Below are 278,656 nucleotides of genomic sequence, written 5' to 3' on the forward strand. Positions count from 1 at the left end.
AAAAATGTATGCTTCTTTCGAAGGCAGATTGTGAACGTAAATGATCGGTGACCCCTCTTTTTTATTTTATTTTTCTATTAGATATAAGATAAAGTTCATTTGTAGAAAAAAATAGCGAAATCTTATATTAATTAAAAAAAAAAAAGATTTAGACCCGCGAGCCCCCTTAAATTATATAATTGCAAGTGAATAATTCAACCTCATTGCATCCGTATTCATTCGGCTTTCAATTTAACCCTTAGCTAGATATTGGTAACGCATTTACTATGCGTGTATAGTAAGTAATTGTTATCCCATTATGACGCGATGTGTCAGTGTAAAATCACTCCAAGGCCGGAGGCCAGAGGATGATCTTACACTGACAAAACAAGTCCGCATTTGATAACTATTTTACATCCCATATGTTCTAAATTATTAAATTAGATTATATTATATAGAAATATATATCTAAACATTTACAATTCATAAAATCTAGTTCAGAACGCCGCACAACAATTATAATGTTCTTGATATATTACTACATAATATATAATATACCCTGTATGACCCCCGAACACGATGAATGAATATGAAACCATATCAATTCACCCACTAGCCAATTAGCCCCACAATAAATCGTAATTTTCTAAACAAACTCGCCCCACTCTTGAGGGAAAACTTGCCCCACTTATGAAAGGGGTTAACATCCCACTGAACAAGAGTTCTGTCAACTAGCTTCACTTATGAAAAATAGAAAATCTACGATGAATTTAGTTGTGACAACTACCCGACTTATCAGAGACAGTCTTCACTTAGATATTACTATAGTGGGGGGGGGGGGGGGGAGCGTAACAAAAAAGGTTGAATTGGTTAAAAAGTGGGACAGTTTGCCATTTGGGCGAGTTATCTTGTTTCCATTTAGATATGTCCAATTACTGAAAGATTGTATCCAATCGTCCTGTTGTAGGGGTTTGGTTTGTGGAGTTAAATGCGAAAGGTTTTGAGTTCGAATCCAAGCATTGACACTAGATTAGTTAGTCTTTTCCGTATGCATATTTTTAAGCTTTATTGTGGATTTAACTATCCCGCAAAACAGTTACAGAACGACGGAAAGCATGCAGAACAAGGACACTCCAGCTAAGGTGATCTAGTAGGGTTGATCCGACTGAGATCACACCTGGTAGAACAAAGGAGCTGGAATGCAGAATTGTAATTTATGAATGAATATTTGATTTTATATGCTTATCATATTTCAGATCCGTGCACGAAACACTTAGTTATGCATACCTATTGTATTTCACCCAAATGCATGTTTAGTTCGTAGTGTTTACATTTACCTCAATTTGTCTATAAAATTTGATATCAATAGAATGATTTTTTTTATGTCTAAGACTTCAAAAAAGGATTGTTTAGATATATCAGAAGATTTATTATATGGTTCCGGTAATAATATTTTGAGTAAATTTTACATTTTATTTAATGTAATATACGTTTTAATGATGTAAAAACTCACCAAATATACAGACAAAATTATATTCAAGATCTAAACAGATAAATTTTTAGTGTGACATAATTGCCAACAAAAATGATTTATATTTAAGTTGTTCATGATGAAACATTAATGAAAATGTTTTTTTTTCACAACAAAAAAAGAGCTCACACAAATACAATGTTGTTTAAATCCCAGATGTCCCTTTAATACTGTCAAATTGACAAAATCATGACTATGTTAGTATCCCATCAACAAAATTCACTAATATGTTTATGTGAAGCCTGTTAAAATAAATCGAAAGATGATAAATATTAGGTTAAATACTGTATACTGTACTAGCCGTGCACAAATCCATGATATATAACCCGATCTAAACACAAATATAGATATAAATAGATAGCAAATTTGTGCACTTATATTTTTTCTAGGTTTGTTTGAAATCATACGAAGGTAAAACAATATGTTAATTATCGTGTTTACCTTTATAAGAATGAGGTTTTGTAAAAACAAACAGTCAATCAAATGGTTTACCTGTGTTTCCCTTTCAATGTTGACGTTCTTATACTTTTACTAGCTGAACACGCCTAATTCTTATGAGACCCAATTCTAGTAAAGAGGTTCTATTGAAGTTCAAATGAATGCTGATTTAATTAAGTCAAATTGTATTATTCATTTGCGAGTGAGCTTTTTATTTATGTTATTGTGGTCACTTTGTGAATCTGAACCAAACTGGCCGCAAAAAGCGAACTTTTATTTCAATATTTCACTTTCATTATTGATTGAACAAATACAACTCGATCTTCAATGGCTACACATTAACATTATAAGCTTTCTGTACCCTGTTTGAGGTTACACATGTTAATCTGCATTGTCCCCTTTGATATATTTTACCTTTTTGTAAAAAAAATGAGAAATATTCGAACAATTCTGGCTTTAAGGTACTAAAAGTGTCAATCTAATTTTAGCTACGTACAATCAACTTTATTTATAGCTGAACACATTTTGTAATCTACAAATAAAAAATAAAATAGAACTAAAAGTTCCTTCTGGTTAAAGTCATACTTTCGAAACTAATAAACCGCATCGGTGATTCCACGAATAGGCTTCGTCAAATCGGATTAACATTCATTTGGTATTAGCTATTTATTATACTCCAATGAAGGAGTTAAATCAAATACTGATCGGTTCGGAATTAGAATAAAGTGTCCAGATATTCTGACATGTCTTTTTACTGACTCTTTTCTTGTGCATGTTGTGATCTAGCAAGTTAAAAGTCCAGCTTAATGTGTCGGTCTAGTACAAAGCAGGGTCATTAGTACTCATACCAAATCATCTCATTTAAATTTAGTATTTATATTACACAAACATGTTCTCGTCATAAAAATAAATTAACGCTGGACATTGGGCAGACATACACCATAATCAACATCACTACATGTATAGAAATATGGACACCATCTTTACGAGAATTAATTAAGAGTATTTCATTTTTTTGTCGATGCCACTATCCAGTAATCTCTTCTTCACATTGACATCAATTGATCAACATAAACATGGACAAAATGGAGGTTTTCACTAGTGGAACAGTAATTGACCAACCTTGAGGTTGACATGATGCCATTCAAGGTTGTATTGTTGTTTTCTTGTTGTTCCATTTTTATTATTCTGTTCTGCGTTAAATCAAATTTTTTTGTGGACTCCTGTTTGTCTACTCTGTTCTTGTAAAATTTCTGTCCATAGTTTTCATTCCGATTAATGATTTCTGCCGATCTATTTTGCAACTTTTGTCCACTTTTAGATATACAATATCTGTTAAACGTATTTAACATTCAATTTAAAATCTATTTATAATTTGAATTAATTTCAAAATGAATTTATGGAAGTGTTCGTCTTTCAATACATTGAGAAAAAATATGATATATAATTATAACGAAAAGGATTATTGTTGATTACATAACTAAAAACATAATTCAAAGTGTTACGAATGATTAGTCTACCATAAATTACCTTTGAATTTAGAAAAAAGTCAATTTCATGTATTTTTCTATCGAAATGACGCAAGACTTCAATAAAACTGGAAACGTAATTAAATTCAAATTAAAAACACGCAATCATATTTGAAAAATAAAACGAAATCAAAGTTTTCCTTGTAATTCATTGTTGGAATACAAGGACCTTAATATTTTTTATGAAATGCGACAGAAGTATTAAATGAGGACAATACATGTACTCAATTTCATTTTCATGTGTGTCAAATAACAGAAAACCCAACAATTATTAAAAGCAGAAAATCGGTAATTATATCGATGAGGACATAATATGTCCTTTAAAATGGAGAATGTAAAACAATATTATTAACGAAAAATTAACAGAATAAATACAGGAGAAACAATAGTAATACAGATTTATTGTTTATTTCCTCAAAGGTATACTTTTTTAATGATGATCGAATTTCATTGTTCACTTTATACATGCTATGTGTAATATTGTTTCGAAAGTACAATAAGAAATCTAACAAGCAACGAGGAAATTTAAGCGGAAATTCCTAAGTAAATTAAAAAATTAAAAGCTCACACCACATCAAACGAATGGACAACTCGCTGTTTTCCTTATGAAGCATGACTTTTGTTTATCAACCTGTTATCATAAAATCTATTCTAAAAAAATTGTGGTTTTTACTTTTATTACTACAGTTGAACAACCATTGCGACTCACGCAAGCAAAACAATGTGTTTTACAAAGAAATTATTCCTTGGCTGTATTTGGAAAATATTTTAGGAATTTTGGTCCTCAATGCTCTACAACTTCGTACTTTTATTGGCCTTTTTATTTTTTTGAATTCGAGCGTCACTGATGAGTCTTTTGTAGACGAAATTCGCGTCTGGCGTATATACTAAATTTTGTCCTGGTATCTATCATGAGATTATTTACATATCAATTCACAAAAATCAGCAAATAACAATCTTACTGTGTGAGCGAACAGTGGTACAAAACTGATGACTTAAATTACTGTATACGCCTCCTGAAGCAGTTATAAAATAATGGAAGGTATACAATATAATTGTCAATAGAACAGCTCTCCACAAAATATCAAATAGCATAGAAGTTAAAAATTACATCTAACCGTACGACTTTCAACAACGAGCAAGACATACACCGCATAGTCAGCTGTATTGCTGTGCCTTTATCTAGTAGTAATATTGAAAATACAATGCGACATGTTTTTCAATGTAAGAATATATGATGTATGAGACAATGAAACTGCACCCCAACAACTCGGTACACACAAAAAGACATATGTAGAGGTTAAAAATGTACCACACAATAAATTAAATGATATAGACGAAACAAATGTGTTTGAACAGTTGAAGCAAACCGAAGATCATTTGATGTTTTGAATTGAAATTGATATGTAGTGCAAAGTGCAACCGGGTTGGATGTGGAAATTATATCATACACAAGGCATACAAACAAGACGAACAGCACTCCAATTCAGTTTGGCCACCTTAATCTGCAGTCCTAGTTTAGAGTAAAAATTTTAACAATACGTTTCATAATTGTCTCGAATAGTGACTATGTATAATTCAACATGTCAGAAAAAATCTCTTCGATAAATAAAGTCGTGTTTCCTAAATGTATCTATGTAAACAAAAATATTATTTTAATTTATTATATAAAAAAAAATAAAAAACTGTTTTTATTATTATTTTTATAATATTATTATAAATATTGAATTTAATCGTAGAGATTTTACTGTGCTTAAAAATGTGTCAAGATCTAGATCAAGGAGGTTGGACAAGGGCACTTCATTATAAAACGGCATACAAAGAGTCAAAGCCATTCAATTTTGTTTTGCAAACTACGATGTAACATTTGTTAACAATAACAAGTTAGAAGTTGTCGTTTCATAATTGACAAAAATAGTGAACTATATACAATTCATTATGTCTAAAAATTCCCTTTAAAATAATAAATTCGTGTTTCGTCAATGTATTTAAAAAATAATTATATATATAATCATATAAAAAACATAATATGAAGGAAGTTAGTGTATACTGTGTCTAGTTCAACACAATTTAAAATTCATTGTAACCATTCACTAATGATAATACATGAAAAGATTCTACAAAATGAAATGCACTTAGAAAATAAATTACCAAACGCCTTAATGTTTTCAAATTACTAAATTGACACGAAAGGCTTTTTTTCTTATGTTGGCGTTCAATAGTATAACTTTCATACCTGTAAGTATAAATGTAATACATGCAGTGTGTAATGGATAATTTATAAGTGTATGTAAGCGCCTCCCCTTTTAATAAAGTAACATTAACAATAACAGAGGAAAGCAGAAAATTTGAAGGAATAAATGAAATATCGGGGTGAAATTTGAGAGGGATTCACTCCTTTTAGAATTTTGGAAAAGAAGATGTTACATGTACAGCGGAAAAAAGTTTTTTTTACCAGTATCAACCATTTCTATGCTGTTTTATAAAAAGTCCGTACTGTTCGAATTCAATCATAATCAATTAAATAACGCGACTATATAGCCACCACAATGATTTGGACTCGCCCCTTCCAATAAATAAACTCACCATATATAATTATATGCACATACATGGCACAATAAAAGTTAAAAAAAAAGTGCATCTCATTTTGTTTTATATCAAATACTTTTTGATCAAATGATTTTAAAGTCGTGTATCTTTTTTTGACTGGTAGATATACCCTGTATTGGAAAAAGGCTGTTAATGTTCAAAAGAGAACCAATCAAAACAATTTCAATAAAAACAAAATAATGTTCCCAACTAACAGATACATTTACATGGTTAAGATTTGAGACGATTGAATAAAAAAACGATTTTAAAATGATTAAGGAGAACAGACGATACAACATTGTGCTGTAGTGTGCTAGAAGATATTTACAACCAAAACCATAAGTCACCCGAATAATAAAAAAGAAAATGCAAAAGTGATGTATATTTAACTTGAAGTTTCTCGAATCTCTGTCGATTGGAGCAATATCACAGACAGCAGTAGGTAGGACTCGAAACAGAGCAGATGGAAGAATACTGCCACCTTTAATATATAACACTGTTCAGAAGCAGGATGATCCAACAGTGTATAAATCAATATTACGTAACTTAAACAGATATTTAATTTAAATCCACGATTTTGGTTTTTACTAAACCGTTCAAACTTCTAAAATATACAAAAAAAAAACTTCGTCAACAAATGAATAGTTTATTGTTTGTATGAAGATGAGATAGCTAACTATACAATACGTTGCGTTTTAATATGCATAGTCTGTCAATTGGTTCATTACACATGGTCACACCTATATAAAGTCTTTCAGGAACAGTTGTAGCAATAAATTAATTTATCTCCAAGGAAAGAAGACAAGTGTATATTATTAAATAATGTAACTATGTGATTAAATATACTAATGCACATATCAGGCTGATTTTTGTTTACAAATAATAGTTGGTCCAATTATCTATCAATTTTTACCTTTTGGACATTGTTACTTTGGTGGTGAGTTGTCTCATTTGCACTCATACTACATCTTCCGGTATCTAGTTATACGATATCATGTTTGCCATGGTACGTACTATAGTTCTGAAGTTGATATTAAACAGTTGAAATAAATAGAGATGTGGGATACACACAATACTATAACTTATACACTCTTAGATATACATTTGTTAAAAAGATTGCATTCATCGCAAAAATATATTTTAACAGTTGGTGTATTTTGTGTTGAATTAGAATATTTTGGCGAAGATTTTACACTTAAAGTAAATCTACGTACCCAAATAGTTTATACTTCAAACAAATAGATGAAACGTCAATTTCAATGATTTCACTTTACAAATTTGTCATCCTGAATCTACCTATCTTCTAAAAGCAGTTTTCTAATGGTGTAAACAAATAAATTATCGTACGACGATTGTTTTTTGTACGTGATGTAAAACGTTAACACGGGTGTCATTCGGTTTATCGAGAGAAATGGGCGTGAAAGAATATCTAACGGCGGTCAAGTATTGAGCGACGATCGTGAAAGTTCTGGTAACGGATCGTGAAAGACATTTAATCGAGAAGACATATGAAAGGTCAATACATATTCTAATTAAATTAATTACGCAGACAAATTTACGACAAAATAAAGCTGTCTGTCAAAATGGTTCAACATTATGATCAGTATGTCAGAATATCCAGTTTTAAAAGTACATAGTTTTTACAAAACAACAAAAGGCAGATTGCTTCTCGACATTTCAATGACATAAAAAATGTAAACAAACACGATTTTTTCACAAATTCGACTAGAAAACCTACTTTAATACGAATAAGGGCATTCTATTTGAATTAATCAAATGGTTCTTATAGTTATATTGTATAAACATAATATAAAACTTGGTAAATAAAGAACTATTTACACAAAAATGGATTTTTTGGATCGTGAAAGATCATGTACCGTATTTTTGAAGATCGTGAAAAGGGTCGTGAAAGATCTGATGCTACGAAGACGTTCAAAGTTTTCTTCAATTATATCATAGTTAATATTTGTTATTGGTATTGAGAAAAGCTATATAGGTCAACATCCTCAATAGGTTTAAGCTTTTCAAAGTATAAATATTTTCAGAAAATGAAATGTAAAATAGTAGGATGATTGTAGGAAGAAGCTTTTTATTGTCATGTGAAGTACTCACTTATCACGAGTTATAGGATATCCACATTTGGTATATTGGATCCTATAAACTACATGTTCGTCAGACAGGATTCACCTGACCCATAATTTGCCTTATTTCATGGTTAGAAGATTCATTTTTGTGGACAGGTCAAGTCCGTAACGCGGATTCGTTAAGCTTTAGCTTTAGGATAAGTGTCTGTTGTTATGATTGTGAGGTGTACATTTTCGACTTCTGCAAGGTTTCAACTGACATTGAACCCATTGTCATGCATCATTCGGCAATGCTCGTTTTCTGTTGTCTAGCCTTTGGATATATACCTGTATGCTATAGCGAAATGGCATTTCGTGTATGGTGTACTTGTCTGTTTGCATGTTTCATAAATGACCATAATGACGTCACTTGTATTTGATATATTGAATGATAGAAAGATGTCTATGTTTGGCTGTCGGTCAGGGTTCATATACTTTTGACCTTATGTTTCGAATTAATTGGCCAGCATAACTTTTATATTTGTCAGTTTCTAAGGCACTGTAAGGATTGGAAAACATTTATTTGGTCTACGGGATATTTGTAGAGATCTGTATGTCATGGTTCATTTGACCTTGCACTCTTTTGAGCTCACCTGGCCTAAAAAAGGCCAAGTGAGCTTTTCTCATCACTTGCCGTCCGTCGTCGTCCGTCGTCCGGCGTTAACTTTTACAAAAATATTCTCCTCTGAAACTACTGAACCAATTCAAACAAAACTCCATCTGATTAATTCCTAGGGTATCTAGAATAAAGTTTGTGTTTTAATTCCCATTTCATCAAAAAACATGGCCGCCATGGCTTAAAATAGAACATAGGGGTAAAATGCAGTTTTTGGCTTATAACTCAAAAACCAAAGCATTTAGAGCAAATCTGACATGGATAAAGTTGTTTATCAGGTAAAGCCTATCTGCCCTGAAATATTCAGATGAATCAGACAACCCATTGTTGGGTTGCTGCCCCTAAATAAATTTGGTAATTTTAAGGAAATTTTACTGTTTTTGGTTATTATCTTGAATATTATTATAGATGTAAATAAACTGTAAACAGCAATAATGTTCAGCAAAGTAAGATTTACAAATAAGTCAACAGGACCAAAATGGTCAGTTGACCCCTTTAGAAGTTATTGCCCTTTAAAGTCAATTTTTAACCATTTTTCGTAAATCTTCATGATCTTTTAAATAAATCTTCTCTGAAACTACCTGGCCAAATTAATCCAAACTTGGCCACAATCATCATTTATGTATCTAGTTTAAAAATTGTGTTTTTGACCCGGCCAACCAACCAAGATGGGCGCCACGGCTAAAAATAGAACATGGAGGTTAAATGCAGTTTTTGGTTATTACTCAAAAACAAAGGCATTTAGAGCAAATCTTACGAGGGATAAAATTGTTTATCTGTTCAAGATCTATCTGCCCTAAAATTTTCAGATGAATGGGACTACCCGTTGTTGGGTTGCTGCCCCTGAATTGGTAATTTTAAGGAAATTATGCTGTTTTTGCATATTATCTTGAATATTATTATGGATAGAGATAAACTTTAAACAGCAAAAATGTTTAGCTAAGTAAGATTTACAAATAAGTCAACAGGACTAAAATGGTCAGTTGACCCATATAGGAATTATTACCCTTTATAGTCAATTTTTAACCATTTTTCGTAAATCTCCATGATCTTTTACAAAAATCTTCTCCTCTGAAACTGCCGGGCTAAATTAATCCAAAGTTGGCCACAATCATCATTGATGTATCTAGTTTCAAAATTGTGTTTTGTGACCGGGCATACCAACCAAATTGGCCGCTTCGGCTAAAAATTGAACATAGTGGTAAAATACAGTTTTATGCTTATAACTCAAAAAACAAAGCATTTAGAGCAAATTTGACAAGGGGTAAAATTGTTAATCTGGTCAAGATCTATCTGCCCTGACATTTTTAGATGAATCGGACAACTCTTTGTTAGGTTGCTGCCCCTAAATTGGTAATTTTAAGAAAATTTTGCTGTTTTGGGTTATTATCTTGAATATTATTATAGATAGAGATAAACTGTAAACAGCAATAATGTACAGCAATTTAAGACTCAAAAATAAGTCAAAATGACCAAAATGGTCAATTGACCCCCTAAGAAGTTATTGTCCTTTATAATATATTTTTAACCATTTTCATAAAATTTGTAAATTTTTACTAACATTTTCCACTGAAACTACACGGACAAGTTCATTATAGATAGAGATAATTGTAAGCAGCAAGAATGTTCAGTAAAGTAAGATGTACAAACACATCACAATCACCTAAACACAATTTTGTCATGAACTGTCTGCTTCCTTTGTTTAATTCACATATACCAAGATGAGCGACACAGGCTCTTTAGAGCCTCTAGTTATTAACCATTGACAATCATAATTTAAAAAAAAAATTGGTATGATTGCCAAAGAGACAATTATTCACAAGAGACCAAAGTGACACAGACATTAACAACTATATATCACCGTACGGCCTTCAACAATGAGCAAAGCCCATACCGCATAGTCAGCTATAACAGGCCCCCATAGTGACAATGTAAAACAATTAAAACGAGTAAACTAACGGCCTTATTTGTATAAAAAAATGAACGAATACCAAATATGTAACACATAAAAAAAACAACAACCACTGAATTACAGGTTCCTGACTTTGGACAGGCACATACATTAATAATGTGGCGGGGTTAGACACGTTATTGGGATCCCAACCCTCCCCCGAATCTGGGACAGTGGTATAACTGTACAACTTAAGAACGAACTATGAAAATCAATTGAAAAGGCTTAATTCATCAGATGGACAAAAATACATTAAGCGCATTTGACACTTCTAGTAAAATCCTTGATATTATAGACGTTCCATAACATTAACTATCATAAGTAAAGCAGACGAGACATTACAGCATTTGCGATTTGGTATTCTATAGTCTGTAGTATATAGTTTTAAAAATCAATCCACATCTGCGTTGTATATACAGAACTTAAGAAAATACTGTTGCACAAAATGTTGGTTATCGTTCAATCTCAAATTACTCATGAAAGATGCTGTTTTGCCGTAATTTTTTGTTTGGTGGATATCATTTCGGTTCAAACGTTGCATACCCATACTATTGGCTATTAGTAAATAGTGTCAGTCTGCATGAGTTGCACTTGACCGATTCTCAGAGCTGAATCTTTCAAACTTATCTACAGATGTTTTAGTTGTTTTTTTAACTCTCCAGGTAAAGCGTTGAATAAAAAAAAAGCTTTAATGTTCATCCTTTTCAAAATAGTTACAGGCTTCAACCAGTTTCAGGTTTATCAAATTGTAAAAGAAATACAGATTTCTGATTACTAGTAATAAGTCTGGTCACACATTATCTTTCACGATCAAAATAATGCGTTGCCTGATCTTTCACGATCAAGTTTGATGGATATTCAACAAATTCAAGGTTTTCATATACAAATTAATGCTTTTAAGAGGAGAACATACCTTAATTTTACTGTACTATCAGATACACCAAAGATTACATTTCAAATATATCACGATGAACTGAAACATGACCATTATAGTAACAAAAAGCGTGTTATTTGTAATTAATTGCATATACATGCAATGCGCCTTTTGTGTTTTTTCATAAAGTACTGCATATTTTCTCTTTCTTATTTCACTGTTATGTTGGAGAAGTTAAACCATTTTGACAGACATATTTTTTTATTCGAATTTGTTCCGCGTTTTGAAAATTAAGCAATATTTTTAAAGATTCTGACCTAGAATTCCCATTAAATGTCTTTCACGATCCGTTACCAGAGATTTCACGATCGTCGCTCAATACTTGACCGCCGTTAGATATTCTTTCACGCTCATTTCTCTCGATAAACCGAATGACACCCGTGGTTAAATAAACCTTCAAAAAGTATATGTTGTCAAATGACCATACGATTTGACTCCAGGAGAGCTTAAGGGCATACGATACAGTTACGGGGGAGGTAATGACGTTGCTAACGTAAAATATTATTTTCACGACGTCAAACTGTTATATCGGGAATAGATGCATTTTTCGACTGATTTTTATTATTCAAACTGATTTAATTTGAAAACGAGTGCATGGATCCCTATTTTTTAAAACGACATTTTGTTTCATTTTCCAGGGAGATAATGTTGACCAAATTTTATAAAACTGTAAATAGTCCATTTTTTTAATTTTGATAAATATCCAGCAAAAATTGACGTTATTTTCTCAATTCATGACCATTTGATAAATATGAGTTTTTTCTGAATAAAAAATGCATAAATTTTCAGGATACTTATAAAATACAGAAATTACAAATTATTTAACAAAAAACAATTTGTGTTTATCTTTTAAAACAAAAAAGTATTCTTTCTTTGGAAAGAAAAAATACGGCCACAAATCTGAATTTTGAGCAAAGATACAAAATTTCGACCTCATTTAACTAAAAAAGTAGCACATGGAAGAATATTTTTTATTACATAATTGATTTATTCAGACAAAAAATAGCCTATATGGAAATTTTCATCAAACTGTAAATAAAGGATCAAAACTGTACCGTATGCCTTTAAACGTCTTGAATTGTTCATGTTTTGTGAATCAAAACTAAGTTAGCAGACATAAACAAATGCGGAAAAGACTTTTTTAATCGGTAAGTATATATTTTTACATTTGAGACGAAATTGCTTGTAAACAAGTATTAAATATTGATTCAACGTGTTTCATTTTTAACGGTTATGACCATAGCTAATGAACCATTTGATCATAGCAAATTTTATAACTATGTAGAATGTTCATTAACGACATGAGATATGCATTTAAAGTATAAATTTCACTGTTAAAATCAATCAAGACCGTAGAATTTAATATGAGAAATGCATTTTAGGATAATATTACTACCAAAATATCATGCTAATGATATATTTTTGCTATACAAGCATTAATATGATTTATAGATAATTGAACACTAATCTATTTAACCAAAGCTCTCTTATGATTTAAGTCCACTCATAGAAATTAATATGGACACAAGGCGGAATATGTTATCCTCAATATCGTCTTATTTTTTCAGATTACCAGCGAAATTACCGAATTCATCTAATTGATGAATATCATTTCTGTGAATTAAGACCCCAGTTCTTACCGATGTACAATTCCCGTACATCGTATGTACAAATTTCATACATCGTACCTCAAAACCTCGAACATCGTATGTACAATTCTCGTACATCGTATGTACAAACCTCGAATGTCTTATGTACAATTCTCGTACATCGTATGTACAGTTATCGTACATCGTATGTACATTTCTCGTACATCGAATGTATAATTCTCGTACATCCTATGTACAAATCTTGCACATCGTATGTATACATCTCGGACATCGTATGTACACATCTCGGACATCGTGTGTATAGACAAATCAAGTTACCAACATAAACTGAGGGGTACCAATTACTCCAAAACGAAGTTCTTCGACAGAATAAGTGACTGCTGCTATGCATGCAACGTCCGCCAGTCAACATTGAAAATGGTAGGTGCATACATTAAGCAGGAACTACTGCTAAGCCATTTATTGCCTATTCACTACTGTGATTGGTCTGGTTTGTACCTCACGTTTTATTTTTATTTTTCTGTTTCATGTTTTGTATGTTTTCCTTCTGTCCAATACTGTGCATTTAAATAAACTTAACTTTGAAATCCTTAAATATTTGTTCAGTCCATGGATAATCTACCATAGGATAATGTTGGAAAGCCTTCGGAATGTTGGATCTTCAATGTAGTTTTAAACGTCGAACATTTTTGCAGTTCTGACATTTTTGAGTCGAGCTTTATAGATGGAATTTTGGCCCGTTTTTTTTTTCTGTCTTTTTGTTTTTCCGTTTTTGCATATGTGCTATGTCTATATAAAGGACATTTTGTTTTTATTTGTTGTCAAATTTCTTTGCTTTTACAGTGACTTAAGATTATGACACAGTATTGACTGATGCACATTTAAAGATATTATGTCTGTTTGTTTTGTTTACAAATATTTGTCAAAAGATGGAATTTTGTGCGACTGCAAGGTTTAGTAAGCTATAAATCCAGGTTAAACAACAATGGTTTACTTGCGAAAATGCCAGTACCAATTTAGTATTATGACAGTTGCTTTCATTCGTCTAAAGTGCGAACCTATGATTTGCCATTTAATAAAGGACTTGTTTTTGCCTTTTCCTTGGAGTAATGTATTGTTGATATTCTTTCTAAGACCAAGAGTAGGAATAGTGTAACCAGTTTTAATGATTTTATTTTTAATAAGATAATGTAAAGCTTTTTACTGATTTAAACGTTTTGATATCTTCTATCCTATTTTATATAAAAGCAGTTACTTGACTAAAACAAATCAAATATCATGTGTATTACAATTTCACATTGAATTCAATTTCAATTTTTATAGTAATTTGTTTATCGCAAACAATGCTTGCATTTCAGGATATATATCACGTAATAAGTAAGTGTTATTTGATTTTGTTATTAAAGGCTCGATTAAAACGGAAACATTTAAACATTTAACAGCATGAATAATGAGTTAAAAAAGCATTAAGACTTTATTTTACAACTTTAACCAAGACGTCGACCAAGTGTGATATGCTTTTAAGGTCCATCATAACAAACTGACAAATATGGCTGTATTTATATGCCAAAAACTACTCTAAGTACAGACTTGTCTGTGCAGTTGGAAAAGTTTTAATCCATAGCATTCACTAGATATATTAAAGTTAAACACATTCTGGGTTTTAGAAAGATAAAATCTCTTTTGGATTTTGATGGGCATGTTTTTCCTTCATGCAAAAGGTGTGAAAATTACCTTAGTTGTGGTACAATTTTGAGGATGCTCCCTTAGTTTAAAAACTGGTTCGTATTGTGTCGGTTGTCCTTAATTGACATGGTCAAGATGTATCTTCACAACTTTCGGTGAGTTAAAGAGTTTATCTAAGTCGGTGAGTGGATATTATCAAAGTAAATCAGGCGGTTTTTTTACACCTTCTACAAAATATGTAATTAAATACAAATTAAAAACACGCAATCATATTTGAAAAATAACACGAAATAAAAGTTTCCCTTATAATGCGTTGTTGGAATACCAGGACCTAAATATTTCAATGAAATGCTAAAGAAGTGTTAAATGAGGACAATACATGTACTCAATTTATTTTTCATGTGTGTCAAATGACAGAAAACTCGACAATTATAAAATGCAGAAAATCGGTAATTATACCGATGAGGACAGAACGGGGCCTTTAATATGGAGAAGGTTGAACAATATTACTGAAGAAAAATGATCAGAATAAATAGAGGAGAAGTGACAATAAAAATAGTACGGAATATTTGAAGAAAAGAAATTGGATATACCTATCTAATAATAGAGAAAAATAGTACCAAAAATATTAAAAAATAATAATACAGAAATGAAGACGCCCTTCCATCCCTATCCTCATAGATATACTTTTTAATGATGATCGAATTTCATTGTTTACCTTATACATGCAATTATTCGTGTAGTATTATGTGTTGTATTATGTGTAGTATTATGTAGAAAGTAGAATAGTAGAAAGTAGAATAACAAATCTACAAAAACTCAGTTGAAATTTAAACGGAAAATCCAAGCTCAAACACATCACATCAAAAGGTTTCTTCCTGGTGCAAAATTTCTTCGCTTTGTTGAAGACCCATTTATGGCCTTGCAGTTTGTTTGTGCGTTTGTATCTTTGACACATTCCAATTTTACCATTCACAATTTCATGGTAAATGTTGAAGATAATCGTAGGGCCTTTGAAAAAAACCTTGAACTGACAAGAGCAACCGGGTAGGAAGAAGAAGATATATCATATCCAGTTCCTACTAGGACGAGTAAAACTATCCAATTTAGTGTGGCCAATTGCGAATGCAGTTTAAATTTAAAATATAAAAATGCAAACACATGTTTCATACAATGTGTTTGTTACAAATATTGAACTATTTATAATGTATAATGTCAAAAGAATTTCTGTTCGATAAATGAAATAGTGATTCTGAATTGTATGTACTAGTATACAAGAATATAATTTTCATATTTTTACATTAAAAGGACTCATTCCTGTTTCGTTTATCATTGTATCGTAAATGTTGAATCTAATCGTATAACGTTTGTTGTTTTGAAAGAGGGACAAACGATACAAGAGGGGCAGTCAAACTCATAAATCGAAAATAAACTGACAACGCAATCGCTAAATTTAAAATTGATCTTGGTATCGACTGTCAAGAGAAACCGGGTTGGACAAAGAAACGTCATTATAAAACAAAATACAAAGTTGAGTCAAAGCTATTCAATTTAGTTCTGAAACTTTGAATGTAGAACGTGTTTCAAAGAGCAAATTAGAACCAGAGTTTCGTTATTAACAAAAATAGTAAACAAAAAGTAAAATCACAAAAATACTGAACACAGAGGAAAATCAATTTGGAAAGTCCATAATCACATGGCAAAATCAAAAAACAAAACGCATCAAAAACGAATGGACAAGAACAAAATATAGTTCATAATATAAAAATAATTGCTTTTAGATTCAAAAGCCGTGATTTTTAAATTTATGTAGAAATTATATAATCAATATATAATTACTATATACTTATATATAAACAAACCCGCATTGTTATACGAAGAAGGTGTTAACTCTGTTTAGTTAAACACCATTTAAAAATTCATTGTCACAATTAATTAATAAAAATACATGAAAATATTCTACAAAACAAAATGCACTTGGAAATGTGGAAATTAAATTACCAAAACGCCTTTTTGTTTGACATGAAAGGCTTTTCTTCCTTATTTTGGCGTTGAAAAGTATAAAGTACATTCCTTTAAATATGATCATGACTGTAAGGAATGCAGTGTCAAATGGAGTTTTTTTTCTCATACATGTACTATGAAAAACAAGAAAATATAAAAATTTACAGATTTTATCCTGATTGTTTTCAATAAAATTTCAGCTAGCATCTACACCTACATTTATATGCATTTAAAACATACTTCTGCATCAGATGTGATTCTACTCACCCATCTGGAAACAGTTTAGTATTTGATATGTAAAGACTGGACAATTGTCGTGAAATAAATTGTCACTACAGTTTGAATTCAACAATGAGCCAACAAAACTCGAATTATAGCTACCATAATGATTTCTACCCGCCCCACCAATACAAAAACCACCGTTGAGAGATACATGATAATATTTTGTTCGTCAGACGAGCGTTGTGAGGCTTGGATAAAGTAAAACAAGCCCAAATAAAGTACAAAATTGTGCAGCATTAAGGACCAAAAATTTCAAAAAATGTTTTGTCAAATACAACTAATAATATCTATTGAGTATAACATCCTTACTGTTTTCTTTTAATTTTTAAATCATGATCGTATCATTGATAATTCATGTCAAAACAGAAGTGTTGCATACTAAAGTGGTAAAAACATTGAGTAGGAATCCTCCAACAGCATTGAAATCCACCCAGAGATATTGAAGAAACTCATCATAAAAACCAGGTATTAAAAATAAGGTCAGTGATATGCGCAAGGGAATCAACTAAAACGATGTAAATAAAAAACGAAATAAAATAATGCTTTCAATAAACAGATGCATTTACATGGTGAAGATTTAAGACAATTAAACAAAAGGTCGATTAATAATTAAGGAGAACAGACGATACAACATTGTGCTGTAGTGTGCTAAAGGTTATTTACAACCAAAAACCAAAGTCACCCGAATAAAAAAAAAAGAATTGCTAAAGTAATGTATAAGTATTTAACTCGAAGTTTCTCAAATCTCTGTCCATTGGAGCAACATCACAGACAACAGTACGACTTGAATCAGAGAAGAGAGAAGAATACTTCCACTTCTATTATATAACACCGTCAGATGCGGGATTTTCCAACAGTGTTCAAATCAATATTAAGTTATTTTTTACAGAAATCTAATTTAAATGCACGATTTTCTTTTTTTACTAAACCGTTCAAACATTTTGAATTTACAAAGAAACTTCGTCAACACATGAATAGATTATTGTTTGTATGAAGATGAGATAGCAAACTAAACAATAAGTTCCGTTTATAATATGCAGTGTCTGTCAATTGGTCCATTATACATGGTCACACCTATATACAGTCTTTCAGTAACAGTTGTAGCGATAAATTAATTTATCTCCAAGGAAAGGATGACAAGTGTATATTATTAAATAATGTATGTGATTAAATATGCAAATTACACAGATCAAGCTGATTTTGTTTTACAAATAAAAAGATATTTGGTCCAACTATCTATCATTTTTTTATACCTTTTAGAGATTGTCACTGGGATGGAGAGTTGTCTCATTGGGACTCGAACTACATTTTCCTGTATCTATTTATACGATATAATGTTTGCCACCGTACGCACTATAGTTCTAAAAGTTGATATTAAACAGCTTGAAGTAAATTTAGATGTGGGATTTATACAATACTTTTACTTATGCACTCTTAGAGATACATTTTTCCGGAAGACTGTATTCATTGCAAAAAACATATAATTCAACATTTGGTGTATTTTGTGTTTAATTAGACATGTTAGAGCAAAGACATATGTTGACGAAGATGTTACACTAAAAGTAAATATACGTACCCGAATAGTTTATGTTTCAAATAAGAATACTTCAAATAATTAGCTGAAACGTCAATAACATAGATTTCACTTAACAAATATATCATCTTCAATATACCTATCGTCTAAAAGCAGTTTTCCTAATTTTGTAAACAATCAAATTATCGTACGACGATTTTTTTTTGTACGTGATGTAAAAGGTAAAATAAACCTTCAAAAAAGTATATTGTCAAATTACCATATCATTTGACTCTAGAATATCTTAAACGCTTTGAATTGTTCATGTTTTGTAAATCAAAACTAAGTTAGCAGACATAAAACAATGCACTTTAACGGAGAATGACCTTTTAATCGGTAAGTATATATATTTACATTTGAGAGGAAATTGTTTATGAAAACATGTATTAAATACTGAATCAACGTGTTTTATTTTTAACGGATATGACCATAGCTAATGAACCATTTGATCATAACAATTTTGATACCTATGTATAATGTTCATTAACGACATTAGATATGCATTTAAAGTATAAATGTCACTGTGAAAATCAATCAACCCGGAGAGATTAATATGGTAAATGCATTTTAGGATATTATTACTACCACAATATCATGCTAATGAATATCTTTTTGCTAAACAAGCACTATCATGATTTATAGATAATTGAACACGAATCTTTTGAACTAAAGGTTTCTTATGATTCAAGTCCCCCCATAGGAACTGATATGGACACAATGCAGGATATGTTACCCTCAATATCGTCTTATTTCTTCAGATTACCAGTGAAATTAACAAATGCATCTAATTGATGAATATCATTTCTGTGAATTAAGACGATAGTTCTTACCGAAGTACAATTACCGTACATAGTATGTACAAATCTCATGCATCGTACGTACAAACCTTGATGTCCGCGTCACACTGTCCAGATTTTGACGCCGATGGCAACGCGATTATGGAAATTTTCAAAATCGGGACTGATCGTCTCCATATCGGGCTATTCGTAGTGCCATCTTTAACCATCGGCCACTTTTTCTAGCCTTCGGGAACAACTTCGGGAAGGGTTCTAAATGTTTTAACATGTTAAAAAATCCCCGAAGGTGCGTCCGAAGTTGAGGTTTCGTATTAAGTTCGTATCACCATCCTCACTATCGTAATGTCACCGGGAATGCATCGTTGAACATCGTATTGCATTCGTGTTTCCATCGTTTCCATCGGGCAGTTTTGACTAATGATATCTTTTTGTTGTACAAGCACTATCATGATTTATAGATAATTGAACACGAATCTACTGAACAAAGGGTTTCTTATAATTCAATTCCATCCATAGAAATTAATATGGACACAATGCGAAACATGTTACCCTCAATATTGTTTTATTTCTTCAGATTATTAGTAAAATTACCGAATGCATCTTATTGATGAATATCATTTCTGTGAATTAAAACGACAGTTCTTACCGATGTACAATTCCCGTACATCGTATGTACAAATCTCATACATCGTACGCACAAACTTCGAACATCGTATGTACAATTATCGTACATCGTATGTACAATTCTCGTACATTATATGTACAAACCTCGAACGTCGTATGTACAATTCTCGTACATCGTATGTTCAAATATCGTAATTCGTATGTATACATTTCGGACATCATATTTACAAATCTCGGACATCGTGTGTAGAGACAAATCAAGTTACCAACATAAACTTAGGGGTACCAATTACTCCAAAACGAGGTTCGTCGACAGAATAAGTGACTGCTGCTATGCATGCAACGTCCGCCAGTCAACATTGAAAATGGTAGGTGGATACATTAAGCAGGAACTACTGCTAAGCCATTTATTGCCTATTCACTACTGTGATTGGTCTGGTTTGTACCTCACGTTTTATTTTTATTTTTCTGTTTCATGTTTTGTATGTTTTCCTTCTATCCAATATTGTGCATTTTAAAAAACTTTACTTTGAAATCCTTAAATATTTGTTCAGTCCATGGATAATCTACCATAGGATAATGTTGGAAAGCCTTCGGAATGTTGGATCTTCAATGTAGTTTTAAACGTCGAACATTTTTGCAGTTCTGACATTTTTGAGTCGAGCTGTATTGATTGAATTTTGGCCCGTTTTTTTTTATTTTTGTCTTTATGTTTTTCCGTTTTTGCATATGTGCTATGTCTATATGTAGGACATTTTGTTTTTATTTGTTGTCACATTTCTTTGCTTTTACAGTGACTTAAGATTATGGCACAGTATTGACTGATGCACATTTAAAGATATTATGTCTGTTTGTTTTGTTTACATATATTTGTCAAAAGATGGAATTTTGTGCCACTGCAAGGTTTAGTAAGCTATAAATCCAGGTTAAACAACAATGGTTTACTTACGAAAATGCCTGTACCAATTTAGTATTATGACAGTTGCTTTCATTCGTCTAAAGTGCGAACCTATGATTTGCCATTTAATAAAGGACTTGTTTTTGCCTTTTCCTTGGAGTAATGTATTGTTGATATTCTTTCTAAGACCAAGAGTAGGAATAGTGTAAACAGTTTTAATGATTTTATTTTTAATAAGATAATGTAAAGCTTTTTACTGATTTAAACGTTTTGATATCTTCTATCCTATTTTATATAAAAGCAGTAACTTGACTAAAACAAATCAAATATCATGTGTATTACAATTTTACATTGAATTCAATTTCAATTTTTATAGTAATTTGTTTATCGCAAACAATGCTTGCCATTTCAGGATATGTATCACGTAATAAGTAAGTGTTATTTGATTTTGTTATTAAAGGCTCGATTAAAACGGAAACTTTAAACATTTAACAGCATGAATAAAGAGTTAGAAAAGCATTAAGACTTTATTTGACAACTTTAACCAAGACGTCGGCCAAATGTGATTTGCGATTAAGGTTCATCATAACAAACGGACAAATATGGCTGTATTTACATGCCAACAACTACTCTGAGTACAGCCTTATCAGTGCAGTTGGAAAAATAATAATGCCTAGCATCCACTAGATGTATTATAGTTAAATACATTCTGTGTATCAGAAAAATAAAATCTCTGTTGGATTTTAGTGGACATGTTTTTCCTTCATGCAAAAGGTGTGAAAATTAACTAAGTTGTGGCACAACTTTGAGATGCTCCCTCAGCTTAACAACCGGTTTGTATTGTGTTGATTGTCCTTAATTGACATGGCCAAGATGTATCTTCACAGCTATAGGTGAGTTAAAGAGTTGAACTAGGTCAGTGAGTGGATATTATCGAAGTAATTCTTCAGGTGTTTATTTATTTTTACACCTTCTAAAGAATATGTTATAAAATACAAATTAAAAACACGCAATCATATTTGAAAAAATAACACGAAATAAAAGTTTTCCTTATAATGAATTGTTTGAATACAAGGACCTAAATATTTCAATGAAATGCGAAAGAAGTGTTAAATGAGGACAATACATGAACTCAATTTCATTTTCATGTGTGTCAAATAACAGAAAACCCAACAATTATGAAAATCGGTAATTATATCGATGAGGACAGAACGGGACCTATATAATGGAGAAGGTTGAACAATATTACTGAAGAAAAATGATAAAAATAAATAGAGGAGAAGTAACAATATAAAATAGAACGGAATTATTCAAGAATAGTAATTGGATATACCTATCTAACAATAGAGAAAAACAGTACCAAAAAATATTTAAAAATAATAATACAGAAATGAAGACGCCCGTCCATCCCTATTCCATAGATATAATTTTTAATGATGATCGAATTTCATTGTTTACCTTATACATACCATTCTTCGTGTAGTATTTTGTAGAAAGTAGAATAACAATTCTACCAAACTCAGAGGAAATTTAAACGGAAAATCAAAGCTCAAACACATCACATCACTTAAAACGGTTCCCTCCTGGTGCAATTTTTTTTCGCTATGTTTAAGACCCATGTATGGCCTTGCTGTTTGTTCTGGGCGTTTGTATCTTTGACACATTCCATTCTACCATTCTCAATTTCATGTTAAATATTGAAGATAATCGTAGGGCCTGTAAAAAAAGACTTGATATTAACTGACAAAAGTAACTGGGAAGGATGAAGAAGATATATCAAACCTAATTCCTACTAAGACGAGTAAAACTATCCAATTCAGTGTGGCCAATTGCGAATGCAGTTTAATTTTAGAATATAAAATTGCAACCACATGTTTCATACAATGAAGTTGTCACACATAGTGAACTATGTATAATGTATAATGTCAAAAGAATTTCTGTTCGATATATATGAAATAGTGTTTCTAAAATGTATGTATACAATAATATAATTTTCATATTTTTACATTAAAAGGACGCATTCTTGTTTCTTTTATCATTGTATTAAAAAACTTGAATCTAATTGTCGAATTTTTGCTGTTTTAAACTGATATTGGTATCGAGCGTCAAGAGAAATCGGGTTGGACAAAGGAACTTTATTATAACACTGTCATACAAAGAAGACCAAAAACCATTCAATTCAATTAACTTGGGTCAACTTCGAATTAAGACTTAGTTTGAAATAGCAAATTGGAACCAGAAGTTTTATTATTGATAAAAATAGTGAACTATATATAATGCATAAGGAAACAAATATTTGTTGTTAGATTAATTAAATCGTGATTTTTAAATTTATGTAAAATTATATAATCAATTTGTAATTGCTATTTAATTTTGTATTAACAAACCCGCATTATTATAAGAAGAATGTTTTACTGTAAAAAGTTAAACACCATTTAAAATTCATTGTTACCAGTCACTTATTATTGTACATGAAAAAAATCTACAAAAATGAAATGCACTTAGAAAATAAATTAGCAAACGCCTTTTTGTTTCAAATTACTAATATGACACGAAAGGCTTTTCTGCCTTCTGTTGGAGTTCAAAAGTATTACGTACATACTGTGTGGCTGTAATAGATATATAGAATGTGACATCGCCTCCCTTTTTTATGAAGTAACATTAACAATTACAGAGAAAAGCAGGACATATGAGGTAATACATGAAATTCCGAGGTGATATTGGAGAAAGATTCACTCCTGTAAGAATTTCGGAAAACAAGAAGTTACATGTTAATCGGAAATAATTTTTGATACCATTATCAACCGTTTCTATGCTGTTTAAATAAATAGTCCGTACAGTTTGAATTCAATCATGATCAAACAAAAGTAGAAATAACGCGATTATGGCTCCAACAATGATTTCAACTTTCCTCTTTCAATAAATAAACTTACTATATATACCGTCTGGAACTTTTGTACAACTTTTATTAGACGACCGTTGAGAGATACCAGATTGATTGTTTGCACGACAAACGAGCGTTGTGACGCTCGAATAAAGAAGAAAAAATCAAATAACCAAAAAAGTACGAATTTGTGCATCATTAAGGACCAATAATTCCAAAAAGGTTTTGTCAAATACAACTAACATTATCTATGCATTGGGTATGACATCCATAGTGTTTTTTTTTTAAATTTTTAGATTATGATTGTATCATTGATTATTCATGTCAACACAGAAGTGTTGAATACTAGTCATGAGTAGGAATCCTTCTACAGCATTGCCATCCACCCAGATATATTGAAGAAACTTATCATATAACCAGGTATTAGAAAAAAGTCATTGATATGCGCAAGGGAACCAACCAAAACAATGTAAATCAAAAATGAAATAAAATGATGCTTCCAATTAACAGATACATTTACATGGTTAAGATTTGAGACAACTAGATAAAAGTCGATTAATAATTCAGGAGAACAGACGATACCACATTGTGCTGTAGTGTGCTAGATTTTTACAATCAAAACCATAAATCATCCGAATAATATAAAAGAAAATCCAAAGTAATGCATATTTTACTTCTCAAAACTCTGTCGAACCATAACACAGACAACTGTATGTAGGACTCGAAACAGAGCAGACGGAATAATACTACCTCTTCTATCATATATAACTCCATCAGAAACGGGATCCAACAGTGTTCAAATCAATGTAAAGTAATTTAAACAGAAATCTAATTTAAATCTACAAATTTGTTTTTACTAAACCGTTCAAACATCAAAAATATACAAAGAAACTTCGTCAACACATGAATAGTTTATTGTTTGTATGAAGATGAGATGGAAAACGACACAATACGTTGCGTTATAATATGCATTGCCTGTCAATTGGTTCATTGTACATGGTCACACCTATATAAAGTCTTTCAGGAACAGTTGTAGCGATAAATTAATTTATGATATACTTTATTGTAAATACAGACAAATTGTATGTGTAATAAAAACATTGACAAGCGTGCTGTATCAGTCACCCGTAATGGTATCGATATCAAACCCCTTATCTGTATGACGTAATGGCAAACTTATAATATGTATGACGTCATTTTAAACCTTTTTATCTGTATGACGTCATGTCATATACACAATTTACGTGAAGTATATGTATATAATAAAGTGTATAAAGTGTATATGATATGGCTTTTTCAATAGCAGAGCAGAGCTCTTGGGATAATATTGGTGTCTCGGGTTGATACGGATGTGATATTGAAAAATCCATATGATATTCTCTATTTATCTCTAAGGAAAGGATGATAAGTGTATATTATCAAATAATGTCTGTGATTAAATATAGAAATTGAATTTTCAAATTACACAGATCAAGCTGAACTATAAATAAGTAGATATTTGGTCCAATTATCTATCATTTTTTACCTTTTAGACATTATCACTTAGGTGGTGGGTTGCTCATTGGCACTCATACTTCATTTTCCTGTATCTAGTAATACGATATAATGTGTGCCATAGTACGCACGATAGTTCTATAAGTTGATATTAAACAGCTAGAACAAAATATAGATGTGGGATATATCAAATACTATAAATTATACACTTTTAGAGATACATTTGTTTTAAAGAGTGTATTCATCGCAAAACAATATATTTGAACACTTGGTGTATATCGTGTTCAATTAGAATAAAGGCGTTTTTTGGCGAAGATTTTACACGTAATGTAAATATTAGTGCCCAAACACTTAAAAAACATTCTGTTTTTCAAATAAGAATACTTCAGACAAATATCAGAAATGAGTCATCCTGGCTTCATCTGACTAATAAAGATACCTTTTTTCTGAAAGCATTTATTCTAATGATATAAACAATGAAATTATCGTTCGACGATTTGTTTTGCTTTATGTACATGACGTAAAAAGTCAAATAAATCCCAAAACTAATAATCTCAAGTGTGCTATTATTTAAATTCATGCAAGGCTTACAGTTTCCACGAATAGAACCACGGCTAATTAATCATTTGGTCATAACAAGTTTGATTGATATGTATAATGTTTATTGACGACACGGGATATGCATTTAAAGTATAAATTTCACTGTTAAAATCAATCTTTGATGAAATAAAACCCAATGAGGTTTATAGGCTAAAGGCATTGTAAGATATGATCACGGCAACATAAATATATCTTGTTTATACAAAAGCACTATCTATCATGTTTTTATTTATAGATAATTTATAGATAATCGAACTGGGATTATATTGAACCTCATGTTTCTAATGAATGTTTCGAATCCTCCCATAGAATACAAATGAAAACAATAGTCAAATGTTTCCCTTACGACCTCTTCACTGCAACACGACGGGTGCCACATGTGGAGCTAGGATCTGCTTACCCTTCCGGTGCACCTGATATCACCCGTAGTTTTTGGGTGGGGTTCGTGTTATTTATTCTATAGCAATGTTTAGTTTTCTATGTTGTTTCATGTGTACTTTTGTTTGTCTGTTTGTCCTTTTCATTCTTAGCTATACCATTAGGTGTACTCTACAATGTTGCTACTAATTATGATTATTGACTATGACGGTTGTTTTCATTCGTTTGATGTGTGTTAGTTTTTGATTTTGCCATTTGATAAAGGACTTTTTTTAATTGTTTTATTTTACTTTCAGCTCGATACCGTTTTTCATTTTTTTAGACCATTTGTGCGGGGAGCGTAAATTTTGTCAATGATTTATCTATGATGATATTATATCTAGCTTATTACAGACTTGTTGATCATCTTCTAATTATCTTATATCCTGTTATATACTGACACTGACTTGAATAAACGTTTTTCAATTATCATGTTTATAACGATTTCAAATAAAATGTCAATTTTTAAAGTGATTTGTTGGTTGACAATGGTTGTCAATTCAGGATATAGATAACGTAAGACGTAAGTGTAATTGATTGTGTAAATTAAGGATCTTTTACAACGGAAACGTTAAACATTTCCATTGTTACAACATGAATAATGAGGTTGAAAAGCATAACGACTTTATTTGACAAATTTTACCCACGAATGGCCACCAAGTGTGATATGCTATTCAATACAAAAATCGAAACACCCATATTTTAAGACCAATCAGAAGTGATAAAGTTCATTCTTTGTTATGCTATTTTTTTTAAATCATTGAATTCATTCTTTTTTTTGGTAACAAAAGATGTGAAATTTTTCAAAAATCTGACACTGTATATTGTTTTATATAACACAAATGATGCATACATGATTATGACATCAATGCGCACATACACAAATGCATGCAATGGTTATTACGTGATATTTTTTCATTGTAGCTTTTGTTTTCAGTGATCTTGCATCCGCGTGTTCAGCTTTAGTGCTGGAGGTTGTGGGGTACATGTCCTGGTCAAATTATGTAGTTGCTGCTTCTTCGCTTACACGCAACTGAATGAAAAGAGCATATACTGTTCGTCTGAGAGTCAACATTATAGGTCCTGTTAGAGTTGCCATACTTGGGGCGTATTATTTGATACATAACTGGACGAAATATAGTTCTAGGATCTTGAAAATAAACTCATGTTAGATACCAGGATTGAAATTTAGTATTCACGCCTCATGCATTTTTTTTAACAAAAGACTCACCAATGACGCCCGAATCAAAAAGCTTAAACGGTCAAAAGGGAACGAATTTAAAGAACATAGATGACCAAAAGTTCCTAAAATTTTTACGACATACATTTAAGACTATCTTTTCCGGATGTAGAAAAACCTGAGTATTTCCAAATTTCAAAGTATTGTAAACAGTTAATTTATAATAATAACAATACCAATGACATTTCAAGTCAACACTGACTACTGAACTGGTGATACCCTCAGGAAATTTAAGCTCCACCATCAGTGGCATCGACCTTTTGGTTGAAAAAAAACCTCATAAGGATTGAAATTTAGTATACACGCCAGATGCCAGATGCAGTTGACGTTTATATTTTAGCAGAATAAATAAAAACACAATTAGTTGTTTAACTTTTTGAACATTAATACTTTATTACAATTTAAACATAGTATACATATATTTTTAAAATGATATGCATTACATGTATTCCGATTTCGCCGAGAACAAATACATGAAATAAGTCAAAATCAACACAAACAGTATAATTGATTTTTGCGACGCTTTACACCAGGATTTTGCTTTTTTTTGCAGGCATTGTAGTTGCCCATTCATGAATTGTTGAGGAGTCTTTTGTTGTCGAAAGTCGCAACAATTTAAATCTTCATATCCTTGCCAAGTTTATTGAGAGCTGGAAGGTATGGTGAAACGATAGTATTTGGTATTTATGATGAATTATCCTGAGAGTTAAAGTGAATTTAGACTTATTTCTCATTTTTTCCTTCATTACTTATTGGTTGCATTCTCACAAATAATACACATTATATGTGCGAAATGGTTTAATGTTTATAAATATACAAAGCCGCATGAAAACTGAATTGGTTCCAAGTCCTTTTTCTCAAGAATTGTAAAATAAGACTGATTAGATACCTGAATGTCTAAATTATTTGGACTTGATTTAAATATTATACATTTAAACTCAGTTCATATTAAAACAAGCTATTGCCGATATAATGATAAGGGACGAAACATATTTTATGAAACCAAAGAAGACTAGAGTAAAGAACAATATTGTCCCGGTCTTCTACCATACCAAACTTCAGTCATTCTCTCGTTACAATGGATGGTGTCTGTTTGGAATATGTAAATTCGAAGCAACGTTTTTTTAGTTACTTTATCGTCAATGCCGCATAAACCAGTGCGTTTCACTTTCTTTGTGATTTGAAACTCTTGAAACACATTGTTAAGTGATCCTAAGTTAGCCTATCGCAGTCGCCAATAAAAGGGATTAAAGTAAATTCAATGTTTGCTGATAATTTGTATAGGGGTACGAGTAAGTACTTGAATCAGAAATCAAATGAGTTAGGATTTTTCAACTTGAAAATTAAAATTTGTAATGAGAAATGTCGTAAAATATCTAATCAGAGTTAGGACAAAAATAGAACCACATCAAAATAGCTCGTACAACAAATTCGATTACTGGTTCAAATAAGAAACACGAAACATTTATTATCTATAGGCTTCACAACAAAATAAGGTGCACTCACATACATATATATGTCAAATGTCGTATAAGCCTTGGTAAATCCCATGACATGTCTTTCAGAAACCATCGTATTAATTATCTATGATGAAAATAAGTGATGCATGCTTAATTATTTTAAACCACCACGATTCTGTATGAATTAACGGATACTTGGTTCATTAACTTTCACTTAATCATGTTCTAAAAAGAATCCTTTTTTTTGCAAAAATCTTTTAACGAGTATTACTATTGCATTATTGTCCTCACAAACTGGTTTTTTTTGTCGACTTATCTTCCATATATGAAGTAATCCTATCAACGATTCTATTTTTGTTAGAAATTCGACAACCACATAAGGTATTCATAAAGGAAGAAAAGATAGAAATTACAGAAAAGGTAAACATGCGTTGAAAGATGATATCATCAATTTATTAAAAATTAAAAAAAATCAAATATGTCAAATACAAATATTATACTTTATAACAATAACAAAAACAAAACGTCGCTTTTTATCTCTTTTTTTGTCACATGCTCTATGCACGATGATATTTTATTTCATAATTAAGACTACAACTGGAAAATGCCAACATAAAAAATCTGGATTTCCCCCCTTAAATAGTTTCGTGGGGTATGGCAATGTTGTGTAATGATCAAAATCAAATTTATAAATCAAGCAGTTTATGTAAAACAAATTAAATACACACATAGTTTTTTTTGTAATCCACGGCGATAACAACGTATATGTCATGTCATGGAGGTAGGACATCGTTTGCAACATTTGGGTCTTCAAAGATTGATGAAGCATGTGCATACCATATACTCATTCATTTGGTTTTTTTTCTAATTTGAAACTACTTAAGATGGCTCGGGCCTATTCGAAGTTTCTACCAGAAGTGCCGTATTTTTGGTTATTTTATTCTTTTAAAGAAAATGAATCAAATTGGTCGAAAACAAATAGGGGGTCACGGACCCTTCAAGCTCAAAATTTTACTTTTAAACAGGTATGTAAAATGAAACGATAGGAAAATAGAGGTGTTGACATATTTTTATAGAAATATCGAAAAAACGTTCTATGACAATTACCAAAATGGGTGCCATTTGTAATTCATGCGTGAAATTATGCGCTGTCGAATAGTCCCAAGCCACCTTAACAGTGTATATCAATTCGGAAAAAAAGTATCTACGTCTTCACACATGCGTTAAACCGATAGCCATGACTTTGCATGAGACAATGTATTAACAGAGATGATGAAATACTAGTGTATGCTTCATTGGCAGGTTCACTTATGAATGACTGACAACAATTTATATACAATCCAATATTAGATCCTCACCATGGGCCTCCAATGACAACGTTTCAACAATATAAAGAATAACAAGCAATTGCAATGATAGTTGAATCTAAATTAAATGCTTATCTTTGCAATTTATTTAAGGGTTGTGTTAACGTTGATCATGCGCATAGTTTTAAGTATCTGCGGTTATCGGTTATAGCTTGCAATAAAATTAGAAAAACAAATATTTATAGTTGACTTATGTATAGTCTTATGGTTTCACGCAAATATAATCATAGCTAATGATCCAGTTAAAAATATGAATATTATATTGATAATTGTACTACATGACAGGAACTGTGTGTTTTACGCTATGTTCTTAGTAAAATATAGTTATAACTACAGAATAATCTCTTCTACCATTGTCTACCAAAACAGGAAAAAAAAAAAAAGTTTACAAACAGATTTAACAAAAATCATTTAACACCATTGCATTTTTTGTAACTCGTTCTTACATATTTTGAAAGTATTACCCAAAATGCAGTATATCCTGGATTTGTGAATTGTTTTTTATTTAGCAACAATTTCCACACATAGAATATTTTTTCGAAAGAATAGTAAACCGGACGTGTAATTAAAAGGTTAAATTCATTGATAGAAAAAGTATATTGAAATGTGTTTTTCTTTTATAATTAATGTATTTGGAAAAGCGTTTTTAATCTTAAGCGGTGTGAATTTTTAAAAATAGGATCGTCCTATATATGTCTATCAATTTAACCAGTCTGAGAACAATCTATTGACGTATAACATATTGTAAACATAGATAAAGTTCACAAATATACATTTTAAGGAGAAGTTAACATTCATATTAATTACACTACACATTATTTACTGATTTTGAAGACATTACTTTGTCATTCCTCTTTCATGAAAAAAACCCATTTATTTAAAAAAAAACTCCATATTTATAAATAAAACTAAAATATTAGGCTTCATAATTGACATGCTAGTAATTTTACTACTTGTATGCTAACCCAATTAAGATTTGGATGACCATAGCAAAGTATTTATGGCAACGCTAGCCACATAAACATGTTTGTATTTAATGATGTATACTCTTTTCAAACCTTGTTTATGATATCTCCAACCCGATAGCCAACATTTTTGTATTGAAAGACAAGAAGTAGCATTTATATGTCCATTTTCTTGGAGTTTACCAGAGTATAAATATGCTGAATATTTGACACTTTTTTTCGTCCAGCGCGTACATTGCAAAACCTTTATCACTACTCAACTTTGTTTTTGAATGACATGCCAACTATTAAAGACCTTTTCAACAAGTGTCTACACCTACAGTTGAGCACGACTACTACAGGAAAGATGGTAGGGGTCGTCTCAAGAATAAAAATTAAAAAAATACTATGCATCACTAAGAGATGTAATGCCTGGAATATATTTGATTGAAATGTTATAACTTTCCAACAGAGTACAATGGCATGGATTATTAAATTTAGAAGGAAAAAACAAAGATCAACTCATTTTCTGTACGGTGAAAAAAAAACAGAAGAAAAAAACAGATAAAAAACAACAGAAAAACAGTGATCTCTGAGCGACAAAAAGAAATCAAATATGAAGGCGAAGCATAATTTCAATTGTGTGAAGGCCGTTAACCATGTTCACAGCATCAACATTTTCAGGACTTGGTTCATACGCACAAAACATGCGAGGGTTTTTGTCTAATTTGATTTGATAAAAAAAATATTCGAGAAAAGGGAAATGGCTCTACGATAAAAAAGAAAAGACAACGTCTGTTGTTTTTTTCGGAACACGGGCAATTATAATGGAAAATCAGTTCGTGAGGACGATCATATAGTTAAATGAGGGAAAAAAATAAGTCATTGGACTCCCAACCCCTGCTTAGCACTATCCAAAAAGAATTTACAATGAAAAAGCTCTATAGCTACTAGTATGTGGAATTATAAATTCCATCAGCAGGTATATCCTGCTTACAATGTAAATGTTGATACGTCTCCCCTTAATCAAGAAGGAAATACACCAACTTTAACAAGGTATTTTAATCTTTGCCTTCGACTTTGAAATCAATATGCTTTTTACCCCTCCCAAAATTGAATATGTACATCGGGTAAGGTTTAGATCGTTTAAAAAGTCTCGACCGTGTTAACAAGTGTGATAACAGACGGACAGACAGTCCAGTAAGAATATTTTAAAAATTATCATGCGACATAATCATCAAGCTGATCCGGATGCGGAATGTATGCAGTAATTTTTTTATCAATTCAACGTGAAATGTCGTTTAAATACATGTAATACGAAAATTGTATGATAGAGAAACAAAACGATTCAACGAGAAAACTAACGGCCTTATCCCGATATTGTTTTTTGTCCATGGATTTATGAGTTTTGAACAGCGGTATACTAATGTTGCCTTTATTTATATAAAAATGGTTATGAATTGCTTTAATTTGTTAGAACTAGTACATGTACACTAAACATAATGCAAGAGGTTTTTTTTAAATGCACAAATGCGATCACAAGTAAATTTTCAATATGAGACTTTTACTGGTTTCAATCTATTATACAATTTTATTTAGTTTAACATGACATAACAATAAATCAGGGTTTTAAACGTTAATAAAGTATCTTCTTTTTTATTTGATAGTATCACTTTTTTCATTTAAAATTGTTATGTACATGAACTGACTGGTTTTAATTTCAATATCTGAGGGGTTCACAGTTTAATAGGATTTGATAGTATTTCTTATTAATAGTCAAGTTATAAAAACAACACCATTAAAATAAATGTATGTTAAAAGCATATTAAGGAGATACTTAAATTACTTTTGATCAAAAGATCTGATTATTTTGTAGTCAGGTTAAGGCTATCAAATTTCAGTCACGTGTTTGTCACATTTTAAAACAATTTTTTTTTATCAAAAAGGCCTAAACTATGTATTTCTTTGTTTTACATTCACCTTTTGCACAGTTTGCAATCTTCTTGGAATAACAAACCGAATACAAAATTAAACATGTTAAATGTCATGATAAAAATGTTTGAAATAACAAAATTTTTATTTGAACATTTTTGAAGTAAAATATGCAATGTAATAAATCATTGTGTAATGCAAAGTGTAAAACTTATATGTATCTTTTTTTATATGCATTTGTGAATTAAATGGCTTTGATGTTAAAAAGAAAGTTAACTTACTGTGACTATCTACTTCGGTTTTAGATTTTGGATTTAATTGCTATTTTGTAATTCGCCTTTCTTAATGCAAGGTATATCACGGAGAAAATGAAATAATAAGAAAATATAGGCATGTCAAAACACTTAATTTACAAAATGTCATTTGATGTTGTATCTAGTTTTATTAAAAAAGTTGATAATACGCTATATTTTGAATACAATCATTATGGTACATCAATGAAAATGTATGTATCTTGTTACGGCCAGAAATCGCCTTTAAATTGTAGCCAACAAAAGACACAAATCAATAGTAAAATTCAACAAGATTTATTATACAAAAGTTTACAAAAGGTATTACACAAATATTACTGTCAACTTAACTGTCAAATATGAGTCCAATCTTTTATCTTTATCTGTATCCGGAAATCTTTCGGAATCCAATCTGAATATTATGTTCACTATACTAAGGTCACAATCCAGTATGATGTTGTTTGTAGAATAAAAGTGTCAATCCAAATGCTGTAAATACTTATGTCTATCAATGTCTATGTCCAAGTTTTATATTATGAGAGTTTAACTTTAGTGTCTGTATATATAGTGTTGTCATGGAAAATTCTAGAACACTCTATAATGGAACATTGTGGAAAATCCTGGAAAGTTACAACGGAAGTTTCTGGAATAACGTAGAAGTTTAAATTACGCATCTTTTATAAGGATCATTCTAGAAAGTTCCAATCATTCTGTGATTGTTCCAGTGATTCCTAAACTGCACAGTTATAAGATTATTTGGTAAACAACTATCAGGCCATACAACACAAATTAGGCCAACATAAATAAACATAATAATTACAAAATCATAACAATCTACACAATAGTGTTCTAGTACATGATAAACAATTGAGAAAACAAAGGCTCATACACAGTTTTTAACATGTTGAAGCATTCGGAAGCGTAGTGTCGTGGAAGTTAGCAGTAAAATATATAGTCCTCATTCCGCTAGGACTAGGTTGTGCAGCTGTAAATTTCACACAGTCAAAAGGGTGTAATACATTTAATAGGCATTTAGTGTCGAACGGGAGTCGTCCAAAAGTTATTATCATACAAGATTTAACCTGTGGATCGCGTATCATCTTGTCAACAAAGGAAGGACATTTAAAAAAATGTTCCAATCAATAAATTTAAATTTAAAATGTAGGTAAGGACATATTTTGTCGTCTGCTTTCTGAAACAATGACGTTTTCCCGAAAATATTCTTTATAACTATGTTTTATTTTCTATTGCTCCATTGCTAAGAATAATTTTACAGTCGTATATATATTTACAGACGCACAAATACAATATATAAGTTTTATGCACTTTTGTTTACTGTGTCTTTCTCTGTAGACTGTCTGTCAACTTTATATAGTTGGTCTTAGCTGTTTCGCAGTTACACTCATGCTGGTTATTTATGGTTTCTTTTTCAACAGAGATGTTATCAATGTCTTGACCACTTGAATTTGAAATTTCATTATTCTACGTCTTAACAACAAGATTTTCTTCTACTTCCGTGAGTTCATTTTCACAGTTTTTATGACCATCAAAATTAGTGTTGCTATTTACTCCAAATGCCGATTGTCTGAAATAAACATGAATGTTGCTTCAATGCGTTAAAAAAAAATCGATACTTGAAATACATTTTATTGAAAATCACCTGAATATAATGTTTACCCTTTTCGGAGCACTTTCTCCGATATCATAGGAGGAGTTTCATTTCTGTGTTTCATTTTGTTAAATGTTATCTGTTGTTTTTTTTTTATAGCATAGTGTCATGTTTTTATTTGGTATATTGATATATTCTTTCTATTTTTTCTGACGACGTGGAATATTTGAATCGGAATACATGACATACATATATTTTCCGGTTGTGTTCTGGTAATGTTTTCATATGTTTTCATTTGATATATTTCCTGCTAGTAGACCTACTCCATATTTTAGTATTCTGCCCTTTTCTACGTTCATATGCAATATTAGTTGTATTTTAGAATTTTGTATAAAATTCCAATTTAAGTCTATAATTCTTAATCATTATTTTATTTTGTGTTATCACCATCAAACTCACTAAGCATACATTGTACATGTGTCACATTACCTTGTGTATATAGTGTATATTAAGTTGGACACATACAAACACGTGGACAGTTACATACAGATGTGATACTCCACACGCATACATTGGTCTTTTGAAAGAAGTGTACGCGTTTCAAAATTTACCTGTAATATCTTCTTTTCCAGAAGTAAGCAAGAATGAGTCCTACCACTATACAAACACATACTACTATTATAGTTACCACTACAACTGTAAAATGAAAGAAATATAAATTATATTGACTGATTTTGCAATGATAGTTATGTAATACAATCAGACATATGTATAGGACCATTGTATCATTGTTATATACTTTGTATTTGCATAAATGCGTCGATTTTTAGATGGTTTTCCTCATACTGATATGCACCTATTCGTAGTCAGGAACCTGTTGTTAAGAAGTGGCCGTTTGTTGGTGTGGTTCATAGCTGTGTTTCACTTCTCGTTTATTTATATATAGATGAGAACGTTGGTTTGACTATATGAATTGTACTTGACTAGTCTAGTAGTTATGTGGCCTTTTAAAGCTTGCTGTTCGGTACGAGTCACGGCTCCATGTTGAAAGCCGTACTTTGACTTATAACTTATATCTTTGTAAAAAGTAAGACTTGGATGGAAAATTGTCACATTAGCACTCATACCACATCTTATTTATTTTGTACTCTAAAATGAAGGTACACATATGCATTTTAATCATGCAATTCGCTCATTACTGACTCTGACTGTGGCTGCAGGTTTTGTTTTGAGAATAGTATGTCAAATCTACAGATTGTTTAGCAAGAGGTGTTTTCTAGTGTATTTTGGACTTGGTGAATCATTTATTATATAGATATATATCGTCTATATTTAAGTAAAACATTGGCTCAGAGAAAGTGCTACCAATCTCTCCATACGTTTGTAAATAGTTATCAAAGGTACCAGGATTATAATTTAGTACGCCAGACGCGCGTTTCGTCTGATAAGACTACGAAATGTTGACTACTGGGCTGGTGATACCCTCGGGGACGAAACGTCCTCCAGCAGTGGCATCGACCCAGTGGTGTAAATAGTTATCAAAGGTACAAGGATTATAATTTATTACGCCAGACGTGCGGTTCGTCTACATAAGACTCACCAGTGACGCTCATATCAAAATATTTATAAAACCAAACAAGTACAAAGTTGAAGAGCATTGTTGTAACTAATACATTATTTCACTTTTTAAAAACAACAGCGTTTCTAGTGCAAACTTTTTTTTTTAGGTTCTAAGTTTTTATGAATTTAATGTTTTGAAAAAATATATAAAAGAAATCAGTTGATTGGAAAACGATAGTATTATCAACATATTTATGAAGTGAACGTAAGCAATAGTAGAAAACCGTACGGCATTCAAAACTCCAAAATGTGAAATATTTCAATTGAGAAAACTAACGGGACAACAGTTTTAAAAATTAAGCATACCAAACAACTTCCAAACATGTGGCATTGGCGTAATGGCGCAAGGCAAAAAACATCCAGTAAAAAACATTACAAAAAATAAATAACACAAGCATAAAGAAATTACGGCCATCCAATTACAGGGTTATGACACATAAAATGTGATGCAGTTAATCATGTCAGAAGGTGCGACCCCTCGCCATACCCTGGACAGTCGTGTAAGGGTACAAATTAAGATTTATTTTTAGTTTATTTGAATTAATATTAATATGAGTATACTAAAGGTGAAGGTGTATCCTCTCGTTATGCTAGGGTCCTCTTGATAAAAAACACTACTCCATTTGGTACACCTAAAGTGTATTGTTTTTAATGTATGACACTAATTAAGTCTATTCCGTGTATAATGATTATGCAAACTGCAAGGGCTTATTAACTTCATACTAGTATACCGATGTTCAAAACTCATAAATCGATAGACAAAAACAAATCCGGGTCAAAAACCAAAACCGAGGGAAACGCATTAAATACAAGAAAATGACGACACAACATTTAAATGTAACACACACAGAAACGAACTAAGCATTAGACAAAATCCGATGTGAATAACAAATATAACATCAAAAATAAATACATGAATTTGGGATAGAAAAGTACCGTGACACGTCTTATGATAATGTGAATTCACACTCAAATATAAGAGGAAACAAACGACACAAATGAAACACAACGTTAAAATGTAACACACACAGAAACGAACTATAATATAACAATGACCATATTCCTGACTTGGTACAGGACATTTAAAAAAAAAATGGTGGATTGAACCTTGTTTTGTGGCAAACCAAACCTCCCTCTTTTATGGCCATGTGAAATATAACATTAAAATGACAACACAACATTACAGGACTACAATACAAATAAATAGGAGAACACAATTGACAAAGAAGCACACGAATAATAGCTAACAAAAAGCAACAGGTTTAAAATTTAATACGCCAGAAGTGCATTTTGCCCACACAAGACTTACTGGTGACGCCGAGATACAATTGTATAACATGTATAATGCCAGTTATTTAATGGAAAGCTTTTGTTTTACAAATGTACCCTATAGCCGTTCAAAACACTTATACTTGTAACATATCCTAATTATTATCCCTTCATTTAGAAAAAGAAACGTCTTCATGTTGTTGTAATCAAATAGGTAAGTAACATACCATTATACAAGATACTAGCTAGCTCAAAATAAGCTTTAATTCACAAGTTTCTGAATATCAAAATGCATATACCAAGTCATGCATATTACAGTGGTTTTGAAATAGTTTAATGTGTTTTAACGTTTGATTTTGCCATTTGCTTAGGGACATTCTGTTTAAAATTTTCCTCGGAATTTGGTATTTTTGTTTTTTTACCTTGTAATCAGTTAATTTGTTTTCAATAAACCATCTAAATCTATTTCGCAACTATTTAATAACAGTTCAAAGGTACAAATGTAGGTTGATAAGTAGAATATCGAATTTATTGACTACCATAGACTTACAATTACTGGTTTTATCTTCCGTGGACATTTTAACTTCTGAAATACAGATACAGACATATAAATATACAAAAACCGGTATGCTATAATAAACTAGAGCGATCTGAACAACTTCAATAATGAAACTCAACAGGGAATAAAAGTATGCGGATTTTAGCAAAACATAAGTTTTATACAATGTATGGTCATTAGATACCTGGATAAAATGGGTTAAGGATTTGGACTTGCTTTTATATTTTAATGTTGTGTTTGGATACTATTTTGATCATGTCCTTATTCCAAACAATTAAAATAAGATTCACACACATTCCTGAATATTTTAACTACAAGTAGGAATGACAAATTGTTTTTAGTATATGCAACATGTTTGTTTTTTTGTTTTTGTTAGGTGGGGGGCTATTTAGTACTTTCTTGGAAACAAAATACAATTTTATAAGTCTTTAGATTTACTACAGTTTGGTAGATATTATTTATAAACATTTAAAAAACAAATCAAAAACACGGAACAAAAATTTCACAAAAAGAGAATCATTTCTAAAAAAAAACAAAGTTCTTTACAATTAGAATTTTACGTGCATTTTTGTGTTTTACTTAGTCTTATTGGACGGAATTTGGAGAGAAAGTCCGCCTGGATTTATAAAACTAGATTCATTGTGATAAAAATAAACATAACCTGTTGAATTTTGTTTTTCAATCAACAGAAATGGTATACGTTTTAGGAAATATTTGTTCTAAAACTACTTTCGATTATTCATTCATCTTAAAGGTTAAAAAAACATGAATATACAGAGAGCTGGAAAACCATTTGTTTAATACATAGATCAAATAATATTTTGTCTAATTTATGCAGACATTTTTGTGAAGTCTAGGTCTTCTGTATAGGAAAACATTATGTTTGAAATATATTGAAACTGATTCAAACGTCTGATTGATTACATACTATTCAATCATTTGATGGTCTTTTCTGAAATTCAATTAAATTGAGAAAAACCTAATACTTATTGATCAAAGCTACAGTGGAGATCAGTTCTAACCTCTCATTAGAACTGTCAGAATAATCTGTCATAGAACTGTTCTAACCTGTCCTAGAACAGTTCTAGCTAGAACAGTTCTACCCTAGAACTGTTCTAGGTAGAACTGTCAGGATCAGTTCTAGGTAGAACTGACTAAATCAGTTCTAGGTAGAACTGTCAGGATCAGTTCTAGGGTAGAACTGTCTAAAACTGTTCTAGGTAGAACTGACCAAATCAGTTCTAACTGTGGAACTGTCAGCAGAACTGACCAAATCAGTCAGGACTGAAGAACAGTTCTAAATGACGTCACTGCAGGAAGGGCACTTTAGAATTTAGAAGAAAGAATCAGTTCCAATTACTTTACTATATATAATACCGGATTTTTCTATATTTTTACTGATCAAAATTTACATGTACAAATATCGAAGTGGATAGGAGGTTATCCAACTCATCGGAGAAATATTTTTATAAGATTGCAAATGAAACATCATTATTTACGTTTCTTCGTTCCCCGTTTTTAACAGTCTCTTCATAAATATGACTCGGCATTTAATTCATGGAAATTTAATCTTAATTTACCTTGTTTGCCTTGGATTTACATTCATGATTTAGGATTCTGTTTTGACAAATGTTCAAACGAAAATTGTACAGTGGATGGATTATGGGATTAATGAAATCAGTGTTGTTAAACGTAAAAAAAACTACATGTCATTGTGTATGTACATTTGCATTAGCTCGTTGCCAAACTTATCCATAACGATTATGAATAATATCTGGGAGTCCTGAAAGTCTGAAAAATATACTCGATCTGAACATAAATGAAATATTTGCCACTGGACGTTAGGCTACAAACAAAACCAATCATTGTCCTTCTTCAAATTATATATTAACAGTATAGTCAGTATACTATTCCAAGAAGAGAACTTCTCATACATGTACTTTTCATTTTAAAATAAAGTATATGAATCAGTCATGTGAGTGTTGGATTATGCCGTTAAATAGTTTTGTTTAAAAAAAACATCATGAACTATACTGACTTAAAAAGTCACTTTTGTGTTGGTTCAATATTTAATAATATAAGTTTGGATGTAACGGGTCTTCTGACGTTATTTTGTTCTCAACACCCATAGACATAAGTTAGTCATGTGAAAGTAACATCATCAACGTTTTTTTATGGTTCGCCAAGGTTAAAACATTTTGTTAAAATGAAATTTAGAATTAAATTATAAGAAATGACTGTAATATTTTTTCTGTCTATTCGAAATAACGTAAAAAATGTGGTGCACACTGTTTAAAAACCCGCTACGCACATTTATCAGTGTGCACCAAATTTTTTATGTTATTTCTTCATAGACAGAAAAAATATTACAGTCATTCCTTAAATAGTAATATTATCGATACAGAGAGGAAATAATGGCGCTCTAAAATGATGTGGATGAAATTTGGTGTCCTCTTTATCATTCAATATCTGTCCTGACTTAGAAATATTATTGGTTTACAATGAAGCCATATATATTTACATGATAAAGAATATATAGATATAGGAAGATCATGAAGATGTGGTGTGAGTGCCAATGAGAAAACTCTCCATCCAAATAACAATTTAAAAATAAGTAAACCATTATAGGTCAATGTACGCCCTTCAACACTGAGCCTTGGCTCACACCAAACAACAAGCTATAAAAGGTCCCATATGTTCAGTTTTGGTTGATGCGGTCAAATAATTTTGTTATTAAAACGACTCAGTCTGATATATCGAAACTTCTGAAATTTGTTAACAATTCAATATTTTGAATAAAAAGAGGACACGCTGTCATTTGAATTATACAATCCAACGTGATCGGTTGTTGTCTGCTCTATGGTTGGGTTGTTGTTGCCCAGACACATATTTTTGTTCCATGAGTCAGTCTGAGCTATGAAAACTAGCTGATGTTTGTTTCTGATGCGATATTTTGAATAAAAGTAGGAAATGATGGCACTCTCAATCAATGCGAATTTTTTTTTGTGGTTGTTGATTTCCAATATATTGCAGTTATTTATAAACTACAATCCCTCTGGACCTAAAATTAAAACTGATGTACTGTCCAACTATATAGACTTGCATTAAAAAAAAGAAAATATGGTAATTTTTGGTTGATGCGGTCAAACAATTTATTACACGACTCAGTCTGAAGTATGAAAACTACTGATATTTGTTTACGAATCAATACTTTGAATAAAAAGAGGATATGCTGGCACTATAAATTCATGCGAACAAAATTTTGAGGTCATTGTTTTCCAATATTGCTGTAACTTGTATATTATAGTCCCTCTTGACCTAAAATTATAACTGAATTACTGTGCAGCTATATACTAAGCAGATTTGTAGAAAGAAAGAGCAAATAAGGTCAGTTTAGATTGGTGCGGTCAAAATATTTTATTACACGACTCAGTCTGAAGTATGAAAACTACTGATATTTGTTTACGATTCAATACTTTGAATAAAAAGAGATCATGCTAGCACTTTAAATTCATGTGAACAAAATGTTGAGGTCATTGTTTTCCAATATTGCTGTAACTTGTATATTACAGTCCCTCTTGACCTAAATTTATAACTGAATTACTGTGCAGCTATATAGATTTGCAGGAAGAAAGAGCAAATTAGGTCAGTTTAGATTGATACGATCAAAAGATTTTTGTATAACAGGTCCGTCTAAGGTATGAAAACTACTTGTAAAAAGATATCACATTTGTTTACAATTCAATATTTTAAATAAAAAGAGGACATGCTAGTACTATCATAAATTGAGTGCAAATAAAATTTTAAATCATTAATGTTTTCCAATATAATTGGTATCCTTGCCTAAAGATAAACTGGATTCCTACAGTTTGCAGCTAAATGTATATAGATTTATATGATGAAATCAAATATGATCAGTTTAAGTTGATAGTGGCTCAATGGCAGATCCAGAGCGGTGGGGGACCCCCTTTTTGACGATCAATGCATTTGAATGAGGACATTTAGTTGGACCCCCCCCCTTTTAAAACTGCTGGATCCGTCCCTGGTGGTTTGGGCCAGAATGACATTTTACACAAAGATTAAGGTCAGATAATTTTTTTATGTAAAATGAGCCATCCTGACTCCCCAAATGACAAATGTAAAACAATTGAAATAAAAATGCCCCACCCCCCTTTTCCCAATATTAACGGCTTAATCTATGTTCAAAAATGAAAAAAAACCAAATAATTTATGTAACACATCAACAAAAGAAAATCACTGAATAACAGGCTCCAGACTTGGAACAGTCACATACATGCAGAATATGACGGGGTTAAACATGTTCTCTTGCCGACGAAAAATTTGAAATAAAACCGGCAAAATAGCAAAACTCTTTATAATATTAATCGCTATTTTGCCGAAGCCTTTATATTTAGACAAAGAGTTCTTAAAACATATAAATCAATTCTAGACGTAGAATTTATAAATCAATATTTGCCGTCGGATTTAAAAATCAATTCTAGCCGTAGAATTTATAAATCAATTCTAGCCGTAGAATTTATAAATCAATTCTAGCCGTAGAATTTATAAATCAATTCTAGCCGTAGACTTTATAAATCAATTCTAGCCGTAGAATTTGTAATCAGAACTGTTCTAGAAGTAGAACTGACTAAAACTGTTCTAGAGTAGAACTGTCAGGATCAGTTCTAGGTAGAACTGTCCAAATCAGTTCTAGAGTAGAACTGTCAGGATCAGTTCTAGGTAGAACTGTCCAAATCAGTTCTAGGTAGAACTGACCAAATCAGTTCTAGCTAGAACAGTTCTAACCTAGAACTGACTAAAAGGTGTCAGGCTGACAGTTCTACGTACTGTCCTAGAACAGTTCTCCTGACAGATTCTGACAGATTTAATGAGAGGTTAGAAGTGATCTCCACTGTACATTATCAAAATGATCATTTACAAAGAACATATTTTTTTACTTGTGTTACTGTTTATATTTTGTTTTTTGTGCATTTCATTGAAACCAAATCTTATCAATCAAGCCCTTTAATTACGAAAAAAATGACAACATTACACGCCTGACTATACCTATACTTGGTGGATAACAGCCAAAATATTTATCAGATCCAATTAGTTCAAGTATATATTTATTTCTATGGATGTTTCTAACATTCATACTCTTAGAGTACAATTAACTCGGTATAATATGAATAGTTATATCAGTCGCCTTAACATCCCTTCAGAATTTAGTTATATTAAAAATTATCATAAAAGGTAAAAATAAAATATGAAACTGCATAAAGAGTTGGTAAAAGATATTTAAGGTCGTACGTATTATTAGTTATTTCATGTGCTAGTGACATAACACGATCCATATGGGGTCAGTTAATTCCATGTGCAATGAGAACAAATATCTGACCATATTTTATGTATCTAGTAGTGGCCTATTTACGTGATCAAGTCTTCATTACCGTTAGAGTTCAGAAACCGTCTTTCATTAGTCTATACGAAAACATATACCAACAATAAATACTTTTTAGCTTTAAATGTTTTTAATGAATGTATTTCTATAGTTCATCACCTATTCCATTGCCTGTTGAAACTTAAAAAAAGAGGTTTCAGCACAGTTGTTTTTATAAAGGGACGCAGAAGCTGTGTATTGAAATAAAGACCGCCTACCCACCGTAGATAGAATATACACTGTCTCCATGCGGTTACTAGATATGTAAGGAGGTAAGATAATAATATGTATTTTTATTTGATATTTTGGGGTTTTATTTTTTGGCATTGCTTTTCATGATGTTATTCCTTAATTTTGAATGTTTGAACTTTGATTGTATATTCATAGTTTAAAATCGTTGCTTCGGTATGCATATGCTGAACTAATTTAAAATACCTGTGCAGGTACCGTTCGTTTCCTGATAGCCAACTTTACAGTTGCATTCATAACTTCCATCTGTGTTTAAACAATCAGAATGTTGAGAACACATGGCAGTTCTCTTTTTGTCTAAGCATTCATTTATGTCTGAAATACATATTTTCAAATATATCTATTAAATAGAAAAATAATAACACATGATACATTGACCTCTTCATAAAAATTCCACGTAAGTTCTCATTTAAAATCAAATGAAAAATGATGACATCTCTGGACAAAAATAAAATTAATTCCTGAATTACATTTACACGATTAAATAAACTGTACATATACACCAATTGTACACACATTGACGATATATGTCTCTTCAGTGATATTGAACGTCACAGTTATGAAGATCCTGAGTAATGAATAGGGGAAACTTCGATTCACTATGACCGAATACTTTGACGATTTGAAATTAAGAATATGTAATAATTGCCAAGTAGACAGTTGACCATTAAAATTCAAATACATAGCTGTTTTCAGCTTAACATCACATATACGGTCATCACAAATATGAAACCTTTATTGTATAGATACAAAGGCTGTTACATGAAAACAATCATCAATAACTGTTCAAAACAATAAATCAAAAGAAAGATATGATCAACACTGACAACCGCTAAAAACAAAACTACACAGATCCTTAGCTTAAGGTCCGGTCCTACATTTGAAAATGTTATGTTATATCACCTGCACATTATAAGGCAAAACTCAACCTCACAATAAAGGGCTTCACTTAACAACACAAGCCCGTATAAAGAATAACAAATGGAATTAAAAAACACCAAGGACACACAGAACGCATCCAAGAGCTCTCATATGTGAAGACTGTACCGAAAGCTGGGTAAAACCATGACTTATCATTTCTTTTAAAAAGAATAGTGTTCTGTTGACATGCATTATCTTGTATCATATATTTTTAGACTGTTCACGAACTATAAGTTGTTCACCAAACTAATGATTTTCTACAAAAGACTTATACATGATAATTTTTTCCTTTTTAGTATCTGGCAAAAAAGTTAAGAACTATAGTTCTTTTTTGCTCTACATTTTTGTTTATTTTTAAGGCTGCTGCAGTACCTTCCTCCATTTTTGATTATGAAATAGCATATAGCAAGTGATCTAGATCTTTCATGAAATTTGCAAATTTCGGTAGTAGTATGTAATTCAATGTTTAAAACTGTTCATGTTAAAGCAAAAAATTCAGTGTTTTAATTATTATACTCACAGCTGTATTTTACACACAAAAAAAAACCGAACAGTTGTGTTGTATTTATCAATTTACTTCTTAATGGGAGGTGACTCAGATAAAGTTACTATGACAATAGAATGTGTTGTGAATTTATGTATTTTATAATGTAACAAGAAAACGAGTTCGGTGACTTCATAGGTTTTTGTCCCCATATGAAAGCATATCATTAGTCTATTTACTTATATATTATCTATTTTTCAATGGTGTAGCTTTCTTTTTATAACACAGAATCGTCATATTTTTGCACAACCTGTATTGTAAAACAAAAGCCCGGCGACTCATACCTTTTTTTCAGCCTTAAGAAAAAACATGACATAACCTACATTACAATACATTATTAAATAAATAAATGGATTTTAATTAAGAACTATCCATCTACTTTATTTCTACGATCGGCGTAGCAAATTATTAGCCTAGTGTCTTTTATGAGATTTGTTTTCAAACCTGCTGAACTCGTGATTACGGTTAATTTTTTACACAATGTTGTTGCCTCCTGTTTCTTAAAACGTAAGTTTACAAAAAATGTGGAATTTGTAGAGTAATCTAAAACTGAAAGTTCTTTTTAAAATGACAAAATCAGAAGCTGAAACACCTGGAATAAGTTGAGTCTCTCATATGTTTGCATAACATTCGCACATAATTCCCTTCTTGAACTATATAGTTTAGTGAGGTGTGTATCACGTGGTCATTCAATCGTTTTAAGCATAGTCTATAAGTACATGACAGAAAAAAAAAATAGACTTTAAAAATGGCCATCACCATAAGTGAAATTAATGTTTTAAATTTTCTGAACAAGACACTGCAAAAATTTCACCTTTTGTACAGTTTTCCCCTTTCCAACCATCAGTACATGTACAGGTATAATTCTCTTTGAAATCCACACAACTTCCATTATTTTGACATGGGTTTGGATCACATCTATCTATAAAATCATATTAATCTACAATATAATCTTTATATATTGATGAATATGTATTATATAATTTTTATAAAATAACAAATATTAGTTTAATAACTCTTCGTGTTTAAATTCCACTTTCAGCAATTTAAGCTATGTTTTGGCGATCATTTTTTTTTCGGATGTGGAAAAACAAGATAGAGCTGTAAAAAGGATATTTCCAGTTAGCAAGGGTAGGGGAGAAGTATCCTGACACGATATTATTATCGTAGTGTTAACATGGTAGAGATCACGGTAGACAAACTATGTAGAATATCCAGCGACTAGAGCCTAATTGATCTATGAGGATTTTGTTTTACAACTACCGGGTCGATGCAACTGCTGTTGGAGTTGTATTCCTTAAGTGTATTACCAGCACAATAGCCAGACCTTTTGTGTTGTCATGAACTACATGTATCATTGATATCAATAAGGCCATACCAACGAATAAACGCTTTTACTGAATTTAAAGATTTACTACATCAGGAATAGATTTCCTTAGTCGTATTTTAAGAATATTTGTTCCTCAATGCTCTTTAACTTCGTACTTCACTTGGCCTTTATTTATCTGATCGTCACTGATGAGTCTTTTGCAGATGAATTGTGCATCTGTCGCAATACAATTATTTCAATTCTGTTATCTATGATGATTTAATTTAAAACGACTTGGTAAATGCCACTGCTTGTTGTTGTGTCTTTATATCCGAAAGCATTTCTAAATAATTAAATTTTGTATGTAAACTGTATTCTGATTAGCTGACGTTATTTTGTTTATCAGCTCATAGACATACTTTTCTCATAAAACAGTGACGTCATCAACGTTTTTGCATGGTTTACTACGGTTAAAAATGGAAATTAGAAATAAATTATAAGAAAATACTGTAACTTTTTTTCTGTCTATCCGACATAACATATAAATGTTATGTCTATTTTGAAATAACCCCTACGCGGGTTATTCAGTTGCGCACAATATTTTTATGTTATTTCTTCATAGACAGAAAAAATATTACAGTCTTTTCTTATAACGTATTTCTAATTTCCATTTCTTAATTATTATGGTAATTATCAAAAGTTAACTGTTTACACAACTTTGTATTTTTGAAATACTACTGCTTTTCTTCATTAAGAATAAATAACCATCGCCATATTTGGCAACACTTTTAGGAATTTGTGGTCCTCAATGATCTTCAACTACGTACTATTTTTGGGCTTTTACTTTGTTTAATTGACCGTCAGTGATGAATCTGTTGTTGTCAAAATGCGCGTATGTTCCAAATACAAGATTTCCATCCTCGTAGTTTTGGTGAGCTTTTTCTCTCAGGAGGAATCTCTAGCTCAGTTGTCAGCACTTCTGCTTTGACACGAATTATCATTGAAACGGTCATAATTACTAACAAACTGTTGACAAAACTTTGTATTTTTGAAAAACTAAGGCTTTCTTCATCAGAAATTAATAACTTTAGCCGTATTTGGCAACACTGTTAGGTCTTTTATTTGTTCTCAATACTCTTCGCCTTCGTACCATAATCCTTCCTGGTGATTTTTGATAACTATTATTCATTGTCAATATGCCTTGTAAACTTTTTCCGAGCGTCACTGATAATCTGTTGTAGACGAAATGCGCGTCTGCATAAATGCAACGTTTCAATTCTGTTATTGATGATGACTTTAATTGCTTAATAGAAATATCCCCCATATTAATAATTAATGTTTCGGTATTGATGACGATATCTAAACTTGATTCAGGTATTTCATCTACATATATGCATCATACATGTTCTGAATTATGCTTAAAGTCATTATACAAAAACAAATATGTGTTTCAATAAACGGGAGATAACCCAATTTGAATTATTTGCATTGAACATTTGAACCGATACTCACGTAAGGTAAAAAGTAAAAACACAAAAATACCGAACTCCGAGGAAAATTCAAAAGGAAAATCCAAAATCAAAAGGCAAAATCAAAAGTCCAAACACATCAAACGAATGGATAACAACTGTCATATTTGTAATTTCATGTGTTTAAATTGGCTATGAAATAAAATGACTTCAATTTCCCCTCGGTGGATTAATAACAAGGAGATTAGAGAACGTACAGTTTAAAGTATTCGCATCAAAATTACTTGCTTTTCCTATTTAATAATTTGAAACGACATCGGTACTATCAATCTAAACTGTGGATATGTTCTTGGTAAATTTGATCTGATTAGAGGTTATTCATCTTTTTATAAATATTATACTAATAGTATACATATAACATATTAAATACTGGAAGAATAAAGAAAATACTGATTGAAAAGCACACTAATACTTGAGGGCATGTGTTCTCGTTAGGTTATGCACTTTTGCTTATTTGTTTAAAGCATACACACCCACTTCACATGTGCTGTTACACGGTTCACATAATGCTGCATTACCAGGAATTTCGTCACTTGTTTCTGAAACAATAAACAATTATAAAAGAAGCAAATATGAGTCATCACAGCTACATTACCTATCTGAATGGTTTTCTAGTTTCAAATTCGTTTTAGTGGCGAATAAACCAACAAGAGGGTTCATAATACTGACGTTAAGTTTACGGCAACATTGGCAACTTTGTCTACTGTTTGGTTATAACGGAAAAAAACATTAACAAAAATGGCTATGCGCGCTATAATTGCTAAATCAACCGAATTGTTGACCGTTACTATCATAGGCGGAAATGATATATTTATATATATAAATTTATGTATTAGGGTGTCACTAATTGATTGCCATAAAACATATACACCAATTATAATATTTATACATAAAACAATCAATATCCAACCATAAATACTGATACACTAACAGTATACAACTTTATACAATGATGATCAATACAATGTAGTTAAAACAACTAAACATAACTCATTAAAATTGTTTTTGATACTTATAAAGTTTTCCTATGTCGTAGTTCTTACACTTGTAAAATTTTCTCATATCAAAGATTTTAAAAACCAATTAAAAATTTAATATATAAACAATATATATAGTCATGTGACCATAACTACATGCGTACAATTCCAGAAAACATGAGATCGCGATCGACTACGTTTTTGTTATTGTGAGATTTTAGGGAAGAATCAAAAGTGACCACTTAAAAGAAGATGCACTTTTGAACAAGGTTCCATATTATTCAGATAACTACATCGTACGCAAAAGGGATCAGGGCAAAGTGTTCTTGTGTTTTCATTTAGAGTTATATTTCTTGTGACTTTGGAATTAAAATTAGCCGATGTTGATACGTAAATTTGAAGAAAACATTCGAAATATGTTTATCTGCGTTGAAAATAAGTTTTTGATACGAATTTTCAGGGAAACTAAAAGGGGTGTAACATGCGGAATTTATTCATTTTATCTTTCATTATTGATTTTTATCATTTAACTATTGTAAAAAGCCGATTCTGAAAGTGAGCTTTATAAACAGTTTACTTGTGAAACGAGATGGTGGTCGTTAAGCATGTGACTCTATGATTTTGTCGACTTTTTCGGTTTTTCTTGTTTTTTGTTTTTAGTTTTGCATTCTCTTCTGCATTATATGCTTTCTGTTTTACTATGTTAAAAATTATATATTAGGATATAGTTTACCTGGTCTTCTTAAAGTACGAATTTTCGGCGAGCCCGTGTATTTACAAAACGTACTACACATCGGCGCATCATTAGCTGGAGCGTTTCCTTCTTCTGACACAAACACTCTCTCATTCGGTGTGACAACAGTGGAAATATCTATAAAAAGAAATAATGATTATAGCCTTATCGTCGTTTAAGGTGAGGAAAACGACAACATAGCTCGACTCTCTTAATTTGACTCCCTCATTGTTAAATGTTTATAACACTCTGAATACTGTACATATATAAAATACCGCAAACTAGCAGATTCAACATTGACGATCTACTATTTAATGAGTAGTGCCAGCCTTATAGAGCACTGTGTAACCCTTAGTTTTCAAAAGAGTGTGTTTGGTGTTCGTTGTAGACGTATATAACAAAAACAAATCAATGTGGCTAGAGGAAAGACATATTTTCAAGATATTCCTCTATATACATGTATCATGTACAGAGTTACAATAATGTGTAACCTAAAAATAAAAAGAAAAAAACCCAACAAAACCATTCGACTAACGCTAATTATTTTATACATTTTATAAGGAGTTATTGATCGTCGTAGCAGCATGGATATATACCCATATACCGTTGAGGGAAGGATATTTTAAATCGTTATTTGGTAGATGGTACATTATTGGCTAATTTAAAAAAAGTAATATGTAGTGTTATCCCTGTATGTATATACGAAGGTGAATGTTAGCCGTACAGTTTTCACACATTGGAACATAAATGTGTGTTGCTGTTTATGATTGTGTTTAAGAAAATACGAAATGTATAATGACAAAGCATTTACATGCATCAGACCTTTGCAGTTAATCGTCACTTTCTGACTAATGTAAAGATTTTAAGATTATTTTTTTTAAGTATTAATAATCGAATTCACATACCTGACAAAAGGTAAAAGTAATATAAATCTGGGGTCACTTTTGTAAATTTCATACAAAGATACAGCCTGTAGTTATTGTGAGGTCCATCGGAATAGGTTGAGTCACTTCTGAAATATAAATTCATAAAATCTATAAATGTATCAACAACAAAAGCAGTTGATCATATTTTAATGCTTTTGTATAGCTCTCAAATTGTATCGGTTCTTACATGTCTGATACATCATGTTTTTCACATAATCAGTTTGAAACTTTCCAGATGAAGATAAATCCATAAAAGCGTTTCCGACTAATGCAATTTGTTACTTTTTTATTAACGTTTGTGTTAAGAAATATATAACCGTTGAGTACCTATATGCATTTCATATTGATGATATATTCTACGACAAAAAAGCCCAAAAATACATGATCATGCAATATCAGTACCATTTTATCGTATACTTCCAAGTGTGTGTTGTTAAAAATCACCCCAAGGTACAATGTAGGTGTAACACATCTTACTCTATTGATCGTCAAATGAACTTGTATCAGTTCAATACATTTATTTTTTGGTTATTTTTGTCGTTTAAATACTGTCTTTATGATATTTAATGAAAAATATTAAAACAAATCCTACTTGAAAACCACAAGTGTATGCGTGTTCGACAATGCCAAACTATTAATACAAGTCCAATCTCTGATTGTTGTTCCAACAGCGCTTAAATTGATGATTGACTTTTGTAACGTTGTAGTTGATAGCCGAAGAATGGTTGATTGTGTTGAATTGTCTGACACTTTTGTGTAATTATATTCCCAAGCAGAATTCTTTAGGTCTGTAGGCAAAGAACAACTGGCATCTAGAAAAATAAAATGTATATAACAAAACTGAAGAAATGTAAGAAATTCGTAGAGAAATATATCACCTCATCGCTTACAAAACATGAAGAAGAAAACGTTAATCGCATCATCACTGGTCTATACGTGCATATTATGCTCTTATCGCCAAATATACATTATAATAAATATTGGCACTAAGACATCCATGTTTCAGTTGAAGGTCCTGTTATTTTAAATGAAATGAATGTTGGGTGAATGGCAAATGATCATTCTGAAAAAAGTGTAAAACAAATCCTAATTGACAAGAAGTGAATGATCGTAACAGTCCTGTTTTTGTTCAGTCGCAGAGTAGGTATCCTGTCTATTATAAAGCTAAGAATGACTGTACGATTGAATTTTCAATAATACATAGATTTCTGTCGCAAAAATCTGATACGTTGTTACATACACTAACGAATCGTTCAGGTTGATATATTTAAACACCATAAGATGGTGACAATGGAACGTCACCATCTAAAATAGATAATCAACAATAAGTAAGAAAAGATCCTTACTTTTATCATAAATTATAATATTAACCTTCCTAACTATGATATAGATATCATGAAAGATCCGTGATAAGTCTTTTGAGTGTACATTCTGAGATCGTCATTATTGAGAGCCAATAAATATATCATTGAAATATCTAAATACTAGAATCTAAAAGTATTCTTATTTTGTTTTTGTATCAGATGCTGTTTTGATGGTCAGCCGTTCACTCGAACGAAAAACATTATAAAAACATCACATATGTCAACAAAGAAAAACAACATGGCAAATAAACGTAACACATTAGCAAAAAAGTTATTTGTATTTTCACGCAAGAAGGGCTTATTATGTGCTATTTAATTTTCTTTGTAATCACGCTATATTTGCAATATTTTATTATCGTTGTGCAACAAACACGGTAAGATTTATAACGTTACCTTGAGACATACAAGTTTATTATAGGTTTATTCATTACATCTCAAGGTAGACATGATCGATATCAACACGACCGCTTTGTTATGTCTTCCTGTTGACAAAGTTAAAGGTAGTTTGTAACTTCCTATTCATTTTAAATTATAGAATGAAATCATTACAAATAGACCGGATTTTTAAACTTTATCGAATTCTGATTCTGGAAAAAATGATGGATATAATGTCTCTTGTCGTAATACAGTTATCTATTAATATATAATTAGTGGATGCAGTGTAAAGTAAAAATCAATCCATCAAAGCGACATTTTATATTTCTACCTTATTATTCATCTGTTATATGTAAAGGCATAGTTTCAATACAGATTTTTTAACACATACATATATTTTACAGGAATATATTTGGAATACTTTTTTCGTGTTCTTTTGTACGTTAATCAGCATTATTTGGGTTAAAGGGGCGGCTGCATTTTGTTCGTTTATCCACATTTGTTAGGTTTAGGGGCAGCTTAGGAACGCTTCCCCTTGTGAAGTTTTTCGCTGAATTGAAAACGCATGGGGTGCCTTCGGCTGTCGTCTGCTCTTTGATCGGGTAGTTGTCTCTTTGACATATTTCCCATTTCCATTCACAATTTTATTACTGATTTATGGGACGTTGTACAATGTTACCATGTGTCTACAAATCATATATTACAACAGGTTTCTTCAAAATCAACAATCATTTTAAGAGAATATGAATATATACTGTAAACATTTTAAACTTAAAAATATATTATATTAGTATTCGCCAACAAAGTCAACTGTCGCTTTGTACATAGTATTTCCGTTTGAGGTAAAGTGCAACATATGTTTTCACCTTGTTCGTAAGGTAAATAGATAATATTGCTATTGCAAGTTTGATCCATGCAACATGTGTTATAATTTTTAAATGTAAATATAGGATAAGAAAATAGCTTGAAGTGTAATATATATCCCCAAATGAAACCAATCAGTCATTTTTATATATATAATTCGGTGTAAAAATGATTTACACATCACATTGAAATAGATAGTTAAACGTCTTACCTGAAAGTATATTTCTATTTAATATCAGGAATAAGCCAAACCTCAATATTATGTAAGTATACATGTTTATGATGTATCGTGATACAGTATTTACAACATGCACTGTAACACATGTGAATCACATTACACACTTCGACTACATAAAAGGGTGTATTAATCCGTTACGGAAGTGAATGAATCAGTGCAATGTTTTCATACGATATGTTGCGTGACATGTATTATTTGTAGTTTTTTTAAAAACAAATACATGCATCATTTTGTTTAAAGTATAATAAGAAAGGAAATAAAAACGGTAATAGAAAGCTACTATTGACAATATTTTCCGTAGAAATTTCAGCGATTTAGCAATTGCTAACTAGGTTTCGGTACCTCCGAACGAAAGAATGTTCAAAACATAGTATTCTTTCAAAGATTTGTGAATGCTTTCAAAAACTTATGACTGCAATATTGTTACAATGCTATCGATAAAAGAGAGTGACGAAATATAACAAAGGAACTCTGATAACGTCATGTCATAAAACGAAAACAATATAAATAGAAAAAAAACATCATTCTATGAACACAAACCCGATAAATGTAGGTATCTTAAATTCCTCATAAGGATAAGCAGATCATGTGCCGCATGTGCTACATGTGCTATCCGTTATGTTGCAGTTGTAAGCAAACACATGCTATTGCGGTAGGTGAGACTTGGGATAAAGAGCACACATTGTGAATACGTGGCGATCATTGCAAATTCATCGTTTTTTGTGAAACAGATATGTAATAACAGTCAACCAACTTAAATTTCCGTACACAATATTTTCAAAGGAATAATTTCAGTTTTGTCAAACCTTGGGTTGCCCATCAGGCTTTCCTAAATACAGTTTAACGCTTTAGCATAACCGGGGATCATTTAATGCATGTAAAGAACAAAATGGTTTGTTTTAAAATATACAAATATATATATTTAAAAACGAAGACACTTGTTAGCCAATAATGATTATGTAACACTTTACCAAAGGACAGAAACTTATGAATTATCGTTCCTGAGGTGGTTAAACACTATTTAAACACACAGTTCAATAAAGCAGATTACGCTATGATTCTGACGATCGACACAGCAAATCATGTAACCCTAAGCTGTACTTAAAGGGATTTATCATAATATTATAAAATTAACAGTCACTTTAACAGGTTAAATACAAACAAACTATCATGTATAGTTCTGATGTATTAATCCTTGTTCGTATACATTTCAAACGGTTTTAAATTACAAGTAAAAAAAAGTCATCGAAAGTGATTTTTTTCACGCTAGAGTTTGAACGACAGTGTTCAACAACATTATAAATGTTTATGAACAGTTAACTGACAACACTGGTAAACATGCTTATACATAAGTGTTATAACAATCAATCGGTAGTTGTTTTGAAGCAGTAAATGCGTACACATATTTATCTAATATAACTTCAAGATATGAGATGTGCAATGATTTAGTGAACGTTGCTTAATATCCAGCGGCTAATCATACGCATTTTTCGAGTAACTATTGTACCAGCAGCATAATATTAGTACCAATAGCAGTTATTCATCTTTGAAGATATGTTCTCGATAGTCATTTTTTATAAATCCACAATAGAAAAACAAAACCCCAGGAAATGGCATGAATTCCAAATATAAACATGGAGCATCGAACGTCTACTGCTGTACAGGCATTAACATTATTCACAGTGCGTCAACATGCAAATTAAGGATTATGAAAATCCTAATATTTGTTTGCTGATGTGCTAGGCTGTCGGCTTCTACACGAAAGGAAAACAAGTTACCCCCAAACATGGGCCTCTTCTTTAAACAGATATTACATTTTTCATGATTCAAAATAAACATGCGTTATAGCTAGCTAAAAAATACAATCAACGAATTATAAATTAGATGCGTCCAATACGATTTTTTGGATTTATTTTCACCCGAAACAATCAAAGCCTAATATTTGATACCGTGCCAAAACAATCGGAAACAGTTGAAGGTCTTTATAATCAAACCCCTTTAAATTGCGGATATAAGTATATTCAAAATTTGGTCAAGGTATCTATAATGAGTTTATTTGCATGACTGTCGTATATAATTCAATAATATTTACAAAAATGTGCGAGCAAAACAAAAGGTTGTCGCTCATATTCCTAAATTGTTATGGAGTAAAAAAAGCTCCCAATGCAAACTCAATTTACAAAATTTCTATAGGAACATTCTACAATTGCAGTCCGATCAGGACTCGAAAGAACTAGTCGTGCATACTTACTCAGAGGTTGAGTTACTTTAAGTTAGTGTTACATGATGAAGCTTTCCAATTCGTAAATAGTTTTGCACTTACAGTATCAAACTACGGAAGAGCAGTTATTTGCCAAAATATGTACAAGATCACAAAAACACGCAAACGTACATGGTTACAATACTTAATAAGTTTTTGTGTCAGTTATTCTTCTCACAATAAGCAAAACATACTCTTAATTGTCATTGTTACATAACTAATACAAAAACAAGAGTACACACACTGAAATGTCTCGCCTTCGTTACTTACCATTGCTAAATGTTGATAGTACGAAATATAAAGGTTTCCTACAACTATCGCAGAAACTTCAAATAATAAAAAAAAAATGAAGTCAAAGTCATATAAACGAATTAAAGAATACTTGTACACCTTTATTATACAATACAATACAATACAATACAATACAATACAATACAATACAATACAATACAATACACTAACTATAATTGACCTATTGATAATTGTTTCTACGGAACAGACTTAACAAAAAAACATTAGCATGACCAGTGAACCATGACAATGAGGTAACTGTCAGATGAACCATGTCATGCAGATATGTCCACTTATAATCCTTCAATTCCACAAATAAAGTTGACATATTGCTTTTACTTGAAAAAAACCCAGACTAAAACACTAAACCTTAACTCGAAAAATAAACTGGTAAAATGCGGCAGAGTTAAAATAAAACGACCGGTGCGATTGACATGTACATCGGAAAATATTTCTACATGCAGTTCACCTGTGGCATATAGTATAAGAAAAAAAGACCAAAGCTTTAAAACTTAACTTTGACCATTGAACAGTGAAACTAAGGGCAAGGTCAGATGACGTATGCCAGTTGGACATGTACACCGTACAATCCTTTCATACACCAAATATACTAACACCTATTGCGTACAGCATCTGATCCATGAAATGAGGTCGAGGTCAAGTGAAAACTTTATGACGGACATGAAGACCTTGCAAGGTACGCACATACATTGTACCAGATATAGTAATCCGTTTGTTATAAATGACAATGGACATGTTACAGATGGAAACTTCGTAACATAAGATAATTATATTTAAAGTATGTAACATCCAGGTCTTTCACATTCTAAACTTTAATGCTTCTAAGAGATAAACTAACGCCGCCGTCGAAACACTATCTATCTGTCGAACTTTTTACGATCAAAGTCGTAGGCTAGACACATAAACGGTGTAAATAAAGGCAACAGTAGTATACCGCTTTTCAAAACTCATAAATCCATGGACAAAAAACAAAATCGGGGTAACAAACTAAAACCGAGGAAACCGCATTAAATATAAGAGGAGAACAACGACACAAAACTGAAATGTAACACACACAGAAACGGGCCAAGCTTCAGACAAAATCCCACGAGAATAACAAATATAACATCAAAACCAAATACATGAATTTGGGATAGACAAGTACCGTGCCATGTCTTATCTTAATGTTAACGTGAGTGAAATATACCAGCTAACAATAAAATTTAGAATATAGCAAGATGGTCTCGACCAATGAAATAATGGTATTTTATGGCTCTTAATTGCAGGAAATAAAATAAATGGCACAATACTTATGAAGTTTAGGCAAAGATGAGACACTATAAGATGTACAAAAAAGTAATACAGATGTAAATATAAGCAACATTCAGGAAACACAACATAATTCAAAGAAAATAGGCATAGTTCTTCACTCATAGACACAGACTAACGAATTACCAGTTATTAAATGCACTAACTAAAACCTTTCATTTGACGAGGTCACAACGAGGTTCGTTATTACATTAAAAAATTGCTAAATAGCTAAATTTGACCATTTAGGTTAGAAGACAGTCATTTTGTCATGATTTTGTGTAACAATGAGGGTCACAATCCGACAATTAAACACCGGTCTGTCCGGATGTATCACTGAAATCACTGCCAGCCTTTTATTTCGTTATCATTTGATAAAACAGTTCGATATTTATCGAATGATAGGCAAAACTTTAAAAAGTCAAATTCAGTTGAGCATATACAAATATTTTAATGCATTGTCACACATTTGTTTTGAGATAAAAACGTTGTTTTGTTTTCTAATTTTTGCTCTGTTTAGAGATTCCGTTGCTGTTCCCTTGTTGTCTTTTATGTTTATCCTAAAACAAGTACAAATGTTAGACGATGATGCATTTACCTGTATGTCTTACACAAAATATGTAAAATATTGAAACACACACTATTATTTTATCAATGTTTGGATGAACACAAATATTTGAGACAATACCTCGTGCATTTTTCTCACCAAAATTGTTTCAGGTGAAAAGATTGTCTTAAGAAACCCTACAAATATGATTAAATAACTCCATTGGGGTATTTTGAACGATAGTGAATGATTCATGATTTTAATTTCTATTTTTAGTTATAACTTGGAAATTTAAAAAAATGCCCAAAGAGAAAGGCGATATGAGGAACAGTACTTATTACTTGTCATTTGGGAATCCTTAGTACATTAACATGTATAATTTTTAACAATCTTACACACAAACACACACATGCACACATTAAACAAAATACTTAAATAAATGCACCAAGATCCCGAAGTGTGTTAATTATAGTCTCTACGTTGTGAAACAAAACCAACAGCACACATAACTTCATTCGTCTCAAACATGTTTTACATGTTCCATAAGCTTAGCGTAGTAATGGTAATTTAGATGTAAAATTAAACTCGTATTCTAAGGCTCATTTCTAGCAGAAACTTAATTAACAAAGGATAATAAAAAAAAATGTCTTGGTGCGTGTAGGTGATGGATTATACAATTATAACACCATTTGGTATTCTTTAGAGACATCGATAAATGTCTGTTTGAATATTTAAGCTTGAAGTGTTATAAGTCAATCTGTCAGTTTTAGTTCATGGTGTTAGCATTTTCAATTTCATTTTAATATGTTTTTGATATGACCGAACTACGTAATTCTTGATATCGCTTTACTCACATAATTAGAAGTATCAGTAGACACTATAATATTTGATCGATTGGCTCTTCGGCGTCTTTGGTAATGATGATAACCCTGTCTGACCTAAATATAGAAAGGTAAAGGTATATATATTTAAATTAAAGGAGGTTATGTTTAGAAATGTGTGTCAGATTTTGTATGGATGGTTGCTTAGGTTTTTACTACGATTCAAGGTAAAATATTACCTCATAACACCCATGTTTTCTTTTTCTATTAGCATGATCATAAAACTTCAATAGCCCATATCAGGGATTTTTACCCGAATTTCGGCAAATTTCAGATTTCATTTCTTCGGATTTACGACCCAACTGATACCAATGAAAATATAAGGTAAAAGTCGAAGTTAGCCTGTTGAAAAAAAAACTGCAAAAGGAGCACCAAGTTGAACATGTTTAACATAACTTATCCATATTTTCAGTTTATGTTGTTCGACAACTAATTGTCCTCTGATTTATACGTTATAGTATCAATTTAAATTCTAGATTTTGTTAATTGCACCTGCAATATCCTTGATAAGTATTCAAGTGAACAAATAGTTCCTTTTTAGGATACTGGGATAAATATCTGATTTAAAGACGTATATTTAAACCTGACGATTACAATTATTGCATATTCAAATTAAAAACATGTGGAGAAAAATTAAAACCACATCATGTCAATGACTAAAACAAATGCTATAATGTTCAAAATTTAGAAGAAAAAACAGTGCAAAATTTAACAATTGACAAATTCAATCGAAATTATGCTATCAATTGAAGTGTTGAGGAAATGTGTTATAGTTGCCTAGCAGATAACCATCCAACACGGTTTAACTGCAACAAATTCAAATTTTTGATTTAAGATGAACTTTTTGTAAAAGGCTTTAAATTTCAGACTGCGGTTTCATCTTTGAATAGTGTTTTGATCGGTTTAAATTTTGATTCTGTTTTATTTAAACTGAAATCTTTACTAAATATAATTGTTGTAAATATGTGAACATTCGCTGTCGTACGATCTGCCGATACCTATATCTGAAACAGTTATCTGAATGACTGTTTATAGTGTGTTTAAACCAATTCCATTAGAAGTTCGATTTGACGATTTTAAATCTTTTAAATAAGTAACCGAAGCCAGCTTTCATACATTGCTAGTTTTGTGTTTTAATATGTTGATTTGTGATTTGTATCGATCTGATGAGGTATGCACTGTGTGACTGATTTTAAAAGTCTTTCTTTATTTTGTGCTCTGAAGCTACTTTCTCAAAGTCGGGAAGCGTTGTACATTCTCATCCACGTCACATTCTATCTGACTTCCAGAAGTGAGTCGCCTGTTCCAGTGGTTGACGTTTGTTCCTGTATTTGTTTTTCGTTTATTGGTTTATACAAAGATCAGGCCATTTATTATCTCATGTTAATAATTTTATATTTTTCATATATAAGTTAAAGGCTAAACGGTTAGTGTTTACGTCATTACGTCTCTGTATACGAGTTAGTTCATTAGCTTTTCTACTACATCTTTTTTTATATTGTGAAAATTAAACTTTAGCGTACTGCAATATCTTAAATACAAATTCAATGATCACTTTTCTTTTATCATTACATATACTTTGCTTTATAATAAAACACATAAAAACTCACCTCTTTGTTAAGAAAACAGTGGAATAAACAAATTAAAAGACCCTGTACGAAAATGATAAGTTGAATATAATGTAAGTTCAAATAACATTGCAAGATTTGTATTAATGCGATTAATGCGAGTGGATAAGTATCTCACAAATAAAATTTTGATAGCTTATAATTATATCTGTGTGTTTATACAATAATTTGTCCCGCATTTTAGTTCAATCCTAAAAAAAATCAATAATAGAAAAATTGCTGACATTTTTTGCAGGCATTATGTACATACATGTAGAACTTTAATACAAAAAAACAAAACTAAACACAAACTTTACTCATACATAGATATCTACCGAATAACAGTCTGGCTTTAGTTTATTTATGCTAAAATGATATTCCATCACGCAAAGTCTTTGGTAAAATTACAGGACTATACTTGTCCATGTACGTGCATCTGCTGTAAAATCAGAAATAATTGCACAATGCTACCAATACGAAAAATAAGACGGTCACCATAACTTGAAAAAATAAGAAAAAAAAGAAGTTGCATTGTGACATGTTATGCTTATTTCTATGAGCCGCTTTTTTCTGAAATCGCTATTATTTAATAGATATTAAAGGTTTGTTTGTTAACTTTATAACCAGATTACTCCATAGACTGATTTTCGTGTTGCGTAATATTGAGTTTTCCACCTAATGATTTTTAAACTGCTATTGTTCTTGTGGTGTTACTTCGATTCACTATTGGGTTCGTCGGTGTTCCTACACGTTTCCATATTCTGAATATTTTGATATTCTTTTTGGTTCTTCATTATTTTAAGGTATCAATTGACAACGTACTTCGCAGAATTTAACACATCTCCAAATTGGATTACGAGGGGAACACAATAATTACAGATTAATCTTTTATTCCAATATAGTCGTTGAATAAACGTTTGGCACACACATGTATAAGCTTGGTATGTTTGATGAATCTTGTTTCTACATTTTGTTTTCTATAAAAAAAACAACCTTATATATGATATATTATATATATAATTTTTTGAAGCAAATTACCTGTAAGGAGTTGAAGATTGCAAAAAGGTATTGAAACATAACCAAATCCTCGTTTACAGAAAATGCACCAAGTACCCATGTTACTCCAAATAACGGCAAAATCACACAGATACTTTTGAAACCAATCCTAGATAAAACGAAATACAGCTCCCATTTACTCTCCAATAAATAGTTGGTAATAATTTTGCGTACATGTACCATAAATTACAAGATAATTAGATTAAATGTTAAAGTTAAACAAAAAATAAACTAAAGCATTGTTTGGTTTATTTGTTTTATTTATTTCTGTTTCTTTGAGTTATTTATATTCCTAATGGCATACCATTTTTTCATGATTAGGGGATTTTGACATGTCTGAAATTAATTTGGTTTGCGGACGTTTTTTCCACACCTTCTGGCCTATGTGTATCTTTGATTTTTTTTCTCAAATTCTTGTTTATTTATGTTTTTCTTTGTTGAGTGTAGTATTCATTTCGCTAAATTTGTAAATACTATTGTGGTGTGGCCAGTTGAATCCAGTCTCCGGTGCGGGATGTTCTGGCTGTGTGGAAGACCCATTAATGACCCTTTTCTTCGATAGGATTGTTGTCTTATTTCAAAAATCCTTTTCCTATTCTATTTAAATTACTGTAAAATTTAAAGTAATCCTGTTCTTTGTTTATTTGTGTAACATTTTAACCTTTCATTATGAGATTATTTATAGACCAAATTATTATAAAATCCCCGATTGTTATATGTCGAGTACCCTTCACAAATTGGTCATGTAAATGTACTGCTGTAAATTGTTTGAACAATAAGATGTTACCTAGATTTCTCCTCTAATGTTTTCCTAGCTAACCCTTTAGTGGTCATCATTTTATGTACCGTTAAGACAATGATAACAAAATTGATCTGAAATAAACAATACAGAAAAAAACTACTGTATATTTATTATTATCGCTGAATACCAACTTTCGTGGGTTGCGTTAGAACAGATGTAGCACGCCTTGAACTGTTCTTCGAAGTGCAAATTTCCTACATGCTTTATATGCAGAGATTGGTAAAACCACGAATTCAAATATCACAAAAATACAAGTTTCCTCAATCCACGAAAATTGTTACCCACGAAAAAAATTTCGCACAGTATCATTCCTTAAAAGTCACTCAGATTAATTTTCGGATTGATTGATGGGACTCGTTCACCTGTTCCTAAATAATTATTATGTATACTTTACTACGTTGAATACCCACGTTGTTCATTCATTTTGCTTTTGTATTTATTGTTTGAACTGCCCTTTCCTGACTAGCACCTGTAAATCATATATTCAGTTTAAAAGAAGTTGATATTATCATCAAACAATTAGAATGAAGAAAAAACAAATGCAGTATGACATTTCCTTTTGTTAACAACCAATACGTACCAAAATTACAAGTAATGCTGGTCCTATGAACGCCCATATGAGGTTTGACTCAAGAGTCAACCAACAACTGAAATGATAAAAACACCCCGAAATTAATGATGCATAATTATAATAAATACTTACCTGTACCAATCATACAGGACCAAATTTACATGTTTACAATTAATATTCCTGAAGTTATGTTCAAAGCCAAAATGTTTGAGAATCCGCAACATCAAATAAATGAAACACAACTTAAGCATAGTAAACATATGGAAACAAACTGCTATCATCATCATAGCATGTCTGTGGAGTAAAAGAATCAAATCAAGGTTTGTATACAAATCTGGTAGGGCATTGCTAAACGTTACTAGCACAAAACTGTATTACAAGATATGGAATTGCAAAATGCGTAAAATAATATTCTAAATAAGTTCTATAAAGAAAAATACAGTTGTAGGAAGATATATTTGTGTGATGTCCCTGGCGTGTTAATATTTCTTAGAAAGTTTAATTGATAAAAATGATGAAAATACATAATGCATGCAATTTGAAATTACTAGCATTAAAGAAGGAAGCCTTGCATTTCAAAACTGTTCTTTACTAAAGTAAAATTCACCTGTGTGGTAGTATATTACCCGCCCAGTACTAATTTTCTAACATACTATGTGTTCATGTTTATACATTTAAATCAAGTGTGCAGACTATTGATTTTTCTACTATGCAAGTGTGAACTTTGAAAAAAGTTTGGATATTGAATTAAATAATTACTTCATGTTGTTCTTTCTTTAAGAGAAAAGTGGTCAGCTGAAATGCTGTAGTTGTGGAAAGGAAATTGTGTTTGTGTCCTTCCGCTGCCTTTACTTGTACAGTGATATGAGACTGTTTTGATGGTAATTTAGGTGAAGGTTGCCGCCTATAAAAACATTTCAACCCTATACAGTTGTTTGCACCTGTCCATAGTCGGGAACCTGTTGTCGTTTATTGTTGTTTTTTATCCGTGTTTTTCGTTTCACGTTTCTCTTTCCATTGATATATTTGTTGTTAACACATATGAGCTAAATATACATTGTATATGGAATACGTACAATTGTCCGTTACCATACCCATTTAGTTTAGTCACACCAGCAGAAATGCCGACAAAAACACCTGGAACAACTGAAAATGAAGATGAATATATAGGCAAATGAACAAGTAGATGTTATCATGGTCCTTATTTTAACTGCTTTATGAAAACATCAACCCCTATTCACAATATTAAATGATTCAAGAAATCATCTGGTTCATTATCTTTTTTCTTAGTCATTGATATATCTGCTGTATCTCATTCGAAGTAATATAAATAATTGTGTACATTTTTACGAGCTGATCATAGACATAGACATACATTTATATTGTCATTATGCTCTTTTGCTTGTGTGCAATTGTTTGCTTATCATCTTTACTCTTTGGTTTATCTACTCTCGGAATTCTCCTTCCTAGTATATAGTTTTTTTAGCTTTTGGAATCGTGATGTGAATCATGTATATTTATAAAGAAACGATATCATAGATAAAGCTATTAAAATAATGTGAAAAAAAGTTACACATGAACTATGTTTGACGAGTAAATTTCATCAAAATGACATATTCGTAAATGTAAAACATGTACTCACCCCAACATGCAGGCAGCAACCAATGCACAATAGATTTTGTTTGGAAAACAATAATAACCATTCTCACTATAAGAATACCCTCTGCTAGCATCATAGCAAAGTTTGTTAAGAACATATAATGTAGAGCTACTGCGACCGCTGTACAGACTGCCTTTAAACAAAACAAAAAAGAAAACAAAAACAATTTAAAACTACTTATATTGATTTATCTGACTGGGACGTAAGCAATTAAAAATATTTTCATCGAAGCGTCACTTTGTAGACGAAACGCGCGACTGGCGTATTCAACTATAATTCCTGGTTCCTGATATTTAAACCTCTGATTGTCTTTTATTTCTAATATACTAGTCAACAAAAGAAACGATACACGACTTTGAAATAAAATTTATCAAAAAGTATTAAATATAAAAAAAATGAGATACACTATTTTAAAACGCTTTCATTTGCAATGTATTCACATGTAATAATGAAAATCAAAACTTGTCGGAAAGCATCTAAATTCAGTGTATACGATCGTAGGGAGCAAATAAGTTTTGCGGAAAGTTGAATAATAAATCGACACATAATTTTCTAAGTTCTAAATATAATTTCAAATTTGTTTAAAAATATTCAATATGCTAATCAAGTAATGTTCATGTTGTAAGTAATAGGTTGAAATATTGTTTTTTTTCAAATTTTTGGGAAAAAAAGTGTTTTTTGAAATGTCAAAAAATGCAAAAAAAAAATGTTTTTATTTTCTTCTCCAATCAATGCTTTAGATATGAAAACAACACACAGTAAATTTGGAACCTTTCGGATAAGTTTTAAGATTGTTACCGCTTTTTGAATATCACTTTACACATACTGTCTATGGTAAATCAGTTGATTATGTATACATTTTAACGATTTATCGTGGGGACAAACTTTGCTTAACAAATAAACGAAGAAACTGTATGATTTTTAAAAACAATTTGATGGCAAACACTGTCTTTACCTTAAAAAAAGAGGTTGGCCTCATTATTTGGAACTTGTTTTTTTTTAAATTGTCGTTAAATTTTTTTTTTTTTAACGGATTTGTATTTCCATAATGATTAAGTATTACTACCTTAAATATTGGTCCATTGAATGGAAAACTTTATCTTTAATTTGAAAAAAGTATTGTATCGTTTCTTTTGTTGACCAGTATAGTATGTCCCATTATACAAATTGAGTTCTTTTCATGGAATTGATAACAAGTCTTTTATTGATTATTTCTGTGTGATAAAATGATAAATGATGTTGATTCTACCAGTTAAACAAGTTTTTTTAAAACTTTTTGTATTGGTCAGACAAGCACCTGCAGCTATAGTGTTTTTAATAAATGGTACACCTTGTTAATTAGCTTAAAATTACTTGTTAGGATGTTCACTAATACATATTTTTTAAACGGTCATTTTGATCTTATCATGAACTTTAAATACCCAACAAGAATTGATTGAGTTATGAACAGCTTTCAGTCATTTTTATGATTATTCACTACATTAATTTGCAAATTGTTTTTAACAATTGCCTTGCATATTAGTTCAGTAGCTTTCACACAATTAGGTATCATGGTGATGTGAACAGGTTAATATTTAATACCTAACATGTTATTTAAACATAAATGTGTTTAAACACTGAGTTTAATATAACATGTTTGAGTGACAGTAACATGCTTAAGCTTATTATTGGATCAATACTAGATTCTCATCTATATGTAACACTTAAAACATACAAAAAGCCGTTACTGACTTCATGATGGTTTTCAATCTTTCAAGAATTGAGGAAAAATACCTTTTCAGATGCAAATCAAGTTGATAGTGGTAAGAAATAAAACTGTCGAAAAAATATTAAAAATAGAATACGTGCCACATGCGGAGCAGAATCTGCTAATCCTTTCTGAACAAGTGATATGCCCAGTCTTTACTTTGTAATGCTCTGTTTTGTCTAAAGTTGTTTGTCTTTTGATTTTTGGCGATTTCAGTTTATTATTTAGTTATGAGTTTACAGTGTTCTTCGCCATCTTTTCCCTCTTTTTAATTTCAGAAAATAACAAACGACCCACACATTTACAGTTAAGGAAACATAGATAAAAGATAAACGATAAAAATAGATAAAAGCAAAAATCATCAAGATGCATACATGAAAATTATTAATCTATATGTATGCACTGTTGGAAATAGAACGCTACGTTGAAAATTTCGAACCAATAATCAATGTATATACAGCTATGGTATACTTTTTAAAATTTAATGGGAAATGGTTTCGTCATATTTATATATGTATTAAAAATAGACATGGTCAATTATATCCATTCTTACCTTAGTTTCTGTTCGTTTTATACCAGCCAAAAAAAGGACATAAGACAGAATTAAAGCTACACATAAGTTCATTAGTGTTTTTGTTCTATCATTTCTTACATACCTATAAAAGTAGTAAAGAAAAAAAATCTTTCGTGATACTATTATGTTAAGCATTACAAATCATGAAACATCACCTAATACAAAGGTTTAGTAGACGAGAAGGATATCTGTAATATTAAGTTTGTTAAAAGACACATCGAACGAAATGTATCCATGTTACAACATGTATAACACAGATTAAAAGAAACCTTACATTAACCTTAATTCTCTCCGCACCAGAAGTTGCATAAGGCCTCCACGATTAAAAGAAACAGTTAACATTTATTAACTGATTTATGAAATTTTTAATTCCGCAAAACAAATATTTCACTTCTGTAAGTTCAGAATAAATCCACAGAAAATATCAAATGATATATACCGACGTATCTCAAGATGAGAATTTGTTCTCGAGTTAACGCCGTAGCTAATCCATAAAATAAATTTACACAATATTAGAACAGCTTACATGTTGTTACATCCAAAGTACAAAAATGTACATAACTTCAATATATAACTATATAATTATATAGATGTTGAAAACTTACCTCCAAAGTACTGAATGAACGACTATTGTCACGGTCAGAAACAGAATGGATACACCACATCCTATGGCTGAAATCATGCTCAAAGGAAATTTGTGAGGCGATGGCTGGAAAAAATGGCAATTTTATATTAGTTTGTTTAGGTGGCACGCTAGTATTTCCTGGTCCATAAGGGATAATGATAGCCTTTTTTGAATTTTCACTACTTGTTTACAATGCCAAAAATTCTCCATTCACATTTAACTGAAGTACTTTCATTATACTATTCAGAAAAAAATTTGAATATCAATAATTACTATGTACTTTTTATGCCCCACCTACGATAGAAGAGGGCATTATGTTTTCTGGTCTGTGCGTCCGTTAGTCCGTTCGTTCGTCCGTCCGTCCGTTTGTTCGTTCGTCAGTCTGTTACACTTCAGGTTAAAGTTTTTGGTCAAGGTAGTTTTTTTTTCTGGTCTGTGTGTCCGTTCGTTCGTCCTTTCGTCCGTCCGTCCGTCCGTCCGTCTGTTCGTTCGTAAGTCTGTTACACTTCAGGTTAAAGTTTTTGGTCAAGGTAGTTTTTGATGAAGTTGACGTCCAATCAACTTGAAACTTAGTATACATGTTCCCTTTGATAAGATCATTCTAATTTTAATGCCAAATTAGAGAATTGACTCCAATTTCACGGTCCTGTAAACATAGAAAATGATAGTGCGAGTGGGACATCCGTGTACTGTGGATACATTCTTGTTTTGCTATATTTAAAAACTCAAGGCCAATAGTGTTATAAGGTATTTTGTCGTGCAGTGATTACAATTTTTTTTTTTTTTTTTAAATCATTTAATATGTTAGTGGAATCATTTCATATTGCTGGATGATGTGGATGCGTTTATTTTGTAAAATAACTTGTTTGAAGTTTGAGTATGATGTATAACGAAAAAAAATCACGCTTTCGTATTATAGACAGTTGGCGGTGGCAACGTAACAATATGCATAATATAATTAATATGCTTATAGAAAATGACTTCAAACCGATATTCTTTTCGTGCCGAATAAAATAAGAATACGTTTGATATATTTATGTCTAGAATAATATAGAAAATAGTTTGGGTTTGTTATGACGGTTTCAAGCAAACTAGCAGAATTTGCACCAAAATAAAGATAATAATAATATGATTTCAAACCGCATATTTCGCACAGGATAAAATTCTGAAAAGAGTTTACATAAATACGGTATACCATTATCATGTGTGTGTAATTGTAAAACTTAGATTTGGTAAATAACTGAACATACTGTCCTTCCTGGGCTCATCAGTACGCCAAAATTCGTGGTGTGATTGTATTCACAGATTGTGTAAGATTCTGAAGAATCAGCTACTAGTGATCCCAAAGGCGACCACGCTCCATTTACAGTATTCCTTTAATTTAGTTGTTCAATATAATACTATTAGAAAATATTTGAAATATTAAACAAACCATATGTTATTGCTGCAAAAATTATAAAAAAAGAAGAAAAGTATGGGAATGTGAAAATACATGTGCATTTGCGGTTTGTAATGTGGAAATGTTTTATCGACATATAAATAAGCAGGTAAACGTTATATTTAATTAAGATAATATTTTTATGGGCTTCTAAATGAAATTTATACCCAATTTCAAAACATAAGGGCTAGCATAAATGTATGAGAAAACAATCTAATAGTGCAAATTAACTAGAAACAATATCTTTCTAGATTTTCTTTATAATAGTACAATCGTGTAATATTTACAGCAAAACTTCAATCGCTACATGTTTATGAAATGTTTCTTTATATTTTTGTCGTTTGTCAATATTTGTACATTTTAAGAATGAAGAGTGATGATTTTGAAGTACAATGTAGTGACTTATAACGCAACTCTGTTATAATTTTAAAACAAATAAATTGAAAGATATACATTGTACTTACGAAGCATTGAAATCCCAAAATCCACAAACAGGTCTGGAGTGGTTTCCCTTGAAAAGATGTTCAGAATTAATATGATCCTAGACTCTACAATACAGGAATTCTATAGCCTCGTAATTCTTTCAGTCATTTTTATGTGTCCATCAATTCAAAGCCGAAAAATATACGTAGAGTTTTCAAAAAATATAATATACAAAAGAAAATGTGGTCAGAAATCAATTAAAACAAATATCCCCATAACATCCACATTAACCCACAATTAGGCATATTTCTATATTGCTTCTAATATATTCACATCTCTGTTCGTACATGGCCAGCTGAAGGACGCCTCCGGGTGCGGGAATTTCTCGCTACATTGAAGACCTGTTGGTGACCTTCTGCTGTTGTTTTTTTTTTGGTCGGGTTGTTGTCTCTTTGACACATTCCCCATTTCCATTCTCAATTTTATATATTGCAATTTGGTTAACAATTTCATACTAAAATAACAAACTGACAAAACAGAAGATAGATTATATAAAGGATTGCAAGTACAAATATATGTTTAATGAACAAATTTAAATAAAGGCTTAAAAAACAAAAACTTCAAAACAAATATACCCGTGTATTGACTTTTTTTTTTTAACAAAAACAAATATGCTAAAACAGACAGACAATTTGAAATAATACGAAAAGATATGTTTTGCTATTGTATAAATGCGATAGCCTACTTACTAATAAATGTCCAAATCTTAAGTTTACGGAATAATCCAAACACGATTTTGCATCAATCGAAACATCAGCTATAATCGAATTTACGTCGTATATTCCATCAAAAGACAGCACTTTCCTGAAGAAAATATAGTCACAATCTTTTCAATTTTTTCATAAAGCTAGACTTAACTAGAAAAGACATTGCTTACACAATTATCTTGATATACACTTAATATAATAAATCAGAAAATTCAGAAAAATTTCGATCATATAACATATTATGCTGCAAACATTAATAATGTATCTAAGTATAAGAAGATGCATACAGTGAAAGATTTTTGTGTGTGTTAAATTGACTTTATTTCACGTAAACTGACAAACAAATGAAAAACAAATGATTTTAAAAATATTTCCAGTATCTATTAAACTTACCGATTTGATAGCAAATACTTTGGAAATAAACTGGACAAGTTTCGATAAAATGTGCAACTGTATCCAGTCAAATCTAAAAACAGATTCAAATATAACTGTCATTTAAAATCAGACGTTAAGACCGTACATGTACTAAAACATTTACAAATAAAAATATAGTATATAAGTGTACATGTTTTGTCATATGATTTTAAGTTTGTAATCTTTATGATTATCTAAAGATTATACAAGGGAACGAAAGATATGGAAAAATGCAAAATATTAAGAAGAATATCAGACCTTATTATGGCAAAATACAAAACAGACAAAAAAACAACAATATGGAAACACACACATCAAAAATCTTGTTCATTTCATTAGCTATAGATAGCTTCTACTTGAACCATATAAAATTGGTAACTGTGATCTGAATTATCTCTAAGACTACACTTAATAATCATGTTCAATGTATATTTTTATATGTTGTTAATTTCAGTTCCTTAACTTTATACAGAAAAGAGAACACCATATAGTCACACATGCGTGTAATTGTTAATATCTCAGCAAATATATGTTTACTAAGTGAATAAAATTGTGAATGGAAATGGGGCATGTGTCAAAGAGACAAAAATCCGACCATATAAAAAAACAAAAGCAGAAGGTCACCAACAGGTCTTTAATGTAGCGAGAAATTCCCGCACCCGTAGGCGTCCTTCAGCTGGCCCCTAAACAAATATAAACTAGTTTAGTGATAATGAGCGCCATGCTAATTTCCACAATAATGTTTTAATGTTTTAATGTTCACATTAAATGGTACTGGTTTACTACATCATAACATATTTTTTAAATTATAACTAACCACTGCACATGTTCTTTTTAAGTTTCATTTCAGTCCCTGAGTCTGTTATCCACGAATCGGTTGTTTGCAACCTATCAGGTACAATGATTTCGTCAGAGCTAGTCTTTCCAACTTCTATTTCTTAAATATTTGACCGAGCAATTAAACATTCAGAATACACAGTGCAGAAAAAATACGAATGCATTTGATATTTATTTGCATTTGTGATTAGAATTCAATATTGTTAGCAATCATGTGAGTTTAGCTATCTGGGATAAAACTACTTTATTAATATACTAGTATATACTTCTGGTTACTTGTCTCATGTGAACAGTTCTGACATTTAAAAATATCTCTTTTCAATGCAAATGTTCAACTACTAAAATTTAATGCACATTTTTGGAAACTAACACCGGGATGTGTTTTCTCTCTTAGAATAAGCAGTCTTCTAGGTTATTTAACTGAAATATGTTTTGATTTGAAATGGTGTTGATCAAATGCTTTACACATGTGATAATCATGTATTGAAACTATTTGCGTCATAAACAATGCCATGCTTTAAATTCAAAATATTATAAGAAGTCATAAACAGGACCATGTTTACCATCTGTTAATAAATAAATTTGGTGCTGTCTTCTGTTTGGTTAAAAGTATTACTTTTATTTTCGATGTTGTCAATTTTTAGGGCGACACGCCCACTCTGACGTTGTGAATTCATACGACAACATACATGCACGTTCTTATTGTTAATAAAGATGATATAGAAAGTTCTTTGAGCCTTATTTTTGATAGAAATATATTTATAATCATGATAATGAATGGAAATATTTTATCTTGAATTTATTGAACCATAAAATTCATTTTTGACTCTTCACATTTTACACAATCCGCTTCGCGGAATTTTCAATGTGAAAAGACAAAAAAATATTTTATTTATCAATAAAATCAAAATAAATAGTAACCTTTTTTTTTTAAATTGTTATATATGGAAAACCAAGCGACGCATTATATGAAAGAAATAACATGAATAAACAACATTACGATTTACCCAACACAACAAGAACATTTGCTGCAAATCAGGATATTGTTTGATGCAAACACATACATATATAGTATACCTCAATTTCCATTAGTGGAATCAATTTTCCTGTAACCTGTGGAGCGGTGTGTAAGGCATATATAAATAAATCAGATTTGATTTTGTTTCTCATATAGCGAACCCAACAATGTAGTGAATAACCAAAATACATCATATTAACTAGTTTGAGTTGCTTAAAGTTTTAAAAAGATGATAGTACTATGAGCATGATGGGCATTATACTCAAGTTTGAATAATCATACCAATATTTTCCTTTTTTACTAGCATAGAGAATTCCCCCCTCAATACATTATGAAACACATTAGTATACTCTGTTACTGCTTTTACTACTGCGGTAACACCACTTGTACCCTGAAAGATAACAAGATACTTTCTTAATTAAAAACTCACGAACTGGATATTGCTAAATAGTTATCAAAGATACTAAGTACGCCAGACGCGCGTTTCGTCTACATAATAATCATCTGTGAAGCTCAAATCAAAATATTTATAAAGCCAGTCAAATATTTTCAAATTGCTAACCCAAAATCCCTTATTCCATTGTTTAACGATAAAGTCCCTCTCCTCGATAGTATACAAACACTTGCAATTTCACTGCAATTTCTATTATTTACACGTTGCAATAATGCATTCAATCTTGTTAATAGAACATTTTACATAATACTGATACTTTTTCTTGTGTAAGAAAGCCACAAACCATGCTCTTTAAAAAAAAAATCTATTATACGAATAACATGATCTAAAAATTGACATAATCAAAACACTGGATTTGTTTTATTAATGCTGAATCATTCACATTAGGATAACATACATTTGAACAGGTAACATACTGACCATTGAACAAACTGAGTCAATTGGCCTCTTATTCATGTTATTTTTTGTATCTTTAGCCTCTCTTTAAGACTGTATTTTTTAAATGTATATTTGGTATTTTTCGCTTCCCTTTTAGACATAGCAGAAGCTTCTTAAAAAACACAACCTAACCGTCCCCTACATAGATGATGACAATTGATTGAATAATTCGAAGTTTCTGTAATAACTTCCTCTATGAAAAGCTAAACATAAAGGATACCATATATCAAAGAAAATTAGTCTACTATCTTGACATATAACTATAAATTGACAGCATGGGTGATGTCAAACATATATATCAACAGAACAGATAACTACTTTTCAGGCTGCGAATTTCCAATTTTTTCAAAGTACAAATGCAAGCGACGACAGATGATTTATCATGTGTATCATCTAGGTGATACGATTTCCTGGTTTTGATTTTCTATTATAATTTACTGGATAGAGAATCATTCCTTTTGCGCAAGCTAATACATTAAAGGTTTTACTTGGTACATACACATGTAAAACCATCATTTAAGAAATGCTTACCATCATAATGAAATTGCTGACAAATATAAATATCAATGTCATAGATGGTCGCGGATTATGTTCTATTTGTCGAATATCAGATCTTGACGGTTGTTTCTTGACAATTACATAACAGACGAACGACTTATTTACCGTTTTCTGTGCAGCAGGAATTTCCTATCATTCTAGATCGCCTGATTTTATCACAGCTTATGTTTGAATTTGATTTTGCCGCTCAGTCATTAGTTGAATATGCTCTCTTTTTCTTCTCTGCACGTGTTTACTTGTCATTTCATTTTAACTTGATGTCTGTTTTTGTTAAACTCGAGTGTGAATTTTATCTTTTATTAGTTTGTGCTATGTTTAATTTGACTATCCTTATTTTGCGCGAAACGAATTTCGATAAAAGCTTAAGGTGAGAAATGGTGCCATTCAAAGTGATGACAAAAGCTTTCAAGGTTATAATGAGGTATTTATTACATTTTCAGTCATGTATGAGTTTTGCTTTCATATTTTTGGGCTTCATAAGTAGTGCAAATATACTGTACATAGCACAGTTCTAATGTATATCGACAAAATGTTAAACATTTCTTTTTAGAATTTTGAAATCATGTTACATGTACTGTCTAAAAGAAGAATGTTACCTTATCGTTAAGTTCTTCCCATGACTGATAGTATTTTTCTTCTAGCAAATTATTACAGATCGCCCCAAAATTCTAAAACAATAAGATACAGAAAATGTAATTACAATTGGTGTTGTTTTGTCAGGTTAATAACAACTACTTAAAAAAGACGCAACTTAAACAAATCTATATTAACTGAAAGCGTATGGTTTCTTTAGGACCGTATTGTATGAGTTTAAAATAGGCAACAGTAGTATACCGCTATTCAAAACTGATAAATCCATGGACAAAAAACAAAATCGGGGTAACAAACTAAAACCGAGGGAAACGCATTAAATATAAGAGGAGAACATCGACACAACACCGAAAGCAACACATACAGAAACGGACCAAGCAGGAGACAAAATCCCACGATAATAACAAATATAAAAAAAGATAAAAAGGTTGTTTTCGCTTTGACACATTCCCCATTTCCTTTCTCAATTTTGCTAAAAAACTGATAACGACTTTTTATTAACACGTATTATTATAATGTTTAGCAGGATGTACTTGCTACAATGGTATTGATAAAAAGTTTACACATCTAGTCCAGAAAACATAACAAAGAAGTTGTGGTATGATTCACTACAAACTGCTCCGAGTCTGAATTGACCAGTGTTTGTGCTCGACCAGTAAAATAGAGCACACATTTTACTCGACTAGTCTCGACATTGTCTTGAATGTACTTAACTGTACTTAAGTGTACTCGACTAGGTCTCGACTTTACTTAGTTAGTCTGATTCAGTACTTGATGATCTTTGTGTTGTCTCGACTAGTCTTGACCTTCAAATTTAGTATTGACTGGTGTAAATCAGCCCATCTTACTAAATTAAATATTTATCTTACAAAATTCAAGCTTATTAAGGTATGATTTATTGCTGTGAAATGAGAGAATACAATTTTACAATAGGTAAAAATATAAATTATTATATAACTTCAGATAGGCATCTTTCATTTTTTTTAATTTTTCAAATCAACTTGGATTTTCAATCGAACTATGCAGCTATCTCAGATATATATTAAGCTTACTAAATCCCATGTCATTTAGTTTTTTGTTGTATTGCTGTCAAATTTAAGAATTAATTTAATTCAGGTCAAAAAAGCTAGAATTTGCTGTTTTGACAAAATAGAGATAGTACACTTTAATTTTTTATATAACCTTTTCAAATCAACTTGGATTTTCATCAAACTATGTAGCTATCTTAGATAGACATTAAGCTTACTGAATCCTAAGTCATTGTGTTTTTTTGTTGTATTGCTGTCAAGTTTAAGAATTAATTTAATATAGGAAAAAAAGCTAGGATTTGCTGTTTTGACAAAATAGTGATTTGAAAAAGTAATAAAAAAAATTAAAGGTGCCTATCTGAATTTATATAATAATTTTTATTTTTTACCTATTGTAAAATTAAATCCTTTCATTTCACAGCAATTAATCAAACTACCTATATCTAATAAGTTGAATTTTGTAAGATCAATATTTAATTTTGTAAGATGGACTGATTTACACTAGTCAAAACTAAATTTGAAGGTCAAGACTAGTCGAAACAGGTCGAGACTGGTTGAGACTGAGTCGAGACAGGTCGAGACTAGTCAAGACAGGTTGAGACAGATGGAGCCTTGGTCAAGACCATTTCAGACTACACAGAGATCATCAAGTAGTGAATCAGACTAATGAAGTAAATTCGAGACCTAGTCCAGTACACTTAAGTACAGTTGAGTACAGTCGAGACAATGTCGAGACTAGTCTAGTAAAATGTTTCCTTGATTTTACTGGTCGAGCACAAAAACTGGTCAATTCAGACTCTGGGCAGTTTGTAGTGATTGCCAATGAGAAAACTCGCAACAAGACACCAAACATGGTAAACATGTTAGCGGGATCCCAACCCACCCCTAATCTTGGACAGTGTTGTAACAGTACAACTTAAGACCAATTATAATATTCAGTTAAATAAAATTATAAGGGTTCCGCGGAACCCAGTGTCTCGCCTACTTTTGCTGTAAATCGCCGGCTCAACAAAAATGGGGGAAAAATCAATAAAAATATTCCTCATGATACTATCTGATTGTAAGAAGCTTCTGTCCAAGTTTGGGAAAAATCTAGGATAGTTAATGAATCTAATAAATGTTTGGAAAGTTTAACTGCAGACTGTATGAACTATTAACTGGAAGAAAACCTAAGTCCATTTAAAAGTAAAATACAGAAAAAATGGAGTTATCTTTTTAAAAAATTTACTTCTGGATACTATCTTATGATCATAAAAAAGCTTCTATCCAAGTTTGGTCCAAACCCAGGATAGTTTAAGAAAGTTATTTAAATTTCAAAAACTTTAATCACAGAGTGAATATTTGTTGACGACGCCGACGACGACGACACCGACGACGACGGAATGAAGGATCGCTTAGTCTCGCTTTATCAACTTAAGTCGAAGGCTCGACAAAAAGGCTTATCTCATCAGATGGATTGAAATAGTTATGCATCTAATAAAACACAGAATGGACGTGGTCGGGTAATTCTATATCCCAACAACAAAAAGACACTTAGTACTGATCTGAGGGTACTTGAAGTTACAGACATCTAGTTCAAAGCCACTAGAAACTAATAAAAAAAATATGCATATGAGACTTAAGTATGAATCAGTACACATCCTTCATCTAATGTTTTAGTGTAAAGATGTCAGGTCAGTCAGTGAAAAACATGATTTTGTACCAGTCAGCGTCTGTCTTAACTTCTATTTTGCCGTGCAGCCTGAAACAGCATAATTGGAACATTCATGTTTAGCAGTGTATCATTGCAATGTTATTTGTGTTTTTTTTAAAGCAGGAATGTTTTGGGAATGGAATTATAGTTTGGAAAGAGCACAATTGATATTTTTTCTAAATAGTGGTCAATTCATTGTAAATTTCCCGGTGTCCTGCGGTGAAATAATTCACAGATACTATGTATTACAACGGACAAAACTTAAACTTTCTTTGCATGACGAAAAAGAAAGCCGATCGTGAAGACGGTAAACACTGAATACTGAACACTGAAATCTGAGTATGCAAACTCAGGACCCTTTTAAACATGACCTTCTGCTGTTGTTTTTTTTATTTGGTCGGGTTGTCGTCTCTTTGACACATTTCCCATTTCCATTCTCAATTTTATTGTTCATTAAACACATTCGCCTAAACAAAAACATTTATTATAAAGTCTAAGACTGAGCTTGCAAACTCAGGACCATTTTAAATATTTTACATTAAATAACGGCAACAGTAGTATACCGTTCTTCAAAACTCGAAGAACAACGACACAACATTAAAATGTAACACACAGAGAAACATACTAAGTATTAGACAAATTCCGATGAAAATAACAAATATAACATCAAAACCAAATACATGAATTTGGAATAGAAAAGTACCGTGATACGTTTTAAAGTAATGTGAATTCACACTCAAATATAAGAGAAAACAAACGACACAACGGAAACACAACGTTAAAATGTAACACACACAGAAACGAAATATAATATAACAATGGCAATATTCCTGACTTGACCATGGTACAGGACATTTAAAAAAATAAACACATTTGCTTAACAAAAACATTTTTTATGCATGTAATGATTGTCCCAAAAACTACAATACTGATTCCAGGTGTTTCTAAGTGGTAGAAGACTCGTAGTACCCCAGTATGCATTGCAATTCATTAATTCGAAAAAGTTTTTTAAGGCCATGTTTTTCTTCTTTATTGGAATTTACTATGCAAATAATATTCTGACGTCAGAATGATTTGTTAATGTTTAAAACACTCTAAAATTATGTGATTTAATACATTTATATATTCACCTCGAAATAATAATGTAAAAGCAAAACGTCGATATACATGATATAGAATACGCAATATGGATAAGATATGTAAAATGTATTACAAGTTGCAAATTTACAAGACCTTCTTAGAACAATTATCTTCCTAAATCATAGCATATATCAATACAGTTGCCTGCATCATGCACATGTAAGGAGAATACATATTCAAGACAACCTCGGTTTATATCGAAATACATGGTCGATTACTTCACAGAAAATACTGAATGAATAGGGAAATCAATTCAGCTTCTTTCCTGGTGATACATATTTTATGTGCGTTCATGTATTATTGTTCTATTATTGTATATGTTGTACAAATGAGTTACTAATCTACTTACCTCTAGCTGATCAACAGAAATATTATCTGTATGATTTGTTACATATTTGGCTATGTCTTCCAGTAAAGCTGAAGCCGTTACTAGATCTCCAGTTCGTAATTCTTTATTCGCACTTGTTATGTTTTCAAGTTCTTCAAGGATAGAACTCACAAGTGGAATTTCACTGTCTCCAGCTAATAGTTTGTCCAACTTAAACACAATGAATAACCCTGATATAATTGTATGCTAAGGTAAATTTTTAAATTGCATAATGTGAACAGTTGGCGCTAATAAGTGTTGGAACATCAACTAAATTACACGTTATGTAATATAGGGTATTATTCCTGTTAAATTTACTTGTCAACGATGTTGCATTTGTGTTTAACAGAGATTCAAAGTGTATTTAGCTTTTTATTTTGCTATTTGCTAAATGACTTTCTGTTTAAGATTTTCCTTGCAAACTCATGTTTGGAAATCGGTATTTTTGTAGTTTTACCTGTTGATATTTGGAATTAATACCAGCTGTATGCAGATTTTCCTAAATTCGTTATATATAAAATGTATTGTGTAAATTCAAAAATTATCGCAATTATTCCTAAATTTACAGTAAGATCGTGTGATCGTTGTTGACAACTGTATGTATGCATCAGCATGCCTTGCAAAACAAATACCACTTAAACATTTTGGACAAACACACTATTTATCGTTTGAAGTATAGAATTTACCTGTTGCTTAAGATTATACATGGATTTACTCATACACTGAGTGTAATCCGGTTCGCTCCACATTCCTGCGCTACTACAATTTCTTGACACAGTACCTGTGTATTCACCAGTACATGTTATCGTAATCAGTGTGTTTTCTGCTGTTCTGTTCCATTTAGTATTGAATCTGTCCATATCTTCTAAACAACGATGTATGGAATCTGCAGTCGTTAGATACATATTTATTTATGCAATAGGTGTTTGTAATACTTGTATTCTTCAAGTGATAATATGAAAAAAACATATGTGCACCTTTTCGTAACATAATATGTTCTTCTACAATATAAGCCGGGAAGATCAGTGTCAATGATCAGATGAATGAAAACACATTAAACTAAGTATATAATTGTCAATAAGTGCAGTTACCCCTTTTTATATATGGTTGTTTTTGCATTAACAAAAAAAATCTTAACTGTTTAATTTTGAATAGAGTTATTTAAACGTATTTTAAATATAAAGGAGGTTATGTGTGTTCGTTCTATTGTACACAAGTGCATACAAATAAATCAAAATTCAATGCTATATCCTGTGCTGTTGAACAAATTTTATTGTTACTGACAGACGATGGTAGGTTTGAATAGACTTACGAAAGCTTACCTTAGTCAATCGGTTTGACAATGACTCAATACAGTTAAATCTGTTTTTCAAATATTTGACAGCAGCAAAAAGTTAAAAAAAAACACACTGTTTGAGGACAAGAATTAACTACCGTAAATATCAATAGCTTACTTTTTTTTTACTTAATTTAAACTATTTTTTTTGAATTTTGTAAGTAGCATGACTTGTATAACCGTTGATAAACCGATAAACGAGAACAAAGAAAAAATTCATTAGTAAAACAATTTCGGTTACGATACTGATAGAAAGATAATTCTAAACAGCAATCGTACCATCGACAGAAATTAAAAATACATGCCATTTCTTTGTCATTATTTACAGAAGTAATTACATTAGAAGCTTGTGCGACTGACTTGTAATCAAATGTTAAACATTTTGTAATAATCACAAAGAAAATTGGGGATAAACATGTACATGAAAAGCCTTAAGAATTGTTCCACAAAGACCTTAGCAATTTACACTTTCTATATATTTACCTATTTTACTCATCTTCAGTTTCATTAACTCACTTGCCACATGAACATTCAATATAGATTTTTTTTGTGAGTATAACAATCTCAAAGTCATCTTTGTTCAAGTTAAAAAACAGACATGTTTTTTTTAATTTAGGTTATCTATTTTTTTAATGATTTGCACTGTTGTTTTTACAATATTTGGCGAAGGTTGTCTTTAAGACTGTTAATGTGTTTTCGGTCTTCTCGGTTCAATGTATATGTTGACTGTTAATGTTGGGATAAGGTCAATTTCAACTTGCCGAACAAATATTTTCTAAAGTGTTTTAATTTTTGCTGCATACTCAATGACTTTCCCTCGAACTTATCTGACCTAGAAGCATACATACACTCACAATTTGAGTGATTCAGAGAGGTATTTGCTAGTAGGAAACCGGAGTAAGTATTCCAGTAATTAATTCGTATTGAAATATTTTAAACAAACTTTAACAAACCATTCATAACCAAAACAATATGGGTCTCCTTTTGTCATTACACACGAAAGGCGAAAAGTAAATCGCATTTGTTTTAAAATATATGTAAATGTATAAAAAATATAAGAGAGGCGTAAGAGAATTGATAACTACTGATAACAATGAGTAATTTCATTTCAACACTTGGTCCAAAGGGCCAAGTGAGCTTTTCTCATCAGTTGGCATCTGTCGTCCATCGTCCGTTGTCAATCTTCCGTCGTCCGTCGTTCGTCGTCCATGGTCGGTCCATCGTCGGTCGTCCGGTGTCGTCGTTCGTCGTCGTTATCTTTTACAAAAATCTTCTACTCTGAAACAACTTTCTACTCTAAAATTAAACTTGACCACAATCATCATTAGTTTTCAAAATGTGTCCGGTGACCCGGCCAAAGAATCAAGATGGACGCTATGGCTAAAAATAGAACGTAGGGATAAATTGTAGATTTTGGTATATATCTCTGAAACAAAAGCATTTAGGGCAAATATAAAAAGGGGGTTAAGGTGTTGGTCAGGACAAGATCTATCTGCCCTGAAATTATCAGATGAATCGGACAACCCGTTGATGGGTTGCTGCCCCTGAATTGTTAATATTAAGGAAATTTTGTCGTTGTTTGTTATCATCTTGAATATAATCATAGATAGAGATAAACTGTATACAGCAATTATTTATGATCTTCAGAAAAGTAAAATCTACAAATAAGTCAACATGACCTTTATACTCAAATTGTAACAATTTTCATAAATTTTTGTAATTTTTTGTAAATTTTTACAAAATATTTTCCACTGTAACTAAGGGCCACGTTCAATATAGATAGATATAACTGTAAGCAGAAAGAGTTTCAGTGAAGAATGATCTACAAACAGATCACTATCACTAAAGCACAATTGTGTCATGAATCCATCTGTGTCCTTTGTAAAATATGTGCATAGACAAAATTGAGCGACACAGGCTCTTTAGACTCTCTGGCTTAACAATACCAGAACACCAATTTGATTGAATGATATAGTTCATGACTATCAGTCTACACTGAGTTGTATCATAAGTGTAAGCAGACAGATATTGTTTTAGGTAAATATTGTTCTAAATAATATGTCTTATGATTGAGTTAAGCAATTCCAATCGATAGTTTATAGTGTGTCCTCCTATATTGTGATGATACACGTAGGTATGAAGGCTGTTAACTTTATTTCGCTTTAAACTGCTACAGTCATTTGCATTTCTATGAGGAGCCTGATATTCAGTAGTTGTCGTTTGTTGATGTGGTTTATAAGTGTTTCTCGTTTTCTCGTTTAAATAGATTCAAGAAGGTTTTATTAATTGAAAGTTTTTACGCCAGTCATTTTCTGGGCCTTTTATAGCTTGGTGTTCGGTGTGTGCTAAAGTTCCGAGTTGAAACCCCTACTTTGACAATTTATTGTTAACTTGTACAAACTGTGACTTGGATTTATAGTTGTCTCATTAGCACTCATACCACATTTCCTTATATCTACTTAGTAAATAATATCGTTCATTTATCGTGTTAGTTTATTACCTGTAGATGTAGAATTTATTGTACTAGTAATTACTGCCACAAAATTTTGGGTAGATTCTCTATCATATGTTGAACTGGTTGACACCGATGTTGGTGTTTTAAGTGTACTCGCTGTTGTCTTTTTAGTACTTATGTCAACTTCTGGAAGAGTGAATAATAATAGCTAAAATCAAAACTCGGAGTTATACAGATACATTGATTTCAATACAATCAGTTAAGAACATGAAACGTTCTTAACGTTATAGCGAGTATTATAAAGTGATATTTTGCCTCTACCCATCGATGTATACACATTAATACGAACGATACACTCCTGACAGATGGTTAACTTCACATAAGATTGTTGCAACATAAGAGTTTTACTATGGTTATAATTAAAACTATATGTCTGCCGTTAGCTGTATCGGTGTAATAAGATTAAACTGTTTTTATTATGTATTTATTGTATTGCGGAGGTCAGTTTTGCTTGTGCGTTTTGTAATATTTCGTCTCTGTTTGTGATTGCTTTATTGTTTTCAGCGGTATGTAATAATTTCGATTAAAGATGACACATGTTTACCGACTTATAGTCTTTAAGAAAACGAAGGTTGAAAAAATATGAGGGTAAAACAAAAATAAATATTTGAAGAAATTGCATGTCTCAAAATATAACCAAACTCGGTCATTCGAAAGGATAACAGTTTCCAAATGCAATACACATTGACAGACAGTCAATAAATATCACAATAAGAACATGACACACAGGTAATAAATAAAATATACAGACCAAACTGTTCTGTTATCCACAAAATTCAAACCGTGAAACATATCACTAGTGAGTTAAGACACACTACACTCGTATCAGTCAATCATCTCATTTTAATACACTTCAATGACCAATTAACCGGGTTTTACCTGGAGCTGTAGTGTGAATTAGTGTGGATATTCGTTCAAATTTGGTAGACTCTGTTAAATATGTGGAACTGGATATTGGTGTTGTTACTGACTCTGGAGCTGTAGTGTGAAGTAGTGATGATATTCGTTCAAATTTGGTAGACTCTGTTAAATATGTGGAACTTGATATTGGTGTTGTTACTGACTCATCATTACTTTCTGATGTCATTATAGCGACTTGAGTGGTTTTGTATAACTCTAAAATTAAGGATTTAAGTTAAAAACTTCATAACCCAATTGTGTATGAGAACAAGCAAACTACAAAGAATCCTAATATGTCAGCATGAACAAGCACTTGTGTATATATGATAGGCGTTTTTTCAAAGAACGTTGACATCGGGGTAAAATTTGTAATTTTGCAATACAGTGAATTCTGAAACCTTACAGTGAACCCGTAAACATAGTTTCAACTTGATATTACGAAAATTTTATGGTAAAATACCTGTATCAAAAGGTTCAATCTAAACTTTAAATTACTTCACATTATTATGTGTCTCTGTTCACTTCAAAGAAAAATCAGTATAAAACCTAAATACTGTGTATAATTCAAAATCTAAAATAGAAGATGTGGTATGATAAACAATGACACAACTCTCCACAGAGGACCAAATGACACAGAAATTCACAATTTTAGGACACCGTAAGGCCTTCCTTAATTTACAAAACCCATAAAGCATAATCAGCTTTACAAAGCCCCGACATGACATGACATATGAAAATAATTCAAACGAAAAAACTAAAGGCTCAATTTAATTTCACGATAATCTGATAATTGACAATTTACAAATATGTACCACAGTAACAAGGACAACCACTGAACGACATACTCTTCATTTGGGACAAGCACATACATAAGTTCAGTGGGCGCCCAATCATTCCCCTAACTCGGGGGCAATAGTGCAACATAACAATGCAGCGAATTATACTAAAACATAATAAACAACGCATTTTTATCAACATCAACAATCAGCCACTCAATTACAGGCTCCTGACTTGGGACAGGCACTTTTAGAATGTGTCGGAGTTATCCATTAATAAAATTGAGAATGGAAATGGGGAATGTGTCAAAGAGAAAACAACCCGACCATAGAGAAGACAACAGCAGACGGTCACCAACAGGTCTGCAATGCAGCGAGACATTCCCGCACCCGGAGGCGTCCTTCAGATGGCCCCATAACAAATATATTCTAGTTCAGTGATAATGAACGCCCAATTAAACTTCAGATTGTACACAATTAAAATGTAAAATTAAATATGATACAAGACTAACAAAGGCCAGAGGCTCCTGACTTGGGACAGGCGCAAAAATGCAGCGGGTATAAAGATGTGTATGAGATCTCAACCCTCCCCCTATTCCTCTAGCCTCTTAACATACTTGAAACAGTGTTGAAACAGTACAACATAAGAACAAACTTTGAAAATCTGTTGAAAAACGCTTTACTCATTGGATATATATGTTCCGGACCATATGGGTATTTGGACCATATGGGTATTTTTTTTAAAATAAGAATTAGAAAACTTTATAAAAAAACAATGATGGGTACATGCAAATTTATATATATAATTCAAAGGCTACATACACATTAAATATTTAACCCAACGTTAGTTGTTATCGCTTATTGTATTGTTATACAGGGTGACAATGACTTCCGCGCGGTATCATAGCTTTTCTTGGTATAGGTCATCTGTCCTTCCGATGTGTCTACGTAATTTTTAAAAAAGCTCTAGATCACCAATATTGTAAGATAAGTGAATAACATCATATAACCAGGCAACTTTAAAAACAAACTAGTGCCTTTGTCGGTGACTTCTTCGTTAGAGATTGAAAAGAACAACAAAATCACTGAAAGATTAGTTGTCGAAGACTTACTAGAGATCGAGATGAAACTTACTATAACTACGTTAACGCGGTCAAAATGGTAATGTCTAATGTCTACCCGAGTAAACGCGTGTTCACTATAGGTCCGTTTGGTCAGCAGTAATAGGGCACTGAATTCATATGTCACAAGTCTATTTGTCGTGCTCACTTAACAGTAAACGGGTGTTTACTACAGATGTCACAAGTTTATTTTTACGTGCCATTGAAAGTAAACGCGCGTTTACTTTTCACATTAACTGATTACTGTGTAAATTATAAAATAAACTCCGTGTACATTTGTAGATCTTTTTTGCGAATTGTATCTTATCATCTTACGTATATATGTTAAAAACCGTAACAATTCAGAAACACTTTTAATTTGCAATATTAACTTTTATCAATTGCCAAAAATTAGTTACTAACATATAGCGAGGATTTTATAAAAAAAAATCACATGCTGTATGTACGATTATCGACTAACACTAACGGAAACGTCGTAAAAATGCATTAAAAAAATTCTAGAAACTTGAACATTATCTTTTCGTTACAAATTGTCTTTAACTTTAGTAACGATTTTGCCAGATTTTCTTAAATGTATTCTCCAACGTATGTAAACTGAACGTCTTGTAGGTTTTACAGTTCTAGGATAAATATCCATTTGTACTTATATACAAATTTTCAATTAATCAAAACGGTGTTATATCATTTCCTAAAATTGTCAATGTGTAAATCAAAAATGATGTATCTTAGTATGTGATTTGTTAGGTCAGTGTATTCAGGATACTATGACAATCTTCGTGAATGCATGTTTCATGTAAACAGTAAACATGAGTTCTAACAAAAAAAAAGAAGACCTACCTTTTTATACATTAACGCAGCAATGAACGCGAACGTAAACACTCGTTCGCTCTTTACATAATTACACGACACGCCATTTTTGCTTTAACGTGGAGATAAACACGAAAGTATACACCTGTTTACTCTCTACATACTAGTTATTAGAAGACGCGCCATTTGCGCGTTAACTTGTAGGAAAACGCGAAAGTAAACATCAGTTTTGATGTCTACTGAAATTTCTGGAAACACGCAGTGTTTAAGCGTCGATTACATGCGAGTGAACACCGCGTAAACTTTTTCCCGTCTGTCTACATGTTATGCTTGGTCTGCACTTATCTGTATCATAACCACGCATTATTGACTGATTTATTTTAGATGGATCATATTTAAATTCGACGATTCACAGTCTCAAGTTAGAGGAGTATAAGGGTCAAAATGTACGTCTTATGTAACTAACGTATGACTGTAAATAAACCTCTGCTGTTTTTTTTTGTGTGTACGGAATAAAACTATGGTTCTCTGTTCTCAAAATAGGGAGTTAACATGTTTTAAATGGTAGAGTCAATAATTTCTTCTAATTCCGGTTATTATAACTGTTATCGTACTAGTAGCTAACACTGAATTACAAATGTTATTTTCTGAGACTTTCAGTCTACAATAAGCATAAACATTTGATTCCTTATTAATCAACAACTTAATAATAAGATTACATGGCGTGTAGCTTATCATATAATTTTCTACCTGCAGGTGTAGTCCGCGTTGGAAATTCAGTTGATTCTGTAAAATAAAAATTACTTGACATCGACGTTGTTGTTTCACATTAGCATGATTAGTATTGATATCTAATTCTAAAAGAGTTGATTGAAATATGTGAAGCCTTTTCCAAATTTGAAACCTGAGCTAAATTTGTACTTTCTTATAATGATTAAGTAGATAACATTCATAGTATCTTGCTAACTATTTGAATATCATACAATGGCTTTTTACGTATGCTTTTGACTTGAGCGTCTGTATATCATATTTGTATATTTCACCTTCTTGCAGAATGACACAATGATGTAATACATGTATAGCCGATAACATATACACAGTAGTAAGGACGTCAATTCATAAAGAAAGGACCAGTTCCAGAGCCTTTTTCTTATCTTTGTACAGCTGGTACTTCTGCACTGTCCTAATGCAGATAAAACTAAAAATTGGAATCATATAAACTAAAAAGACAACAACAAACAGACTATTTAAATAAATGTTTTTGAAAGAAAGCATTAATGTGGTGACTCTTCATAGAGGAGCTTTTTCACCGATATCATCAAACTTTCAGTGAAACAACTCTTGAACGTCAGGAGTCAAAGCAGACATTTCTCCCGGAACTGCATGAGATCATTGGATACGTCTTAAACTTTCCAGTGAGACTCCGTTATGTTTGGCATAACAAACTCGAGTACTGATCTGATCGTGTTTCCTATATGACAACAACAAGTATTTATATTATTATAACCCATATGAAAGCTATCTCATAATGAGTTATCCATAAAAAAATTAAGAGAAAACAACTGTCACCAGAATATATAGTCATAAGTAATTTTAATTTATGAATATGCGTAATATCCTAAAGTAGAATGGAAACTGTCTGTGTTCAGTCGGGGATATAACTAGAAGCATTGTTTCGCCCCTCAAATTGCAAATAGTGAATTCATTTAAGAATGACAAAAAAAAAAAAATTTTTTGATTAAATATACAGATAAACAAATCTCTCAATGTTGTGCAGAAAAATTGCTTGTGATGTCATAATTGACCACATGTAGCCATTTCACGCATACAATTTTAAACAAAAAAAATGCTATCACAATCATCACCAAAGACGATACTTTACACATATAAACAATCATCCTCTCATCAAAAACAACCTCCGGCAAATGATCTTTTATTTGTTAAAACAAATTTGGTATTTTTTGTAAATTAAGTGACCGATCTAAATATGCAGTTACGTTGTCAGTTTTGCAGTCTTGCATTTAAACCAAGAACATGAAGAAGATTGAAAGTGTTTAGATTTCCAATGCGAGCGAAGGGAACACAATGGTTACTTGTTATAACTGCGCTTGATTTCCAATGTGACCGATACACCAATATGGATAGAAATAGTACACATTTTTTAGATGCTTATTCCTTACTGCAATGTTATACACAAATGTTCTTCCAATAGAAAACAGTTGTTTGTATTATTTTATTATACACTAGTAAGTAAATATGTGTGTTACAGAGTCATTTTGATCTTAAAATCAACTGAAAAGTCATTTAAATTCAGACTCAACCCGCTAACGACATTTTGTCTCGTCAGTTCGTCCCTGATGGTTCGTTTAATCCGTCCACTTTCCTCCTAGCTAGCTTTTTCTTATAGTTGATGTGTCTCCTTCGCTTTTGGTTACACGGATGTGTCATCTCTCAATTGATTTTTGCCTTTGAAAACGGATCGACTACTGTTGCATTTATTTATCGTAGGTTCGCCTGTTGACCACTGTCCAATTCGGCTATCTTCGTTCCCCGCTGTAGAATAGTGTACTCATCGACTCAAAAATTTACTGAATGACTGCAAATGCCTTAACAAAATATTTGACAAGATGGGCAAATAAAAAATTGTTTAATTGTGATAATGATTTTTTTGGCAAATACAAGATATGTTTTGTTTGTTTCAAATTTAGACTTACAAGACCTTAAAAACAAAAAAAGCTTTTACTATCGCTTGGCATTCGAAATATGTGTTTTTAAAAACAGATACGTTATCTATAAGCTTTCGAATGGCTTCTATTGATGAATGTGAAATATACCAGAATATCTACAGTTTTGGGTTGCAATTACAATTAAATTGTGTTTCAGATTACACCAAAACAATATTTCTTTCGTGTCAATAGATGCAAAGTTTTGTTAAAATGTTTTGTAACCAAAATATACTACATGCTTTATATTTCACCCTTTTTTACATTTATTTGTGGATACATATGTGTAAATACAATCTATTCACATTTCTTTAAGTAAAATATATAGACTCAAAATAGTGATATTCATACAAGCGTTATCAGCTTTAAGATTTAGGCCCTACAAGTAAAAGTAATACATGAACAATTGTCACTATCTCTGATGTTCATAAATCAATTTACCTATATATGAACCTACAGATTCTACTAAGGACTTACGTTGACGTTTAGGGAAATATGATAGTGAATTTGTACAAAAAATACAAAAAATAATAAACAATATAATAATATAATATGCTTTTATTAAAAAAAAACACTCCGTCACATTGACATGTGAAACTAGAGGTAAATTACAAAATACAATCACATACAATTAAAGAAATAAATAAAAATACTAAGAAATGAAATATATAGAAAATTACTTTACTTTATGTTATAATAAACAATACATACCAATACTACAGGCACTGTCACAAGGTTCACACAAAGATGCATCATTTGGCACAACGTCATTGGTGCCTTGAAAACAGTAATGAAAACCAAAGATTAAAATCATTTAACTCAAGACATTGAGGGATTGTTTGGGGTTTTCGCGAAGTAATCGAAATACCAAAATCAATGACACTATACATTGTAGCTTATTTGGTGCTTCCTATTATATCTTTTATAAGATGTATTGTTTCAGTAATTATTCTTTGACATGATTTCGAAATAGTGCATAGTTATGTATTTCTCATTTTTTAATTTCCCTTTGCTTCTGTTTGGCACCAGAACAGAAATATAAGAACTATATATACTCATTGTAGAAGTTGATGAGAGAAGAAAGACACGTTGGGTGAACTATTTTTGGCGTTATCACGGAACGAGTATTTAAGACAAAGCGAATAAAATATCATGCGTTGCAATTCCTAAGTTAAAACCAATACAGATTGAATCCAAAGAAGTTTGTATTTACATTTATTTTAAATGATTTTATTCTAGAAGCCTGTTCATAACTTTTTATGGATTGAGGTTTTAGAGGTTCCAAAAAAAAAATCAGGGAAAACGTACACAATAACTGTTATAAAAAATCCAGAAGATATTATTGAATGATATGAGAAAATATACACTAACACGGATAAATCAGCATGTCCAATACTGATAATGTTGACTTGTTAGTATGTATATAAAGAGTTAATATTGGTTTTCGGACATGGTACATACAGTCTTTACTGGCGAATACGGTTTTAAGCTGAATTCGCCCATGGGCTTATACGGAATGTTCATTTCCGGTTTTAATTTTCTAACGCGTAAGCTCTCTTAACTTTGGTCGTATCAGTATGCATAACATGTGTTTGTTGTATTATATGTATTGCTTTATATCATCAACTAATGTTTAAACGATGTTCAGTGTTTGTATCGTCTTCCCAATGAAATGTTTCACAGCCTTTTATAGAACGACTTTACAATTAATTATAATTCAATAAGGTAAAGAACTTAAACGACAAATCAGACATTTGATACATCCTTCAATGTTGCCAAAAACTACCGGAAATTGTATCACCAAACAGTTTCAGCTATGCATTTCTGTATCTTCTCCACACAGTAAGTGTTTTAGTTTTATCGAATAATTACAATCATTTTTTTTAATGCTCTTTTTGTTGTGGCCCTGTTATAGATTCTGGATCAGCAGTATTTGCCCTCGACCCTTCGTTACCCATGTCCAAAACAGCTTACCTCGAATGTTTTACAATTTGTTATTTGGAAGTGAGTAGTCTAATTGGCACTCATACCACATCTTCTTAGGGAATAGCACTGTGATAAAGTACCTACCATGTTCGTTAATAAGCCGAGGTCACTCACGCGCAAACACCTTACTTTTTTGAATTTAAAGACCATGTGTTGTATAAGAAAATATTAAACTCAACGGTAATGTCTATTGTCCATAACACACAGTTGAATTCCTTCGGTCACATTTGGAAGTTTAGGAACCACGTAGTCTGAGTAAAATTCACATTCCCATATAACATCAGCTTTAAACTATCAAACAACTTTAGGAAATGTACGACGTAATGTCAAGTTGAAGTCAACCTTTATTTACGATATCCTACATTAATCATAAGGGCAGTACTACAAAAAGAACACAAAAACTAATCACATAATGATACAGGGGGAAAAACTGAAAAACAGACTACTATTAATTGACAAGTAAGATATAGTACCTTGTCTTCTTAATGTGCGAAGTTTCGGTGAGTCTGTGTATTGACAGACAGTAGTACATACTGGGTCATTATCATTTGGTTGGTTGCCATCTGAACTGAAAATCCTCTCGTTTGGAAGTACGTCGGTTAAAATATCTTTAAAATAAAAACAAGAATAGATATAAAATACAAGCACAACTTATTAAAAGGGTACATACTTAAGCGCTGAGGAAATGAGACCGTTTTCCCTTTTTTTTTCGTTTGTTAATTTATGCGTCAACCGCTCCTGGCGCGTGTGTCAGATTAGTGTTATTTTAACAATACTATGTTTTATTCTTTGAGAAGACCTTCGAAATTCATTATTATAGCCCTATGTCAATAACATGCCGAAACACTGCAATAATACGTTTTAAACAAGCACCTGTAGTTTGTAAAGAATTATCATAGGTTAATGATTTATTCAAACGTGGCATGCGTACTCTAGAACTAATGCTTTAAATATGCAATTTTTTTTTGCTATACTTTAAGAGAACTCATATAATAAGCCGTCTTACTGAATAGCGGAATCCAGATTATTTAGAATGTTAAATCACTAACCTTAACTTATTGAAACTTTAACAGTTTTTGAAAGACAGTTAACTGAATCGAAACAACATATGTTCCTGTCGGTATTGATGATGACCCAATATTATTTTAAATATTAAATTCATTAAATTCATTTTAAAAATCTCTATATCCATATTTGATTATTACTGTAAAGTAACATATTTCGCGGATACTTTATTAAACGTTTAGTCATATTAACTTTTGACCACGTCGCGGCTGTTTAATTACGTAATTTTCAAATTTACTTGATGTACTTGATTAAGATAAGATTCAAGTTTTACAAGTTCTCGAATATTTATTTTCGAATTATATTATTATTCGTGAAAGTCATGATTAAAATTGCTCTAGAAAATCTGCTGATTAACAGTTTTATAGGTTCCATTGAAATTAATCAATACTTTGTATTGTTTTCAATAACAATCGCATTTGAATGTATATAATTGTATGCGTGCATCATACTCTTTCTATCGTGTATTCTTATTTCCAGTAGAACCAGTGTGTATAAGTTAAAGTTGTGCATGGCTATATCACATACATGTACAATAATTGTCTCATCTTTAAATATATACATTTGTCGGAACTTGACTATATAATTTATGTTACCCTTTTGTTTTTGCCGAATTGTGTGTAATGTTTCCGGTTAACTTATATTTATAAGAAAATGTACATACCTGACAAAAGGTAAAAATAGAATAAATCTGTGGTTACTTTTTTAAGTTTCATACATAGATATAGCCAGTGGGTAGCAAAACCAGGTGGACCAGACATAAAGCTGTTGTCACTTCTGAAATATTTATTATACTAACAACTTCTAAATACTTATATTTGAAAAGATACGTAACGGCTAATAATTGTAACTGCGCTCGATGAGTTCATAAACTTTCCATTTTTGTTTACGTAGATGAAATAAGAGACCTATGGAAGAGTTTAACTTTTCATTGTTTGCGTTTTTAGTTTTATTTTTTGTTTGTTTTTAATCAAAAAGGTCAGGATGAGGAGTTCAAGTATGTATTCGAAAATGTCTTAACTATATGTAGATTTTTGTTGTGTATGTGTGTGTCAATTATTCTATCATTGGTGCGTATGATATAGTTTTTTTCTTTGATTTCTTTGGGCTGATTTTTAACCATAAATAACGACCAGATCCTCGCAGTTTGACAGTTCAATGATGGAAACATCATGCAAAGAGTCCTACAATTTCACGAACTAGATCACAATTAAGCTGGCGGCAAGTGGTACGTATATGTTAATAGTTTTAGAAAAGGTATCACTTAAAGGGATTATTTCTCTGTAGCAAGATTTTGTAAACATATGTAAACTCTTTAACCGCCCAACTGTTTTGCAATATGGTTTTGAGCAGATGCATGTAGGTGGTTGCCATGAATACACCAGCAAAAATACCCCTACTGATTCCATACATAAAATGCACATATACGACTCACAAATAAGGTTTATTTGTAAGAAAGCAAGGAAAGTGAGTACATGTAGGTAAAGTTTATGTCTGTTGCTATTTTTAACATAAAAGCCAATCCGTTTACAAATCTGACTTGGTTCTGTCATTTTCACGAAAAGAGCAGTAAACTCCCATTACATTTTAGCGTCCAGTCTGAGGAAGTGTTGGGGTCCTATACGTTGAGCCCATTCAGTGGTCGCTATGTCAGCCACTATATCACCTAGATTTATCGGCGTCCGATGCTATTGATGTTTTGCTGTTCGGCTTCAAGCACCTCACATCAATGCACATGTTTTCCTGGAGCTTTTTCCGCTTTGTTCACAAATCCAACTGCTTTATTGTAATGTAGATATTCTAAATGCATGATTTTACTCAGACCTTCGGTCAACTACTTAATATAAACAAGTAAATAGAGAATGTGTCCATAGAACACAAAAATACATCACAAGTTCAGAAAGTGACTTAAAAACAAATACGCACTTGAGTTTTATAGTAATAAGCATTTTGAATACGTCACATTTGGTTGATGCAAAATAAAGTTAGAGAACAGAAACTAATTATTTCGACGTTCAGAGGGACAAGGGTATGATTTAATGCCTCCATTATATTGCACAGGTTATAAAACATTGAGACGATTTCAATAGGGTTGTTAACTCGATTAGATAATCGATTACTCGTTGTAAAATGCTTACAGAATGGAAACACAGTATTGTACCCATGTTATGTATTCTAGGTCGGTGTCTCATGATCGTAAAACCCTCAACATTAGTACATAGGACTAGATAATAGTCAAAGTATATACCATAATACATAGCTCATGTACTATGTGTTCTTAAAATTTAAATTTGTAATAACCAATTGTGCAATGAACTGAATAATTATTAAAAAAAAACATTTGTAATAACCTAATGCAGTGATTAATTTTAAAATGTTGATAGAAAATCATCACTCCATATTTTGAGAAATGCCAAAAAAAAACCCACAGTTAATGATCAATAAAGGGGTGATAATTGGAACTAACTGATGCCATCAATCACTTTCTTAGGGTCGATATAGGATGCAACGAATTTGTTCTTATTTCAAAATATTATCCTGCATGTACCTCTGTCTTGGATTTTTTTAAATGACAGTTAAACACAAACATTCGAATCAAGTTTTTGATTAGAACACTGTATAATTTTCCGGCAGGTGGTCTAAATGAAAATATGTTTTAATTTAACTCAATAAAACAAGAACATTCTAACTTGAAACTGAATGTTGCGTATCATAATAGTAATCGATACTCAGTACTACCCCCGTGGGCCTCTTATCGCAAAAATTATTCGAAACATTGTTCCGAGCACCTTACACTAATCATGCTAATTATTAAAATACTTTAAAGACAATTTATTCTAACATGACGACCTATTATCGTCAACCAGTATAACAATGTATAATAACAATATATCTACTTTTAGCGCAAACACAGTTATACACAAAAATTGATGTTCCGCGTTAGTTACGACCAACTTATTTATACTGCCAGATAGTCTCAATTTTCAACATGAAATTTGTTATTCAACCTGTGGTTGCAGGATTTTCTATTTGAGCTGAAGACCCATCGGTGGCCTTCTGATGTTTTTTTTTTCTTTTCTTTGGTATGGTTGCTGTCTCTTTGACACATTTCCATTCTTAATTTTATGTAACCCTTTTATAGTATATTGTTTTTACTTGTCATTGGATTGCTGTCTTATTGGTGTCTTATTGGTTTATATCTAACAAGACATTTTATTTTATGAATTCTTGTAAAAAAAGGTTATGCACTTAAATTAATCCTAAATTAGAATTACTTGAAAACCACAACATGCTGCGCATCAGAGATGTTTAAACTATTGATGCAAGTCCAATGCGAAATTGATGTGCCATGAACATTAAAACTAATGGAAGATTGCATTGTTGTAGTTGCGATGTTGAGAGTTGCTGATTGTTCTGAATTGACTGTAACGTCTGTGTAATTATATTCCCACAAAGCACTCTGCAGATCTTGAGGCAGAACACAACCGGCATCTGAAAAAAAAGACAGACTTCAGACCTTATGAGAATCAATAAAGTTGCACGATGATTAATACTTTCTTTAATGTATCTACTCTAATTGACGACTGCGTGGATACCCCTAGATATCATTTGTAAGTGAAAAATGTGTGTTTTTTTGTGTTTTGTTTTACACAATTATCAACCGTTTTCATATTAACATGCTAATTAAATGTTCTAGCAAAGCGTTTATTATGTTTCATGCTCGTTTTGTGTACTTTATACATTTAGAACTATTAAAAAAAAATCAATTTCAAGGAAATAAAATATGTCTGAAAAAAGTCTCAAGATTGAGCTTAGTGAGAAAATGCATAGCAACATTATTAAGAATAAAATAAGTCTTAGTGTGAATTTTCTACGACCTGCAATATCTATTAAACACAGATTTTTGAAGTTTCTATGAACTTCATTAACACTTTGTATAAACAAGATATTTAACTAGTTTCGGGTGTCATGAATGATCTCTTTTTATTTGTGTGATTTTGGGTAATTGTTGAATAAACTTTGTATAGATCATTATTTTCAATTTCCACCTTCAATACAATAACAATTTTAATAGTTTACACTTATCTTTAGAATTACAACCTTTAGAATTACAACCTTTTCAACAATTTTTGGACATATAATCTTTCTCGTTTTGTAATAATAATGGCTTATATATAAAGGTTGCTATACTTAAAGTGATATCTGATACTTTTACCCTGTGTGAAACAGTAATTGTCTTTTAAATGATCTGGAAGAGTATCATTACTTAACATTTATTTAAAGTGAACTTAAAAGGATATAAAATATTTTCAAGTAAATAAGTATACGGCTATTAATACATCATATATATCAGCTCATCATTGAAGGGGTTAACATCAGACAGACATTGTAATGATTTTAATTCTTTTCTACATTCGTTGTGATTTTGAACACTGTAATAAAATGTAGTTTTAGTATACAGTTAACGTCGAATCCAAAGCGGAGCCGAAACCAAAACAGCCAGTTAAGAACACTTTGTGTTTTTCTCTCGCCATGCTACTATAATATCGTGACACGAAATTGTCTGCACTGTAACCGGCGCGCTAGACCACACGCCAAGCTTGGCTTCAAAATGAAGCTTTCGGTGGTCGGTTATCTTTTCAAGTCAGTTTTAATCTAGCGTCGTACTACAGTACATGGTATATAAGGCACGAAGATGTTATATTTACAGATCAGCTAAATTATCTATAGTAAAGGATCCTACAAATTAATGTGAAAATAGTCACAGAAAATAGTTATATGTATAAGTACGTCTGAATCAATGACAACTCTACAACAGATTATATACATCTAGTATACAAACTAATAAAAACAAATAATAACGACTAAATTTTATTTTCCCGCTTTGGACATGCACATATAAACTTGGATGGCGTTTAACATGTTTGCAAACACCAAGCCGTTATGAAGAATGTTTTTAGTTGCGAATGAATTGTAATGCATACAACTGTTTTTTTTAATATGATATCACCTTGGAATTAGATTCATTTACCTACTACATGTTACTCATTCCAATTAGCAATCATATAAAATCTTAAAACAATTAATTTTAGTTAAGAATTGTACCAAAATAAGCTTAACAAAGCACAATACCAGATTTCTTTTCCTTGTGAAAAAACTTTACAAGATAATTACCATGTTATTTGACTTTTTGAATAGTTTATTGACAAATATATCAATATAAACAGAAGTATTTTTTAAAAGCAATGTCAGAAGGAATAAAAAACAGTATTGTTTTCAAATGATTTTATACTGTTGTCGAACTGTTATTGCAGATTAGTTGTTAAATCGTACACTTTTTCATAACCGGTTACTCCTTTAATCGTTCGATCGATTAATCCGGTTAACCGATAGTTTGAGTTAATGTTTACAGGCCTAATATGATCACATCGATATAAGAATATATAGTATGAGTGTCAATGTTTCTACATTCCATCCGAGTCATACATCTACTTATTGTGATACGATAAATTTATGTTTGGCCTTTGTTTTTATAAGGATTTTCTGTAAAGATTCCTGTCGAAGTTTGACTTTTAATTATCAAATACACATAATGAACTATGGCGTTTGTCACTTCAAATTAAAAAATAAAAAAAAACTTTTGATCGCGTTTAATTGAATATGTCTGAAACCGATTAAAATTGATTAATCCTGATATTCGTACCATCAGGTATACATTCATTTTTTTCACCTTGGTTTGATTTTCACAGTTTTTGAGTTAGCATTTAGTTTAAAGTATGGCAAAGACCTGCACGACGAAGATTGCACATTCAGATGTAGGTCTACACCATATGAGATCAAACTGAAATAATGAAGTAAATCGTAAAATTTAATCGTATTACTGATTAAAAATTACTGTTAAAAAAACATGAAACTAATTAAGTTTCCTTAAGATCTTGCCCCGAGCTGAGAGACAGTTCTAATTAATTTTATATTTTTGGATTAACAATACCAATCAGTATACTTGAAAATTGATCAATCAAATAAATTACAGCGACGAAAATTTTAAAAGAAAACACATATATTTAATGATTGCAATAAAATTTATATAAAATCCATTAAAATTGAAAAAAAGTACGGTTAACCGGTTAGCGTTTTTGGTATTCGGTCGTTCGCACGGTTAACCGGTTAACCGTTGACCACAATTATTTTAAAATACGTGTATATCTTGCTTGTAAACATTGTTTTAAACAAACCTTAATCACCTTTCTCGTTTTGTTTATATAGATTAGACCGTTGGTTTTCCCGTTTGAATGGTTTTACACTAGTAATTTTGGGGCCCTTTATAGCTTGTTGTTCGGTGTGAGCCAAGGCTCCGTGTTGAAGGCCGTACTTTAACCTATAATGGTTTAATTTTTTAATTGTTATTTGGATGGAGAGTTGTCTCATTGGCACTCACACCACATCTTCCTATATCTACTTAATCAGTTCAGTTCTATTACCCATTTTTTTCGAACAAAATTAAAGAAGTAACATAAAAAAAAAGCAACTGTTTTCGTTGAAGTAAATCCTAAAACAGCAAGCATTAAGGGATCAATATTGCTTAAATCTAGATGTATTTCCATCTCTTGAAATTAAATCAAATTGTAAACTAAATCAAAATTTTACATCGCCATTGTATTGGTTTATGTTTATAAATACATGAACTTTCCATTTATTTTTCGTTCACTAGGTTTTAACAGCTGTAATGACACAGCATATACAATAATTATTGTTAAATTTTACATAGTATTCAAAAGAAATGTCATGCATGCAAGTGTATAATCCAGTTGAATTGATATTAAGTATAACTTCTAGGAATTACACGAAATTAGTTTACAAAGAAATTAACAGTCTTTTTCTTGGAATTGACGAACGGTAATTCTAAAATTAATGACAATTACTTGTGTAAAACTTATCGTATGTTTTTATATGTTGTGATGTTATGCTATTGTTTCAGAAAAAGGGAGAAGATTTGGGCCCATTAAAACGTTTAATCCCGCTGCAAATGTTTGCACCTGTCCTAAGTCAGGAATCTAATGTACAGTAATTGTCGTTTGTTTATGTATTATATACGTGTTTCTCGTTTCTCGTTTTGTTTATATAGATTAGACCGTTGGTTTTCCCGTTTGAATGGTTTTACACTAGTAATTTTGGGGCCCTTTATAGCTTGTTGTTCGGTATGAGCCAAGGCTCCGTTTTGAAGGCCGTACTTTAACCTATAAAGGTTTAATTTTTAAATTGTTATTTGGATGGAGAGTTGTCTCATTGGCACTCACACCACATCTTCCTATATCCAATTAAGAACATTGAAGATCTTAATAAAATACTTGATCATTTGCAAATCAAATACATGGTATGGTTCAGTGCACTGAACATAAATAATGATGCCCAATACAACAAACTTCGGTCCCTGAATGAGAGGTATCAAGTTATTAATTTTAAAGTTGAAAGTTAGATTATAAGTAAAATGCATATGGCACACGGGGAAATGGAAGATGATTTATCTTGAGTATACCTGATTCATCATGTATAATTTGAGCTGCGTCGAAGAGAAATCGTACTCATTAAGATTGATATCTATACATCTGTTAGCATACTTGAAACAAAATATTTATACGAAAAGATTGCAACTATTTGCTAAATACAGTTGTTTATTGTTACAAAACCATACAAATATGTCAGAAATAGCCATTAACAAGGGGATTAGGCTTATTATGGTTAATTTCAAACAATGCTCAAATATCTCCTTCAAAAAATAGGATGACATCTGGTTATCAATCAATTTGTGTATCGCATTCTATGTCAAATGGTGGATCATACCTCAAATGGTTTTTGTACTGTTGTCGCACTATTATTGCATATTTAACTTTAATATATATCATGCTTGTAAACATTGTTTCAAACAAACATTTAGCCGTTACATGCACACGTTTTTTCTAATAAAAAATCAATATAGTATTATTTAAAAAAGGAATTTTTCCTTGAAGTTAAACCAAGCATTAAGGGTGCAATATTTCTTACATCTAGATTAATTTCCATCTCTTGAAATAAAATGCAAAACAAATCTTAATAAAAAAATCCACACGGATATCGTTTTGATTTTTGTTCTTATATGAAATAAATACATACATTTCCCTTATCTTTTTCGTTTACTAGGTTTTAAAAATTGTAATGACACAGCAAATACAATCATTTAGGTTAAAATTTAAATAGTATTCAAAAGAAATTTGATGCATGCAAATGTATAATCCATTTAAACAGAAACAATTATCACTACCAGGAAATACGTGAAATTAGTTTAAAAAGAAATTAAAAGTTTTTTCCCGGAATTTATAAACAATAAATATAGAATCATTAATTTATGTAAAACTTAAGAAAACTAAATCTTAATTGAAAATGTTGATAGAATACTAAACACTCTGAAAACAAATACAGCGTATAGTCCCATGCAATGATCAAGAATTATGATGCTTAATAAAACATATAGCACAACTGCGGACCCTGAATGCGAGGTATACAGTTAGTAACTTTTAAGTTGAAAGTTTGATTAAAAGTAAGATGACACACGGGAGGAACGGAACATGATAATATTAGAGCATTGTTTTGCATTAACCATCTTAAGCTTTGATTAATTTTCAGTTTTGACATGTAATTGGTTTTGAATTCCTGTGCTGTACTTTATTGTAATGTGAATGTCGCCATTTAGTTTTCATCAAAGCTTATAATTATGAAAAAATCAATAAAAATATCCTCTCAATGCTATCTTTTGATTTTCAGAAGCTTTAGTCCAAGTTTGGTAAAAATCTAGGATTGCTTTAAAAATATTTTAGAAACTTTAACTGCAGACTGTGTAATGTTAACTGGAAGAAAAACTAAGTCCAATTATAAGTAAAATATGGGGAAAATATTTGTATTTTTTTTACAAAATTTACTTCTGGATACTATTTTATGATTAGAAACATGCTTCTGTCCAAGTTTGTACAAATCCAGGATAGTTTAAAAAAAGTTATAAAAAATAAAATAAAACTTTAATCACAAAGTGAATGTTATGTTTCCTGGCATAAAAACTAAGTCTATTTATAAGTAAAATACGAAAAAAATGTTATTTTATTTTTAATAAAATTTACATCTTGATACTTACTATCTTCTGATAAAAAACGAGCTTCTGTCCAAGTTTGGTACAATTTCAGGATAGTTTAAGAAAGTTATCAAAAATTTTAAAAGTTGAATCACAGAGTGAATGTTATTGTTCCTGGCAGAAAAAACTAAGTCCATTTATAAGAAAAATACGGAAAAAAATGGAATTTTATTTTTACAAAATTTACGTCTGGATACTATCTTTTGAACATAAACAAGCTTCTAAACAAGTTAGGTAGAAATCCAGGGGAGTTAAAGAAAGTTAATGAAATTTCAAAAACTTTAACCACAGACGGAGTGAATATTTATGGTCGCCGACGACGACGACGACGACGACACTGACGCCGACGGTATTTGGGATCGCTATGTCTCGCTTTTTCGACTTAAGTAGAAGGCTCGACGATAAATCAACGAATAAAAATAAAATCGCATAACAATAAAAATAAAATTGCATAACAAAAAAAAAATACAAAAAACAAAACAAAAACAAGCAATTATAGTGAACGGACAGTTATAAGATTTTTTTAAATCAAACTTCGTGCATTTTTTTGTATTTTTCTATTCTTATATAAATCAGACTATTATAATCAAATAAGATATTTACCTGTTTCCGTTAGAGTAAACACTAAATGAACAACGATCACTGGTAAAACATTGAATACATATCTCAGTACATCCATATTTTGAAAATAAATCGTAACTAAAGCTGATTTACAAATTGATATTGGGTAGTTTCTTTGTAAATTGAATGCATGCAACTTCCCTTTTGTGTACTTGATAACAATGTTAAACTATAATATTGATAATAAATCGTATCAAAAGAATTTAGGTTAAAATTTAAATATAATTCAATAGAAATATGATACAGTGTATTATCTATCTGAAATGACACTTATTTCATCACAAGTAAAAAAACAAATTAAAATGAAGTTTAAAAACGAATATCCTTTTGTGAAATTTTATAAACATAAAAATTGAAATTGATGACCATCGTACGTATGAAACTGCAAAAAGGGGCATATAATTGACAATGCTGTATTAATTGATAAATACTTGGAAATGTGCAAAACGAAAAAATTGTGTGGTCCAACCCACTAACAAAAATCTATTTATTTTGATAAAAAAAAAAAAAAAAAGATAAAGCACATGTAAAATCCGTTAGTGTGAAAATTGTTTCAGAGAATTTAAAGTTTGTAATTGGAAGGTTAAAAGTACGATTGTAAGTTAGATAAATCACGGTAGAATGAAACATGATTTATCTCGACCTTCAGAGAACGCAGTCCGTTACTTATAATTGTGTAAGCATTGTATTGTGTTGTGAGAGTCGTCTCTGTATACATGCATATAGGGCGAAAAAGGGGAACATTCAGATTTTAACCAGATTTTAAAGAAAAAAGTCAAATATGAAGTTTTATAAATATTTAATGAAAATTGGTAGAATCATGGGCCTTGAATATGTTGACTCAGCAAAAATTCACAGTTTACAGTATGCAAAGTTTCTTAAAGTCTTGGATACAAAATCAGTTACTTATGTTTGCATATTTGAAAGTTAAATGGTTTAGAAGTGCTTATTTTTACTCCTCGCAGTCATTGAAACTCATAGACTCTTCCTAAATATTATTTATGGGGTATTTGTGTCCTATCGATAACCCAAAAATAAGCCGCAACACCTAAATCTGCTTTTTTGTCACCACGGCAATAATTAAAGTCTTGTTTTCAAATTCTTTAAAAAAAATAAAACAGCGGAGGGGGTACAAAATGTATAGTAAAGAAACACTAAAAGTATTATACACAGTGATTTCTTTAAGACTATAATTCTGATAATTGAGTATTAATGTAAGAAAAACTGATTGTATAGAGTTTTCTATTTAAATAAATGTCTGCATAGGTTGCACTTTGTAAATACAGCTGTTTCTCAAAACACGCCTCTTTTGGGGAGATCTTGATTATGCATAGACATTAATTTTGATTACATACTGGTTCCCTGTTATGCTCTCTGTGTTCCATCTCACAGAGACATAATTTTGGAATGTTACCAGTAAAAAACATGTGCATATTGTTAAATTTGAAATCTGTGGTAACCTTTCATTCGAGGTAGGGAAAGTTATGAAAATTAGCGTTAGTTTAAACTCTGAGAAGTTCAGGGCATATAAACGTTGAAAATGCCGCAAAGCCCTATATTTTGACCTTTGAAAAAAAATGTGGTACATATGAACTTTCAATTCTAGGATAAGGTTTTTTTAAAACGTCATAGTAAAAGAGGTACAGTTTTAGCCGTAAAAGGAGTTCCTATGGGAAATTGCATTGTCAATATTTACAGAAATACACCTGTAATAATAAAATCATGTTTTTGTTGCATGTTTTATTTTTATGTTCAAAATATTTAGATTGTATTTACTTTAGTACTTGCAAAAAAACAAACAAACAAAAAACAAACAAAAAAGTCCGATGTCCGAAGCGCTCGACTGGTTTTACCTTAGACTGGAACGCTCAACTTCGAATATTTGAAATCAAAGATTTGTTTTTTTAAACGCGTACAGTGGCAGAGTTACATGTTTTAATATATGACTCAAAAATTAATACACATAGGATCAACTTCCCTGAACAATTTCAAACCTAATTTTTGCGTGAACCCCTCAATATATATTGGCGAGTTTTGGATGTGTATATGGGCTACTCGACATCTTTCGGCCGGATGTCGGAATACAATTATCAGAACGTCTCGAAAGTTTTCGAGCATTTATACAGGTAGTTATCTATGACCAGGCTTCCACGTGACATTACACCATCGTAGTAATGGGAAGTAGACAATAAGGCTAGGTCGCAGTCAATAAATCGTTTGAATATACGAATCTTTTTGCCTTTTAAGGCGACACTAGCTGCCAAATTCTTGTTCACCGATTTGACTCAAATTCTCATATTTTATTTATAAAAATGTAAAACATTTTTCCAAACTATCAAAAGTATAATTATAAACAATTTACAGACCATGGTCTCAATAAGATCTAGCTTCGTTTCGTTTGAATTATAGCCAAGACGCCATCTAATTGTCTATCGAGTTGATCTTCTGTGACCATATCAGCGATATAAACATAAACATATAAATAAAAATAGATTAAGCAACTCGTGCAATTGGAATTTTATAGGTCTATTTAATTGTGGATTATAGTTTTAAATTTATGTTTATAGTCGTTTTTATCTTTATAAGTTAGAATGATTTTTGTGGATCGAATTAGTCAATCAAATTATTTACCTTTGTTTCGCTTTTAATGCTGACATTGTTTTCCTTTATCCTGAGAGTTAGGAATTTTGGACCTTAATGCTCTTCAACGTAATTTTTTTGGCCTTTTGAACTTTTATGGATTCGAGCGTCACTGATGAGTCTTTTGTAGACGAACTGCGCGTTTGACGTATATACAAACTTAAGTCCTGGTATATATGATGAGTTTATTCAAATAACCGTACACGGACTATGGGTGCACTTGTTTCTAGTAAGCCGGTCATGCGCCGGTCATGTGAACGGCGTACGCCTATTTGTGCGAGAAACAAGTGGAACGGCTTATATACCGGCAAATCTAACATGGCTGCTCAAGGACAATTACTACCAGCTATAATAGGTAATGGCCTATTCCAGCTGTTTGATGACGACGAAGAAGGAAAATTGCAACTATATCTCTCACAGACTGAATTGTGATATTTGTATTAAACGTTCGCAACTTAACCCTAGTTTTTGGTGGGGTTCGTGTTGTTTTTTCTTTAATTTTCTATGTTGTGTCATGTGTACTATTGTTTTTCTGTTTGTGTGTTTCATTTTAACCATGGCGTTGTCAGTTTGTTTTAGATTTATGGGTTTGACTGTCCATTTGGTATCTTTCGTCCTTCTTTTAACAAAAACGTTCTCAAGAGCGAGAAAGCATTGATATACGTTGATAAATTATTAACAATTAACAACAGGAAAAATATGATAATAATAATAACAATAAATAATTTATTTATAAAGTGTGACTACAATGAGTTACGAAAAACGAAATATTTTATTAAAGTAATCTCAATTATGAACAAATATTTATCTTCCCTGAAACCTCGGCAATTCTAGTACAGTATAAAAATACACATGTTAGTTTGTTTAGTTAGGTTTTATGCCGTTTTAGCGCATTTTGGCTACTTCGCGATGATTTATAATAGTTTTAAATGCACAAATTTGGTTCTAACAACAGTCGGCCATGTTTTTCGCCGCTTAGCCGGTCAAATCAAACCGGCTCGAGCGGCGTAAGTCGGGCATGCGCAGTGCAAAATATTTTTACAAACAAGTGTCATGCCGGTTTGCCGACGGCTAACGGCGTAAGCCGTTTGCTAGAAATAAGTCCCACCTATGCATGCGTAATTATATCTCTTTTTACGGGGTCAATTTGGAGTTCATATTAATACGGATACAAGGGGTAAAATTATTCAATTGAGAGTTTACAGCAAGTAAATAAAATAAAAGTCATGTAATAAATTAAAAAACGTTTTATCATTTATTCAATTGTCAATTTATTAACAGATGGCTTGTGGGTAATTAACAGAAGTTTCGGAATTGCCATATCGGTAGAAACTTTCTTTATTGAAACGTTCATGTAGATACATATCGATCAACATCAGTATTTAAAATACAAAAAATAGGGAGGGGGGGTGGGTGGTCCGGGGGAGTAATATAGCAGTTGCGCTATAGAGACGAAGATTTTGGAAAGGAAAAACACACACTGTGACGTGTCGAGCAAAGTAACAACAACACAAACATAAGAAGAAAACAATTCTGTAAGGTGTCCGATCACATTTGCATGAAGAAGGAATTTTCTCTTGGTAAAATACAACTACACGTCAAACACATATTTTCATTAAAACATTCACCTTCAGTAAACACCAATCTACACATGTACAAGCTTAAGGTCGATTGTAATTTCTGGGGTAATTTTCTTTTTTAGCAGTGATACAAAGCCAGGCCTGAAAGAAATCGATCAATGATATACACGTGCTAAGTTCTTTTTTTCTTTATTGCAATTGGCTATCTTTATTGATAGTTATATTTATACGTTTTCAGTGTCAAATACCAAGCATAATACCAGTAACCTTTTCATCGCTTTTTTCATAGTTGGATATTCATTTCCCGGGAAATCATTAATCTTCAAATAAACGCGGTTTTTACTACATATTCTAGTTTAATAACCACGTGACTTTTTACTGTTTTAATGTACACATGCATAGACAAATTTTCTATATTTCATAATAAACTTATATTATGTCTAATGTTCACTTTGCTTTCTTTTGGCCTGGTAATCTGAAGTCTGAATACTGAAGTATGTGGCCTTTTGAAGTAATTACTTTTAAATGCATAGATAAATTAATAGTATCCGCTATAGACAATGATAGTCAATATCGTCACATTATTAATCTATGCATTTATATAATTTAATTAAAATACTACCCTGTTTAAAATCAAAACAAATGAGTTCAAACATTGACGCGTCTAAATCGAACACACCGTTAGACAAATGAGGTCAGATGGAAGAAGATGTTAATTTTTGATGTAGGTATTATTTAAAATGTTGTTTCACTTATATACTAACAACAGTTGCTGGCACGACACAGATTATGTTCTCATATATACATGTTATGATGATATGATATTTAACCCCTGCAGTTGTATAAGTATCGGCAGATCAGATAAGAGATTATTTGGCCCTGACCTTCAGTTATGGTCTATTGACTTTGAAACTTTTGCTTAGCTTTCTTGTATCAGTTTGTGATAAGGTCAGTTTATGAGGAACCACTAGTGGTAAAGTATTGATAATTGGTATGCAGTTGTATAAGCATTGGCATACTTCATTTCCATGGAGATTATTAGTATTATAAATAAACAATGACTTTGAAATTTTGCTTTATTTACATGTATCAGTTTGTTTTGAGGTTTGTTTCAAGAGAACTACTTATGATAAGTTAATGATATTTGGTATGCAGTTGTATTAGCAATGGGAAGTATCATTTCCATGGAGATAGTTTAGCCATGTACATTCAGTCATACATTTGTAGTTCTTTGACTTAGACTTTGACTTATATATTTAATAATATTTGCTAAACTTACATGTTTTAGAAAAAGTTGCTATATTTTATTATCGAAATTACAAAAAAGCGAGACATATCTCTGCGATAACAGTTTATTAAACAATTGGTATCATATAATATTCGTTAACGCGTAATACATGATTACGAATATAAAATAGATAATTATTATGAACCAACATTGATTTTAGAAAACAATTGTCATAATAATGAGAAGTACATTTATGTAACTTACAGTAAATGATTTTATTGTCACCATTAAAAGCCACTAAAAGAACTATTTCAAATTGGCAAATGTCTTAGAACCCAGAAAATGGGTGACTGTGGATTCATTTATTTTCGTAAGTACCCATTTTCGGGTCTTACAGAAAAATTAATATATAACATTTCGTGCTTTTTGACGAATTCTGCACAAAGTCGTATCATAGAAAATTAGTTATTCGCCGAAATATGGTATATAACGAATAACATTGAATCCACAGTACATAGGACATGAGTCCCACTAAGAGATAAAACAAACACTTTGAAAGAGAAGCAAGAACTTCTACTGATAGCCAACTTCATGTTTTACAGAATTTCATTGATAGCATTTCCAATTTCTGTGACGAAGCATCCTAGCTAACCAAAGAGGGATAACTCTTTTCTGATTTTTTTTAATTTTATAATAAACTGCTTCCGTTTGAGCAAAGACCTACTACTGAATGTTGTTGATACTGTCATATTTCTATTAACTGAAGATATGTTCACCTAGTACGCCAAACTGTCGCCTATGATATATTGAAACATAATGATGATCTGAGTAACTGTTACAGTCAATCCAAAGTTAAAGGGGAGCACTAACTTCAACGTGTACGTCTGGTCTAGTATAGGTGTAATACCGCCAAATCATGGTATGTCACATCCGGTTGTATACGAAAGTAGGTCGAAAAAAATATTCCCTTGAATTTGACCGTTGTAGATAATTAATCCTATATTTTATTGCAGTAAAACTATTTCTGTGTCATAAACATATGTCTTGGGTATTTCGAAACACCAGTATTTTTTATTTGTGATTTCTATAGAAAATTTTGTAATCTTGAGGTTACATGGTGACTAAACCTTGTGCACAGATAGAATAAGGGGAGAATTTTGATTAGTTAACTTCCAATGATGGTTATTTTCTTTTTGCAATGAAATGTTATGTGAAATTTTTCTATAGAACTGGATAGGATAAAACTTTACTCGTGCCAAGTATTTCTTTATTTGATACAAAGACAAATTCTGCACATTTTTTTTAAAAGTGCAAATTAAACAAAGACTAATGGGGGAAAATCAATGGTGGTATTGCACCTGTAGGTACATTTGTAAAGAAACTTTCCAATGCCTGGATCTGGGACTATTTTTAGTGTATGTAGTTTCGAACTCTGTACGTTTAAAAACATTTGAACAATTTGTCAATGGTACCGTTTACGTGATTGTGAAAATGAATGTAATAACATACATGTATCAGCACTTCCAGTGGTAATCTTAGTTTCCAATCCATTTCCCAGTCGACCAGCAATGCAGAACCAGTGTCTGGATTTGCTTTTAAAATGCATAAAATATTTGCCACTGGACATTTAGGAAACAAAAATAAACATTCGTTCTTTATTGTTCTATTAAAGAGTTAAACCGATGTATTTAAAAACGCAAAAAAAAAATCCGATGTTTTGGAAAATCTATACATAAAAGTATTCAGATATTCTAAAAAAAAATCTGATATATAGTCATAAGTAAGTTATTTTTGCTCAATATGCAACATAAGTTATGTCTTTAATGTAATAAATTCAAGGTAGAAAAACAGTATTGCAATACTTGATTTCGATTTTAGATCATCAAATGTATAATTGTTTAACAATTTAAGATGCAGTTGCGGATCAAAAGACTGGCTAATGACGCTCGAATTCTACAAGGCTCAAAGCTGAAAACAGTACAAAGTTAATTGAAGGACTCTGGAAAACGTGTATCCATACATGTATAAAACGATTGACCATTTATCTGTTAGTGGCAATGCACATTTCGTGTCACCTATCATTTATTACAGTCAAATTACTTTTTAATTATTTTTTTTTAATTTTTATTTGTCCCGAATATGCATGTAATATTTGCTGCGGATGGACCAACGGTCGCACAGAACCTGAAAACATAATGCCAAGCTACTATCGTGGGTGGGCCATAACAATATTATGAAATTTTCTGAAAATGAACATGACATTTATCTATATTAATTCATACTACCAAAGACATGATAAAATGTGAAAACAATTACATGTGACTGTTTTTTAATTAAAAAAAGATATAGAATTATGGCATCCAACAACTACTTTTGAATTAAAAATTCACGATTTGGGCGTACATATAATTACGAAGCTTTAAAAGTCCTTAAACAGTAGTGTATGTACTGTAATGTATCATGTTACAAAACAAGTAGCAAGTACAAGGTGATACAACAGTCAGATTATGTCATTTATGAATCAGGTTACTTTTGGTGGAATGTATACTTAAAAAATCGTTGAACTTTTTTGTTAACATATAAATGTGTTATCTTCATTTACCACCCACAGTATCCGTTAGATTAAAAATAAAAAGCGATATGTCCATCCTGAGTGAATGGGTACATGTCTACACTAAACGTTGACTATATCTTACTTCAAACTATCATGTTTAACCAAGCGGGTGCGTTCTGTAATTATTATACAATAAGTTTATAATTATGCCTGGTGCAGAAAATTTAAGGATAAACGCACCGACGTGCGCGTATCTGACGCTTTTTGTCATAAGGCGGAAGATATGAAAATACGATATTCTATTTCTATTTAGTATGAGTGTGTCAATGTTATCTACTGATCAACTTACGGTAATGTAATTTCCGAATATGCGTAATCGCATATCGGTGTCAACATAGAAAAGCTTAGTAAAAAGTAGTTTTAAAAACATGCATACTGTGTATTATTGTTAAAATTGCATATGTTTAGGATGGTAACATATAATCATATTCAAAACAGTGTGGTCCTGGCCATTGATTGACGACCTAAATTATCCCATTGACTGGGACAGATTAGGTGAACGTTTGTCTGTAACGACCATTGCTCACTTCTTACTTATTATAGAATTTAAACTGTGGGGTCACCAAAGGTTCTTAACGCCTTTAATAATAAAATAATTCGAAAAATTATTCAAGAATAACCTTTATGTTTTGATTTATATTATTGATATAAATCAACACATCGTATTATTCCGGATTCGTTTTTCGAATTGCTTTATTTAGGTGTTGAGAACCTGTGGTGACCACACAGATTCAGTGTCTTTAACAAGTTCATAGTGAGCAGCGATTATTACCGACAAACGTTCACCTAATCTGTCCCAGTCAATGGGATAATTTAGGTCGTCAATCAATGGCCAGGACCACACTGTTTTGAATATGATTATATAATGTAGTAACTGTTTAATAAAATAAAATTAAATTAAAGAAGGATGAATTACTTATTGACAAACCAGATAGAGGATTGTATGATAATGCCCTTCCAATAATTGAAACAATTATTTGTACATTATGATACATTATTGTTTCCCAGGCATAGATTACCTATACTGTATTTGGAAACAAAACTTTTGCAGTTTTAGGTAATCAGTGCTCTTCTGTTTTGTTCTTGTTTGGCTTTATAAATAATTTGATCTGAGCGTCATTGGCGTATGAAATTGTAAGCCTAATACCTTTAACAACTATTTATGATAAACGTTAAAGTTGATATGATTTTCTTGCCGTGATGTTATTTTATTTGACGCGTTGGTTCTGATTTCCCATTTGACTGTTTATCCGTTTCTACATGTAATATGGAACTACATTTGTATGAACAGAAAATAAATGGATAACAACACGACGTAGGGGAAAATGACCAACACGTACATTTTTACCGGTTAATAAAGGATACCGAGGTGCTATACTAGTAGTATGAAGAATGGAAGATTAAAGACCAAATAGATAAATAAAATAATAATATGTTGTATAAACGATCGACCTAATTGGATATACAATGTAAATTTGTAATCGTAATTATATAGATCTGATATATACAAAAAAAACGGCTGAAAAGTATCGCCTGCTTTACTTATCATGATTGAATGTTTGTGACAAGTACACGCAGCTCGTAAAATTAACATACAAAACTTGATGGGCAATGCACATTTGTAACTTAGCAAGACAGACATATACTATCACTGAACTAGTATATAATTGTTTAGGGGCCAGCTGAAGGACGCCTCCGGGTGCGGGAATTTCTCGCTACATTGAAGACCTGTTGGTGACCTTCTGCTGTTATTTTTTATTTGGTCGGGTTGTTGTCTCTTTGACACATTCTCCATTTCCATTCTCAATTTTATATACTAGTATACCAAACACCAAATATAGAACCCTGTTTCTTTTAGTATCTAAGATTCATACCAAACATTGATTACTGAACTATAAAAATGATGCCGAGATCATTTGAACTATAACATATGTATAGGCCATGCAATCATTCCATACATTAGATTGATTGATTGTTGGTTGCGTATTAACGTCCAGTGACAAATATTGCATTCAAGTGCAGGACTACCATACATTAAATGATGTCTGCCTATAGACATTTGACATAACAATGCAAACTGTACATCAACAAAGAAACTTGGGAGTGAGCTTAAGGTTATATGACCATACAATCATTCCATACACCCCCTGTAGCTTCTGTGTAGCTCCTTAAAAAACCAAAACGGAAACAATTTACATTCTCTAATGAACAATACAAAATGTCAATACCAGACGAAACAATGAAAAGGATCTAGCTAGACATGGTCAATATCACAGACGGAAACTTCGTAACGTAAATAAACTGATTAAAGGTATGGAGCATTCAGGTCTTTTCTCGTGAAATGTAATGGTAAAACAGATCGTTAACACAGCCGCCAACACCACTACCGCCATTGCCGGATGGTAATCCCTATGTCTTGCATTTTGAAACTTGTATTGTAGGCGAGATTAATATTGTACATACCTGCAAAATTAGAAAAACTTGATATGAGTAAAACTGTTGTCAGACAAATGTTGTGATATTCTTTAAATACGTTCATATTGAGCTTTCACCATTCACTGTTACAGTAATTCAAATCCTTCACTTGAGATGGTTGCACGTTTCATTGCAACAAAAAAGCTATCTGAAAAGAGGTATTACAAAATGCAATTATCTAGTAGTTCTGATTTTCGTGAAAATTATGCCGATTTTCCTAAACAAAATGAATTTCTGAATGCACATAAACAGTTTTATAGTGTGCTCAGTACAGCGTACATTAACTTTCCGTTAAACATCAACTTTTATAAAAATAAAAATTTTTGGATGTGGACACTGAACCATAACAGGGTAAATATATTCATCACCACATTAAGTCAGAAATTCAATCCTATTTTACAATGAAATATGATACACGTGTCAGGTGAAAAGAATTATCGTGTCTATAAAATTTGTTTCACTATATGAACTCAAATTATCGTTTTCAGTGAAAGATATTTAAGAAAATAAGAAAAAAGTTTGGATGTGACGGATCATAATTCATGGAATCAATTAATTTTTGAACTTTCAATTGAACTGGCTTGTACATGGTATATGTAAGTCAGTGAACATGAGTTCTTATAATTTTTGTATTCTATCATATAAATTAATGTCATATGGACCTTTGAAAAGTGCAAAAGCCCCGGTCACAACAGATCGGTTGATTTTTTGTTGTAGGTCTATAAAAATAGTTGTCGTGGCACTGTCGTGCAAAATGTCAAAAAAATATTTCGAGTGGTTACATCAGCTACGACATGTCCATGATGGGTACAGTATAGAAAAAAGAATGGGTAATGTACTGTCGTGGGTTTGTCGTAAGTGTGTCGTGCGAAAGTCGTACGACAACCGTGAGTTGTTTAATGCTATTTTTTAGGTTTTTGTGTTATGGAATGCGCGTGTTACTGTTGAACAAATGTCGAACAACAGTCTAGGGTCACTCGCGCGTTTGACTCCGAACTACTAGTCTATAAGCAAGGCCCGATTTATTGCGTGTCATTTGCCATTTGCTTTCAATATTTGTAAGCGTCATTATAAGTCATTCTCAGTTCGGTCAAAATGACCGACGTTTTTCGTATTAGTTCATATCATAATTGTTCAGCGAATTAAAACCAGGATGCACCCGCAGAAAAAATTAACAAAAGAAAGGTAATATCAGTAAAGGTGGGTGATGTTGATCCAACGAAGGACCACCTACCGCAAGCTTAAACAATTCGGAAACTACTGGAGACGATCCTGCACTTTGACGGGGGACGGAAAAGAGTCTACGGACTTTCCCACCGAATTGTATTTGTCTAAATGAAACGACAATATGTTGCACGACGAACGTACCACTGTCGTACGACATACAATCAATGTTCTGCGAGCACCGTACGAAATTTCGTTATCTTGAGACAATCTTGTCACTGTATCACGAGTGTCTTGCGACAGTCGTGAGATTGTCGTGCGACAGTCGTGCGACAATCGAACGACTGTTTTTATTTAAATGGTTTATGTTTGTACCCACGACAACGTGTTTATCGCACGATAGTCGCACGACTGTGTAATACACTATCACGACAGCCACGTGCACCAGGCAGTGACACGATAAAAAACGTAGAGCAAAAAAGGTGCATGTTCCATTTTCGTTCCACGACATACGACAGCCACGATGCTGAAGATATCGTACGACTGTCGTGCAACTGTCGTAAGACGATCACAGATGACCCACGAGTTGACCAAATTTCATGTCGTGGGTTCGTTGTGACCAGGGCTTTAATGTTGAAAATGAAATAAAAAAAGGATGTTTAAATTGGATACGTTGTTAGTTAATTCATGTCTTAATTTTTGTATTACTAAATGTCGGAAATCCGCATGTTATTCTAGCAAATAATAATTAAAGGAAAAAACAAAAAAACAGATAAAAACAAAGAAAATCTTACCACAAATACAAAATTATTAATCGAGAGGATCAGCTTCGTAATGTGCACTTTAAACATTACGTTTTTTTTTCTTTTACCCCCCACCCTTCAAAAAAAATCTTGGAAAATACATTTTACAAGATGCTATTTAAAACCAACGAATGTCCACGCGTGAAAATGAATACATTCAATAACAAGTGTCCACAGACCTTCATAATGCAACATTTGAATTGAGAAGATTTACTTGAGCCTTTTATTTATGTTGTTAAATTTGTGTACTTTCTATTATATATAATTTGTATTCCCCACAATAGACAAGACATTTAGAAAACGATTATGTTTAAAATTAACACATATTTTTAAAACTTTATTTCGAATCTCATGTATGAACTCATATTACATAAGAGATCTTTTCATTTAGATATATACTAATTAATAGAACAAAATACATCCATGTATTCTTTTTAATTGTCAGATGAATGTGATTGACATACTTGTTATTATATTTTCATAGAAATTAAAGGGACCAGTCAGGAAGGATGTATATTTTGCAGTAAAACAGTGTACCAGTGTGTGAGTTTGATGATTATTGGGATAATTTTCCTTCGGTGATTGCAAATAAAGAATTATGCAGGACAAAAATGGTACCATGTCTAAACCATGTTTTATTTTTTGTATAAAGATGATGAGGAGGGTTTAGGCAACAATGATTTTACAAATTTTGTGTTTTCTATTTAATGTCCGGTAAAAAAATCGTTCAAATTTGCTGCTGCTACTTTATGGAACAGCCTTCCGAACCATTTCAATACTGAAAACAGTTTTTACATTTTAAAAGTCTTGTTCTGTCCTGGAACGGTTTGGAATGTCGCTGTTCTGCTTGCAGATAATTCTTGAGCTGTTTATTATTTATACTGCTGTTGGTTGCTCTGGTCGAGCATGTTTTTACTTCATTTGAAAATTTGTTGCTTATTTTTATTGCTTGCTATGTATGTCAGATTTCAAATTTGTATAATAGGTTGTTATATTTGTCAAAATGCACTATTTTTATGTTATTTATATGTTTTTATATTCGCTCAAAAGCTCCTTAGAGCTTGTGTTGCTTATTTGTGCCGAATCAAAATAAAGGTTTTTTTTATCTTATATCTTATTTTATCTTTTAGTTATATGGTGGTAAACAGTGATTATCGTAGGACAAAGAGGCATAACTTATGCTAGTAATATAAAAGTTGTGCTCTTTTCAACGGGTCCCCTTTAAAAAAGAAGTTACAAAATTGGGAAAAATGGAGGCCTTACTTATATGAAAAATTTGTAATGAAGAATACTACACACCTTTCCGCGTAGTTTCATTATTATTGACCTTTAATACACGCCTTCTAAGAACAAGAGGCCAATACAAGGATCTAGACGGGGAAAAAAATGCATGCGACAAAGCAGAATTAACATTCTAAAATATATCATAAGATGTAATTTAAACGCATTGATGATGTGTTGATCATTTGTACCACTGTAGTCTTTCTGAAAATTCAACCTTTGAAAGCGTGGCTCCACAGCTTATCTACAGTAAAGATATTTGTTCAACTTTATTTTGGTAAAGACGGCACGTTTTATGCCTCTTTACAATCAACAAATCATCTTATTCAAGACGCACGCCATATTGTTTTAACTAATTGATTCAGTTCTTTCCTCTTTGCATATCTAAAAAATTTCATTTCATGTGAATTCTACGTCCTGAATAAACAAGAAATATGTGTCACTGGACGTAAAATGAATAATCAGTTTCATTAAGTTACCAATATGAATTTTAACTTAGAATTGAATGCTTCTTTTTGTAAATTTATTGGGGTGTAAAAGCGTTGACGGAAGTACATTTTGTATGAAGCGCGGAATGTATAATTGTTTAACAATTTAAGATGCAGTTGCGGATCAAAAGACTGGCTAATGACGCTCGAATTCTACAAGGCTCAAAGCTGAAAACAGTACAAAGTTAATTGAAGGACTCTGGAAAACGTGTATCCATACATGTATTAAACGATTGACCATTTATCTGTTAGTGGCAATGCACATTTCGTGTCACCTATCATGTATTACAGTCAAATTACTTTTTAATTATTTTTTTTTAATTTTTATTTGTCCTGAATATGCATGTAATATTTGCTGCGGATGGACCAACGGTCGCACAGAACCTGAAAACATAATGCCAAGCTACTATCGTGGGTGGGCCATAACAATATTATGAAATTTTCTGAAAATGCACATGACATTTATCTATATTAATTCATACTACCAAAGACATGATAAAATGTGAAAACAATTACATGTGACTGTTTTTTAATTAAAAAAAGATATAGAATTATGGCATCCAACAACTACTTTTGAATTAAAAATTCACGATTTGGGCGTACATTTTTTAATTTTTATTTGTCCTGAATATGCATGTAATATTTGCTGCTGATGGTTAAGATATTAGCAATCCATTTATATTTCAGAATATGCCGAATACACCAAGTACGACAACCTCAATTTTAATGCATGCAAAAGTTTTTTTATTAATTTTTACCTGTTTAGGGCTTTTTCTATGTGGTGTTTCATATCTGTCCAATCTTCTCTATTCTTTATAATTTTAGACTGTTTGCTTTATTCTTTGGAACTAAATCCCTCCACCAACACAATCTGATAAGAATATAGATTACATGTACTTGTCAAAGTTTGCGTGAAAGATTCATAACAGGCTCCGTTCTAGTTTAGAGTCACCTGTGTTTGACTGATTTTCAGGATTGATCTGTTTTAATTTGAAATGGGTTGTCACCTCCTCTTAAAGTTCATTTAAAATTTTACCCATTATGCGGGATTTTTTAAATTTAACGCAGATAAAAGGAAAATGTAAAAACCAAAATAAAAAATGTAGATAATCAAAATAGGGACTACCTGAAAATTAAATTACCGAAATCAGCAATTGACTTGATATAGTGGTCAATTCCCTATAGCGATCATTCGTTTCATCGTCGTGTCATTAGCGTTACCAACATTCAGATTCAACAATTATAATATAGGAACCTGCGTTGAGTTCAATATCGTAGCAGCGACATTTTTAAACATCAATAACTTTGTCAACCCTTCATTGAATTTTATCAAACTTGGACCGAATTTTACACGCTATCAAAATTAAAAATAAAGCATTCAACCTCAGTGTAGTCGTGAACTAAATGTGTTGTTTGGTTACTCGTTAAAAATTTAACAAATTTGAAGTTTTCTATAAAAATCAACATTACGACATGTAAATATTGTAGGGATACCAAGACTACCATTCATTCTGGATTGAAATTCACATTGGTCACTCGATGGCACAGATTACACCATTTTCGTCCAGTGACAACTATTTCCTGTTTATATAGAACGAATGATTTGCAACTAATCAAATACTATAGTAAGGCAACGTAAATAGAATCAACTATTTAAAACAATGGCCTGCGTATTGGGTATTGCGTAAGTTAATTTGGTGGTTGGAAAGAGGCATATAACATACCGTCTTACCAAAATAAAGTTTAACAACTTAACGATCTATACTGTAGATAAGGTAGGAAAACCACGCTTTTCAAGATTGAATGTTCACCCGGTTATCAACCAAAGACTGCAGTGGTACAAATGATCAACACTTTCATGGCGATAAAATTCTATCTAGTTGTACATTTTAGAATGTTAATTTTGCTATATCGTACTCAACTCTTTTTTAGATAAAGATCCTCACATTGGTCGCTTGTTCTTGAAGGCACACAATCATGAAATACCTACTCAGGCCTGAGGGTGAATAAGTTTGAGTATAATAGTAAGTAAAATATTAGAACTCTTGCATTAATTAGATTTAGTTAAAATGTTGCGTTGTGTATCAATGAAACTGCATTTGTGCTTATAGCATTCATATATCATGATTGTTTGATATTAGGTGTTAGTGGCTTTGAACTAGCTATTAGTAACTGAACTGCGAGTACTCTCAGATCTTTACTCAGTGTTTTTTTGTTGTTGGGATATATAAGTACCCGGCCACGTCCACTCTAAATAGTACTTATATTTGTATCCATCTAATGATTTAAGCCTTTGTCAACTGATTTGTATAGTTCGTTCTTATGTTGTAGTGTTACACCACTGTCCCAGGTTTGTGGTGGGTTGGGATCCCATTAACATGTTTAACCCCGCACATACTGTTTGTATGTGTCTGTCCCAAGTCATGAGCTTTTTTCAGTGATTGTCGTTAGTATATGTGTAAAATCTTTGTTTTTCGTTCATTTTTGTGAACATAAAATAGGCCGTTAGTTTTTTGTTTGAATTTAATATTGTCATTGCGGGCATTTGCATAGCTTACTATCCGGTATGTGCTTTGCTTATTGTTATTGGAATCGTGTTAAAAATTGTTTAATTTAAAACATTCGTTTTCAACATATTTATGTCTAAGTTATGCCTCTTTGTTCGACGAACATCACGGTTTACAAAAATTCAACTAATAACTGACCCTAAATAGAAAAAAAGAAATTTTGAATAAATAAGTGTTGCCTTATCCCTCACCAAAACTTAAAATATGGTTAGGACAGTGTACAGAATTATTCATGCATAATATTTTATTAGCGACATCGGAAAACTAACAAATTAACTCTTATGTCCCTTAATATGCTTTTTTCAATGAATTGTTGCTAGAAATACATGCGGATTTCCGACATTGATCAACGGATAAATTAAGACAGTAATGAACTAGCAACATTTCAAATTAAATATTCGTATTTTTTTTATTTTCTTTTACACCGTTAAGGTGCGTATAAGGTCCACATGACATTAATTTATATGTTAGAATTAAAAAAATCAACGAACTCATGTTCACAAACTTTTTATACCATGTGCATGTACAAGCTAGTTCATAGTTCAAAAACTAATTGAATCTATCAATTATCCGTCACATCCAATCATTTTCTTATTTTCTTTAATATATGTCACTGAAACGATAATTTGAGTTCATATAGTGAAACAAATTTAATTGACTTTCACCTGACACATGTATCATATTTCATTGTAAAATAGGATTGAATTTCTGACTAAATGTGGTGATGTATAAATTTACCCTGTTATGGTTCAGTGTCCACATAAAATTTTTGTTATTTTTGAAATAGTTGATGTTTAACGGAAAGTTAATGTACACTATACAGAGCACACTATAAAACTGTTTATGTGCATTCAGAAATACATGTTGTTTAGGAACATTGGCATAATTATCACAAAAATAAGAACTATAAATACTAGTAAATACATTTTGTAATACGACCTCTTTTCAGAAGACTTTATTGTTGCAATACAACGTTCAAACATCTAATGTAAAGGATTATAATTACAGTGAATGGTGAAAGTTGAATATGGACGTATTTAAAGAATATGACCACATCTTTCTGACTACAGTTTTACTCATATCAAGTTTTTCTACATTTGCAGGTATGTATAATTTTAGTCTCGCCTGTAATACTAGTCTAATAAGGCAAATTGCCAAGACACAAGGCTAACCGTCCGGTGATGGCGGTAGCGGTGGCATGGCGACGACTGCATATATTATCTTTATCAGCATTATATTTCAGAAGAAGAAGACCTGGGTGCTGTATACCTTTTAATCAGATTCCTTATGTTCCGTTTGTGTTACAGTCTACATGTATGTATAGCTAGACCCTTTTCATTGTTTATTGGACAATATATCCGACTTGGTCTAATTATGAGATGATGTAGGCTTAGGCAACTGCAGGTGGTGTATGAAATGATTGTAAGGACTGTATGTCTGCCTGACAAGGGTCATGTGACCTTGAGCTCACTCCTAAGGTTCTTTGTTGATGTAAAGTTGAAACTGTAATGTCAAATGTCAATAGACAAATTTTATTTAATGTATGGTCGTCCTGAACATGCATCATGCAATATTTGTCACTTGACGTTAAACAACCAACAATCTATCAACCTAATGTATGGATTGATTCCATGGAATATACATAATTATGTTATGGTTCAAATGACCTTGACATCATTTTTGTGGTTCAGTTATCAATGTTTGGTATGTTTCATATGTGCGAATAGCAACAGGGTCTCTATTCTATATACATGTACTTGGTGTTTAGTATGCTAGCAAGGTGTACAAAATGTACGTGTCTGTCTGGCCAAGTGACATGACCCATAAGATTGTTTATGCTTAGGGTATGTGCTACGTGTACTTGTAATAAACATTTAATCATGATAAGTAAAGCAGACGATACTTTTCAGAATGTTTTTTTTTATTGTAAAGAAGGCTATCAGCTATATATACGATTACAAATGTATAATGCAATTGGTTCGAAAGTTTACACATTATTGTATTATAAAACGTTTTAGTTGAGGAGCTCTTTATTCATCTATTCTTTACATCTATGACAATTTCTCCATATTTGTGTTATCTAGTTTATCCCTAATCTTCCATTCTTTATACTTTAGCACCTCGATATCCTATTTTAATTACCTTTTAAAATGTACTTGTTGGTATTTTATTCCCTACGTCGAGTTGTCATCATTTTTTTCTGTTCATAATACCATAGTTCAATTTTAAGGATACATAATCATTTTGGAAATCAGAAGCAAAGTGTCGAAGAAAATAGCATCAAGGCAATAAAATGATAATTGCAACATTAACCTTCATCATAAATAGTGATCAAAGACTTATAATCTAATACGCTAGACGCACGTTTCTTCTACACAAGACTCATCTGTGAGGCTCAGATTAAAATATTTATAAAGTCAAACAAGAGATAAGATAATGCCTTGGACAAATATGGTATCATAATATATATATATAACTGTAACCGTCATATGACGGGCGTTTTCCTACAGTCCTACAGTCCTTTATCTGATTTTACGTCGTGATGCAGTCAGAATAGTTCCAACCTTCTTCGATTTACATTCCGTTCTAAAACAGTTACTACAACATGTGTTTGTATTTTAAAATTATGCAATGTTAACATTAATACATAGTATGCATGGTTTTACAATTACTCTTTACAAATTTAAACTTTTCTATGATAAACTTGAGATCTGACACCGATATACGATCACGTATATTCAGAAATTGCATTACCGTAAGTTGATGAGTAGATAACATTGACAAATACAAAATAGAAAATTGTAACAATAGATTCTGATATTTTCATATCTTCCGCCTAATGACAAAAAGCGTTGGATAGAGTACGTGTATATAATTACGTCGGTATTATTATCTTTTAAAATGCAGCAGCCATACTTGTAAATTTATTGTATAATAATTGCGGAACGCACCCGCTTGGTTAAACATGATATTTCGAATAATAGAATCAACGTTTAGTGTAGACATGTACTCATTTACCCAGGATGGACATATCGCTATATTTATAATTTAACGCATACGGTGGGTGGTAAATGAAGACATAAACATTGTTAAATGTTTACAAAAAGGGTTCAGCGATATTTAAAGTATACATTCCACAAATAGTAACCCGATTCATAAATGACATAATCTGACTGTTAGTTTCACATAGTACTTTATTTTTGTTTTGTAACATGATACTTTACAGTACATACACTGCTGTTTAAGGACTTTTAACGCTTCGTCCATTCGGTAATAATACATGTATATACGCCCAAATCGTGATCCTTTTATTCAGAAGTATAATATGTTGTTTGCCATACTTCTATATTTGTTTTAATAAAAAATCAGTCAGTTAGTTTTCTAGGATGTAATGTTTCCACATTTTATCATGTCGTTGGCATTTTGAATAAATACAGTTAAATTTTATGTTCATTTTAAGACAATTTCGTAATTTGTTTTTTGACATACTCTTTAATATTACTTATATATTAAAGAGTATGTCAAAAAACAAATTACGAAATTGTCTTAAAATGAACATAAAATTTAACTGTTATATATCTTCTGTCTGTTTTGTTCTGATGCAAGTAAATAATAGGTTCTAGTTCTAATAGCATAATATTATTTTATAATTTCTGTTGATTTTGTTTAAATTTTGTATGTCTCATGTCGATTTAGTGCGTCATTTTCCCTGATTTACACCCAAATACTGTTGAAGAATGCATGTCACCTTTAAAAAGTATTTTTCGTTTCAATGCGTCATTCGGCTTCTACATGTTCTATGTTATTTTATTACCGGTATTTCAATCGAGCCAAACTTAAATTCAAAGATGTTTTTGCATCGGTTGATTCGACATTTATTTTACCATGATGAGTATTTTTGGTAATGTTGTACCATTTTATAATTGTTATTTTTGTTTCATAATTGTATGATCATTCGTAAGATTTATCATTGTTTATCATTCAGACATATATATATATAGACTATATACAATGATACATTGAACCATTTGATTTGAATTCGAGTTCTCTCCTCTGAAATGACGCCACTGGTATGTATAAATTTAGCGAAAAGAAAATGCTTGGGCAATTACTAAAAGTTAAATGAAAACATTTACATACTTGCAAAAAAAACCAACATTCCGGCTTATTAGATTTTGAAAGAAAGGTTACATCTGTTGTAAAGAAAGGTCAGATGAAATACATAGAACATATGACAGCACCGCCGATGACAATCTAAGTGAAAATGTAAGTGAGATAATCAACACAGAAATATCCCATAATGATTTATATTTGTGAACGTCTACTGTTTATGCTGTCATCATTGCATAGTTTATTCTTCAAAAAAGACAATGACAAAACCGAATCTAGTGCATTTTTTCTTTTGTGATGCCAGCACAATTCTCATAATTAGAATATTTTGCTTTAGAAAGATGTCCCTGATTTAGTCATACTTTTATATCACGTTTTGTTTATGCATAGTTGCAATATGTACCCTTCCAACAGAACTACATAATTCAGTCTGGAATTATCAGTACACAGACCTTTCGAACATCGCACATACAACGACACTCACTTTTGGAACAACAACACTTACAGAGCCTTCAAACATTAGATTAAATGCTTTAGGTACAATTTTGAACTCATGGACCTGTATCTCTAACTTAACACTGTCGAGTGCTGTTTCAGTTGCAATTTTTAAGTGAGTATTATATATTGAGGCTAGACAACTAAGGGTCGACTACTAAAAGCAAAGAAAAGATATCTGCGTTTGCCTTAATACTCCTGTTTATTTTTTGTCAGATCAATATACATATTAAGGTAAATTCGTTTTACGTGAAAACACCTACCTGGTGGTTAATTGCATGAGATTCGTCATCTGTTTTTTTTCAAACTGAAGTTAAAATGTTTTGATTTTCCTTGGTTAAAAACTTCATATCTATCCTCTAGATGCTTTTTCGATATTTTGTCGTATGATTGTCAGTTAACTTCTATATACCTGTACACATATAAAGATAATAAGGCTTGCTCATAAGTCTCAAAGTGTTACATTATGCTAATGCTTAACCTATTAATGCATTTATCAAAACTCCTTTAAAACACTTTTCAACAAGAACGTGTCCAAAGTACACGGATGCCCCACTCGCACTATCATTTTCCATGTTCAATGGACCGTGAAAATGGGTAAAAAATATAATTAGGCATTAAAATTAGAAAGATCATATCATAGGGAATATGTGTACTAAGTTTCAAGTTGATTGGACTTCAACTTTATCAAAAACTACCTTGACCAAAAACTTTAACCTGAAGCTCTCACACTTTCATTTTCTATGTTCAGTAGAAATTGGGGTCAAAAAATTAATTTGCCTTTAAAATTAGAAAGATCATATCATAAGGAACATGTGTACTGAGTTTTAAGTTGATTGGACATCAGCTTCATCAAAAACTACCTTGACCAAAAACTTTAACCTGAAGCAGGACAGACGAACGAACGAACGGACGGACATGGGACGCACAGACCAGAAAACATAATGCCCCTCTACTATCGTAGGTGGGGCATAACTATGATAAGTGACATTACATACTTAGTATGTAAATAACCAGTATCTCTAGACAGAGTGCTCAATTATTAACATGTGTAGCAGGATATTTGATCATTTCTGTAGCACATGAGATCAGCCCAAAAATTTTGATAGGGTTCATGTTGTTCAGTGCTTAGTTTTATTTATGTTATGTTGTACAGAATATTTTTGTCGTTGTGTTTACTTGTTTAAGATGCCTAATTCGTTCCGTGAAATTCTTGAAAATACTGTAAGAAAAATAGTTATGGCTTATGAATATAGGTAAAATATCAAGGTTAAGAGGAGAAACTAAACGACCACATCTCTTTTGTTTTTATTCGTTTTTTAGTTGTTTTTATAGCAAGAATCCCTATCTGTAGATGTACTAGCACATTCCAATACCATTTTCATTTGGGCCAAACTTTTAAACCCATCAAAGATCTTAATATTAACTCCTAGAAAACGCACAGAAGTACTATCAACAGTTTAAAAAAAAAAGTTAGTCAAAGTTAATAAATACATTGTATATGATAAAGCTTTTGACATTATATAACGTTATTTCTATGATCAGGAGTGATGCAGGTTACAGTGATGCCAATGGAATAAGAAAATGGGTATACCTATGCATGAAACTAACCAAAGTGGCAGACGATTTCTTTTATTTCTATCTTTTATCAGGTATGTAAAATCTTACTGCAACACACTTGAAGTATCTATTTTATGGAATTGTATGTCTGTCATACAAGTGAAAGGTTTATCTACAAAAAAAGTTTAATCACAAAAATACGGAACTCCGCGGAAAAATCAAAACGAAAAGTCACTAATCAAATGGCAAAATTATAAAACACTTAAAACGAATGGACAACAACTGCCATATTTCTGACTTGGTACATTCATTTTCAAAGCATTTTTCTAGAAAATGGTGGATTCAACCTGGTTTTTTAGCGCTAGACCTAACACTTGTATGCCAGTCGCATCGAGTTCCATTATATTGACAATGCTGCATGAACAAGTCACAAGTAGGGGTACAAAAACAACACGGACCCCATCAAAAACTACGGATGATTTCAAATTATCTATAAGAACATGTTGATATAATGCACCGTTTTTTACATAAGAAAATATCTGTACCAAGTAATTAATACACTTTTGATTAAGATCACTTACATCTTTAAGTGTTTCTTTTAAAGTTCTGAACTTTTTTCAAATTGTTTTATTTTATAAAACCATTTAGCTTGTCTCTAATTCAAATACAATTGTTTTATACTTTAATGTCTTTATACGATTCTCAATAAAAGATATATAGCTTGTTCAGCTTTTGTGATTTGTTGATGTAAGATCTTTTTTAAACTAACAGCTGAAGTCACCTTGTAGTAAAATAATATCTTTCTGTTTGTTTATATTTTCTTGTTTTTCAAAACACCTACCTGCCTTATGCGATAGAAATGATAACAAACAAACATATAACTTGGTCAATTTTTTTATATTGTTTTCTTTTAATTATAATAGTTTATATATTTGTTTACTTTAAAAGTAAAAAAAAACAAAAAAAACATATGTTTACGAGTAGAAGAAAAAAAGAGCATTTGTTTAAACAAAATTTTAAGAACTTTCATACAGCTCCTGACAAATATCAATAATTCATATATTCATTTATCAAGTGAATATTTTCAGATGAGGATGGTAGCGTATATCCTGAGGAGAGAGTATATCAATCGGGCAGTATTCCAGATAACACTGTTCCAGTGTGTAGCACATTTTGTCAGTACACAACTCAACCAAGGATCCGTACACTTAAAAAATCAGGTAGACTTTATCTGTGAGGCGAAAATGTATATCGATTTTCTAATTTCACTTTTTTCGTATTCATTAAATCTTGTAATTTGAATACCGTTCTCCTATTTTTAATCTTGATAATTCAAACAATTCTACAAATGGAGATAAAACTACACTAATGTAGTACGAATATGTTTCTTACATCGTAACTGCAATTCCTTACCCTTTTGACGAATGTGCCCTTCACAATTATAATATTTATGGGGTCTGCATGTTCATTAGCAACACGATAATTGTTGCATGTGGAGCAGGATCTGCTTACACTTCCGAAAAACCTGAAATCACCCCCATTTTTTGGTGGAGTTCGTGTTGCTAAGTCATGTTAATTACAATTTTAAATGCTGTGTTTTGTGTTCTATTTTTTATGACTACAAACAATTATTTAAAAAAACATCTTATGAAGTTCGCTAATGGTTTGTTGTTTTTCATAGTCCAACTGTATGTTCTCATATTTATCAGGTAGCAGTGCGACTTTACCTGGCGACGTTTCTTTGTGTGAACCCTGTGACAGTGCTTGTGAAGAAGGTGAGTAAATATGTTTGAGCATTTATTACAGTATGTGCTTTCCAGATATACAACAAAGTAAATAGTCACACATGTGTCAAAGGAAGACTGAAACTACTATAGGCAAAATAGAGCAGGCAAATATAAAAAACAGTCAACGTTAAAGGTAAAGAAATATGAATTCAATTGAAAACTAATGCTTAACTGAAGTGCTCTTAGAACGTCATAATAAAAGATGGTATGAAATACATGATGAACAGGTATTCCTTATATGTACTGTTGTCGTAGTTTATGATATGCTTTTTAAGAATTATCAAATATTCAGACACATGTAAGTACTTTTGTCCCTGTCATTAATTTCCATTAAGTCAGAATAGTTTTGTTTTAATTTTTGTTAGTGCTGTTATTTAAATAGTGTGTTGTCGATACATGGTTAATTCATACCTATTCATCAATACTCTAGCGTTATAAAATATATATTCCTTGTTTATTTTTCAGGGTTTTATTGAAAATAAGCACGACTTGGGTTGACTACATCTTTAAAATTTCTCATGTGTGTCTTTTTTTTAAGCACCTCAATTACGCAAACTTAGTTCTGACTCTAAAGGTTGCACTTTGTAAATACAGCTGTTTCTCAAACCACGCCTCTTTTGGGGAGAGTTAGAATATTCAAAGATAATTGATTTTGTTTACATGCTGGTTCCCAGTTCTGATCTGTTGGTTGCATCTCATAGAGACATAACTTTTGAATGTTACCAGTAAATATACATTGGAATATTGTTTATATTGAAATCTGTGGTAACCCTATAGTCGAGTAAGGGGTAGTTAAGAAATTTAGTTTTATTTTAAACTCTTAGAAGTCGGGGCATATAAACGTTGAAAATATGCCGCACAGCCCTATATTTTGACCTTTGAAAAAAAAATAGTAGTGGATATGAAGTTTAAATTCTAGAAGATGATTTTTACAAAACTTCATACTAACAGTTGTACAGTTTTAGCCATGAAGGGAGTTCCTATGGGAAAATGCATTGTCAATTTTTACAGAAATGCAACTTATAGATATCTACAGTAATTTATGTTTTATTCAAATATAAGCCTTTGGGTCGAAAGATGGATATTTGAAAAAATCTTAACCTAAGATTAAGTTAAGAAATGAAATAGTTTTGGAAAGAAGTGCACTGATGCTTACAATCAAAATACCACACAAACTTCCACATACATGTGTTTTACGTAGGTTTTAAATCATCAAACAAACTGTCAAGAAGCCAAGTGGGTTTATTTGTAAGTCGATGTCGATCTTTGTGTTTTTATAGTTTAATCATTTTGTTCTGAAGTGTAATTTTGCGTTTCTATTTAGAGAGATTGTTTTTAAAACTTTTAAAATCAGCTATACAACATAATAAAACGAATTGACTCGATCCCAATGAAGTTAACACCTGTCAATGTATATGACCATTCTTTAATCATTTTAAGACTTTTACAGCAACTACAGACATGACATCATTAAATACAACACAGAATACCACATCTTTTGAAATTGACATTACGACAGACAAACCATTAGCAGAGACAACACAGAAAATAACGGCACCACCCACTTCTACAGATATGGTCACTACGACAGAAATGACACCATTAGAAACAACACAGAAAACAACGCCACAATTGACTTCAAGTAATGAAATGCTTACTACGACAGAAATGACACTATTAGATACAACACAGAAAACAAAGACACAATCCACTTCTAGTGAAATAATCACTACGAAAGAAATGACTCCGTTAGAGACAACAGAGAAATTAACTGCACTTTTGACTTCAACTGAAATAGGCCGTACGACAGAATTAATACCATCATTAGAAACAAGACAAAAAATAACGACAGAATTGACTACAATTGAAATAGTTACTACACTGAAAACAACGATACAATTGACTTCTACTGAAATGGTCACTACAACAGAAATGACACCATTGGATACAACACAGAAAACATTGGCACAATCCACTTCTACAGGTATGTTTCAAAATGTCCCCCTTTTTAACCTACTATAACATCTGTTATTTATAATTGCTGATGTCAATTAGAAACTATAAAACTAGATAACAATCTAGGTTGCTTTCATTGAAATTATGGTTTAATAATATTCATATACATATACGCAATTTATTATAATTTCAAAAATAAAATAAGAAATTGTAAAGTGTCCTCTTTAATGATTAAGACACACACTTTGAATTCAATTTGTTTATTCAAGTTTGAAAATGATAAGAACAACGACATAAGAAAATATAATCTTATTGTGTATTCAAATGCACCTCAACTAAACCCTGGAAGTGAGTTATGTATTTACTAGGTGTGTTTTGTTTTTAAAAGGCAAAACATTTCAATATTACAAGTGAAACATGGGTAAACCATTACATTGACTGATACAGGTATTACCAATGTTATTTCAACTGATCGGGCCGAGCTTCCAATTCAATTTGCATAATGCCAGTTTATTTAAAGATGCGTGGGATAAGGATGATGGCCGTTATAATTATTTTTGATTTCTAATCACCTATGCGTGTCATCAAACCGATATACAATTGAACTGAGTTTATGCTTTGTGACGAAAAAACTGGTTACTTCTTAAATGAGTTTATCCCGAAACATCTGTATATAGATGGACTTGTCTAAAATACGCGAACCGAGCAAAGCCCGCCTAGTCAAGTGAAATGAACCAAGTTATACAAATTATGACCAACTTTTTTTAAAACAAGCAACATGAAATCATGCAGACCTTGAAAACCCCACTGCACGTAGTCTCTATTTATCTATATTTATGTTCAAGTTGATAGACCGAGTGTTTTCAGCGTCGGCAGTCTTCATAGATTTTCTCGATAGTTAGCGCCTGGCCTTAAAATACACACAGAGTGCTGATATCCTTTCGTGTATTTAAAATGTATAAAAGAGTCAATTTTAATCTTATTGTAATTTTGATAATGCAGGTTTGAATATTGTAACAGAAATATGAGAAATTCAGTGGAATATATGATATATATGAATATGAATTGTACAGGTGATACTTCTTTATCATTTTTGAATGATAGTTTTTCATATGTGACGTCATGCTGTTTCTAAATTTCATAAATTCAAATGTGGCATAACGTTTCTGCCTTTTCGCCATCGTATGTGACGTCACAATTTTTTTAATAACGTTGACGCCTGGACTGATTCGGATATGTGTCTATTTTGTGATAAACTTGGGTTTAGTTTTCTGTAATAAGTTAATATTTCAGTTTCATTATGTATATCTCTTTCATATTCATTTGTTAAAATTTACTGTTTGCAATAGCATTAAGTATTCTATATAATAAGGATGTTCTTATCCCGTGCATAAAAACAATGCCGTATTTGTCAAAACCTTTTCAACTTTTTATCTTCAGTGTTGTACAACTTTGTACCTTTTTCACGTTCGATCTTTTATATCTAGGCGTTATGTATTCAGGTTTAGTTTTCTGTAATTAGTTAATACTTTAGTTTCTTTGTGTATATCTCTTTCATATTCATTTGATAAAATTTACTGTTTGCAATAGCATGAATTGTTCTATATAATAAGAATGTTCTTATCCCGGGCATAAAAACAATGCCGTATTTTGCGAAACCTTTTCAACTTTTGATCTTCAGTGCTGTACAACTTTGTACTTTTTTCACCTTCGATCTTTTATATCTAGGCGTTATGTATTCAGATTTAGTTTTCTGTAATTAGTTAATACTTTAGTTTCTTTGTGTATATCTCTTTCATATTCATTTGATCAAATTTACTGTTTGCAATAGCATGAATTGTTCTATATAATAAGAATGTTCTTATCCCGGGCATAAAAACAATGCCGTATTTTGCGAAACCTTTTCAACTTTTGATCTTCAGTGCTGTACAACTTTGTACTTTTTTCACCTTCGATCTTTTATATCTGGGCGTCACTGGTGAGTCTTGTGTGGACAAGGCGCGTTTTTGGCGTATTGAATTTTAAACCTGATGCTTTTTGTTATCTATTAATCATGTTTTTCTGTGTCTAATTTGTTCTCCTATTTATTTGTATTGTAGTCCTGTAATATTATGATGTCATTTCAATGTTATATATAACTTTGCCATTAAAGTGCGAGGTGTGGCATGCCTTAAAACCAGGTTCAACCCACCACTTTTATTCCCCTTTAAAAGTGTCCTGTACCAAGTCAGGAAGATGGTCATTGTTATAATATTGTTCGTTTCTCTTTGTGTTGCATTTTTACGTTGAGTCGTTTGTGTTTTCTCTTATTTTTGAGATATTGAGATAAGACGTGGCACGGTACTTGTCTATCCCAAATTCATGTATTTGGTTTTCATGTTACATTTGTTATTCTCGTGGTGTTTTGTCTGATGATTGGTCTGTGTCTGTGTGTGTTGCGTTTCGGTGTTGTGTCGTTGTTCTCCTCTTATATTTAATGCGTTTCGCTCGGTTTTGGTTTGTTACCCCGATTTTGTTTTTTGTCCATGGATTTATGAGTTTTGAACAGCGGTATACTACTGTTGCCTTTATTTAACGTCACGTGGTGTTACAAATGTGTGTACTTGTATTTTTCGAATTATTAAAACAAGTACGAATAGTTAATTTTTAAGTATTTAAGTTAACCCCACTCAACACAGACAGATATATAGGTTATAATATGTAAGTTGCAAAGGTACTCAAAAAGCACTAAACGAAAATGTTTTTTTTATTTCTATTCCATAGATACAGAAAACCTTAAGTTTTATAGTGGTCCAATTGTATTAGCAGTTATTGCAGCTTTCGGTTCTTTAATTGTCATTATTGCTATTGTTTGCCTGAAAGGATATTCGGGAGCTAATACAATAGAGAAGAGGTAAGTATCTGATCGTTTTCTTAATATCCTAAAGGGGGTTTTAAATTTCTTCCCTAGCATTAAACTCTTTTCTTGTATTGCTTCTATTATCTTGTTTGTTGTTGTCAATTTTTGTAGACAAAACTTTGTCACAATGTGTAATTTGTAGAACTTAAATATCAATAGATACGTGTAGAACTGTCAACAATACCACTATAAGAAACCAACTGTAGATCAGATATTGTTTTCTACATTCAGGTATTTAATCTATGTATTACACAAATCGTCTTCTTTGATGGTAATTTTTGCTGGCGCATGCCATTGAGGACAGAGTGCAAACAAAGACGAGTCCATGTTGAAGAAAAAAAATCGATGTATCGCCTGATCGCCTGTGAAATGTTACCCATTTGATTGTGTATTGCAATCTACACGTCGGTCTATAGAATATTTGGTGTTTTTTTTTACCGAAGCACATTATTGGATTTTCCTATAAGTTCAAGGCGTGTAAAGGAAATTTTTTGCAGCACCGTCTTGTGACTGGCACGTTTAAAGAAACTAGTTACAGCGACACCTTTAGTTCCTGAACCTTATCATTATCGTTCGATCGAACACTACCACTATTCAATCAAACTAAAAGTATGTTTAAAAAAAAGAACTTAATAAGGTACCTTTATAAACAGTCCGAGAAGAAAACCATTAAAAACTTGCTAAAAGTCTGTTGATATATATCATGTGTATGTAAATAGTAATAACACACTATATATATATCCTGTCCACAAGTTAACATTTTTTTTTTTTCTGTGACGTATTAAATTTATAATAAGATCCATTTTGTTACAACCTGTGATCAATTTTATTTGGCAATCGCCAATGGCAGTCAGCAGGGTTAAAGAACATCAGTTGTTCGACCTGTTAGTCAAATGCGTTTTGTTTGAATATACTTTTTCACTCTTTTGGTCTTTTGGAAAATGTTGTTTGTGCTGTTTTTAGACCCTTCTACAACGAAATTTGTTTGACATGCACACGTATAAAAATTGCGGTTTTTATCCAACGCAGTCATAGGTTTGAACGTTGTTTTCAATTTAGACTCGTATATATATATATATAGCTATAACCTTACGGCAATGTAAATACTAATTTGCATAAAAATAATCAAACTTTTTTAAAAGTAAAAAAAGTCGGCTTGATACACTTATACATTTTTAATTTTCAGACCTGAAAAAGATGAATGTTCATATTACAGTACTGTAGAAATATTCTGTGTATATCAAGGCAAAAGAGTTCAGACGATCGCAATTCAGCGAATAGTCGCGTGCGGCAGTGTAGATAGAACAAACTATTATGATTGGATTGACAGAATGTTAAAATACGAGACGCTAGGATATACGAGATAGAAAATACGAAAAAATAAAAAATAAAAATAGAAACGAAAGCCTTGAATAATTGAAGAATTACGATGTATATAGTCAAGTGCATGACACTTGGAAGAGAAATCGGCGATTTATAGATTCAAAGTAAAATTAACCATGTCAATGTCTTTGCACATTAAAATTCAGGTTAATGTTATGTTTGAACTTCAGAGAATATAAATCAAATAATTTGAATCGTTTTAAAAACATATTTGTCATATATAGAGGACAAAACTTAGTGAAAAGATACGAAATATACCAATGTCATACGTCTATGAACCATTCCCATTGTTCAGTGACTTCACAACAACATGTAACAACAAATGTGCTAGTTCATCGTGTGAAATGTTCTCTCGTAATGCGTAGAAAAATATATCAATATTTGTTATTTCGGATCCTTGAAAGGTCAACATGTGCCACTGGGTTGAAAAGAATTCTATAGATCAGTGGTGAAAATGTGCTTTTGTGAACTAGTCCGTATATCATATCTTCAGTATGGAAAATCTATCAAGATGATAAGGTGTATACAACCGACTGAAAAAAAAACAGCGGACTATGTTTAGTGTGTGGGTTTTGTTTTATTTTTTTATAAACAATATGACCGATATAGTAAATATATTGAATGATTGTATTACATACATGTTTGTCTGGCAGGTTGAAATATATCATAAACTCCGAATCCTTTTTGAAAGTCCTTTGGTCTATGAAACGTTTTTATTTTTGTCTGGTTTTTTTTTGTAATGAGGGTTTGTGAGGTTTGCATGTCTGTTCCACACGGTTAATATTATAAGGGACTTAATTTCATTCTTTTTGAGTATTTTGTTATGTGGTCACTTTCGCGAATACTATAATTCTTTGACATGGTTTTAAGGTGTATATAGTGTAGTGACAAATCGGTAAAGGTCGCTTATTAAAGAGTTTAATGGACCGAAATACCTCACAGCTAAACATTAGCCTGACGAAAGAGTAATTTCTCGCTGCATTGAAGACAAATTGGTAAACGTATGCTGTGGTCTGTTATTTGGCCGGGTTGTTGTCTATTTGACACATTCCCCATTTCCATTCTCAATTTAATTTCATTTTAGCCCTGTCGTAGAGTTTCCAACGATGCATTTATTTTAAATTTTAAATTTCGGAACCTTTTCTCTTTCATTTCCAAACACGGAAACGCTTATAATAAATTCCTGAATAGGATACCATCAAACAATTGTCATCAGACGAAAGACTGATGTATCAGCTTTCATTTGACATCAAAGTTTGATATCATATGAACATATTATTTGATTGAATTAGACGATTTCCAAATGTTTGTAACATTTTGATTTTCAATGTTACCGTCTGTCCAAGTATATTGCATTGATAATACAATATCAATAGTAAATTGTCGCATACAAAAATGGCACAACCCATGCTTTTGATGTAAAAAAAGATTGATAAAACATACAAATAAACTTTTCACGATTTTTTATAAAATTCATCACATAGCAGTGTTACTACTCAATGTTCAACCCAAATACGTCATGTAACACTCCCCTTTCCTATTTTCCCCTGTCATGTGGAATGCAATGAATTAAATATGAATTTTCTAAAGTTTTATATAAAAAAAAGAATATATACTATGTGTATCAGTATGTATAAGTGCTTGAATGAGTACATATGCTAAGGTTAAATAACTTTTGAAATGCTTGTTGTCCTGTTTTTCGAAAAGACTAATTTTGAACTACATTGGAACAACTCCAATCAAATTCCGGAAAACTATTATCAGTGGTAATTCAATTTAATAAGAACGAGTAAAGAAGCTTAGATCGTGCTATTAAGCCTTTATATGTTAAAAAGGAAAGATTTTCATACTTTTGAATGAGTGAAAAAACCATGCAGGGACAGTGAATTAACTTTCGTTATAACACGCTTAATGCATGGCATTATCATAATAACAATGCTTGGTAAAAGCTGTCTATTTTGGAGACAAAAGTCCGAAGTCTTTATGTAAAATGGTACAACAGTGATTTAGATTTAGCTAGACACTGTTAAAACCATAATAAAAATCATGTGGTATGATTGCTAATTAGAGAAATCCCCACAAAAGATCAAATTTTACAATTTTCTTTACAACTATAGATCACCATACGACCTTGAACATTAAGCAAACTCCTAACAGTGTATTCAGCAATAGAAGACCCGAGTTGACAAATGAAAAATAGTTCAAACGAGAAAAACAACGGTACAACTATAATAAATGTAAAAAATAATAAACCAACAACAAAAATACAACAGCAACAAATGACAACAACTGAATAATAGGCTCCCGCCTTGGGACATCCACATCCATATTGTGGCGCGGTTAAAGATGTCAGCATACGCCCAAACCCTCCTTGTATCAGACATCGGTGTATATCAAAAGAAGATGTTGTTTGGAATTGATTGCCAATGGAACAATTCTTTACAAGAGACCAAATGACACAGATATTTACCACTATACGTTACCACAAGACCTTCAACCATTAATGAACAAATTCCATACCACATGGCAGTTATCAAATGTATCAAAAGGACAATGAGGTTTATTTTCAATGGTGGTAGATCTAAATTGTTCATCGTGTCACTGAATGCAGAATGAATTAGAGATTATAAAATATGTCTTTGTTCACCTGAAAATAAACATGGGTTGATTAGATTTGTAAGGTCATTGTAACTTTGCACCATTGCACTACAATCAAGAACACTTTTCCTCAGATGTCAAACATGATGAGTTGTGAGTTGACAAAAGCCACAAAACAGTTTTTACCTACTCACGACATACGCAATTTTTTAGGTTTTGGAACCCTGTTGTATGTCACACTCACTTTCTTACAGGATGCGACTCGTCTTAAATCGAAAATAGCAACAATTACAAGGGGTCGGAAAAAGCTGCATGTATAAAAATGTGTCAGTCGTGCTGGTTCTTATATTCACACATATGTTGCAGTGATTATTTGTTAACCGTGGACCAAAATGACCCCAGAAGTAATGGTCAATCAGTACATTGTTGTCTGAAGAATATTGTCGTAATATCGTAATACAAGAGTTATAGTGTCGGAATCTGTTTCTCTAATGCTTTTTATCGTACTTTTTCAAAGATTTTCAGAAACTTGTGTTCTTTATATGCGACGTCATCAGGCATTGTCGCCTTTTTTTCGAAACGTCACAATAGAAATATTCAGAAGAAAACAAAACATTTAGACGTCATTTAAAGTTTAATAATCAGCCAAGAATGTTCACCAATTATTTTTCATAACATCAAGGACTTAACTTTATAGTTCTTTTCTCTCCTCTATTCTGAATGGTATTTTCACAAAACTTTCCCAAAAATATCTTGCTTGTGAGGTTGCAATATACAATTGCATAGCTAAATCTTAATTATGAATAGTTTTGGTCGATTATTTCCGTAGATATAGATATTTGTTTCATTTTCTTACATGTTGCAAGCGAGGTTATCCATCACTAATAGTTGGTAATTAGATTTAAGTATGACTTAATCAAGCTGTATTTGTGGCGCATTCCTAGCGAATGCTTTCATCGAAAACAATTATCGTTTAACATAAGTCACTACCGAGAAATTGTCTAAAATGTCTAAAATTTTCATTTTTTTTATAAATCCCCCTTTTGAACTTTGACCGCAGTTTTCAAAACACTGTCCCACTTTGACACTCTATGACATGCCCTAATCAAAGAATACGATATCTATCTACAAAATAAGACCAAAATAAGGCGATTTGAGGTACTTCGGTTCTTGCATTATATTTTCAAATTTACCTTATTTGTCAACGTACTACTATATCTGTAGTATATATAAAGGTAAGAAAAACATTAAGAAGTTATAAGGTCGAAGATGAAAACAAAAACTTCATCAGACACCAAAGGCATAGAGGTAAACGATTGTAAGTCGACAAAGGCAAAATCCATCATACCGCATATTATTAAGATACAAAAAGCCAACAAAATGGCATGTGAAATACTTTACAAACGAGAACACCAACGGCCTAATTTGTGAACCTAAACATGACGAAAAAACTTATTACAATTAATGAATTTCTATATCCTGATTTTGGACATGCATATAAGCACGTACTGGGATATGACATGTGTTCTGCTAATTCACCAGTGTAACAGAACAACGTAGAATATAACTATGAAAATTATTTGAAAAACATTTGAAAGTTTGTTAAAAAAAAAAATCAAGACACAAAGTACATAAACATGTTCATGATGTTAGCGATCACTTGCAGTTAAAAAAACTAGTTCAAAGCCGCAAGTGACTTATACCATAATTGTGTTTGTAAGACAGTACACATGTAATTTCCGATGTATTCAGTGTGGAGATTTTAAAAACAGTCGGAGGAAAAACATACCAAGATAAAGGTATTACAGATTAAAGAACCATGAAAGTACACAATGTATGTAAATACTTACGATTTAGTTTTTTGGTTTTAAATTTATGATCACATAATCAGTCTTCATATTGATAAAACAACTACTTAAAATTTAAGTACAATGTGTATTTGGTAATTTTGATAAAACACTTTATGAAATACCGATAATTTACATGAATCATATCTACATTAACGGGTACGATAAACAACATTATCGGCGGAAAAAAATGGCATTCAGCTATATTGTTTTCGCATGCATAACAGTATAAGTGTTCTGATTACATACAGAGGACCAGGACTAGTATTCCTATAAATAAATATTGTTGGGCTTCATTGTTTATGTATAACTTATTATTGAATAGGACAGCAGTGTTTTTGATAATATACATGTCTACAGTGTATTGCAAGGCATATATATTTTGTTATGCTACTGTACATTGTATGTGTTCAGTTATAAACGTAAAATGACATGAATAAACGTAAACAGTTTCCAAAAATTCATTTTTTTCTCTCGAATAAACCAATGTAACGTACATGAATATAGCCATTTTGGTAGATAGTGTTTATGTAGGTTTTTGTGATAGTGCTCTAACAGCCGTATATTTGATGACAGTATCAACTAATCTAAATATAAATGATGGTGAATTTAAAATTAGAAAAACGAATTTATAACACAATTATTGACTCCTGCATCCCAATTTTTGTCATTCCTACCTAATCATGCTAATTATGAAATTGTAAGCGACTGCCATACAAGATAAAGGTTTTAATATATATAAAAACAGGTTCAATCCATCATTTTCTATTTAAGAATATGCCTGTAACAATGCAGGAATTTGACATATGTTACCAATTCGTTTGATGTGTTTAATCAATATTGCATTAACACGCAAAGAAGTATTTCGTATGTAATACTGAGTATTAATAGTGTGATAGTGACATAATACGGTATATATGTGGTAGTAAATTTCGTATTGGGTGAGATCGAAGCACACTATGCAATGAATTCATCTTACCGACTATCTTAACGTGTGAAACAAGTAGGTCCGGTAAGGGCAGATTTTGGCCTCAATGTTCAGGTTCATTTATCGAAATATTTTGGACACTTTTAAAACACGTTAGTGTCTTTTTCAATTGATTCAATTCGTTTATGGGAAAGATTTTAACTGATTAGGACATTAAAAACGCTTCGATTCAAGCTTTAATATGAAAAATCTATCAAATATGCAAAATATCGTCACTTTTCAGATGTTTTTGTCAAAAATGTAGGTGGCCGCATCCGGGTTCATCCTCAACCTTTATATATGTTATGTATTATCATCAAATACAACTTACATTTCAATATAATGAATGAACACGATTGCGTCCGCTTTCATTTAACATGTGTAAGACGGAAAATGGGTCTTTATGAACCTACTCCTTTAAACTAGTGACTTATCAAAAATGAAATTGTATCATAATTCGTGTAACACATGTAACAATTAAAAAGTCAAATAAGTATCAGTTAAAAATGAGTCTTTACAACAGAACAAAACCAAATTTGAATTCAAATAGGTTTCTGTATATCATCATTCCATGGTCAATAACGCCTCCATTTACAGCGCATGTTTCTCTAATTTCATCTGATTTTCAAGAGGTTATTATTATGCTTTCTTTGAAACTTCAATTTATAAAAGGAGAAGAAAGTTACAATGGAAACATCAAGTTTGGGACACTTAAATGTAATTTTAAGAGTTTACAATTTCAACACATCCACAAAAAACAAGTTATTTAAATTGGCTAAAAGAAAAACTCCAGATGACAATAGTTCTCACCTAAGTTGCAAAGAAGGTAAACTACGTTTAATTCAAATTTAGTTTGTGATACATGTATTCGCTCACAATAACTACTGACTGTTAACTCAATAGAAATATATATTTAATCATAAAGGAAGAATCACAGGTGTGCAAACGCTTTTGTGTAAAGCTTGTTTAAATGTGTGAATTACATTTGGATTCACAAAGTCTGGCTTTTCATTGACAACTGAATTTCTGACAAATTTGTGATTGCTGCCAATAAACCCTTTCATGAAATGTATGCATCATTATCTCTCTTTTTTAACCCCCCTTCAATATAATCTGTTCTTATCACTGAGCGTGTAACTTCCTTGCTACTACCTTCCCATAAAAAATGAAATAAGATTTTTGTTTGAAATTGACTTATAATTTCACTGCTTAGATTTATCAATGAAACAACATATGTTATATTAGGAAGAACTAGTGTTTATAATACTCAACATTTCAAAATATCTGCACTCTTTCTTTTTTCCAAACTATTCTATGAGTACGTAAAACAACAAAACATACAGAAAATCGAGGAAGATTCAGAACCAAAAATTCCTAGTAAGCAAATGACAGAATCAAAAGCTTATAATAAACACATAAAAAGAATCGATACCATGACACAGTTACAAATGTAATATCTCAAATAATTTATTAATAATAAGGTATGTCATCCCGAGTATTGACCGTTTCACCTGAATAAACACCCATACCTTCACATATAAGACTACCTTACATAGTATATTTAGTTCACTATTACTGTAGTTTTACTTTCGGTGACCTTCAGATAACGAAAGAAAAAGACTTTAAATACCAAAAACTATATTGACATACCGCAAAATAATAAACTGCTTTATGATTTGACATTAGGCGTGAAATTATGAATCTATACTACAATGATCTACCTTTTGAACTATTTAGATTTATTTTTATTCATTTTTTCAATCACCGAAGTATCATAAAGAGATTTAAAAAAAACGTGTTTAGTTATATCATGTTTCTTATTGTTAGCCTCATCAAATACGTGAAAGTGTTATAAATAAAACTCCGTGAATATTAGATAAACAAATAGCAAAAGGAAAGAAAACCTAAAGTTTTGTGATTAGGGAGTAAGAACAGAATGCACATTGACACGTCAATACGGAATAGTTGCAACGCCCTGATTTCAGTGATTATATTTTGGATGTATTTGTCGATGTCAGGTACAGTCTCTATATCTTTTTTGTTTTAGTTTATACAATAACATGTATGAAATGATTGCTCTAAACTCGTAAGTGTAATTAATCTGATCGCTAAAACACATAGGCATTCTTTTATCGACTATGTTTTGAAGGGCAATATCATTATGTTTTTATTTTTTGTAAAAATATGCAGAATAATAAAGCAAAAGTCTAATTTATTTTAAGCCGGGAGGCTTGATGAAAGCGTGTCTGGGTAGTTGAACTACAGCAAATTTAGCATGTCATCGATTTAGTGTTAAACACTAATTTATCAAATATTAAAATGTGATCATCACATGTAGTTTTCAATAGTAATTTAGAGACAGATATACCAGATGTATCCCTTCATATCAACAGTAATTAATATTTAAAGTAAAAAAACGAGAGTAGCTCACAGAACTCGACAAAAAGCTTTTTACTGTGTAAAGACCTTATTGATCAAAAACTGAGACTTTCGGTGTACCATATGTAATGAACATATCTAGTAATACTAATCTGTAATATGAGAAACTAATTCAATAAACGACAAGATAATATATACAGTAAATAATTTTATAAATATAGCTGTGGTTATGTTCAAATAAATTGTAGAAACCCGCATTCTAATGCAGTAAAATTAATATCGTTGATATTTATTATCTTTGTATAACATTTGCTGAAAAGGATTAAAATTATGTTAGTAACACGTTTTGAATTTACGACGTATCGTAAAACAAATAACCTTGTGTCTGAAGCATCGTGGGCAAAGGGGGGAATGATATATCAAAGTGAGAAAAAAAACAAAGAAAATAAAACAAAACAAGAAAGAACTTATTATACAACTGTTTTTCCTAATATTAAATAATCTGTCTTTTACAAATAAGAGAGTTGTACCATTTTGTTTTTCACAATTAACAAACAAACATTAATTCCTGGATAGATAGATGCAATTGTGCTAAACGAAATCTGACAAAAAACATTTTCATTTTACCTCAATTGTGTCTACATAGTTTTGTTTGTGTGTACTGTAGATTAATTTATTCATCTAGATCTGTTGTCTAGTATCGAGACTTATTTAGTGTTGACATAAGTATCATGTCCTTTAGACATGATATTTCTGTCGTATAGTTACTTGAATTTCAGGTCGCAGTTATCATCAGCGGAAATATTTGAAAGTAATGTCAACACTGATGGTTTTATGTCAAATTCTGCATGTGACAGTTGCGTTTTACTACAATTTTTAATGACTAGAATAGTCCGTTTTCCTACATCATTTTTTGAAAGCAGTGTCACACATCAACCAATTAATCAACAAATCGTTGAGTTATTTTTCAATGACCTACACCTATCATATATTCAGCTATATTTGTTCTCCATTCTGTATTTTTTTACATTTTTAGTAACATATTCATAAAAGTGGCATTTATATTTCCTCAGATATATTAAAATAACATTAAGTTATTAAACATTCGTGCAATATCAACAGAAAACTCGGTAATACATTTTGCTTAACATGGCTATTTTTCAATATATAATCAGATAAAACGGTACTCATATTTCTAATTTTCAAATGAAATGTTCGTAGCTAGTGGTGAAACTTGTGTATTTTACACGACTTTTTCTAGCATGGTTTAATTATAATATTTGATTATGAAATCAATAACATAACACATACAGATGAATCTATTTTCGAAGTGAACAGATACAATACGAGGTATGCCGCTTTTAACTTATTTCACTTTAAATAATATTCTGAAAATTCATTTTAGGTGTTTCTTAATCATCACCTGGGCTTCGTTTATTCGAATGTCTAACACTGTATCCGTAATATTTTTTTCAGATGCCACCTGTTCATTGCCTCAAGACTTGATAAATACAGCATGGTTCGATTCCCGTTTGGGATGAAAATTTCAGGAACTCAATTTTCGGCTCTCCCTTGACACCATTTGCGAGTATGGTCTTGAGGAAACGATGATAGTCCGTCGGACGGGGACGATAAATGGCTGACCCGTGTTAAGAGAGAGCCATATCTCTTGCACGTTAAAGACACCCTTGTAGATTTCGAAAAAGAGTAGGCTAATGCCGCTACAAGGCAGCACTCGCACCCGCAAAGTGGAAAGGGATTAATATAAGTTGCAAAACTTGTTTCCCAATCCACTATAAATAAATATGTTTAAACTAAACAGCATGGGAATATAATTACACAAATGTAGAAGACAATACAGAACAATCAACAACTCTCAACTTCGCGACTACAACGCTACAAAGTTCCGCCATTAACTTAAACGCTAAGGGGACAACAATTGACGATTGGACTTGCATCAATAGTTTAGATATCTCCGATACAGAGTCAGTTGTTGTTTTCAAGTAAGAAATATCTACGTATTATCTTTTAGAATCATATTAATTGTACATGCATAAGTAAATAAAATGTTATGTTTGATATATATCACGAAAAAAAGCTTTCATTACATGTTTCAACTGAGTTAATCATGTTGATGGATAGACTGTTGTCTAACAGGGTTAAATTGATACATGCATCCAAGAAAGATATTATGGCGTGTGAGTATTTGTCTTCCGTGTACATGTCAACTTCATTATAGTCACCCACAATTCGTTGAGAAGCGACTGATATAACTGAAACAAATTTACACAACTGTTTTATTAGGACATTCAGTTGAACTCATCATGCTCATTGAAATGTATTTCGATTTAAACAAAAAAATATTGGATAACAAACTAGCTTGATCTTTTAAAATGTGGTATAAGAACAAACAATCGAGAATAAGTAATAGCAATCATGTATTGATATGGGAATTGTTATATTTAATTCAGAAAAATATACCTACATAGTTGTCAACTACTTTCATGATCAAGACAATTATGACTTTAGGATTTACGTCTACATTGCTCAATTTGTTCTGTTTGCAAGAGACTACGCCTTCCGAAGAAGATTCGTATAAAACTAACCTGAATAAAATAAACTTATATTACAAGAGGACAAACCAAAACTACAAAAAACATGATTGTTGTTGAATGTTCAACTGGTAAAATAGAATGATGAGCACTCTGATCAATATTGTAATTGACAATGGTTTGGCAAAAAGGTTCATACACAATAACCATATTGCATGAATGTTATATAACCAATTAAAGTAAATGTGATTTAATACGCATAACATCATTAAAATAAACAAATTTAGCGAATCGTAATCAAAATAGCGGTAAGACTATTTTCACAAATTTGTTTGATATCAAGCTGTCCTACTTGTCACACATTGCTATGGTAACATTACCTAGAGAAAAAAAAGTCAACGTACTACAAATTCTTTGTTTAAATATTCAAAATTTGGCAATCGAATTGCAAAAATAAAACACAACGACATGGAAGGGAAAAAAAGCACAGAAAGAAAATATAGGAGGACAAACCAAATGTCTAAAAAAAATAAATGAATTAATATAATTCAGGTGGCTGGAGTTTTAATTAAAATCCATAGAATTTTAAATAATTTGTCAAACATATGTTTTTATCAAAAAAAATATTCAAAAGGTTAATAAAGAGGATGGATCACTGACCCTTTTTTAATCTAGGATTTGTGCAAAATTGTCAAATATTGTAGATATTTTGCAAAGAAAATTTATGTTTAGATGTAATAAAATGAAAACTTCACCATAGAAGTTTAAGATGAATTGTACGAAAATATATCTTACTAATAACAAGCTTTCATATAATAAAAAAGAAACAAAAGAATATCCCTTGTTTTCTAACTACATATTGAAAGTGGTGAAATTCACAACACTTTTTTATTTTATTACACTTACTTTTTATTATAGAATTACTAAATCTGATGTATCTCTTCTACTTTTTGATTTATCACCCCTTATTTGGCAAAGTTGAGAAAAAATTAACAAAATATTATGTTTTTTAAAAAGTACAAACAAACAAATGATAAAACTTGTAATTGTATATCTTTATAATAAAAGTCTTACACATATATGTATTATTCTCAATATTTGCACATTTAAGGAAAGATCTTAGAACAATAGTTATCTGCATTGTTTTGTTAAATCCAAGATGGAGATAGATATCCCAGCCACCGAAACAATGGGAACGATGAAATACACAAATGACAGCTTGTACATTTTCAACAATTCATTCATTTAAAATCTGCTAAATACGCTTTTCATTATGATAGTCTCATTTTTAGAATAAAGCAGCTTTGGTTTATCATTCAATTTTTACCGAGAGTAGACACGAGCTCATCTCAATGTATATAATAAGCAAAATTTATAACGATTAATCAAAATTTTAATCAACACAAGAAACTAATAAAGTAGCCAAAACTTTCTATAGAAAATCACCGCTTATAATTATTTTGTCGTTCATTAAAAAAATGTAAATGTAAAAACAACAGAAGTGAGGAATTAGTTTTTTTATATACGCATGCATTGGTTTGATTATCCTTATTCTTAACAATCTTTTCGTCATTGTTTATTTCATTAGACGATTCATGAACGTAAATGTTACATGTATTCTTTGTGTATTTCGTATTTTAGAAGTGACGACAGCTTTACTAATGGAGTTTTCAGAGGAAACCGTTGGCTATATCTGTTTATGAAACTAACAAAAGTTACTGCTGATTTATATTACTTTTACCTTTTGTCAGGTGAGTATCGTAATTCATTTCTTTAAAGCTGATCGCTTACAAAACAGCTGCGTGGATACCGTGTATATTCCATACTAGGTTAAATAATGAGGCTTATTTCCATACACGATTAATAGCGGTGTTACGGCCCTTTCAAAAAACACAATGATACTGCAAAAAAGGTTGCTTTAGTCGAAGAAATTGATAATAAAAAATTGAAGAAAATTCATAAAACATATTTACAGCTAACACGTTGTTATTGTTGGAATTTGTTTTTGTAAGCAGTTATTTTTTAATGCAAACGATATCCACGGCTTGCTCAGTTGCATAGGTCCCTGGTATATATATAACATGTCACGATAGTTGATAAATTCGTCACTTAGTAAGTTAGTGACAAAACACGGTTTATCTTACCTCCAATAGATTTATGGGAAGATGATTGGTTAATGGACTACACGTGGTGACTATAATATAGGGTGTCCTAAACAATACATGGTTAAATCCCATATAGGGTTAGCAACCATATTGGGTTAGTGAGGATTTACTTCCCTTTCAAAACAAAAAAGAAGCCACAACCCTTTATAAAAACAACACGATGATGAGAAAAAATCTGAAAGAATTCAACAGACGAAGAAATTGCCGATGAAAGGTTGAAATAAGTTCACAAAACATAATCTAAGCTAATAAGTTGTTGGTATATCGGAGTTACTTCCCTTTCAAAACAAAACAATAGAATCGTAATGGATTCAATAAACGAAGAAATACATACATGTTATTAACAATTGAAATAAATTCGTATTGAAAAATGAAATGCTTTTTTTTACTGTATAGACAAATGGGAGTATACTAGGATCTTAATACTAAATATTGAAGACTTGATAACCTAAATAGGTCGCTATTCAAAATAGCCTTTGTGTAGATAGTCGGTAATATAAATTCGTAACAAGACGTGCTAGTGACTAAATACGAGACACATGGGGATTCGAGCTTTGCTCTCATCCCTCATGGAATTTACTGACCCCATTTATCTCGTATTATGTCACTAACACACCATGTAACTAATAATACATAGCGTCATAATGTTTACAAACAAAGAATTCCCTCTCACCCATTATGGAATTTACTGAACCTATGTATACAACAGTTTGTCACTAGCATACTGTGAGGCTAAAAGTTCAGGAAATACCAATAATTAAAATATACGGTGTTATTTGTGTTATTTTGTATACCAAGTTCATAAAACAATATCTGTAAAAATGTCGAAAATACGAATGTATGGAGACTTAAGATAATATCTTTAACGTAAAGTAAAAAAACAATTATTTATATGCGAATAAAAGCTCGTTTCCCAGAGGTATCACAAGTCCCATAATTAGAAGTGCAACACAGGCCAGCAACTACGTATATTTCGTCTTTGACATTTGTTGTAAAAAAATAGAAATTAATTTTCAGTTAATCAATACAAGTCTTTTTTGCTAAGAGCTATTCCTTATCCGTATTAGTCTTTAGTTAATGTACATTTTTGTGTTAACACCTTTTCAATATTTTTTTTAGGTTTTGGATTTCTACACATTTTCAGATTTACGCATCTAGTCCAGACCCTAAATTAAATTCATATCTCAACAGATGTATTTTGAGTAGATATCAGTTTGTAATTTCATGATATCGGAAAACTTGAATGGATTGGGGAGTCAAAGCATTTTACACATATAAGTACGGTCAACAAAATAAAAAGGGCTTTCAACTTGCCCTCAATTTAAAGTAAACTTAACGCTTGATGTAAACGTTCCATGTAACCATGTACTAAAGAGTAATAAGATGGAATGCAATATTGATAATATATTTTGTTTCAGAAGATTTAAACTTCAGATGAAAGCGTTGCTTGAACATGTTGAACGATTGATGACATCTCGTTTTGTTTCTTTTAAAGAGGGTTGAATATACCATTATACAAGAGTATAAGATCAGAAATAAACTGACAACGCCATGGATAATAAAAAAAAAGACAAGCATAGGGTTAAGATCTCATAAATATGTTTCACCCTGTCGCATTTTTGCACCTGTCCCAAGTCAGGAGCCTCTGGCCTTTGTTTGTCTTGTGTTATTTTAATTTAAGTTTCTTGTGTACAATTTGGAAATTAGTACGGCGTTCATTATCACTGAACTAGTATATTTGTTAAGGGGCCAGCTGAAGGACGCCTCCGGGTGCCGGAATTTCTCGCTACATTGAAGATGTGCTCATAAACTTCTGCTGGTTTGTTTTCTATGATCGGGTTGTTGTCTCCTTGACACATTCCCCATTTCCATTCTCAATATTATACAAAAAATAGAACACAGTACAAAACATAGAAAACCAAAGACTAATCACCACGACCCCCACCAAAACCGATTCAGATCTCAGGTGCTTCGGAAGGGTAGGCAGATACTGCTCCATGTGTGGCATCCGTCGTATTGCTCAAGGTATTATTGTTATTAAGATTGTCAGCTTGCATAATATGTTAACGTTTTCTTTTTATTTGAAGATAAACTCACCGACGTAATTCCGGACGAGAGAGTGTTTGCTTCAGAAGAAGGAAACCCACCAGATGATAATGCTCCAGTTTGTAGTACTTTCTGCACATACACAGACTTTCCAAATATTCGCACATTGCGAAAACCAGTTAATTTATTTATGTATATTTCAATTGTGTTGATATTTTTCGATAAACATGTGTTTTTAGCGTGAATAGCCTTTACTTGTGATGAAATGGATGAATCTGTAATAGAATTATCATGCCTTATATTATGTATTGTGTAACTGACTAGTAAAGGAAAACTTTGAAAGGTAAACTATTTCAGTCTAAATGACCTAGTACTGTAAACCAACTTATTTTCGCGAGCGATTTATTTTCGCGACTTTCGCGAGAAGACAAATAACGCGAAAATAAATCGTCGCGAATATATAAATTTTGGATCTAACCTTACCAAACTACATCAAGTAAATTTGAAAATCGCGAAATTAAATAGCCGTGAAATTTACTAGAAAGAGGAAAACGCGAAATAAAGTATCCGCGAAAATAAGTTGGTTTACAGTATTCTAGAAGGATTGACACAGTGCAGTCAGTGTTGTTCCGATATTCGAATAGCATGAGTTCCAATCCTGTTCAGCGAATTTACAGATTTAACATTTTTGTGCTGCTTTTTCACTGGGGTAAAGCTGATGACCGTAACTGCATTCACGGTCATCCCAAGATGTCGGATGAAAAATTGGGTCAGTATTTGTATTGTCTGTTTAAGTGTTTCTATATCATTTTCTTTACAAAGCATACATTGGTACGATGTAAATATATAAAAGATTAACACGGAATAAACAAATTACTACCGAGAAATGTGTATGAAAGAGGAAATTGGATTTGAAAAAATCGCTAAGATGACCGTAAATCGTCAGTAAAATATTTTCAAGATGACCGTAACATATAACAAGGATGACCGTGATTGGTAAAAAGATGACCGTAATTTATAAAGGATGACCGTAACATTTAAAGGATGAACATCCGTTCTAAGAAATATCCGTATTTGTATAACCATTTTTGTATCAAATAATTATTCGTGTTGGTATAAAACGTATTGATAAGACTGCATTATCCTATAGGTAGAAGAAAATAAGACTTGCTTTTAAGACATAGTTCACCAACTGTATAAAATCGTATCCGAATGAAAGAAGAATCTTGCTAGCTTTGAACATGAGCTATCTTGTAGACAATGTGCTTACTATGTAAACATTTTAACTTGCCTGTAGTATAACCCAAGGAAACGTGTTGCACCTTCTTTGCACTACAGTGTTGTATATACATATTATTTGAGGGCACCTTTTATATTGTACAAGGGGGTTGGAGTGTTCAACCATTTTTACATTTCTAAATCTATACGATGTATATAGTACTTTAAAAAAAATCATGCAAGTGAAAACCAAATATAAACTTAGAAAAACAAAATATAGCATTCAAAAGATGTTGCACAAATTTTAAAGTCAGTGACGATAATGTCAAAAAAGGTTTCTAACGGAATCAAAAATAAACTTTATTAGGTCGTTAGTATTCTCGTTTGAATTGTTTTACATTGTTATTTAGGGGCCTTTCATAGCTGACTACTCGATATGTTCTTTGCTCATCGTTGAAGACCGTTCGGTGACCTATAGTTGTTTATTTCTGAGTCATTTTGGTCTCCTGTGATGAGTTTCTTTTGGAGAGTTGTCTCATTGGCAATCATACCACATCTATCTGTTTAAATTTATGAACTATTGCCAAATATTGAAGCAAAACTAAAAGAGATATGGCGATACGAAGACTTCATTTCCGTATAGAAATCCTTATCTAATGGAATATTTACTGAACATATTGCTTTTCATCTGTTACTAAATGTCGGAGGGTTTAATCTCAGTCAAACCAACTGAAGCAGAATAATGCATTTCTGCAGTTCCATCGGATCCAGTGTAACTAAGCCACTGTTTATATTTTTTTTGCAGATGTTAAGATTTTAATCTGATTCCGCTGGATATAATATGTTTAATTAATGGTTTTTTTCTTCAACTTTAAACTTTACGTCGCATCGTTGTCAATTTGTATTATATTCTTTCCTATACAGCTTGGAGCTAAACAAGGAGATAACTTAAGTCATAACCTGTAAAATCTCTAGACCATGTAAATATTAATAGGCGACCTAACCATTGTTTGATAAAATTGAGAATGGAAATGGGGAATGTGTCAAAGAGACAACAACTCGACCATAGAAAAAACAACAGCAAAAGGTGACAATATAGCCGATGATATATGTTTATTTATTACTACAGCTACTGGTCTTCAGACAAAACTTTAAATTATTGGAAAATAATATTGTCAAAATTGGCGTCTCACTTTCAACCCAAATAAAGGCAAAATTGAGATTTTCAACACGGTAGGCAGACATATCCGCCTCAAATTAAAATACAAAGAATATGATATAGAATGCGTACAACATTGTAAATATCTAGGTGTGTATTTTAGTGCTTCAGGTACATTCTCCTTTGCTCAGAATGAATTATACAAGAAAGCGTTTAATGCATATTTTAAACTTAGAAAAAAAATATTATCTCTAAATCCTAGCTTAAAAAATGTTTGTGTTCATACTATTAAGATTATTCTTCTTTATGGAAGTGGAATTTGGAGCTCATTCAATCCCTTGATACCAAATTTATATGGAAACCAGTTAATTTGCATGGATAAAATTTATTCAAATTTAATTTGTGAAAAGCTACACAGTAAATTTTGTAAATTAATTTTGGGTGTGCACAACAAAGAACACAAATTCGCAGCCTTATCTGAACGTAGTCGGTTTCCACTGTACCTTGAGTTAGACTATTTACCGGATTTGATAGCACATAAGCAACACGACGGGTGCCACATGTGGAGCAGTATCTGCTTACCCTTCCGGATCACCTGAGATCACCCTTAGTTTTTGGTGGGGTTCATGTTTTTTATTCTTTGGTTTTCTATGTTGTGTCATGTGTACTATTGTTTGTCTGTTTGTCTTTTTCATTTTTATCCATGGCGTTGTCAGTTTGTTTTAGATATATGAGTTTGACTGTCCCTTTGGTATCTTTCGTCCCTCTTTTTAGTCTATTTTGAATTATTGGCCTAGACTAGAAAATTTTAGACTTTAGTACAAAATGCATACCAGCATTCAAAAACTTTAATTTCGCAGTATAAATCGTCCTCCAAACCTTAAACTTTGCCAGCAATGTATAATTCTGGTAATATAGAAAATGAAGTTCATTTTCTCTTTTATAGCACAAAATATAACTACATGTAAGACAGACACCATTTATGTCACGTTATTTCTGAACCATGCTCCAATTTCATTAACTTTAATTCGTAAGAGAAATTGCTATGGCTGTTGTCTTGTGATAATTCAACAGTATTAAAAGAGTTCTGTATATTCCTGGTTAAACACTGCAAATAGCAGATTTACATTCCATGTTTCGCAAAATCAGCTATTGCTGTTATTTAATACATTTTGTGTTTTAATATTGTATTGTTTATTTTTGTATATATGTTATGTTTGTCACAGATAATGTTTTTGATTTATATGCCAATTAAATTATTTGATTTGATTTGATTTCAAAAATTATTTGTTATTTGACCGGATTCAGTTTCTCTTTTTATTTTGTTCATCTGCTTCTGACATGGGGAGGATTGTTGTTATTGCCTATCGTAATCAACAGTATATCCTTGAGCACCGTCCATTGGTGTCTTCTGCAGATGAACAAATTTTCATCCTTATAGATAATAATTTAAGTCTGTTCGAACTTTACTTTTAAATAGGTTTTTTAATTTTTGCATTGCTGGACATAGAAATAATAATGGTAATAAGGAAGGAAGGGGTAAAATGGTACTTTTAATATTTGATTTGATTTATATGATTTGTATTCAAATGTTAACGTCGTTGTCAACAAATATTTAATTATTTACGAAAAATATGCAATTTACTATCATTGTCATAAACTCAAAACACGGCAAGTAGTTGAAAAGAAATTGATAAAACATGTGTATTACCGCTAACCGAGCTCCTATATAGAGACAAACTCAACAAACAGTCATGAATACAAATATGGATATTTGTATGAACTAACGGACCGGTCATCCTTTTAAAAGTTACGGTCATCCTTGACAAATTACGGTCATCTTTTAGCCAATTACGGTCAGCCTTGTTCGCTGATCCTGATCCTGTTACGGTCATCTCGATTATGATTTACGGTCATCTTAGCGATTTTTTCAAATCCAATTTCCTCTTTCATACACATTTCTCGGTAGTAATTTGTTGATTCCGTGTGAATCTTTTATATATTTACATCGTACCAATGTATGCTTTGTAAAGAAAATGATATAGAAACACTTAAACAGACAATACAAATACTGACCTAATTTTTCATCCGACATCTTGGGATGACCGTGAATGCAGTTACGGTCATCAGCTTTACCCTAGTGTTTTAGAGAACTGATCTAGATATAAAAAAAAATATAAAGCTGATCTGCAAGGAATGCACTAATTTGCAGCAATACATTCTGCAATTGTATTATAGTTCTAGATAAAATCGACATGAAAAGGCATACTCGACTTATGAAATCTATATTGTATAAATCAGATAAGAATGTAAAAAGGCGATGGCATTTTGCCGATTTTAAAATATCGTAAATCGATAAAGAAATTAAGAGACATATCAAAGGTACAATAAAAAAAATGAGAAATTATACATTCCTTATGCATTTCTGCAGTTCCATCGGATCCAGTGTGGCTAAGCCACTGTTTATATTTTTTTGGCAGATGTCAATTCCTTATGTGTTTGTGATTTCGCTCAAGATATTACTAATACTTACTACCACAGTAGATTATTGTGGAGACATATACATATGTCTGTAGATTTGAAATTCTGTAACTTTGAGTAGGCAGTTTCATTATGTGATATTTCAGTGAAGAAATTATCTCAAATAATTATACAGCTATGACTCGTGTATTTAACAAAATAAACGAACAAGAATTTGTATTACTATTGGTTCCAAAAATTCCGACGATAGGAACAGATTTTATTCTATATAGCAGGTTTTGAAGGCTAAGAAAATGGCGAAATACACAAACTCATCAATTCGATAATTAACTTATAACTCTATGTAAAACAGAATACTTACAACACCATACAAAACATAACAATAAAACTAACGACTAAGAAACACATCTACCAACAATGTCTATGAGTATTTAATAAAAAACCGGCTGTATTTAGACTAATCAGAGTATCGAAAAACAGATATTACTGAACTGTTTTGTGAAAAGACAAAAATATAGCCAACTATATAATCACATGAGAGTTAGATGAAAAGAAATCTTGCTGTCGGTCTTTTTATGTTGTTTTCTTTTACTACAGGGACACATGATACTTTGCCGAATGATGATTCCTTGTGTGAAGCCTGTGATGGTTCTTGTAAAGTTGGTTGGTACTTTTTTGCAATGCAATTTCACAACGAATACTAGTATTCTAAACCTGGTACGAAAATAACATAAATTGTCGTTTAAAATAATGTTTCTTATCAACACAATAATATATTACACAAGTCTTATGTCGTATGTATTTTTCCAGGAATAAGAATCCGTTCGAACACAGATTTCTATTGTTTTTTTGTTTTGTTGTTGGAAATATTAAAATACTTTGTCACATCGAGGAATTTAAAATACATGGATTCCAACGGAAAGTGTAATTGCTTTGAACATTATATAAACTATATTTTTGTGCCACATTATATTTTTATAGTAATCGAAGCAATGCTTACAATCAGTATACAGTTATATTTTATAATATTTATTTTGGCAACTGTACATGTGTTAGAAATAACTAAAACATATATGTCTTGTTGAAGTACCTATATATTTTTTTTAATTTTAGGAGCGACTTCAGGCTTGACCTCTACAGAGACAACACAGAAAACAACAATACTACACACTTCTACTGAAATTGCAACTACGATAAAAAAGCATCAACAGCGGAAACACTGATAACAACGCTATCATCCACTTCTACAGTGATTGACACTATGACAGAATCACCATCAACAGAGGCAACACAGATAATATTTGAACCAACCACTATTTCAACAATAAAATCAACAGAGACAACACAAACAACGACTCAACCAAACACGTCTACTGAAGTTAATACTATCACAACAATTAATACGACCAACAGAGAAAACATATATACCAACAATGCATTCCACGTCTACGGAAACTGTTACGACGGCAGACATGACATCAACAAATGCATCTAAAGAACCAACGATAGCAACCACTTCTACTGAATTAGGAACTACAACCGTAGTTGAATCAATTACGACATCACCTGACATACCTCTACTACCCACGTCTACTGAAATGGACAGGTCGACAGAAACAACAACAAAGGAGAAAACCGCCGTCCATTCTTCTGTGGCTTCTTCAGAAACAACACATCTAACAACAATTCAATTCACTTCTAAAGATACGGACATCACTATGGAGTTGAAAGACGAGACGACAATTGATAACCTATTTACAGGTAAATTTCTAAATATCCCTATTCTATCTTAATACAATATCCTGAACTTATTATATATATGTTGAGAGATATGTTATCCATCAATGTAGACTACACTTCTATCAAAGACTAATGATAAATTTCTGTACAAATTGTTATTCATTGTTGGAAATAACGCAAAAATTGAAGAAAAATGCGTTCAAAAAGGTATGTATCCTTTTTTAAAAGAGGGACGATAGATACAAAAGGGACAGTCAAACTCGTAAATATAAAACAAACTGACAACGCCATGGCTTAGGCATGCCCTATACTTCAGACAAATAAAGAATGATTAAGAAATAATTCATGGGGGCTTGAATATATCGTGATTTTACCACGGGTTGGACCTTTATGACAAATATTTTACCCTGAGCGATAGCGAGGGGTAAAATATCGGCATAAAGGGACAACCCGTGGTAAAATCTAGATATATTCAAGCCCCCATGAATTATTTCGATTCTAATAGGACAAATACGGCAATTATTTTGGATCGAAGCGCTCTAGGTGATGGCATTATTTGCCGTTCCAATATATAAACGCACTATTAAATTGACGTAAAATAACGGAGCAAACTGAATAAATGATGATGCTTAAACTATTTATAATAACATATTTAGATAATTTTAGATTAATCTAATTATTATTGTACTTATATGTCTCATATGTATACAAAAACGGCTAATATAACTCATTTTAGCATCATTTGTTAACGTTTCCTTGTTGTGATGATTTTCCGTTTCACAAGCGTGTATTTTCCCGTAAATTGCTTATATTCTGACTTCATTGTTCTATGACGTCGAGTCGCTCATTCATTAAAAAACATATGACGTGGGGGTACAATGGAAACAGCCCATGAAATATATTCATATTTAACCACGGGTGTGTACTCAAAGCGTTTGAAGGACGTCATGTTAGAATAAAAGGTAATGTTAATCGCATTTATATATCAAATTCATGAAATAGGGTTTTTATGTGGTATAACCTTAAACTGATGTACCTGTCAATTAACGGCAAAAATGAAATATAATTAAATTGTATTTAATCATTCAGTCAATTTGAAGGTTGATTATCTGCAAAACGTTACGCCCATTTATTCAAAAATGTGCAGACTGGCCAATAGTATTTCTAGGTTGACTGCAATCCAAATGTTTGAATATTATTGAACAAGCAACAAGAAAACATATGAACAAATACTTTTATTCATTAAACTTAAGGCCTATAAGTTAATTTGTGCATTCCTTTGACAATTTCGGATAACAGTTTATTAATTTTCGTTTAAAATCATCCGATGTACAAGTCAGACTGGTTAGTAACAATTCAATGCAATTTTAGTAATCGTTTTACAGATACAGAACAGTTGAAGCGATATAGCGGACCTATTATACTAGCAGGTTTAGGAATTTGTGGTTTTGTGCTTGTTATCATTGTTTTCGTTCTTCTTAAAGTAGTTAAAGGACGTTCTATGATTGATACAGAACGGATCGAGTGAGTATTCTCAATTTTATTAAACCTGAATAAAAAGTAACATACACAAATATCGAACTCCGTGGAAAATTAAAAACGGAAAAGACAAATATCATTTAAACAGACGCTAACAACTATTGTTTTTAAATGTCTATGATTATCAACGGCTTTGCTAGGTAGATTTTCATTTACTACTTTTTAGTACTTAATCATCAAGTGAAGTCGCGGCTCAAACCATCATAGTGATATGTTTGCATATAGTACACGAAGTAAGCATGCTTGCAAGATAACTTTGTTAATGTTGATGCATAATCAACGTTCTTTTTTTTCAGTTTTAATGGACTTCCCTTTATTAACTTTATCTTCGTGTTTACATGTGTTTTCTTGTTTACCATTTTTCCATTTCAGAAACAAAAAAGAACAAGACGCATATGTCTTTACACCGGAAACGTGTTATATATATAAAGGCAAACACTTTGGATTTCAGAAGATTGCAATTCAGAATTGGGACAATCATTAAAATCATTCATTAATTAGAAAGCTTTGTTATATATTTACAATACGAATGATTTAAACAAGTTTTATTTGTAAATTCTGCTCTAGATATTTCCATTCTCTACTAAGTAATATAATGTAACTTGCATTCGGTGAATTCGTAATATTAAAAGTGGTTTATAATCGAGATCCATATCCAACATTTGACCTCTATATTATAGGTATAGTCCGAAACATAATGAAACGGTTTACTTCACCGTCACTATGAACAAGAATTTCAAATATTAAAATAACAACAGGCAATTTATGATTGTCCACATGTATTAATTTTATAAATTATTATGTAAAGTGATTCATGTTTGCTGTGGTTCAGGTGTTAATATCAAGTATATATAATATGTATTTCCTTTAAAATGTAGGTTTACATGTTTAATTTAGAATTGGATACTGCAAAAGCCAAAGATGCACTTTCATATTAAGCGTATATAACTCCAAATTGATACAATATTCTCGGGTATGATTTTATTTCATTGTTCGTTGAATTCTGCTCGCATAGAACCCTATTCAACCAATTGTTTTAAATAGTGATGTTTAAATCGATCCGTTTTACATTTTACGGACGCCATCACTAGTTTCACAGGTAATATCGAATATGTTAATAATGACGTAATACCGTTCCTTTTCCGTGTGACCTACCAATTTAGACTATTTATCGGGTATGTAATAACATGAGTAACATGACGGGTGCAACATGTGGAAAAGAGGACGGGATTATAGTGCTAACATGTGCAAAGAGGACGGGATTATAGTACTTACATGTGCAAAGGGGATTATAGTACTTACATGTGCAAAGAGGACGGGATTATAGTACTTGCAATAGAAACATATCTGATGTCACCATTCTTTTGTTTTATTTTGAGTGTTAATGTTTTAAAATCGATTTTTTCTTCAGACTTAGGTCGATTCATATTCGACATTAACCATCTAAACGTAGCACAGCGAAAGCATACACAGTCAGCGTGTATGTTTTAAAGTGTACTCCTGTGTAATCATTCGCAGGTACCATGGGACCGTTTGCGTTGTTGGATTCACATATCAATACCATTTCAAACAGCTTGTTGTGCTCTATATTTTGCCGACATGTTCCATTGAATTTACTCGCATTATACAGGTTTCATACAGAAGGTTCTCAGGAAGAATTAACAGAGCTATAATTATCGCTATACCCTATACTCCGCTTTAAAGATGCAGTCCTTTTACTGAATAAAATTTTAATGACTTTATTTAACGTTATGGTATCTTGTTTACATGTATCAAACTTGCAATAAAGGACAACATAGATATGGTTCAGTCTCCACCATATCATTACTTTCACATGTTACATTTACAAATCTATTATGAGGGTTGGTAAACAACAAATCGTTGAGACAGCATGCATATATGGGAGAAGTAAGTGTTCCGGTTGCGTTCTTTTGGTTCTTTTGCTGCAAAAGCACATATTTAATGTTACCATCTCCCAATTGATTTCTCATTGTTTTTAACTATTTAGTTTTTTGTTGGGTAATGAGGAACTTTCTGTTAAATTCGTTTCTAAAATGACTCACACTTTTAATCTGATCTACAAAAACATACTAAATATCAGGGGCCGGTTGTTCAACTTTTCGTTAAGTATAACGCTGTCGTTAAAATAAGCTAACGCTTCGTTAAAATTTAACGCATGGTTAATCATGTTGTTCATCTCTACGTTAGATTCAACGCAACGTTAAACTGTCGATAACTCCTATAAAATTTAACGCTGCTATAGACCTTCGTTAAATACTTAACAAAGACTTTTAATTCATAAACTGGCTGCTCTGTTAATGGTACCTAGGCAAAGAAAATAGAGAACCTCAGAGGAATGGTTTCACATCTAAAAAAAATGACTGACAATAAAATGGGGATAAGATATAGGTTTGGAAGAGACTCTATAGCCTACATATTTAACATTGTGGAGATAAATTGAGGAGATCCACAGCAAAGGAAACTGCTCTACCAGTTCAACAACAAGTATGCATAGCCTTGAGGTTTTATGCCTCTGGGGCATTTTTACAAGTAATTAGAGATACAATGGGCTACGACAAAGCAACTGTATCTAGGACAGTGAATGATCTTTCCAATGCTTTACTTGATGTGAAAGACAACTTCATCCAGTGGCCAAAATACATCAATTCGAAAAATAAACAGGATGAAGTGTGGTTTCCACAGACATATGAACTTCCCAAATGTTTTGGGGTACATTGATTGCACACACATTAAGAAACAAGGGCCATCAGAGGACGAGGCAGCTTTTGTCAACAGAAAGGGGTTCCATAGTGTGAACGTGCAGGCTGTGTGTAATTACGAAGGTGCTTATTTAATTTGTTAATCTTATGTCTCTGATCTCTTCTTCGTTTGTTTATTTGTTTACCTTTGTTAGTATCTCCCTTAAACTTTCTCGTCAGTAAGCCAACAATTCGGCCCTCGATCTCATACGACCCAAATATTACAAGTAATCGATCGACGATCAGGTCATTGTGTGCTATCTTTTTCATAATAAGACCGCGTACCCATAGCTCCAAACAGTGTGGTCACACGTGCCACTTATTTATATGTGCTATTTCTAATCTTTACAATGTTGGTGAAGGAAATAAAATTGAGAATGGAAATGGGGAATGTATCAAGGAGACATCAACCCGACCATAGAAAAAACAACAGCGGAAGGTCGCCAACAGGTCTTCAAGGTAACGGGAATTTCCCGCACCCGACGGTGTCCTTCAGCTGGCCCCTAAACAAATATATACTAGTTCAGTGATAATGAACGCCATATTAATTTCCAAAATGTACACAAGAAACTAAAATTAAAATAATACAAGACTAACAAAGACCAGAGGCTCCTGACTTGGGACAGACGCAAAAATGCTGCGGGGTTAATGAGATCTCAACCCTCCCCCTATACCTCTAGTCAATGTAGAAAAGTAAACGCATAACAATACGTACATTTGAAAATCAATTCAAGAGAAGTCCGAGTCTGATGTCAGAAGATGTAACCAAAGTAAAAAAACAAAATGACAATTATACATAAATAACAACAGACTACTAGCAGTTAACTGACATGCCAGCTCCAGACTTCAATTAAACTGGTTGAAAGATTATGATTTCATCATATGAATATCAGGCACAATCCTTCCCATTAGGGAAAGCATACATAAAACAAGAGTTAGCCTTTCAAAAAGGGCTATTTGACTCTTAGCTGGTGAAAATGAAAGTGCTCTCGCTTTGTAGATTAAATCATTTTCTAGAAAAGCCACGTGCATCAATCAACAAATGTTACCATACACGTGAGGTGACACGTTATAACGTAGTATAATATCGTTTAACGTTATTTACTCCAGAAAATTCGACTATTTATAGATAAAAGTTTCTGTATCGTTTGAACGATATATATCTTGTTTTTGTAGAATTTAATTTAGTATATTCCTATTTCAAAACTGTCGTTTCTATCCCCATTATCAACAATCCCGTAAATGAATGACAAGGCGAAACACATAACTTGGATGTATTATGTCAATGCGTAAGTTGAATTACAGATTAATAACAGTTATTTAACAGTTTCGTTTACAGAACAATGAACATGAACTGATAATTACGTTTGTTTTATATACGAACATGATTCGCATATGTTATTATGTTACAATGATCAACGTTTGGGAAAAACTATGAAACGCGTGAATAACATTTACATATCAATACAGAGGTCAACGTGTGGGAAAAACTATGGAACGCTTAAATAACATTTACATATAAATACAAAGGACTATCGGAATCAATGATTAAGTTGAACGTGAATTTACGGAATATTTATGGGGTTAATTTGATTTGAATTATTGTGTTTATTATGTGACGGAAAATTTGTTTTTTGTTTGTTTGTAGGTTGAAACGATAGGAATAAATAGTTACAACCTGACAATTGATTTCATGCCCAAGTTATACATTAAGTATAACACTTACGACTAATACGATGTTTTGTGAAATTGATTTCAAGTCTTTAACTTTGTGTTTACATCATTCACATTGTATACATCGCAATGTTGACAATATCGTTTCAACATCGTGTTTATTTTGAATATAGAGGTCATACCTTTCTGTTACATCGTTCACATTGAATACATCGTGATGTGGACAATATCGGTTTTACATCGTCAACATTGTTTGGATGCAAGCCTTTACCTCTGTGTTTACATCGTTTACATCGTATACATCGCAATGTTGACAATATCGTGTCAACATCGTGTTTATGTTGTATATCGACTCCATAACATTCTGTTTATATCGTTCAAATCGTATACATTGTGATGTTGACAATATATATTTTTTTTTATTCATTTAATATATAATAATTATTCAATGAAGTTTGTCGATTACAGGTATACAGTTTGTATTTTTATGTTTTTTTTTAAAACGAATCTTTAAAAAAAATGTGATGTTATAGCTCCAATTTGACACAATATAGTGTCAACATAGTTTATATGGTTATGTTAACTATGTAAACACAAATCTTATTAACATTTTATACATCACGATGTTTACGATGTCAACGATGTTATTATTAAGAGTTAAGACAATGTAAACGATGTTGACACAACAGCGTGTTAACATATGCATTGTATAAATCGCGATGTTAGCGATGTCAACGATTTAAACAACATATTAGAGTTAACAAAATATATACGATGATGACACAATATCGTGTTAACATTGTATACATTGCGATGTTAACGATGTCAACAATGTAAACAATATATAAGGGTTCAAACAATGTATACGATGTTGACACAAAATCATGTTAACATTGTAAACATCGCGATGTTAACGACGTCAACGATGTAAACAATATATAAGGGTTGAAACAATGTATACGATGTTGATACAATATCGTGTTAACATTGTAGATATTGCGATGTCTACAATATTGATTAATCATCGTGCACTGGCCTGTACTTGTTTATTTTTGTGTCATTTGGTCTCTTGTGAAGAGTTGTCTCATTGCAAATCATACTACATCATATGCTATACAATTTGTGATTAATGTCGAATCTAAGATATTTGAAAAAACGGCATATCTCCTGACAATTAAACTTTTGCAGAACTTCAATGTAAAATTTACATCAAACACTATGAATATTATTAGCACACTTATCAGCCGGTACAAATAAATCCCTTGATGAGTTCTTTTAGCTAATGATTCATACACGAAATATTGATAGTATGGTTGTTGTTAGGAGTAAAATTTTCTTTGAAATGTTGTATATGTACATCAACCATATTCATTACTGAATTTAAAAACAAATCTTATGATCTCTTGTCAGCTTTTTTTCGTTTGATCAATTTGGAACCGTTAGTACGGAGTGAGTTGTTAATGGTGTGATAATTTGCATTCAAATAGTTTAAATAACGACAACTGGGCCATACAATCGTGTATTTTTAGATTATCGCTGAGATGACCAATGCTAATATGTTTATCGCTATTTTACAAATGACGACGTTGTGAATTTCTTTTAAAATTCATTGGCAACGCCCCTGCCTCCTTAGTTTCTATCAATAAATTTCCATCTGAAGCGAATAGCATGATATGAAAAATTATCACAAACAAAAACCCAATCGAAACATGCACAAAATAGCGATTATCGGAAGTTCTACAATTTTATGACGTAGGTGTTTTATCATTGATATAGACATCAGTCTTTGCATACTTTCCTATAATGATACACATAATTTCTGGTAGATCTTTCTATGATTTTGTGAACGAAACAAATAAGGTTTCAGTATAGATAGGAATTTGTTATTTAAAAGAATTATTATTAAACATACTGGCAATATAACAAAATCAAAACCTTTATCAATGTTTACTAAGTATTTGATTTTAATAAAATGTTTTTTTGTAAGTATTTCAGTGCGAACAATTTTTGGAAACAATTTTGAATAACAATATCCAATTATATATACAACGCGTGCCATTCCTTTTAAGGATACAGTTAGGATTTTATTTTTGCAGATATTAAACAGGTTGAAACCTCTTGAATTATTAACACGGATGTGTTTATGATAATTATGATATAGTGTTGGCGCTGCAAGTCCTTGAGAGATTTTAAACGCTTCAAAACATATAATATTCTGTTTTATAAAAACTAGAAGAATTAAAAACCAATTCTTCAGAGAACAATTGAAGGTCTTTCCACCTCGATAATTAGAAAGAAATTTAAAAAAAAGATGTTAGAAAGGATAACTAACTCCTTGTTGATGTTATTTGGTACCTCAATTGATATAGAAAAATAAGATTAATAGGTATATGCAGAAGACTTAATTGTTTTATAATGGACAAAAAAATTTTTAAAGCAAAGGTCAAAATCTAGAACGTCAAGTTGACCTTTGACCTTGACCTCAATTTCAAGGTCATAGGTCAGTGATCTCAAATAAAAAAACCCAGGTCAATCACTTGTATGGTTGTAGAGAAATATCGATTTCAAAAACAAAAGGGGAGAAAACTCCTAAAAGGGTTGACCAAAACACTTCGACTTAAACGGGTTGAAGTTGCCCCTTGTTGTAAACAGTAATTAGGCAAACACATCGTATCATTAACTGTTACCGTTTCTTTTGAATAACGATAACAAGCAAAATTCAAAATTTATAACATGACCTTGACCTTTGACCTTGACCTCAATTTCAAGGTCATGGATCAGTGAACTCAAATTAGAAGGTCCGAGGTCAATCACTTGTAGGGTTGTGGAGAAATAACGATTTCAAATACATAAGGGGAGAAAACTCCTATAAGGGTTAACCAAAACACTTCGACTGAATAAGTTGAAGTTACGCCTCATTGTAAACAGTGATTTTGCAAACATATCATATCATCAACTGTTACAGTTTTTTTTTAATAACGATAACAAGCAAAATTCAAAATTTATAACATGACCTTGACCTTTGACCTTGACCTCAATTTCCTTTATATGGACCAAGGACTTCATATCAAAAGACTGTAGGCCTCTACAACTTATACTGTATGAATTAACCCAACATATTGTTTATTTTAAATTTTCAAAGGGAAATAACTCCCATAAGATGTCTTCTGATCACCTCAGTCAAAGTAAAACAAATCATTCTTAAGAGTAGACGAACAATTTGGTGAAAACAGTTTGTAAAAATCTTATTTGGTTTTTGAGATATAGCGATAACAAGAAAAAGGGGACGCGGGGAGATAACTCCTATAAGAATAAGTGTTCGGTCACACAGGGTGAGTTTTGAAACCTCCATTACTGAACAACATCATTGGCCGAACATCCATTCGATATGTTGTAAAACAAAAAAGCATCTGAGACGGCAGAAGAAAAAAAAAAAAAAAAAAAAAAAAAAAAAAAAAAAATAATCAGAAGAAAAACAATAGGTCTTTCCACGAAAAGTGGAAAGACCTAATAAATGCAATGATCGTTTTCTTCCACTGCACCTGTTATAATAAACAAGACAGTGTTGAAAATGATTATGACATATTAATCACTGCAAACATCCATATTTTTCATCCAACTTGGATGGAATTTTGTATTCTTGTCTTTCATTTTAGCTAATGTGTTTTTGTTTGTATGTTTTTTTTCTTTTTTATTTACATATTTTTTTTTTTTATAGTGATTAAAGCTATTACACTATGTTGACGGCTGTGTCCCTGGTTTTGACATTTTTACCTATTAAGTCTGTTTGTTTTGTTAACACATCGTTGTCAATATAATAGAAGTTGATGCGACTATCATACAAGTAAGAGGTATAGCTAGCTATGACATAATATTTTATCCACCATTTTCCTTTAAAGAAAATGTTTGTGCTTAGTCAAGAATATGACGGTTGCTGTCCATTCGTTTAATGTGTTTAGACTTTTGGTTTTGCTATTTCGTTAGGGACTTTTTCGTTTTTGCGTTTTCGCCGGAGTTCAGTGTGTGTGTGTTTTAAAAAAAAATATGTTCACTTAATCTATTGCATGTTCAGAAGTGTGATTGATATTTGGGTCTACGATGCATGATTGTTTTAATTATTTTTTTGTTTTTATGATGCACTTTTACACCACTGTTGGTGAAGAAGGGGATTGGCTACTAAACGACGTAGTTGTCTCAAGTCAAGACCTGTAATTCCTTGATCATTGTTGATAATGTGTAAAATATTTGTTTTTCGTTCTCTTTTGTATTAAAATCAAATTTTCTTGTTTGAATTGTCACACATTTTTAATTTCGAGTTTTTTTATGGTTGATTATGCGGTATAGGCTTGAAAACAATTGAAGGCCGTATGGTGTTCTATATTGTTTATCATTGCGTGATTTTGTCTGTTGTTGACGTTGTATAAAAGGCAATGATACCACATTTATGATTAAGTTGTAGGTTTAATGTTCGTGTAAAATTACAACAGAGCACCGCTACTATATGGTTATTCATTGATCAATGTTTCTTTTCTGAATTACATGTTAATTAATTATTATGACTATTTTGCATTTGGATTATCTCACACAACTTATGTGTTTCTTTGATATTTGTTTGCGTTTATTTAAAAAAAAAACAATTGAAGCATTTTTGCGTTAGACACTTCATTTTTAAGTGCACTACAAGTAGTTCCTTTTATAAATTTTCCTAATGTAGGTTGAATTACACTTGTTTTCAGTAATCGTAATTTATAAATGAATAACATATTGCTTTATTGACTGAACATACAATCATGAATTAGATAACAGCAGATTCTTTAAAAATAATTCTGACATGGTTATCTAAACATTTAATAAGTATAATTCATCACATTTCGTAGTATAGGGAGACATAATATTATATATTGTACTTGCGTAGTAGTTTTATAAGTGTACGTCACTTAGTATAAGACACGTGAATAATTTTGAAGGACAGAGCCCCTGTATTATGTAAATGATATTTGATGCTTTTCCTTCAGTTTAAGTTTGTAACCCGGATTTGTTTTTTTCTCAACCAATTCATGAATTTCAAACAGCGGTATACTACTGTTGTCTTTAGTAATCTTATGATATCTTACCACTGCCATTTTTAAATGTTCAAACTAAAAGTCCGGATTGATCTTTTTACTATTTTGCTATATTTGTTATAATATACAATTGGGTATATACACATCACAATTAAGTGCCAGTCTGCCTGAGAATCAGCCAGTGGTGAAAACATGACCAAAAAAACCCACCCAATTTGACATTGATTTCAGTTCATAATAAGTAGTTATGAACAAAAATAACATTCATTTCCATTTTCTGTTCTGGTAATAGAAGATATAATTTGGTTGAAATGCACTAGAAATTAACGAATAAGGGGAGATAACTCTATAAATTGCTATCATTCTAACCAATTTTCTAACAATGTTATTTTATATTACCAGACACACACAAACGAAAGACTAATACTTTTTAACTCAGGGTGATGGTTAGTATTAAATTGCATGATTAGCTTTGTGGGTTTTTTCTAATCATGTTTTAATTTTTACCTAAATTGCCTGATTCTTACAAAGACTGGCACTTAATAATATCTCTTTATGTTAATCTACCAGTTGATTGGTAATTAAAGATTCAATGCCAACACAAATAATTAATAGATTGTATAACTGTAGAGAGATTTAAACGTAGATTGGGAACACATTATTTCCGTTAATTAACGGTTCGTAGTACTATCATCTAGTTGAAAAAAAAATGATAATGAGTAACAAGACTTGTGAAATTATCTGCTGTGTATATATAAGAGATAAATTGCTTTAAATCAAATGTTATGTTCAAACAGTGTTATGTATGTTGATTAATACCAAACAATGGTCTGCATAATGCAACATTTTAATCTTGTAATCTACTTCATAACAGGCAGTTGGATTCCGTTCCGTTTCTTACATCGGCCATGCCTTCTAAAAAAAAATAATATATTCAACATATATCACCAAGAGAGGGATGTTCTATTCTTAATATATTACGAAAATAATTACTTATGTTCGACATTATTCTAAAACTGTGACACTGTTCCCCATTTTCGTATTTCTAGTTACTTAGTTTATGTATGTGCATGCTTATCATCACCGTAGGACCTCATTGTAGTGTATACAGCTGTTGTTTGAAATACCAGAAAGCCATTTAAAGATTCATGAACTTTATTCAGTATTTTATGAAAACTCAAACAATTCTATTCGTTTCTTTACCAACACCACCTCAATGTTTCAATTTCCATTTTAAATCAGTTTGGTAAGGTGTTCCCGAATATGACTATACCTTACTTGTTCGCTTGTCATGTCTTAAAGATACCAAATGAACATTAAGCTCAAAAGTCGATAATAAACTGAGAAAACCATGGCTATATATAAAAAAATGGACAACTGTACATATAACATAACATAGAAAACAAAAGAATCAACAAAATGAACGTCACTAACGACTTTGGTTGATTTTGATTGATCCGGAAGTGTAAATAGTTCCTGTTCCATTTGTGACATCCATCCTGTAACTCATGCAAGTTCAAAATTTTTATTGGTCAAAATCGGTAAGCTACATTCGAGGAAAAAAGGACGGTTTGGAAGTAACAACAATTGGAACATATCCGCTGTCATATGTAAAAACAGATATTCCATAACGGTTAAGGAACTCATAATGACACCCGTAAAATTTACGATGGGTTGTTTTCAACTTTATGAATTTAAACTCGTTAAAATGTCATATGAGCTAGGAGATATAAACTCCGTATGCAGTCGGCTTTGGATTGTAAATACAAATAAATGGAAAGTTCACAATAAGGAAGCTGACATCATCTCTTTGGTGGTAAAGCTTTGTTAACAACCGACCATCATTGTATCCTCTTTTTGTAGATGTAATCATGATATGAATCAGACATAACTATAACTGGTATATCAGTTATCTTAAGTTTAATAGGATAGATGCATGCAATATAGTCACACAATTCTGATTTATTTCTTTAACCTTTATTAACATAGATTTCTTTTTTTGTTTTATTCATGGTGCATAACCGTTTATAAAAGTATAACTTCAACTTTGACATGTAAGTTATCAATATCAATTTGTGTTTGTTATTGTTCATAATCTGACTCATTGTTAGAATTATCATTGATAGGGTTATATTCATAAATCAACTGTTTACAAAATTTAGATTTTTTTAAACACGAGAACTTTTTCTACCTCAGGCATAGATTACCTTAGCTGTATTTGGCAAAACACTTAGGAATTTTCATCCTCAATGCTCTTCAACATCGTACTTCATTTTGCCTTTTAAATGTTTTTGAATTCGAGCGTCAATGATGAGTCTTTTCCAGACGAAACACGCGTTTGACGTATATATACAATTTAGTTCTGGTATTTATGATGAGTTTTTTTTACAAATGATTGAGACTGAATTCGTAGTGAGGTCCTTAAGATATATATTGTTACTTGTTTTTCATTATTGCACCCACTTGTTTTAAAAATCTTTAATCTCTTTTCCTTTGTCTAGGAAAATGTCAATATGTACCTTATTGCCATGATCTTTCAAGTTTAGTTCTTAATTGTTTCTGATTCTTCAATTTGTGTTCTTGGTTTTGTACTTTTATAAGAATATAATAATAATATTAATTAGATTGAGAATAAATAAAACTACAAAATTAATAGCTATCAATAACGTTCAAACTTTAATAACTAGCACACAGCTTGATTAAATTGCCAACATCTACCATTATAATAATCCTACCTGCACTGTTTGATGCTGCAAATAGCGCCTGCAGCAACAGCCGAAATACTACCCACAATTCCAATTCCAAGTATGGCTCTGTGATCTGTTGCAAAGAGTTAAATAATTGCGAATTAAAAACATAATAATTACAAATAATGTAACATTAAAAGGGTTGGGTGCCTTATAAATCTGTGTTTGAATTCGCTTTCCTTTGCTACTATATTTTTGCTTGACTAACATCATGAAGGTCTTTCAAAATGAATTTATTAACATAAAGTGTATTCATAACTTCATTGTCTACAAACAATTATCAGTTCGAAAGGTGAATTAATAACATCTTATATCATGTTCATACATGTGACATACACTGAAATTATGGTTTCCACTTATCGATTGATGCGTCACCGTCAAATGCAATGCTTAATTGTAACTAATGCTCTGAATGATTAACGGAAAGGTCAACACTGTCTGTTACGTATTGTAGCTTCTGATTATACCTCTGTCACGACCATGCCAGTTTTTTTCTCGGTTTTATGCGGGTAAAACTATACACATGTAAGCTTAATTCATTCGCGTGCAGTCGATTTTACGAATTCACAGAATATCGAAGGATTTATGATGTGTATTGTTCTGCCTTGTCATTCGAAGACGTGAAAAGCAGTTCACGATGTAGCAGTGAGCCTGGATCGCACGTGACGAACTTGACATTACACACGACGTTGCGTAATCCAACCTTGTTGAAGTGTAGTTGTCCCTTCATTTTATTCTTATCGGAGGCATATAAATCCCGTCTACCTGTAGCGTAGTTGAAATGACAGTAAGGTGAGATTCTGACGTGAAATTGTCAAGCAACAGCACGGTAACGTACCTACAACTTTATAATGCCGTTTAAGGGTAAATGAACAACCCAGACAGGAATACCATTAAATCAGTTCATGCTTCAAACAAAGTTGACCTCTTAATATCTATCTTAACCAGAAGAACTTCCCAATGATCAATGCACCATGACATGAGGTAAAGGTCATATGATGCTTGCTAGACAGACATATGTATACACCAAATGTGTTTGACCTAGTGCTTTCAGTTTAAAAAGAAGACCAAAACATAAACCCTTTACATTCCAAATGAATCGTGAAAAAGATAAAATAATGCTTGTCAGACTTACAAGTACTTCAAAAATGTTTCCCGTCTCTTAATTTCTATATATATTAAATAGTAAATTTTCCTGTTAGAATGGTTTTATATTTATAATTTTTGCGGTCCTTTAAATTTTGCTGTTTGGTGTGAGCCAAGGCTCCAAGCTCAGGCCTCACTTTGACCTATAATGTTTTTTTTATGATGAAATTATGTTGAGGTCCAGTAAAAACTGTATGAAATTCATGCATACATTGCAATGTGCATACATATACAATATAACTATCAGTATATTCATAATAAGATAAATTGATACTACAAAAAAAAATACTGTTTTTACAAGTAGTCAATAAACCATGAAAATGGAGCCATTGACACTACGTATGATAGACAGAAGACATGTCATAAGAAACATGTGACAAAAGGCATTTTTATACGAAGTATGAAGCATTCAAGTCTTCATCCTTTTCACCAGTTCTCTAGCGTTATGAAATCATTTTTTTTAAATACTTCCTTTAATGATTTGTTTTCTATTTGATCGTTCCGGCCCATTTTCTTTTATGAATGTAAAAAAAAATTTAATCTGATAAAAAGTATACCTATACCATTGCGTCGTTAAATTTGTATGTTGTAACTGTAAGATCTGAATGTACCCAATAACTGTTTATGTTCAGGTTGTCTTTTAAGCGAATAGAAATCAGCCTATCAACGCACTGGTACTTTGATTATTTCTGTTCCCCACAAATGTATTTATAAATTCAATTCAACTAAAAAAGTATGTCTTTATGCATGCACATGCATAAAAATTGTAATTGTTACAACTTTTATCAAAAAATGTAGAATACATGAAAAAACAATGAAGTTGACGCGGTTGACATAGTTGATAAACACTACAAACCAGTGAAAGTTTGAAATGGCCTATATCTGTACTCGACTGTACATTTTCTTATCGGGGCCTTTTAGGTGTAATACCACCAATTCATGGTTCACTGTACATCACATCCGGTTGCATACGAAAGTAGGCCTAAAAAAATATTCCCTTGAATTTGACAGTTGTAGAAAATTAACCCTGCATTTCAATGCACTTAAATTTTTCTGAGTCGTAAATATGTATGTTGGATGTCTGAAAGCATCATTCTTTTTTTTATTTGATGGTCTTATAAAATATTTTGGAACGTTAAGGTTACATAGTTACCAAAGCAGGTAACCAGTAAATAACAGTGTAAAAATTGGGTTGTTTACTTCCGGTGTTGGTTATTTTCTTATATGCAATGAAATGTAGTGTGAAATTTTTACTGTATCACTGGAAAGGATTAAACTTTATACATGCAAAGTATTACTTTGGTTGACTTAAACAGATAAATACTGTACAATTTTTTTTCTACAATTTAATAAAGACTAATAGGGAAAAATCAATGGTGGTATTACACCTGTATAGCTGCCTATATGCGGTATGGGATTTGTTCATTGTTGAAGGCTGTACGGTGACCTATAATTGTTTATGTTTGTGTCATTTTTGGTCTTTTGTGGATAGGTGTCTCATTGGCAATCATACCATATCTTCTTTTTATATGTACTGATTTTTACTCGACGAGTCTGCATTGCTCTGCAATTTACTTGATATAACTTGACTGAAGTTTGAATCAAATTAAAAACTAGGTTCACACTGCCGACCAGATCACCTCGATGATCCCGATTGTCAAATTGTTTACGACCAAGCGTGACCAAATTCGTGATCGGGCCTGTTTTCGACGTCTGCCCGACTTTACAAGACTTTATCTCGACCGTTCACCTTAAAAAAAAATTCAAATCAAGACTCAAACCTGACCTGTAATTGAATACATATTCCATTATTCCGATCTTTTCTCGACTATCTTGACAAAAAAAAATATATTCGATCTCAGTTCGATATCGACAAGCCAGATTGACCTGACCGTATAGGGATAATCGGAAATTGCTCGGGTATATACCATTTATTATCTGCCCGGGGCAGCTGAGGGGACATTAATTTTTACCCTTATCCCCCGTACGTACGTCCCAATAATAAGTTTCCGTTTTCTGAATTTATTTTGCATCAACCAAATGTTATTAACCGTACACACAAAGCTTATTAACATACACATAGATCAAGAGCGGATATGGGTAAGGCCACTTTTACCGTTCTTGAGTAGTTAGTTATAAGAATATATGTTATGAGTGCCAATAAGTCAACTCTCCATCCAAGTCACAATGTATAAAAATAAACCATTATAGTCAATATACGGTCTTCAACAGTAATTACCATTTATAATTTTACACGGAAGCGGCGCATCGTTATGTCTTATAGACAAAGTATCCATTTATTTGGTTAGAATCAGAATGTCAGGTCTCAGTAAAATCCTACATTTAAGATATCTATTTGAAAATAACATAGTTTTGGCAAGGTGGTAAGAGTTTCAGAGATACATATTAATAGCTGACTTTGAAGAGAGCAAAAAAGACGAGAAAAAAGGCATAGACATCAAAAGGCGCCGATGCATTGGTGAGACAGTGGCTCAAACGGTGATAGTTATATGAGCAGAATGACAGAATTGCAGGAGCCTAACAAGGAAGATCCCAATGGTTATAAAAAAGATGCTTAGAGTAGACGCTAATATGTTGTTGGATTTTTTACTACTTTTTACTTAAAAATTACACCACCAAACGAGATTTGATACTTTTGTTGAATAGCAATATACCTAAATTTCACCATCCCCTTTTCCCTTGTTTTCTTAAAAATTAAGTTTACTTTATGTGTCTTATATATGCATATGTATAATCGGTAAAAAAAAATGATATCAAGTTGTTCAATACATGAAGATAATTTGTTTTTATTTATCCATGGCAATAACCTGCATGTAGTTTCATAATAAAAAATGGTCAAGATAACACAGATTTCCTAAAAATATGGTCAAAAGTAGAAATTCAATTCCTTGGAATGATACTTTTTCTGAAACTGCTTTCATTTATCTATGAAGAGATAAATAAAAATGATTTGTCATTCGTCTCATTATTTGAAAAAAATGCGTCGAAACTTTTGTGTGATAGAATAAATATAAACAATATGCTCAACTGCATTTTTGAGACGGTCCCAAGTCAGGAGCCCCTGACCTTTGTTGGTCTGTATTGTTGTTAGATGTATGTTACTTGTATTCATCTAATGAGTTAAGCCTTTTTAATCTGATTTGTAAAGTTAGTTTGTTAGCCTTTGTTTGTGAGTCTGTGTTAGTCTGTGTTGTTGTTAGATGGATGTTACTTACATCCATCTAATGAGTTCAGCCTTCTTAAACTGATATGTATAGTTAGTTTTGTTAGTCAAACATATGGAGATTTTATGTAGGAATTGAGGAAAATTAAATAATAATAACAAACACACATGCCAAACAAGAAGAACTGGCATAATGTATCATTACCCTCAGTTTACGGTGTGGTTGTCAGGTAATACTTTATTTCAACTATCTCTCTTTAATAAATCTGAGAAAAATGTAAGGATGTAACAATCTGTTTCATACATGTATATATATCTTTATTTTATTGTGTTTTTTTTTGTCATGGCAGTTAACAATGGTTAATAAGATATTTATTTTAACAGCTAAAGAAAAAAAGTAGAGGTTATTTGGTCAAGTATGCTCATACTGGTCAATTATTGTTCAGACCTTTGGTGGAGTATGTTTTTGACTGAATAAATAAGTCGAGAATGTGTTAAGACTATTCAGACAAGTCGAGTAATAATTCAGACCATTTTTAAACGCAAAGGTAAGGGTCAAGTTCTTACATGAATCAGTACAAATGAGAATGGTTAAGACTTGTGTCGAGTAATGTCGTGTTAAATTCAGACCAATTTAGACTGGTCGAGTTAAAATCATTACAATCGAGTACAAACATATAGACCAATTCAGACTTTTACTGGTTTTTTTAGTGGAATGTCTACCACTAGGTTAGTGCATGTAATTAACATAAGTCAAAAATAATATCACAATTAGCCTTAAATTATTTCTTGTATTCCAATGTGAGAAAAAAAAACTCTGGTATGTTCTTCCCTCTTTGAAAGCCGTGTTTGAATACTATTATGCTGGCGTCTTCCTTTCATGCAATACAAATAATTTGTTGTAGAAGTGTTTATAATATTGCACTTTCGAGTTCTGAAGTATAATTATTTTCCTCATCAATTTAATATGTTTCCCTTAGTTCACTTTGTAACCCATTTTGTTTCTCTCACTCAATTTATAACTTTTGAACAGAGGCATACTACTGTTGTCTTTATTTTAGTATATAGATTTTACAAAGGACTATATCTCTACGTATTTGAATTCAAATAAGAACAAATCCATAATGTTCATTTTAACGTACTTGGTTAACTTATATTCAACATTTTATTATCAGATTATATTATATAGAATATATATTTTATTGACAACCATAAACTTACCCCAAAAAGACCCTGACTTCTTTTCCACTTTTACTTCTAAAAAACATATACATACATATTCATGATATAAATACACAACACGGTAATGGTAGTAAACTAGTACGAAATTAACAACTTCATTTTGGAAGCACCAAAGGGGGTACAAGTATCATGGATCATTGAACAATGTTCAAGTTTTAATGGTCAAGTACATATATCGGATACTATAAGCAATAGGTCAAGTGTATTGGCTGTATGGAAGAACTGTACTGTGTACATGTCCAGCCTGAAAAATTTCGTTGTAGAAAGGTCTCAAAACAGCACAAACAACATTTCCAAAAAGACCAAAAAAGTGAAAAAGTATATTTAAACACAACGCATTTGACTAACAGGTCGAACAACTGATGTGCTTTAACCCTGCTAGTTAGGCAACCAGTCCGGTACCCAGGAATGTAGTTCTGTAACTTTTGTTATAAATTGTGCAGTGTTATTATTTCACTAGTTCTGTAACTGAATGTAGATTTATTTGAAAGGGTAGGCTTTCTAGTTTGAATTTCTGTACACATTTTGATTGATTTAAATGTAATCTGGCGTCAGTACATAGAATAAATTGCCTAAATTCTAGCTTTTATTCTTCCCCGGAAGTAGACAGACTGACCCTGTTGTCAATAAAAACAAAATGTTGCAACGGAATGCCTGTCATGAGGCACTGAGATTGAACTTAGACACTTCAAAATGAATGCCTAACATGAACAAGAAGTCCCAAGGTGGCTATCAAAATTTATTGAACAGGACCCTATGTATTTACTATGATTTTCAATGCGTTCCAATGGAGCAAATAATTGGGTCCCCGTTCCAACTGTGAAGATATTATCAATTCCATTGTTATTACCGTCCCTGAACTGATACCTTAGTCATCAGAAAAAGAATAAAAAACTAGAAAAAGAACAGAAATAATCAATAACACTTCGAAGTAAGACTGTGGTAAAACTTCAAATAAATTTGCATTATTAATTGATAATTATTATTGTCCTGCTCCAGAGAGGTGACTGGATCCACTAGGCAAGTTGACTCTCCATGCAGGAGAACTGTTTGTGTTCTGTCATTTAAGAAGGCAGATACCCAGCTTAGAGTTTTATTTTGGATTCCGTAAAAGTTTAATTTGTTAATTTATCTTTTACAAGGTACATTTTCAATTGAAGAGATATACTATTTTGACCAATATATTAATTCCGAAAAGAATTAAAAAAAAATGAAAAAAAGAAAGGGCATGCACACATTGATAACCACCAACGTAGAACTTCATGTTGTTACACCTCACATGAGAATGATATCTGTTTTACGACATGTATCAAGCTTCTCATTAAATTACTGGGCATCAGTTTTCTTGTGTACACCAATTATAAGTTATGTTGCCTGCAAATTCAATCCGAAGGCTAAATTCTGACACCGCATGATTACATCAAAGATGCGTACGTACTTATAAAACCACTGCTATAGTTATCTCAAGTTATATCGAAAATGTGAAAGGTGATATGCGGTAGGAGTGGTGTTCTTTAGCTAGAATTTTCTAGTCTTGATTGCATTTAAAGAAGATTTTAATATTTACAAATACAACACGAACTATAAAAGTTCGCATACCTCAACTTGTGCATTTGTTTCTTTTTTTTCAGATGATATATGTACACTTTTAGAAAATTGGTGAATTTGGTATACTAAGACTTCTTATGACTGTGTTGTTCAGTATAATAAAACACCGAATGACTGGTTGCTTCGCCTAAAGCAATAGTTGGTATCTCATGGACAACAAACTTGATATTACCCTCACACCCAGTCAATAGCTATATAGGTGTATTTTATTAGATATGGATACCGGACATGTCAAACACGCCACTTCAATAACCTTAAACACTATTTAAGGTTGATAGTTGCACCTAGGTAAAACTTAAACAGTTTTGTGCTTTTATAGTTTGCATATGACATTATCTGTTTCTTCAGTAAATCTGTTTGGTATTCAATGAATATTGTATACAAATAAGAACAATTAGAACAAGGAAAAGTAACAGCCTGATTTACGATCAAGGAAAATGGATCCAATTAAATAGGTTAATCTCCAAAAAAGTAATAAAATTGAGAATGGAAATGGGGAATGTATCAAAGAGACAACAACCCGACCATAGAAAAAACAACAGCAGAAGGTCACCAACAGGTCTTCAATGTAACGAGAAATTCCCGCACCCGGAAGCGTCCTTCAGCTGGCCCCTCAACAAATATATACTAGTTCAGTGATAATGAACGCCATACTAATTTCCAAATTGTACACAAGAAACTAAAATTAAAATAATACAAGACTAACTAACAAAGACCAGAGGCTCCTGACTTGGGACAGGCGCAAAAATGCGGCGGGGTTAAACATGTTTATGAGATCTCAACCCTCCCCCTATACCTCTAGTCAATGTAGAAAAGTAAACGCATAACAATACGTACATTTAAAATTCAATTCAAGAGAAGTCCGAGTCTGATGTCAGAAGATGAAACCAAAGAAAATAAATAAAATGACAATTATACATAAATAACAACAGACTACTAGCAGTTAACTGACATGCCAGCTCCAGACTTCAATTAAACTGATTGAAAGATTATGATTTCATCATATGAATATCAGGCACAATTCTTCCCGTCAGGGGTTTAGTATCATACCATCATAACATATATATGAGAAGAACATAACCCGTGTCATGCCAACAACTGTTTTTCAAATAAATGTGTTTAGTTCCGATGCATAGACCCTATAAGTGAATCAATATTAATGCCAAAATATGCAATCTTTAATGACTTGACAACAGTATCGTAACTATATCCCTTCTTAATAAGTCTGTTTAAAGGTTTTGTTAGTTTCTGTGGTGAATACTGACATTTTTGTGCTTTACAAAGAATATTTCCATAAAAAATTGGATGTGAAATACCTAAACGTATAAGAAGTCTGCATGTTGAGCTATATTTACGAATGATGTCCTTATACCGATGATAAAATTTAGTAAATGTTTTGACTAGTTTGTGATATCGAAAACCCTGGTGTAATAATTTTTCAGTAATACATACATTTCTCTCGTTAAAATCTAAAACATTGTTACATACACGAGCGAATCGTACAAGTTGAGATATATAAACTTCGTAAGATGGTGACAAGGGAACGCCACTATCTAAAAATGGATAATTAACGATAGGAAATGAAAAATCATCTCTTTTATCATAAATTTTAGTATTAAGCTTTCCGTTAATGATATAGATATCAAGATCGAGGAAAGGGCAGTGGTCATTGTTAATATTAGCTTTATTTAAAGTAAGTTCAACAGGATAAATTTCTTTAATATACATACTGAATTCGTCATTATTGAGAGCCAAAATGTCATCCAAATATCTAAAAGTATTATTAAATTTGTTTATCAGATGTTGTTTTGATAAGTCTTTGCTGATTTTTGTCATAAATTGTAACTCATAGCAATACATAAACAGGTCCGCAATAAGTGGTGCACAGTTAGTCCCCATTGGAATTCCGATAACCTGACGATATACAGAATCACTAAAGCGAACAAAAAAGTTATCTAGTAAAAATTCAAGGGCATATATAGTATCAAAGCATGTCCAATTGACATAGTTTTTTTGTTTATTGCTACAAAAAAATGACCTAAAAGAGTTCGAACATATATATATTCACATTCTGACTTTTTAAATGCCCATTTAATTAGGTGGGTGAACTTTTTCTTAATGAGAATGTGAGGCAATGTGGTATACAGGGTAGAAAAATCAAAACTTTGCACAGATTCAAAATCACCAATATAAGCATGCAATTTTTCAAGTACATCCAACGAGTTTTTGACACTCCAAAAGTGATTAATTCCACTATTTTCGAAAGCCTTATTTGAACAATTTATTATCAGGTTTTTTATTGTACCAAGTGTACTGGTAAGAAGTATAGACAATTTAGTTGTCGAACAACGGCTTGAAGACGAAATAAATCTATATTTGTAAGGTGTTTTATGAAGCTTCGGAAGCCAATACATAGTTGGGACTTTCATTGTATTTGGTTCTACTTGTAAAGCGGAAGCTAAAAGTTTATGTTTGTTACAGATGTCGTTTTCTGAAAATGAAGTAAGTTGGAATGTTGGTGAATTGGTAATTTCTTTTTTCAGAACCTCAATATAAAATTTACGTCAAACAATAATAATATTATTAGCAGCTTTATCGGCCGGGACAAAAACAAATTCCTTGGCTAGTTATATGAATATTTCAATTTTATTTTGTTGTTTTCTGTCAAGTTCTCAAAAGGACACTATTATATGCCACGAATAGCTGATAACAGTAATCTTCATACAACACACGGAAAAAAGTAAAAATAAAACCACTCCACAAACAAACAAACACATATGTCGGACCTTTTATAGCTATACATTTTGGGTTTTCTCTTTTTAAAGGCTATATGCTTGCCTATAATTATATGCATCAACTTCAACTAAACTTTGAATAACATTGGTTATGCAATAGTCTTACGTTAAGCTCCGGTCGAGGAGGATTGCATTCTTTGTTAACCTTCGATATCTCCTTCTGATGCATGCCCATCAAAAAAGGATGTGCAAGTCGCTGCAGTGAACATGTCCGGTGATAACATAAAACTAACCGTGTAAATGTATGTGCAAAGGCGGATTTTAGCAGGGTGGCAAGGGGGGGGGGGGACAAAGAAAGTGTTAGAAAACATGGGTTCATTTCCTTCACCATGTTCTTTCCATCGTGGTACAACACATATTTCTCACTTTTTACAAATAGATCTTGTAATGTGAAGTTGAAGTATTTCTGATTGTATCATTTTCCTTTTTTTACCTTTGTGTTTCTTTCTAAGCAATGTATGTGTAGAAAAATAAATTTGTAACAATTTTGCAGAATACCTTTAGGTACATTATGAAGATATATATACATGTGTCACGTACCGGGGGTACGCAACTGCGTAACTCTGGGTTTCGTACCAGAGTCGTTTCTCTGGATACAGTCAAGGCTCAAGAATTGGTAGCGTTATTTTATCAACTGAATATTCGGATTCCCTTAATTGGTGTTGGGCGTCAAAATTAAGTAGGCTTTGGGTATCAGACGATAAATGCCAAGGATGATTTAATATATTGATATACTTTTGCTTAGCCAGTGCTTTCTAACTTTCTAAAAGCAACGAATTATTAATATACTGAGCCAGTGCTTTACTTGTAGCCACTGCTTTATATCTACTGTATTTGGGCCAGTGCGTGTGTTGGACTGTTTGGTCACTTCTTTGCTCTTATTCAATGCTTCTCTCTGCAGCCACTGCTTCTTCAGCAGCTATACTTATTTAACCACTTGGCTCCTTACTCAGGACCACTGGAAATGCTTTATTTTGTATACCGCCAATGCTTCTTTCTGAAGCCACTGCTTCTTCAGCAGCAATACTGAATTAATCAATTGGCTCCTTATTCAGGACCACTGCTTATAATTCTTATTCAGAACTATAGATTAATCTCACCTTTCTTCTTCTCTTGTATCCAACTGCTCGGCTTGAATTCTAAACCCAGAACAATGTGAACTGTGAAAACCTTGGTATATATAGTAAATTGTAGACTCGTCCATACAATAGACTATTCCAAAAACGACTTTATCACTAAAACGTTTTACAACACCTAAGCATATATGATATAACAAAGCACTATTGTGACGGTTATATACTTTGTAACAACTGATCATGATCGTGGGAATTCCGGATTTATAGGTCAATTCCTGACCCCAAAACAATTACTACTCACCCAGTAAAATGTAAACAAATCGAAAGTGAAAGTAAAACAATGTGTAAATAAATGAAGGGAATGAATGATATTTCTTTCTGTTGGACTTTACAATCGGATTATAAAATAAGCAAGAACCAGGTAAGTTTGCAAATTCATCACATTACCCTCGCCTCCAAGAAATGCGTCCCGGCATTTACCAAAATCAATTGAGTACATCTACATCAAGTGGACATTTTTCAGTCCCAAACTCTATCCGGGTATTGCCTCGAGCCATGTCATTCAAAAACCACAATTCTAAATATCATTAAACAACTGTTACTTCTTCAGTAACTAATCACCAAAACAACTTTAGAAGTTAACTTTATCCTAAGAACCCTTAAATCATTTTCCATCTGTATTTCAAATATGCATGCTGACAGATTTTTGAACAAGTAATTTTGACCATGAAAACCAACAAGCCAAATAGCAAATTTGAAAACCACCGAAAACATCACAAAGCCAAAACATGTATGAAATAATTTTGCCTAACAACCGGCCACTTATGGACCACTCAAAGAGCTTGTTGAGAGGGATTTTTTACGTGCACAAAGCGTGGTACTCCCTGAACACGGGACCTCGGATTTAACGTCCCCATCCGACGGACATCATTGTTATATATTCAAAGAAACAAGGCATTATATATAAACAATAAAACACAAAAGTTTTCATAATTTCTTGGAAATCTTTTTCCTTTAACAAGTAACTAAATATCTGTATTGTCTGTTCTTCGCGAACACTCACTTGTAAATAAATCACACGATAGAGCAATCAGAAAACGCATCCCGTCGGACTGATCACTGAATAATTCAGTCAAGCCTTCCTGGCTATGGTATTTGTATGCTTAGTTCTGTCACCTGTCACTTCATCTTTTCCAGATTTCAGTTTCCTCCACATCTTTTCCGTTTTCCTTATATCTTCTAACCACTCTTCTTTCAACCAGCATCAATCCAGGGGTAACTACTGGCCTGACAACCTGTGCTGGCACAAGGCTTGGGATGGTTCCAGTCGTAGTTGTCGTAACAGTTCTTAAGTCCATAGGTGATGACGAGAACAACAGTGGTGATGGGTTTGATACAGAACTGTCATCGGAATCAGTATCCATCATTCTCGGTATCAGAAACGAGTTTGTCACAGGAGGTACCACTACAGTTGCGGTTGTGGTTGGCAACCTCGGCAATGTAAATCTCTTGGCTATTGGCTGTGGTCCTAATGAACTCTTAAGGGTTTCTAGTAATCTCTTCTTTGAAGAAGTAGCCACTGGTAGAGGAGACGTGCTTTTCCTAACTACTCTGCCTTTGATAAGTGATCCTGTAACCATCACTGATTTACTTGTTGGGCCTTTCTTGTTTGTAGGCTCTCCAAGGACATCCGATAGTGTACCTGGGTTTTGTTTCTCCCATTCACTATCGGTATCATCTATGGCTGACAAGGATGCTGCATGTCTCCTTCTCTGGTGCCTTGTGAAGTCACTCTTCCTGCTTGTTGCGTAAGGACACAGATCACATAAGTACTCTTCTTCTGAAGACCTTCTCTTTGCACATGCTATAACATGATCCTCCAACTCCTTTTCTGTTTGGAACCGTACTTGGCAAACAGGGCACCTCCATCTTTCCCGTGGTGTCTTCTTTGTGTTAGCCATCTGTAATATAAGAGAACTCATTGTAAATATATACATGTATATACAAAATTAAGTGTTATGTACAGTTATACTTTCTACACACGTTTCATTCATTCATATTTTCTTTTTCTTTTTTTTTCTATTTTTATTTCTATTTTCTTTTACTTTAATCTTGAACATAATCATTTAACCAAGTGGGAGGCTTCCTTTCCCGTCTTAATCTTGGTAAATTAATGTGTTCGTCTTGTTCAATGGTCTCATATCTATTCTCAAAATCAAATTCAATTGGGGCGCTTTCGTCAACAACTTGGGCTCGATCGTTCATTTCGGATACCTGATTTGACGGCTCGAGCCCTTGTAAATGCTCACCTAGTAATGGTTCACCTAACAAACGTTGATCCTTGCATTGTCTCATGCGATCAACATGTATTACCTGTGGTCGACCCTTTCTGCCACAATTAACTAGGTATGTTACCTCTGAGTATTGTTTTAACACTTTAAAGGGACCCCGCCAATAACTTGTAAACTTAGGGGATTGGCCAAGCTTACGAACAGGAAAGAAAACAAACACTTTATCATTTTTATTAAATTTATTCCAACTTAAATGTTTGTCATGATATTGCTTCTGCCGAAGCATTTCTCTGTTAACATGATTCTGTACAAACTGGTGGGCGTCTTCCATTCTTTCCTGTAACTCCCATACCCACTTGTTAGCTGGAATAGACTTCACTTCCCTTGGGAGTTCGTACATAATATCTACAGGAGTAGCTACTTCTCTTCCCATCATCATACGGTTCGGAGTGCTGCCGGTTGTTTCGTGTACAGCTGTTCTGTAAGCCATCATCACATAAGGTAGAAGCTGATCCCAGTTTGTATGATGCTCGTCGACGTACGCACTTAGCATTTTTACTAAAGTACTGTTGAACCTCTCAACCATACCATCGGATTGTGGGTGATATGGGGTTGTACGTGTTTTGCTGATTTGTAGGAGGTTACACATTTCAGAGAAAAGCTCACTCTCAAACTGCCTTCCTTGATCTGAATGAATCAGTGTAGGTACCCCGAATCTGCAAATGATTTCTGTTACTATGATATTTGCAACCGTCGATGCTTCCATGTTCTCCATGGGAAAGCTTTCTGTCCATTTTGTATAGTAATCAGCTATCACCAGTATATATTTATTGTTGTTGGCGGTTTTTGGCAACTCGCCCAAAATGTCGACGGCTATCCTTTCCATAGGGAAGCCTGACCTTTGAATCTGCATTGGCGCTCTCTTTCGTTTTTGTGGGCCTTTCCTTCTTACACAAGTCTCACATCCTGTTATGTAGGCCACCACATCACGACGCATTCCAGGCCAATAAAACCTGTCTTTTAATCTTCCTAATGTTTTTCTTATCCCAAGATGTCCCGATGTCTTATTGTCATGGCATTGCTGTAAAACGACGCGCCTTTCTTTCATGGGTACGAGGACGCGTAGTTTGCCTCCCGTGCTTTGCTCCTTGCACAATAAACCGTTATCAACTTTCAATGTTTCGTATTGCGACCATAAACTCTTAACTGCATAATTACATTCCCCAATTTCTTTGAAAAGCGGCTTCTTGCCATTTAATACCCAACTCTTTATCAATGATATGTTTTCATCCTCTTGTTGTAGCACGAACAGCGTCTTATTTTCATCACTCCCATCATTTGTACAGATAGCTGATTCGTTCACCTCTATAGGTGGTGCTTGTGTAACAACATTAACACGTACTACTTTCTTCTCCCAGTCTTGTTCGAAGCCACATTGTTTACATGGCATTCTGCTAAGTGCATCAGCATTTCTGTGTTGATTTCCAGGTCGGTGCTTAATTTTCATGTTATACGAACTAAGGACTTCCAGCCATCTCGCAAGCTGTCCTTCTGCGTTCTTAAAATTCATTAACCACTGCAGAGAGCTATGGTCAGTTCTGACAACAAACGTTCTTCCATACAGAAAATGCCTAAAATGCTTAACAAAATGAACTACGGCGAGTAACTCTTTTCGAGTGACGCAATATTTACGCTCGGTCTTCGAAAGTGTACGGCTACCATAAGCAATAACCGTTTCTTTTCCGTCTATTTCCTGGGACAGGACTGCTCCAATTGCAGACTGACTTGCGTCCGTATCAAGTATAAAAGGTCTCGAAAAATCTGGATGTGACAGTATTGGCGCCTCGAGGAGCTTGGATTTCAATGTCTGAAACGCATCTTGACACTCCTCTGTCCACAAGTATTCGCGACCCTTTTCTGTTAATTTGTGCAAACATTTTGCAATGCCTGCAAAATTTTCTATGTATCTCCTATAATATCCGCACAGGCCGAGAAATGAGCGCAACTCGCTTACATCTTTCGGTTCTGACCATTGCTTAATAACCTCCACCTTTTGTGGATCCGTTGCAACTCCATCCTCACTTATTACATGTCCAAGGAAGGACACTGATTTTGCGAACAACGAACACTTTTTGGGTTTTAACTTTAACCCGGCGTCAATCAATCTATCAAAAACTTGTCGCAAATTAGTTAACATCTCTTCAAAATTTCTGCCGACTACAATTATGTCATCCAAATACACCAAGCAAATGTTCCACTGTAGTCCAGCCATAACTCTTTCCATTAATCGCTCAAATGTTGCCGGCGCACATGCAAGTCCAAACGGCATTTTACGAAATTGGAAAAGTCCACGCCGTGTCGCGAACGCAGTTTTAGGGCGGTCACTATCTTCTACCTCTACCTGCCAATAACCTGAGCAAAGGTCTAAAGTTGAGAACCACTTGTTGCCAGCTAGCTGCTCCAATGAATCGTCTATTCGAGGTAACGGATACGCGTCTTTTACCGTAAGGTCATTGAGTCGACGATAATCGACACAGAAACGAGTCGACCCGTCCTTCTTTTTAACAAGTACAATCCCTGATGACCATGGCCCTTCAGACGGCTCGATCACGCCTCGTTCTAACATATCGTCAATATGTTTGTCAATTTCATCGCGCATGGCTACCGGTGTCCGCCGAGGTGGTTGTTTGACAGGATAATTTGTTCCGGTGTTGATGCGATGGCGTACAATACTAGTACATCCGAGATCGTTATCGGACAACGCAAACAGCGACTTGTATTGCTGTAAACAGTTAGTAACTTGATGTCTCTGCTTCTCGGTCAAATGGGAACTTGTTTCATTGACCAGCTTCTGCAGTTCGTTGTCTAGTTTTGGATTTTTGTGTTCTTTTCTGGTGTTTTCAGTCATGGTGATTACATCTTCTACTGGACTTATTTCTCCAACAATGGTTCCGGCTCGTATTGTTGTTACATTATTTGAAACATTTAGCAATCTAATTGGCACATGTTCTCGTGCTTCAACCAAGGTCTTTGCCAGTAAAGCGTTGTCCCTTTTCACAAACTTCTCGCATGGCTCAATAATGCCTATCTGCAGTTTACTGGTTAACGTATCATAGTCATTAATCCTACCACGTGCAAAAGCTTCTGTTCCTGGTGGTATACTTATATCCTCTGCGGCTGAAATTCTGTAACAGCCTATTTTGCCAGAAAACGCCATAGGATATGTGTTACTTTTGCATTGAAGGGTTTCCTGTTGTAAATCTATTTTACAATTATTCTTTTTCATAAAATCTAAACCCAGTATCCCGTCAATAGATATGTCGGCAACCAAAGCTTCGACTATAAACTTGTCTTGTCCAATCTCTATACAGAACATTCCCTTACCAGCTATGCTCAGCTCTGTTCCATTTGCTGAAATAATGACTTGGGTTATTGGTTCAAGTTCCGGTCGTTCCTTTTTCTGTATTCTGTAAAACAAAGCGTGCGAAACTAAAGTAACCGTGGCACCAGTGTCTATTAAAAACTTGGTAGGCTGGTTATGAACGGCGACGTCAATGTACGCACCAGCTTCCATGTTTGAAGCATCTGTTCCCACGTTAATTTTTCTTCTTTCCATTCGCCTGTGTCGACTGTTGTAGTGTAAAGGCCGCACTGCTCCGTTTCCCCTACCATTGCTTCCATTGTAAGGCTTCTTAGGAGCTCTACATTCATTTCTAAAATGTCCAAATCTTCCACAATTGTAGCACTGTATCTTGTCTTTCCATCCAGGCATATTGATATCGGAGTCTTTCCTTGTCATATCGCTTTTAAAATTATCAAGGTCCTTTTGGAGGGATTCAATTTTTGTTGAAAAGTCTTCCATCATTTTTGCCATTTTATCGTAAGACTCATTTGGTTCAGTGCATGTGGCGCGCAAATGACCTCTGCCAGTGTCGTATTTTCTTTCAGCCTTGTAAAAAGCTTCTAATTCTACGGCAAGACATATTGTTTGATTGAGGTTTTCCGGTCTAGATTGTTTTATCCTTATTCTCATCTCCGAATCCACAAGAGAATCTAAAAATTGTTCCCTTGCTAAAGTTTCTCTAACCTCGCTTGGTGCGTTAGGATAAGCCTTGTTTACCAATCTTCTTATGGCCTGACCAAGCTCCGGCAAACTTTCACTAGCTTTTTGTCTTCTTTCTTTTAATTGTACTCGGTACAACTCGGTCTGGTTTGGAGGCGAAAATCTTTCTTGCAATGCTTTTATCAAGGTAGTATAATCCATTCTTTTCTCAGTAGGTAGATCACTAAATACTCCTTGTGCTTGTCCTCTTAAAGCTGTTGCAAGGTACAGACCCTTCTCTTGGTCATCCCAGTTGTTGATCACCGCACAGGCATCAAAATGAGACTTGAAATCGCTCCATTCACTCGTTCCATCATAGTTGGCAAGCTTAATTTCGCGCCGTGTCTTCCCGTGGCTAGGTTTGTCAGCGGAATTAGTGTTGCGGACTTGTTTGTTTTGGCGTAATTCCTCCCTCAGTATCGGTGATACATCTGGCATCGGCATTGCTTCAGTTCCTGCTTCTTTCTTTGTAGTGTGTGTCTTCTGCGTTGTCTTTTCTTTTGGCCGCGCTCCTTTGTCGTCCGTCTTTATAGTAAATGGCCCATATAAACGCGGCACTTCGGGTGTTGGAACATTCCGATCTGTACCGATACTGGCACGATGCGTATCTTGCATGAAATCGCCGTGACGCGTTTGAATTATACCAGAGTCACTTAAATCTTTTACTGGGATTTTTGGGGTAGAATATAAATTTGCACTTGGTCCCTGGCTCATTAAAGTTTGCATTCTATCGCTTAATTCTTCTTCTAACAAACTTATTTGTTGCCCTAACTCATTATACTTGTCCATTTTTAATATTTTATTTAAAATATATCCAGAGCCTTGCTGTATCCCACCGCTGCCACCAAAATATGTCACGTACCGGGGGTACGCAACTGCGTAACTCTGGGTTTCGTACCAGAGTCGTTTCTCTGGATACAGTCAAGGCTCAAGAATTGGTAGCGTTATTTTATCAACTGAATATTCGGATTCCCTTAATTGGTGTTGGGCGTCAAAATTAAGTAGGCTTTGGGTATCAGACGATAAATGCCAAGGATGATTTAATATATTGATATACTTTTGCTTAGCCAGTGCTTTCTAACTTTCTAAAAGCAACGAATTATTAATATACTGAGCCAGTGCTTTACTTGTAGCCACTGCTTTATATCTACTGTATTTGGGCCAGTGCGTGTGTTGGACTGTTTGGTCACTTCTTTGCTCTTATTCAATGCTTCTCTCTGCAGCCACTGCTTCTTCAGCAGCTATACTTATTTAACCACTTGGCTCCTTACTCAGGACCACTGGAAATGCTTTATTTTGTATACCGCCAATGCTTCTTTCTGAAGCCACTGCTTCTTCAGCAGCAATACTGAATTAATCAATTGGCTCCTTATTCAGGACCACTGCTTATAATTCTTATTCAGAACTATAGATTAATCTCACCTTTCTTCTTCTCTTGTATCCAACTGCTCGGCTTGAATTCTAAACCCAGAACAATGTGAACTGTGAAAACCTTGGTATATATAGTAAATTGTAGACTCGTCCATACAATAGACTATTCCAAAAACGACTTTATCACTAAAACGTTTTACAACACCTAAGCATATATGATATAACAAAGCACTATTGTGACGGTTATATACTTTGTAACAACTGATCATGATCGTGGGAATTCCGGATTTATAGGTCAATTCCTGACCCCAAAACAATTACTACTCACCCAGTAAAATGTAAACAAATCGAAAGTGAAAGTAAAACAATGTGTAAATAAATGAAGGGAATGAATGATATTTCTTTCTGTTGGACTTTACAATCGGATTATAAAATAAGCAAGAACCAGGTAAGTTTGCAAATTCATCACACATGTATATCATGTGTGACATGACGCATCTTATGTAGAATTAAAAACCAATTGTTCAGAGAACAATTGAAGGTCTTTCCACTAGTAAAGATCTATTTTGATATTGATATAGGAAAAATCAGTTAATAATGTTAGTTCCTATGGCTTGTTGATGTATTTATATGAATTTAAAGCAAAGGTCAAAATCTAGAACGTCCTATTAACCTATGACCTTGACCTCAATTTCAAGGTCACAAACTAAGGACCTAAAATCAAAAGACTATAGGTCTTATTTATACTTGGTTAATGAGTTATATCACCATACGCGTATTTTTAAATACAAGAGGGGAGAAAACTTCCTTTTACGTTCAACGTACCCTTGCCATCAAGATTTACCTGTAACGACATGTCACAACAATCAATTTAGTTAAAATAATTTGTCGTTATCTTATACAGTCTCTGGAAATAAGTGAGAATAAACCAAATTCAAAAATTAGTTTATGACCTTGACCTTTGACCTTGACCTACTTTTCATTTTTTTGGACCACGGACCTCAAATCAAAAGATCCTTGGTCATTAGCACTTATGGTTTACAAGATAGAAATGCATATCACTTATATCAAATGCATAAGGGGAAATAACTCTCATATGGAGCGTTCATATCACTTCGGTCAAAATGAACAATTCATGCGAAGGATATAACGAGCAATTTTGTATAATAAATTTGTCATAATATTTTACGGTTGTGAAGGAGTTACGCTCACAAGGAAAACAGTGTTTGGGGGATAACTCCTACAAAGAAAAGTATTCGTTTACGCAGGGTAAATTTCAAAACCGCATAAACTGTTCGATATCATATACCAAATATCTAAGCGACATATTGCGAAACAAATGTTTATCGCAAGAACAAAATTAGGCGGAAGAAAAAAAAAAAAATCAGAAGAAAAACAATAGGTCTTTCCACAGAAAAGTGGAAAGACCCAATAAGTTGCAATGAAATTTATATGTATATATGTCAAAAGTTAGTATATAAAATTCAGCCTCATTGAAGTGTCACTTCTTTTGCCTTTCGGCATTAAGATTGTAACTTACACGGTTTTGGAAAAAGATAATAAAGTAAAAATGATCTGTGCAGTCCTTTTCTGAATGTTTTATCAAAAAGCGAAAGGGGGTTCATATTTGCGCGCCAAATAACTCTATTTCATTTTTAGTGTCCCATTATTCTCTATTTTTTTTTTTAGATAGTATGCTTTTTTCTGTATGTTTTATTTTGCCATCTATCTGCTCATACTGTCCATCATTTGCGATTCCATAAACCCCATTCTATATCAAAAAGAAGATGTGGTATTATTGCCAATGAGACAACTCTCCACAAGATACCAAAATGACACAATCCAATATAAGAAATATAACATTAATCAAGATAAAGGAATAAATAGACAGCTCTTTTTTCCTTATCAAATATATTCAATAAAGAGGCAAGATACTTCCACTTTGAGTTAATTTGAAGCGCAATTATTTCTGCATTTAAATGAAAATATTCGCACGTCTTTTGATATACTAACTTTTTATACTTTAAGATGAATGTTTTTTTTTTCATAAGATACAGTTCAATCTCAACTTATATAATTGGCAAGCTTACCACTGCATGAACTGTCACAATCACATAAGGGTGTACTACTCGGCAAGCTGTCATTTGAGCCTGTAAGCAAACATATAACTGTTAATAAATTTAGACTAACAAAAAAGATTCAAAATTTCCCCAAATGTATGACGTAAAAGTATATTGTCTCTCTTTTTTTATTATATTCCAAAGTAGTGCTTCAATTATGCATGTTTTTGTATCAACATGTGTAAAGCCGTTTAGAAATTAAAGGTGTAGCGGTAATATAATATATGGAGAGTACATTTAGACAGAAAGGGTGTTTGTGAAACTTATGTACGAGGAGTGTGGGATAACAAATCAAGTACAGTACAACGTTCGAGAGCGTTTGGTGTGTTTCTTTATATATCGGAAAGGAAAAGATGTCATTGCAAAGTTGGCGAAGTAACATATTGGAAAAGTGTCAAAAGATAATTCAACAGTTACTTAATTGTATATACATGTAAGTATGATACATAGTGAAGCAACATATCTTATAACTCCCTTATTCCCAAAATATTAGGTTTACATATGTTTTGCCTGAAATAAAGAAAATACTTGCTCACACTTGTTAAACATGTTATTTCCATTCTTATAAGATAGTTGTTTTACAAATTCCAAAGAGCGAAATAATTACTGAAGAAAGTTTGTAACTTATTAGTCCGACAACAATGAAAGGCGTGTTAAAAACCATTGTATAGATGTATCAATTTTGATATACCGTATACTTGTAACACGTTTTAGTGAGTAGACAATCGAGAAATCAATTATATATTTTTGTTATCATTCAGCATCCGTCGTCTACGGTTGTTTGTTTGTTACTACTGAACCAATTTCAATCATACTTGGGTGAGTGATACTTTTATTTGCGCCGCCAATATAGTATAATATTTTCCTTGACAGTCGGTCAACACAAATTGCTGTTACCGTGATACGAAATAGATAATTTAACAATTGCTCTAAATGTCTATGGGACTATTTCTTATTCTTGTACCAAATTACCATTAAATAGAATCGGTCACAAATCAGTTTCTAACTGTATTCCTTTTTAGACCCATTTTGGTTTAAACCATTGATGATGATAAAACGAGATTTGCCACATTCGACGATATGTGTGTGTGGAAGGGGGAAGGGGCTTCTTATTTTCCAAGATTATCTTAAATATCCTATCATTATCTGGACGCAGTCCTATACATTTGTACGTAAGTCTGATGGTCATGAATTATTTTATAAGTATTTGCTTAATAAAAAGAACTACCTTAACAAAAAATTACTTGTATAGGAAATCGAAATAATTAATTAGTTGATTGATATTTGTGTGCCACCGCTTAAGAATACTTACCCAAATAAGTGAATGCATCGTGACTTTTAGAAAGTACACGTTGTAAAATTATATGATGTATATGTGTCGAGGAACATTCTTTATTGTTTTATTTTATTTTAATTGAAGAATAATAATCAATTAAATCCCATTTGGTAAGGAATCATTTAATAAAAGTGTATGTCTATGAAAGTATACTTCGACCAATACATCATGAACAGCAACCACTTCAATACAAGCTGTTTATAATGCATATGAAACACTATATTCGATATATGAGAGGTCAAAAATGTAGTTTTGCAAGATCTACATCAAGTATGCAGATAACGCGACCCGTCTGCATGATAAACAACATTTAACTACACCATTGCCTTAGGGAAGATAGACGCCTTTAAACAAATTAAACTCTATGACCTATAATTTTTACGTTCATCTCTTTTGTTCTATGGTAGAGAGTTTTCTCGCTGGCAAATTATACCACATCTTCTGATGTTTTGACCTTAGACCACATGGGAAAAACGCAAATACATAAACATTGTATAAGTAACCACCAACTGTAACAATTAAATACAGTGCTTATTAAAAACCTGCATATTCAAACATTCAGGATACGATTATGCTATAAAACTGACCTGATTTACTTAATGTACGAATTTTCGGTGGCTGACTCTCTGTGTACTGACAGAAGGTGCTGCATATAGGAGCATCACTAGATGGGTCGTTAGTTGTCGAGATTGACAACGTTCTCTCTTTCGGTGATACGCCTACGAGATCAAAAATATCTGTAAAAATAAAAAAAGTTACATAAAAAATTATACAAAATTTAAAGGGGGCTTAAAGGGGCACAAAAATAAAAAAAGTTACATAAAAAATTATACAAAATTTAAAGGGGGCTTAAAGGGGCACTAGCTGATCAAATTTGTGTTCACTGATTTGACTCAAATTCTAATATTTGATTTATAACAAAGTTAAACAGTTTTTTTTCAAAGTTATAAAAAAGTATAACAAAAATAAACATTTACAGGGCATTGGCTCAATTATATGTAGCTCCGTTTCGTGTGTATGTCAGTCTAGACGCCATCTAATAAACTATCGAGTTGATCTCCGACGACCTCTGATGAACATACAAGCGATATAAACATAAATATAGATAAAAATATATTTCGAAATCGTGCAACTGGATTATTCTAGGTCTGTTTAATTTCATTTTATAGATTGAAAATATATGTTAATCATCGTTTTTACCTGTATAAGAACGATTTTTTTGTGGATCTAACTAGTCAATCAAATGATTTACACTTGTTTCACTTTCAATGTTGACAATCGTTTCCTTTATATAACTTTACACGCACTGTCCATGCGTTATTAACTATAGCTAAGGTGTTTAGTTGAGGTTCACACGAATACGGATTCAATGAGGTCGAATTATTCACTCGCAAGTGCATAACTTATCATCAATGTTTCCTAGCGTATTTTTACAAAATTGGACCATACTGGCAGCTAAAAGCGAATTATTATTTCACTATTTCACTTTTATTAATGATTGAACAAAAACAAAACGTATTTTTTTTATAGATCTCGTAGCTATATGTAGTGCCCCTATAATATATATGTTCCGGACCATATGAGTATTTGGACCATACGCGTATGGTCATGACCATATGCGTATACTCATATGGTCCGACCATACGCGTATGGTCCGACCGTACGCGTATGGTCGGACCATATGAGTATAATACTCGTTTGGTTATTAACGGGCCGGACCATATGAGTATTTGGACCATATAGGTATATATTTATTTTTTCCAAATGACATTATAAACATTTCAATAATACAAGAACTTTATCTAAAAAAACAGTGATGGTTTAAAACATGACAATTTTTTAATTTTATAATCCAAAAAACTACGTAAAAATTTAATATTGATGCCATAGTTAGTTTTCATCGCTAGTAACATTTGTGCATGTAGGCTTGGATGACATTCACTTCCACACGGTATCATAGCTTTTTTGCATTTGCAAGAAATTTGTGCACGATCTTTTTCATTTACACATTTCGTTTGCGAGTGAAAAACAAGCCTTTTTTGCAGCTGCGTACAGTGATACCGAGGTCTTTGGCAATTCTGATGTCTACGGTGTTTTTAAGAAGCTCTAGATCTCAAGTATCGTAAAATGATTGACTGCAATACACCATCTTCACAACACAACTTAAATAAACTAATAGTATGCTACTTTCCAGTGACTTCTTATGTAACAGTTCATTAAGAAATTTTTGGAATTTAATTTTTTAGTCGACATATTGCCATTTACTCGTAATAACAAATCGGTAATGACCATCGGTAATGACCATCGGTATAAAATGTGTTTACTTTAAATTTGACAATTAAGTAAAATAAACAATGTGAAACTTCTTATTTTTATTTAGCTTATCTTTTTATTATAATATAATGATACAATAACCTATATGATAGCGTCTTTTGAATGAACGGTCATACCATATGAAGAGTTTAGAAGTAAACTGTAACAGAGTGTTAATTACCCCGACCATACGCGTATGGTCGGACCATATGAGTATATACCCATATGGTCATGACCATACGCGTATGGTCCAAATACTCATATGGTCCGGAACATATATACTGCCGAGTGCATTGAAGCGAAAAATGTTTAGAAGATGGTTTATACTAAAAACGTATCGTGAAAACACATAAAAAAATATCATCGCTTGGACGACCAAATGAGAGTAGTTTGTACGCCCATTCTGTCCCTTGGATCTAGAACATGTAAGTATGTGTATTTAATTAATTTATAAATTCGTTTGCATATTTTATTAAGCTTGAAGTTGTATAAGCGAAAATAAACTGTTCGTCATCATTCGAAGGAATTTACATATCGTGTATATGTATATTTAACTTCAATTAAAGACGAGTCCTTTTTGAAATTAGATAAAATCAATCAAAACACACATTTGTGTCCATGTTTAATTACTGTGAAATTCTTTATAAATTTAGCCCTCGTCGACATTTGTTTTCAAATCGGGTGTGCATGTGTGTATGAAAATGTATGATCTTGTGATATATATGTGTGACTAAATACTTGTTGTCGATGAATCTGTATAATAAAGTGCAATATACGATATAAAGTATATTCGCTCAGCTCACTTTCAAATCTAATTTAAATGTGTTGGTGTTGTCTAATTGGAAATGCAGTCACATACCTGACAAAAGGTAAAAGTAATATAAATCTGGGGTCACTTTTGTAAATTTCATACATAGGTACAGCCTGTAGCTTTTGGAAGGTCCAGCGGAATAGGTTGAGTCACTTCTGAAATATATATCTAGGAAGTTCGCTACTGAGTTTCAAGATAACTAGCTGTTCATAAAGTTAGTATATACTTGTATTTATAGGGGGTTATTAAGGAATCAAAAAAGCAAAAAATATATAGGCGTCAATGTGCTATTTTTCGAGATCTAGATATTAGCCTTTGAAATTTGGGGAAATGTTCTTTCTTGATTTTTCATAGATTTATCATTGACAAGTTTGATTACTCAAAAACTATAAACAAAAAATAACAAGGATTTTATAAAACTTTTACAGATGGCTTATAATAATGCAAGTAAAAGATTTACAAAAAGACAAGAGTGCACACACTGAAATGTCTCGCCTTCTTTACTAATCATTGATATTATGTTGATAGTCCTAATAATAAAGCTTTATTACAACTGTCACATAAACTTAACATAAACCAAGAAAACTAAACATTGACCTTTGAACCATGAAAATGAGGTCAAGGACAGATGAACCATGCCAGCTAACAATTCTTCCATACAACAAATAAAATTGACTTATTGCTTATAGTTTAAGAAAAACAGACCAAAACACAAAAGCTTAACACTGAGCAATGAACCGTAAAAAATGAGGTCAAGGTCAAATAAAACCTGCGCGACTGACATGTAGATCATGAACTATTTCTATACACCAAATATAGTTGACCTATTGCATATAGTATTAGGAAAAAAGGCCAAAACTCAAAAACTTAAATTTGACCACTGAACCATGAAAATGAGGTCAAGGTCAGATGACACCTGCCAGTTGGACATGTACACCTTACAGTGCTTCCATACACCGAATATACTAGACCTATTGCTTATAGTATCTGAGATATGGACTTGACCACCAAAACTTAACCTTGTTCACTGATCCATGAAATGAGGTCGAGGTCAAGTGAAAACTGTCTGACGGGCAAGAGGACCTTGCAAGGTACGCACATACCAAATATAGTTATCCTATTTCTTATAATAAGAGAGAATTTAACATTACAAAAAATCTTAACTTTTTTCCAAGTAGTCACTGAACCATGACAATGAGGTCAAGGACATTGGACATGCAACTGACGGAAACTTCGTAACATGAGGCATCCACATACAAAGTATGAAGCATCCAGGTCTCCCACCTTCTAAAATATAAAGCTTTTAAGAAGTGAGCTAACACCGCCGCCGCCACCGTAGCTGCCGCCGCCAGATCACTATCCCTATGTCGAGATTTCTGCGACAAAAGTCGCAGGCTCGACAAAAAATGGGGTTAAATGGGCAACAATTGTTAAAGCATTTAAATTGATAAAACAAGAGGATTCCGAAAATCTGACAAAAATCCCAAAACATGACAAGCAAACATCATTTAGCATATCATATACCAAATTGAAAAGAGTCTGCCCCACCATTGTTTTACTCGTATAAGTCTTTTTTATCAGCTATTGTTCCTAGACACAGATAATAACGAAAAAAACTTGTATCAACGACCTAGATCAAAGAGTCTGAGCTATGTTTGGTTTTTTAAGTTGATTAAAATGTCATGTATTCAGAAATTAATTTAAAATTCAACTTACATCTTAACAATCATAATCATGATAATAGCATTGCAAAAATGACAATTACTTTAATAAGCAAAGGTAGGGTTACAAAAGTGCCACACCCTTACATAATCAACATATTCACAAAAAATACAAATAAAAGTGAGTTGAAAAAGTAACTCACCAATATATATATGTATTGCAAAGCAATATAATATTTCCCACAGAAAGTAACCAAAAGTAAGCGTGCAATAAATACTAATATTGCACAAGTGCAATAAATCTTCAAAATTCATGACGTCATCAACAACAAAATCTTAGTTTCACCCAATTTTTACTTTCTGATACTATATTGCTATACAATAAAGGGGTTATTGCATGAATATTGGGAAATATTGTCCCTCGTAAAACATATAGTGCACTTGGGGCAATATTCTTCAATACTGATGCAATAACCCTATAATACTAGTATAAAAACACCACAATGAAATTTGTTATTAATTGATGTTCACAGATAATAATGTCCTCTATAATAATGCTAAAACGGGAGGGTAATAGGAGGGAGTTTAGTTAAAACTCAAAAACGATATTTTCTCCCTATCAAAACAAAGGCGAATGACCGCATGTCCGAGCATATGTAGAACTATGATGTTAATAACCATATCAAGAACTGACCAATCAGACAATATACTTAGTTGATCGTACATTGAACATGCAGTCCTTGACCTCATGTTGATATACTTAAACAAAGACATGTCTCTTACATCAATATTATTGGAAATTCCATAACCATAATAGATAGAAAAAAAACAAAGGGTGGTTTTTGTTTAGGAACAGACCCTGGTGCCTCGTTACATTTGAATCGAAAAGATTCAACGACTTATTGGTAGGGTTATGCCCCTTTGAAAATTAACAAATGTCGGTTGGCCACTTAAACTCAGAAACTGTAAATTTTAGCAATCTAGGATCATCACCAATGATCATCAATTCACATGAACATGAAAATTGACCTAAGGTCAAAGGTCAAGGTCATGACCTAGATTTTGACCTTAGCTTGTTATCGGATTTACTCAATACCCGTAAAAGATAAAATGTAACTAAGAAAATGTGTGTCTTGTCGAGATCTACATTTGTTATGTGGGTTGAAAATTATTGGACCAACTGTTATGGAAGTAGGGCACCAAAACTGTTTTTGGGGTCCGACATGATGATTGTTTGCTCATAACTCAACAGTGGTTAGAGATAGAAAGAAACTTTGAATGCAAATATGATCATCATAATAAGATCAACAAAGTTAGGTCAAGGTCAGAGGTCAAGTCCCTAGCAACGACATAAAACACCTTAGCAACCATATATTTTTTTAACTTAGAAGGCCATGAATAATATAAATATGACATTTTTAATACTGGAAATGACATTTTTGTCCCTAGCAACGACATATAAGTCCTTAATACTCACTTATGTTTTTAACTTTAAATACTATGACATTTTTAATAACTTATTTTAATATATTTATCCTTAGGAATGATTTTTGTCCTAAGCAACCACTTATGAACATAAGAAACCATATATTTTTTTTAACTAAGAAGGCAATCAATAAAAGAAAAAAGGAACAATTGACTTTTTAATTAGTCATTCCGTTTTTTTACAGTTTAATTATTTAATAAATTTTAGATATCTCTTACTTGAAAACCACAACTCCCTCTGTGCTAGAGATGGTTAAATTATGTATGCAAGTCCAATCGTCTAATGTTGTTCCCAAAACATTTATATTGATTACGGAATTCTGTAGCGTTGTAGTTGAAATGACGAGAGTTTTTGACTGTTCTGAATTGGTTGCTACGTCGGTGTATTTATATTCCCACGAATTACTTCTTAGATCTTCAGGCAAAGTACAAGCGGCGTCTGAAAAAAACCCCACTTAGATTAATAGATGTCAAACCTCATAAAATTCTACAATTTGTATAACAGTAAATCGCGAAATTGCAAAAATAAATTAAACAACAGGCAAAGAGGGATGTCAATAAGAACAAATCGTAAATGTCCAAAAAAAAAAGAGAAGGATGGAAGCTGAAAATAACAAATTGCTAATAAACTTAGTATTATTTCGTTAAATATCTGAATGATTTTTTTCCATAAGTTTTCGATCCCATGGCCATAAAATTATGCTTTAGAAAAGTAGAGATTAATTATTTCTCGAGCTTAAATTATCCTTATGTCAATGATTGTGGCGAGCAAAGTTATAACTTGCCACTAACCTGCTGTAGGGAATCGACTAAAACTAAATGCAGTACGATTATCATAATGTTCGTGTACATATTCTAAGTTAGTTGCCGTCTTGGAGGCGTATCCAGCCCTATTTCCAAATATGGTTTTCAACCCAGTATAAAGGTGTTTTACTATCTAGAATAAATAGATTTTTCAACTATATGCCCCTATTCAAAAGCATTCATCCTACAAAAAGTAGGTTCCAAACCCCCGGAGCCCATGGATCTGGCATTGCCATGTATGGTAACTATGTTTTTAAATATTTCACACATCTATTAAAGTTCCACATAGTTAATAAAAAAGTCAATACGTCTATCCAAACGTAGCATTCATGAACACTGAAACTGTATTTTGATCGCATCCCAGTCTATACAGTATGTCTGAATCTCTAAATAGTCTAGAATATATAAAAGTTCCAAATATTTTAAAAAAATAGTCACTATGCCTATTCAAAGAAAAGCATGATTGGAAACGTAATCTGTATTTTAATCGCATTCCAGGCTACATCGTATCTATCTTAAAAGTCAAGAATCTAAAAAAGTTCCAAATAATAAAAAAAGTCACTATGCCAATTCAAAGCTGACCATGAATACATGGGCACTGAATCTGTATTGTAATCGCATTCGAGTCTTTAAGATATGTCTATAAACTGTCAAGAATCTATAAAAATGTCATATTCAAAGCGGATCATGCATGGTCACTGATTCATCTATATTTTAATCATATTCCAGTTAAATACAGTCAGGATCCTACTTCGTCAAAATTATCTCCCCATTACGCCAGTTCATTTTCGCAATCGTAGAATCGGAAGCCATTATGGAATGACGCGCTACCATTTTTGCTCTTGGAAACCGATAAATTTATCCACATTGCACCATTACGATTCTAATATGTCAGTTGTATTTTTAAAGACTAGCTAATGAGCATTAGTTAATGATCTTGTCTGCATTGATTCAACCTAAAACTATTGTCTGGTCGGTTGTCAGGTGGAATTTTCGAAATTTCATCAAAATTAAAAAAAAATATAATTAAATATTTCGTGGAAGGGCAGACTAGATTTTGTTAGTGTATGAAGACTATAAACTGTAGTTATCACACACAAAAAAATAGAATTTTTCGAAGATATGCATTTTCATCATCAAACTTGAAAGACTGTCGTCAAGTACTTTCAGTCAAAAAATAGCTATCCTAACACACCTTCTCTGTTTTTGAGACTCATTAGAACATGTAGGTATTTCTCTTGACCCATATATTTCATCTTTTAGTACTGTGATTGTTTTGTGTTATAACGTCAACCTGTAGCTTTAATATATAAAATTATAGAATCTGAAGTGAGACGATGTATGAAATATTCTTACGTTGTACGATATCAAATCAAAATGCTCAAATCAAACACGCCCTAACATAAAAAGGTGCACTCGATTTTCTGTTTTCGATATAATTGTTACCTATTTTTCTGATTTTTTTCTTCAGTCACATAATGGAAGGGCAGACACGACAATTAATGAACTTATAGATTGATATGTTTTCTGTCCGTGGTGATTTTTTCAAAAAAATCGGAGGTTATGCATTTTTGTCATCCAACTTGAAAGACACCCATGTCGTCGACTTGATATATAATTGTTCTGCTTAACTATGAACTAGATAAATTGAAAACTTATGCAAATGGTGTTTTTAAAATAAAACATTTCGTAATTGAGAAGAAAATTGCAATTTTGTTTGTTTTTATTAACTTTTAAAAATTGTGGCACTATAGTAAACAATACAGTAAACATTTATCGCCTTCTCTAATAAAGAGCTTCGATTCTTTTGTTCTATTTCACCCTGGTTTCCGACTAAACAGTCAAAGCGTATCATGCATATACACTGAAACTATAGTTGAATCATATTCCAGTATTTGCATATATTTATGAACTAAATGGATATTGATGCCAAATATATATTATGTTAACATGACAAAGAGTCAAATGTACCCTTAAAATCCTGTATCCTTAAATTAAAAAAAGTACTCGAAATATATGTTTTATTTGAGTGTTTGATTATTAGCTCAGAGCATAGTAAACGTATCATTAAGCGAAAAAACTGCAAAACCTATCAGTGACCGAAAGCACTGCAGAGATTCACCAAATTATGTTTTTATGGAGCAACCAAATATATGAAGCTAGGATAAGCACATCAGTAATTTTGTTTGGAATGTAAAGACTTCTGCAATAACATTAAACAATGATGTCAAAGATCGAGTTTTATATAACTCGTTCTAGATTTTAATATTAATTCGATCTGTCTTTTGTCTTATCTGATATTTATCAAACGCTATTTATAAAAGCCCTAACTTGAAAGAACTGCCGCCGAAATATAAATTGAATTCTGACTGCATAGCTCTTCTACATTCACTATTAACATCAGTCATTCAATGTACGATAACATTTATTTTATCAATGCAAGTTGTGTTTCTTGAATATTAATTTATATGTTTTAGCCGTGTTAGCCAGGAAATAATCAGCATTTAAGATTGTACAATATTTATTAATCTTAGTATTTCTGGGTCCCTACAACTTCTTAGCGTGTAACCAACACTCGGAGATAGTATTTAGTACACTTAATATTTCTAAAAAAGAAATGTTTATTCAAATAAAAAAATATTCATGCATTTGCCTAGTGTGTTACACAGAAAAAGATAATCATTAAGTTTAATCTGAAATAGTACTATTACAGGACATTCATCCAACATAATTGAAATACAAACTTTTCCGAGATTCACAATAAATTATACGTTATTAATAGATCAGTTTAGAATTCAAGGTTAATAAGACACCCATTGACAACATTTTTTTTTTCACATGTGATGAGGTAAATACATTTTTTTATAATTTAAGAAAAATGTAGATGAATAATAAACGGATTGTATTTCATCGAATAAAGAATTTAAATTTTACTTTCAAAATCTTGCCAGTATAAACTAATACTCTTAAACATACAAGCTATGAGTTTAGATTTTAGTACTAATATGAATGCGGTAATTCCTTGAAAATTAAAGGGAAAAAAATGCAGATAGAAATATTGTATTCAATATTATACAATGTTTGACTTTTGCTGAGGTTGACACAGTGATTTATCAACCCCAGTGATATGATATTCACCGAGACCAACGGCCGAGGGTGAATGTCATATCTCTTGGGTTAATAAATCATTTTATCATATACTTAGACTGAATAACATATAATTTTTACCGTATGATAATAGCATTAAATTAACGTATATTCCATATTTTTCGAAACTGGTGCTTAGCGGGCCGATATGAAAAGTTTATAACATGGTTCGATTGTTATCACATGCCTTTCCGTAACGTTATCACATGGCATTCCGGTGAGACTCGGCAAATTCCGGAAATTACACCTCAATGTTACGTTTTCAGTAAAAAATATTACAAAGTGTACATAACAATTATTTGAATACTGGAAAGTATATTATGTAAAATAATAATAAAAATAAAACAAAAAAAAAAAAAAAAAAAATTATTAAATAACTGCATTTTTTAAAACAATTTCCCGGAAACATAATTTAGAAAGTTATTTTTAAAAAAGTTGACTTTTGTAAACAATATTCATTTTTTTTATGAATATTGTTAAATTATTTTTTTGTCGATTTGTCCATATTAAAACGTTTTTTTTCTCTCTGTTGAGGCATATGATAGAAATATTTCATATCGAATGTATCAAATTTTGGTTCCGACGTCCGTGAACTTTTTACTCTTTGAACTTCTTTTCGGGAACCACGTAAAAGGATCAATATATGATTCTGTTTGTTTTTCTCTACTGTTGAAGCATATGATAAAAAGATCATAACATGTCATTTTTCATATCGCATGTATTATCAGCCCTCGGTCAATATCAGCCCTCGAGCCATGCGGCTCTTGGGCTGATATTGAACCTAGGGCTGATAACACATGCGATATGATAAATGCCATGTAATAATCTGATATTATCAAATGTTTAGTAGTAAATACAGTTGTTTTGAATATTTGATAAATAGCCAGCTGTTTAATCCATATCGCACAACTTTGATGCGCACCCTTTATCGCATATCCTTTATCACGCCCCTACCCTTTATCGCACCACCATTGTTTTTTTTGTTTTATTTTACATAATATCAGTTTTTATTTATGTAAGCTTAACAAATATTTTCCTCAAAATAGGTCCAATACAACGGTCATTCGGGCGTGATGCAATTTATTGAATGACGTCATTTGGTACGTTTGGTATGTGACATCACGAACGTCATGTTTTTGATATTTGACACTACATGCAACTATAAAAAATACAAAACACACAAACAAATACAATAATAAGCAAACTATTTTTAAAACAACAGCACGCAAATTGTAAGTTGACCCAGGTGCTTCGGATGAGTAATTGAGCAGTTCTTCAGGCTTTTAAAATAAGACAAAAATAGAACTGAACGTAACCCAGTGCTATGGATCAGAAAACAGTGCATATAATATAATACTCTCCTGTTGAAATATATGATGTATTAACTGAAATCAAAAGTCAACAATTGGTTTTTTTATATATGACTTTTTTATCCTATTTTGTAATTCTCTAGTATTTGCTCAAGATACTTTTAAAATTACTCCTGATTTTATATATATTATCTGCTTTTGCAATTGCTTATTTTCATAAGTTGAAATATTCAATGAATTTTACTAAAAAAAAAACCACCGAAAACAAGAAAAGAAAAAATGCACCGCAAACAAGAAGAAAAAGAAGAGAAAAAAAAAACCAGCAACTGGCATGGCGCCATAAACCTACGTCATTTACGTTGTCTTGGAATATCTGGGACAATATCCCTATTGCGCATAGAAATGAGGAACTCAACAGTCACGTGTAAACAAAAAATCTCTGTGTGGTGATATTTGACACATTTCTATGATAAACAAATGACTGAGCTGAACCATTTGTGTTAATTTAGAAAGTAAGGGAACACAGAATAAATGTGTAAAAACTACGGAGCTATTAAATGTGTTCAAAGTATTAAATTTTTAAAGAACTTATTTTGTTAAAAATAGGATTGTTTACCATGAGGAGCCACATCGCAAAAAGATACTCGGGGTTTGCTAATTTACGGAAAAATGAATCACACTTCGTACCCCGAAAATTTAATCACACATGTACAAATGTCTAAGCTGCGGAACAAGCCATAATACATACACAAGTTTACGATATGGGCTGAGCAACCGAAGAAAACGTTACCATTACCGCCTATGGAGAAACAGTTACGCATATTGCACCATCTATCTTTAGGTAACCGGACGCTGTTACCAAACTTATATTAACCTCTCTTGATTTTTGCCGCGTTGAATATAATGTTTTTAAAGTGGATTTCCTATGATTTTAGCCAATGGGAAAACAGAAATATTATAGTCATATAATAAAAACAGCTAATGTAGAAGAATTTTGTAAAATGGCATTAATTAAAATGTAAATGAAATGAGCCGGTCCAATATTCGTGTTGATTAGTCGTTTGTCTTCTTCTTTATTCTATTTTGTAGACTGTTTCTCGTCTTTTGCTCAGTTTTCATTTTCGGCCAATGCATTTTCAGTTTATCTTCGACTTATGAATTTGAATATCTTGTAGTTATCTTCTGCCTTTTTCATGTCGCTGGTTATGATAATTATATCAAATAATTATTTATGGTGTGTTAACTGTTTCAAAGAATATGTTTTTACAACAGTACTTATTTAGCAACAAAAACAATTTTTAAGAAACATATACTGTATATTAAGAAGAAATTTGCTTCTAAAAAAAATAGTTATAAATCTAGTACAACTGTTAACGTGTTTATAATGTAATACCGCCAATAATATGTTATCATATTTTTTTAAATCGAACATTTAAAAAAAACAACATTTTACATGTTTGGCTCATTTTATATGCAGATTTAATATTTTTGCATGAATTCCACAAGACTAAAGTGGAATATCATGTTTCTACATATATTAAGAAGATGTCATTCTATGCTTGAAAATTATCCTTCTTCAGAAATCAATTTATTTTGTATTGAAAGATATGTTCTAAATTTACAGTGTATACTTATCTGTTTATATGTAAAATATTGAAATACAATCGCATGTGGCATCATTACGTTGGTGGTATGACAAGAATAACCGGAGTTCATAGTTTGAGCTTGTTAAAAATATTTTAAATACTTAAATACAAAATAATCGACACTGAGGTTTCTCACGGAAATCGGTCTTTTGGACATCGGTTCCTAAGTAGTAGTAGTAGTAGTATTAGTATTAGTAGTTAAGAATAGTTAAATTTTACGGACTACATCACGAGTTGATTGAAAATTATGGAATATCTGTTACACAAAATTAATGACGATAAATATATTTTTATTGTCGTAACCACAATCCCAAGGCATCCTCTTTTCCTCGAGTGTGACATACCGAATAAGACGTATCACTGGGTTTGCACTTACACGAGGAACGCGACTGTTTCCACATGTGGATCAGGATTTGCCTCTCCTTTCAGATCACCTGCGATCACCCCTTGTTTTGTTTTAAAGGTGGGGGGGTGGGGGGAATTGCTCTTGTTTTAGTTTTTTTAAATGTTGTTCTTTTCGTTTTTTACTTTTTCAATGTCTGTGTTACTTTTTCAATGTCTGTGTAGTTTATACCGGTGACCATCTTGTCTATCATTTGTCCTGAAAAAAGTTATAATTTCAAAATTTCACATTTGGACAAGTTTCAGGTTCAGAAAATTTACATGACCATTGTTTCACGAATTAGGTGATGTCTAAGGGTTAGAGAAGAGTTGTTTATCATTTGACGAATGTTTCACGAATTAGGTGATGTCTAAGGGTTAGAGCAGAGTTGTTTATCATTCCGCTATTGTGTGATGCCTTATCACTTGATATAACTTATCAACGTAACTTATAGGAGTATAGGAGTAACATCACGGGTCTCACACGTGAAGAAGATCTGCTCACCTTTCCGGAGCTCCTGAGATCAACCGTTTGTTTTGCGGGAGTTCGTTTGCTCAATCGGTAGTTTTTGGTGTTACGAATGCGTTGTGTTTGCTGTTGTACAACCAAAAAGCAAAAACTATGGAATATCAAATTGCAAAAGATATTCCCGAGTGCTTTTACGGAATAGTTTGTGGACCATGTAGCCATGACATTTGAAAAACATTTTTCAAAGTTAGCTGGAAATAACTAATGTATGAGTTTACTATGCAGATTGTGTAAAGAAGTAAAGTATCAATGTTGCATTTTCATTACAGACTTAACTGTTTATATTTTCATTGCTTGTTATTGTTGTTTAGAACTAAATTTGATGCACTTTTATTGAATATTTTATACATTTGTACAGTATGACCAAAAATAAATATTTACCTGTTTTCGTTGACGTAAACATTAGATTAACAAGGATGAATGGTAAAACATTAATTGAATGTATTTGTATTTCCATCTTTAGAATTCAAAGTATTACTAAGTCCATATCAAAGCTGATTTTCACATTGACATCTGATTGATTGTTCTTATATGAAATGCATACATTCAGTTTCCCGTTTTCGTTTTCGCTCTCTAGATTGTAACACAACTGTAACAGGGGTGCATAAACAAGGTATGACAAGTATATAAAGAATTTAGGTTAAATTTTAAATTCTATTCAAATGATATATGCTACCTGTAATTGCATAATTCAGTTGAATTAAAAATAGTATCATTACAAAGAAATAAACATAATCAAATGGAAATGGAAACTAAAAGTCCTTTCTCGGAATTTCATCAACGATTAATTTTAAATTAATGACGGTTATCTGTGTAAAACTGCAAACAAAAGGAAAATAATTGACGATGCTGAATTGATAAATGATTAATAAAATACTTGACAATGTGCCAAAAAAGGCGATTTTATGGTATCATGCACTGACAGGAAACTAGGGTTATTACTGAAAAAAATGCGCATAAGTTCGAATCCTGAATTTGAAATTCATTGTTAGAGGTATACAGTTCGTAATTTGAAAGTTAAAGTTACTATAGAAAAAATAATGATACACTCAGCTTAATTGTTTTTTTTCTGCATCCTTTCTTAAAAAAATATTGTATGCTTAACATATTGTTATATAGAGTACTTACAACTCGTTTTCTGTCGCACTGACAAAAAATGAGAAGATAAAGGAAGAAAACGAAGTTGTCGAAGAAAAAAGACAACATCGTGGCATAAGGATAATTAATCGAGGAAGAAGAACACAGTCAAAAAAAAAAACACCACCACACACAAAACTAAAGTACAAACACACTCAAACAAAACCAAGGTAAACTCAGGTGCTCCAGAGGGTCACTTGGTGATGATCCAGTTATGACATCTGTCGTGTTATTCCTATATAATTACATTAGATGTATGTTTCATTATAATACGTTATTCTGATTGACTACACTGCAATCTGGCGTTATTCCTTAATCAACCTCATTACACAATAAAATGTATCATTCATGATGACACGAGGTCCCACAATAAAGTGCACATGTAAATTAAATACAAACTTGATAAAAATTGTGTTTTCATGATCCTAGCTAAAACATGTAATTATAAGTATTGAAGCTTTTGTTGTAACTTCATAGGGTTGTAAAAGCGTTGACCGTGCGCACATTTTTAGAATGAAGCGCTTCCGCGCTTCATACAACATGTACTTCGGTCAACGCTTTTACACCCCAATGAAGTTACAAAAAGAAGCATTCAATTCTTTAAAAAAAAAGCGTTAATTGTTCGAATTAAGGCATCATACATGTACTATAGCGGATTAAAAACAACAGTACAGCATATGCAACATAGATTACTAAAGACTGAGCAACACGAACCCCACGAAAAACAGGGGGTGATATAAGGTGCTCCGGAAGGGTAAGCAAATCCGGCTTTACATGTGACACCCGTCGTGTTACTCCCATAAAAGGACACCAATTACACTGCGATAAACAACTTGTTCTTGATCAACTTACAATAGAGAAGTCTGGCATTAAAATTTTGGAAAGTGATGTAGATCGATATGTTCACATGAAAACCAACTGTGGACATACACACTCAAAACAGGTTTTCCTCAATGTTATAAATATCAATAAAGGAAATGGGGATACATACACACGTACATAAGCGATAACAGAACCAAAGGTACCAATTGCGAGAACACATATGTAGGATATAACATTATTTTTTAAATGAAAACTGAAATGTATGGCCTCCGGGTGCGAAATTTTCTCTCTACTTTCAGTTCTTTGGTCGGGTTGTTGTCTCTTTGCCACGTTCCCCACTTTCATTCTGTACTTAATATAATCATATTAGATTAGAATACACTTTTTCTGTTGCGGGGTAACTGTCTTGTCTCAATGTTTACTCCACATCTCTGTTTTTCACATTTATATAATATTACTTCAAACGTGAGTGCTACTGCGCAGAAGAGTACTGGACTTAAAAAGTGTACATGTATCAACAAGGAAACCGACTCAGCTCACGGATTATTATGACCAATATATATATAATAAAAAGTAGATGTGGTATGATTGCCAATGAGACCACTATCCGTCCAAGTTCAAATGAAGTGGATGTAAGCAATTATAGGCAACCGTAAGGCCTTCCACAATGAGAAAACCCATACCGTTTAGTCGGCAATGAAAGGCCCCGACATTAAAAATATGAAACATTTCAATAAAGAAAAATAACGGCCTAATTTGTTCATTTTGAATTTAATCCCAGATGGCTAGTAGATACGTTAGGTAAGATTCGAATCGTGCATGTCTTATCTCTCTAAAATTTTCTACTTCCAATATAAAGCATTATGTATTATTTTTATTATATTTTAATTAAAAACATACAGGAAGGATAAAGTTCGACTTCAGGTGTTTCCTGAAAATAATGTATCAGTAACGCTAGTGACGAAAACTTTGGAAATCAAACAAGTGACTGACGAGCAAATATTTTTTTTTAGAAAAGAACCTTATTTAGTCAGGTCACATTACTTTGCAAGAAGTAATTACAACATAACCAGGGCATTCGCCAGAGAGAAAAAATGCTATAAACCTCGAAATTTTTTTTTTTATATCATATTGTCTTTACTTTAAAGTACATTTACAGTTTTCCGTGTTATATACCAAATATATTACAAATAGCCCATTTGATTACTTTTTTATATTTTAAAGTTCATTTCCAAGGAAATTATTAACGGTTGATGACCCCTTCTGTTGGCCTGTGTAATACGAAATTTTTAAAATACAACAGCATCCAAAAAGTAGAGAATACAAGTGACGTGCCATTTCATACATATATCAAAAGGAAACGTTAACGTTGTTGAAAGCAATACTGTTAAATGTTTTATTGCAAATGCAACTGGTTTTTACAGTTTGTTCTTAATGTGTGTTTTTACACCACTGTCCATGATTAGGGGATAGATGACCGCTCAAAAACATGTTTGACCCGGCAACATTATTTATGTGCCTGTCTGAAGCAAAGAGCCTGCAGTTCAATGGTTGTCGTTGGTGTATAATGTCTGTAATATTTTTTTTCATAAAATTGTTTTGTTATACATTCGTCTGTTAGTGTTCACGTTTGAATTGATTTACAATTCTTATGTTGGGGCCTTTTATAGCAGACTATACGGTTTGGGTTTTTGTTCTCGTTGTTGAAGCCCGTACGGTTGCCTATAATTGCTCGCATCCACTTCATTTGAATTCTGGTGGAGTGTTGTCTCATTGACACTATACCACCTATCTTATATATACTTTTATATGATATACCCGACTTTTGAACTGGTGTCGTCCTGAACATGCCTGAAATATTTGCCAATGGACTTTTAAAAATGAGCAACCAATAATCAACCAATTTAGCTTTGTGTAAAATAAGAACCAATCATATGAATTTGTTATGATAGGGGAGCGGGATGAGGGAACATGGGGATTTTGAATAAGAACTTGAAAGATAGGCATGCATAGCGACAGATAAAAATGAATAAATCGGCGAAAGAAAAAATCCTCCTGCCCCATCACTCTTCCCAGAATATTCAATTATCGTCCCCTTACTGTTATTGTCTGGCTAGTTCTTTAATACAAGACCATCGAATTTTTTTTTTAATTATTTTTTTCTCATTTTGCATCGGATATTTTCATTGGTTTTTTTTTCTAATAGAAGAATGAACTACTGTTAAGCTGACGTTTAAACTCGTGTCTTATAAATATTACAGTATTGCAAGCAAATATTTATCTACATCCGCTTTATAGTTCTTACAAGGGTGTCATATAATGACTGACATACCATAAAAACGTTTATCGCACAGCTCAAATTCTATTATATCTGCATTCACAAATTTATTAATAGAATTTATACTGAATGACGCCATGTTTGTTATGTTCCTCTACCGTTCAATCTACCTATTTAAAAGGAGGAGAGACAGAAGATCTTCCAAATGCAAAAAAACAAAACAGAAATGGACCACTTGAAGAACAAAAAACCAGGCCCATTGTTAATATGTTGAAGAATTATAAGGTTGCATTATCACACTATTACATGCTTCTATTTTATTGACATCACCTTGCATTGTTTATTATACAAATAGAAAAATGTGTCATATTTTCTCTATTTGATAATACATTTATCGTACGTCCCATGTTCAAATTGCTTCCTATTGCCCTATTAATCCATTAGTTTGTATTGACGCATGTAGCCTTTTAGAGATAATATTATACAAATATATAGACAACATTATAAATTATTTAAAATGTTATTTAAACTCGAAATTATTAATTGTCATTTGTATAATGCGATGAAAATGCCACCATAAGCTGGTTGTTTAATCCCAATACAAATTAATCCGGGCGTTTGCGAGTTCAAATCTAACACACCGTGAACGATTGATGCCAGTCAGTCAGTCAAATACACTTTAATGTAAGTAAATACAATATTTATCAGATATTTTCGTTTATGTATAAGACGTTGCCAAGGTCAGGTAAATAATTCTAATGACTCGAAATTAATTTTTGAATTGCTACGTTAATATCATGATGGCAATTAGAAAAAAAATCGTCATTATTAATAATAACAAAATAAGGGACAACAATTTAGCCTAGTGATGTTTATTATTACTATTAAAAGTCTTTGTCTAGTACAGTAAATTATTTGAAATTGGTAAATTTCTTAGAATCCAATAACGCTAATGAGATAAAGGCATGCTTTTATGAAAAATCAATCTAAAAAAACATAAACAAACCGTATAAATGCATCGTGGTGAATCAAGGAGAGATAATCCTTTTTTATAGAATTTTAAATAATAATCTGCTGCCTTTGAATCGAAGAACTACCCCTTCAGACATGTTTTTTAAATTAAAAAAAAATCCTTAAGCAACCAAAGGGTCGACTGCGGTGTAGACATGGACATTATGATAACCTGACTGACAGTTAATCAAAGGTTAATGAGGAGCACCAACTTGAAGGTGGTCGTGTGGGATGTATAAATACGCTGCCACGTCTAGTAAGTATAGCGAATTGAAATCAGATGCCTCATTGGCAGATCGAGAGGGTGTTCGGGATTTGCAATCCCCCCCCCCATTTTTTAATGGATGGATCCACGCATGTGCCTGGTGCATGCAGTGCCCAAAGCACTCTGCACCTTCAAGAATTATTTTATAGTACCGCATACGTGAGTGGTCTATTACAACACAACAATATGTTCTCATCTGACATACATGATTCATCAGTCACAGGGATTGTCTAACTTTCCAACCCATATTCCGGTCGGCCAATGGTGCAGAATTTATTTTGAAATTGCATGAAATATTTGTCACTAGACATTTGGAAACAATAATCAACACTGGTCCTTTACAGAGTAAAATCATTCTTTCCCGATGTTTTTAAAAATGTAGAAAATCCGATGTTCTGACAAATCTATGAAAACAGATCAACTATTGCTTATTTCTGTTAAACATTCAATAATAATTAGATGTAAGTAACTCCTGAACGTAAAGGTATACTTAAGTTCTATGTTATTTGCTGTCACAGTCTGCACTAGATTGTATGTCTTTCATATGTAAGTCCCAGTTTCATATTAAATTAAATACAGTATTTCTATTTTATGTTCAGTATTATTATTGTTTATTGTTTTACCAATACATGTTTAACTTGCAGAGTATATTAATAACTTATATGGGGTATTACACGAACATCATTTAAATGTAGAGAATTTTGGAAAAAAAAAATCATAAAATTTCACAGCAACGAAAAAAAAAGAATGCTTGCTATTTCAGTTACTAAGTAAACATGCATTTTTACAGTTACCGACATTATTCCAATTTTGTATCATACTTGATTTATTCACCGATCGACAACCTCAGCGATATATGCTATGTACGATTTTGTTCCAGTTTTAGGTACTACAATTTGTAGCATAGGCCAATAAATACCGATTTGGAAAAAAAATCGAATTCGTTTGAATTTTAAGACATTTAGTTTGCCTTATTTTCTGTCTGCAACAATGTGAAATCATTAACTGCAGTCAGTTATGTCCCATTCAGTGAAATCAGATGCCTCATTGGATAAACATTATTTACTCCCTTCATATTTATGTAATAGTTTCCGCTGTACATTATGCACTCACCCATCCATTTGTAGGTGTCGGCAATTCGAAAATTAAAAATTATTTTGAATACTAGTAGATTATACGCACTTTTTTATTTTATTTGTATATATACTTCCACGAGGGGCTTCAATAATGGTACATACAAATATTCTAGACCCCAGTTAAATGAGAAAAAAAATTGCTGTGCAAGCAGAGGACAAAGCAAATATTCCTAATCCAGATTTCCCACATACCTTATAGTATTAAATTTTGAACCAAAAAAATTGATTAATAGCGATGTAAAACTTGATAAAATTGTAAGCGCTTAGCGCAATTTTTTTTCTCTTACTTTAATAGAATAACCAATAAGTAAAAGAACACAGGTACGTCAAATCAGAATTGGGCGTATAAAGAGAGTGCCACGCTGCCAGCTGCATTATGATTTTTTTTCCTTTTTTAGCTATACACCAATGTTGCTCTCGAAAAACCAGTACATTTTAAAACGCTGAATTTTAAGTAAAGCATTCAGGGACCTATAGAACGCGGAAAACTTAATACATTTGTATTTGAAAATGAAGCAAATATAAGATCCGAAACAACTGAAGAGGTGTTTCGCCAAATTGAAGTTAATCTGATGTACAGCGGTTGTCGTCTGTTGATGTAGTTCATACGTGTTTCTCGTTTCTCTTTTTGATATAGATAAGACCGTTGGTTTTTCCGTTTGAATGGTTTTACACTTAGTCTAGTAATTTTTGGGGCCTTTTATACATGTAGCTTGCTTTTCGGTGTGTGCCAAGGCTCCGTGTTGAAGGCCTTATCTTAACCTATAATTGTTTACTTATATATATATTGTTACTTAGCTGTCGAGTTTTCTCATTGGCTATCATACAACATCTTCCTATATCTTTGAAACATATCAAAATCCATCTATAAGGGCTACTTTGCCCGAACGAGATGAATCCTAAGTTTCTTTGAAATTTGTATGCAAAGAACCTATTTTGAATTATCGATTTGTGGTTGCCAGTGACAAATATTTCATGAATGATAGCATTAAATACAACAGGGAGGGATTGTGATAATTATTCATATGATGAAGATATTATAATATTTCAATTAGATTAGATGAGGTCTGGAGCTGGAATATGTCAGTTACTGCTAGCGTTATATATAGCAGTCCTTTGTTAATTCATTATCATTGTCATTATGATTAGTTTCTTTTGTTTCCTATTCTGACATATGACCTGGATTTCTTTTAAAGTGCGTTTTACTGTGCGTATTGCTATGTGTTAGTTCATTCTACATTGGCTAGATGTATAGGGGGAGGGTTGTGATCTCACGTAACATGTTTAAGCTTTTTGCTTTTGTGCACCTGCGCCTGTCCCGATTCAGGAGCCTCTGGCCTTGTTGATGCCGGTTTAAATAGGTTTTTATAAATTGTTTAATGGATGCACAATCTTTAAATTTCAGTACTGTTATCCCATGTGATGTTTGATATGTAAAATTAAAATAAAACGACTTCCTTTTTTTAAATTTTATTTTGTAATTAAAAATAATTTGATATATTTTGTGCTATTTATTCCCAACTTAGGATGATTATAATCAGAGCCGTGTTTTAATGTTCCCCTCTTTTCGCCACTTTTCTATTTTTCATATTTTAATCAAAAAGTTAAAATATCGAACTTTCAAAAAGTAAAGTAATCAAAATTGAACGTCCAGTTTAGTATTTAAAAAGTTTTATCAAATTTCTTAACTATCAAATTTAAAAACGATATTTAGAATTTTAATATTTTGATTATTTGGTTAAAATTTCAAAACTTTTACATAATTTGGAATTTGCATATTTTAAAACTTTGATCGAAAATCCAAAAATCTAAAATTTAAAAACTTTTTAAAACTTTGAATTGATAAGTGTTACACGGACCTACAGGGGAGGTAATGACGTTTTAATCTGACATTATTTGCACGTGCAGTTTACACTGTAGATCACTAGATGTGTATAAAAGGTATAACAGGGATGAGTTCAATATCGTAGCAGCTACGTAGTGCTACGTAGATTTTGACTATTGAACGTGCAGCTTTAGACTAGTTTCTACATAGATATTGATAGCAGCTACTTAGTCGCTATGTAGCTGCTACGATATTGAAATCAACCCTGGAAAGACGTCGTATAATACTTCAATCGACCGATTCACTTTTTGAACAAAATGCGTAAAAAGATAAATATTTTGCTTTGTCGGCTGATACGGCCTGGACATTGCTGCAACTACCTACATTTTGACAATAGACATATCAGCTCAAGGAAGACCCAAGTCCTTACAAAGCGGCACATGCTGCCTGGTATGTCTCCCCCTTAAGGCGTGACCATATTAAGTCGGAATACTGGTAACAGAAACTTGTTTAAAAACGAAACATAGCGTGACTAATTACCAGGTACTTGTTAGCCAAATAACGCACTGGCAGCCTTGTAATGCGTCGCCAGTTTAGCCTTCAGGTTCCATTAGGTCCGACTAGTTTTATCTAGTAAAAGAGAATAGTACATTGTCAAAACTGATGACATTACATGCACGGAGATTTTTGTCACGAAGAAGGTCTCTGTCTTTAGTTTGAACTACAATTTCGAACTCCAAATCTACCGAATTTTTCAACATTCGCCGCTCAACTATATGATGAATTGAAAAGAGGCATAAACCATGCGTATTTACCAAGATAACGTTGAACAAATACACATCCCGTAAATAAGTTTTGAAAGCATCTTCTATAACATGAGATGAAAGTAAAATGAATCGAAAATCAAAATAGCAATTCATTTCTCCTATAAGTTATATTGTATAATAATGTATTACATATACATTCAAAGATAAGCCACACTTTCAAAGATTGAATGTTCACCCGAATACCAAAAAAAAAGGGAGGGTCATCAGTCGAATACAATTAACACTTCCAGTTCTATTTAATTCTTTCTAGTTATACATTTGAGAATGCTAATTTTGCTTTATCGCACGCAACTTTTTATTTTCAGAGCCTCGTATCAGTCGCTTGTTCACGAAGGCGCACATGTAATACCTACTCAGAGTAAATACGTTTGGGAATAATAAGTAAAGAAATGTGCATATAATGAGATTCAATTATAACAATGAAACTGCTTGTAGTATTCATAACTATGCACTTTTTTGTAATAGTTTATTTTCATTTGAGTAAACAACGTCTAACAAGATATTAGTAAAACATTCGGTCTTTAGGTTTGAGTTATGCCTCTTTGGTCGTCGAACACGATGGTTTACAACAATACAACTAAGAACTGACGCTAAATAGAACACAGTAACATTTAAATTATTGTTGCCTTTACACTCCCCAGTTTATGTATACAAAACTTAAAACAGGTAAGGATACGGTAAATGTACACAACTATTTCTGCATAATAATATATTTGCGGTCGACTTTGGAAAACTAACGAATTACGTTAACCAAACGCACACAATTCGTTTTTATAACTGTTTCAATCCAAAGACTCATCGTTTCTGGTATTGCAGTTACAATTTTGTTTCTCTCCGTGAAATGTATTTGAATCATTATTCTCTTACAATTAACAAATATGCACCATGTTCTGAATAAATATCTTTTAAAACGAAAAAATGTCTTTTCAAAGTTAATGTGTAGATGAGATTGTTAAAAAAATGAACAGAATTATGTTTATTTTGTCAAATAATCAAGTAAAATAAATAGCCTTGTTTTCTTCATAAGTTTTATTTTTTAGTTAACACAATTTATATATAATAAAATGCACATGCATTTTACAAAACAAAATGATTCAACGGCTTAAACAAAACTACTGTAATTTCAGCGATTATTGTGTATATATATATACATGTATATAAGAAGATGTGGTGTGAGTGCCAATGAGACAACACTCCATCCAAATAACAATTTAAAAAAAGTAAACCATTATAGGTCAATGTACGGCCTTCAACACGGAGCCTTGGCTCACACCGAACAACAAGCTATAAAGGGCCCCAAAATTACTAGTGTAAAACCATTCAAACGGGAAAACCAACGGTCTAATCTATATAAAAAAACACGTATAAATTACATAAACAAACGACAACTACTGTACATCAGATTTATTTATTATTGTATTTATTATTGCGATTTTGTATTTTTGGACTAAAATGCAATTTCAACTTTTGCAATATTGAGAAAAATCTTTTTAGTATCAAAATACAAATTTTGCATGTGCATGTGTTAAATGAATCGTAAGATGTAATTATTTTGATACATATACATGCATTAAGATGAATAACAATGTAGCATGCATTTAATAAATGAACTTTCATGCAGATATATTATGTAGGTCTTGTGGACACATTTTATTGAATGTTTTCATATTGACTGGTGAAAGTTTTGTTTTTTTTAAAGGAAGTGGCATTAGGAAGTGGCATTAGTATTAAATATTCATATAATTTTGTAAGTAAAACAAAATGATGTTATGTTGCCTGTTGTCTCTAAATATGTTTTTTTCAATTAAGTTTTTGCTAGAAATACATGCGGATTTCCGACATTTAGCAATGAAAAGATTACGACATGAATGAACTTACAACGTATCGAATTTAAACATCCGTATTTTATTATTTCATTTTTCACCATTAAGGTGCGTTTGGGCTCTTAAAAGTCGATATGACATTAATTTATATGTAAGACTAAAAAAAATCAGAGTATTTATGTTCACTAAATTATAAACCATGCATCAGCTACATGTAGTTCAAAGTTAAAAAAATAATTGATTCGATGAATTATCCGTCACATCCAATCATTTTCTTACTTTTCCTAAATATATTTCACTGAAACGATAATTTGAGTTCATATAGTGAAACAAATTTTATGGACACGATAATTCTTTTCACCTGACACATTTATCATATTTCATTGTAAAATAGAATTGAATTTCTGACTAAATGTGTTGATGTATATATTTACCCTGTTATGGATCAGTGTCCACATCAATTTTTTTGTTTATTTTTTAAATAGTTGATGTTTAACGGAAAGTTAATGTACGCTATACAGAGCACACTATACAACTGTGCATGCACATTCATATCCTCATGTAGTTTAGGAATATTGGCATTATTTTCACGAAAGTAAAAACTATAGATAAATACATTTTGTAACACGACCTCTTTTCAGATGGCTTTATTGTTGCAATGATACGTTTAACCATCTCATGTGAAGGATTTTAACTACAGTGAAAGATGAAAGTTCAACATGAACGTATTTAACGAATATAACAGCATCTGTGTGACAACGGTTTTACTCATATCAAGTTTTTCTACATTCGCAGGTATGTATAATTTTAGTCTCTTCTGCAATACAAATCTCAAAATGCAAGACATAGGGATTACCGTCTGTCGAAAACGACGGCGTTTGCGGCGGCAACTGCGTATACTATCTGTATCAGCATTATATTTCAGAAGAAGAAGACCTGGGTCCTTCATACATTTTAATCAATTCCCTTATGTTGCGAGGTTTCCGTCTGTGATATGATCCATGTCCTAGAGAATGTAAAAGGTTTCCGGTTTAGTCTATTTCATGATATACTATAGACTACACAGTAGAACTGATGTATGGAATGATTGTAAGGAATTTATGTCTGTCTGGCAGGGATCATCTGACCTTGAGCTCAGTCAATAGGTAAACTTTATGTAATGTATGGTAGTCCTGAACATGTATGAAAGATTTGCCACTGGACGTCAGCAATCAATCTACGTAATGTTTGGAATGATTGCATGGAATAGATACCTGTTATAGTTCAAATGACCTCGACATCATTTTTATAGTTCAGTTATCAATGTTTGGTATGTTTCGTATGTACTAAACGCAACAGGGTCTCTATATTTGGTGTGTGGTATGCTAGTTAGATGAACTTGTTTGTCTGACCAAAATACATGGCCCATAAGATTGTTTATGTTTAGTTTATATGCTAACTGTACTTGTCATTCAAATCATTCCATTATGATTAGTAAAGCAGGCGAATATTTTTAGCATGTTTTGTTTTATGTAAACAAGGTGATCAGCTCTATATACGATTACAAATGTATAACCAATTGGTCCGATAGTTTATACAACGCATTATTATAAAACGTTGTAGTTTAAGAGCTCTTCACTTATCTATTCTGTATAATTATTAACATATCTCCTTGTTTGTTTTCTCTATTTAGTCCTTAATTTTCTAGTATTAATACTAAGCATCTCGGTATTATTTTTGCCTTTACACTGTACGTAATGGTCAATTTTCCCCTACATCGTGTTGTCATCCATTTTTTCTCTGTTCATACTAATGTAATACCATATATAGTTCCATATTACATGTAGATGTGGATAAATTGTTTTCAAAGGTACTAGGCTTTTAATTCAATACGCCAATGACGCTCAGAGCAAAATTTTTATAAAGCCAAACAAATACAAAATTGAAGAGCATATCGGACCTAAATTTGCCAAAAGTTGTGCCAAATACAGCCTAGGTTATCTTTGCCTGGGACAAGATATCAAGGTATCATGATGTATACAGAATTGTATCAATTATACAAAGGACGTTATCATACAGTCCTCTATCTGGTTTGTCGATAAGTAAATCGTGATTCTTTTATGTAATTTTACTTTATACAAGAGTTACTACAATATATTTTATTATCCAAAAATTATGCAAATTGAATATTAACAATAATAAATAGTACGCATGTTTTTAAAGTTACTATTTGGAAAGCTTTTCCATGACGGACTTGCGACCAGACACCGATTTACGATCACGTATATTCAGAAATTGCATTACCATAAGTTAATGAGAAGATAACATTGACAAATACAAAATAGAAATAGAATATCGTAAAAACAAATTCTAACATTTTCACATCATCCGTCTTATGACTAAAAGCGTAAAAAAGAATACGTATATATTACGTCGGAGATATTATCTTTTAAATTTCTGCAGCAGCCATACTTGTAAATTTATTGTATAATAATTGCGGAACGCACCCGCTTGGTTAAACATGATATTTCGAATAATAGAGTCAACGTTTAGTGTAGACATGTACCCATTCACCCAGGATGGACATATCGCTATTTTTAAAATTTAACGCATACGGTGGATGGTAAATGAAGATACAATCATTGTTTAAATGTATATGGTTACAATAGGGGTTCAGTGACATTTAAAGTATGCATTCCACTAAAAGTAACCTGATTCATAAATGACATAATCTGACTGTTTGTATCACATAGTACTTGCTGCTTATTTTGTAACATAATACATTATAGTATATGCACTACTGTTGAAGTATTTTTACTGCTTCTTCAATTCGGTGATTGTGTATACGCCCAAATAGTGAACCTTTTTAAGTATAAATTTAAGATGTTGGTTGCTACAATGTATACTTCTATGTTTTTTTCAATCAAAAATTAGTCGGTTATTTTTTTTCGGATGTAATGATTTCAAATTTTATCATGTCGTTGGCAGTTCGAAATAACATAATCAAATTTCATGTTCATTTTCAGACAATTTCTTAATTTTAATTCAAAATATTCTTTAATATTCCTTAGAAAATAATTATTGCTCATTATATTTCATTGATACATATACATGACCTGGCTGTGTACTTATACATCCCGTTATTGTGCTATTGTACTATGGTAAATGTATGTATTCTTGTCTTTAAGTTTTTCTTATATGCTTGGTCTATATAATATTTTGTGCTTCTTTGTTAAATGTTTGTTCGTATTTATAGTGATGAAGATTATAATACAATGTTGACTGCTTTAACTCTTTTTTCCACCTTTTATGTCTGTTTTTTATTACACATAGTTGGCAATATAATGGAATTTGATACGACTGTTATACACGTGAGAGGTTCAGCTAGATTCAAAACCAGGATTAATCCAATATGTTCTACATAAGAAAATACACGTACCAAGTCAGGAATTTGACAGTTGCTAACCATATGTTTGATGTGTTTGAGGTTTTAATTTTGCAATTTGATTGGAAACCTTTTTTTTTATTTTCCTCGGATGTCAGTATTTTTGTGATAAGATATCATGACAAATTTTATAGTATTTCATCAATTCTTTAAATTGTTTTCGATCCGGGTTCTATCTTATTTTACCAAATTGATTGCGTGTACAATGTTGTTGTTTTATTAAAAATATCCGTCCTAATTTTATTTCCACATCTTTAAATGAATTGTATGGAATAAAAGTTCATATTTAGGTATTTTGAATAAAACAATAACAAATTACATATACATCAATAGTTATAAATACTAAATAAGAAACAACACACACTAAAAATCTGGAGTGAAATCAGGTGCTCCAGAAGGGTAAGTATTTCTGAGTGATGACTTTAATTAATTAATTCATAGCCCTGTCTTTGCAACTTTGAAAGCAGTATTTCTCGTTCAACAAAATCAACGTACTTTGAGCTAGCTCTAGAATAACGCATCAATCGAGACACATATACTCCATATACTGGTGCCGCTGTCATGTTGCTACACAGAAATGAAAAGTTGACTTTAGGCAAATAAAAGTCATCGCGTTTGTCATGAATTTTGGCATTTAACCTACCATCAGTAGTCATTTCGATAAAATGGTCTAAATATGAAGCAGATTTATCTGTGTCGGTAGTATCTTTAATTTCAAGTTCAGTTCATTTGTATATATTAGATATAAGTGATCACTTAATCTATTATTATTAAGAGACAGTACACCATCAATATACCGAAAGGTGAAATTAAAAGACTGGGCTAATCTCTTTTATCCTTTCTGTACAAGCCATTGGGTAAATTCTGCTTCATAGGAATACAAAAACAAATCTGCAAGTAGAGGAGCGTAATTGGTACCCATTGGGATTCCTATAGTCTGTTTGTAGACCAAACATCCAAATTAAAAAAAATATGTTAGCAATTAAAAAGTCCAGCATGGCAGTGATATCTTCTTCCATGTATTTTTTGCCTGACTCTGTATGATGTTTCACAAAGTAAGCTGAATTCCTGCCCAACAATAGATATTTAAAACGGCTAGTGCTCTTTTTGTAAAAGAAACCTAAACTGACATACTTGTAGCCCAGAGGAAAGGGGGAGCGGGTTCTGATAGTTCGTACAAACAAAGGAGCACTCTTTAAGTCAATGTTCTGTTTGAATTTGAATTTCGACATTTAAAGTTGAGTTTTAGAGTCCAAATACCCCACCCCCTTTTGGAAATTCCTGGCTACGGACCTGTATGAACAATGAAGTGAGTATTGGAATATTGGACAGAATAAGTACAAGCGTACAATGGATGCAGATTTAATCCTACAGTAAACTGGGTTTATGCTTCTAGAATATATTGATAAATAACTAATTTCCTGTGACAAACATCACCAAATTTATGTTGGTCAGATCCTGTCTTAGCAGGCTAAATAATTTAAGGTAGTTTTTAGGAACTACCAATGATATATAAAATACAACCATTGTTATGTTGTTTTGCTCAAAGGTTATTGCACTGATGTTTCTAAAACATGTCCAAAGGTGATTTTGCATATTGCACAAACGTGCGATATATTTTCTTACAGTACTCTTTATTGTAAACCAAAGCTTAAAATCCTTTATTATTATTTCTTTTGTACTTATGGCGTCACTCATTTGAAGCATATTCCGACGACTTTCTTTGGAATAAAAGTGCATTGTCTTATACAATCAAAAAGTATGTCTAGATTTCTCCCTACATTGAAGACCTGTTGGTGACCTTCTGCTGTTGTTTTTTTTCTATGGTCGGGTTGTTGTCTCTTTGACATATTCCCCATTTCCATTCACAAATTTATATTTAGGCATTTCAATAAATATATATTGTATAGTTTTAAAGAATCCTGTTGTACTATAGCGTGTAGGATCTAGGTTGCATTACTGTTAATGGTATACAGTTACAAAACATGCGTAATATATTACGTACAATAACATTAAAATATGTCATTAATGAATTAGGTTACTAAACTTTTGCATGGCATACTCCAAAGTATTGAACTCTCTGTTTGATCCTACACACAGACATGTAGATCATGTTGTGTCTACAATCACCACCTACAGTATGCGTGCAATAAGAAAAATTAATAATGTGTTAATCCTCGGATACTTGATTCATATATTTACTAAACGAATACTCCTTTATTCAAAATGTAACTGACGCGTGTGATATATCTTCTACCTGTTTTGTTCTGATGCTAGTAACTAAAACGATCATGCATGTATTACAATGTTTAAGTTTTCTCTTTTCTTTTATATTTTAGTTCTAATGGCATATTTGATTTTTTTTGATTTTGTATGTCATGTCGATTTAGTGCGTCATTTTTTTTTTATTTCCAGTCAAATATTGTTGAATAATGCATGTCACCTTTAAGAATTATTTTTCGTTTCAATACGTCGTTCGACTTTTATGTTATTTATTTTACCGGTATTTCAATTGAGCCAAACTCAAATTAAAAGGTGTTTTCGAATCTGTCGATTCGACATTTATTTCACCATGATGAGTATAAAACACTATCTTGTCTTTCACGAAACAAACTGCTTTGTCAATGTATGTTTGTTCGCAGTGCTAATAATTCCATAGCTTATTCTGTTGTTTTTTTTTTAATTTATAAATGTATTACATAGTTTGATATCAGATAGATTTAGTTGAAAAAGGTGAAGAACCAAGACGTAAAAAAACAGGTAATTTGATGACGATTCATATTACACAATGACTGGTTCATTTTTATTAAAAAGATGAACATTTAGATTTTAAATGAAACCATCAGCATATATAATTTGTAATTCATATGAATATACTTTCTATTTTATTATAACCAGATTGTCAGCGGGTAAATGGGAATGGTTGTGTTATCGTGAAAACTGTGATTAATTTGGTCAGAGTAAAAAAAATATTAAATATTTGATAAAAAAATCAAAATGTATTAATCTTAGCATCTACAAAATAAAAAAAGCAATATTTGACTAATGTAATATTAAATTTTAAGGCAAATGCTAAAGTCCTTAACGGCAAAAAAGCTTCCAAGCCAGTGGAAAACATATGACATAATCATAATATGGTACATGTTGCGAAGAAAATGATATGGTTTATAGATTTATAGCTAGCAATTTGTTTAAATTTCCGCTATATTGACAAGATTGGTTTAGCAACCCAAACAAACATTATCGTGAAGAAATATTTTGGATCTTGCAATCAAAAATGTGTTAACATTTTGGATCCTCAATAGTCTTCAATGCAACTTCAATTTTATAATTTCAGTTTGACTATAAAATGACAAGATAATGATCATTGTATACGTTACTAATGAAGGATAATACATTAATTCATGATTTTAATTAGATTTTGGTAATTTTGTACCATTGTATACTTGTTATTTTTTTTTCATAATTATATGATCATACGCCCCGTAAGATTTTTCATTGTTTATCATTCAGACACATATATATATAGACTATATGCATTGAACCATTTGATTTGAATTCGAGTTCTCTCCTCTTAAATGACGCCACTGGTATGTATACATTTAGCAAAATGAAAATGCTTGGAAAATGATTAAAATTAAAAAAAAAACCATTGAAATACTTGACAAAAATTAACCCTTCCGGCATTAACAAATTTTATAAAAAAAAAAAAAAGGTTACATCTGTTGTAAAGAAAAGACAGATGAAATACATAGAAAATATGACAGTATCGCCGATTTAAATCTCATTGAAAATGTAAGTGAGAAAATCAACACAGAAATATCCCATATTGATGTATATTTGAGAACGTCTACTGTTGATCATGTTTATGATGTCATCATTGCATGGTTTATTCTTTAAAAAAAAATAATGACAAAACCGAATGTAGTCCATGTTTTGCTATTGGTGATGCCAGTACAATTCTAATAATTTTTTTTTTTTGTGAAAGATGTCCCTGAATTAATCATACTTTTTTATTCCACATTTTGTTTATGCATAGGTGGAGTATGTACCCTTCCAACAGAACTACACAATTCAGTCTGGAATTATCAGTATACAGACCTTTCAAACAACGCACAAACAACAACACTCACTTTTGGAAGAACAACACTTCCAAAGCCGTCAAACATTGAATTAAATGCTTTAGGTACAACTTTGAACGCTTGGACCTGTATCTCTAACTTAACACTGTCTAGTGCTGTTTCAGTTGCAGTTTTCAAGTGAGTATCATATATTAAGGCAAGACAATGCGGGCTAGACTACTAAAACAATAACTATATACACTTGCCTTAATACTCCTGTATATTTTTTTTTGTCAGATCAATATACATTTTTAAGTTAATAAGTTCTACATAAACAGCACCAACCTGGTGGTGAATTGCAGGAGACTCGTCATCTGATTTTGACATTGAAATTGTTAGTTAAAATGTTTTGATTGTCTAAGGTCAAAATCTTCATCTCTATCCTCTAGATGCGTTTTCGATATTTTTTTATAGGATTGTCAGTTAAACTCTATATACCTGTACATATACAAAGATCACAAGACTCAGACGTGTTACATTATGCAAATGTAGAACCTATTGATGCATCTATCAAAACTCCTTTTGAAACACTTTTTATTTTAAACTCTGATGGTTGACATTACATACCCCCCAAAAATACCCAGTATCAATTCTGTGAGACATAGTGCTCAACTGTTGACATGTGTAATATGATATTTGAACATTTCCAGGAAACCTGAGATCAGTCAAAATGTCTGAAATGGTCAATCTTGTGACGTGTTTAAAAGTTTTCATTGTTATTGTTTATAGGATATATTTGCCACGATACGAACTCTGAACTTTTATTTTAATGTAGACTATTCCAATCCTTTCAACTCACAAATATTCTTAACAGTTGCTTTAAGAAAACGCACAAAAATGCTAAAAACAGTACTTGAAAGAAGTTACTACTAGTAAAATCTAGTAAATATTTTATCAAGATTTAAATAACATTATTTCTATATGCAGGAGTGATAAAAGCTACACAGATGCTAACCGAAACACAAAATGGGTATACATATGCATGAAACTAACCAAAGTGGCAGATGATTTCTTCTATTTCTATCTATTATCAGGTATGTGAAATATTACTGCTACAAACATGAAGTATCTATTCGATAAAATGTTATTCTTGTCATACAAATGCAATTTTTTTTCTAAAGATTAAACCAGGATAGTTTAATCCACTGTTTTCTAAATAAGAAAATACTCGTACCAAGTAAGGAATTGTGCTTCATAATTAGGACTTTTACATCTTAATAGTAGTTCTCTGTAACCACCAACCAAGTTGCGGCACGCATAGTCTCAGATTTTCTTGAAACTTGGTCTGTTGGTAGCTATCGATAAACGAACAAGAAAAATGTTGACAAACATTTTTTTCATGCCCACGTTGCCATGGTTACGAGTCCCCTTGGATTTTGCCTCAAAATCGCATATTTTGAGGATAAAAAATGACCCATTTTAAGCAGTTATTATGCATACATTTCAAGTTTTTTGAATATTTTAGCTATAATTAAAAAAAGTCGGTTAAAAGATAGAAATTATTTCTGACAAAAAAGGAAGAAGGGGCAGCACTGGTCCAAATAGTGGAATTTTCCCTGAATTCAAAAAGGCAAATTATAGGCATTTTGCATGACATAATTTTACACTTTTGCATCCACAACCAATTATACTAAAGTGATAAATGTAAATTATGGCTGTTGCCCAGAAATAATTTATCATTAAAGGTTTGGGAAATAGGTTGCTAGGGTGGTTGCTATGGGAACTTAAAAGTGTCATATTTGGTATTTTGAAGAAAAATTTTGACATTGTTATTTGAATAGTTTAAAAACAGTGGCAAATACAAAATACAAATCATTTAGGACATGTTGTGCATTGAATGACCTGAAAGTTGACCTCAAGGTCACAGGTTTTTTATGACCTTGACTTTGACCTTCGGTCTTTTTTTATTTAATTTTGTTAAAAATTTTATCAAATAAACCCAAAATGTATTTAGAAAAAGTGTTGAGACCAAATTTTGCTACATTTTGTTTGAAAGCAAAATGCCAGAGGTCAAGGTCATGTTAAAACTTCTTAGCAACGACCCTTACTTGATATAAAAGTACCTAGCAACCATGCATAGTTGGGTTCAGATTGATACGAATTATGTTATACATCCTAATTAAAAGTTGAGGGGTCAATATTTTCAACATAAACTTTACCAGACATTCTTATATAATCAGAAAATGCATAGCAACCATCTTTGTATTGGTGCCAAACTGAAGTTTTAATTCATTCTTCTTTTTAGACTCTCAAATTTCTATAAAGAACAGGTATTGTATTTCTTAGGTAATTCACATGCATGAGTTTACTCGTGTTAATTTCAATTAATCGCAACTTTGTGTCCTTTTCTTGCTTGAATTACAAATGCTGTTTTTTCCAAAGTTTTTCATCAATTTTACGAAAAAGTACCAGTTGAATTATCATATCATTTACAAAAAGTTTAACGAAATGAATGTGATAGTGTCTGATCTGAAGATAAATAAAATTGCCCCAAAACATGCTGAAAACATTTTTTTTTACATTTAGATGCACATAGATATAAACAATGTCTTTAAATAACATTTGGTTGTCTTCTGGAGAGTTGTCTCATCAGACGACATCTTTTAAATTTGTGTTTATACAGTCATTGGACATAAGTGAGTTCCCAGTAGAAAAAAGTCCTATTATTTCAACTAAAATCAATATTTTTCGAAAAGTTATTACGAAGTAACCGTATGTGCGTATGTATTGAAAAATATTGATTTCAGTTGAAATGATGGGACTTTTTTTGAGTGAGAACTCACTTTTGTCCCATGACTGTATGTGTAATCAGTCTCATGAAATTAAAGGAGTAGGTCCGGTAAGGACCGATTTTGGCCTCAAATTCCGGGTTCATCTGACGAAAGATGTTGACCACTTTTTAAACACTCAAATGTCTATTTTATTTGAATCAATTAACGTATGTGAAAGATTTTAACTAATTTTGTCATTAAAAATGGTCCGATTCAAGCTCAAATATGAAAAATCTACCAAATATGCTGAAAAATGTCACTTTTAAGATGGTTTTTGTCAAAAATGAAAGTGGCCGCATCCGTGTTCATCCTCAACCTTTATATATGTTATGTATAATCATCAAATACAACTTACATTTAAATATTTTGGATGAACACGAATGCGGCCACTTTCGTTTTACACGGAAACCGTCTAAAATTTAACCAAAATGCTAGAATTGTGAAGATTTCAGTAATTTAGCATGACTTAATGGTGCTAGTACTCGATATATGTACATCGTATTGTCAAAAACAGCCCATATTTATGTAGCAGAAGCATTCTACTGTCCAATAAATAACTAAAAGTATACATTTTAACAATTTTGTAAAACTGCCATATTTTGGGGCCAAAAAGGGGTCTTACCGGACCTACTCCTTTGCTATATGATCTACTTTTCCGGATTAGACATGTGTTTCTAATATTATTTTTTTCTAATTTTGGTCCAAATGAAATCAAAAATAAACTGTTGCTGTTCAGTTTTTCTAAATAATTAATTGGTTGCTATGCATTTTTTCAATATAAAGCGATGGTTGCTAGGCATTTTCCTAATATAAATATGTGGTTGCTAGGCAGTTTTACACTTTAAATGAATGATTGCTTACAACTTATGTGATGACACCTTCTAGACCTTTGAAGTTAGGTCTATGTAATAATTTATATAGTCCTGAATGAAATCATGTATGGTTGCTAGGTACATTTTTTTTTATCAAATAAGGGTGGTTGCTAAGCACTTTTGAGATGACCTTGACTCGTTATTTTTCATATGTTGATAAGAAGTGGCTTAAAACTTCCTGATAATTTTCTCCATGTTTTGTAGCCTCTTTCTATTATTTTCCCTTTCAAAATTCAATTAATATACACAAGGTCAAAGGTCAAGGTCATCAATGACCTTTGACCTTTGGCAAAATTCATGGTAATTTAATTGCCAATATTTTGCACATAATAATCATTCAATAATAACTACTTTTTGTGGATTATTTTAATAAAATGGCTACATTTTAGAGGTAAAAAGGCAAAAATGACACATTTTTGTTTCCATAGCAACCATCTTAGAACCTAATTTCCCAAACATTTTGTTATAATTTTTTTTATGAGAAACATCGATACTTTTCATTCATAACCACAGGTTAAATGGAGGTGGATGCAAAAATGTCTATTTTGTTCATACAAAATGTGTAAAATTTGTCTCCAGAACTATATTGAAAAATGACCTCTGCCTTCTGCGGTTGTGACTTTATTCAGCCAAAATTTTTTTATATATGACATTACTATTTTGTTTGTTAAGTTTCATGTTTCTAAAAAATATTTACAAATATCATTAAATAAAACCAAGTTTTGATTACGAATGACTGCAAAGTACTTGTTTTTTCGATGCTTAATTCCTCAAAATTTGCGTGAAATCTAATTCACTTGGTTGCCATGGCAACCATGACCTAGCAACATTTGGGTGGACATTTTTTAAACTTTTTTACATGATCACATGTTTTGGCTAAGTTTTATGAAAATCGGTGACTATGCGTGCCGGACCCCCTATATGAAATGGTTGGTGGTTTTAGAGAATTGCTCTTAACATGCCTAATGTTGTTTTTTTTTTTTTTTTTTTTTTTTTTTTAAAGTTTCCAACTTTTTTTCAATTCTTTGAATTTTATTCAACCAATTACCAAACGTTAAGTTTGTCTCTCAATAATTCAAAAACGGTTCATTTATCGCAATCGTAAGATTCTTAAATTGAATAGATGGCTTGTTCAACGTTTGTGTTTTTTTAATATGATATCTTAAAAACTACCAGACGAAATCTCCTAGTAAAATTTCTTGTTGTTTATATTTTCTTAATCGATTTGTTTTTCGAAGAAAACAACTGCTTGATGCGAGTGCAATTAAAGTAAACAAACACATAACTTGTTATATCTTTTATATTATTTGTTAATTACAATGTATATGTGTATTGGTTTATGTATTTTAATTTCAAACAGACCATAAAAAAACAACGAAAGGTATATTAACGAAAAGAGAAAAAAAAAGAAAGAACAAAATATTTGATCAAGCAATATTTACCCCCAGTATTGGACTGGGTTCGGGTTGCTTAGTCTTTAGTTTTCTATATTGTTTCCTTTATATTGTGATTTGTCTGTTTTTTTTTCATTTTAGCCATGGTTTTGTCAGTTTATTTTTGCTCCTGTTTTAAAGAACTGTCACACAACTTCTGACAGTTATCAATAATTCATATAATTATTTATCAATTAATCATTTGCAGATAAAGATAGTAACGTTTATCCTGAGGAGAGAGTATATCAATCGGGCAGTATTTCAGACAATACTGTTCCAGTGTGTAGCACATTCTGTCAGTACACAACTCAACCAAGGATTCGTACACTTAAAAAATCAGGTATATTATATATGTAATATAAAAATTTGTATCGATGTTGTTTATGTCTCTGTTTTTTTTTCTTCTTATTTATTAATTCTTGCAAAAGCATTTTTTTTAAATTTTAATTTTGCGATTTCGAACATTTATACACATATGGATACAAATAAACTGATTATTACCAATCGAAATAAATTGATTACACTTTAAACTACACATGTACATAGTATACTCAAAGTGTGTTATAGATAAACAGTATTTAATGAGTTTCTCCCCTGAATTTTCTTGATGCATTAAAACTTTAGGATTTGGCTATTGTCATACACCAAACCCCAAATGTTAAGATCAGTGGTTGAATTTTTATTGCCTTTGTTGATTTTAACTAATCACATTTTTGTTGGTGTATGATTGTGAACGTACAATGTAGTAACAAGTAGTCGTTAGTTTTGAAGCGGACTTTTCATCATAGTTTTAATCACGGGGGGTCTCAACATGGGATTTTGGGTACAGGTGTGCTGCTGGGATTTTAAAAACACCCCCCCATTCATATATTGAATAATTGTGAAATCCCTACCTATACATATATTTCACAGCGAAATCATAACCCATTCATATATTTATCACCCATTGATATATCACAATCGGTCAATTACTACCTATTGATATATTTCCTCGGTAAAATTGCACCCCATTGATATATTTGACGGATCAAAAAAGGGACCCATTCCAGCGGCACATATGTATATACCTTTATATAGGAAGAGACCCCCCCGTGGTTTTAATGCCCTGTGATGATTTGTCAATTCAATTCTCATCATTTGATCGAGCATTGTCGGAACCGAACACAGTATTAATGCTGCATTGAAAAATCTATAAGTAGTTATTTTAACATGATTAATTATTATTGTATGTATACAACACATATTGTAATATGAAATTGAAAATGTATACTTTCGTTTGAATGCAGGAAAGGGGACATTTTGTGTTTTGATAATATTGTAGTTTGTTTTTTCTCTCCGATGTTCGGTTTGCATATTCAAAATAAAAGTTTTCAGTACAGTAACCTTCATTTTTGTTTAAAACTTAACGTTATTTGGAACGGATTTCACAACAAAGCTTACCATGAAATGTTAAGATAGGGGAGTTTTTGATAAATAGTGTTGTCATCTATTTAAAACACATTTCAGTAGAATCATTTGCGGCATTTCATTTTTTGTTGTTGGGTAATAGAATTGGTACAATATATGACTAACATGTAAAAAAAATCCTAACTATGTAGACTATCAGTCCCCGAGGGTATCATCAGCTCAGTAGTCAGTGCTTCGGTACTGACATGATTTAACAAACTTTACTGAAATTGTCTGTTTATAAATTTTGAAATTATTATGAAACTAAGGTTTCAACTCCCTCAGGCAAAGTTGGCTTTAGACGAATTTGGCTATTTATCTTTGGTATTTTTGACATATAGCTCTTCAACGATTTTCGGTACTTATACATTTTCGGATTTCAAATGTTTGGCTTTGAGCGTTCCTGATGGAGGTAAATCCAGAAAAGTGCTTCGGACGCAATAAATTAGAAAACGTGTTGTTTTCAATTTTTTTTCAGAACACTAAACATTTTTTTGCTAAATGTAAGAAGTTGAGAAAAAAATATCAATACTAATCTGTTTATATAAAAAATGGTTTAAAAGGAAATCTTACCTTCATACATACACTTATTTAATCTTATCAAATTCATTTATGATTTGTTTTTGGTTAAAGTCGAACTATATATGTTAATATTTTTCAGGTAGCAGTGCAAATTTACCTTTAAACACGTCCTTGTGTGAACCCTGTGATAGTGCTTGTGAGAAAGGTTTGTAATAATTTCAACCATTTCTTGCAAAACATACTTCCTAGATGTATAAAGTATGTAGGGAAAATATAAATTTTCAGTGTCTCTGTGTAGTGTTTTTGTTACGGTTCGTTTTTTGTTATTGCTATCAATGTGTTTGGTTAGTACACGGTGAGTAAATATATCGCTTTGCATATTTTTAGCGTTAAAGTAAATTTTACAGAATCTAAAGGTTCTAAAGAGGTTTTTTTCTAATGAGCAGTAGTAGGATCGAAGACATCTTGAAAAGTCAACACTCGCTTCAATAACTAAGGCACACAAATTACGCAGACTTATTTCTTACTATGAAGACATTTTAAGTAGGTGATCCTTTATTCATTTAACTTTGTAGTCCCGTGATAGTCCATTTAAAAAAAAAAATTAATGTATAAGTAAAAAAATAAAGTAATTTTGGAAAGAATCAAACTGATACATAACACCAATACATCGCATATCCCTTTAATGACATGGTTTCTTCCAATTTCGTCCAACATTTGGTTCTGTGTGGTTTGATAGAATACTTTAATCAGCCTTGATGCCATCTGGTCATAGGCTGTCTTTTTTCGTAAAAAATATATTTGTGATTGTTCTGTTTAACATGATTCTGTCATTGATAATATTTTCTTACTTTTTAAGGGAATTTAACTACTATCGATTTTGACAAAATATTTGAGTACTTTACGATTTAATTCTTTTGTGATTGGTACTGTGATTGAATTAGTAACGTTTAACATTAGTATGCTAGAACTCTCCTTATATCTTCATTATTATTTTTAGAAATGGTTTGTTCCTTTATATTTTTGAAGGGGTTTGTCGTTTAGTACCTCAGAATACAGCATACTGACTCAATCAACACCAACCTGTATTCATCTTTGACACCATGATCATAACTTTTTTTGCAGCAACTACAGAAATGACACCAACTGAGACAACACAGGAAATCACGTCTACTGAAATGGACACTACGACAGACATGACATCATCAGAGACAAATCAGAAAACAACGCAACCATCCAAGTCTACTGAAATTGACACTACGACAGACATGACATCATCAGAGACGAATCAGAAAACAACGCAACCATCCACGTCTAGTGAAGTGGACACTACAATGGACATGACATCAACAGAGACAAATCAGAAAACAACGCAACCACCCACGTTTACTGAAATGGACACGACGACAGACATGACAACATCAGAGACAAATCAGATAACCATACAACCATCCACGTCTACTGAAATTGATACTACGACGGACATGACATTAAAAGAGACAAATCAGATAACAACGCAACACTCCACGTCTACTGAAATGGACACTTCCACAGGAATAAAATCAACAGAAACAGAACAGAAAACAACGGAAATCATAACAACATATACGAAAACCACTACCGATATAAAAGACGACACACCAATACCAACCAAACCTAAAGGTTCGTGTATATTTCTCTTCAAACCAAATACAATATCCGTAAATTAGGATTGCTTCATGCTACATTTGTGATAAATGTATTAACCTACAATGCGCTGCTGTTGCTACAACAACAAAAAAGTAAAAGAGCTTTGACAGGGCCAATAGAGCTTATCTAATTACTTGATGTCCGTCGTTCGTCGTCATTATTCGTCGTCGTCTATTTCCATCTACAAACATCTTCTCCTCTGAAACAATTTGGCCGATTTTACCACACTTGACAACACGCATCATAAAAATAACTAATAAACTTATAATAGATAAATACTTAAATCAGCAAAACCGACCAACAAAGCAAGTTCCAATAATTCTTTATCAGAATGGATCCCCTAAAATTACGAAAAAAGTAAAATCACAAATTTACTGAACTCCAAGGAAAATTCAATTGGAAAGTCCCTGATCAAATGACAAAATCAAATGACAAAAAACATCAAACGAATGGACATAAACTGTCATATTCCTGACTTGGTACATGCGTTTTTGTTATCCTCTTTTTTTATGGAAAAAACTAAAAGACAGTACGAAGAAAACAAACTAGACGAACAACAGTACAAGATCAACTAACAAGAGATCTGTGTCATGCATTCGTTTTATGTCTGCAATGTTTGACAGTTGTCTTCGCTGAATAAGCATATAGACCAAGGTGGCCGACACATGCTCTTTAGAAGTTGCACTTTTAAATATAGCTGTCTTTGAAACCACGCCATTTTGGAGAGTTATATGAAATTCTTGGACAATTTGATGTGTTAACGTACTGGTTCCATATATGATCTCTAAGTTTAATATTAGTTTAAAACATATTTGCGGTGAAAATTGAATTCTGAAGTAGACACATGTTGTAGGTAGGGGTAGACTACATAATTTATGTATATGTTTAAACTCTTAACAAGTTCGGGTATATAAAGATTCAAAATATGCCGCACAGCCCTATAATTTCACCTTTTAATATAAAAGTAGTGCATATCAACTTTCCATTCTAGTTGTACTTTGTACTTGTTTGGCTTATATGGACCAAATGCGCGTCTGGTGTACTAAAGTATAATCCTGGTACTTGATAACTACTTGCAGACAAAGTAACTCCTAGATCCTTCCTGAATATTATTTGTGAGGTGATTTAGTCGTGTCGATTACCCAAAGTAAGTCGGCATACAATGTACCTCTGGCCGTTGTTCGTCTTGTTTTATTTTAATTTTAGTTTTTTGTGTACAATTTGGAAATTAGTATGGCGTTCATTATCACTGAAATAGTATATATTTGTTAAGGGCCAGCTAAAGGACGCCTCCGGGTGCAGAAATTTCTCGCTTCGTTGAAGACCTGTTGGTGACCTTCTGCTGTTGTTTTTTTTTTTCTTTGATCGGGTTGTTGTCTCTTTGACACATTCCCCATTTCCATTCTCAATTTTACCTAAATGTGACTTTTGGTGACCACAACATTAACAAAATACAAGCTTAATATAAAATGTATACCTCAATGATACTACCAAATTATTGTCTTTAATAATAGGTATTTAATATTCCATATAGCGTTGAAAACAGCAGAATAATTTAGGACATTTGAGGACCCAGTGGCAAAGAAAGAACTGTCACCTCTGGCTAATAAACCGATAAATAAATAACCTGTAAATGCTATGATTTTTGAAGAGCGTGCGACTATTGTCGGATAAGCGAGACATAACAATCTCATATGGCCTTGTCGTTGTCGGCGGCGGAGAAGGCATCCACAAATATTCACTGGGGTTAAGTTTTTGAACTATATTGGATTTCTTCAAAACAAGACAGAATATATAAAAGAAGATGTGGTATGATTGCCAATGAGACAACTATTCACAAAAGACCAAAATGACACAAACATTAACAATTATCGGTCACCGTATGGCCTTTAAAAATGAGCAAAGCCCATACCGCATATAGTCAGCTACAAAAGGCCCCGATAAGACAATGTAAAACAATTCAAGCGAGAAAACTATGTAACACATAAACAAACGACAACCACTGAATTACAGGCTCCTGACTTGGGACAGACACATACATAAATAATGTGGCGGGGTTTAACATGTTAGCGGGATCCTAACCCCCCTAACATGGACAGTGATATAACAGTACAACAGAGCAGTTTTTAGAACATTTTAAGAAATTGACATCAAACCCAGATATACACCTGCCAGGCGAGAATACAGGTCCATTTACGGAAAAAGAACTAACCTGGAACAGTAGTATAACAGTACAACATAAGTTGTTTTTCCGCCAGTTATCATTATATTCACTCTATGGTTAAAAATGTAAGACTTTAACAACCTTTTTAAACTATTGAGAAACAGAGCTTTAGACAGTTTTCTATTCAAACAAAATTGTTAGTTTAGGTTGCACTAATTATAAATATAGCTGTTTCTGAAACCACGCCTCTTTTGCGGAGATATATGATATTTATAATTAATTTGATGTGTTTACGTACTTGTTCCTAGATACGATCTATATGTTTAATCTCATAGAGGCATAACTCGGAAATGCTATCAGTATAACAACATATTGTTGTGATGAAAATTATAGAGTATGAAGTTGGCACAAAGTGAAACAAAGTGAAAGTATGAGCAGAAAAGATATTTAATATAAGCGGGTAAATAGATGTTGAAAATATGCCACACAACCTTATATTTATACCTTTTAGTAAACTAGGAGTGCATATTTTATTTCCTTTCAAGGATATTTTTTCTACGAAATTAATAGTAAAAGGGGCACAAATTTAGTCACAAAGGATGTTTATACGGGAATCGTAAGTTTATAATAACAGAAATGCAGCAATAAGCCACTAGTTACAATGTAAGTTATGAAGTAATTATTTAGAATACAAACATAAGCATATAAAATAAAACTAAGGAGATGTGGTATGATTGCCTTAAATATAATTATTCACCAAAGTTCATATAAGGTGGATGTAAGCTATTATATTAGTAACCGTATGGATTTCGACAATGAAGGGAAAACATACCGCATGTTTGCTTTTTAAAAATCAGGACAAAACACCACAAATATGAAACAATTCAACAGAAAAAAAACCTAACGGTCTAAATTAATCCAGAACAATTTACGAAAAGCAAATATGACAGATATAAACAAATGACAACCACTGAACAACACGGTCTGGAAAGGCACAGATCGAATGTGGCGGGACTAAACATGTTTTTAAAAGCCCAGTTTCCTCCCCATAACATAAGTTAGTGATGCAATAGTACAACGTAAGATATCATAAATATCTTACTATGATCATTGGTAAAAAAACGAAACTTAAATGTCACGAGTTGTTTTAAATGCATGTCGGTGTTCTTTACGAAACATTTTAATGTGCATTATCAACTGAGTGATAAGTATTTGTAATGTGTCGGTTTATCGTACACAAGTATATTTAACACAAATTTGTACTTAAAAAAAATGGGACGAAATTTATTGCTGTTTTATTTTTTATAATCATACTGTAGATACAGGAATTCAGAAGTTGCGTAATGTGGACAATACTATTATAGGAGCGGTCGTAGGTGTCTGTTGTTTAATTCTAATAGTTATGATAGTCATGTTGTACTGCATGGATATTTCGAGAATTAACAAGGAACAAATGGAGTGAGTTTTGTTTTTGTTTTCTTTATATCAGTAAAACGGTGACTTGAACAATGAAAAGAAAATCCCCTTTACAAATTATGCTTGATTTTTTTTTGTATATCATGAAGAGTTACCTTTTTCATTCTAATTGATACAATAGATCACTTTTATGTATCATCTCGCCTCACTCAATTTTAAATTATTGACTTCATATCAAATCGATATCTTAAACGCATATGCGTACTATATGTTGCACTTTGAATAATCAGCTGTTTCATAATCATGCCATTTTTGGGGCGATATGAATATTTCTTGATATTTTGTTTTGTTATCGTAGTTTTTCGCAAACATGATATCTATGCTCAATCTCACAGAGATATAACTTGGCAATTTTACCAATGTCAGAAATTATGGTATCGGCGAAATTAAATTGCGATGAAGACCCGAAGTGAAATGAGGAATAGTACATACATATAATTTAGGTTAAACTCTTAGAAGTGCGGGCATATAAATGTTTAAAAACATGCCACACAGCTCTATGTTTTGACCGTCGAAAAAAAATAGTACTACTCCTCCCGTCCTGTCCCGTCCTATTTCCTTGGTCAGTTGAGTAACAGTACACCATAAGAGCACACTATAAAAATCAGTCGAAAAAATGATTAACTTATCTGATGGACATGAATTATATATCAAGCTTTCCTTTTCAGATCCCCGAAAGGAGAGGAAGTAATATACTATTTATATAAAGGCAGAGAATTTGGATTTCAACGTATTGCAATTCAGCATTTGGATTGTCATTAGAATAACACTAAAAAGCAAGGTGTGATTAAATACATCATGTACATGAATAGTATAAAAATGACCACAATTTTCAAAATATTGTGTATATGTTGCTAGCGGACTTGATCAATAAGTAATTGTTAGGTAGGACATTCGCTTATGAAGGTCTTTACTTAATAAAGAATATTGACCAAAAAGAAGAAAACAAAACAAAACAAAAAACAGTATTTTGAAAAAAGAGGCGATTGAGTATAAAGAATTAAAAATGTGGGACCTCAAAAAGAACAAATAGAGGACAATAGTCTCCAAGAATTGAATAATACAAGTCTAAAAAAAGAGTTACAATAAAGCACATATACTTCAGGAGAGAAATCGAAGACTTGATGGATCAAAGTCAGAATTATGTGCATTAAAATGTTTGAATTGATATGGTCAACATGGGATTAGTTATATTGTGGACTGCAGATAGACAGTCAGCATGCCGGTCAATGGATTGCCTTTGGTTTTCATCATATGTTATTTGTTGGCCTTTTTTAGTAACACTCCAGTGTAAGAAATCAGTGTAATGATCAATTAAACGCCATTAGAGTGTTATTCACTTGATTTACCAGCTTAAAAAAAGTACCTGTTAATACTGCTACATGTATAAGGGTTAGAATATTCAGGTTAATTTTGTGCGAGGCATATAAAGATTATTTACATAAAATGTGCAAAACATAAAAATAAGATGTAGATAAAAAGATGAAATAAAAGATTCGCTACGTGAAATATTTGATTGTATTTCCTACGTGAAAAAGGTCAATCAGATTAATAAAATGCGAACAGTAAGTTGTGTGTTATTCGTTCAGTATATCTTAAGAGTAATACATGCATTAATGTGCATGGTGTAAATCTATTATAAATCCAGGGAGGTAATAATTAATAACGGTATGTCATTGTACGGTCTTCAACACCGATACAGCATAGTTAACTATCGAAGATGAATCCAATCCTGATATACAACGAAAGTGAGACATTTCGGTTTGTGCAATATTTTTTGATGCTTGCACATCCCGACATTGTGTTGTAGTGCTATGGTATAATTGTATTATTTTGTCATTTGTTTTTGCTAAATAAATTTGCTTTGTCTTAATGCCTGTTTGTTTGTCTTTTTTTGGCGTTCTTGCTTATTTTTGTACTTATTTAAAAGATTACGCCATATCATAACATTATATAATATTATAGTACCTATACTCTACTTTTGTTTTATTAAAACCATGTTGTCAATGTAATGTAATTGTATGCGACTGTATACAAGTGAGATATTGAGCTTGCTTTAAAAACCAGGTTTAATCAACTATTTTCTGCAAAAAAAAACTTAAATAGAATTACAGCTTCAAATTTTCTCAGATGATGGTGCATTTGGGGAATTTACGTTTAAAAATAGATTTGTTATCAAGTGGTTTTGATATTACCAAAATAAAATCAACGGTGGATCAACTATAGACCCTTCGATAAAACATATATAAGATAAATACACGAGTTTTCCTTTTATAGACCATGTTAACAATCGTGTGTAATTTGTAGTAAATGAAAAATATGTCGATGATACAACAGATTGCAACAACGAAAAAATACATTTACAATGCATTAGTGTTCAACGTTTTTCTATGCCTTTTTAAAATTGTTAGGATTGATTAGATATTTACCAAGACAAAGGTCAAAATATTCTTAAGGTTAAAGTCAAGTGCATTGGTGGGCTTTGGTTGTCTTATTAACACATTCCCTATTGAAACATTCTCTAACCCGTTCAAGCTAAAAACAAATTTAACACCTCTGATAAATAAGTCTATTGGTGTGTGTAATGAATTATTAAAGATGTCTGTTTCCTCCTAAAATATCGTATAAATAACACAGTTTATTGACTTATTCATAACCCATTTATGATTTATGTGGTATAGCGTTCTGAATATCGACCGTTACGTCTGGTTGAACAAGTATACCTATATATTTAAACTGACCTTGCACAAGATACGTATTTAACTGTTACTCTTGTGTTAATTTCGTTGACCTTTTAAATAAATGAATTAGACTTAAATTGTATATGGCTTAGCCATGTTAGGAGTAAATAGAAACTCAAATGACTGAAGATGAAGAATGAAAATAATCAAAACAAGGTTGTTACACCTCAAAATTTATCGCTGTACGATGTGTCACAAGGCGTGAAATTATAAATCTCGACTACAATGATTTACTTTTTGAATTATTTAGATTTCATTTTCTATTCATTCCCTTTTATCACTGAAGTGTCCTATAGAACATTTAAAACGTGTGTTGTTAAACTTTGTTATTTATAGTTAGCTGAATCAAACATATGATTTTGTTTTGGATAATACTGCAGGAAAATTTATTAAACTATAATTAAAAGGAAAAAAGATTCACATTTTACAATTAAGGAGTAAGAGCAGGATGCACGTTGATACATCAATAAGGAATATTTGCATATCCCTGATTTATGTGATTATATTTTTGATGTATTCGTCAACGTCAGGTATAGTTTGGATAACTTTTAATTTTATTTTATGCAGTACAATGACATATATGAAATGGTTGCCATTAAATCTTAAATGTGATCAATCTGTACGCTAAAAAACACATAGACTCTGTTTTGAAGGACAATATACATTTTTATAAATTGTTGGAGTGCATTTTTAAAAAAATGCAGTACTGTATAGCAAACATGTTATTACATTTTAGCAGGAAGGCTTGTTGGATGAGTGATATGAGAGGTCGAACTATCAAACATTTAGCCTGTCAACACTAATGTTGAAAATATTCCATTCGCTGATATTTGGGTGACCTGCCTATATCACCGAGAAATCCTACTACCAAATAGCAATAAAAGTGCTACTAGTGGCGTTGAACACTAATTACACAATATTCTAATGTAGCATTTAGCTTTCCCTGGTAATGTGGTCACAGTGGTTAGACGAGGAAATAATTGTTCTTTTTGCAAAAATAGATAAACACACATCAGTTACAAGAACAGCTCACAGAAATCGAAAAAGAGCTAGTTGTTGCTTTTAGTCTTGATTGATCAAGTAGTGAGACTTTTGGTGTTCCATATGAAAAAAATAACATATCTAGTAATAATAATCTGTAATATGAAAAGCAAATTTTATAAACTACAAGATGATACAAAATGTATCTATGAAAAGGATAAACATTCTAAATATAGTTGTTGTTATGTTTATTTAAATTGTCAAAATCCGCATTTTTTTTTTACAGTTAACACGGTTAAACTAGTATTGTTGATATTGATAATCTTCGTATCAAACATGCTGTAAACGAGTTAGAATTAAGTTAGTTACACGTTTTGAATTGACGAAATATTGTAAAACAAATATACTTTCTTCGTAAGAAAGGATTGCAAACAATATCAAGCGAAAAAAACAGAAAAAAAGGAAATAAGTATAGAATTGTTATGCCTTGTATTAAGTATTTTGAAATAATTATTGTAAATTAAACATCAATGAGCTGTATCATCGTGTTTTCACAATTGACGAAAACATTAATTCTTAAAATAGATGGATACAACTGTGCTAATCTAAATGTGGCTAATAACATTTTCCTCTAATTTTGTTTTTTTTGTATTTTGGTTTGTGGTATATTCTGTTGAAACACATCATTCATTTGTTGTACGGGACGGTAAAGACATATCCATTGTTGACATAAGTATCATGCACGTTAGACATGATATTTTTGACGTAGAGTTATTTGAACTTTAGTTCCCATTTGTTATCAGAAGACATATTTAAAACTACTGTCAAAACTGATGCCTGTGCATGTTGTAGTATATGTCGATTCCTGCATGTTGTAGTTGCGTTTCACTGCAATCTTTATTGACTAGAATATCCGTTTATCCTACAGAATGCAGCGTCACACATCAACCAAGCAATCAACCAGTCATTGAATTATTCTTCAATCATCATTGTCAATGACAATTACCTTTCATCTATTCACCTATATTTATTCTCCATTCTGTTTTGTTTACGTTTATAGTTCCCTAATCATATAAGTGGCATTTATATTTCGTAGGATACATTGAAAAACATATGTAATATAGTCCGATCAAACTAAGATTTAACCTCAAACTAATTGCAACAGAAAATGTTTTAGTTTTATCTATAGCATTAAGCCATTAATATACACAGAAAACAAAGTCCCATAAAATCTAAGCTGAGGAAAACTCAGAATCTGTCATGGAAATAAACATTAGAAGGAGAGAAATCTCCGCAAAAATGAGTCTTTTTGGTCAGTTGTTGGTTGATTTCCTTAAAATTATGTAAAGAATGATACTGTGATGGGTCATAAGTTGGTATTTGACTAAATTATATAATCCTCTGCTTATGAACTGTACAAGACCGAAGTGTTATGGGTAGTTGTTTTTGTTTTTGTGCATTCTCTATTAAAGAAATTGCTAATCTGAAGCTTTGTGACCATTTTGAAAAATATAATGTGAAAATTTGGTATTTTTTATATCTGTATATTATATTTTTTAAGCATCTTACTTGTCTAGAGAAACTTTAAACCACAAAACAAAGAATACTTCCTAAATTATTCGTATTTAATTTGAGTCTTTACCTTGACATGTTGAAAAATTCAATACATGGTCAACATATGAATTACGAAATCTAGATTATTGCTTGATAAAAGATATGAAATTACCTTTTAGAGTTGTTTGGTATACACTAAAGACTGCTACTAAATCAAGAATCAATACATTCTGATGAATGGAAGCGGTAAAGTTATAATTTTGTATCAACTTTTATTGATATGTCTGTCTTATTCGCAAAAGTAATCTTACTTTATACATGTTATAAAGCAATTCTCCGTAAGAACTTCAAATGGTAATTTTATAAGTCTTCCTCAAGTATGATTTTATGGGACTTTTTTTCTGTGTATATTTGGGGTATAATGCTAAAGATTAAAACCTAAAAATATTCTGTTGCACTTACTTTCAGGTTAGGGTAAAATGTTTGCTATATTGACTGGAATAATAACACAAACAGGTGTTTTTCTTTTCGAAGTAAACGAATACAATATAACATGTATAAGGTATGTCGCAATTAACTGATTTCACATGAAATAATACAATTCTTTTTAACATCAATGTTGGGTCTTTCTCAATTATCACATGGTATAAGTTTGTTTGAATACCGTTCGCTTTATTCTCAATATATTTTCAGATGCCACCTGTTCATTGCCTCAAGATTTGATAAATACTGCGTGGGAATATAATTACACAAAAGTAGAAGGCAATACAGAACAATCAACAATTCTCAACATCGCGACTACAACGCTTCAAAATTCCGCCATTAATTTAGACGCTAAGGGGACAAAAATTGACGATTGGACTTGCATCAATAGTTTAGATATCTCCGATACAAAGTCAGTTGTTGTTTTCAAGTAAGAGATATCTACGTATTGACTTTTTAAAGAAATAAATTCATTTAACATGCACATCTAAATAATACGTTATGTTTGATATATATCACTAACAAAAGCTGTCAATACATGTTTTAACAAATGAGTCAATGGAAGAATGACAGGGTGAAATTATTACATACTTCATTACATGCTAAAGAACAATTATGGCTGGTGTGAATTTGTCCTCCGTGTCCAAGTCAACGTCATTATATTTACCAACAACTCTTTGAGAATTAGAAGCGCCCCATATAACTCAAACAAATTAACAGAACAGTTTTATTGGGAAATTCAGTTGAACACATTTCAATGTTTTTCGAAATTCTAAAATTTTGATATCAAGCTAGCATTACTTTGATCTTATAAAATGTAGATTAAGAACACACAATCGAGAATTATTAATATTAGGCATGTTTTGATATGGTCATTGCAATATTCAAAATCAACCCTACAAACATTATACAGTTGTCAACGACTTTAAGGTTCAACACAACTATGACTTCAGGATTTACGTCAACATTGCTCAAAGGATTCTGTTTTGCCAGTGAATACGCCTTCCGAAGAAGTGTCGTATATAAGTAACCTGTATAAAATATAAACTAGTACAACAAGAGGACAAACCAAAACTACAAAAAACATTACGGTTGTTCAACTGGTAGAATATGAATGAAGAATGAGGAGCACTCTGAATTCAATATTGTTATTAACAATGGTTAGACAAAAAGGTGACCTTCTGCTGTTGTTTTTTTCTACGGTCGGGTTGTTGTCTCTTTGACACATTCCCCATTTCCATTCTCAATTTAATTTTGCATAATAATCATATTGCATGAATGTTAATTAACCTATTAAAGTAAATATGATTTAAAACGCATACACTCATAAAAAGAAATCCAACATAAGGCGAATAGTGATCTAAATGGTAGTATAGGACCATGTTCACAAATTTATTTTAGTATCAATCTGTCATTATTGTCACACATGGCTGTGTTATTATTATCCATATACTAAAGTTTCAAATTACTACAAATTCCTTGGTTAAACTATTCAAGATTCGCAATCGAATTGCGAAATTGAAACACAACGACATGGAGGAAAATAAAATAAAACACACAAGATCATACAGGAGGACAATAATACAAACAAAATAACTAAAAAAAACTGTAAGGAATTAAATGCCATAGCATTTTTAATAATTTGTTAAAAATACGGTTTCCTTATTTTTTTCTCAAAAAAGTAACTGGACTTTTAAACTGGAAGTTGTGCATAATTGTCAGATTTTGAAGAGATTATGCATATAATCTCTGTTTACTTTCGTGATAAATAGAAACTACACAATAAAAATTGAATATAAAATGTGAGAGAATAGCTCTTGACTTATAACTATTTTGATATGACCATCACTGATGAGTCTTATGTAGACAAAACGCGCGTCTGGCGTACTAAAATATAATTCTGGTACTTTTGATAACTATCTAATCTATAACATGCTTTCTTGTACAGAAAACAGATTTGGTCATCGGACTTGTTTTTTTGGCTACGTGTTATTTTTTTTTCATTACTTTTATTTCTTTATTAAAGAATTACCTCATCTGACGAATCTCCTCTACTATCAGAGTTAACACCCCTTATTTGGCAAGGTTGAATAAAAATTAAACAACATATTGTGTGTTTTTTTTTATCAAAATACAGACGAACAAATGTAAAACTTTTCTATATGTATAATAAAAGTATGACACATACTACTCTCCACATTTGCAATTTAATAAAAGATCTAGATCAATACCTTTCTAGTTTTCTGCATTTTAAATATCCAAGATTTAGATAGATATCCGTGCCATCTTAATAATGGGTAATATGGAATAAACAAATCAAAGCTTGCACGGTTTCAACAAAGCATGTCATTCAAAACCTGCTGAATACGTTTTTTTTTATTATGATAGTCTCATCTTTAGAATAAAGCAGCATTGGTTTACCATTTAACTTTTTACCGAGAATAGAAACGAGTTTTTCCCAATGTATCAGATAATAAAAATTTATATGGATCAATCAAAAGTTTACTCAGCACAAGAAACTAATCAAGAAGCCAAAATTTTCTTTTGGCAATCACTGCTTAAAATTATTGTGTCGTTCATTAAACAAAGGTACATGTAAAACAACAGGACGGATGAATCAGCTTTGTATATACGCATGCATTGGTTTGATAGTCCTTACATGTATCCTTAACAATCTAAGCGTCAACAAATTATTTCATGTGACTATTCGTGAACGTAATTATTACATGTATTATTTTTGTATTTTAGAAGTGACAACAGCTTTTCTGATGGACCTTTCGCAGGAGATCAGTGGCTATATCTTTGTATGAAATTAATAAAAGTTACCACTGATTTATATTACTTTTACCTTTTGTCAGGTGAGTATCGTTATTTATCTTACATCCTATACATTTCTTGGATTATAATCGGTTATTCTCGGATTATAATCGGTTATTCTCGGATTATAATCGGTTATTCTCGGATTATAATCGGTTATTCTCGGATTATAATCGGTTATTCTCGGATTATAATCGGTTATTCTCGATTCTTTCCAAATTAATTTTCCTCTGAGTTCAGTATTTTTGTGATTTTACTTTTTACAAAGAACTGCATGGATATTGTGTAGATTTCATACTAGGTTAGAAAGTGGGGCTTATTTTCATACACGGTTATTAGTGGTGTTATTTCCTTTATAAAAACATATCCGTACTGCAAAAAAGTCTTAATCTTTGGTTCTTAAAAAATGTCCTGGCCATTGTTATATTATAATTCGTTCCTGTGTGTGTTACATTTTAACGTTGACCTTCTGTTGTGTCGTTTGTTTGCTCTTATATTTAAAGTGAACTCATCACATTACTATAAGACGTGTCACTGTACTTTTCTATCCCGAATTCATGCATTTAGTTTTGATGTTTTATTTATTATTCTCATCGGATTCTGTCTGATGCTTATTTCGTTTCTGTGTGTGTCACATTTTAATGTGGTGTCATTGTTTATGCGTTTCCCTCAGTTTTAGTTTGTATTCCGTATTTTGTTTTATATCGATTTACGAGCTTCGAGCAGAGGTATACTACTGCTGCATGTATTCAAGGTTTCACCAGACAAGGAAATTTATGATAAAATGTTGAATAAAATTCATAAAATATAAACAGCGAACACATTGTTTTCGTGAGCATTTCTTTTAGTTTGAAGCAGTTTCTCATGCTTATTATATTGACGACTTGCTCAATTTGATAGGTCTCTCGTGTAAAAATAACTTGTAAAGATAGTCGATAAACTCGTTACAAAGTGCGCTAGTGACGTAGTACGGTTAACATGGAGTAATTAATCTCCATACAGAGAATCGAGTTTCCCTCTCACCTACTATGGAATTTACTGACCTATATACAATATGAGGTCTTTATCACACTGTGTAGCTAATAGTATATCAATGACATCCATTCGGCTTTTAGGAAACAACAATAGTTAACATATGCGATGTTATTCGTGAGATTATAAACAGTCAGAAACCCGATTGAAACAGAACAAACGAATCAAAGCTATATGTTAGAGAAGGCGATAAATGCTTACTGTAATAAACAATTTAAAAGTTTATGAAGACACATTAAATGACAATTTTTGCTTCTAATTACGAATTGTTCTACGTTAAATACATCCTTTGCATTCGGGTTCTTCATGCTAACGATTTTAATTTATCTATTACATAGTTAAGCAGAACAATTAGATATCAAGTCGACGACATGGGTATCTATCAAGTTGGATGTAGAAAATGCATAACTTCCATTTTTTTAAATAATTACCACGAACGGAAAACATATTTATCTATTAGTTCAGTAATTTTCATGTTTGCCCTTCCAGTATGAGATTCAAGAAAACAATATAAAAAATGGGTAACAATTGTAGCAAAATTGAGTGCACCTTTTTATGCTAGACCTCAATCATATAATCAGTACGGTCAACCAAATAATACGGATTTTCAAATAACTTAACCCCAACTTACTTCAACTATACGCTTGATATAAACATTGTATAAGTAGACAGTAATCATTTACTAAAAAGTTATTAAATGAAGTGCATTAATAATAATACACTTTAAATCAGAAGATTTTAAATTCAGATGCAAGCATTGCTTGCAAGATTGATGACAATTCTCTTCGTCGCTTTTGAAGATTGCTAGAATACTTCTTCGTTTGTTTGCATAATACATTAAAGTTATTTTTTTTATTAAAAGATACATTCACTGGCGTTACTCCGAACGAAAGAGTATTCGTTTCAGAAGAAGGTAATCCCCCAAATGACAATGATCCAGTTTGTAGTACTTTTTGTCGATACACAGACCCTCCAAATATTCGCACATTACAAAAACCAGGTAATTTATGTATGTTTATTCCGCTAATTTTCAGATTTAGCATTGTTATGTTGACATTTATCGAAATTAAATGTTTTATAGTCGTGTATTACCTTTATTGAATATTCAATGTAATAAGAGACATACCAAGGTACAATCCAACTTCTTTGAAATAGTACATGTAAGAACGCCAAATGTTTAGTTGTTATTAATGTTTCGGTGATCTTGCGTGAGATATTACGTTCAATCAGAGTAGATAATGTAAAGACATAAATATATCTGTCAAATCTAAATGCTGTAACAGTGAATAAAATGTCTCACATGCACTAGCTGTAACTCTTATTTTCGACAAAATGTAACAAAACAAGAATGTTTATGGCTACTGGTTTCAAAAAGTTCTTAGGAAATGAGTTTTTACTTTTTACAAAAATGTGGTAATTCATTAAGGGCTAAGGATAAACAACACCAACGGGACATAGAAACTATCAAATCGAAATTTAATTGATAACTCAATTTAAAAAAAAAAAAAAAAGGACCAAAAATCTTCCATAATTGACAATGAATGTCTGTTGAAAACAGAAGTTTTCGACAAAAGAGATGATTTCAGCTTTCCAATAGTGAACTGTCCATTTCTAAGTAGCAACATTCAGACAGCATCTACATTCGGGGCATATATATCCGAATTGATATGACTTTCCCGTGAGTTTCGTGTTGCTTATTATTTAGTTTTCTATGTTGTGTCATGTGTACTATTGTTAGTCTGATTGTCTTCTTTCATTTTTAGCCATGGTGTTTGTCAGTTTATTTTCGATAAATAAGTTAGAATGTCCCTCTGGTATTGTTCGTTCCTCTTTTGCAATATCACACAAAAAAAATAAAGATGGATACACACGACTCCCAGCAAACGCTTGGGGTGATATGAAGTTCTCCAAAAGGTATAAAATTATAAAATGCACCATATGTGGTATCCGTCGTGTTGCTAATGTAAGAACATACTCGATGATAAGTTTAATTCGGGGTCCACATTCTGCAAATCGAAGGAAATGTGAAAATTAAAAGATGTTTTTGTCTATAAAAAAGATTAGAATATAGTCGACAATATATAAAAAGCGAATGACATTTTGCAGGTAAAACCTTTTTGTCCTTTAACCAGTTTATCTCTTTCTTTTTTGCATTAGGTACACATGATGCTTTGCCTAATGATGCTTCCGTGTGTGAACCCTGTGGTAGTTCCTGTAAAGTTTGTTAGTAACTACATGTATTCTTCGATTCCATTTTACATCACATGATACATGTATAAAAATGTCAACAAAAGTACTGGAAGTTGTTATTTAAGGTTGCTCGGGGGTCCAAATCATTTATTTTTTTTAATATAGGATTTCGCCTTCTTTTTCTACAAATGAACTTTTTTCTTAAACTTATAAGAAAAATAAAATAAAAAGATGGATTCATCTTTGATTTACGCTCGCAATCTGCCATCGAAGAAAGTATACATTTGTATAATGGAAATTTGTTTTTTGAAACTAATATAACCAACAAAAAAAAAATAATATCGAATTAAAAAAGAACTAAATTACAGAATTAGCTTTAATCTTAACAAAGTTTAGTGCTGCTTATTTGTTTTTTTTAAATATATGTCACCAATGAGTTAAAAAAGATATTTGAATTTTGATGCCAAAAATGGTATGTTGCACCAAAGGGAGATACTTTGGAGCTTTTTAAAATACAAATACATTTTAAAAGTCATCTAGGGCCAGCACAAATTGAGTTTTTAATAAAGTATGTACTATATAATAAATTAACAACTAAGAAAGGTAGGAAATTCAAATTTGTAAAGAAAACATAACTGTTTCATTTTTTTTCTGAAATTTTCTACCCTCCTTAAAATTATGATATAAGTTGTATCCAAATAGCACAATCAAACACATCTCATGTGATATTTTTTTTAGAGGAATTGGAGCCATACAAAGTTTTATAATGTTATTTACAAATGAACATATACTTTGTCATAGTAAAAAGATACATCATATTTACATAAAGGATCAAGAATATTAATGACTTGAGATCGTGATATAAAACTAATTACACAAAATGAACATGCAAAATCATCAAGTCAAACATTAATTGAAAAACTAAAAGACAACCAAAATGGTTTTGATAGAAACGTGTAAATGCTTAATATATATATATGAATTACAATTGTTGGGCCACAGAACAATTTAAAGAGTAATCGACGTAATGCTTACCATCAGTATACAATGTTACATTCCTATATTTAGTATGTTAATGTTTGCAACATCCTGAAAAAATCTTTGTTATATCATCCTTTTCTTTCACTAAATAACCTTTTAACTTGTTTAGAGTCTACAGAAATGACTTCAACAGAGACAACACAGAAAACAACAATAGCACACACTTCTACTGAGATTGACTCTACAATAGAAATGACTTCCATAGAGACAACAGCGATAACATCTCAACCAACCACGTCTACTGAAATTGCCACTATCACAACAATACAATCAACAGAGACAACACAGACAACACCTCAACCAACTCCGTCTACTGAAGTTGACACAATCACAACAGTACAATCAACAGAGACAACAACGCTAATATCTCAACCAACCACGTCTACTGAAGTTGACACTATCACAACAATACAATCAGCAGAGACAACACAGACAACACCTCAACCAACTCCTTCTCCGTCTACTGAAGTTTACACAATCACAACAGTACAATCAACAGAGACAACAACGCTTATATCTCAACCAACCACGTCTACTGAAATTGACACTTTCACAACAATACAATTTGCAGAGACAACAACGCTTACATCTCAACCAACCACGTCTACTGAAGTTAACACTATCACAACAATACAACCAACAGAGACAACAAATATACCAACAATAAATTCCACGTCTACGGAAACTGTTAGTACGACAGACGTGACATTTACAAATGCAAATAAAGAAACAACGATACTAACTACTTCTACTCAATTAGGAGCTACAACTGAAGACGAATCACCCACTACATCACTCGAAATAACGCTACCACCCACTTCTAATGAAATGGACACATCGACAGAAACAACAACAAAGGAGACAACACAGACAATTGCCGTTATTTCTACTGTTGTCGATTCGGAAACAACACAAATGACCACAACTCAATTCACTACTAAAGGTACGGAAACAACGACGGAGTTAAAGATTTCAACTAGAGATTTGAAAGTTGAAACGACATTGGAAACTTTAGTCACAGGTACATTTCTAAATATCCAGCTTTCTGATTTAGATCTATCAGCAAATATATCCAACACCCTTTAAACATGCCACATGTTTGGGAAAAATGAAAAAAAGAATAATAGGAAGTAAGGTTTTCGGCATTTTGGTAATAAATTGAAAACATATCTCGAAAATCTTTATATAGTTTCATCTGGAAGTGGACTACCTGTCTAGGAACATTAAATAATATGAAATTGTCTTTTTTTTTATTTTTTGCTGTGCAAAACGTTTAGACAATTTGTTCGAAGTATTTTTATACCGGTCAGTACTATGTTTGAAGACTCGTAACAAGGAACAACATGATAAGTTGCATACACAGCTACTTAACAATTCTAAGACTGTTTATGATTGCGATTTATTATTTCTCGTTAATAATCATCACACGCACTATTCAAAATTGATAATAATAACTTTTAACGCAAACCTTTTTTTATGATTTCACAGATACAGAACTATTGAAGCGATATAGTGGACCTTTTATAGTGGGCGGATTAGCAATTTTTGGTTTTGTGCTTGTTATCATTGTTTTCGTGTTGCTTAAAGGAAGTTCGATGATTGGTAAAAAACGGATCACGTGAGTACTTTCAAGTCAGTTTTTAAACCTTGATAAAAAGTAAAATATAAAAATACCGAACTCCGTGATAAATTAAAACTCAACGGTTAATAACATTCAACATATTTAAACAGTTGCTAAAACTTAAGGTAAATAAAACTGATGTTTAATGTCTATGATTAGCATCGGCTTCGAGGTGTAGATTGTCATCTGCTACTTGCAAGTACTTAATTAACATGTGTAGTCGCGGCTCAAATTATCATAAATTTTGTTTTGCATGAGGAACATGAGGTAAGCAGTTTTACAAGATAGTATGTTAAACGCTGAATCATAATGCAAAACATCCTTTTATTTTTTTATTTGTCACCATGATCATAAGCTGCTAAACTTTATCAAGATTCTTTAAACATCTATGACTGATTTTATCATCTTTGTTTAAATTGCAAGCATTTGATCACGAATAATAAAGTTGTGGTTTGTTCGTTGATACGAAAATCAAACTTAAGCCAAGAGTTCCAAATTAAGAAGTTGAAATCAACCCTCTGTTCATTTTACGGTCGCCATCACGAGTTGGTTGGTCGTTATGGAATAATCGTTTCACAGATGATATCGGATATGTAACTTATGTAGAAACTACCATACCCTTTCCGTATTCACGAATTTGACCTTGCGAATTATACTATTAACGGAATATGTAACAAAATAAATAACACGACGGGTGGCACATGTGGAGCAGGATCTGCTTACCCTTAAGGAGCACCTGAGATCACCCCCAGGTTTTGGTGGGGTTCGTGTTGCTTAGTTTTTAGTTTTCTATGTTGTGTTTTCTGTTCTATTATTTGTCTGTTTGTCTTTTTATTTTTAGCCATGACGTTGTCAGTTTGTTTTCTATTTACGAGCTTGACTCTTCCTCTGGTATCTTTCGTCCCTCTTTTAATGGCAAATATAAAAAGAAACTATGGGAATTGATTAAGCGAGTTGGGTCTTATATAGGACTTTCATTATACATAAGATATTCAGTCAATATCGTGGCATCGATAAGTGCAATCAAACACTGGTTACCTTAAGCTGAAATAAATTAGACTTCAAATTTATTACACAAGAAACGTGTTTTTAAGTTGCAATCAAATCAAAATATGCAGATTTGTGTGTATGCAAAGCTCGGAGCGTCTACATAACCGAATGCATATTAAAATGTATACAGGTACGTCAGTGCAGCTTCATATCTTCCGAAGGATATCTAAATCACTCACTCTGACTGAAAACAAAACCCTAACATTATTCAGGTAAATTGCATTTTTTTTTCGCTCTTGTTGCATGTGTTGTATCAATGATCACTAGGGATATTTAAACAATATCCTAAATTCATATATAACTAAGCTATGATTGTGGTTGTTACATGTACATTTGATAGATGCATTTTTGTGTTATTTAATACATATTTAATTGTTTTTGTTTTAATTGAGATTGTGACACGGTGATGACTGCAGTACCCCTATGTTGTCAGTTTTACCTAGTATATCTGTTTTGTTCACGCCGCGTTGTAAATATAATTGAATTTGATGTGACTTACGTACAAATGAGAGGTTATAAAAAGCGCTAAAAAAACCCAGATTCAATTCTCCATTCTCGATCATTAGAAATACCTGTACCATGTCAGGAGTAAGATAGTTTTTGTTCATTCGTTTGATGTGTTTGATCATTCTATTTTGGCATTTGATAAGAAACTTTCCTTTTTAAATTTTCCACAGAGTTCAGTGTTTTTTGTCATTTTCATTGTTTTTTGGTACAGGTATATATAAACTGAAAATATATGACGGAATACATACATATTTGACATTATTAAAATGGATTCACACATTATATTAAACATTTACAATTTCAAAATAGATGTTAAGGTCGGTACTGATATTATAATCTTACAGCACGCATATTGTTGCACAAACAAGTCATACAGTGTATAATATATTCATCCACTTTTCGCTTTGTCTGTTGAATGTGTACACATTGAATTTCCCAATGCTTTGATTTGTTATCACTCTGAGGCTCTGCCGTACCGATAAACGAGATTTTAACATGGTCAAATTTCTATTGAATAAATTTACATGCATACAGTTTTTCCATTGCAGAAACAATAAAGACCAGGAAGTATGTGGCGTCATCCCGGAAACATGCTATATATATAAAGGCAAAGACTGTGGATTTCAGAAAATTGCAATTCAGCATTGGGACAATCATTAAAGTTATTCATCAATTAGATAGCTTTGTTACTTTATTTACAATAAGAATAATATGAGCATGTGTTTAAAATAATTTGTAAACGTTGCTCTGGATTTTTCTATTCTTTGTTTTATAAAAAAAAACATAAAAGTAACTTAATAGTGCAAGCACCAAATGTTTTGGCGACACAAGAAAACGAAAATGTGGTTAAAGATAACATATTTCACATATAAACCGCATGAGAGAAACGTTATTTTAGGCAAATTAAAGCGTGCATTTTGATGAATCTGTAATATTAAAAGAGGTGTTTAATTCAGAAACAATAAATGATGATCAACCACCATGTGACATCTACAAGTATATGTGTTATCATAGTTATAGTCCAAAACTTAATTAGGTGGTCCACTTCTCCGTGACTATGAAGAAGGCATTTTTAAAAATATCAAAAATTACGACAGTGAATTAGTGTTTGTCCACATGTATTTTTTATATTATTATGTACAGCGATTTTAATGTTCGCTCTGGTTTGAGGGTTGATATAAAGTGTATATATATTACGCTTGAAATGTAAGTTTACATGTTTTATTTTGGATTGGATGCTGTCGTTCTTAAATATACAATTTCAAATTATGCGTACATATATCTGAATTGATATTATATTCCTGGGCTTGTATTTCCTATCAGAATTGCCCTGATCAAGGAATGATGCCCACAATAACATGAAGAAAGTTATTAAAAACCAACTGCTCCGAATGGTGATGTTGAAATCATCCCTTTATACATTTAACGGACGTAATCACTAGTTGATAGACCCGTTTTGAAGATACTATCGGATATGTTCATAATGTCGTAACTCAAATCCCATTCATATGTGACCTACCGAAATAGAATGTATATCGGATGTGTAATAACATGAGCAACATGACGGATGCAAAATATCGATAAGGGTATGCTTATCCTTCCGGAGCACCTGAGATTATCACCATTTTTTGGTGGGATTGGTGTTACTAAGTATTTAGTTTTCTATGTGGTGCCGTTTGTAGAGTTGTACTGACTCGGACGTACTTATGAGTATAATTATTTTCTGTGACTGTATCTTACATTAATTTGTAGGATCCTTTTCTATAGATAATTGAGCTGATCTGTAATAATAACATCTCCATGCCTTATATATCGTCTCTCTCATTGAGTCCATCAGGTTCAAGAGTTCGTAACTGGTGCATCCAAAATCTAAATGTTTTTTGTCTTCCTTGTGTATCCCAATTTAGATTTTTCTCAATGATTTGAAATGTGATGTTTTCAAAATCATGTCCTGCTCTTAAAAGCTGTCTTGTTATTGGGCAGTTCCTTTCTTTTTTTATTTTACCTGATGGACTCAATGAGAGAGACGAAAAAAGATTTCAAAGAAAATCAAAATCATAATTATCTTGAAATCATACAAATTAATTTATAAAAATTCATACAATTAATCGAACATCTATAAATGTGTTAAACATTTATTCCAACTTCATGTAGTTGTAGCCACAAATATATTTTATGACCGAATTAATATGTTACACTGTCCCTCAAATCTTGTATAGATTAAGCTACAAAAATATGTTTTTGTCATGCATCCGATTTCACCTTGAGAGATGCACAAGCCTGATGAAGCTAATTTGTTTAGCGAAATATTGCGTATTTCTATTTAAGGTAGATCATAAGTAAATCTTTTTTGAGACAAAATTTTCTTATACTTAGCCAAAATGAAGATTTTAGTATGATTTTTTCAGAAATGTAATAAAAAGTATGGGTCACCGTGCTATTTTTCAAGCTATGTGTCGTTGAAAATTGCCTAAATTTGGTTAGATTGTTAATGGAAAAACACATTTGTGTGTATAAAAAAAAATCTATGAGATAGAATTTTAAAATAAATTGTGAAAAGATAGGTTTTGTACCATAGTTTAAGAAAATAAAAAGAAAAAATTGTGTCACCGAACTTGTTTTCTTGCTACAAGTAAAATGAAAAAATTTCCCTATTAGTCTAGTATAAATTTTTTACTAAAAGATTTATCTTCCCTTACATGACTCATTTGAAAGAAATGATTGTAAAAGCAAAAACAAATATATTTGTTCAAACATTTTGAATTATAAAATAAATAACCAACTTTTCTTTATATTATCAAACAGTCTAACCTTTAAATTACAAGTCTGTCTCCAAATTTGCAGATTTAGTCAAATAACTAGACCGATTTTTTACGGTGATTATACAATCCAAGATGGCGGCATATGCGGGTATACACGTACCATGTATCTACCTTAACATCTAATAGAACTTTTTAATGTATCAATTAGTGTGTTTTAGTTATATTCTTAGACATTTATATAATTTTAATTCAGTAACTGTATCAGTTTATTTTCACAAACTGATCCACGCGTAATTAGATTGAATGTTGATTGTTGCTATTTTTAGTCAGTATATATATATATATATATAAGCGGGAAGGCTGCAGTGCAGGCGATTTGGTGTCACGATATCACAGTAGCATGGGTTCGAATCCCGGCAAGGGAAGAACAAACAATTTGCGAAAGCAAATTAACAGATCTAACATTGTTGGGTTGATGTTTAGACGAGTTGTATATATTTGTTTGACATGCACACGTATAAAAACTGCGGTTTTTATCCAACGCAGTCATAGGTTTGAACGTAGTTTTCAATTTAGACTCGTATATATATATATATATAAATATATGATTCTGAAAGATTTTGTAACAATACCGATAAATAGATGGAAAACAAAACACTAAAAAGTGTTGAATATCATCGCAAAAAGATTGAAAAACTGAACAGATGATATCAATTATACAGTAATTGCAAATATTTTGACTCAACAAATGGCCTTCTTCCGTGACGAAAATTTTAACAATACTTATAGATTATTTATGTTTTTTTAAACGAGATGCATTTTCTCATTCTCATCTCATCGAAGGGCGGAGCCCTGAGATAAGGTTAGAATGAGAAATTGCATCGAGTTTAAAAAAACATAAATAATCTATTTATCGCTATTATTTGTATTTTCGAATATCATTAAATTTAAATTTCAGTAAAAAAATTATCTTATACGATGATAATGCATTTTCTTTTGTGGTACTTTTTTTTTTGACGTAGGCTTATGTGATATAAATATGTAGTCGCTCAGGTAGTTCATTCATTTGAAAAAAGATGTCTCATCTGACCATCCGGCGAGTTCAAATATGGCGTAGACCATTTTCAATGTTGATAAACTGTAATTTGGTGTTTCTACACGCATCAAAATAAAGTGAAAGGTTGGATATATTTGTTTTTTTCAAAGCAGACGAAGAAATAAACATGAATGAAGAAATGTACATGCAGACTGACCTAGGATGATTTGAAGTAGACTTATGTAAAAAACAAAAGGACATTTTTTATTTGTTAAAAACATGATTTCATTCCTTTTATTAACTTCCAATAAATTATTTAACGGCGAAATTCACGGTAAAGTATTAAAACGGGAAATCATCTTTTATTGTTGACATTTCAGCGCAGTCATCCGATAACATTTTTTGTATAGTTCCGGCTAATCTTTTCTGATTGGCCGACACTCTAGCGCATGCATTAGATTATTACGCTGTTGCTAAGGACCTTAGAAACAAGCGATAATTTTCATTCTCACTCTACACGAGTGATATGAAAATTATCACAAAAAAACATCAAAGGAAAAATACAGATAATAGCGACAATGATATATAATGTATAAGGTGTAAACATAGATCAGTAATGATACAAGTAACTTTTGGTTGATTGATTTTAATCCAAAATCCTGAATAACATAATATAAACACAAGACTGTAAATTTAATTATTTCTTTCTATTGAAAGTGAAAGCAAATTTACAGATCTAGTATTGTTGGGTTAATGTTTTGACGAGTTGTATATATATAGATTCTTACATTGATACCAGTGGATTATGGGATTTATCCAATCGAGATAGTTAAATTATCAATTTTAAAGTTCGAGCCGCCTCGGCGAGTACTTTAAAATTTATAATTTAACTATCGAGATTGGATAAATCCGATAATCCACGAGTTACTATGTAAGAATCTGTTTCTCAAATGATTAAAAAGACATTTTCTTTTTTTGTTTACCGAAAATCCCCTTCGAGTGCCTTTCACATTTGCACGAAGTTGTCAATTTCATTAACACCTGTTATCATATTTTGGTTCATCCAGTCAGCCAAAAAGGTCATGACCTTGAAATCATCCAATGATCTTCTGAGATCACCAACAACCACACGTTGATTAAATTTTTTTATACAATGGGTTCGAAAAGGGATAAATTTCCATAGAATTAGAGAAACATTATATACACAGCCATGTTTCACCATCATTGCTGGTGTTCCGATGGATAAATCTGTTGTAGAGTTGTCACTGACTTAGACGTACTTATATATATAATCTGTTAACGTAGAAGGTATTTGACATTTTTATTGTTCGCATTGATGCTGAACTTTAGCATTATTGTAAGTGCGTCCATTGTTGAAAACTTCATCTGGTGCAGTACAATCAATTCATTTCGTTTATGATATATGACATCAATTGTTTGGACTTAGTAGTATATAAACTGATTGACGATTAATGCTATAAAAAGTCGAGCTTGGGCCACTGGTTTATATAGTGAGTTCGAATTATACCTCAAAATAATTCAATGCAGTCATAATTTAAGATAGTGTTTAGATATAAATTTCAATGAATTTTCTTTGAAATATCTATTTTTTTAAGTAAATCATCAACTGTATTGACAAAAAAGATGCGAAAACTCTCCATCAAAGGCCCAATGTATAAAAGTATAAAATGATAGGTGAAGGTAAGGCCTTCAACACGGAAGTATGTAAAACACGTAATTTAAAACTAGTATGCTCATATTACTTGATTTTGTGTGTGTGTTGATAACTGCATTTAAAACATGGTCTGTTTTGGACATTAATTTAGAGTATGTTCTGAACATTAAAATCTACTACTACGTACCGAATCGAACACTTTTGTTTGAAGTGTGCAATTTAGAAATGGATACACTCACACGGCATTGTTACAACAGCGTGCTTTTGTCAGCCATTATATGCTTTATTTGGTTGTCTACTTCAGGTATTTATAGTTTTTAGTTTCAACTTGTCATCTTCACTTTGATTGTCGTCAATCTACTCGATTACCTTATCTGTTTAACCGATTTACTAACACATAAAACTTGAGTAAAAGCTGTCATATTACAAAGCTATTTTTTACTGTAACATTAATAGGCTTTAACCATGTTTTGTATACAACAGTCATATATTGTGGATACATTAATGTACACTTGTGAATAGAAAGACACAAGAACGATATGCTTGTTGTTTATTTAACATCAATTTATAATGATTCATTGGGAAATGTATCTAAATCTCGTACTTTAAATACATATAAGAATGCTTCAAAAATTGTCTTTTTCTATGTTTTGATATTTCAGTTTTATATTGGAAATTCTGTAAAAAAACAATGCGAAAACATAGTTGTTACATTCATATTTGGATGTTAACATTCCCTTTTTATCATATATTTATTTTCCAAGTCGTTCTATTCGCACATGTTTATAGTCACGCATATGATTTAAACGAACGCAATCCACGTTTTACATTGTGTGTGAGATCTTATTCATTCGTCAAGAATACATGGTGTATATTCACGTGCTTGTTCTCATAAGTCAATTGATTTTTATAACGTGACTTTCTATGTTGTGATACTACATTATTATCTATGTAAGGGTGAAGATTATAACATATTAGAGGTCTCCTTATTTGCTACGTATCAGGTACGGTTGGTACGTAACACAACCATTGGTGTTGTTTTGGAGATATCATTCCATGCATGAGATTATTGTATTCATCATGGTGAAATTAAAGAAATCGATTTGCATATCAACGGTAAAAATCTAAATATTTTATTTTATTACGATTTCACTGCTTCAAGAAAACCTTGCTCGTGATTTTATACGATAAATTTATGTTGTGCACACGAGAATGAACCAAACAGTCCTTACTAGAACTAAGTTGCCTCGACCTTTATATTTTAAATATAGATTTGCGTTTTTGTATGGCTATGTTTTTGTTTTCTGTATGTTTAGAAAAAGATTAGAATCAAGGATGTATTCTTATACGTGAATACAAATTGGTTATAATTGGAAATTATTTTTCAATAATATCTTACTTGTACCTTACTGGTGTCATTATAACTACATAGACGGATCCAGGGGGAACGGACTTGGGGCCCGGCCTCCACTTTCAAAGGAAAGATTTGGTTGATAATATAAGTATCACTGAAGCATGACTGGAGCGCACCTTTAAGGTCAGTCAGCGGCTCCCCCTTATGAAAAGTTATGGATCCGTCACTGTACTAGTACACGTACTAATGGCAAAAATGTGTTCAAAATTGTGTTGACTTCTCATTAAAATCAATTTTAATTAATTAAGCTATCTTTTCGGTCATTGGAGCAACAATTTTTTTCTTAAAACGCAACACACATTGTAAAAATATCGATCTATCTTTATCCTTATAATTTGTCAATGAATTTTTTAATAAAATTGTTGATTATACTACTAGACTTAAAGAATGAATATAAATATTATGACACTAATGAAAACCTTTTTTTGAGTAGATATTGGTATATAACAGTAGAATCTACGATGGATAATGTTAACTAATATCCACCCATTTATCCTTTTATCGTACAGCAATGCTAGAAAAACGTCTTACAACACAGCGTATTTTGTTCACTGACAACGACAATAATTTGAAGCTATATTTAAACTAATGCAATATGAATATATCTTTCTAACTCTTCGTAATATTCTACGGAAAATACTATGTTTCTATATAATGTCTTTTGCACCATTTACAACTGATTTATGGACTCAGAATTGAGGATAATTTTCTTCGGTTGGTAAATGTGTCTATATAATTTGTTCATGTTTTTATATGTACTAATATCATGAATACGATATAACTTAAAATAGTACCTCCAATAGTAACTCTATTTTTTCTTAGTTTTGTTTCTCTCTCGGCTTACTGTGAAAAAGATACATGAACAGTTGTGTTTTTAAAAAGGACATGTTTGCTAAAATTTATATAGCATAGTGATTTTAGGAGGTTTGTTTTAAAGAAAAACTTTTAGCCCGAGGGTAAAAATAATTGTCCAAAAAGGAAGGATGCCATGTAAATACGATATCAGTTATATCTCTATGCATAATTGTTTAAATTGAAGTTGTAAACGACCTTGTCTTTTTTATAACTTTATTCCGGACGGCTTTGACTAGTTTAACAGACCTTGCACGGACAGGCTGATTGTGATTTGGTTTTAAATTTATTTTACCATTATTCTTTTGTTATTGAGGTCAATTTATTTTGTTAAAAATAAATATTATTTGTTCATGTTTTCTGAAAATTTCTAGACCGTTGGTTTCCCCGTTTAAATAGTTTTACAGTAGGCATTAGTATGTGCCCTTTAAAGCTCACTTTTAATGTGAGGCAAGGCTCCGTATTGAATACCGTACATTGACCTATACCGTTTTACTTAGATGGAGAGTTTCCTCTGGTATTCAGAAAATTAAGAAACAGTAAATGATCCACAACCAACATTCGACCTCAATGTGTGTGTGTTACCATTTGTATATTCCGAAGCATAAGTAAATACTTTACCTCATCGTAACTATAAACCAGGCATTTAAAATCAAAATTACGAAAGTAAATTTTGTTAGTCCAAATGTCATATCATTATGTAAAACAATTCATGTTTGCTGTGGTTCAGGGGTTAATATTAACATGAGTAAGTGCATATCTCATTTGGAAAATAGGTGGATGCTTTCGAAATGAAAGATTCACTCTCAAATTAAGCGTATATATCTCCGAATTAATACGATATGTCCAGGTTTGTATTTCATTGCATTTCCTATCCTTAAATCCTTGCTTATTTTGCTACTCACGAGGTATCGGTGTTGCTTAGTATTCAGTTTTCTATGTCATGTATTGTGTAATAATTACATTAGATGTAAGTTTCATTATAATACGTTATTCTGATTGGCTAACATGTTATTCCGTAAACAATTGCATCAGACAATAACATTTGTCATGCATGATGACACGAGGTCCCACAAAAAAGTGCACAGGTGAATTAAATAAAACTGGATAAAAATCGTGTTTTTCATTATTTTAGCTAAAAAAAATGTAATTATAAGTATTGAATACTTCTTTTTGAAACTTTAAAGGGTTGTAAAAGCGTTGACCGTGCGTACATTTTTAGAATGAAGCGCTTCCGCGCTTCATACAAAATGTACTTCGGTCAACGCTTTTACCACCCAATAATATAAATTTACAAAAAGAAGCATTCCATTCTTAAATATGTTCTGTTTTTTTTTTCATTTCAGCCATGGTGTTGTCAGTTTTATCTTTGAATTGTTATATTCCTCTGATATCTTTCATTCCTCTTTTTTAATCGTATGAAAGCACATAGTATTCGACAAAATCAATTTAGTCTTGGATACAAAAAATTCTTGTGAATTAGTTCTAAGTGGCTTTATATTAGCTGTCAGTCATTGTCAGTTACTGCGAATCCTCGCAGATCAGTACTTAGTGTCTTTTTGTTGTTATAATATACCAGTATCCAGTCACTTTCACTTTGAGTTTTTGTTATATGTATTTCTTTTTTTTGTCCATCAGATGAGTTAGGCGTTTTTAAACTGATTTGTTTAGCTCGTTCTTATGTTGTATTGTAACAACACTTTCCCGGGTTGGAAAGGGTTGGGATACCACTCACATTTTTAACCCCGCACCACCATTCTGTAAGTTTGTGCCTGTCCCAAGTCAGGAGCCTGTAATTTAGTGGTCGTCGGTGGTTGATATGGTACTTATTTGTTTTTCGTTCATTTTGTTGGACATACATTTAGTCGTAGATTTCGCGTGTGAAATGTTTTTCATTTTTTATTTCGGGGCTTTTCATAACTGACTGTGCGGTGTTGGGTTTTTGCTCATTGTATAATGCCGTGACTTATATTGTTTGTGTCATTTGGTCTCTTGTTTGAGAGTTGCCTAATTGACAATCCTATCACTTCTTCTTTTATACATACCTGAAACGGTATTTTAAAAGTTCGCATCTACTTTGTGATTGTTGCTGCATGTAAAACAATGACTATTCCATAAAAGAAGAGTTATTTTTAGTTTATTATACATTTGGAGCTTAATTTTTGTCAAGAATATAGTATCCGGCGTTGAAGTAGCCATCCAACTTCCTGTGTAGAAGATGATAATTTAGAATCATTTTCCATTTTAAAACATATTTTTAGTATCATGAAATCATTTTCTTCACAACTTGTATTTATGTTAAAGTGTAAAATTTGAAATTTGCAATAAATAATCAGTAAACGTAGAAGATATTTGACTTTTTGATTGTTGATTTTTCGCATAGATTCTGGACTTGAACATTTTTTTAAGGTTGCACTTTGTAAATACAACTGTTTCTCAAACCACGCCTCGTTTGGGGAGATTAAGAATATTCATAGAAAATTAATTTTGTTTACATACTGGTTCACGGTTATGCTCTCTGTGTTCCATCTCATAGAATAGAATAGCTTGGAAATGTTACCAGTAATTATACATTTGCATATTGTTTACATTGAAATCTGTGGAAACCCTTCATTCAAGGTAGGGGTAGTTAAAACAAATAGTGTTATTTTAAACTCTGAAAAGTTCAGGGCATATAAACGGTGAACATATGCCGCACAGCCCTATATTTTGACTTTTGATAACAAATTTAGTGCATATGAACTTTCAATTCTAGGATAAAACAAAACTTCATAGTAAAAGTGGTACAGTTTAGTCGTAAAATGAGTTTCTATGGGAAATTGCATTGTCAACATTTACAGAAATGCAACCTGTAACTGCATCAATTGTCTTAAACCGCATTTGGTGCAGCAAAATTAATTCATACCGTTAATGATGTAAAACTTGAATTGTTTAGATTGGGTAGTAAATAACTGTTTGAAGATAAAAGCTTTTAAAAGTCAAGCTTGGACCTGGAATATTTCAATGCAAGTTTTATTAAAAATATGTCTTGATATGCAGTTTTTCCATTAAACGTCTTTTTTTCAAATATTCACTTAACTGTAATATTGATAATAAGTTGTAGTAAACGTGTCAATGCGAAAACTCTGCATTAAAGTCACAATGCATAAAAGTTAACAAAGACAGGTCAAAGTACGATTTGTATAGTGTTTGAATTTTATATCAACTTAAACAGTTTATTTTGATTGCGTTCAATCTGCTCAATTTGATCAATTCACTAATACATAAAACTTCAGTAATTGCTATAATGTTACCAAGTTATTGTTAACTATTATGTTTATTGGTTGTAACCATGTTTTGTATGTAACAGAAGGATTGGGTGAATACATATATATATACTAATTATATTTGATAATAGTACGGGAGCACATGTATTTGTGTTGGTAAAACACGTGTTTAAAAAAAAACATTTTTCGCATCGACTAAAAGTTTAAGTACTGTTATCAAGGATATGTTTCGTCATAACTAGATTGTAAACATATGGTGAATGTGTTTTTCACATGTCACTAAACATGCTGTATTACCAAAAGAAATATTTTGACAGCATCTAATACAAAAAAATAATAAAAATACTTTTAGATACAGGTATTTAGGTCTTTGGATGATATATTTGGCTCTCAATAAGGACGACCTCAGTATGTACACTCAAGAAATGCATCCTGGTGAACCAACTTTAAATAAATCTAATACTTACAAAGAACACTGTATCTTGATATCTACATGTATATAACATGTTTATATACAGGAAGGTTAATATGATAATTTATGATAAAAGAGCTGATTTTTTCCTTTCCTATTGTTAATTATTTATTTTAGGTGGTGACGTTCCATCTTATGGTGTTTAAATATCTCAACTTGTACGATTCGCTCGTGTATATAGCAACGTATTAGATTTAACGAAAGAAATCTATGTATTACTGACAAAGTAATCGTAAAGCCATGCTCAGCTTTATATTTGACAGGACAACTACCAAAAAACCCAGGACTGTAACGATCATTCACTTCTTGTCAATTGGGATTTGTTTGACACATTTTCAGAAAGTTCATTTACTATTTACCATAAAAATCATTTGATTGAAATATGCAGGACGTCAAACTGAAACATTGACGTCTTTGTTCCACCTTTTCTTGTAATGTGTTTTAGGGATGAGAACATATGCATGTATCGAAAGTAATGTTACTTGTTTGTTCTTTTCAGGTATTTAAGCAATAACGTGATATATATCTCTACGAATTGTTTTACATTTCATCAGTTCAGTACTATTCATTTTATTTTTCTAGATGCCAGTTGTTCTTTGCCTACAGACATAAGGAATTCTGCATGGCAATATAGCTACACACAAGTATCAGACAATTCACCCAAATCAACCATTCTTCGTGTATCAACTACAACGTTACAAAATTCCACCATCAATTTAAACGTTTTTGGGACAACAATCAGGGATTGGACTTGTATTGATAGTTTGACATTGTCTAACACACAGACACTTGTGATTTTCAAGTAGGAAATAGCTCAGCTTTCATTTTAAAAACAAATTCATTAAATCTCACTTACATTATTGAGACGGTATTCAAGGGCAACAAATAAAAGCAACACATACATATATAGAACTGAACCATGTTCATACGACGATAAATATGATTATCTGTGTTAGTAGTACATTAAATTTTAGAGCAAATGTAAACTACACATACCAAGCAGTATAAGGGACAATGATGGTAATGATATTGCACGACCCTGTTTTTTTGCGGATCTTTTTTTTGTATATAATAAACATCAGGAATAAATTATACTAGCTGTATTTGTCAAAATTTTTAGGAAGTTTTTGTGTCCTCAATGCTCTTCAACTTCGTACTTTTTTTCTTTTTTTTTAACACTGATGATTCTTGTGTGGACGACACGCGCATTCGGCGCAAATACAAAATTTCAAGCCTGGTTTCTATGATTATCTTATTTACTATGTAGAGATCGAAACGGAAAAAATGTATATATATCATTATTTATAACCGAAACAACTTTGTTTTTAATTTAAATTGTGCAAACCCACAGAAGTGTTATATTTTACTACACGCATATGTGTACTTATCCTAAGTCAATGTATTAATTAGTGAGTATTTTAATCTACGCTTCCTCTTCACTGGAAAGAAAAACACAGGAGGATGAAATACAAATATAAGGAAACATAGTTTACCACGTACCATAATGCCTTGTATTCGAAGTTTAATGAATTCTGTAAGCTTTATAAAAGTTAAAAAAAACTAAAATATTTAGACAAATTTGGGTCTCTCTAAACTGTGATAATACATGTTTTGCCAGTTCAAAAACAATACTGTGAAATCCATGTAGGTATTCAACGTGTAGATATTACTTGGATTTTTAAAATTAACAAGTTACATGCGTTTAAGGCGTTTTTCTAAATATATCATCATAAGAACAATTCAAAGCCAAATACTCGAAAAACAAGATGATAATCACCGACAGGAATTATGAGGTATACAAATGAAATTAAAATATGTTCCACCAACTTTGGCAGTAACAATGTGCATTTAATTTCAACATTTATAGTTTAACTGAATTTCGATTTCAGAAGTGACAGTAGCTTTTCTAATCCTGCTAATGGACCTTTCGATGGAAATCGTTGGCTATATCTTTGTATGAAATTTACAAAAGTGACCAAAGATTTATATTACTTTTACCTTTTGTCAGGTATGTGAATCGATCGATTATTAATACAAAACTATAGTGAATAAAAAACCTTTACAAAATTAAGCAAGAGATGATTTTAAATATGTAAAAAAATGATGAGTGTAAATACTATGCTAATATACTTATAGTCTACGACAAGCATACGTATTCACTTGAACACAATCAAAAACAGCAACACACATGCATGTCCAAATGTGTGAAAACTCTACGGCTAGCATTAGTTTTGGTATAATCAGGAAGGGATTAAACTGCATATTGAAAATATTTCGTTTCAAATCAGACAATAATGTAACATTCATCAGTTAGCTTTTGTCCTTTTTTTCCTTTTTCTTTTCGTTTTCAAACATATCATCGTAAAACTGTACATGCTATATAATGTTATACCTTGACAACACATGTTCAATACAGCTACATGCCGTCCATGCAGATACGTGCACGTTGGTGTGTTTGTGTTATATATACGTCTACTACGAACACTTGATTCCCTATTTCAACAAACAAGGGCTACAAAGAGCTGATTACAAATACAAGTGGTCAATCGTCAATGTTAAATCTTAAAGTTGGAGGTGTCACATATATGTACAGTAAAAATATTGCTAATAATATTAAATAAACCAGGCAGTCAAATGAGAGCATTGAGCTATATTGACGTTTTCTTCATATTAAACGATAATAAGACTATGCACATTGTTTTATTCTTAAAGATATTTCAAATGCTGTCACTCCAAATGAGAGAGTGTTTGTGTCAGAAAAAGGAAACCCTCCAGCTTATGGTGCGCCGATGTGTAGTACATTTTGTAAATACACTGGCTCACCAAAAATTCGTACATTAAGAAGACCAGGTATATAAAAATTTAACATATTAAAATATATATGATATAACAATATAAGAAACGGACAATACAAATGAGATCTTCAAAAGTTAGAGCAAACTTGACAAACTCTTTACTAAAATACAAAAAAAAACTAATAAATCGAAATCTACAAAATTGAACAATAAACCTGTCTTAACGGTCATCTTGTTTAAGCGGTCAACTGTTCACAACACTTAATACAGTTGGGTGCAGACCAAGCATTACATGTAAACAGGCCGATAAAGTTAACGCGGCGTTTTCTCGCGTGCACTTCATGTAATTGCCGCGTTAACTGTGCGTTAACTCCGAAATTGCAGTAGACATTCAAAGTAAACGGGCGTTTACTTTCGCGTTTACCTCCGCGTTAACGCAAAAACGGCGCGTCTTCTAATTCTGTAAAGAGTAAACGGGCGTTTACTTTTCCATTTACCTCCGCGTTAACGTGGACAAATGCGAGTCTTCCATTTTCATAATAAGTAAACGCGCGTTTACTGTTTGTAGTAAACGCCCGTTGACGCAGATTGTCATCGTAACCTGGATACACTGACCTAAAATATGAAATGATAAGGAACATCAAAATTAATTGACCAACTGGTCATTTCCGCTTCATATCTTTCTAAATGTGACTTTTTCTCTATACAATTGACATCGTTGCAGTGTTTTAAAAAATGCCACTACTTTTAACAATGGTCATTTTAACATAACTAAAAAATCCTAAGAAATACGTGCGTGCAATATTGAAGCCGAAACCCGTATTATAAACGTTTTTATCCACATGATAAACTAATAACTTCGTGTATTTTCTTCGTATCAAGCGTGCCAAAATCCGCTTTTTTTTTTTATTTACATGCCGTAAGAAAAATAACTCTTCAAATTGAAAACACTAAAACACTTTGTCTCGATCAAGTTTGCGGGCAATGTCGTTGTCGGATTAATACGAAACCTTATTTAAAAGTTCATTCTCTATTGAGTGGTTGCTTTTGATTCTTCCAAAGGATTAATACAGTTAGACTGTAATTACAAATCGTTTGATCGCAGTTTCATGTTTTATGGAATTGTTAGCAAATAAAGTATGGTAGCGTGACTGTACAAAACAATGTTTTCCTATGATAGTAACCGCCAACAATTAGCTAGAGGTGACATACAACTGTTTTGTAATTCTTTTTTTATTACCATTACAACCGAAAAGTAGATCAAGTTATCAATTTCTTTGTAAATGCATCATCAGTATAAGTAATGGAAATCCGTTTGGTGCGTAATCTACCACCATACAGCGTTTTAAAACCAATCAATCATTTAGATAAGTTTTTACAGCAGTTTGTATTTTGATCCAGATCGTAATTTAAGAAATAAATATTTTAATGTTGTGTGTGGTTTATGGAGTTAACTGTATATGATATAATGTTCGAAACTACATCGACTCATAAATGCTACTTAAATGACTGTTTCTTTTTTCAGAAACTAGGGACGAAATACCAGGTGATGCAGCATTATGTGAACCGTGTGACAGCGCGTGTCAAATAGGTGTGTGTACTTTATGAAAATTAGTAAAATGGTTAACCTAAACATAACAGGTTATCGAACACGTGACCCCAAGAATTAGACGCGGTTCATGTTTTATTATATTGCTTTTTCCTTATTGTTCAAGTAAGTTATATTTCTTATTAAAAATATTTTTATTTCGTAAATCGTTGTGGTGTGCTTTTCCATAGTTCTTTTTTCAGACAATGTTAGATATATTATTTGTTCATTGGTGTAGTTTTTTAAACCCTGTCTCAAGATAAGGATATTTTGTCATCATCTGCAGGAATGAAAACAAATTAAAAGCGGAATCAAGAAGAAGTTATATTCTTTCTTCAATAGTAATGCTTTGAAATTTATCTATATAAGTCGTGCCTTAATACTGTTCATGGTAGGCAGGTATATCTTTACAATTACAATTTGTGGTGTACATATTGCCTTCTTAGTACAAAAAATCTATGTAAATGTATGTGTCTGTCACAAGTCAGGAGCCTGTAATTCAGTGGTTTTCGTTTGTTGGTATGTTTTTAAGTTTTTTTCGTTCGTATATTTTACGTTCATGAGACCGTGGTTTTACACTCGTCATTTTAGTTTTTAAATAGTTGACTATGTGGAATGGACTTTGCTCATTGATGAAGGCCGTACGGTTACTTTTACTTGTTAATATCCGTTCCATTCGCTCTCTTGTGGAAGATTGTCGTACTGACAATCATACCACATCTTCGATTTCATAATAAAACAATCAATAGTACAACCATATTCGTCAAACTCAATCGACACCACGTTAACAAGTATACCTCTTTCAAAACATGATCATCATTTGTTAAACATCTTTTTTATAATTTGTTGTAGCAACTACAATAATGACACCAACATCGACAACGCAGATACAATCAATGCCACCAATGTCTACTCCAATTGAAACTGCGACATCTGTGATATGGAAAGAAACAAAGCAAATCGCAACGAAACCATCCACTTCAATCGAAATTGACAGTACAGCAGACGTGATAACAACAGTAACAACACATAAAACATCTGTACCATCCGTTTCTACTGACATTGATTGTACGATATCAATAACACCACCAACAACAACGTTAACAGGAACAGGTTAGTTTGTTCATTAGACATAACATAAGATAAACATATTAAAGTAGTTGTACTTCAATATATGTATTTATACATACATATCAACCTTTTAAACGAACAATTAACTACTGCATATTAGATATGATTCAATTTTAATTTTTTATACGCCCGTCAAAATTTTGACGGGACGTATTATGTTATACAAATGAATATAAGTATCACATTTAAAAGGCAAACACATCAACAACTGAAAAAAAAACAGAAATCGGGAATTCGATCCCATCTCCATTTAGTTTCAGGAAACAACACATCTATATCTAAAGGCTTTCGTCAAACGTTTTTAAGTTTTAACACTGAACTTGTTTTGCAGCCTTCTATTCGTCTAACCGTACATCCGACTTCAACCAACACAATAATAATCGATATTTGCATTTGGAATTTGAGTAGAAAACCACAAATAAATGTCTGATACTGAACACATATTTGAACAAAATCGCCAAACAATGCAACTTTGGGCATGCATTGGGGTACAGTTTGTGTTCGGATCTGCCTTTGAATTTTCTATTCATATTTCAATTCCCGACTGATTTTTCCTGACGTTAGGTGTAGGTTTGGCATGAACTGACTCTTAAATAAATTTTGTACCAATTAGCTTATTTCAGAAAACACTATTTGTAACAACAGTTTCCTACATAGTTTGAATGAATTCTTTTTTGAACTATCGTATTCGACCAGGTTTAAAATACTTCTAATTTTATTAATTTGTAAAATTTTAACCGTTCACTCCCAACATTTAAGAAGAGATAATTTAAAAAAATGACAGGACAATTGCTGTTACAAATGATGTTTTGATTTAATATGTTCACAGTTAAATACGTTCATGTTAATAATTATAGTTTTATACTTCGATATTCCTAGGTGTTAAAACTACAGTTTCAGAAATACTGGATCATTACACTGGACTTATTATAGCAGGAGGAATAATCATATCTGGATTATTGTTTGTTATTGCAAGTTATTGCCTCATCAAAAACAGACAGAAAGATCCATCCAAGTATACATCCACCAATGTAACGTAAGTAGTTTTAATCTTACACCAAATGTATTGCCTACGCTGTATTTTTTGGTACAAAACAGATAAAGTGTATTCATAAAAGAGGGACGAAAGATACCAAAGGGACAGTCAAAATCGATAAATCGAAATTAAACTGACAACGCCATAGCTAAAAATGAAAAAGACAAACAGACAAACAATGGTACACAAGACACAACATAAACACCTAAAGAATAAACAACACAAACCCCACCAAAAACTAAGAGGTGATATCAGGTGCTCCGGAAGAGTAAGCAGATCCTACTCCACATGTGGCATCCGTCGTGTTGCTTATGTGATAACGAATCCGGTAAATAGTCCTATTCGGTAGGTCACATTCATGAATAGGAAGGGGATTGTAGTTACGACGTAATGAACCTATCCGATATCATTTTTGAAACGGTTTAATAGCTTCCTAATGAGTAGCAATCCTTGATCAAGAAAAATCATGATGCAAGCACGGGAATATCGTATCAATTGCAAATAATATAATCCGTATTCAGGTGCTGCTGGAATGTGGTAACTAAGAAATGGAAAATTCACAATAAGCAAGCTGAAATCATCTCTTTTGTCGTAAAGTTTTGTTTTCAACCGACACCCATTTTCAATTTCTAGATGTTAGTCAAGATATGAAGTTGACTTTACTGCATCGGTAGTATCCTTTATCTTTAGTTCGATGGGATAGACGGGTTCCACATAGTCACAAAATGTTGATATATTTAGTTAAAAAAAATCATTAATATAGTGGTAAGAAGTTCCTGCATGAAATCAGTCTCATAATAATAAAGAAACAAGTCGGCAAGTAGGGAGGTATAACAACAATTTTTTTTTTCAATATGTGTCATGAACGGATAATTTTGCGATATTTACGTTTCGTTTGTTGTTAATAGCCATGTATTGACGTACAGTTGCTTCATTCGTGTCCTTTTGTCATAATTGTTTTTTGATATTGGTTAAAATATGCATTCTGGTTGATGCATACAAGCCAGTATTTGTTAACATGTATTTTGATTATATACTTGTATCAAGCCCCTATGCACTAACATATGTCTACTTTCAACAAATTGGTGCTGTTCTACGCTAGCACAGATTTAAGGAAGACAGTTCAGACAGTTCAATCAGATATCGTTTTACAGATATACACTGTGTTTGACTATACTGAAGTACCATACTTAGTTTTTATCGAGTAAACAATTCTAAATATTATTTACAAGCATGACACGTAACCTGGGTAATGTGAATCAGATATATGTTAATAACGGGTTCGTTTTATCCATGATACATGATCGAAGTAAAATTCTTGAATTGTATATTTGCAATGTCGTACGTGCATTCGAAGTCTCTACATCATGTTCTTTGTACACATTTTTGTATAGAGGCCAGCTGGAGCACACCTCCATTCCCAATTTAATTAGTACATATATTCATTTCAGAAACAAAGGGGAGGAGACAGTGTCTCATATATATAGCGAACCTTCAGAAGTTCATCATGAATATAGCGAACCTTCAGAAGTATATCATGAATATAGCGAACCTTCAGAAGTATATCATGAATATAGTGAACCTTCACGAGTATATGATATATATATAAGCAGGCAACATGGATATGAAGAGACAATTTTTCAGGAATGAAATTTGAAAAAGAATAAATCATTAATAATATAATGATGAAAACAAAGTGACATTGTCATTATCATCTTTCTGTCTGTACATATACTATTCAATTAAAAAGAAAATCGTTTATTGAATTGTATGCGACTGTTATCGTGGTTATACAAGTGATTATTTATCTTGCTTTAAAACCGGGTTTAATCCCTTATTTTATACTAAAGAAAAAAAACCGCTAGCAAGCCTGATTTAAGGTGGCTCAGACCTATTCCAAGTTTCTATCAGAAGTGTCGTTATTTTAGTTATTTTATTCTTTAAAGAAAATGTATTAAATAAGTCCAAAAAAAAATAGGGGTCACGGACCATTTAAGCTCAAAATTTTACTTTTTGGGAAAATAGAGGTGCTGATCATATTTTTATCGGAATATTAAAAAAAAACGTTTTATGACAATTGGTCCAAAACTGTTATTATGAAAAGTTGAAATATAGCTTCAAAGAAAGAGCTAAGAAAACATAGGTCACCGATAAGAAAAACAACCTATTTTGGTTTAAAACCCAAATTTTGACGGGAAAATGGTGAAAAAGGGGGAAATGTCATTTTGACCCTTTAACAATTACGGATAATAACGAAAATATTCCAAAATGTCAGATAGCTACAATGATTTAACACTTCTAATCAATCAAAATATTAAAAAAAAATATATCGAATTTACGACAAATACTTTTGTAATTCATGCGTGAAATTATGCACAGACGAATAGTCCCGAGCCACATTAATACATGTGCAGTTGTTATTCATTCGTTAGATCTGTTTGAGTTTTTGATTATGCTATTTGATAAGGAACTTTCCGCTTTGACTTTTCACGAAGTTCGGCATGTTTGAAGGAAAATATTTGTAAATGCTTTGTATCGAATACTTGTAGATTACAAACTGTATATCTCGTGGTGGTCATACCAAGTAGTGTAGTACTGTAAAAATGATAATAAGAAAACACAAGAGTAAATATCAGTGTGTACAATGGGATAAAGACCACCTGTACATGTACATTAAAACGGGCGAAATAAAGCGAAAAGTCACAACAATCCGATCTCATAGTAGAAAACCAAAGTTGTCACAAAGGGTCTTCAACCATATTGATATAACTGACTTGAACACTTAACTTAATTTGATTCTTTGAGTATGAGTCAAAAAGCGAAATTATATATTCATAACTAGACTGAAAAAAAAATAATAGAAAATTGATCGAGATATTTTAATTTGTCTCGACTCTTCAAAAATATATAAGATTTACCAAAAATGTTTCAGTGATGTACAACTTTGTACTTTTTTCACTTTCGATCTTTTATATCTGGGCGTCACTTGTGGGTCTTGTGTTGACGAGGCGCGTTTTTGACGTATTGGATTTTAAACCTGATTCTTTTTGTTATCTATTAATCATGTGTTTCTTTGTCTAATATGTTCTCCTATTTATTTGGCACGCCACAAAACAATGTTCAACCCACCATTTGTATTTCCCCTTTAAAAATGTCCTGTACCAAGTCAGGAAGATGGCCATTGTTATATTATTGTTCGTTTCTGTGTGTGTTGCATTTTAATGTTGTGTAGTTGGTTTCCTCTTATTTTTGTGATATTAAGATCAGACGTGGCACGGTACTTGTTTATCCCAAATTCATGTATTTGGTTTAAATGTTATATGTGTTATTCTCGTGGGATTTTGTCTGATGCTTGGTCCGTTTCTGTGAGTGTTGCGTTTCGGTGTTGTGTCGTTGTTCTTTTCTTATATCTAATGCGTTTCCCTCGGTTTTAGTTTGTTACCCCGATTTTGTTTTTTGTCAATGGATTTATAAGTTTTGAACAGCGGGATACTACTGTTGCCTTTATTTATAGATCGATCATCAACAGATATATTTTTCACAAAGTAAACAAACAGTTAAAAAAAAATATTTACTTAGTACTTAGTAAAGCAAAACTGCTATCTATGTAAATTAATAAAAATATCAGATTATTACCCTCCTTTAAAAAAACCTGAATGGTGTAGCTAAAATATCTGTTTGTAAGGGGATACGATAGAGCAAACATTGACTTAAATCAGTAAATAGGTTGTGTGCATATAGTTAGATTAAAACTTTACTTTTCTATCGTTACTTGTCTACAGTTATGGCATGACGAAGCGGATATTGTTTTAATGCTTATATTTTTCATTTAAAATTTCGATTGCTTTGTTTGAATCTTTTTTAGAGTTCATATTGATCTGATCCATGTTGGTATATTCTTAAATTTTTCGAATATGACGGACTCATCATTAGAGAGACATGAAGTGTAGAAACGCGCGTTAGACATGTTAGATGCAGTAAATTAAGACAGTTGATAATATGTAACTGCATATGTTTGATCTGAAAGGTAACTGACTAAATTATTGAAGATACAAACCATCGGACTTGGGAATTGAAATCTGAAACCCGGTATCATTTGTCATACGTCGAAAAAGTAAATTCAATTCTAATTTTATTATAGTTGTGCATTTGGAATATCAGTGTAAAATCTCTGTAGTTGAACGATTTTCATTGTAAAGTCATTGTAACTACATTTTTTTATTGACGCTGATTTCATTATTTTCAAAAAAAATTAAACATGAAATAGCATGCATTTCTGATCAACACAAGCGTATACACAGTTGATTATATTTCCATATATTTGGGAATTCAAGTTCATGGTTTTTTTGCATTTTGTTTAAGACGTATTTGAACTAATGTATTAAAAGATAGAGAATGGAAATGGGGAATGTCTCACAAAGTTGAACATGAAATAGCAGAAGCCACCAACAAGTCTCCAAAAAATATCACACCATGCTGGCCCCTACACAACAATGAGTTTTGCTTCAGTGGAAATGGCCGTCATACTAGCCTCAAAAACATATATGTTAAATAAGATTAAACATCTTACGAGATTAACAAGACAACAGGGTTCTGTTTTGGGAGAGGCGAAAAATGCAGCGGGTTTTTGTGAAATGTCAATCCTCTCCTACATACTAGAAAACGAAAAAAACCAATCAGGACCCTCTGATTATGTAACAAAAGAAACTAAAAAATGTCAATGATTCATACATTGACAATAACAGTAAATTCATTATACTGTAGATTCGAAGATTACAATTTTATATTAAGGCTGGACGCGCGTTTCCTTTACAGAAGACTCATTAGTGTCAAAATCAAAAAAATAAACAAAGGACTTGTAGCAAGTACTGACATGCCAGCTCTTCACACCTCAATTCAACCGACCAAGTATTCATCATTTGAAATGTAAGCACATGTTTTATTGTAAGGGGAGTAGTATCCTATTATTATAAAATGTATGGGAAGAACATTACACGTATAATACTAACAACGTAAGACTTTAGAATAAATGTTTGTATTTCGGATACAAAAACTTCAAGAGTGAATCAATATTTAAACTCACATTTGCCATTTTTTATCACCAGTCAACAGGTTTGTTACTATGCACCTTCTGATTTTTTTTCTGTTAAAAAATTTGAATTGCTTTAAGGTGAATACCGACATTTTTGTGACCTGTATAGAATATTACCAGAAAGGAGGTGTCTGTTGTTGTACTGTTTTATGAATGATGACATTGTACCATTGATACAATTTAGTAAATATTGTGACTAGATTTCGATATCTAAAACCCTCAGTTTTGTTTTAGTTATAAAGATATATCTTCCGTTGGAATCAAATACTTTCTTTCACGCATGAGCGAATCAAACTAGTTGAGATATTTAACGCCATGATACATATGGGGATTTTCCTTTGTCTTAACATAGATACTCATTTTGATTGGTGAGTTTATATCAGTCCAGATTGATCTTGTTATTATTAATAGAGGAAACACTTAACACATGTCTAATTCACCTATCTATGTACAAAGGCCTCTCATCAAGGGGTGTCGTCAGGTACTACTTACTAGTCTATGCTCACTACCACTATCATGACTATGTATACTAAAGAACACTATCATTATTTTGTTATTTTTTTGTATTTATTGTATAATTACAGACGCTAGCTGTGCTTTGCCTGAAGATTTGAAAAATACAGTGTGGGAATATAATTACACAGATGTAGCAAGCAAACTTGAACAAACAACCGTTCTCAGTATTGCAAATACAACGCTACCAGATTCCATCATTAGTTTTAATGCTTATAATGTAAAATTAAGTAATTGGACCTGTATCAATAATTTAGATGTATCTGCCACAACGACTGTTGTAGTTTTTAAGTAAGAAACAATCATACTATTATTCATTCTATACACAAAAACAAAGTATTTAATAATCATCTTGCCTGCTTTCAAGTATTCAACTTAAAATGCTATCAAGCGGAAAAAATTAGGTACTTACAATAGCAAATTTACCATTAAAGTATAAAAGAAAACGCCAGGTTCATTTTTTCTCGAAATTTCGCAAACCATTTTTCTTTTCGATTTTTTTTCTCACGTATACTCGTCTAGACAATAACAGAAATTAAAACATTGACAGAAAATCATTCAATGACAAAATCTTGGGACCAGTTGATGGTTTCAAGCATATTTACTCAACTTGTGTTACTCATCCTATTTTGCTTTTACACTGTTTACAATCTACCACCGTTTGCAAGATAATATGTTATGACAGTTCATCTTATTTAAATTGCTGATTATAGGCAATTACTTAATGCTAAAACTAGGATGTATAATTGCTTTTAGGGTTTAATATCATTGTAATTTGCGTTGCTGATAACTTTTTTCAAATACAACATTTGCGAATCTATCACCATGATGATAGTTTACAAACTAATTAAAAAATCAATAAAGAGGTTTCCGCCATGCAGCTGAAATTTCGAGTGATGCCTCTCATTCTCGGATAATGTCTGGCCAGGTTCTGGGTAAACTTTTTGCAGATAAACAGATATAATATTATGCTTAGCACTCAGATTGTCATATTACACTGACCATATTCTAGCTTACAAGGACAATATGCTTTGATTCACTGTTCGTATTACGTAATCCTTCTCGTCCGAATAAAAGCATTAATTCATTTCATTTTCTATTCTCATAAAACGAATCTTCGTTTATGAAAAAAAAGCTGTTTAAGAAATTCAATAAACTAGTTTGTTGTTACCATGATAGTTTACCAACATGGGGACGGTTTGCAATTTGTCTGTCTATCTTTTCATAATTTATAAGTATTTTTTTTGTTTGTATTCATTTAAAAGTTCTGAGTATAACTTTCATGCTTGTTTGTGTTTCAGAAGCGACACAAGCTTTCCTAGTGGTGGTAGCAGATGGGTGTATGTTTGTATGAAGTTAACACAAGTTCCTCCAGATTTATTTTACTTTCACCTTTTGTCAGGTATGTGATATTGCTCCTATAGAAATATCATGGGAAAAATATATAACACATAACTAAGAAACATAAAAAAGACTGATAAAGACAGGAAGTAAAGTTACGTAGCTACGTTATCTATACTGAGTTTACTTATACTGAATCCAATCCATGACAACAAGTATTTAATTAATTAAAATAAAGTAAACACCAATGTCCACGGCTTCCCTCTTCATCTTCACACAACTACTATTATTGTTTTCATAAAACCTTGCAAGTTTCATGTTTGGACATTGTCGGAACCATATTGTAAAAGATTGGTTTCACTAATGTCATGCAATTAATTTATCAGATAATCTATAATTATGTTTATAAAGAGATAGATTCTTTCTTATGAAAAACATATCACGTTTGTATGATATATGCTATATATAAATTTGATATATTTGCATCAATCCAAATATATGCAGATAAATAATTATGCATACATAAACACCCATGATCCGAACAAAGCTACATCGACATTAACAGATTAATTATAGAACATTTATCACGTCAATACGTATCTCTGTTGGTATTAAGGCAGACATAACCTTTATATTTGTCTAAATACTGCATGCCTATTTAATTATATAACAAATTGCAGGTGAACATTAAATGAAGCTAATTCGATTTTAATTTATATCTGATTCCTCATTTGCGTAAAAAAAAACTTTATCTTAAATTAACCACTACTGTAACATTAACATTGATTTTAAAAATGAGTGAAACCATGATATTATTTTCATTTTATCGCACTAATGCCAATGGTGGTGGGATGTGAATTTATAAGTTAATTGAAGCATGGTGGTCACCGCTTCGACACTTGCATGTTTATAGACTTAATTTCAAACTCCCTCAAGCAACATGGGGAAATAAACTGAGTTGTTATGTTTGCTCTATTAAAGAAAGTTTGTGTGTACATTTTGAGAAACGTATTTCATATTCTTTCCTTTATATATGCAGATATTAAAACTAGCATATTTCCAAATGAGAGAGTCTTCATATCAGAAGCAGATAACCCTCCAGCTGATAATGCATCAATATGTAGCACCTTCTGTCAATACACACAACCACTGAAAATTCGCACTTTAAGAAGACAAGGTACTATATTTTATTAAATATACCCTAATTGTAGCATTTAACAACAGGTTTTTAATACATTTGTTATATGAGCCTTGAAAGTATACGGATCATCCTAATATTCCTGACGAAAGCTTCCATGTATTAGTTTGTCACGTATGGTCAAGGTTTTAACTTATTATGTGAACAAGTCAGCCCTTTTATGGATACATCAAGATTCCTAACATAGACGAAGGACACCCTGTTGATCTAAATGATGAGCTGATATTTATTTCTACGATGGTTCAATATTTAAAAAGCTGTTTTTGTTTATGGGTTTAAACGGGATGTTTACTTCGTACCTAAGTTTGATACATCAGCTTGTTTACAATACATTGTACAACGATTTAAAATGAATGCTAAACAACAGCCGTTTTAGATAAAACTTTTGATTTTAACTACTGTTGCATGTGCGGTGATCAATCATAACAATGCAGAAGATTCAAGCTATGCATTGTTAAAATTTCAAATATATTCCTACATTTTGTACTCTATATTTACAAGATACAACTTATTGAATGTTTCCCCTACTTCCAACACATTTTATATTATAAACTTGAGCTTGTACAATTACTCAAACTTAGATAAAACTACATTTATTGTTTATCAAACATATTAAACTAAATAAATTTTAATTTGCACATATACATAATTTTATTAAAATGTGATGAAAAAATGCAGCAT

At 31.9% G+C, this 278,656-nt stretch overlaps 9 protein-coding genes across 10 annotated transcripts; 6 read left to right on the forward strand and 3 right to left on the reverse strand.

The window, feature by feature from the left end:
• Window positions 1-33,924: 33,924 nt before the first annotated feature.
• On the reverse strand, window positions 33,925-205,395 carry LOC134696285 (protein HEG homolog 1-like). Of its 2 annotated transcripts, none has more exons than XM_063557986.1 (10): window positions 205,127-205,395; window positions 52,070-52,289; window positions 51,457-51,563; window positions 50,552-50,689; window positions 49,315-49,380; window positions 46,818-46,925; window positions 44,725-44,853; window positions 38,841-38,876; window positions 36,013-36,097; window positions 33,925-35,377 (listed from the first exon to the last, which is right to left on the reverse strand). In XM_063557986.1, the coding sequence occupies exons 1-10, from the start codon at window positions 205,200-205,202 to the stop codon at window positions 35,275-35,277; spliced, it is 1,068 nt and encodes a 355-aa protein (XP_063414056.1). In that variant the 5' UTR covers window positions 205,203-205,395; the 3' UTR covers window positions 33,925-35,274. The 2 variants fall into 2 exon arrangements, with proteins under 2 accessions (XP_063414056.1, XP_063414057.1); XM_063557987.1 differs by lacking the exon at window positions 205,127-205,395 and adding an exon at window positions 54,292-54,436.
• LOC134696616 (adhesion G-protein coupled receptor D1-like) lies at window positions 56,982-72,331 on the reverse strand. Its single transcript, XM_063558483.1, has 15 exons — window positions 72,107-72,331; window positions 71,269-71,341; window positions 70,858-70,972; window positions 70,150-70,196; window positions 69,498-69,621; window positions 68,228-68,331; window positions 67,602-67,704; window positions 65,284-65,434; window positions 64,718-64,787; window positions 63,651-63,717; window positions 63,056-63,141; window positions 62,251-62,377; window positions 61,216-61,257; window positions 59,579-59,662; window positions 56,982-58,737 (listed from the first exon to the last, which is right to left on the reverse strand). Exons 1-15 carry the CDS (start codon window positions 72,132-72,134, stop codon window positions 58,678-58,680), a joined length of 1,281 nt encoding a protein of 426 aa, XP_063414553.1. The 5' UTR covers window positions 72,135-72,331; the 3' UTR covers window positions 56,982-58,677.
• Window positions 73,169-80,293, reverse strand: LOC134696617 (adhesion G protein-coupled receptor B3-like). Its single transcript, XM_063558484.1, has 4 exons — window positions 80,100-80,293; window positions 79,396-79,584; window positions 75,191-75,262; window positions 73,169-73,535 (listed from the first exon to the last, which is right to left on the reverse strand). The coding sequence occupies exons 1-4, from the start codon at window positions 80,271-80,273 to the stop codon at window positions 73,407-73,409; spliced, it is 564 nt and encodes a 187-aa protein (XP_063414554.1). The 5' UTR covers window positions 80,274-80,293; the 3' UTR covers window positions 73,169-73,406.
• On the forward strand, window positions 125,057-130,199 carry LOC134696832 (mucin-2-like). Its single transcript, XM_063558785.1, has 6 exons — window positions 125,057-125,124; window positions 125,414-125,520; window positions 126,517-126,648; window positions 127,138-127,203; window positions 128,666-129,199; window positions 130,174-130,199. Exons 1-6 carry the CDS (start codon window positions 125,057-125,059, stop codon window positions 130,197-130,199), a joined length of 933 nt encoding a protein of 310 aa, XP_063414855.1.
• LOC134696833 (uncharacterized) lies at window positions 154,299-156,628 on the forward strand. The gene is made up of 3 exons (XM_063558786.1): window positions 154,299-154,626; window positions 155,991-156,129; window positions 156,517-156,628. The coding sequence occupies exons 1-3, from the start codon at window positions 154,299-154,301 to the stop codon at window positions 156,626-156,628; spliced, it is 579 nt and encodes a 192-aa protein (XP_063414856.1).
• A 4,207-nt stretch (window positions 205,396-209,602) lies between the features above and the next one.
• On the forward strand, window positions 209,603-232,167 carry LOC134697896 (uncharacterized). The gene is made up of 7 exons (XM_063560183.1): window positions 209,603-209,666; window positions 216,511-216,664; window positions 223,333-223,552; window positions 224,342-224,448; window positions 228,699-228,830; window positions 230,598-230,663; window positions 231,584-232,167. The coding sequence occupies exons 2-7, from the start codon at window positions 216,589-216,591 to the stop codon at window positions 232,165-232,167; spliced, it is 1,185 nt and encodes a 394-aa protein (XP_063416253.1). The 5' UTR covers window positions 209,603-209,666; window positions 216,511-216,588.
• A 6,789-nt stretch (window positions 232,168-238,956) lies between these two features.
• LOC134698151 (uncharacterized) lies at window positions 238,957-247,629 on the forward strand. The gene is made up of 5 exons (XM_063560455.1): window positions 238,957-239,058; window positions 241,757-241,976; window positions 244,295-244,404; window positions 246,258-246,395; window positions 247,553-247,629. The coding sequence occupies exons 1-5, from the start codon at window positions 238,977-238,979 to the stop codon at window positions 247,621-247,623; spliced, it is 621 nt and encodes a 206-aa protein (XP_063416525.1). The 5' UTR covers window positions 238,957-238,976; the 3' UTR covers window positions 247,624-247,629.
• A 1,117-nt stretch (window positions 247,630-248,746) lies between these two features.
• Window positions 248,747-249,712, forward strand: LOC134697897 (mucin-2-like). Its single transcript, XM_063560184.1, has one exon. It carries the CDS (start codon window positions 248,747-248,749, stop codon window positions 249,710-249,712), a length of 966 nt encoding a protein of 321 aa, XP_063416254.1.
• An 18,808-nt stretch (window positions 249,713-268,520) lies between these two features.
• Window positions 268,521-271,537, forward strand: LOC134697329 (location of vulva defective 1-like). Its single transcript, XM_063559535.1, has 3 exons — window positions 268,521-268,777; window positions 269,675-269,831; window positions 271,283-271,537. Exons 1-3 carry the CDS (start codon window positions 268,528-268,530, stop codon window positions 271,479-271,481), a joined length of 606 nt encoding a protein of 201 aa, XP_063415605.1. The 5' UTR covers window positions 268,521-268,527; the 3' UTR covers window positions 271,482-271,537.
• Window positions 271,538-278,656: the final 7,119 nt, after the last annotated feature.

Source organism: Mytilus trossulus, chromosome 14 (genome assembly GCF_036588685.1).
Source record: "Mytilus trossulus isolate FHL-02 chromosome 14, PNRI_Mtr1.1.1.hap1, whole genome shotgun sequence".
Lineage (NCBI taxonomy): Eukaryota > Metazoa > Mollusca > Bivalvia > Mytilida > Mytilidae > Mytilus > Mytilus trossulus.

Coding starts and splice junctions, on each gene's coding strand:
- LOC134696616 (XM_063558483.1), bottom strand. CDS start 72,134: ATGAAACTTAAAAAGAACATGTGCAGTG. Junction 70,973..71,268: donor AAGTATTTGCTATCAAATCG/GTAAGTTTAATA, acceptor TATTTTCTTCAG/GAAAGTGCTGTCTTTTGATG. Junction 59,663..61,215: donor ACTGTTTTCTTAACAAAGAG/GTGAGTTTTTAT, acceptor TTCTATATTTAG/GTCAGACAGGGTTATCATCA.
- LOC134697896 (XM_063560183.1), top strand. CDS start 216,589: ATGAACGTATTTAACGAATATAACAGCATCTGTGTGACAACGGTTTTA. Junction 223,553..224,341: donor GTTTCAGTTGCAGTTTTCAA/GTGAGTATCATA, acceptor TTCTATATGCAG/GAGTGATAAAAGCTACACAG. Junction 224,449..228,698: donor CTATTTCTATCTATTATCAG/GTATGTGAAATA, acceptor AATCATTTGCAG/ATAAAGATAGTAACGTTTAT.
- LOC134696285 (XM_063557986.1), bottom strand. CDS start 205,202: ATGGAAATACAAATACATTCAATTAATGTTTTACCATTCATCCTTGTT. Junction 36,098..38,840: donor GGAAGATAAAACCAGTAATT/GTAAGTCTATGG, acceptor TTCATTTTACAG/TTGTAGTGGTAACTATAATA. Junction 35,378..36,012: donor TGGAAAAGAAGATATTACAG/GTAAATTTTGAA, acceptor TGTTTATTTCAG/ACAATCGGCATTTGGAGTAA.
- LOC134696617 (XM_063558484.1), bottom strand. CDS start 80,273: ATGGACAGATTCAATACTAAATGGAACAGAACAGCAGAAAACACACTG. Junction 79,585..80,099: donor TGTATAATCTTAAGCAACAG/GTAAATTCTATA, acceptor ATTGTGTTTAAG/TTGGACAAACTATTAGCTGG. Junction 73,536..75,190: donor GGGAAGAACTTAACGATAAG/GTAACATTCTTC, acceptor GTTATCTTTCAG/GGTACAAGTGGTGTTACCGC.
- LOC134696833 (XM_063558786.1), top strand. CDS start 154,299: ATGCATTCCACGTCTACGGAAACTGTTACGACGGCAGACATGACATCA. Junction 154,627..155,990: donor AATTGATAACCTATTTACAG/GTAAATTTCTAA, acceptor ATCGTTTTACAG/ATACAGAACAGTTGAAGCGA. Junction 156,130..156,516: donor ATTGATACAGAACGGATCGA/GTGAGTATTCTC, acceptor TTTCCATTTCAG/AAACAAAAAAGAACAAGACG.
- LOC134697897 (XM_063560184.1), top strand. CDS start 248,747: ATGACTTCAACAGAGACAACACAGAAAACAACAATAGCACACACTTCT.
- LOC134697329 (XM_063559535.1), top strand. CDS start 268,528: ATGACACCAACATCGACAACGCAGATACAATCAATGCCACCAATGTCT. Junction 268,778..269,674: donor AACAACGTTAACAGGAACAG/GTTAGTTTGTTC, acceptor CGATATTCCTAG/GTGTTAAAACTACAGTTTCA. Junction 269,832..271,282: donor TATACATCCACCAATGTAAC/GTAAGTAGTTTT, acceptor TATTCATTTCAG/AAACAAAGGGGAGGAGACAG.
- LOC134698151 (XM_063560455.1), top strand. CDS start 238,977: ATGCACGTTGATACATCAATAAGGAATATTTGCATATCCCTGATTTAT. Junction 241,977..244,294: donor AAGTCAGTTGTTGTTTTCAA/GTAAGAGATATC, acceptor TTTGTATTTTAG/AAGTGACAACAGCTTTTCTG. Junction 246,396..247,552: donor TCGCACATTACAAAAACCAG/GTAATTTATGTA, acceptor TTTTTGCATTAG/GTACACATGATGCTTTGCCT.
- LOC134696832 (XM_063558785.1), top strand. CDS start 125,057: ATGCCTAATTCGTTCCGTGAAATTCTTGAAAATACTGTAAGAAAAATA. Junction 125,125..125,413: donor GTTATGGCTTATGAATATAG/GTAAAATATCAA, acceptor TTCTATGATCAG/GAGTGATGCAGGTTACAGTG. Junction 125,521..126,516: donor TTATTTCTATCTTTTATCAG/GTATGTAAAATC, acceptor GAATATTTTCAG/ATGAGGATGGTAGCGTATAT.